Source organism: Bufo gargarizans, chromosome 2, assembly GCF_014858855.1.
Source record: "Bufo gargarizans isolate SCDJY-AF-19 chromosome 2, ASM1485885v1, whole genome shotgun sequence".
NCBI lineage: Eukaryota > Metazoa > Chordata > Amphibia > Anura > Bufonidae > Bufo > Bufo gargarizans.
The window spans coordinates 388,331,750-388,620,107 of record NC_058081.1 but is presented as its reverse complement, the minus strand read 5'-3'; the positions used below and the strand labels follow the sequence as shown (position 1 = coordinate 388,620,107).

At 43.5% G+C, this 288,358-nt stretch overlaps 1 protein-coding gene across 1 annotated transcript; it reads right to left on the bottom strand.

Annotated features, from left to right (window-relative positions):
- Positions 1-66,767: 66,767 nt before the first annotated feature.
- PDLIM7 (PDZ and LIM domain 7) lies at positions 66,768-212,285 on the bottom strand. Its single transcript, XM_044277267.1, has 14 exons — positions 212,188-212,285; positions 211,950-212,054; positions 160,028-160,179; positions 155,726-155,780; positions 127,938-128,067; positions 126,538-126,574; positions 122,850-122,934; positions 96,453-96,574; positions 96,269-96,309; positions 94,110-94,353; positions 77,120-77,300; positions 75,249-75,369; positions 74,996-75,111; positions 66,768-68,582 (listed from the first exon to the last, which is right to left on the bottom strand). The coding sequence occupies exons 2-14, from the start codon at positions 212,043-212,045 to the stop codon at positions 68,496-68,498; spliced, it is 1,467 nt and encodes a 488-aa protein (XP_044133202.1). The 5' UTR covers positions 212,046-212,054; positions 212,188-212,285; the 3' UTR covers positions 66,768-68,495.
- Between the last annotated feature and the right edge of the window lie 76,073 nt (positions 212,286-288,358).

The window sequence follows — 288,358 nt, the reverse complement described above, 5'->3', positions numbered from 1 at the left end:
GGATGAAGTGCCTCGCTATATTTGAGATGTTGAGAATATTAGGGTTGCCAATATAGTTCAAATGTTCGAGGATCCGACTCTTAAATTTACGGGCTGTGCTGCCTATGTACATCAGATCACAATCAGTGCATCTGATGGCATAGACTACACCCTCCGTATTACAGTTGATATAACTGCGGATAGGAAATTTGTCAGTATGTGTTACATTGTCAAATGTCTGAGTAGGTACAACGTAATTGCATGTCTTGCAGCGGTTGGCTCCACACTTAGTGAAGCCCTGGTAGCATAACCACCTGGATTTGACATCTTGTCTAATGCTACTGGCAGTATAAAGAGACGGTGATAATGAGCAGGACAGAGTAGCTACTCTTCTAGAGACAATTCTGCAACCAGATTTCAATGCTTGATATAAGATGTTGTCCTCAAACAATATTGGTAAACATTTTTTAATAGATGAACTGATTGCATTGAATTCTCTACTATGAGACAGGGATAAGGTAGGAATACTGTCCCGCTCACCATCCACGCAGACTCCTACACCGCCAGGAGAGGCCCTCCTAATCCTTGCTTGGGTTTGCCAAATAGCATTTCCTCTCTATCTATGAGTGAAGCAATTGTTCTCCCCCTCTTAATCATCCAGGTTGGATAGTTTCTTTCTTTTAGTCTTTGAGCTACCTTATCAAACTCATCATCTAATTTATCCCCATCACTACAATTTTTTGCTGCACGCATAAATTCCCCCACGGGGATTGCTCTAATGGTAGGCATTGGATGGTGGCTTTTTGCATTTAGAATTGAGTTACCGGACACTTCTTTTCTGTATGTGATGGTGTGCACTATTTCCCCCGGACATCCGCGGAGCGTCAAATCCAGAAAACTAGTATGGGACTCATGTGCGGAACAAATGAATCGCAAGTTGTAATCATTATTGTTTAGGTATGCCTGGAGGTCCGGGACGGCAGACACATCGCCCGCCCACACCATAAGTATGTCGTCGATGTATCTGCCGTACCAGACCATACCAGGCCCAAACGGGTTGCTCAGACCGTAAATGTACCTCTCTTCCCAATATGACATGGTCAGATTGGCCAAAGACGGTGAGAACTTGGCCCCCATTGAGACTCCGCGGATCTGCAGGTAGTGCACACCATCAAACACAAAGTAATTGTGGGTCAGCAAAGATTTGGTGACTTCACAAATAAAATCAATATAATCCGAGCTAAAGCCAGTATATCGATGAAGGTGGAATTCCAGTGCCAGTAGAGAAACCCCGTGGGGAATAGAGGGATAGAGAGAGACCACATCTGCTGTGATCCACCTATAATTGTCAGTCCACACAAATTTGTACATGGCTCGCAATACATCTGAAGTATCCTTCAAGAACCCTGGAGTGCGCCTGACCAGTGGCTGGAGAATGTTGTCCAGCCAACTGCCCAGGCGCTCAGTCAGGGAACCTATACCTGAGACTATAGGACGTAGAGGGGGCGGGTGGACGCCCTTGTGGATTTTGGGTAGGGCGTGCATAATAGGGTTGACGGGCACTTCCACATTGAGGTATCTATATTCACTGTCACCAAAGGCACCACACTCCTTTCCCTTTGATAGCAGCGAAACGTAGGTACCCGTATATTCTTGTAGCGGATCTCGCACTAATTTCCTATATGTGGAAGTGTCCCCCAGCATTTCCCGTAATTGCTGACCATAAGTTGCCCTATCCATAACGACCACCGCCCCCCCTTTGTCCGCCATTTTGATTACTATGGTGTCACATTGTTGTAATTGCTGGAGAGCAAGGTTTTGGGATGCATTGAGGTTATTACAATTACTAGTTTTATTAATATCTGATTCAATATTCCTCAATTCTTTCTCCAGGACCTCCTGGAACACATCCATGCTGCCCGTGCGTGACATAACAGGATAGAACTTAGTATTGCGAGTACAAAATTTGCTGGCCGGTTTAGGCAAATCTCTGATTCCCTGTTCATCCTGAAGACCCTCTAGACAACATAAGGCTACCTGTTCTTTGAACAGGAGATCTTTATACAAATTATCCTCATAAAATTGCATGCTGTCTTGAGGGGGATCAGACGAAGATGGAATGTCATAAAAATGTCGGGATACAGTAATATTGCGTACAAATTTATTTATGTCAAGTAATGTGGAGAACATATCAAAGTGACAAGTTGGTGCAAAATTAAGACCAAGTGAAAGTACATTAATCTGTTCACTACTCAGGGCAACACTAGATAGGTTTACAACACCTAGCTGATTGGTATTCACTTTTGTTTCATCTGCAACCGAGTTGATCTTTGATACCGCTGGCCGGTGTCTCCGTCCCCCCCTAGCCCTGCGTTTTTTGAGGCACTTATCATATCTTCCTTATCTTTTGCTATTTATGTCTTTTTATAATAAGAAGCAAAATAGCTGGCCTCATCAGACGCAGGGTGGAGTGCGGAAACATCGGATCCCGGCTCTAGATCACTGGTCATATGTGAAGGTTCAGTCCCCTCCGTATCCGAGGAGAAACTGACTCTGGACACCCTTTTTGGTAATCTCTTATGTTTACGGTTGTGTTGAGGTTTTAGGATGGATTTGGGTGTTGAATAGACATTGTCCCTCCTTCCCCATTCATAAACCTGATTATGGGTGTAGTCATATAGATCACGTTGATATTTGGAATGTTTATAGTCCATTATAGTGTCTTCTAGTTTCATGATGGATGACTTCAAATCTTCGTCCATTGCGATGAACTCCTTACTGTTACTGTATTTAGCTAGAGATTCTCTAGCAGATTGAATCTCTTGTTGTAGAGTTAATAATTTAGCATTTTTGAAGTCTATGATTAATTTCATCAATTCAATCGAACAGTCCGACAGAATATTATTCCATTTATGTACGAAATCATCCGAAAACACAGTGGTGGGTACTTTCTTGATTCTTAGACCCCGTGGAATCATGTTTTTTTCTTTATATTTTATAAGAGTGGTGCAATCCCACCAAACACGGGTCTCCTGATTCAATAACCGTTCCAAATTCAGCATTGTGCTTTTAATGTTAACATCACCAGTGCCAGTCGGATCCTCCACAGAGAATACCGAATCCGCCTTCGATTGCCGATCAGGCAAGATGGAAAAGGCCATTATAAAAGGTGTGCACGTGAAAAAACTGTGACAGTAAACATAAGAGATTACCAAAAAGGGTGTCCAGAGTCAGTTTCTCCTCGGATACGGAGGGGACTGAACCTTCACATATGACCAGTGAGCTAGAGCCGGGATCCGATGTTTCCGCACTCCACCCTGCGTCTGATGAGGCCAGAAATTTTACTTCTTATTATAAAAAGACAAAAATAGCAAAAGATAAGGAAGATATGATAAGTGCCTCAAAAAACGCAGGGCTAGGGGGGGACGGAGACACCGGCCAGCGGTATCAAAGATCAACTCGGTTGCAGATGAAACAAAAGTGAATACCAATCAGCTAGGTGTTGTAAACCTATCTAGTGTTGCCCTGAGTAGTGAACAGATTAATGTACTTTCACTTGGTCTTAATTTTGCACCAACTTGTCACTTTGATATGTTCTCCACATTACTTGACATAAATAAATTTGTACGCAATATTACTGTATCCCGACATTTTTATGACATTCCATCTTCGTCTGATCCCCCTCAAGACAGCATGCAATTTTATGAGGACAATTTGTATAAAGATCTCCTGTTCAAAGAACAGGTAGCCTTATGTTGTCTAGAGGGTCTTCAGGATGAACAGGGAATCAGAGATTTGCCTAAACCGGCCAGCAAATTTTGTACTCGCAATACTAAGTTCTATCCTGTTATGTCACGCACGGGCAGCATGGATGTGTTCCAGGAGGTCCTGGAGAAAGAATTGAGGAATATTGAATCAGATATTAATAAAACTAGTAATTGTAATAACCTCAATGCATCCCAAAACCTTGCTCTCCAGCAATTACAACAATGTGACACCATAGTAATCAAAATGGCGGACAAAGGGGGGGCGGTGGTCGTTATGGATAGGGCAACTTATGGTCAGCAATTACGGGAAATGCTGGGGGACACTTCCACATATAGGAAATTAGTGCGAGATCCGCTACAAGAATATACGGGTACCTACGTTTCGCTGCTATCAAAGGGAAAGGAATGTGGTGCCTTTGGTGACAGTGAATATAGATACCTCAATGTGGAAGTGCCCGTCACCCCTATTATGCACGCCCTACCCAAAATCCACAAGGGCGTCCACCCGCCCCCTCTACGTCCTATAAGTCTCAGGTATAGGTTCCCTGACTGAGCGCCTGGGCAGTTGGCTGGACAACATTCTCCAGCCACTGGTCAGGCGCACTCCAGGGTTCTTGAAGGATACTTCAGATGTATTGCGAGCCATGTACAAATTTGTGTGGACTGACAATTATAGGTGGATCACAGCAGATGTGGTCTCTCTCTATCCCTCTATTCCCCACGGGGTTGCTCTACTGGCACTGGAATTCCACCTTCATCGATATACTGGCTTTAGCTCGGATTATATTGATTTTATTTGTGAAGTCACCAAATTTTTGCTGACCCACAATTACTTTGTGTTTGATGGTGTGCACTACCTGCAGATCCGTGGAGTCTCAATGGGGGCCAAGTTCTCACCGTCTTTGGCCAATCTGACCATGTCATATTGGGAAGAGAGGTACATTTACGGTCTGAGCAACCCGTTTGGGCCTGGTATGGTCTGGTACGGCAGATACATCGACGACATACTTATGGTGTGGGAGGGCGATGTGTCTGCCGTCCCGGACCTCCAGGCATACCTAAACAATAATGATTACAACTTGCGATTCATTTGTTCCGCACATGAGTCCCATACTAGTTTTCTGGATTTGACACTCCGCGGATGTTCGGGGGAAATAGTGCACACCATCACATACAGAAAAGAAGTGTCCGGTAACTCAATTCTAAATGCAAAAAGCCACCATCCAATGCCTACCATTAGAGCAATCCCCGTGGGGGAATTTATGCGTGCAGCAAGAAATTGTAGTGATGGGGATAAATTAGATGATGAGTTTGATAAGGTAGCTCAAAGACTAAAAGAAAGAAACTATCCAACCTGGATGATTAAGAGGGGGAGAACAATTGCTTCACTCAAAGATAGAGAGGAAATGCTATTTGGCAAACCCAAGCATAAGAGGATTAGGAGGGCCTCTCCTGGCGGTGTAGGAGTCTGCGTGGATGGTGAACAGGACAGCATTCCTACCTTATCCCTGTCTTATAGTAGAGAATTCAATGCAATCAGTTCATCTATTAAAGAATGTTTACCAATATTGTATCTTATATCAAGCATTGAAATCTGGTTGCAGAATTGTCTCTAGAAGAGCAGCTACTCTGTCCTGCTCATTATCACCGTCTCTTTATACTGCCAGTAGCATTAGACAAGATGTCAAATCCAGGTGGTTATGCTACCAGGGCTTCACTAAGTGTGGAGCCAACCGCTGCAAGACATGCAATTACGTTGTACCTACTCAGACATTTGACAATGTAACACATACTGACAAATTCCCTATCCGCAGCTATATCAACTGTAATACGGAGGGTGTAGTCTATGCCATCAGATGCACTGATTGTGATCTGATGTACATAGGCAGCACAGCCCGTAAATTTAAGAGTCGGATCCTCGAACATTTGAACTATATTAGCAACCCTAATATTCTCAACATCTCAAATATAGCGAGGCACTTCATCCAAAAACATGCCCGTAGAGTGACGTTTTTCCAAGCTTTTGCTATAGAAAAAGTTTTGGCACCCAAAAGGGGAGGTGACCACCGCAAAAAGATTCTTCTCCGTGAGGCCTACTGGATCTTTAGACTTGGGTCCAGGATTCCGGCAGGCCTCAATTTGCGAAAAGAACTGATGTATATTTACAATTGAACTATGGATTATGCATATAAAGAGGATACAGGTATTTGCCAGCAGTTCAACACGAGGGTCCGACTCATGCGCACAAAAATCCTCTCTCTTCGCCGAGAGATAAGGTGTGAAATTTATATTGCGGGAGGGGTTTGTGCGTACCAGCCGAAGTCTGCTTAGGACATCGATTGCACGGTGCGGTTTGGTCATGCGCAACAGTATGCATCATTGTTAAATTTAATTTGTTCAGATGACAGTTGTGCCAGAGAGACAATATTTATACATACTTATTTAGTTTCTCTTTCATACCTTTTATATACAGATATATTAGCCTTGCAACACAGGATATGCTAGTCTGCAATGAACACTTTAAGACCAATGTATCTCTGCAACAAAATGCAAACACACAAGCTTGCTTCATTTCTATCATATAGATTTACTATGAAATCTCTATACTATTTGCCGAATCTTATTTGATTGTATCACATTTCAGGTTGTAAGACCGTTATTTTGATTGTTTATAATATAAATTTTTATCAGTAAGTATTCACACTGTGCGGTTTTACCATTACAAAGCACACAATCTGGCGATTGTGGGGTTAAATTGACCCAGGTATATCCTCACAGTGTGTTTCGAATTGCATGTGTAATCGATGAACTTAATCAAGAGGTGTGCCTCTGTTGTGGCAGCCTATGAGATTGGATGCTCCTCCCAGGATTTTCTGACGAGGTGCATTCCTAATCCTTTATAATGTGGGGTCACACGTAGCATGGTGCTACGACTAAGGGTACATACCCGAAACGCGTCAGCGACCATGCCGTGGATCCAGTGACTGTGTCGGTTTTATGAATTAATAAAGAAGAGCTAAGAGGACCTCCATTGTCTCCAGATACCTTTTTTCCTATTCAATTTATTTTTTCTCTGTGATATAATCGCAGTTGCAAGCCAGTGAGTGTCTGGCCCACAGACTGTACTGTGGCCACTGGCCAGGCCACCACTCATGCCGTTACAGGCTTACACAGGACACCCAATCTTCAACGGCTTCTGCTAAGAACCTTGACGCACCATCCTCCTCCAGCTCAGCTTCGGTCACCTGCTCTCAAGTTACCACTCTCCCGCCCGCCGCCACCACCAACACTACCACCACAGCCACCACAGCTGCTTCACTTGATCCGTCAGAGGAGTTATTTACACATCAGTTGGATGAAATTAGTGATGCGCAACCATTATTCCCAGAGGATGTAGATAACAGGGATATGTCTCAGTCAGGCAGGATTACACACATGGACGTACAATGTGATAATGATGATGATGTTGTACCTGCTACTGCTTCCTTTACTGAGGTGTCAGATACAAGTGAAGTGGTTGATGATGACGATGTGTCCGTGGATGCCACGTGGGTGCCTGCTCGAAGAGAAGAAGAAGAAGGGGGGGAAAGTTCAGAAGGGGAGACAGAGAGAAGGAGGAGACGAGTTGCAAGCAGGGAGAGGTCGTCGCAAGGAGCTAGTGGCACAGTCAGACAGCATGTATTGGCACCCGGGGTCAGCCAGACAGCACGCCACTCAATGCATGCTGTTGCCACCACTAGAATGCCGTCATTGCAAAGCTCAGCAGTGTGGCATTTTTTTTGCGTGTCTGCCTCTGATAACAGCAATGCCATTTGCAACCTGTGCCAAAAGAAAGTCGTGGGAAGTCCAACACCTACCTCGGTACAACTGCTTTGCGAAGGCACATGATCTCATATCACAAATGCCAATGGGATCAACACATGAGTACAAGCAGCACACAAACTCAAAGCCACCATCCTCCTCCTGGTCCAGCATCTTCAGCGACGTCAACCACTGCTGTCCTCCTTTCCTCCTCTCAACCACCCGCCACTCCGCCTCTCACCTTCAGCAGTTCCATCTCATCTGCCCACAGTCAGGTGTCTGTCAAGGAAATGTTTGAGAGTAAGAAGCCAATGTCACAGAGTCACCCCCTTGCCTGGCGTCTGACAGCTGGCTTGACGGAACTCTTAGCCCGCCAGCTTTTACCATACCATACCAAAATTGTCGCTATTGGGACACCACAGTGGAAGGTACCCGGACAATTTTTTTTTTCTCCAAAAAAGGCAATCCCAAACCTCTAAATGTTCACAAACCCTAACTGAGCTACTTATTGGGGTGGATCGCAGATCATTGGAGGCTGTGGAGAAGGACATTGACGGCCACAAGGATAGCATCCAGCAACTCCTGACCAAGGAAGAACTGGATGGTTTTGATAAAAGCTTGGAAGAAGATCTCGCCAAATGGGAGCGTGAGATCCAGTCTATCAAGACCAAAAAATTCCACAGAGATCTGTGTGATTACCAACAAAATAAGGTGTTCAGATAGCAGCGAACTAATCTTAGATCTGAATCACGTTCCCAGTCCCAATCCCTAGTATCTTCAATCTCTGAAGAAGAATGTGGCCCGTCTTTTTTAGAAGGACGTCCGGCCACGGTACATGGTCCGGATCCTGAAAGGGCAGGGTACAACCTACGCACTCCAGCACACAAGCGGAAGCATTGGAACGGGAATGGCCGAGGGAGGAGAGCAAAGAATTAAAGGTAATTAATCTTTCCACTATCTGTCTCACCCCAGTACAACAGCAGGTTCTGCAGAGGGGCTTATCCTTCTCCCCGGTGGGCAAATTTGACTACTTTGAAGTGGTCAAAGATCTAGAATTATTTGCCCGGAACCTCCTTTTTAAAAAATACTTTAGTCGTGGCCATGAAGCTACTGCCTGTATGTCACCAGCCGAAAGGCAGGCGATCCGGGACCTGGAATCTCTTTTAGACGATCAGGTTGCGACTAAACCTAGTAGATCTCCCATACATCTCACATACGTTTCCCCCCAAAACACTATGCCCCGCAGTGGATGTCTTTGTGAAGCTAGTCAAACGAGATCTTAACATAGAACACCCATACATTAGGGGAGACAATTTGACCCGCCCACAGAGACAGGCACTGCGGGAGCTACAAGAACTTAGAGAGGTGGTGATTAAACCAGCCGATAAGGGGGGCAATGTGGTGATATGGCCTGTGCAGATGTATGAAAAAGAGGTTTTCCGACAACTTAACAACAAACAATGCTACAGAAGAATTGAGAGGGACCCTACTCAACTCTATAAGAGAGAGTTGGACGACATTCTGATGGATGCCTGCGATCAGGGTATCATCACCCCCAAAATGATGGAGGGTTTGCTGGTTGACTTTCCGGTCAAACCTACCCTTTATTTACTCCCCAGTGTAAAGTGTTTAAGGACCGCCTCTTCCTACAGCTCCAGGGGACAGCGATGGGGGCATCTTGTGCCCCCTCATATGCCAACTTGTTCCTGGGGCTGTGGGAGAGGGAGGTTGTTCAGGACACACCTAGATACGATGCTGCACTCCTATGGTCTAGGTATATAGACGATGTGTTCTTTTTGTGGCAGGACACGGTTCCGGCCTTAGAAAACTTTTTGGCTCGTTTAAACATCAACACACGCAATATTAGGCTTACCTGGAAGTATAGTCTCACGAATGTTGAATTCTTGGACATTATGATTACCAAGGGGCCTGATGGATATCTGTCCACCGATCTCTTTAGGAAGTCCACGGCCGTCAATGCCCTTCTCCATGCCTCCTCTGCTCACCATCCGAAAACGATACAGGCAATACCCACAGGGCAATTTTTAAGAACTCGCAGGATCTGCTCTAACAATGAGCAGTTTGAACAGCAAGCATCCGCCCTGACGCAGCGATTCCTTGAAAGAGGATATCAATATAATACTATACAGCGGGGCTATGAGAGAGCCAAAAAAACAACACGTGACTCCTTGCTGGTGAGTAGAATCAAAAACAGAGAAAACCGGGATACAGGTGTGAGATTTATCACCCCATTTAACAACAAATGGCGGTTGATCCAGAACATTCTGTGCAGACATTGGCCAGTATTACATACGGATGGTGACCTGGCGGTAGGTCTTCCCACATACCCTCAGATCACTTGGAGGCAGTCACGCAATTTGCACGACATCCTTACCAAAAGCCACTATGTCCCGACACCTGCAGGAGACATTTTTGGGAGCAAGGGCCCCAAATGGGGATCTTTCTCCTGTGGCTCCTGTGCTGCGTGTAAATATATGGTCCGTTCCACTGCCTTCTGCGATTCTTCTGGCCGGAAGAAATGTAAGATTGTATAAATCGCAACAGAGAGGCAGTGATATATTTGATTACATGCCCATGTAATTTGTTTTACATTGGCATGACAAAGTGAGCTCTCAAGATACGGGTCTTAGAACACATCTGTAAGATTCGATCGGCCTCAGAGATACCAGAGAGGGATTGGGAATCACTCCAAGCTGTCCCACAACATTTTTGCAAGTTCCATGGGTCTGATTCAGGGGGTTTGACAGTGGGTCTAGAGGTGGGAACATTAAATTGGCTCTACTCCGCAGAGAAACTAGATGGATAGTCACCCTGGATACGGTCACTCCATACGGCCTCAATGAATCCAACAGCTTCTCCTCCTTTCTATGAATATTGCGCAAATTTTAATTGCAGGGTATAATTCCTCTTTGTTTTTATATGTAATTTTCTATCATTATAATATTGCTCTTTTTTCATTTTCTTCAAGATCAATTTATCCAGTCTTTTGGGGGATTTGGTGTTGATGGACACAGTAATTAACCAAGGGAGGATACGACCAATGTAATGACGAGATTCGCCAAGATCTTCTAGCAACATGTGTACATATATTTGAGAGAATGCATTTGGTTGTGTAGATATGTTGGGTATCTTATTATTATATTATAGATACTTTTTGGCCTAATGATACCATTGTATCTTACATCTGTGGCGATCCATTGATGGACCATGTGCTCTATAGGTTGGGTTGTTTCATCTATCCCTTCCCACTGGGTTGGGAGTTCCTCGGTCGACCCCGCTGATGGCCTTTGCCGCCTGTGGTGCCGCCCCTACCACTCCCACCCTATATTCCTTGTACTATGGATGTTGCTATGGAAATATTTTGCTTTCTCCCTGTTTGGGTTTTTGGGGGGATTTCCACCGCCCTGATGTTGCCCTGTTATTTCCAACTTATATCTCTGTCATTATTGACAGTGTTATTTACATAATTTCTTGGGGCACCTACCATGTGATTTTTATGAGCACAGTGATATTGTTTTCACTTATGTAGTAGGACAAATGTCCTTACATTTTATGAATTGTCACTTCACCTATCACTTTTTATGTCCATATGATATGCCTTTTTTCCATCATGAATACATGATTTGTTATTTTTTTTTAAACTATAGAGACCATGTTTGGATGAATAGTTATACTATTATGTCCTTTTCCAGTACTATACGTATGTCCAACCATTGATCCATCTATTATGTTTGACTATGCTGACACTACTGTATTGAGTGTATATCCATTACAGATGGTTATATTTTATCTAGTGTAGATTGATATGGATTGCGCTTTAATCATGTGTTAAATTGTTCTGTAATAGACATTATACTGTCAATTATGAACATTCTAATTATGTCCTGTTGATCATGGATTTTATCGATTATATACATACTATTTGACTATGCGGAAATCACTGTATCGAGTATATATCCATTATAGATGGTAGTATTTTATCTATTGTAGATTGATTTGGATTGCGCTTTAATTATGTGTCAAATTGTTTGGCAGTACAGGTCCTTCTAAAAAAATTAGCATATTGTGATAAAGTTCATTATTTTCTGTAATGTACTGATAAACATTAGACTTTCATATATTTTAGATTCATTACACACCAACTGAAGTAGTTCAAGCCTTTTATTGTTTTAATATTGATGATTTTGGCATACAGCTCATGAAAACCCTAAAAAAATTAGCATATTTCATCCGACCAATAAAAGAAAAGTGTTTTTAATACAAAAAAAGTCAACCTTCAAATAATTATGTTCAGTTATGCACTCAATACTTGGTCGGGAATCAGAAATGACTGCTTCAATTCGGCGTGGCATGGAGGCAATCAGCCTGTGGCACTGCTGAGATGTTATGGAGGCCCAGGATGCTTCGATAGCGGCCTTAAGCTCATCCAGAGTGTTGGGTCTTGCGTCTCTCAACTTTCTCTTCCCAATATCCCACAGATTCTCTATGGGGTTCAGGTCAGGAGAGTTGGCAGGCCAATTGAGCACAGTAATACCATGGTCAGTAAACCATTTACCAGTGGTTTTGGCACTGTGAGCAGGTGCCAGGTCGTGCTGAAAGATGAAATCTTCATCTCCATAAAGCTTTTCAGCAGATGGAAGCATGAAGTGCACCAAAATCTCCTGATAGCTAGCTGCATTGACCCTGCCCTTGATAAAACACAGTGGACCAACACCAGCAGCTGACATGGCACCCCAGACCATCACTGACTGTGGGTACTTGACACTGGACTTCAGGCATTTTGGCATTTCCCTCTCCCCAGTCTTCCTCCAGACTCTGGCACCTTGATTTCCGAATGACATGCAACAGTCCAGTGCTGCTTTTCTGTAGCCCAGGTCAGGCGCTTCTGCCGCTGTTTCTGGTTCAAAAGTGGCTTGCCCTGGGGAATGCGGCACCTGTAGCCCAATGCACACGCCTGTAACACGGTGGCTCTGGATGTTTCTACTCCAGACTCAGTCCACTGCTTCCGCAGGTCCCCCAAGGTCTGGAATCGGTCCTTCTCCACAATCTTCCTCAGGGTCCGGTCACCTCTTCTCGTTGTGCAGCGTTTTCTGCCACACTTTTTCCTTCCCACAGACTTCCCACTGAGGTGCCTTGATACAGCACTCTGGGAACAGCCTATTCGTTCAGAAATTTCTTTCTGTGTCTTACCCTCTTGCTTGAGGGTGTCAATGATGGCCTTCTGGACAGCAGTCAGGTCGGCAGTCTTACCCATGATTGCGGTTTTGAGTAATGAACCAGGCTGGGAGTTTTTAAAAGCCTCAGGAATCTTTTGCAGGTGTTTAGAGTTAATTAGTTGATTCAGATGATTACGTTAATAGCTCGTTTAGAGAACCTTTTCATGATATGATAATTTTTTTAGATAGGAATTTTGGGTTTTCATGAGCTGTATGCCAAAATCATCAATATTAAAACAATAAAAGGCTTGAACTACTTCAGTTGGTGTGTAATGAATATAAAATATATGAAAGTCTAATGTTTATCAGTACATTACAGAAAATAATTAACTTTATCACAATATGCAATTTTTTTTAGAAGGACCTGTATATATTATATTGTTAATCATGTACACTTTAATCATGTCCTGTTGATCATGGACTTTATTGATCATATACATATCATAGATGGTACATACATTAATTACACTATTCACTTAGGATGGATATTATGTATTATTTTTCTCTTTGCACTATTACATATATATATTTTTAAAGATTTATGTTTTAGCATCTTGATTTTATTTTATGGTTCCTTTATATACCACTTTTTTACATCACCTTTCTCTCAGGGGATGTCCCACTATGTGGGCGGGCTTTAGCCCCATTTGATATATAGTGATATAAATGGAGTTATTCCATGTATATATACAACTTTTCGTATTCACATTTTCACTTTTTTATCGCTGATGCCATGCGCTCCGGATCACATGGGACCCAATGTGGAGATGAAGAGTATCCTTTTCTGTAGTATTGAGCAGGTCCTTCCGAAGTTTTCCATCTATTGCTGTGAGGTGCGGGTCACCTGCGTTCCACTGGGTCGCGGGGTGCGCATGCACTGCACGACGCCATCTCGACGCGCTCCGTGACGTCTGCAAGCGCCACGCATGCGCAGTATGCAGGCGTGGACGCGCTGATAGATGACGCCGTGGATCATGGTGCTCTCCGCGCCCGAGTGTGTGGACCGCAGGTGAGTCGTATCCTGGTAATATTTCCCCATCATCCTACCCCTACTCTAGTCTATTTATACCCTGCTGACTTATCATTCAGTACCTCCTGACGAAGCCGTGTAGGTGAAACGCGCGTCGAGGTCTCGCACTCAGGGTCTGACATCTACCTCACCACCATGTCTTCAGGTACGTTCTGTCATTAGTACAGCCCCACATTCCCTATAGGGTACCCCTATATATATCCATAGTGGGTCCCTTTGATCTAGGCGCATGTCATCTTTGGGATTTAGACAGTGATTCTTACCTGAGACTGTTTATTATATCTGTAGTCCAGGCGCTTAGGCATTTTGGCATGTGGGTGATTGCTCACGGGTTACCAGGCATGGTCTTTTTGTACTCTGTGTACATAGCCTTATGAGGGCGACCTTTTTGTGTCACACTGCCTTGGTCATCCTTGAGCTTCACGCCTTGATTTATAGGCTGTACTTACCTGTGCTTTACATTGCACAGATATCTTGGTGGTTTTTTGGTGCCATTGGCCATGCGCTTCTCCGTAAACTGTATACCATCCTGTCGTTTCCCCATATGTTGTATTTTATTAATAAATGACATTTTGATACATTACTTCCACTTGTTTGTTTTGGTCTATTCTGGTTGTTGTACAAGTGGAAATTTAGCTGTCTAGTTGACAGAACAGCCTTTGTGTAGGTTAATAGAATCCCAAACCTCTACTCTGTTATTGAAAAGGAAGTCATGGCATCTCTGGCATACAGTGTTGGGGCAAGGGTCCATCTGACCACTGATACCTGGTCTGCAAAGCACAGTCAGGGCAGGTATATCATGTACACTGCGCATTGGGTCAACCTGCTGACGGCTGACAAGCATGGAATGTGTGGTTCTGCAGCGGAGTTGGTGACACCGCCACGACTTGCATGCAGGCCTACTGCCACCTCCTCTACGCCTCCTAATCCATCCTCTTCGATAACCTCCTCGGCTGAGTCCTCTTCTGCTGCGGTGTCTGGCTGCACATCAACCGAATCCCCCCAGCTCCCCAGGGGCTATTCCACATCCCGGATACAACAGTGTCACGCTGTCTTGGGGTTGACTTGCCTGAAAGCAGAGAGCCACACCGGAACAGCACTGCTGTCCGCCCTGAACACACAGGTGGATCAGTGGCTGACCCCGCACCAACTGGAGATCGGCAAAGTGGTGTGTGACAATGGAAGCAATTTGTTGGCGGCATTGAATTAGGGCAAGTTGACACATGTGCCGTGCATGGCACATGTGTTGAATCCCATCGTACAACGCTTTGTGTCTAAGTACCCAGGCTTACAGGACGTCCTCAAGCAGGCCAGGAAGATGTGTGGCCATTTAAGACGTTCGTATGCGGCCATGGTGCACTCTTCCCATATTCAGCAGCGAAACAACATGCCATGCCAGTGAGGAGCTTGATTTGCGACAGCCCGACACGTTGGAATTCAACACTAGGACAGCCTCTGCGGAGCTGGGAATTTTTTTGCCACGTTACTGGACGCTCATGCGCAATGCCTGTAGGCTCATGCATCCTTTTGAGGAGGTGACAAACCTAGTCAGTCGCACCGACGGTACCATCAGTGACCTCATCCCATTTGTTTTCTTCCTGGAGCGTGCCCTGCGAAGAGTGCTGGATCAGGCTGTAGATGAGCATGAAGAGGAAGAGGAAGAGTTGTGGTCACCATCACCACCAGAAACAGCCTTGTCATCATCGCTTGCGGCAACGCTGGAAGAGGAGTATGAGGAAGAGGAGTCAGAGGAGGAATGTGGCTTTGAGGAGGAGGAAGACCAACAACAGCAGGCATCCCAGGGTGCTAGTTGTTGTCACCTATCTGGGATCCGTGGTGTTGTACGTGGCTGGGGGGAAGAGCAGACCGTCAATGACATCAGTGAGGACGAGGAACGGGAAATGAGTAGCTCGGCATACAACCTTGTGCAAATGGGGTCTTTCATGCTGAGGGACCCACGTATAAAAAGGCTGAAGGAGAATGACCTGTACTTGGTGGCCATGCTACTAGACCCCCCGTATAAGTAGAAAGTGGCGGAAATGTTGCCAAATTACCGAAAGTCGGAAAGGATGCAGCAGTTCAAAACCAAACTAAAAAATATTCTTTACACAGCTTATAAGGGGGATGTCACAGCACAACGGGAATCTAACTGGGGAAGAGGTGAAAGCAATCCTCCTCCTACCACAGCGGCAAGGACAGGACGATTTACAGATGTGTTGTTGATGGAGGACATGCAGAGCTTTTTCAGTTCTACACATCGTCACAGCCCTTCGGGATCCAGCCTTAGAGAACGACTCGACCGACAGGTAGCAGACTACCTCGCCTTAACTGCAGATATCGACACTCTGAGGAGCGATGAACCCCTTGACTACTGGGTGTGCAGGCTTGACCTGTGGCCTGAGCTATCCCAGTTTGCAATAGAACTTCTGGCCTGCCCTGCTTCGAGTGTCCTGTCAGAAAGGACCTTCAGTGCAGCAGGAGGCTATGTCACTGACAAGAGAAGTCGCCTCGGTCAAAAAAGTGTTGATTATCTCACCTTCATTAAGATGAATGAGGCATGGATCCCGAACGGACTGACAGTGGGGGATACGTTTGACTAACATAAGGCCTGATGACATGCCTTGGCCTCAAAATGGTCCCCATGCTGCTGTATTTAATGTCTGCATACCGGATGACTTTCGTGAATTCTCCGCCACCAACTAGGGTTCAAGCCGCAATGTTTTAGTCACCTTTCTGCCTGGAAAATATCAATTTTTCTGGCCGCTGCCACAACAGCGGCTGCAACAATACCATTGTTTTTCAGGCATGTGTACATGCCTAATTTTTCTGTCCTCTGGTGCTGCACTGTGGATGCAAAAACAAAACAAAACAAAAAAAGGCACATACAAGTGTCAATTCCCCTTTGTGATAGTTTCCTTGTTGTGGTGAAGAGGCTTGTGTATCACAATGAAGCGATCATCACCTCTATGAGTGTGTTGGCAATGTTGCCACACCCCAGATAAGGCCGTTGCTTTATTATGATCAGACCAAAAGCGATCGGCTGGATAATTTTTCATAGAAAAAAAACATTTTTTATTTTTGTTTAAGTTGTATGGGTTTTTAATACATAAAATAAAAAAATCATAATAAAGTCTCTTAATAGTTTATTAGAAATAATGCAGACAATTTAAAAAATCCCCATCAATTCCAATACAAAGCAAGTACAGAGTTCAGAACAAAATTATTTCAGGATGTCGTAATGGTTCGTTAATTCGACAATGGTTAATAAATTCGACACACGTCCCCGCATAGGAGACGTAACAGGGATTAAACTGATAGGAATAGTACTAGTTAAGAAACCACTCATATAGGGTGTCACAGCACATTGCTCCGTGCACGCGCAGTGCCCCAACTTGGGAGTAAGAGGATCGACCAAGCTGCTTTTTCCATCTCCCGGTTCCTAAAATCAATTCAGTTTGGTGTATCAGAGTTTGGTCTGTCACTGTTAAGGCAGTCGAAGGTCCTCAGCTACAGAAAATAGCACTCATATCAGGTGTGAGAGTAAATTGCACGGCGCAGACGCAGTGACCGGGGATTGAAACAGAGGGGAGGGAGCCAGCGTTTTCTTAACCATCTCCCCATTCGAAAAATCAATTCAATAAATGGACCCCAGATTGGGGACATAACAGGGATTAAACTGATGAGAAGAGAACTACAGAAAATACCACTCATATTGGGTGTGACAGTAAATTGCACGGCGCAGACACAGTGACCGTGGATTAAAACAAAGGGGAGGGAGCCAGCGTTTTTTTAACCATCTCCCCGTTCGAAAAATCTATTCAATAAATGGACCCCATAATTGGGGACGTAACAGGGATTACACTGATGAGAAGAGAACTACAGACAATAACACTCATATCGGGTGTGAGAGTAAATTGCACGGCGCAGACGCAGTGACCGTGGATTCAAACAAAGGGGAGGGAGCCAGCATTTTTTAAACCATCTCCCCGTTCAAAAAATCAATTTAGTTCAACTTTCGGGGACCCTTGGTGTTGTACGTGGCTGGGTGTAGGAAGAAACCTTCAATGACATCAACGGGACATGGCTAGCTTGGCATCCAAACTTGTGCAAATGGGGAGTTTGCGGTTGGGCAAATGGACTGTTTGCGGTGCATTAAATGGGGAGTTTGGTCTGTCAATGTCTGTGAAGCGGGCGTAACCCTTACACTACCTGATTGATACAACATCATACCTGATCGTATACACACACTGGATGTTTTAAACCACGCTGTTCAAAAAATTTTAGGATTGTTAGTTGATTTATGCCCTTTATGGATTAAAACCCAACTCTGCGTCAACTATGTAATTTTCCATGGGAGTTTTGCCATGGATCCCCCTCCGGAATGCCACAGTCCAGGTGTTAGTCCCCTTGAAACAACGTTTCCATCACTACTGGGCTAGAAAGAGTCCCTGTGGGTTTTAAAATGCGCCTGCCTATTGAAGTCTATGGCGGTTCGCCCATTCGCAAACATTTGAGGAAATTTGCGTTCTAGGAAATTCTAGTAGTGGCCAGTGGCCAAATGATTTTGCAAGTAAAATTGAGGTATTGCCTTCAAGATGGCTACAGGCAGACACTGCAATATCTGCCTGTATCCTTAGTGCAACCTGGGTCAGAGTCGTGGAAAGTTTGGCCCATGGTGCTGTGTACTGTTGAACTGATGTTTATTTGAGGAAACTGGATGGGTCATCGTTAGTTACTTTCTAGTCAGGCAGTTGTTTATTGTGTGCTATTTTCTTGAAAATCATCTGCATAAAACTACTGTGCTATTTCTGGACTGAATAAAGCAAAGTTTGGACTTTTACCTGTAAAGTATTAATGCCAAAGGCACACCCATATACACAGATCCAGTGCATTTTTATGTCATTTTTATTCCCTAATATAATGTGTACATTACAACTCTGAGTGACATTGCTAGCCCCTAGGCTGACTTGGCAACTCCTTGTCCTCCTGTGATCACATCATAGGGGTGCTGATGGGCTTACAGAAGGAACCCTCTTAGGTGCCATGGACACTATTCAATATGGCATATAAGGTGTTAAATGGCCAGGATTGCAGATGACACCTGTATATTAAAACTGACACCCATTGGTGATGGTGCAGTCATAACTCCTAAATCTGTGAAAGAACTACGCTGTGAAATAAATATATACAAACAGCTCTGTAAATGTACGGCATGGTGGAGGAAGTGGTTGAACTAGCTGTAAACCATCCCTACCTGGAGATGGCTCTTATATGTAGTGATAGAAATATTTTGGAATTCTGTTGTTTTGCAATACACCAGGTCCAGTTTTCCAATTTTGAAATCCATATCATAGAACTTCATGTTTGAAATTTAATTTTTGATTGAGCCAATTATTCAATTTATACGAGAGTTTCCATGATCTGTGGCTTCCTATGAAATGTCTCCCCACTCCAATGTGTAACCTTGTCAAGAGCCTGATAGTAAAACTAAAATTAAGAAACATAAATTTCAAAATTAAGACTGAGCTAGCACACATCTACTGCCTAAAAGCAGGAGACTGATGATGACCTTATAGTAAGAATTTCTCTAACTCTTGTAAGCTCATGTTATGACTTACAGAATCATTTCTAGGTTATGTCCTTGCAGTAAATAGAATGTTTAGTCTGATATTGGGGCAGAGAGAGGAATGAATTAGTCATTCTGCTTCCAGATAAGTTAAAGGAATGGCTACAAATCGTATTATGGTTCCCAATGACCATTTACTGACAACCATTAAAGGGGGTTTCTGAGAAGTGATGGATGAACATCGGCCGAGATGATTCACGAACGCGATCAAATGTTCGCGGACCACAATTTCCCTTTACTTTACTGGCAGACGAACAAGAAAAACCTTCAGGTCATATTTGCAGCCACCAAATACTTACTAGAAGTGCACAAATAGTCCCACAACATGGACAGTGACATACCAGTGGGGGATCAATGAGAAAAAGTCCCACAAAAAATATGTATTTTAATCATGGGCCATTTTTATGCGTCTTAAAGGGAAATCCTAAAAAATGCGCCCTGCTGGAGCCTAGAAATTTTTTATTTTAGGCCACGGTAGTACGGGCCCTAAAAATTACGCAAGAAATTGTGACTATGCGGTCACTGAATAACAATTTTACTGTAGCCCACTGGAGTACAGGCCCCAAACATTAGGCATTCTGCGTACAGAAAAGATCAAGTGATTTCGTGGCTGGAAGTATATTAGACGGTCATTGGAGATCAATTTTATTGCAGGCCAGTGGAGTACAGGCCCCAAACATTAGGCATTCACCGTACAGAAAAGATTGAGTGATTATGTGGCTGGATGTATATTAGATAGTCATTGGATATCAATTTTACTGCAGGCCAGTGGAGTACAGGCCCCAAACATTAGGCATTCACCGGACAGAAAAGATCAAGTGATTATGTGGCTGGAAGTATATTAGACGGTCATTGGATAACAATTTTACTGCAGGCCAGTGGAGTATAGGCCCCAAAAATTATGCATTAACCGTACAGAAAAGAACAAGTGATTATGTGGCTGGAGGTATATTAGACGGTCAATGGATATAAATTTTACTCCAGGTCAGTGGAGTACAGGCCCCAAACATTAGGCATTCACCGGACAGAAGAGGCCCTTTATGCCACTGTATTTACATAAGTCAGTAACTATTCTTTGTTCTGGGTGGTGGCGGATATGTGTGGGCTGGCATGAGGAAATTCAATTAAACGTGGTCGTCACAGGTGTCGAATTCCTCGAAGATCCATGCCTCATTCATTTTTAGAAATGTGAGGTAGTCCACACTGTCGTGAACTAGGCAAGTGCGCTTATCGTTGACGATCCCCCTTGCTGTGCTGAACGTCCTTTCGGACAGGAAACTCGACCAGGGGAAAGCCAAGAGTTCCATGGCAAATTGTGCCAGCTCTGGCCACAGGTCAAGCCTGCACACCCAGTAGTCCAGGGGTTCCTCGCTTAACAGAGCATCCACATCGGCCATTAATCCGATGTTGTCGGACACCTGTCGGTATAGGTGTTCCCTAAGGCTGGATCCGGAGGGCAGCTGTTGATGGGTTGACTGTAAGAATGATCTCATAACCAAAGGGACCAACACATCTTTAAACCGCCCTTTTCTTGCATGCGCGGTAGGATTGGTACCTGCAATAGTTTCTCTGTGGGTGGAAATTCTTCTGCCAGCAAGCCACAACAACAGAATGCAGCATCTCTCGCAGCAAGGCCTGGAAATGCTGCATTATGACAGCCCTCTGTGATGCTGGTAACATGTCCACCATTTTGTGTTTGTACCGGGGGTCTAAGTACGTTGCCACCCAGTACTGGTGCTTGCCCTTTATGCTTTTTATATGGGGGTCCCTCTTCAAACACTGGAGCATGAAGGCCCCAATTCGCACTAAATTGAAAGCGGTGGAGCGCCCTGTCTCCTGCTCATCGCCCAGGAGAATGTTGTCCTCGGTCTCCTCCCCCCCATCCACAGACAACACCAGGGATCCCCGAAAAATTTAAAGCCTGTTCTTTTGCTCTTCCTCCTCCTCCCCCCAGGCACCATCCTCCTCTGACTCCTCTTTAAACTCCTGCTGACTTGTCTCAGATGGAGTAGCCCCCCTGGGAATTCATTCAGCATTGCAACTTCCTCATTTTCCAGCTCCTGCTCCTTGATGGCTTGATCAGTGACACAACGCAATGCACGCCCCAGAAAGAAGGCATAAGGTATGATGTCACTGATGGCGCCCTGGCTGCGAATGACCAGTTTGGTGATCTTATCAAATGATCGCAGAAGTCTGCATGCGTCGCACATTAGCAGCCACTGGTGCAGTGAAAAGAAACCAAACTCAACAGAAAATGTCCTGCTGCAGAGTTCGTACAGGTAGTCGTTGCTGCTGGAGCAGCCTATCAAACATATACACGGTGGAGTTCCGGCGCATAGGGCTGTCACAAATCAGACGTCTGACGGACAGGTGGTGTCGCCGCTGAACGTCAGCAAGGCGAGCCATGGCCATGTAAAATCTTCAAAAATGGCCAGAGATTTTCCTGGCCTGCCACAAGATGTCCTGGCCCCCGGGGTATTTGGCAATGAATCGATGCACGACTAAGTTCAGGATGTGTGCCATGCACGGCACGTGTCATTTTGCCATGTTTCAGCGCGCTCAGCAGATTGGCACCATTGTCGCACACCACTTTACCAACTGTCAAATTGAGCGGGGTCAGCCACTGGTCTGCCTGTGACCGCAGAGCTGAAAGCAGTGCAGGACCGGTGAGGCTCTTGGCTTCCAGGCACAACAGCCGCAGCACAGCATGGTAACGTCTCACCTGGTATGTCGTATAGGTTCTGGGGAGCTTGGGGGTAAAGAGGAAGAGGCGGTAGCAGTGGAAAAGGAGGAGTCAGCCGAGGAGGAGACGGAGGATGGAGTAGGAAGAGGAGAAGAAAAGGCAGGCCTTCATGCAATCCGTGGGTGCCATGGGTTGCATGCTTGACAGCCGTCAGAAGGTTCACCCGGTGGGCAGTAAAGGTTATGTACCTTCCCTGCCCGTGTTTGCTAGACCACTTGTCTGTGGTCAGATGTATCTTGGCACCGACACTGTGTGCCAGAGATACAGTCACTTGCCGCTGAACGTGGTCATATAGCTCTGGGATGCCCTTCTGGGAGAAATATTTCCTTCTGGCGACCTTCCATTGTGGTGTGCCAATGGCCACAAATTTTCCAAAGGCCTCTGAGTCCACCAGTTTATATGGCAGCAGTTGGCGGGCTAGCAGTTCAGGCGTTGGGAAAGAAGGTTGTCCGGCATTGTCAACTTTTTATTTTCGAACATTTGGGCCACGGAAGCCTGCCTTTTGTCAGATGAACGCGACGACGGCACGGCGGAACGTGGAGTGGAGGACAAATAGGAGGAGAGAGGAGAAGGAGAAGAGACAGGACGTGGAGTGCCGGGAGTGTGGCTTTGTGGGTTCTGACAGTGTTGCTCCCACTGGGCTCGGTGATGGGAGGCCAGGTGCCTTCTAAAGGGGGTCATCCCTAGGTGAGTTTTGGGCTTACCGTGACTTTGCGTTGACAGCACAGGCTGCAATTGGCAACACTATTGTCAGCAGCTGACACCTTAAAAAAAGGCCACACTAACTCCTCTGCCACCATGCATGACGTATTGTTTACTTCTCTTAACACACAGGGCCTGAACATCCTGGATAAACGATCCTCCCTCCTCAGGCTCCTTTGACAGAAGCAGGCCCACGTTGCCTTTCTTCAGGAGACTCATTTCCGTTCGGATGCCATTCAATCTCTCACCGACCGCTGTTTCCCTCATGTCTACCACAGCACTTCTCCTGACTCCAAGACGAAGGGAGTCGATATCTTGGTCTCCAACACCGTCACTTGGGAGCTGGCGGGGGTTCGCTGTCAACATCAGACATCTGAGAAGCTCTGACAAGCGTTCAACAGAACCTCCTGCTTGAGGTTCCTTTTGTTTTGCTTTTGTTTTCTCATCTCGTTAGCCTCTCTCAGCCAGGGCCGGACTGGGGATAAAAACCAGCCCTGGAAAAAGTTGCACACCAGCCCCACAGCATTGCGTCATTATTTACTTGTTTATAAAAGGGGAAAGCATTCATTTTAAAACACGTGTGTAAACACGAATATGAACTTTGCCCCACAATAGCTCTTTTGTAGAACCCCATTGTTCATATTACCATTTTACTGGCTAGGGCAGCGCTAAATCCCAGCCATCAGTGCCGTTGACGTCACCGGGGTTCCTGGCAGCCCCATGGAGAGCCCCGGCACGTCACCAGATCTTCAAAAAATGCCTTTGCCCTGCGCGATTTAGCGCAGGGCAAAGGAGAGCATCGGAGCATGAACTGCTCCGATGCTCAAGTCAGAAGGCCTGCCTGGGTGAAAATGGAGGGATGTCCGGGTTCAGCTCTGAACCCGAACAACCCCTTTAATTTATACTCAGATATAGTCCTCCTGTAAGTACCTGGCCTTCCCCCTCTGTCCTCCTCTTCCTCACCCCCTTCCCCTTCTGTCCCCCTTGAATGTATGTCAGCAGCAGCACCAGGAGAAGGACTGGAGCTGCAGGCTGCACAGGGACAAGTGAGTGACTGGCAACCCCTTCCTGCTGTCACAGAGTTGCTGGGTTCTCCTGGAAAAGTTGTTGAAGTGCAGCTGCCTGGAGGTGGTGGGCTCCAAGCTTCTCACAGCCACTCTGACCATCATGCATGGAGTTTCAGCTGCCTGGAAGTGACCTCCAGGCTTCTATGTAGGAAGGCACAGTAGACTGCTGGGAGCTGCCTGTGTGGAGGCTGAGCAGCCTGCTGGATGCAGAGAGCTGTGTGATCACTGTCCCCTCCTGTACAGAGAGCAGCAAGGGACTCTCCAGGAGTGGCATCGGCTGGGCAGATCCGCTTCTAGGATGTGGGCTCCATGGGCACTCTGTAACCCTCACATGCTTCTTTATACATCACAGCAAGGAGATTGGGGCAGTTGACAGCAGGGCTCTGGCTGGAGGTAGCACTTTGTGAAAGGATGTCACACAGGTTGTCAGGGGCTGGGAGTGGAGAACATCTTGGTATGTAACCTGGTGTCACTGTGCTGTACAAAGGACCTGCTGGGCATGGTGCCTCCACAGAGGGCAGGGAATCAGATTGACTGAGGAGGGCTTGTACTTTGGAGAAGAATATGTGGCTTCATGTGACAGAGCAGAGGAATCGCACAGAAGAGTGTGTGGATGAGGATACGTCGTGTCTCCAGGAGCTCTGCCGCTGACATCTCCAAGTGACAGACACTGCTGGACCCCCCTGGCACCCTGCACACAGAGCCTTCCTGTATGTATGGCTGGTGCCAACTTGTGATCAGATCTGACAGTCTGAAGCCAGGAAGCGCTGCCACCCTGTCCCCAGGTGTGCTCTGTCCATGCACCCAGAGCCCTCTGTGCCCACGCCGGTGATGCCATGTCCCGCAACCATAGTGGAGGTGATGTGGGAGGCTCTGGGCTCTGGATAAAAAGAAGCTCTGGAGGTAAAGGCAGGGGCAGGGACCGTTACTACGGCATGAAAGATGTGGAGTCGGGGCAACAGGGTGCTGTTGAACTCCAGTAGAGGGGATGGGCTGCTTCTCCTGGGCACCGGTGACACTGGCAGGGGCAGCGGTGTGGGACCAGGAGGGGGCTTGCAGGAGAGCCGCCGTGGGAAGCAGGGAGCTCGCATGAGCTTATTGGGGAAGCCGCTGTCGTACAACAGCAGCCAGAGCTGCCGGAGGAACGTGAAGTACCGGAGGCTGCATAACTACCTGTGCAACGTGCTGGAGAGACCCCGGGGCTGGGCATTTGTCTACCACGTCTTTGTGAGTACCGGACACCGTGCTGCTGTGTATAATGCACCGCCACTCGCCACATGTGGGCATGGCCCTGACATCAAATACATATCAGGGAAAGCTATACTGTGCATTTATAATGTGTGCAGGGTGCCTGGGGGGTCCAGCAGTGTCTGTCACTTGGAGATGTCAGCGGCAGATCTCCTGGAGACACGACGTATCCTTATCCACACACTCTTCTGTGCGATTCCTCTGCTCTGTCACATGAAGCCACATATTCTTCTCCAAAGTACAAGCCCTCCTCAGTCAATCTGATTCCCTGCCCTCTGTGGAGGCACCATGCCCAGCAGGTCCTTTGTACAGCACAGTGACACCAGGTTACACACCAAGATGTTCTCCACTCCCAGCCCCTGACAACCTGTGTGACAACCTTTCACAAAGTGCTACCTCCAGCCAGAGCCCTGCTGTCAACTGCCCCAATCTCCTTGCTGTGATGTATAAAGAAGCATGTGAGGGTTACAGAGTGCCCATGGAGCCCACATCCTAGAAGCGGATCTGCCCAGCCGATGCCACTCCTGGAGAGTCCCTTGCTGCTCTCTGTACAGGAGGGGACAGTGATCACACAGCTCTCTGCATCCAGCAGGCTGCTCAGCCTCCACACAGGCAGCTCCCAGCAGTCTACTGTGCCTTCCTACATAGAAGCCTGGAGGTCACTTCCAGGCAGCTGAAACTCCATGCATGATGGTCAGAGTGGCTGTGAAAAGCTTGGAGCCCACCACCTCCAGGCAGCTGCACTTCAACAACTTTTCCAGGAGAACCCAGCAACTCTGTGACAGCAGGAAGGGGTTGCCAGTCACTCACTTGTCCCTGTGCAGCCTGCAGCTCCAGTCCTTCTCCTGGTGCTGCTGCTGACATACATTCAAGGGGGACAGAAGGGGAAGGGGGTGAGGAAGAGGAGGACAGAGGGGGAAGACCAGGTACTTACAGGAGGACTATATCTGAGTATAAATTAAAGGGGTTGTTCGGGTTCAGAGCTGAACCCGGACATCCCTCCATTTTCACCCAGGCAGGCCTTCTGACTTGAGCATCGGAGCAGTTCATGCTCCGATGCTCTCCTTTGCCCTGCGCTAAATCGCGCAGGGCAAAGGCATTTTTTGAAGATCTGGTGACGTGCCGGGGCTCTCCATGGGGCTGCCAGGAACCCTGGTGACGTCAACGGCACTGATGGCTGGGATTTAGCGCTGCCCTAGCCAGTAAAATGGTAATATGAACAATGGGGTTCTACAAAAGAGCTATTGTGGGGCAAAGTTCATATTCGTGTTTACACACGTGTTTTAAAATGAATGCTTTCCCCTTTTATAAACAAGTAAATAATGACACAATGCTGTGGGGCTGGTGTGCAACTTTTTCCAGGGCTGGTTTTTATCCCCAGTCCGGCCCTGAAGCGGCCCCAGGGCCGGCGGCCTACCGGGAAATTTCCCGGTATCCCGGTGGGCCAGTCCGGCCCTGCTCTCAGCTGTCATGTAGTTGCACTGATTGCATCCCTTTAAATCCCTTCCCATACTGCATCACTTTGCGGTTTATACAACTTCCTGCAGTGTGCTGATGCTAGAAGCTGTTACTACTGCATCCATAAGTTAAGTCTGTTTTCTTTATTTCTGTTTGCCTGTGGGCTTGATCCTAGGTGACCCTGACTCCCTCCGTATTAAGTGTAGGGAGCCGGTGGTCGTGTCCCCTCACTATTATAGGGTGTTCAGGTGTTATACAGTCGAGGAACGAGGATATGCAATTTTCTACCATTGAGATTTTTGCATAGGCTGAGCAGTAAGGGAGAGAGCTAGGGCTCTTACAAGGCTTACCCTCCTGTTCCTTAGTGTTGGATCAAGTCAGTCGGATCTTCATTTGTTTGATCTTCTAGTTTTCTGTAACACCATCTGTGACATTCGCACTGATGGAGCAGGCCGATATCTCTTTGTAAAAGGTACGCTTGCGGCGAGGGCTGTCACTCTAGCTACACTGTATGCTCCCAACTCGGGACAAGCCCATTTCCTAGACCAAACCCTCACTGACCTAGAGTACTTTGCGGATGGAACTGTGGTACTTGGGGGCAACTTTAACCTCCCAGTCGAACCTTCAGCGGATTCTTCCAGGGGCCAGTCTTCCCTCCCCCGTTCCTCACAATCAAAGGTGAGGGATCTGTTTCACGCTCATAGGCTGATAGACACATGGCGCACACTCCATCCTACAACCACGGACTATACATTCTACTCTGCCCCCCATAACTCTTACCCCAGGCTGGACTATTTTTTTCTTTCAGGAGCTCGAATTGACCCAATAGCGTTCTTGGACCATGCTCTCATTTCTATGTCCTTCCTTATACCAACTTTCCAACCTAGAGCTTGGCACTGGTGCCTCAATACCTCCCTCCTCCAGGACACACAAGTACTGGCAGAGATCCGAAAGGATCTCGCTGACTACTTCTCCCATAACACTCCAGGACAATGCGACCCCCTTATCGTCTGGGAAGCTCATAAATGCGTTATTAGGGGCTCCTTTATTAAACTAGGGTCACAACTTAAACGAGAAAAGGTGGCAACCCTTGCGTCCCTGATCACTAAATTCCATACTCTTGAGAATCAACACAAGACCTCCATGGAGGATCAAATAGGCAATGAAATACGCTCTTTGAGGTAGACCAAGGCCAAAGCGACCATAGTTAGATGCCGCAGACACTATTACGAACACGGAAACAAACCAGGTAGGACGTTAGCGAGTGCACTGCGGACCACAAGAATGTGATCCTACGTCCCCTTCTTGACGGACAATACCGGCCGTCCGTTAACACTACCCTCACAGCTAGCTGCTGCTTTCAGGTCCTACTACAACTCACTGTACAACCTAGAACCCACAAGCGGCAATCCCGGCGAGTTTCAGTCCACCATCCAAACATATCTCTCCACTTCTGGCATGGCGCGGCTCTCGCCGGAAGCGATCGCAACGCTTGAGCAGCCGTTGTCAGAGACAGAGCTACGGCTCGTCATTAAAAACTCCCGATCGGGAACCGCCCCACGCCCTGACGGGTTGCTATTGTCATATTATAAAACTTTCTCAGACCTATCCTCACAGTTTGTAGCAGCATACAACTCGCTCGGTACACCTCGACATGTCCCCCAGGACACCCTCAGAGCCCAGATAGCAGTAATTCCAAAGGAAGGACAAGATCCAGCTCAGTACCAAAGTTACCGCCCGATCTCGTTAATTAACGTAGATCTTAAACTATTCTCTAAAATCTTGGCCACACGTCTAGCTCCCCATTTACAACACCTTATTCACTTAGACCAAACAGGCTTTATGCCTCTGAGAGAAGCCCGCGACAACACCACCAGAGCCATAAACATGATTTACAAAGCAATTATGTCTTAGTTGCCCATGCTTCTGCTCTCGAATGATGCAAACAAAGCTTTTGACCGAGTGAACTGGGCCTTTATGTTTGCGACCCTGGAGCATGTGGGTTTAGGAGACACTATGATGTCCCACATTCGTAACCTTTACTCTAACCCCACGGCCTCAGCACGAGTGAACGGCCAATTCTTGGCATCTTTCCCTATTAGAAATGGGACTCGTCAGGGCTGCCCCCCTCTCCCCCTTGATTTTTATTCTCTGCCTGGAACCCCTGTTAAGTACCATTAGATTGGACCCCGGCATAAATGGCCTGCAAATCCGAAGCACCCATCACAAAGTAGCCGCTTATGCGGATGATTTACTCTTCTTCATCACTAATCCTCGCATTTCCATTCCGAATCTGCTCCGCGTTCTCAAAACCTACGCTCACCTTTCGAACTAGAAAATTAACCTCCAGAAATCCGAAGCACTTAATATCACTGTGCCCCCGGCCGTGGTCCAAGACCTGTCAGAGGACTTCCCGTTTAAATGGGCCAGATCCTCCCTAAAATACCTAGGTATACACTTGACCCCGGTCATTTCTGATCTGTACTCGGCTAATTATCTCCACTTACTAAGGTTGGACCTAGACAAATGGCATAGGGGTGTATTCTCATGGTTTGGCAGAATTTCCATCTTTAAGATGAATATATTACCTAGGATACTCTACCTCTTCCAGGCTGTTCCTGTCCATATTCCACGCCTATTTTTTCATTCACTCATTTCATATGGGCGGGGAAGACACCCAGAATTGCCCGCTCCACTTTGTTCCGTCCGAAAAGCGACGGGGGATAGGGTTTGCCCGACTTCGTGGCCTACCACAAGGCATCACACCTGACCCGTATCATCGACTGGTGTCATCACCAGTCGCACAAACAATGGGTGCAGGTGGAACAGTCCTTCATTCCGACTCCCTTGTCTACGACCCCGTGGTTAGACGCCCTTATCCCTTTACAAGCACGTCTACACCCGACCATTGGCCTGACGTTATGTTCACTTGTATCCACAGCGGAGAAACACAGTATTTCCCCCTCCCTTTCCCCAATGTTCCCGATCTTAGGTAATCCCCAATTCTCGCCTGGGCTTGACACGGGGAGCTTCCAGACGCTATTCGCCAGGAATGTATTCCGAGCTTATCACTTCATCACTGAAGACACTTGGACGCTACCTGACTCTACCCTCCCCGACGGTATTGAAGGGTATATCAAACCCTTCAATCAGTTTTTTTTTGAGGGGGCAACAGGTATATCACACCAGTTGCAATTAGTTATTCCAATAGCATTTGCCCCTCTATCTAGCTGCGGTATCTCAGCAGAACCGCACACAACTGCTGCACAATACAAATGCACTATAATATACTTTCTATGTTAGAAGGTATATTATAAGTATATCACACCCCTCAATATGTCATACCTATCGATAACACACCTATACCAGTCCTTAAAATAACCTTTGTGGCCTTATTAGCTAGCGTTTGGTGTCCTTAACAGTCTGTCCCTGCTCCACACAGCAACTTCTCCCTACACTGGCAAAAAACAGAATGTAAAATGGCTGCCAGATTGGGTTTATTTATAAGGTAGGGGGTGTGTCCATGTGTTGAAACGTCTCAATTGGCTGTTCTGTCCCACATGATGGATGTGTCATGGGTCAAAGTTCGGCAAACTGCAAAATAATATGGCGCCAGCGGACATCGCCATATGTTCGCTTGTTCGGCAAACGAGCAAAGTTCGCCTCGAAACGACCGCCGGGTGAACCGCAAAGCCATCTCTATTTATGAGACTTAAAGGCTATGTACACCTTTGGGGGCATTTTTTTTATTATTATACTTATTTTGATCTAAAAATATTTTATTCAATTGATCTTTATTAAAAATATGGAATTTTTTAGTGTACAGCGGAGATGCTGTAGTAGCAGTCTGTGGATTTTCTCTTTTCTGTCATTTGAAGAAGCAGACAGGCTCCTTATCTCTCCTCATTATAGCTCAGTTCTTATCTTACTGATAAGAATGTGGATAAGTGTTTATGACTTTTTTGTAGTTTAGAGGTAAGGTTTGTTAGATGACTGGCACAAAGTTAAAGTAAAAGTACCAGTCACACAGCTAGAAAAATAGTTAATCCTTGACAGAATGGCTCAGTATTTTTAATAAAGGCCAACTGAAAATATGATTATTAACCAAAAATAAGTAAAATTCAATCATAAACAAAAATTGCCTCTGAAGGATAGTTCATCAGTATCTTATCAGTGGGTGTCAAACACCTGGAAACCCACTGAATAGCTGTTCAAGAAGGCAGTGGCACTCGCAGTAGTGCTGTGGCCTTCTCTCTGATTTTCCTAGGCCGAATGATGACACGTTCATCAGTCACTTGGTCATAGAAGTGAATTGGGCTGAGCTGCGATACCAAGCACAGCTGCTATACAATGTACATTGCTGTCCATGGTGAAGCCACGACACTCAAAGGAGCGCTGGTTGATTGGGGTCCCAGTTGTCGGACCCCTCTGATCAGATACTGATGGCCTATGCAGAGGGTAGGTTATCAGTATTTAAATCTCAGAAAATCCTTTTAAATACATAATATTTCTAAGGAAAAAAAATCATCTGTTGCTACACCCAACAGACATGTCTCTCCTAGGCTGAGTAATGCTAGCAACACACAGAGGATAGCTGTTGGTCAAACACAGATGGTACAAGACATAGCAGCACAAAGCAGCATAAGGCAAGGGCTGAATGGTGACACTGGTCGCATGACAACTGTCGAGGCCAGGATCGCTGAGCAGCGGTGATCCCATAGAAATGAATAGGATCACCATTGCAGTTGCAAGAAATCCAACATGGCTGGATTTCTTGCGACTGCCGCCGCATCCCATTCATTTCTATGGGATCACCGCTGCTCAGCAATCCTGGCTGCGACAGGTGTCGTGCGACCAGTGTCGCCGTGTAGCCCTTTTCTAAATGTGCAAGTGGGTGCAAGGTGTAAAGTCATCCTAGTTCACTAGACCTCAGAATAGCATATTAGAAAGAATATAGGACTTTATTCAGACAAACAAGTACAGCAATGTTTCGACTATACTTGATCTTGTCAAGCAAGTGAAATGTGCAAACATAAAAATTATTGTCTCCAAACAAGGAGTTCACAAGCATAAAAACTCTCACAGTACTGGCATAGGTTATTTGTTGGCAACCAGAGGCTTGCTGTCTCTCCGCCTTTGTGGGAAATTACCATGTCTAGTTACTAGGATCTCATCAGATGATATCACTAACACTGAGTGTGCATGTCCCAAATCATTATTGGCACATGTGCTCTCCAAAGTAAAAATGAATGACATGGCCGGTAACATGAGATTTGTTGCTCCAGATCAGTGCAAAAAAAAAAGAAAGAAATTGTAGAACACACAGTGAGTGATTTATCAAAGACCAGTGTTTTACGCTGGTCTTTGTTAACCCCTGCGTCACTGGAGAATGCACTTAATTAATGATGAAATGTGGCAAATCCTCCAGTAGTCTGTGCATCTAGACAGCTAGGAGCTGGAATAACATAGTAACATAGTATATAAAGCCGAAAAAAGGCATTTGTCTTTCCAGTTCGGCCTGTTATTCTGCAAGTTGATCCAGAGGAAGGCAAAAAAAAAAAGAAAAACTGTGAGGTAGAAGCCAATTTTCCCCACTTAAGGGGAAAAAAATTCTTCACGACTCCAATCTGGCAATCAGAAAAACTCCCTCGATCAACGACCCCTCTCTAGTAGCTATAGCCTGTAATATTATTACACTCCAGAAATTCATCCAGGCCCCTCGTGAACTCTTTTAGTGAACTCACCATCACCACCTCCTCAGGCAGAGAGTTCCATAGTCTCACTGCTCTTACCGTAAAGAATCCTCTTCTATGTTTGTGTACAAACCTTCTTTCCTCCAGATGCAGAGGATGTCCCCTTGTCACGATTACAGTCCTGGGGATAAATAGATGATGGGAGAGATCCCTCTACTGACCCCTGATATATTTATACATAGTAATTAGATCTCCCCTCAGTCATCTTTTTTATAAAGTGAATAACCCTAATGTTGATAATCTTTCAGGGTACTGTAGTGCCCCCATTCCAGTTATTACAAGTTGCCCTCCTCTGTACCCTCTCCAGCTCTGCTATGTCTGCCATGTTCACAGGAGTCCAGAACTATACACAGTACTCCATGTGTGGTCTGACTAGTGATTTGTAAAGTGGTAGGACTATGTTCTCATCACAGGCATCAATGCCCCTTTTGATGCAACCCATTATCTTATTGGCCTCCAATCTATCCAGATTCATCTGTAGCAGTATACTGTCCTCTTCTGTGTTAATTACTTGACACAATTTAGTGTCAGCTGCAAAAATTTACATTTTACTTTACAAGTCTTCTACAAGATCATTAATAAATATATTGAAGAGAATAGGGCCCAATACTGACCCCTGGGGTACTCCACTAGTGACACTCCACTGAGTGTGTACCGTTAATAATCACCCTCTGTTTTCTATCACTGAGCCAGTTACTTACCCACATACAAACATTTTCTCCCAATCCAAGCATTCTCATTTTATATACTAACCTTTTATGCAATACAGTGTCAAATGCTTTGGAGAAGTCCAGATATACAATACTTATTGATTTGCTGCTGTCAAGTCTAGAACGTACCTCCGCATAGAAACTGATTAAATTAGTTTGACATGACCAATCCCTCATAAAGCCATGCTGATATGGCGTTATTTGCTTATTTTCCTTGAGGTACTCCAAGATAGCATCTCTTAGAAAACCTCCAGTTTATCCATGATGTTAAACTTACCGGCCTATAGTTTCCGGGCTCTGTTTTTGGACCCTTTTTGAATATTGGCACTACATTTGCTATGCGCCAATCCTGTGGAACACTTCCTGTCAGTATAGAGTCCTTAAATATTTTATATTTTTACATATTCAATTTTTTTCCTTCTGTTTTAGTGATTTAAATGTTTTCTTTTTGTCATTTATTGCTTTCTTTACAGTTCTATTTATCCACATTGGTTTTTTTTCTTCTTCCTTAACCTTTTATTCCCATAGGGTATGTACCAATCACAAAAAGATTTTAGGATGCTTTAAAAAATATCCCATTTTGTGGCAGTATTTTTTTTTATGACTTTGTCCCAGTTAGTTAGGCCTATGGCCTCTCTTAGTTGGCTAAATTTAGCTTTTTTGAAGTTTGATATATTTGCTCCTCCCTGAAGAAACACTCTTTTGAATAATAATTTGAAGGTTATTACTTCATGGTCACTATTTCCCAGGTGTCCCCCGACTTGCACATCTGTTGTTCTGTCAGGTCTATTGGTTAATACTAAGTCCAGTATGGCCGTCCCTCTAGTTGGGTCCTGAACCAGTTGGTAAAGGCAATTGTCTTTGGTTATTGCCAAGAACCTGCTTCCTTTATGATATACAAGATTCAGTTTCCCAGTCTATATCTGGTTGAATTTACTCCTCTTTTCCCCAAATAAAGTAAAAAAATATTGTAAAAAATAGGGGGGGAAATCGCCGCGTATCGACCGGCTCTATAAACATAACACATGACTAACCCCTCAGATGAACACCGTAAAAAATAAAAAAAATATAAACTGTGCTAAATAAACCATTTTTTGGCACCTTACATCACAAAAAGTGTAATAGCAAGCGATCAAAATGTTATATGCACCCCAAAATAGTGCCAATAAAACCATCATCTCATCCCGCAAAAAATGAGACCCTATCTAAGATAATCGCCAAAAAACTGAAAAAAACTATAGCTCTCAGAATATGGAGACACTAAAACATGATTTTTTTTGTTTCAAAAATTATATTATTGTGTAAAACTTACATAAATAAAAAAAGCATGCACATTAGGTATTGCCGCATCCATAATAACTTGCTCTATATAAATAGCACATTGACCTAACCACTCAGGTGAATACTGTAAAAAAAAAAATGTACAAAATGCCATTTTTTGTGACATTACATCACAAAAAGTGTAATAGCAAGCAATAAAAAAGTCATACGCACCCCAAAATAGTGCCAATAAAACCGTTATCTCATCCCGCAAAAATCATACCCTACCCAAGATAATCGCCCAAAAACTGAAAAAAATATGGCTCTCAGACCATGGAAACACTAAAACATGAATTTTTGCTTTCAAAAATGAAATCATTGTGTAAAACTTACATAAATAAAAAAAAGTATACATATCTCGAGTCCGTAATAACTTGCTCTATAAAAATATCACATGACCTAACACCTCTGGTGAATACCGTAAAATGTTGTAAATATAAACGGTGTAAAAAAAAGATAATCGCCCAAAAACTGTAAAAATTATGGCTCTCAGACTATGGAAACACTAAAACATGATTTTTTTTGTATCAAAAATGAAATCATTGTGTAAAACTTACATCAATTTAAAAAAAAAGTATACATATTAGGTATCGCCGCGTCCGTGACAACCTGGTCTATAAAAATACCACATTATCTAACTGTCACCACCAGACATCTGAGAAGCTCTGACAGATGCCTTTCAGAACCTCCTCCTTGAGCTTCCTTTTGTTTTGCTTTCATTTTCTCATCTCGTTAGTCTCTCTCAGCTGTCATGTAGTTGCACTGATTGCATCCATTTAAATCCCTTCCCATACTGCATCACTTTGCGGTTTGTATTCCTTCCTGGAGTGTGTGCATGCTGATCCTACTTCTGAGTCTTCTACAGATAAGTTTTGTTCATTCATTTGTGTTTTTCTGTTTGCTGGATCCTAGGTGACCCTGACTCCCTCCGTATCAAGTGTAGGGAGCTGGTGGCCGTGTCCCCTCACTATTATAGGGTGTTCAGGTGTTATACAGTCGAGGTAAAAGGATATACGATCATCTACCATTGGGATTTTTGCATAGGCTGAGCAGTCAGGGAGAGAGCTAGGTCTGATGCAGGGCTCTCCCATTTGTTCCTTAGTTTTGGATCCAGTGAGTCGGATATTCATTTTGTGTCTTCTAGTTTCCTGTACACCTTCCGTGACATTATAAACCGCCAAAACCGTCTCAAGCATGGATCCGGTTTCACTTTTGACTGTACGCATTCAGGGTCTTTCATTGGAGGTAGCAGATCTCCGTAAGACTGTTTGTCAGTTTCAGGTGACCGGTTCAGCTTGCTGTCATGGAGTTTGTTCTGAGCCTAAGAGCTCGCTCCCGGATACGTTCTCTGGGGGTAGTGAGAATTTTGTTCGTTTTAGAGAGGATTGCAAACTCCATTTTCGCCTACTTCCCCATTCCTCTGGTGATGAGGAGCGGAGGGTAGGGATCATCATCTCGCTGCTCAGGGATAACGCTCAGTCCTGGGCCTTTTTGCTGCCGGTGGGGGCACGGCCCCTCCGTTCAGTGGATGAATTATTTTTAGCCCTGGGTCAGATATGTGATGATCCGGATCGTATTGCTCTAGCTGAGTCTAGACTACGTCTTTTATGCCAGGGTAAACAATCCGCAGAGATATACTGCTCAGAATTTCGGAGATACTGGTTGGAAAGATGCTGCACTCCGAAGTCAATTTTGCCATGGTCTTTTAGAGGGATTGAAAGATGCATTTGCCTTTCATGAGAGACCTACCTCCTTGGACTTTGCCATGTCTCGGGCCGTTCGTATTGACAGGCGTCTTAGAGAGAGAGGAGAGATCACTCCTTCCTGTCATACTCAGTCCAAGGACAGTGCGGCGGTCTCATTCAGTGCACAGGGGTCTCAGTCGCTCTCAATCCCTTCTGAGCAGGGGCCCATGCAGCTGTGTTTGCTTGACTCTGACAATAGAGGATTCAGCTCTCATGGGAATGTTTGTTTCTGTTGTGGAGGTATAAATCATTTGGCAAATGTTTGTCCCTCTAGGAGATTCAGGCAGTTTTTTTTTAAGTAATAAAGAAACAAAAATAAAAAATCCCTCTAAAAACATTCCATCTGTTACTATTGGCAAGGTTGATGCGGAAATTGAAGGTTTTCCGTTTGCTTGTAGTTCCCGTTTTGTCCTACCTGCCAGGGTGGCGCTAGAGAGCAAGAACATTTTTTGCGAGATTTTTGTAGATAGTGGAGCAGCTGTCAATCTCATTGATAGTCAATTTGCTATAACTCATGGTTTCCAGGTATGCACTTTGGAAAAGGATATACCTGTTTTTGCTATTGATTCCGTTCCACGTTCTCAGAAATCGTTAAAGGGCATAGTTCACAATATCCGTTTGATTGTGTGTGATACTCATGTTGAGGATGTGTCATGTTTTGTCCTAAGCGGGTTGCCTACTCCTCTAGTGTTGGGGTTACCCTGGCTCACTAGGCATAACCCCACCATTGATTGGCAAGCGAGGCAAATAAATGGTTGGAGTGACTTTTGCAGAGAGAATTGCCTCACGACATCTGTTTCTGAGGTTTCTACTAAGACTGTACCATCTTTTCTCTCTGAATTTTCGGATGTCTTCTCTGAGAGTGGTGTTCAGGTCTTGCCCCCACACAGGGAGTATGATTGCCCTATTAACCACTTCAGCCCCGCTAGGTGAAACCCCCTTCATGACCAGGCCACTTTTTACACTTCGGCACTACACTCCTTTCACCGTTTATCGCTCGGTCATGCAACTTACCACCCAAATGAATTTTACCTCCTTTTCTTCTCACTAATAGAGCTTTCATTTGGTGGTATTTTATTGCTGCTGACATTTTTACTTTTTTTGTTATTAATCAAAATGTAATGATTTTTTTTGCAAAAAAAATGACATTTTTCACTTTCAGCTGTGAAAGTTTGCAAAAAAAACGACATCCATATATAAATTTTTCACGAAATTTATAGTTCTACATGTCTTTGATAAAAAAAAATGTTTGGGCAAAAAAGTTATAGCGTTTACAAACTATGGTACAAAAATGTGAATTTCCGCTTTTTGAAACGGCTCTGATTTTCTGAGCACCTGTCATGTTTCCTGAGGTTCTACAATGCCCAAACAGTAGAAAACCCCCACAAATGACCCCATTTCGGAAAGTAGACACCCTAAGGTATTCGCTGATGGGCATAGTGAGTTCATAGAACTTTTTATTTTTTGTCACAAGTTAGCGGAAAATGATGATGATTTATTTATTTTATTTTTTTTCTTACAAAGTCTCATATTCCACTAACTTGCGACAAAAAATAAAAAATTCTAGGAACTCACCATGCCCCTCACGGAATACCTTGGGGTGTCTTCTTTCCAAAATGGGGTCACTTGTGGCGTAGTTATACTGCCCTGGCAATTTAGGGGCCCAAATGTGTGAGAAGAACTTTGCAATCAAAATGTGTAAAAAATGACCGGTGAAATCCGAAAGGTGCACTTTGGAATATGTGCCCCTTTGCCCACCTTGGCAGCAAAAAAGTGTCACACATGTGGTATCGCCGTACTCAGGAGAAGTTGGGGAATGTGTTTTGGGGTGTCATTTTACATATACCCATGCTGGGTGAGAGAAATATCTTGGCAAAAGACAACTTTTCCCATTTTTTTATACAAAGTTGGCATTTGACCAAGATATTTTTCTCACCCAGCATGGGTATATGTAAAATGACACCCCAAAACACATTCCCCAACTTCTCCTGAGTACGGCGATACCACATGTGTGACACTTTATTGCAGCCTAGGTGGGCAAAGGGGCACATATTCCAAAGTGCACCTTTCGGGTTTCGCCGGTCATTTTTTACACATTTTGATTGCAAGGTACTTCTCACACATTTGGGCCCCTAAATTGCCAGGGCAGTATAACTACCCCACAAGTGACCCCATTTTGGAAAGAAGACACCCCAAGGTATTCCGTGAGGGGCACTGCGAGTTCCTAGATTTTATTTTTTTTTGTCACAAGTTAGCGGAAAATGATGATTTTTTTTTTCTTTCTCTTTTTTCCTTACAAAGTCTCATATTCCACTAACTTGCGACAAAAAATAAAAAATTCTAGGAACTCGCCATGCCCCTCACGGAATACCTTGGGGTGTCTTCTTTCCAAAATGGGGTCACTTGTGGCGTAGTTATACTGCCCTGGCAATTTAGGGGCCCAAATGTGTGAGAAGTACTTTGCAATCAAAATCTGTAAAAAATGACCGGTGAAATCCGAAAGGTGCACTTTGGAATATGCGCCCCTTTGCCCACCTTGGCATCAAAAAAGTGTCACACATCTGGTATCGCCGTACTCAGGAGAAGTTGGGGAATGTGTTTTGGGGTGTCATTTTACATATACCCATGCTGGGTGAGAGAAATATCTTGGCAAACGACAACTTTTCCAATTTTTTTATACAAAGTTGGCATTTGACCAAGATATTTTTCTCACCCAGCATGGGTATATGTAAAATGACACCCCAAAACACATTCCCCAACTTCTCCTGAGTACAGCGATACCAGATGTGTCACACTTTTTTGCTGCCAAGGTGGGCAAAGGGGCACATATTCCAAAGTGCACCTTTCGGATTTTGCAGGCCATTTTTTACACATTTTGATTGCAAAGTTCTTCTCACACATTTGGGCCCCTAAATTGCCAGGGCAGTATAACTACGCCACAAGTGACCCCATTTTGGAAAGAAGACACCCTAAGGTATTCCGTGAGGGGCACTGCGAGTTTCTAGAATTTTTTTTTTTTTGTCACAAGTTAGCGGAAAATGATGATTTTATTTTATTTTTTCCTTACAAAGTCTCATATTGCACTAACTTGCGACAAAAAATAAAAAATTCTAGGAACTCGCAGTGCCCCTCACAGAATACCTTGGGGTGTCTTCTTTCCAAAATGGGGTCACTTGTGGCGTAGTTATACTGCCCTGGCAATTTAGGGGCCCATATGTGTGAGAAGTACTTTGCAATCAAAATGTGTAAAAAATGGCCTGCAAAATCCGAAAGGTGCACTTTGGAATATGTGCCCCTTTGCCCACCTTGGCAGCAAAAAAGTGTGACACATCTGGTATCGCCGTACTCAGGAGAAGTTGGGGAATGTGTTTTGGGGTGCCATTTTACATATACCCATGCTGGGTGAGAGAAATATGTTGGCAAAAGACAACTTTTCCCATTTTTTTATACAAAGTTGGCATTTGACCAAGATATTTATCTCACCCAGCATGAGTATATGTAAAATGACACCCCAAAACACATTCCCCAACTTCTTCTGAGTACGGCGATACCAGATGTGTGACACTTTTTTGCAGCCTAGATGCGCAAAGGTGCCCAAATTCCTTTTAGGAGGGCATTTTTAGACATTTGGATCCCAGACTTCTTCTCACGCTTTAGGGCCCCTAAAAAGCCAGGGCAGTATAAATACCCCACATGTGACCCCACTTTGGAAAGAAGACACCCCAAGGTATTCAATGAGGGGCCTGGCAAGTTCATCGAATTTTTTTTTTTTCGCATAAGTTAGCGGAAATTGATTTTTTTTCGTTTTTTCTCACAAAGTCTCACTTTCCGCTAACTTAGGACAAAAATTTAAATCTTTCATGGACTCAATATGCCCCTCAGCAAATACCTTGGGGTGTCTTCTTTACAAAATGGGGTCAGTTGTGGGGTGTTTGTACTGCCCTGGCATTTGAGGGTCTCCGCAATCATTACATGTATGGCCAGCATTAGGAGTTTCTGCTATTCTCCTTATATTGAGCATACAGGTAATGAGATTTTTTTTTCCGTTCAGCCTCTGGGCTGTAAGAAAAAAATGAACGTCACAGATTTCTTCATTCGCATCGATCAATGTGGATGAAAAAATCTCTGCCCAAAAAAAAAAATAGAGGGGAAAGGCGTCTGCCAGGACATAGGAGCTCCGCCCCCATACATCCATACCCACTTAGCTCGTATGCCCTGGCAAACCAGATTTCTCCATTCGCATCAATCGATGTGGATGAATAAATCATTGCCGGGATTTTTTTTTTTTATATATATATATATATATATATATATATACAAAGTGCTTGCCAAAGCATAGGAACGCCGCCTCCTCCTCAGCTCGTCACTGCAGAGGAGAAAATCCCGTCTTGCAGCGCCGCATACACCGACTTGCGTGTAATCTGACAGCAGCGCAATGCTTCTGTCAGAATGCACATCGGTGCTGCAGCTAGTAGATCGGTTGGTCCACCTGGAAGGTAAAAAAAAAAAAAAAAAAAAAAAAAAAACAGGCCACAACGCAATAATTTTATTAACTTTGGAACAGAACATGTAACTTTAACTTTTGGAACTAAACATTAACCTGTTTGCTTACTGGTGTTTTTTTTTTTTTTTTTTTTTTTTACCTTTATAGAACAAACCTCTCCTTCCCCATGGGTCAATGTGCAAAGCGCAAATAGCCCAAAGATGTGGCGAAGTGCGTTATGCACTTTGTCCCATGTGAAAGGAGACGTTTGCAGCAGCTGTGAGTGAATGGGCCCTAATAGCCCTGTGTGCCTATCCTGGTGAGATGATCCCTATGCTAGGTGTACCTGTGTGTGGTACTTTCGGAAACACTCTCCTAAGCATAGGGCAGGGTGGTCGGGACAGTCAGGACAGAAATAGCGGGTGTCACGCCTTATTCCACTCCTGCTACAGACACAACATTTTTTTCGGGGTGGCGGTCGGTTTGAGGTACCAGCAACGACACTGGGGAAGTGTCGCTCATGTAGACGGCTAACTACACTGGTGGATGGGGCCACGGAACCTCCTGGATAGGGACACATACGACCCTCGAAGTCACCTGTTGCCGCTGGTTTTTTCTTTGTTAAGAAAAAAGATGGTTCTTTAAGACCATGTCTGGATTTCAGGGAGCTGGCGAATGGAAGACGGCCTTCAATACCCCTGAGGGCCATTTTGAGAATTTGGTTATGCCTTTTGGTTTGATGAATGCTCCAGCCGTCTTTCAGCATTTTGTGAACAGCATTTTTTATCATTTAATGGGTGTATCTAGATGACATTTTGATTTTTTCTCCTGATTTCAAAACTCATAAGGAACACTTACGTCAGGTCTTGCTCATCCTGCGGGAGAATAAATTGTACGCTAAACTGGAAAAATGTGTGTTTGCGGTTCCAGAAATTCAATTTCTGGGGTTTCTTCTCTCCGCTTCTGGTTTTCGCATGGACCCCGAGAAGGTCCGCGCTGTGCTTGAGTGGGAGCTTCCTGAGAATCAGAAGGCGCTGATGCGTTTTTTGGGCTTTGCCAATTATTACAGGAGGTTTATTTTGAATTATTCCTCTGTTGTTAAACCACTCACTGATATGACTAGAAAGGGGGTAGATTTTTCCTCCTGGTCGGTAGAGGCGCGTAAGGCCTTTTCTAATATCAAGGAGAGTTTTGCTTCCGCTCCCATCTTGGTACAACTTGATATTTCTCTACCTTTCATAGTTGAGGTTGATGCTTCTGAGGTGGGTGTGGGTGCGGTCTTGTCTCAGGGTCCCTCTCCTGCCAAATGGCGACCGTGTGCCTTTTTCTCGAAGAAACTCTCCTCCGCAGAGAGAAATTATGATGTGGGAGATAGGGAGTTGTTGGCCATCAAGTTGGCTTTTGAGGAATGGCGCCATTGGCTAGAGGGAGCCAGACACCCTATTACCGTGCTTACTGACCATAAGAATCTGGCCTACTTGGAGTCAGCCAAGCGTCTGAACCCGAGACAGGTCTTTGTTCTTTTCCAGGTTTAATTTTGTTGTCACTTTCCGCCCTAGGGTTAAGAATGTGAAGGCGGATGCCCTGTCACGTTGTTTTCCGGGAGGTGGGAATTTTGAAGACCCGGGTCCCATTTTGGCTGAAGGTGTGGTGGTCTCTGCTCCTTATCCTGAATTGGAGGCAGAGGTTCAGGTAGCCCAGTCAGAGGCTCCTGATCTTTTTCCTCCTGGGAGGTTGTTTGTGCCTCTCGCTTTAAGACACAAGATTTTTAAGGAACACCACGATACTGTCCTTGCTGGGCACCCGGGGGCAAGAGCCACAGTGGATCTCATCGCTCAGAGATTCTGGTGGCCGGCACTTCGTAAGTCGGTTGAGGGTTTTGTGGCAGCCTGCGAGACCTGCACTCGTGCCAAAGTCCCTCATTCACGGCCATCAGGTCCTCTCCTTCCCTTACCCATTCCTTCCCGTCCTTGGACACATCTGTCCATGGACTTTATTACGGACCTGCCTCGTTCCTCGGGGAAGACTGTGATTCTGGTGGTGGTGGACCGTTTTAGCAAAATGGTGCATTTCATCCTTTTTCCTGGCTTGCCCAATGCTAAGACGCTGGCACAGGCATTTATTGATCACATTGTCAAATTGCATGGTATTCCTTCAGACATAGTCTCTGATAGGGGCATGCAGTTTGTTTCCAGATTCTGGAAGGCTTTCTGTTCTCGCTTGGGGGTTCGGTTGTCATTCTCTTCTGCTTTCCACCCGCAGTCGAATGGCCAGACAGAGCGTGTCAATCAGAATCTGGAGACATATCTGCGCTGTTTTGTGGCGGAGAATCAGGAGGATTGGTGTTCTTTTTTGTCCCTTGCTGAGTTTGCTTTAAATAACCGTCGTCAGGAGTCCTCTGATAAGTCACCATTTTTTGGTGCATATGGGTTTCATCCGCAGTTTGGGACATTCTCTGGAGAGGGGTCTTCTGGTTTACCTGATGAGGACAGATTCTCCGCGTCGTTGTCATCTATTTGGCAAAAGATTCAGGATAATCTAAAGAACATGAGTGAGAGATATAAGTGTGTGGCGGATAAGAGACGTGTGCCTGGTCCGGACCTCAATGTTGGTGATCTGGTGTGGTTGTCTACTAAGAATATCAAATTGAAGATTCCCTCCTGGAAGTTGGGTCCTAAGTTTATTGGGCCTTACAAAATCTTGTCCGTCATCAATCCTTTTGCCTACCGTCTTGATCTTCCTCAGACTTGGAAGATCCATAATGTTTTTCATAAGTCCTTATTAAAACCTTATGTCCAACCCATTGTACCCTCGTCTTTGCCTCCTCCTCCGATTGTGGTTGATGGTAATCTTGAATTTCAGGTCTCTAGGATTGTGGATTCTCGTGTTGTCCGCGGTTCTCTCCAGTACCTCGTTCATTGGGAGGGTTATGGTCCTGAGGAGAGGATGTGGGTCCCAGTGACGGACATTAAGGCCACTCGTCTCATCAGGGCTTTCCATAGGTCCCATCCTGAGAAGGTGGGCTCTGAGTGTCCGGAGTCCACTCGTAGAAGGAGGGGTAGTGTCACCACCAGACATCTGAGAATCTCTGACAGATGCCTTTCAGAACCTCATCCTTGAGCTTCCTTTTGCTTTCATTTTCTCATCTCGTTAGTCTCTCTCAGCTGTCATGTAGTTGCACTGATTGCATCCCTTTAAATCCCTTCCCATACTGCATCACTTTGCGGTTTATATTCCTTCCTGGAGTGTGTGCATGCTGATCCTACTTCTGAGTCTTCTACAGATAAGTTTTGTTCATTAATTTGTGTTTTTCTGTTTGCTGGATCCCAGGTGACCCTGACTCCCTCCGTATCAAGTGTAGGGAGCCGGTGGCCGTGTCCCCTCATTATTATAGGGTGTTCAGGTGTTATACAGTCGAGGTACGAGGATATGCGATCATCTACCATTGGGATTTTCGCATAGGCTAAGCAGTCAGGGAGAGAACCAGGTCTGATGCAGGGCTCTCCCTTTTGTTCCTTAGTTTTGGATCCAGTGAGTCGGATATTCATTTTGTGTCTTCTAGTTTCCTGTACACCTTCCGTGACACTAACCTGTCAGATGAATGTTGTAAATAACTAAAAATAAAAATGGTGGTGTAAAAAACAGCTAATTCTTGTTACCTTGCCTCACAAAAAGTGTAATACAGAGCAACCAAAAATCATATGTACCCTAAAATAGTACCAACAAAACTGCCATCCTATCCCGTAGTTTCTAAAATGGGGTCACTTTTTTGGAGTTTCTACTCTAGGGGTCTATCACGGGGGCTTTAAATGGAACATGGTGTCAAAAAACCAGTCTAGCAAAATCTGCCTTTCAAAAACCGTATGGCTTTCCTTTCCTTCTGCACCCTGCCGTGTGCCTGTACAGCGGTTTACGACCATATATGAGGTGTTTCTGTAAACTACAGAATCAGAGCCATAAATATTGAGTTGTGTTTGGCTGTTAACCCTTGCTTTGTAACTAGAAAAAAAAAATATTAAAATGGAAAATCTGCCAAAAAGGGTTAACAAAGTTTGTAAAATCAGTTTTGAATACCTTGAGGGGTGTAGTTTCTAGAATGGGGTCATTTTTGTGTGGTTTCTATTATGTAAGCCTCACAAAGTGACTTCAGACCTGAACTGGTCCTTGAAAAGTGTTTTTTTTGAAAATTTCTGAAGAATTTCAAGATTTTCTTCTAAACTTCTAAGCCTTGTAACATCCACAAAAAATAAAATGTCATTCCCAAAATGATCTAAACATGAAGTAGACATATGGGGAATGTAAAATAATAACTATTTTGTAGGTATTACTATGTATTATAGAAGTAGAGAAATTGAAAGTTTGAAATTTGCTAATTTTTCGCAAAATGTTTTTACCAGTGTCATGAAGTACAATATGTGACGAAAAAACAATCTCAGAATGGCCTGGTTAAGTCAAAGCGTTTTAAAGTTATCACCACATAAAGTGACACCGGTCAGATTTGCAAAAAATGGCCTGGTCCTTAAGGTGAAAATGAGCCCGGTCCTTAAGGAGTTAATACAAACACACACTTGGACTCAAACACACCAATGCTCACAAACTCGCGTTATTTGCCTGCTTGTATAAATGCAGCTCTCAAACCAGCCTGCTTTTTTTCCTCTGGATTCAAAGGGTAGATTTCAGTCTTAATTTATGACAGTGCCAATGCCCCTTACCCAACACTCACTTTTTCAGAAAGTGACAAGGGCAGCGTACAAACGCCACATGCACCTAAATTTAGACACAATGACATTCAAAAGACGTAAACTGCAGGCTTTTGACTTTTATGCCAGTTTCTGGCACAGGTCCTAATAAATGACCCCCACAAAATTTATATGTATCCAGTGGTAGTTACTCAAGCCTGTGAACACTGTAGTTGTCTGATCCCATCACTAAACAGATGATAGCGATTAGGAGGTGACTCACACACCCAATGGCCAAGCAAATATTGTCCATAATATATCTAATAGGTAAATACAGATGTAGCAGGGGTTACACACACACTTTCAACTCAAATAACTCATCGCGTTATCTTGAAACAAAAACCATTGAAAGGCAATTGCTTAACGCATTTAGTTGCATTTACTTTAGATAACATGTCTCATAAAGCATGTGTGTTAACTCTGCTACATCCGTATTTACCAAATGGATGATGAGTGTCAGGAAGCTTACTTTGAACACTAACTTGGGATCAAACTGGGCCTACATGGAGCATACCATATTACACCTATGAGGGTGGTGAGCCAATCTCAGCCACTTCCAACAACACCAGCACCTCCAAATTACATGGCAAGGGGGAAATAAGGGAGCAATAGTTAGTATAGAAAATAAATTATGCCGCACATACAATGCCCTGAGCAATACAGTCTCTATGATACTCAGGAAATACTGACCAGTTCTCCATAATACATTTCCCAATATGGAAGAATTTAAATTACCCCCACAATGTCTTATCTACATCGAAAGAACTTGAGGAACATTTGATAAATGCAGCTGTGAGTACCTCGAAGAATACATTGCAGGGAAGGAAAGGGTTTTATCCCTCTTTGGATTGCTGCAATTGTAACAGCATGTTAAAAGGAGAAAAGTTTGTTCATCCTAGAATGGAATGCAGGTACAGAATTTACCTAAAATGTTACTAATCTGATTTAAGGCGTTTTTCTTGTAAAAAATTTTAGTTATGTTTATGTTTTACTATGCCCTTGTGGCTTCCTCTACGTTGGGGAAACAACGCAGGCATGCCAAAACCATATTAATCAACACAAATACACTATTAGGCAGGGAGTAAAAGAACTTCCTGTTCCTAAACACTGTCTGTTTAGCAGACACAATATGAAGTATGTCCCAACTTAGATTTATTGACAAAATTCCTCTCCTTAGATGTGGTGGAGATTGAGAAAAGGCTTTGAAAAAATATTTAAATTAAATGGATTTAAAAATAGAATACCCTCTTCCCTAAGGGGATGAACCTGGACTTTAAAATCTCTGGCATTGTGTCAATTAATATACACCCCGTTACTGTAATGTGTTCTCTTTAGATGATACAGTGCGTGCATCAGCCACTTCCAGACAGAGCCTAATTCAGCAAATCTGACATGTGCCACTTTATATAACAATAATTTTACATGGGCCTATATATTTTGATAGATATGTTAAATAAGTGCTTTAAAGGAGATGTTTTAAAAATTATATTGAGACGCAATTGATGAAAGCACAGCATGTAGATATGCATGCATTTCATGTTAGTGGTAAATTTTGGTTGATATGTTTTACGTTTGTTTATTAATAAAAATAAAAAAAATGAAAGTTGAGAAAATTAGAAAAATTGCTAATTTGAATTTCTTTGCTCTTAAAGGGGTACTCCGGACATTTAATATTAATGACCTATTGTCAGGATAGGTCATCAATATCAGATCATCGGGGGTCCGACCCCCGGACACCACCGCTAATAAGCTGTATGGAGGCAAGGCCATAGACATAGCAGCAGCGAGCAGGAAGAGAGAAGGAATATAGGTCATCAATATTAAAAGCCCGGAGAACCACTTTAAGATAGATTGTTATACAATACAAAATAGTTAATAATTAACAGCTAACCTGATTATTGTTAATCTAAAATGTCTACTTTATGTTTCCACCATTTTGTAAATATCATTTTATTTTTTTAGGATGTTAGAAGGCTTATAACTTTGTTAACTGTTTAGGTTTTCCACAACATTTCCATTTTAACCAATTTTTTTCTGTAACACAGCAAAGGTTATTAGCAAAACAAACCTCAATATATATTTATTACCCTGATTATGCAGTTTATAGAAATATCACATATGTGGCCACCAAATTACTTAAACACAGTTATTCAGAAATGAAGGAGCACCTTTTACATTTTAGAGCCTTGCTTTTATTAGGATGTTTTTCAAGTACCATGTTATGCTTATGAATGTTTTTTGTTACATGGGTGAGTCAAAAATGATCTGCCCTCTGGCTGTAGAATTTATTTCAATCAACTTTCAGAAAAGACAAATACATCGGGGCACATTTATTAAGACCAGTGTTTTAGACACCGTTCTTAACCCCTTAAGGACCGAGGACGTACCGGTACGCCCTATTTCCCGAGTCCTTAAGGACCGAGGACGTACCGGTACGTCCTGACTTAAAATCTGAATTCCGGCGCCGCGGGGGTTAATCGAAACGGGATTTCGGCTGAAATCATTCAGCCGGCATCCCGTAACAACGCAGGGGGGGGTCATTGGACCCCCCCGTATCGGCGATCGCAGAAAACCGCAGGTCAATTCAGACCTGCGGTTTTCTGCGTTTCCGGTCCATTCGGGTGTCCTGTGACCCGATGAACCGGAAAAAGACTGCGATCGGTGGCGTAATTTTACACCACCAATCGCAGTCCGAGGATTTGCAGAGGCGGAGCTGGCCCTGGTGCTGAACGCCGCTGTCCAGGGTGCTGATTGGTGCAGGGGAGAGAGTCGCGAGATTCAAACTTCCTGCGCTCCTCTCTCCCCTCCTCTTCCTGTCCAGCACCCTGACCGTGCAGCATCGTCCAGCACCAGCTCCTGTGTCCCCCTAAATCGGCATCCATCACCCTCCTGCACCCATCGCCACCCAGGTAGGTTAGGGTCAGTGAGGGAGAGGCACCTTTAGGCAGGGATAGAAGGGAAAAGTTAGAAAAAATCACAGTACAGTATGGTCATGACACGTCACCGGTTTGAGGCCATCCGGAAATGTCTGCATTATTCCGATAATGCAGCATGTCCACCCCGAGGTGATCCTGCCTATGACCGGCTGTATAAGATACGGCCGGTCATCGATCACTTTGGGGCCACATTTCAGCAGGCCTACGTACCTGGAAGGGAGGTCGCGGTTGATGAGTCTCTCGTTGCGTTCAAGGGGAGACTCAGTTTCCGCCAATACATTCCCACAAAGCGGGCGAGGTATGGCGTGAAGCTATACAAAATTTGTGAGAGTACCTCAGGGTACACTTACAAATTTCGTGTGTACGAGGGGCGAGATTCCCGTATTCAACCCCCAGAATGTCCCCCCACTCTGGGTGTTAGCGGGAAACTCGTGTGGGACCTTATGTACCCACTGCTGGATAAGGGTTACCACTTGTACGTGGATAACTTTTATACCAGCATTCCCTTGTTCAGGTCCCTTGCCGCCAGATCCACGTTCGCTTGTGGGACCGTGCGGAAAAATCAACGCGGCCTCCCTGCCTACCCCCTCCAGGTACCTATCCCCAGGGGTGAGACCCGTGCACTTACCAGTGGAAACCTGTTGCTGGTCAGGTATAAGGACAAGAGGGATGTCCTTATGCTGTCCACAATCCACGGTAACAGCACCACCCCAGTCCCTGTGCGAGGTACCGCGGCAACGGTCCTCAAGCCCGATTGTATCGTCGACTACAATCGGTATATGGGAGAAGTTGATCTCTCTGATCAAGTCCTCAAGCCATATAATGCCATGCGCAAAACCCGGGCATGGTACAAAAAAGTTGCGGTCTACATGGTGCAGGTTGCCATGTACAACTCTTTTGTACTATCCCGAAGCGCTGGCAGCACAGGGACATTCCTCCAATTCTATGAGGCAGTCCTCAAGGACCTGATCTTTTCGGACCGGGAAAGAGCAGGCCGGAGTACCTCGGGAACTGGAGGCGCCCGGATCGTCCCTGGCCAACACTTTCCAGGTGTGGTCCCCCATACTGGAAAGAAGGGACGAACCCCAAAAAAGTGCAGAGTGTGTCACAAGAGGGGGATACGGAAGGACACCACAACTCAATGTGACACGTGCCCCGATCATCCGGGCCTCTGCATTATCGATTGCTTCAGGGAGTATCACACTTCCATGGAGTACTAAATTTTTATAATCCCCAACAGTTCACTAGAGAACATAAAACACTATGGCTCTCAGACTTTGGAGACACGAAAACAATTTTTCTTTCCCCAAAAAATATTAGTTTTAGTGCAGGCATCCTCAAACTGCGGCCCTCCAGATGTTGTAAAACTATAACTCCCAGCATGCCCAGACAACCTACAGCCATCATCAGGGCATGGTGGGAATTGTAGTTTTACAACATCTGGAGGGCCGCAGTTTTAGGATGCCTGCTTAGTGTCTCCAAAGTCTGAGAGCCATACATATTGGGCATCGTCGCGTGCGTAAAAGTCGTCGCTATAAAAATAACTTTTTACTAAACGCCTCGGATAAACGGTGTTAAAAATATAAAATAAAAACGGTGCCAAAACACCTATTTTTGGGCAAAATTTAAATTTAAATCCATTTTGCCGGTAATAAAGCAAGGGTTAACAGCCAAACAAAACTAAACATTTATTGCCCCAATTCTGTAGTTTGCAGAAACACCCCATATGTGGTCGTAAATGGCTATATAGCCGCACGGCAGGGCATAGAACGAAGGGAACTCCATACGGTTTCTGGAAGGCAGATTTTGATGGACAGTTTTTTTTTTTTACACCATGTCCCATTAGAAGCCCCCCCTGATGTAGCCTAGACTAGAAACTCCAAAAAAGTGACCCCATCTAAGAAACTACACCCCTCAAGGTATTCAAAAATTACTTTACAAACTATGTTAACCCTTTAGGTGTTCCACAAAACTAAATAGCGAATGTAGAAACAATTTTAGAATTAAATTTTTTTGTTACATTGCCTCAAAAAAGAGTAATATAGAGCAACCAAAAATCTAATTTACCCCAAAAATTGTCCCAAAACAACAACCACCTTATCCCGTAGTTTCCTAGATGGGGTCACTTTTATGGAGTTTCTACTCTAGGGGGGCATCAGGGGGCTTGAAAGGGTACATGGTGTAAATAAACCAGTCCAGCAAAATCTGCCTTCCAAAAACCGTATGGCGTTCCCCTTCTTCTATGTCCTGCCGTTTAGCCAAACAGTAGTTTACGACCACATTTGGGGTGTTTTTGCAAACTACAGAATCAGGGCAACCCATTTTGAGTGTTGTTTGGCAGTTAACCCTTGTTTTACTCCTGGAAAAAACTGATTATATTGGAAAATTTTCCAAAAAATAGAAATTTCTAAATTGTTTCTCCATCTGCCATTAACTCTTGTGGAACAGCTAAAGGGTTAACAAAGTTTGTAAACCCAGTTTTAAATACCTTGAGGGGTGTACTTTCTTAGATGGAGTCACTTTTTTGAAATTTCTATTCTAGGGGTGCAACAGGGGGCTTCAAATGGGACATGGTATAAACAAAACCAGTCCTGCAAAATCTGCCTTCCAAAACCCATATGGTGTTCCCCTCCTTCTATGTGCTACCGTTCGGCCAAACAGTAGTTTACGACCACATATGGGGTGTTTTTGCAAACTACAGAATCAGGGCAACCCATTTTGAGTGTTGTTTGGCAGTTAACCCTTGTTTTACTCCTGGAAAAAATTGATTATATTGGAAAATTTTCCAAAAAATAGAAATTTCTAAATTGTTTCTCCATCTGCCATTAACTCTTGTGGAACACCTAAAGGGTTAACAAAGTTTGTAAACCCAGTTTTGAATACCTTGAGGGGTGTACTTTCTTAGATGGAGTCACTTTTTTGAAATTTCTATTCATGGGGTGCAACAGGGGGCTTCAAATGGGACATGGTATAAACAAAACCAGTCCTGCAAAATCTGCCTTCCAAAACCCATATGGTGTTCCCCTCCTTCTATGTGCTACCATTCGGCCAAACAGTAGTTTACGACCACATATGGGGTGTTTCTGCAAACTACAGAATCAGGGCAACCCATTTTGAGTGTTGTTTGGCAGTTAACCCTTGTTTTACTCCTGGAAAAAATTGATTATATTGGAAAATTTTCCAAAAAATAGAAATTTCAAAATTGTTTCTCCATCTGCCATCAACTCTTGTGGAAGACCTAAAGGGTTAATAAAGTTTGAAAAAACAGTTTTGAATACCTTGAGGGGTGTAGTTTCTAGAATGGGGTCATTTTTGGGAGGTTTCTATTATCTAAGCCTCACAATATGACTTCAAACCTGAACTGGTCCATAAAAAGTGGGATTTTGAAGATTTCTCAAAAATTTCAAAATTTGCTTCTAAACTTCTAAGCCTTGTAACATCCCCAAAAAATAAAATATCATTCCCAAAATGCTACAAACATGAAGTAGACATATGGGGAATGTAAAGTCATCACAATTTTTGGGGGTATTACTATGTATTACAGAAGTAGAGAAACTGAAACTTTGAAATTTGCTAATTTTTCAAAATTTTTGGTAAAAAATGTATTTTTTTATGCACAAAAATTAACTTTTTTGACCCAATTTTAGCAGTGTCATGAAGTACAATATGTGACGAAAAAACAATCTCAGAACGGCCTGGGTAAGTCGAAGCGTTTTAAAGTTATGAGCACTTAAAGTGACACTGGTCAGGTTTGCAAAAAATGGCCTGGTCCTGAAGGTGAAAATGAGCCTGGTCCTTAAGGGGTTAATAAAGCCCTGCATAACTTTGGTGGATTCACCGCCAGTCTAAACGTGAGACAGCTTCCTTGTAGAGTTGAGCGAACACCTGGATGTTCGGGTTCGAGAAGTTCGGCCGAACATCCCGGAAATGTTCGGGTTCGGGATCCGAACCCGATCCGAACTTCGTCCCGAACCCGAACCCCATTGAAGTCAATGGGGACCCGAACTTTTCGGCACTAAAAAGGCTGTAAAACAGCCCAGGAAAGAGCTAGAGGGCTGCAAAAGGCAGCAACATGTAGGTAAATCCCCTGCAAACAAATGTGGATAGGGAAATGAATTAAATTAAAAATTAAATAAATAAAAATTAACCAAAATCAATTGGAGAGAGGTTCCATAGCAGAGAATCTGGCTTCCCGTCACCCACCACTGGAACAGTCCATTCTCAGATATTTAGGCCCCGGCACCCAGGCAGAGGAGAGAGGTCCCGTAACAGAGAATCTGTCTTCATGTCAGCAGAGAATTAGTCTGCATGTCATAGCAGAGAATGAGGCTTCACGTCAGCCACCACTGCAACAGTCCATTGGCATATATTTAGGCCCAGCACCCAGGCAGAGGAGGGAGGTCCCGTAACAGAGAATCTGTCTTCATGTCAGCAGAGAATTAGTCTGCATGTCATAGCAGAGAATGAGGCTTCACGTCAGCCACCACTGCAACAGTCCATTGGCATATATTTAGGCCCAGCACACACACAGGCAGAGGAGAGAGGTCCCGTAACAGAGAATCTGGCTTCATGTCAGCAGAGAATCAGTCTGCATGTCATAGCAGAGAATGAGGCTTCACGTCAGCCACCACTGCAACAGTCCATTGGCATATATTTAGGCCCAGCACACACACAGGCAGAGGAGAGAGGTCCCGTAACAGAGGATCTGGCTTCATGTCAGCAGAGAATCAGTCTGCATGTCATAGCAGAGAATCAGGCTTCACGTCAGCCACCACTGCAACAGTCCATTGGCATATATTTAGGCCTAGCACACAGGCAGAGGAGAGAGGTCCCGTAACAGACAATCTGGCTTCATGTCAGCAGAGAATCAGTCTGCATGTCATAGCAGAGAATGAGGCTTCACGTCAGCCACCACTGCAACAGTCCATTGTCATAAATTTAGGCCCAGCACCCAGGCAGAGGAGGGAGGTCCCGTAACAGACAATCTGGCTTCATGTCAGCAGAGAATTAGTCTGCATGTCATAGCAGAGAATCAGGCTTCATGTCAGCCACCACTGCAACAGTCCATTGGCATATATTTAGGCCTAGCACACAGGCAGAGGAGAGGTTCATTCAACTTTGGGTAGCATCGCAATATAATGGTAAAATGAAAATAAAAATAGGATTGAATGAGGAAGTGCCCTGGAGTCCAATAATATATGGTTATGGGGAGGTAGTTAATGTCTAATCTGGACAAGGGACGGACAGGTCCTGTGGGATCCATGCCTGGTTCATTTTTATGAACGTCAGCTTGTCCACATTGGCTGTAGACAGGCGGCTGCGTTTGTCTGTAATGACGCCCCCTGCCGTGCTGAATACACGTTCAGACAAAACGCTGGCTGCCGGGCAGGCCAGCACCTCCAAGGCATAAAAGGCTAGCTCTGGCCACGTGGACAATTTAGAGACCCAGAAGTTGAATGGGGCCGAACCATCAGTCAGTACGTGGAGGGGTGTGCACACGTACTGTTCCACCATGTTAGTGAAATGTTGCCTCCTGCTAACACGTTGCGTATCAGGTGGTGGTGCAGTTAGCTGTGGCGTGTTGACAAAAGTTTTCCACATCTCTGCCATGCTAACCCTGCCCTCAGAGGAGCTGGCCGTGACACAGCTGCCTTGGCGACCTCTTGCTCCTCCTCTGCCTTGGCCTTGGGCTTCCACTTGTTCCCCTGTGACATTTGGGAATGCTCTCAGTAGCGCGTCTACCAACGTGCGCTTGTACTCGCGCATCTTCCTATCACGCTCCAGTGCAGGAAGTAAGGTGGGCACATTGTCTTTGTAGCGTGGATCCAGCAGGGTGGCAACCCAGTAGTCCGCACAGGTTAAAATGTGGGCAACTCTGCTGTCGTTGCGCAGGCACTGCAGCATGTAGTCGCTCATGTGTGCCAGGCTGCCCAGGGATAAGGACAAGCTGTCCTCTGTGGGAGGCGTATCGTCATCGTCCTGCCTTTCCCCCCAGCCACGCACCAGTGATGGACCCGAGCTGCGTTGGGTGCCACCCCGCTGTGACCATGCTTCATCCTCATCCTCCTCCACCTCCTCCTCATCCTCGTCCTCCTCGTCCTCCAGTAGTGGGCCCTGGCTGGCCACATTTGTACCTGGCCTCTGCTGTTGCCAAAAACCTCCCTCTGAGTCACTTCGAAGAGACTGGCCTGAAAGTGCTAAAAATGACCCCTCTTCCTCCTCCTCCTCCTCCTGGGCCACCTCCTCTTCCATCATCGCCCTAAGTGTTTTCTCAAGGAGACATAGAAGTGGTATTGTAACGCTGATAACGGTGTCATCGCCACTGGCCATGTTGGTGGAGTACTCGAAACAGCGCAACAGGGCACACAGGTCTCGCATGGAGGCCCAGTCATTGGTGGTGAAGTGGTGCTGTTCTGTAGTGCGACTGACCCGTGCGTGCTGCAGCTGAAACTCCACTATGGCCTGCTGCTGCTCGCACAGTCTGTCCAGCATGTGCAAGGTGGAGTTCCACCTGGTGGGCACGTCGCATATGAGGCGGTGAGCGGGAAGGCCGAAGTTACGCTGTAGCGCAGACAGGCGAGCAGCAGCAGGATGTGAACGCCGGAAGCGCGAACAGACGGCCCGCACTTTATGCAGCAGCTCTGACATGTCGGGGTAGTTGTGAATGAACTTCTGCACCACCAAATTCAGCACATGCGCCAAGCAAGGGATGTGCGTCAAATTGGCTAGTCCCAGAGCTGCAACGAGATTTCGCCCATTATCACACACCACCAGGCCGGGCTTGAGGCTCACCGGCAGCAACCACTCGTCGGTCTGTTGTTCTATACCCCGCCACAACTCCTGTGCGGTGTGGGGCCTGTCCCCCAAACATATGAGTTTCAGAATGGCCTGCTGACGTTTACCCCGGGCTGTGCTGAAGTTGGTGGTGAAGGTGTGTGGCTGACTGGATGAGCAGGTGGAAGAAGAGGAGGAGGAAGCCGAGAAGGAGGAGGTGGCAACAGGAGGCAAAGAATGTTGCCCTGCGATCCTTGGCGGCGGAAGGACGTGCGCCAAACAGCTCTCCGCCTGGGGCCCAGCTGCCACTACATTTACCCAGTGTGCAGTTAGGGAGATATAGCGTCCCTGGCCGTGCTTACTGGTCCACGTATCTGTGGTTAGGTGGACCTTGCCACAGATGGCGTTGCGCAGTGCACACTTGATTTTATCGGATACTTGGTTGTGCAGGGAAGGCACGGCTCTCTTGGAGAAGTAGTGCCGGCTGGGAACAACATACTGTGGGACAGCAAGCGACATGAGCTGTTTGAAGCTGTCTGTGTCCACCAGCCTAAATGACAGCATTTCATAGGCCAGTAGTTTAGAAATGCTGGCATTCAGGGCCAGGGATCGAGGGTGGCTAGGTGGGAATTTACGCTTTCTATCAAATGTTTGTGAGATGGAGAGCTGAACGCTGGCGTGTGACATGGTTGAGACGCTTGGTGACGGAGGTGGTGGTGGTGGTGTTGGTGGTACATCCCCTGTTTGCTGGGCGGCAGGTGCCAACGTTCCTCCAGAGGCGGAGGAAGAGGCCGAGGCGGCAGCAGCAGAATAGGCCGAGGCGGCAGCAGCAGAAGAGGTAGCAGGGGGAGCCTGAGTGACTTCCTTGGTTTTAAGGTGTTTACTCCACTGCAGTTCATGCTTTGCATGCAGGTGCCTGGTCATGCAGGTTGTGCTCAGGTTCAGAACGTTAATGCCTCGCTTCAGGCTCTGATGGCACAGCGTGCAAACCACTCGGGTCTTGTCGTCAGCACATTGTTTGAAGAAGTGCCATGCCAGGGAACTCCTTGAAGCTGCCTTTGGGGTGCTCGGTCCCAGATGGCGGCGGTCAGTAGCAGGCGGAGTCTCTTGGCGGCGGGTGTTCTGCTTTTGCCCACTGCTCCCTCTTTTGCTACGCTGTTGGCTCGGTCTCACCACTGCCTCTTCCTCCGAACTGTGAAAGTCAGTGGCACGACCTTCATTCCATGTGGGGTCTAGGACCTCATCGTCCCCTGCATCGTCTTCCACCCAGTCTTGATCCCTGACCTCCTGTTCAGTCTGCACACTGCAGAAAGACGCAGCAGTTGGCACCTGTGTTTCGTCATCATCAGAGACATGCTGAGGTGGTATTCCCATGTCCTCATCATCAGGAAACATAAGTGGTTGTGCGTCAGTGCATTCTATGTCTTTCACCGCTGGGGAAGGGCTAGGTGGATGCCCTTGGGAAACCCTGCCAGCGGAGTCTTCAAACAGCATAAGAGACTGCTGCATAACTTGAGGCTGAGACAGTTTCCCTGGTATGCATGGGGGTGATGTGACAGACTGATGGGGTTGGTTTTCAGGCGCCATCTGTGCGCTTTCTGCAGAAGACTGGGTGGGAGATAATGTGAACGTGCTGGATCCACTGTCGGCCACCCAATTGACTAATGCCTGTACCTGCTCAGGCCTTACCATCCTTAGAACGGCATTGGGCCCCACCATATATCGCTGTAAATTCTGGCGGCTACTGGGACCTGAGGTAGTTGGTACACTAGGACGTGTGGATGTGGCAGAACGGCCACGTCCTCTCCCAGCACCAGAGGGTCCACTAACACCACCACGACCATGTCCACGTCCGCGTCCCTTACTAGATGTTTTTCTCATTGTTATGGTTCACCACAACAACAAATATATTATTTGGCCCAATGTATTGTATTCAAATTCAGCGGGATATAAATTTGAGGCCTAGTATTTAGGCGCTGGGTGACCGGTATGGATTTAGTGACAGAATTAGACTTGGAAATGCACAGAAGCGTGTGTGTGAAGTTATTCTGAATGACCCTATGTGCACCTTCAATATGATCTACCCTTTTAGGGATAGATTTCAAATAGCTCTGATATAGCAGAAACGACTAAATTATGAAATTGCTAAATTGGGAATTGTATTTCAACCCAGAACAAAAAATGTGCTTTGACGGACACTAAATAACTTTCCCAGCCACAACAGGACAGCGGTAACGAGAGATTTAGCGGGATATAAATTTGAGGCCTAGTATTTAGGCGCTGGGTGACAGGTATGGGTTTAGTGACAGAATTAGATTTGGAAATGCACAGTAGCGGGTGTGTGAAGTTATTCTGAATGACCCTATGTGCACCTTGAATATTATATACCCTTTTAGGGATAGATTTCAAATAGCTCTGATATAGCAGAAACCACTAAATTATGAAATTGCTAAATTGGGAATTGTATTTCAACCCAGAACAAGAAATGTGCTTGAACGGACACTAAATAACTCGCCCAGCTACAGCACTAGGGACAGATTTAGCTGGATATAAATTTGAGGCCTAGTATTTAGGCGCTGGGTGACCGGTATGGATTTAGTGACAGAATTAGACTTGGAAATGCACAGAAGCGTGTGTGTGAAGTTATTCTGAATGACCCTATGTGCACCTTGAATATTATATACCCTTTTAGGGATAGATTTCAAATAGCTCTGATATAGCAGAAACCACTAAATTATGAAATTGTAAAATTGGGAATTGTATTTCAACCCAGAACAAGAAATGTGCTTGAACGGACACTAAATAACTCGCCCAGCTACAGCACTAGGGACAGATTTAGCTGGATATAAATTTGAGGCCTAGTATTTAGGCGCTGGGTGACCGGTATGGATTTAGTGACAGAATTAGACTTGGAAATGCACAGAAGCGTGTGTGTGAAGTTATTCTGAATGACCCTATGTGCACCTTGAATATTATATACCCTTTTAGGGATAGATTTCAAATAGCTCTGATATAGCAGAAACCACTAAATTATGAAATTGCTAAATTGGGAATTGTATTTCAACCCAGAACAAGAAATGTGCTTGAACGGACACTAAATAACTCGCCCAGCTACAGCACTAAGGACAGATTTAGCGGGATATAAATTTGAGGCCTAGTATTTAGGCGCTGGGTGACAGGTATGGGTTTAGTGCCAGAATTAGACTTGGAAATACACAGTAGCGGGTGTGTGTGAAGTTATTCTGAATGACCCAATGTGCACCTTGAATATTATATACCCTTTTAGGGATAGATTTCAAATAGCTCTGATATAGCAGAAACCTCTAAATTATGAAATTGCTAAATTGGGAATTGTATTTCAACCCAGAACAAGAAATGTGCTTGAACGGACACTAAATAACTCGCCCAGCTACAGCACTAAGGACAGATTTAGCGGGATATAAATTTGAGGCCTAGTATTTAGGCGCTGGGTGACAGGTATGGGTTTAGTGCCAGAATTAGACTTGGAAATACACAGTAGCGGGTGTGTGTGAAGTTATTCTGAATGACCCAATGTGCACCTTGAATATTATATACCCTTTTAGGGATAGATTTCAAATAGCTCTGATATAGCAGAAACCACTAAATTATGAAATTGCTAAATTGGGAATTGTATTTCAACCCAGAACAAGAAATGTGCTTGAACGGACACTAAATAACTCGCCCAGCTACAGCACTAGGGACAGATTTAGCTGGATATAAATTTGAGGCCTAGTATTTAGGCGCTGCGTGACAGGTATGGGTTTAGTGACAGAATTAGACTTGGAAATACACAGTAGCGGGTGTGTGTGAAGTTATTCTGAATGACCCAATGTGCACCTTGAATATTATATACCCTTTTAGGGATAGATTTCAAATAGCTCTGATATAGCAGAAACCACTAAATTATGAAATTGCTAAATTGGGAATTGTATTTCAACCCAGAACAAGAAATGTGCTTGAACGGACACTAAATAACTCGCCCAGCTACAGCACTAGGGACAGATTTAGCTGGATATAAATTTGAGGCCTAGTATTTAGGCGCTGGGTGACCGGTATGGATTTAGTGACAGAATTAGACTGGGATATGGCCAAAAAATAAACAGACTATTGCTGGTTAAATGCACTTGGTGTGACAGCTTCACCCTGATGTAGGCTTTAGCCAAAAAACAACCACACCATTGAGGGTTAAATGCACTTGGTGACAGGCGCAGCTTGCCCCTGATTTAGTATATGGCCAAAAAATGAACAGACTATTGCTGGTTAAATGCACTTGGTGTGACAGCTTCACCCTGATGTAGGCTTTAGCCAAAAAACAACCACACCATTGAGGGTTAAATGCACTTGGTGACAGGCGCAGCTTGCCCCTGATTTTGTATATGGCCAAAAAATGAACAGACTATTGCTGGTTAAATGCACTTGGTGTGACAGCTTCACCCTGATGTAGGCTTTAGCCAAAAAACAACCACACCATTGAGGGTTAAATGCACTTGGTCGCAGCTTGTGCTGGCGCACCACAAGACACAAAATGGCCGCCGATCACCCCAGAAAAATGTGACTGACAAACGGTCTGTGCAGCCTAAAAACAGTGAGCAATTGAGGATCAGCAGCTCAATGATCCACAGCTGCAGATCGATCAGTTAATCAAGTCCTTTGGAGGAGTTAATCTGCCTAATCTCGCCCTACTGTCGCAGCCGCAACCTCTCCCTACGCTAATCAGAGCAGAGTGACGGGTGGCGCTATGTGACTCCAGCTTAAATAGAGGCTGGGTCACATGGTGCTCTGGCCAATCACAGCCATGCCAATAGTAGGCATGGCTGTGATGGCCTCTTGGGGCAAGTAGTATGACGCTTGTTGATTGGCTGCTTTGCAGCCTTTCAAAAAGCGCCAAGAAAGCGTCACAAAAGCGCGAAGAAAGCGACGAACACCGAACCCGAACCCGGACTTTTACGAAAATGTCCGGGTTCGGGTCCGTGTCACGGACACCCCAAAATTCGGTACGAACCCGAACTATACAGTTCGAGTTCGCTCATCCCTACTTCCTTGCTGTCTTACATTTAGACCATTTTCTATGCCCAAAAAAGGCCCGTCCCCTTCCCTGTACATGCCACGTCCACGTTTTTAGACCTGGCATGAGCGGGGAAAAGTTACAGATTGCACCGCAAAGAACCTTTGCATTACAATCTGCGCCAGAAATAAGCCTAATATAGGCGTATTTCTGTTTAATAAATGACCCCCATCTGCTGTGCAGTTTTGATCATGTTATATCAGTTCAGTTGTGACTGTAGTGCAGGAAACAATGGCTGTCCCACTTGTGATTTGCAAGAAAGAAGAGAAGCATGCAGTGATTAGTTTTTTGTGGTCTGAGGGCATTTGGTGCTGATATTTATCGAAGATATTTATACTGTTTGTGCACAGTAGGGAGAAAGTGTCACGAAGACGTGTATGAAAGGATAGAGAAGTTCACGTTAGGTCGCACAGGTTTCAGCCATGAAGAAGGTGCCAGATGTCCGTCCATGATTGATGACAACATTGAGAGTGCAGGTGAACTGATTCTATTGAATAGACGGGTCCTTATGGATGAGGCAATACCAAATATGCGGAACAGTATTTATGTTTGCAAATTTTTTTCCATTGAATATTTAGTCAGATTTTTTGTTTAATAAAACTTTATTTAACTCTTTTCAACCATTTAATAGTAACCATTTAACAGGTGATCTTCTGATCGCTTATATTATATGCGGTGAAGTGTATTATACTGTCGATTCCAGGGAACTAACAGGCACAATCCGGCTGTGCCAGAGAGGTGCAGTCCGATGGGCATACACTGTAAGCAAGCACTAGGCCCAGGCTGCCATGCGAAGACATCGGCACCCAGCAATCTCATTCGTGGGGTGTTGTTGGGAGACAGAATGAGCTCCCTCCCTCTAAACCACTTTTAATCCAACGGTTGCTATTGATTGTGGCATTTAAATGGTGAAATGGCCCAGAATGGTGCCCCTGCCGAGCCCCCACTTTCCGCCGCACAGGAGATCTGTTCAGTGCTTATTCTAGGCTGCCATTTATTCTTGGCTTTTTTTCCACATAATTAACCGTTACATACCTGGATGTCTGCTCATGTCACTTTTTTCACAATTACCAACTATGGTCTAAATGTTGCTGTACCTGTTTGTGTGAATAAAGTCCTTTATACTTTCTTTTATACATTGAGTGTTGTGATTCCCTTTATATGTTTTTGGTCAAACACACCCATAAATAAAGAGGAGGATATAAGATCTGCTAAATCACTAACTCAGCTCTTCTTCATCTGACTCTGCTGCTGCGCTCCTTCCATCCAGTGACAGCTCGCTCCACGTGCCTGTATCCCCAGTGCTTGCACTTAACCGGGACCACTCTTGAGGTAGCGACCTGATGTCTCCCCTGCAGCTAAGACCAGCTTCTGCATCTTGGAGCGGGATAAAGGGTGAAAACCAGGGGAGCACTTAGATTCTGCTCCCAAGTTTGACCCAAAGCCAAACTGGTAAGTGGCACAGCGGGTCCAGACCCGTTGGAGCGTTAGATGGGTTAATTCTGGAAAATCCCTGGGTAACCTTAACCAGAATTGGAAGGAATCCTTCTCCACCCCATAATCTGAACTACCCCACCCTGACTGTAACCCTTCTTTTTCCTCCATGCCTCAGCACTCAGTGACCCTAAAATGTAGTAGCTGTAGTCGTAGAATTGCTGTGATTCCTAACCGATTCCACGGGTTCAGCATTCTGTAAACTTTATTATTTTCCCTTATAACATGGTTATAAGGGAAAATAATAGCATTCTTCAATACAGAATGCTTAGTAGAAGGTCAATTGAGGGTTAATATATATATATATATTAACTCACCTCCTCCAATGAATGTCTAGGATGAAAAAAAGTCTATTCACTGTATTATTTTCCCTTATAACATTGTTATAAGGGAAAATAATAGCATTCTTTGATACAGAATGCTTAGAAGGTCAATTGAGGGCTAAAAAATAAAATAAAAATTAACTCACCTCCTCCTTCTTTCTTCAGGACCTGTGGTGACGTCACTGAGCTAATCACATGGTTCATCACCATGGTGATGTATCATGTGATGAGCACAGTGATGTCACCACAGGTCCTTTGACAGGTCCTGAAGAAAGAACAGGAGACCGGCAGCTACGTGATCAATTGGAAGAGGTGAGTTAAAAAAAAAAAAAAATTTAACCCAAAAATGACCTTCTACTAAGTATTTTGTATGAAAGAATGCTATTATTTTCCCTTATAACCATGTTATAAGGGAAAATAATACAGTGAATAGACTTTCATCCTAGCAACCATGCGTGAAAATCGCACCGCATCCGCACTTGCTTGCAGATGCCTGCGATTTTAATGCAGCCCCAGTCACTTCTATGGGGCCTGCGTTGTGTGAAAAACGCACAATATAGAACATGCTGCGATTTTCACGCAATGCACAAGTGAAGCGTGAAAATCACCGCTCATGTGCACAGCACCATAGAAATGAATGGGTCCAGATTCAGTGCGGGTGCAATGCATGAGGTGAAAACTTGCCGTGTGAAAGGGGCCTAAGGCCTTGTATTGATTATTATTGAAAATTTAATCATGATTAAGAATCTATACCTTCTTCCACTGCATTTAAGAGCCCTGGACGACACTATGAATATCTGGTTATGCCTTTTGGATTGGTTTGCCATTGAAACTAAGGATATTCTTGGGGATTTCACTGGTAATTTTGTTGTAGTCTATGTAGATCAGAGGTGCACAGCCATGGTTTGCAACCCCAATTCTACTGGACAGAAACACAGCTGATTGTATGAATGTGCGATCAGCTGTGTTTCTGTCCACAGTGCCGTATGGCTCAGGATTAAAGCTCCTACAATATACCAAGCAGGAGCATGTCAGGTGCTGCTGTCAGTGACAGTGAGGAACCCAAAGAAAAGACAGAAGTGGTTTATTACTGCTTCTGCCTCCTCCTTTCTTCTGCACATAGTGCTGAGTAAGCACTATACAGTGAAGAGAGGAAGTGGCTCTGCTTCAAATGATCACCAGGTGTCTCGGGGACATAGCAAAGCTGCAGGGTCTTAGCATACCTTGATCAGCTCTGTCTGTGTACAATACATCCACAGGGTGGAAAACAGTGCCAAAACAGCCATTTTCTGCATATTTAGCCCAAAATAGTACCAATCATACCGTCATCTCATCCCGCAAAACATGAGACCCTACCTAAGAAAATCGCCCCAAAAATAAAAAAAATATGGCTCTCAGAAAATGGCAAGATTTTATTCTGTTCAAAAAGGCTTTCACTGTGTAAAACTTAAAAATCAAAATGATAGACATATTAGGTATTGCCACGTCCGTAAAAACCTGCTCTATAAAAATATCACATTATATGCCCCCTCAGGTTAATGCTGTAAAACAATATAAAAAATAAACTATGCCAAAACAGCCATTTTTTTTTCACCTTGCCTCACAAAAAGTGTAATACCAAGCAATCATAAAGTCTTATGTACCCCAAAATGGTACCAATGGAAACATCACCTCCTCCTGCAAAAAATGAGCCCCCCATAAGTCAATCACTTAAAAAACAAAAACCAATGGCACCCGTATCCCAATCCATCAAAATCTGCATTGCAAAAGCCATATGGGGCTCCTTCTGTTCTGAGTCCTGCCATGAGCCCCCACAGAAGTTTACCACCACATATGGGGTTTTTCCGTATACAGGAGAAAATGGGTAAAAAATAATGCGGTGCTTTTTCTCTAGTTACCCCTTGAAAAAAATGAAAAATTTTGGGCTATAGCAACATTTTCTTGGAAGAAATGAAACTTTTCATTTTCACAGCCAAGTGTTTCCAAATTAAGTAAAACGCTTAGGGGTCAAAGTGCTCAGTACCCCCCTTAATATATTCTTTAAGAGGTAGTTTCCAAAATGGGGTCACTTTTTGAGTGTTTCCACTGTAGGGGTATGTTAGGGTTTCTTCAAATACAAAATGGTGCCAAAAAACCATACTAGCAAAATCTGCCTCCAAAATCCATGACCACTGCCACATGCCCATAGGGCAGTTTATCACCACATATGGAGTATTTCTGTAAACTTCAGAATCAGTGTAATATATATGTTTATTTTGCTGTTAACCCTTGCTGTGTTGCAATAAAATATTGATTAACATAAAAAAATCTACCCAAAAAGTTACATTTAGAAATTCCCCCTCTATTTTCCTTTAATTCTTGTGGAACACCTTAATGGTTAACAAACTTTGTAACATCAGTTTTGAATAATTTGAGGGGTGCGGTTTCTAAAATGGGGTCATTTATGTGTGGTTTCCATTACGTAAGCCCCTCAAAATCACTTTATAACAGAAAATTAGAAAAATGGCTTCTTAACTTCTAAGCCTCCTAAAGTCCTAAAAGTAGTCCTAAAGTAGACATATGGGGAATTTTGACTGATAACTATTTTATGAGGAATTATTATCTGTTTTAAAAATAGAAACATTCAAATTTAGAAAATTGTGAATTTTTCCAAATTTTGGGTACATTTTGTATTATTTTATAAATAAGGGTGAAATATATTGACTCAAATTTACCACTTTCATGAAGTACAGTGTATCACGAGAAAACAATCTCAGAATGGCTTGGATAAGTAAAAGCGTTCCAAAGTTCTTACCACATAAAGTGAAACGTCAGATTTGCAAAAATCGGCCTGGGATTTAAAGGGTTTCTACCATCAGAATTTCTGTTATGTAGCTGACTGACATTAGCAATGTGCTAATGTCAGCAGTTAATAATAGTGTTCTTTTTAAATTTGCCCATGCGGCCGTTCTCCTGAAAAACACTCTTCTACAATATGCTAATGAGCCTCTAGGTGCTATGTGGGCGTTGATTCAGCACCTAGAGGCTCCGTCTACTAACCATTTATCCCGCCCAGGTCCTCCATCTAGCCCACCCCTCTTGAGTGACGTCCGAGTTCGCAGCATCGCTGACAAAATCCTGCGCCTGCGCCGTCCACTTCTGTATTCGGCGCAGGCGCAGTGAGTGAATGACGTGCTCCTGGTGGCGGCTTCCTCACTGTGACTTGACTTTCTGCCACACTGGACGAATTTTTAGAGCAGATTGTTGCATCTTAAGCCATGTGTCCGTTTCCCACCGACTCACACCCAGTTTCCGCTAAGCCATACCACTTCTCAAGTGCAGCTGAAAAGTGTCTGAGCCAGATTCTGGCACATTTACAATACATAAACTGCTCCTTTGTGTTGTGAAATTCCAACAATGGTCCTCCTGGAAATGCATGAATAAACTGACAAACTGGTTATTGTCATTCACCTTTTAAATAGGAGCTTTCACTATACACCGTGACAAATCAGTGATGACAGTGTCAGACTATATCCTAACATTCTTACCCTCAGGAATCATTTGATATTTTTGTGGATTTAGTAATAAACTAGTGTTTATGATGAAGTCCCTTGGCAGAAATCCAGTTGATGAATCCGGTGTATGGTCAGTGCCTAAAGCCCACCTTAAAAGGCATTTTGTGGGTCCACTGTCCACATGGAAATATTACCTGATCACTATTTGCAAATTTCAGGCCACTTTATTCCCTAAACACTTCAATGGGAAGGCAGCTGAATTTGCATGCTGGCATGTCTCCACTGAAGTATATGGACAAATTGGTGGGTGGGAACTTGTGTACTCCCATAACCATTCACCCAACAGGTGAAGATCCTAGAGATGTCATTCTCAGCATACCCTGTAAAAGGGGAGATCAGATGTGGCAACCAATGTGTTACCAAAAACCAAGCAGCACCCTCACGCAGTCTTACCACAAATCTGTACCGTTTTTAAATTGATTCTTAGTGGCAGTACTGCATTGCATGTAAAACCATGTCAGCGCAATTTTCAGACATACTGCAGATGCACTGTAGCTGATCCATGCGACTTTCCGGCAGATGGAACCGAGGAAGGAAAGATTCTGGGCAGCGACTTTCTGGCAGGTGGGACCAGGAAGGAAGGATTCTGGGCAGCCTGAGTATTCAGTTTATTTTATAGATATAAGGCCCCATGCACACGGCCGTGTGCGGGCCGTGGAACCGCGGCCTGGATCCCTCCTGACAGCAGGAGCGCACGGCGTCACTGGTTGCTATGACGCCGTGCGCTCCCTGCTGCCGGCACAGTACAGTAATACACTGGTATAGATCATACCAGTATATTACTGCATAGCGGTGGCAGCAGGGAGTGCACGGCGTCATAGCAACCAGTGACGCCGTGCGCTCCTGCTCTCAGGAGGGATCCAGGCCGCGGTTCCACGGCCCGCACACGGCTGTGAAACACGGCCGTGTGCATGGGGCCTAAAGTGTCTGAGATGCTTTATGCCATGTAGCTGATTGTAGTACAGAAAGTGTACTGTGCCATGTACCATTCATGTGTGGAGTTTGGGGCCCACTACTGTCTCAGGGGCCCACCAGGGAATTCACACATTCTCTGTGTGTCTGTCCAAGGCTGTGTATGATGCACTTGGTAACAGAGCGGTGCATTACTTGTATGGGGTACTAGCATTAATAAACCTCTCCAACTATCGTCTGCCAAAGAATCATTAACATCTAAAAATATAAGAGCAAAGAGTAAGGTAATAGCTCATCAACGGAGAAGTATTTATTAATGCGTGTTGCAAATAAATCAAAGTGACAAACAGCGAGACCTTGAAGATGAAACAACATTCTTTACAGCGCATCAGTCTAATGAAAGCCTCCATTGATATTATGGAAGGCCAAGTCAATGACTGCAGTGTATACTGCTAAGCAGTCATCACTGGAAAAGTATTCGCTACTTTGCTATCATTTATGGAATGATATTTCTTGTTGTTCTTTTTTTTTCACCAGATAAAATAGAATGAAAAATCTACAAATCTAAGACATTTAAAGCAAATATTGTCTATTTAAATAAAACAAGGGCAAAGTTATGCTATTTTATGTATTTTTTGCCAAAAAGAGCTTGAACTAAAAGTACATGAAATCAGTATGAAGCAAGAAATCTTTGACGATCAGCGATCTGCCAATTCTGATATTTAGAACACTTATCATAACCTATGGAGGCTTGACCGCTCACATGAGGATTCACCATATTAGATTATTTCAGCCTGGTCTTTATTATCCAAATCAGCATATAGGATAGCTAAAATAGGGGCATTAAGAACATCTACATTATTATAAGTCCTATAAAAGTCATACTTGCAGTTGTAATGTTTCGCCCCCACTAGTAATGCATTTTAGAATACGGCTGAATCCTGTGCACAATGCATCTGAACTAATAGAGTCTGTTAGGAGATATGCAAAGTCTCTATTAATGTTATATAATGATTTGTAGAGAATGCTCATTCTATTCATATTTAACGAATGTGTTATTCTAGCTACAATTTTGCATAAAGTTCTAAAACTGCAACAGAAATCATCTCTATATAATGTACATCACATTATACTTCTATACACAATAAGGTAAAGTGTTGTAAACGGTATCCCATGTAAACTTTCCCTCTGCAATGTCCCCCTCATCATCATATTGCTTAGCCCATCATTTGTAAACTAACTGCATATCTCTTGTAAACTTTTCTACCATTGGCCATGTGCTCCCTTCCTCTTGCCTCTATTACCTGCCTCTTATGCTTTACATTACAGAATATGTCTAAGCTCAAGAGCCTTAAACTTCTTTCTTCAAAATACTGAATTATGAAAGGAATACAGTGTAACTCATAAGGGATGCATATTTTTCCAAGTGACTTAAGTGTCCAATTTATCAGCGCACCCCAGTGGAGTACACAAGAGAAAATGATTCCTAGAGGCGCCCATCCTACAGCTTTACAGGAATATTTGCATGTCAAGACTCACACAGAGCCCAAACCATTAGGACTCATAGGTTGTGTAGACCTTGACCCACCGAAGGGTGTGGCAGTCTAACACTGGTAAAAGCACTTTTTCTTGATTCAAAGGCATATTTAATGACTAATAAACATTTTTTTTCAGCTATATAAAGATTCCCTATATCTTTTTTTCTGTGTTTGACCACTGGCAATCCCAAACATAACAGATTAGACATATAAAACACATGGCTAATGTCTCACATATTGGATGGCCAATTAGCACCTAACATTATAAAACAGTAAGACTTTAGTGGGAAGCTGAAATGTAACTGCACGATTATATATTTCTTTCCGGCATTTTCTTCACTTGTAGTGCTGGAGACAAAGCTGATGTATATATATAGTGGCTCCTTTGTATCCTTACTGCATGCAGGCAGCTGTAGTGTGTATGAGGTGTGCATGTCTGTGAGACTGTGAATGTGCACGTGGGCCATTGATCACACGTTGGAGAAGGCATGGGTCTTGCAAAGAGGTTTGTCTTTCTTGGAATAGAATGTCTTGCCTTCCAAATTAGTCTGACATATCTAAATGGGAAAAGAAAAAGAGAATAGTGTTTAGAGCTATATCACAGTGTTATATAATATAGAATGATACAAATATTAGATACAGAAATATATGAAATTCTAATGCCGTAAATGACGCTTCATGTGTCATGTGACTGATTTGACAGGGGGTGGAGGCTTCCACTGCCCCTCCTTCTGTCATAGATTTATAGTAATAGCTATAGTTATAGCCCAATTCTAATTACCCATAGATACTAAAGAGAAAGAGGAGCATTTATCAACGCATTTACGCCACATTTGCACCATAATTTGGAACTTTTTGAGTTGGTTGGGGTGGGGATAAGCTGAGGTACCAAGCCTATCACGGCCCAACAGATTTACTATAAATTATACCAGAAAGTGGCATAAATTATAGCTCAATTTAAGTTTCTGTATCATGGATTGCCAGAGATGCAGATAGTTTATTAAGAAGCATCTGCTTCTTAATAAATTAGGCACATCTAACTCCAGCACACAGGGATCAAGAATGGCATTTGGGAATGCCAGTCGTGATAAATCTCTACCAATGTCTCATGAGAAAATTTAAATAAAGTTTTTATGTTAAATATTTTAAAGAATTTTTGGCGATGTCATTTTTAATTGTCCATGTAACTATTTAAAAAAAATCCTATAATCCTGTAGTTCTCACCCTCAAAGCTACACTTCTTGGTCCGTACAGATCACTTTTCATCATTATCATCATATGTAGAATTATAATGACAGATAACAACTCTATATATAGATAACACAAGATACACCATTCACAATAGGTGAATGCCAAAGCTGATCTACTCCCTCCTGTACTCAGAGACAATGATAATAAATTTGGCTTAAGTGTAATGTGGTTTAGCCACTGTCATTAAAAAGTACACCAGGGGGTTACCAGCAAGGAGTTAAGACTTTTTTTTTGCAACTTTTCCATAAGTCGCACATGGGCCAGGAAACAGATGTAATCACAATAGTTGCTCTAAAACGAAGACCAATTTCAATAATGTCGAGATCTGGCGTTGGTGGGTAAATGTTGCCGGATTTTGTGCAAATAAAGACATGCACCAAAACATGAGAATTTGCAACCAAAAAATAAACAAACATACTATGAATGATAAATGGCCCCCGCTTTCTCTAAAATTGAAAACTTCACACCCCGCTCATTTCTGTCCCTGTCACGTGGTCCCAGAGGTTTGGAGATTCTCCTATAAACTGTGATATGTTGACACAGCCTTAGGTGGCAGGGTGTTTCCCCCTCCCTGTTTATCAGTTTCTCTGCTGTCAGTAGGGAGAACCCTGCTATGAGCTGATTTCTGGGGGATATATTTTCTAACAACTAAAGCTTGTTAATGGAGTTGTTAAGCAGAATGTAAAGGAATAGACCAGGCACTCTAAATATGTAGCCAGCAATGAGATATAAATTTGTAAAATATTTGATTATTTATTAATATAGGATAGATGGGAGCAATATCTAATGTGACATAGCAGCATAAAAAACAAGTGACATCAATAATACACAAATCGAAATATAAAATAGCATAAAAAATAGATTAGCAGCAACAAATCCTCAGCAAACTTATAGTGGTGCAATCAAATAGCAGCAATAGTTAAAATACCAAATCTATATGTGAGTCTTTGCATATACTATTCCTCCTATACCGCAGTAGAAAGTGCAGAAGTGCTTTCAATAGCAGCAATAATTAAAGTCCAGCAAACCGCAACCCATATGTAAGTCTTTGCATATAAAATCCCTATTTCATGGGATAATGTTGTTCGATCCAAGTATCCTTAAAGTATTCACAAATCCATTAGGCATTGCTACTGACTCTCTGTAGCAGCACATACATATAAATCACCAGTCTTTTCAATGGCTTTTCGTGGTATGGCAGATGTCAGCTTGACTGTGCGCTCATCCAAACTCTGTATCCTCCGTATCCTGGCTGTCGGTTTATGATACGTGCTGCAAATCAACCTATCCATACTAATATCAATTTTTAAATCTATTGCAGAAGAAGAAATAGAATGAACCTTTTTGATGGCGCTGTCAGCAGGAGTCAGAGACAGGTAGGTATTGTTAACACAATACTTTTTTATCTTCAGTCAACGCGTTTCAGGGGCGGAGAGCCCCCTTCATCAGGACAATATACAAAATAAAGCCGCATTCACATGTGGCAGTTATTAGTATATTAGTATAGTTATATTATCAATAACTGCCACATGTGAATGCGGCTTTATGTTTTATATTGTCCTGATGAAGGGGGCTCTCCGCCCCTGAAACGCGTTGTCTGACAATAAAAAAGTATTGTGTTAACAATACCTACCTGTCTCTGACTCCTGCTGACAGCGCCATCAAAAAGGTTCATTCTATTTCTTCTTCTGCAAACGATACCTCTCCCCGACGATTGCTTCCAAGGCACGGGGCTGGAACCTAGGCAGCAGCGCAGGCACCCCGCATGCTGATCGGGCAAATCAGCACAAGCTACATATAGGTGTTGTGACTCATCACAACACTATCCGGTAAGAGTCTTCACTTACCTTTTATACCACACATGAGGCGCTGCCTCCTATCTCTCTTTTATCTTCACAATTTTTTAATCTAAAAATTCAATATGGGTTTTACTAATATTGGATGTAAAATGAAGGTTTAGATTGTTGCAATTTATCTCAGATAAAAAAGGAGGTCAGATTTAGCGTTGAGTTCTTTTTTATCTGAGATAAATTGCAACAATCTGAACCTCCATTTTACATCCAATATTAGTAAAACCCATATTGAATTTTTAGATTTAAAAATTTATATTAGTATGGATAGGTTGATTTGCAGCACGTATCATAAACCGACAGCCAAGAATAATTTTATTTTACATTCAAGCTGCCACCTTCCCAGGTGGCTGCTGAATGTCCCAATGAGTCAATTCAGGCGCCTCAAGTGAAATTGCACAATTGATGACGCATTTGTTAAAGAGGCCGAAACTCTAAAACAGCAGTTTATAGATAAAAATTACCTAAATGACTGTATTGAAGGGGCTCTTAATAGGATCAAAAACCTGGACCGCAAATCATTTTTTGTGGATAAAACTATAGAACCCCAAAATGATTGTACCCAATACAAGAAAGTTGAAGACAGCATCACCAAACATTGGTCCTTTTTACTAAAAGACAAAGTCATAGGACCTATGCTATCAATAAAACCTAAAATAGTATATACACGTGCAGATAATTTGGGTATAAAGATAGCCCCCACAGTAAAAAGATCTAATCAATTGAAAGATAAACATTGGCTTTGTTTTGAGGGCTTCTATAGATGTAATTCTTGCCCCAACTGTAAAATAACAAACTTTCCCCAAAAAACTGTGAAGGCTATTTCAAATAGTAATGGCTAGTCACAAGAAATAAGAACTTTTTTAACTTGCAATAGCAAGATTGTTATTTATCTGTTGACATGCCCCTGCAAAACACAATATGTTGGCCGCACCAAGAGACTCCTAAAAAAGAGGATCTCGGAGCATGTGGCCAACATACGCAGGGGATATGAGAACCACACTGTGTCCAGACACTTTAAAATGTGTCACAACAAAGACCCCACTGGCCTGATCTACACGGCACTTGCCAAAGTAGAGTCAGACTGGAGGGGGCGACCTGATAAAAAAGATGTCTAGATTGGAATCGAAATTGATATTTGATTTTGGCTCATTGGTACCTAATGGGTTAAATGCGGATTGGGAATTATTTGGGTTCCTGTGAGGATGTTGGTCCTTAGCATAGTGGGGGAAATTTTCCACCCCTATGTTATATGAGGTAACCCATGTAATGCAATTCTTATGGCTGTATTGAGGAATAAATAATGTTTTTCAGTGTTTTTTAAAGAAATTTAACATATTTTATATTCATTTTATATTCATTATGTTTTATATTATGTTTAAGCAGTTATGTTCAGCAGTGCAAGACAAATAAATTCTTTAAAAATCATACAATGTGATTTCCTGTTGTTTTTTTATTTTATTTATTTTGTCTCTCAGAGTGGGAATGCACCTACAATGTGAATTTCAGACCCCTCCATGATTTCTAAGTGGGAGAACTTGAAAAATCGCATGGTGTTCAAATACTTCTGTTCCTCACTGTATAGTTTTATAGGAAAAGATTCAGTATAACTTATTATATTTAATTTATCATTTATACATTTATATTTCTGCTCATTCTAGGCTTTGAAGTCAGAGAGGTGGTCCTATCAGTGATTGACAGCCTGCCCTCTATGACTGTGAATAAATTACAAGTTATAATTCATCTTTTGCCACAAACCGTACATCAATCTGCTCGGCTCCTCCTGTTCTATAACATGGTGCTTGTAGCTTACATTGCATTTTCGGGGTGACGGTTCCCTTTAATCAACCATCTATGGATGTTTGCCATAACTGCCCTCAGTACACTTGCATCAGTAGAACAAATAGTCACCTTTTTTACCACATACAAAAAGTCTACTGTGCCGATCTACTATTGATGCAGGGGGGTAGGGGGTGGCAACTTTTGGTATGCAGCAGATTGGAGGATGATTACTAATAAACGTTTAATGTTAACAGACATTTCTAGATGCCACAAGAAGGCTGTCAAATAATGTAAAAAAAATTATTACATTTATTATTTAGCCTAACGTGATTGCCTCCTCTTCCGGAAGCTATTTTTCATTTAAGAACTTCTTGAATGGCATTTGGGAAACTGTGCAAATTAGCATGAAATTAAAAACAGCACGACATGCCATCAAAATGTTCCGTAAACATGGAGAACCTGTAACAGTATCCTTGGCATACACCTCTGGAACACTGTGCTGAATATATACTACCATGAGAAAAGGCATCAGTTAAGTCCAATTTTGTAATGAAGCATTTCAGTTCTGACTCCACAGTTACATTAAAATACAAAACAACGCTATTTACATAAATAATACAACTAAAACTTATATTGTTTTCTTTCTAAATCCATATCCTAAATCCATAACCTTCCTACTTAATACCAGATGTACAAATATGACTGGTAATTGTACCACCAATGGGTTGTCTGAATTATTATTATTATTATTTTTTAAGGGCTCATGCACACGGCCGTTGCCCGGCAGTGGCCGTATTGCACCTTGCATACAGTGGGTCCGCAATATATGGGCACTGGACGTGTGCACCCCGCATCAAGGATGCGGACCCATTTACTTGAATGGGTCCGCAATCCGGTAGATGCAGTGCGGAACAGAGGCAATTTGCGTTCCGCAGCACAGGCCCAGCCAGCACACAGTCATGTGCATAAGCCCTTAAAGGAAGGAAAACTTATACTCACTGTACCAAACCTCCATTCCAACGCTGCCGGTCTGAACTCTCAACCAATCAATGGCCTCAGCAGTTTTGTGCTGGATACTGCTGAGGCCAGTGATTGGCTGTTACATGCAGTATATAGGCATGTCATCTCTGCAGCCAAAAACATCACGTTATGGCTGCATACACATGGAGGATCACAGTGCAGCCGTTGGAACAGAAGGGTTTGGGCATGGCAAGTATAATATTTTTTTATTATTTTAATGGCTTCCCTGCTTTCCTTTTTTAATTAACTCAGACAATACTTTTAAAAGTAGAGCATGAAAAAATGACTGGACCTCATATTTCCAAATGTGGACTTGTATGACCTGTGGGAAGAAATGCCCCAAAATTATCACATGAGCTTGTGTTTCTGTAATAAAATCCAATAATATGTTATGGACAAAGACATGATTTTCCATTAGGCACTAGAGCCCCGTGCAGAAACAGAACACTGGTTCTCAATGCCAGGGCTGGCTTTTAGTTTATACAAAGAGAATCGTTTCTCCATTCACAGTTTTCATTTATGTGATGTAACACTTTACTAAAAGAGCACAGGTGTATATCTGGTACTGTCTATGTCATGTACAAGTCAACAATTTTGCATAAATCAATAGTACAAGCGAGTATAAGAAACATTGTAATATATCTTATTATAGAGAAATGTATAGCTCTTCAGTTATCAGTTGTTTACCTATCCTGCTCCCCTCCCCCCTAGCAATATGCTTTTCTCTTTGAAATTTCACTTAAAATCGCCCAGGACGGAGCTTTTCACTGAAGGATCAGATTACATGTTTCAATACAAGTCTATAGACAGGGAAGGGGGAGGAGTGAGCTGCTAAAAAATGCCAGATACAAGTCGCGTGGCCAGAAATATTGTTATTCCTCATGTACATACACTATACTATTGATTATTGCATAGTTTGTTAAATGGTTAGGTGCACTTTAACCCCCAACATCAGGAAAATTCTGACAACACTTATCAGACCTTACATTGTTTTCAGTCAAGTGTAATTTCCTTTATTTAAAAGCACCATATTTAAGTTTCTATACTAAGTGTGAAGGAGGGCTTACCGCACAGACGAAGCAGGTGTCATGCCAGCTGAACCCTAGAGCTTCCAAGAATCGGTCACCAGCGTCAATTTTAAAATCACAGCCACGACACTTGGTACCAAACATCTTCTCATAATCTATGCAGCAAAAACACCTGTTATTGTTTTTGAAACATTTTCAGCAGTAACATGCAAAACTAACACCTCAGAGGTGTCTTATTATCTTATCAAAAAGGTACACAAACAAATGATTATCTCAGATGGCCGCATCTTACCTTTTTCACAATACGGCTGTCCTTCTTCCATGTAAAAGGCACGATTGCGAATAGGGGTCTTACAAAATGCACAGGTGAAACACTGAACATGCCAAGTCATCTTCAGAGCATGCATAATCTCCTGAAAATGCGAGTAGTAAGAAATAAGCACACAGTATGAATCAAGATAATGAAATACACAAGCACACATCAGGTAAGTAAATGTCACAGTGATTTATCAGTAAAATCAAAGAAAGCACAACTTAACAACTAGGGACCTCGTTGCCAGGCACATCGAACAAGAAGATAACAACACTGTAATAAAAAACAGAAGTCTGGAATGATAATCTACAATCCCAACCGCTAGTCCTAAAGGCCCTCATACACATTATGCTAATGTTAGATGAACCTCATGTTTTCAGCGGGACGGGACAAAGGTTTAACATGGGGACACCCCCACGAAAAATAATGCCCGATCCTTTGGATCTGAGGGGAGGATATGCCACTGCCAGAGATGTCTGGCAGTGGCTCTCTTCTCTCTCCCCCAGAAAACACATACATTCTTGGCCGAACTCAGCATATGAATGTGTTAGGGAGTCTAGAGAGATGTTGCTCAAGCTAGCATACAGCCAACACCTGAAGGTGTATAGGCACCTTTAGGCCTCTTTTGTTCAGTAGCCATTTATGTGGTAGAACTAGGGGGTTCAACACCTAGCAGAGGCATCATTAACAAGGCACCCCTGCCAATCAGCTATTTGAGAAGGCAGCAGCACTTGCAGTAGCGCCCAGACTCCTTTATTATCACCAAGCACAACACTTAACATTGTATAGGGGCTGTGCTTGGTATCGCAGCTCAGCCCCATTCACTTCAATGGGGCTGAGCTGTGCCTAGGCCATGTGACCGATGAACGTGACATCACATGGCCTAGGCAAAGATGGAGCAGGCCGCGGTGCTACTGCGAGCGTCGCTGCCTTCTCACACAGCTCATCGTGGGGGTCTCAGAAAACCCCTTTAACCTGGAAAGTTCTCAATATGAGGGTAAAAGCCTGAGGGTGCCTTTACACCTAGGCGTTAGTTTTACAAGTTGCCATCATTTTAGCCACATAATCTTTACTGGCAAAATAAACTTTTAATAGTTTTTCTTTGGCTGCCTGGCACACTACTACTGGGCATATAGGCAGCCGCCTGACAATTGCTATAGTTTAGTTATTCAGCTATATTGATTATGAAGAAAACTAAGATTTTGTAATAAGACATAAATGAAAAGAAACCATCCCGAAAAACATTGTTGAGGTGAAGGATTGTGCTTGCTACCATATTATGGCTCTGTACTACATCTAGTTACACAGCTGTAATACAGCACTCATAGAATTCCATGGAGCCCTACCATACTTTCATGCCTGATATTTGATACCGAGTCATACACATGCATAATTCTGTATGAATTTGACAGAAACAAATATACCATATTCCATCAGTTGCAAAGGTATTTTATCCTGAAAACATATAGTATCTTCATGATATCGTGTCATACAGAAGCAAAATGAGGCAGAACATGGCCTGCCTATGGCTTCACATGTAAATCACTTTTTTTTTGTCAACCCACCATTTTTGGCATTCGTATTCTAAAAAAATCCAATAGAGAATACTACAAATCTGTTTTTCATATAACTTGTGTGTAAATTCTGTTATTTATGAGAAATAAAATTCACTTTTTATTTGTGATTATTGTAAAAATGTTCAACATCCTTGGAATTTTGTGATTTTGTCATCATAATGGCATGACAAAATGCCCTAAACTTTTGCCCACATCAGGGTTCCTCTTTTTCTAAAAACATAGCATTAAACAATGTCTTATGATGGTTTCAAGTCAATTATCCAGTGTCCTCACCCCTGTAATCTTCTTTTTACACTTGCCACAGTTGGGCGCAAACCGGACATCATAGCAGCGTGGGCAAAATATAGATCCTTTCTCTTCAAAAAATCCTCCTTCCTCAAGTACTTTATGACACTGGGAACAAGTAAATTCTTCAGGGTGGTAGTAACGTCCTAGTGCCAAAAGATATCGGCCTCTGTGAAAAAAAAAAAACATATTGATTACTTTTGCTAACAGAGTTTTTCGACATTTTAAATCTCTGATAACTAGGAAAATTTTGACATACAAAATAAAACCTAAATTACAAAATAAAAAATTACCCCTCCAGGCCCATATATTTTCTGAAAGTTGACACCCAGCACATAGTTAAAATGCCACTCAGCACTTTATACACAGAGACACCTTTATATAATTTTGCAATTGTGTAACAGTTGATATCAGTGGGTAAAGGTGTGACCCAAGCACATCCACATATCCTAAAATTAAAACTTTAACATGTGTAGCATTCATACATACATACCACTTAGGCTTAAATTTACAAACTCATATCTTCATAAAATCACTACAACTGGAGAGACCAAAAATCTGGTTTTAAGACAGAAATTTTTAAAAAAGTAATAACCTATAAAATACAGGGATTACACTTCTTGAAAATTGAGTGCAACACCAAAATCTACAACCACCCTGCAATCCAGCAGCTGTGGCCGTGTTTGCACACTATAGGAAAAAGTGCCGGCCTCTCTGGTGGCCGGGACCGTGGAAGCACACATATGATGGTGGTTTTTCATATAGTGTGGGAGCACAGCCATCACTGCTGGATTGCAGAATGGTCGTAACCCTGGAAATGAGCAGTGTATAATGTGATGGAAAAATGAAACCAGCCAGCAAAGAAAGCAATATGAACAATCACAATACATTAGTAAGTGCCTTGAATTAACTTTCTCTACATAATAAATGCTATTTCCGATAGTGAGACAACCCCTTTAATGATTTATACACTCAACCAGCTTCATGCAATTTTGCAGTGATTATTATTAAAAATTGCACAAAAATTTAAATTTGCAACTAAAATGTGTACCCTAGCACAGTATTTATACAAATAAAATATACTCTGCAAAAATTGAAAGATGTGAGGAGTTCATACATACCACACATCTACATTCAATGCTGCATATGTTAAAGAAATGCAAAAAACGCAGGAATCCCACAACCAACTTTTGCATGTAAGTACTGGGAATAATATTGGTATATAATAGCCCACCTCCCTATACAAACTGTAATCTTAATTAAAAATTCCTAAACCTAATATAATGCTTTAAGGTTGCTTTCAGGTGGATATAATGCAGATCCTTTATTGCTCCCATATTACAGATACAACACCTTAACCTCATGCAGTTCATCAGAACGGTAGTTAAAGCTCCATAACTCTGGTTCTGACGAACTGTGGAAGGCCTAGGTGTTTTGTCCATAAAAATAGGCACAAAAAAGCCTGTGTTAGGCACATCACATTTTTCCCAACGTATACAAATAACGTACAATAACGGATGACTTAGACCAGTGATGGCGAACCTTTTAGAGACCGAGTGCCCAAACTGCAACCCTACCACCCACTTATTTATCGCAAAGTGCCAAGACTGCAATGGCAATGAATACCAATATAGTATATCTTCAATGTAATTTATCATTTAGCTATAATATCCTTCCTACACTCAATGTGCTGCCTGTGCTGTTCATAGTACGCCCTGCGCTGATGAATGTCAGGAAAAGTCTAAGGCATATTGGTACACCATAGACTATTTCCAGGGTGCGAGTGCCCACAGAGAGGGATCCGAGTGCTGCCTCTGGCACCTGTGCCATAGGTTCGCCACCACTGACTTAGACTGATGTCATACAGTGGCATCCGTTCACCTGGCCAGGAGTACCATTGTAAAAAATATATATATATATATATACTTTTTTTATACCATTGTAAAAATAAAGTATAATTTTAATTTTTATTTTTTTTACCGGATCGTGCAGGATACACGATACAGGTGTGTTGCAGTTTTTTATCCCTTTTTTCAAACGTCTATGTCATACGGAGGCATAAAACGTGATGTGAACCCACCCATGCAACAGTCTGAAACGTGGCAAAGTGCTTTTTTTTTAAAATGATGATAATTGAGAATAATCATTTATGCGAAAAAGTGTTTTCTGACAATAAAAATATTCCGAAATATATTGCTGTCTAGTAATAATCGTTGTTGCTATTACTGTAGCGTCTAACAGGTATCACTAGAGAAGTTTGCAGTTTGCAAATTTTAGTCTTATGATCTGGTAAGGACAGGATAGAGAAAGTGTCTTACATAAACACTATTGATGTTTGCTTGGGTGTGGTGCAACTTACTTGACATTGTGATCCAGATGCTGGTAAATGTATGGGCTATGGCATCAATAAATAGCCCAAATCAGTGCACGGCGGATTACTTTAACATTACATTAATTACAACTTTTCTAGAAATAAAAGATCCCCCCCTTTCCCTGTATGTTACAATCAGACAGCAAGTATACTAATTGACAGGGATATTGATAGTATGAACAGAAATCCCTGTTACCCCTTTCATCTGGGGTCCTGTATAGTTATACTGGGACAAAAGGATCTATACCTCTATCCTGTTACCTGTCATCAGGTCCCCCACTGCCCCTCTCACCTGCTACATACTGGCTGAGATCACAGATGTCTGAAGGTAGAGGCAGGGCTGGTGCAAGGATTTTTGCCGCCCCCTAGGCAAGATAAAAATTGCCCCCCCCCCCCCTTATCAGATGATCTGCCCATATCATGACATCACATATGTTCCACCCCTTTCTCAGCATTTAAATGAAAAGAACTGCTATGTTTCTCTTAGGGTTAATCCAGCTTCTTGTAGCTGTCTCCCTGACAGCCGCTAGAGGTGCTTCCGCGATTCTCACTGTGAGAGGAGGATCGGGGAGAAGAGTTCCCAGTGACGGTGCTGGAGAAAGGTAAGTGGCTGAAGGGGTTTCAGCCCCTTCAGCCCAGTGGGAGGGGGACACAAGGGTGCCCCACTCCTAACAACTATATAGGGCCAGGAAAAAGAGTTTGTTATCCTGGCACTATAGTGCTCCTTTACCACCAGTACTGCACAGTGTCTTTTCTCTGCAGGAACAGGCTAAAGACACCAGTACCACTACATTAACCACATCCGGACCGCCTAACGCACGGATGCATCCGGAAGGTGGTTGATTCATTCCTCCTGGGCGCATCCGTGCGTCATCTCGCGATAGCCGAGATTTCCTGTGAACGCGCGCACACAGGCGCGCGTGTTCACAGGAACGGAAGGTAAGCGAGTGGATCTCCAGCCTGCCAGCGGCGATCGTTCGCTGGCAGGCTGGAGATGTGATTTTTTTAACCCCTAACAGGTATATTAGACGCTGTTTTGATAACAGCGTCTAATATACCTGCTACCTGGTCCTCTGGTGGTCCCTTTTGTTTGTATCGACCACCAGAGCACACAGGCAGCTCAGTAAAGTAGCACCAAACACCACTACACTACACCTCCCCCCTGTCACTTATTAACCCCTTATGAACCCCTGATCACCCCTATAGACTCCCTGATCACCCCCCTGTCATTGATCACCCCCTTGTAAGGCTCCATTCAGACGTCCGTATGATTTTTACGGATCTACGGATACATGGATGGGATCCGCAAAACGCATACGGACGTCTGAATGGAGCCTTACAGGGGGGTGATCAATGACAGAGGGGTGATCACCCATATAGATTCCCTGATCACCCCCGTCATTGATCACCCCCCTGTAAGACTCCATTCAGACGTCCGTATGATTTTTACGGATCCACGGATCCACGGATACATGGATCGGATCCGCAAAACGCATACAGACGTCTGAATGGAGCCTTACAAGGGGGTGATCAATGACAGAGGGGTGATCACCCATATAGACACCTTGATCACCCCCCTGTCATTGATCACCCCCCTGTAAGACTCCATTCAGACGTCCGTATGTGTTTTGCGGATCCGATCCATGTATCCGTGGATCCGTAAAAATCATACGGACGTCTGAATGGAGCCTTACAGGGGGGTGATCAATGACAGGGGGGTGATCAGGGTGTCTATATGGGTGATCACCCCCCTGTCATTGATCACCCCCCCCCCCCCCTGTAAGGCTCCATTCAGACATTTTTTGGGCCCAAGTTAGGGGAATTTTTTTTTTTTTTTCTTACAAAGTCTCATATTCCACTAACTTGTGTCAAAAAATAAAATCTCACATGAACTAACCATACCCCTCACGGAATCCAAATGCGTAAAATTTTTTAGACATTTATATTCCAGACTTCTTCTCACGCTTTAGGGCCCCTAAAATGCCAGGGCAGTATAAATACCCCACATGTGACCCCATTTCGGAAAGAAGACACCCCAAGGTATCCTGTGAGGGGCAAATTGGGTCGATGAAAGAATTAAATTTTTGTCCCAAGTTAGCGGAAAGGGAGACTTTGTGAGAAAATACAAAAAAAAATCAATTTCCGCTAACTTGTGCCAAAAAAAAAAAAATTCTATGAACTCGCCATGCCCCTCATTGAATACCTTGGGGTGTCTTCTTTCCAAAATGGGGTCACATGTGGGGTATTTATACTGCCCTGGCTTTTTAGGGGCCCGAAAGCGTGAGAAGAAGTCTGGGATCCAAATGTCTAAAAATGCCCTCCTAAAAGGAATTTGGGCCGCTTTGCGCATCTAGGCTGCAAAAAAGTGTCACACATGTGGTATCGCCGTACTCAGGAGAAGTTGGGCAATGTGTTTTGGGGTGTCATTTCATTTCATGCTGGGTGAGATAAATATCTTGGTCAAATGCCAACTTTGTATAAAAAAAAAATTGGAAAAGTTGTCTTTTGCCAAGATATTTCTCTCACCCAGCATGGGTATATGTAAAATGACACCCCAAAACACATTCCCCAACTTCTCCTGAGTACAGCGTTACCACATTTGTGACACTTTTTTGCCGCCTAGGTGGGCAAAGGGGCACACATTCCAAAGAGCACCTTTAGGATTTTACAGGTCATTTTTTACACATTTTGATTTCAAACTACTTACCACACATTAGGGCCCCTAGAATGCCAGGGCAGATTAACTACCCCACAAGTGACCCCATTTTGGAAAGAAGACACCCCAAGGTATTCCGTGAGGGGCATGGCGAGTTCCTAGAGTTTTTTATTTTTTGTCACAAGTTAGCGGAAAATTATGATTTTTTATTTATTTTTTTATTTTTCTTACAAAGTCTCATATTCCACTAACTTGTGACAAAAAATAAAAAATTCTAGGAACTCGCCATGCCCCTCACCAAACACCCTGGGGTGTCTTCTTTCCAAAATGGGGTCACTTGTGGGGTAGTTATACTGCCCTGGCATTTTAGGGGCCCATATGCGTGAGAAGTAGTTTGCAATCAAAATCTGTAAAAAATTATCGGTGAAATCCGAAAGGTGCTCTTTGGAATGTGTGCCCCTTTGCCCACCTAGACTGAAAAAAAGTGTCACACATCTGGTATCGCCGTACTCGGGAGAAGTTGGGGAATGTGTTTTGGGGTGTCATTTTACATATACCCATGCTGGGTGAGAGAAATATCTTGGCAAAAGACAACATTTCCCATTTTCTTATACAAAGTCGGCATTTGACCAAGATATTTATCTCACCCAGCATGGGTATATGTAAAATGACACCCCAAAACACATTCCCCAACTTCTCCTGAGTACGGCGATACCAGATGTGTGACACTTTTTTGCAGCCTAGGTGGGCAAAGGGGCACACATTCCAAAGAGCACCTTTCGGATTTCACCTGTCATTTTTTACAGATTTTGATTGCAAACTACTTCTCACGCATATGGGCCCCTAAAATGCCAGGGCAGTATAACTACCCCACAAGTGACCCCATTTTGGAAAGAAGACACCTCAGGGTATTTCGTGAGGGGCATGGCGAGTTCCTAGAATTTTTCTATTTTTTGTCACAAGTTAGTGGAATATGAGACTTTGTAAGAAAAAAATAAAATAAAAAATAAATCATCATTTTCCGCTAACTTGTGACCAAAAATAAAAAGTTCTATGAACTCACTATACCCATCAGTGAATACCTTAGGGTGTCTACTTTCCGAAATGGGGTCATTTGTGGGGGGTTTCTACTGTCTGGGCATTGTAGAACCTCAGGAAACATTACAGGTGCTCAGAAAGTCAGAGCTGTTTCAAAAAGCGGACATTCACATTTTTGTACCATAGTTTGTAAACGCTATAACTTTTACCCAAACCATTTTCTTTTTTTTCACCCAAACATTTTTTTTTATCAAAGACATGTAGAACAATAAATTTAGCGAAAAATTTATATATGGATGTCGTTTTTTTTGCAAAATTTTACAACTGAAAGTGAAAAATGTCATTTTTTTGCAAAAAAATCTTAAAATTTCGATTAATAACAAAAAAAGTAAAAATGTCAGCGGCAATGAAATACCACCAAATGAAAGCTCTATTAGTGAGAAGAAAAGGAGGTAAAATTCATTTGGGTGGTAAGTTGCATGACCGAGCAATAAACTGTGAAAGTAGTGTAGTGTAGTAGTGTAAAAAGTGGCCTGGTCATTAAGGGGGTTTCAGCTAGCAGGGTTGAAGTGGTTAAACTATAGTGGTTCTGGGACTATAGTGTCCTTTTAATGTGAGGTAAATTAGTTTTCAATGTAGTATTAATAACTAAACAATTAAATAATAAACATGTTGCATTGTCTACTTACCACCAGGACAATAAGATGATCTGGTCTCTGGCTGCAGTCTGGCTCTTGGTCTGGCTCTGGGGATTCCCTTGTCACTCTCTTCTCCCCCCCCCCCCCCTTCTCGTCACTCTCTTCTCCCCCCTCCCTCGTCACTCTCTTCTCCCCCCCTCACTCGTCACTCTCTTCTCCCCCCTCCCTCCCTTGTCACTCTCTTCCCCCCCTCCCTCCCTTGTCACTCTCTTCCCCCCTTCCTCCCTTGTCACTCTCTTCCCCCCTCCCTTGTCACTCTCTCCCCCCTCCCTCGTCACTCTTATCCCCCCTCCTTCCTTTGTCACTCTCTCCCCCCTCCCTTGTCACACTCCCCCCCTCCCTTGTCACACTCTCTTCTCCCCCCTCCCTCCCTTGTCACTCTTAATTCTCCCTCCCTTGTCACTCTTATCCCCCCCTTCCTTGTCACTCTCTTTCTCCCCCCGCCCCTTGTCACTCTCTCCCCCTTCCCTTGTCACTCTCATCCCCCCCCTCTTGTCACTGTCATTCCCCCCTCCTTTGTCACTCTCTTCTCCCCCTCCCTTGTCACTCTCTTCTCCCCCCTCCCTTGTCACTCTCTTCTCCCCCCTCCCTTGTCACTCTCTTCTCCCCCCTCCCTTGTCACTCTCATTCCCCCTTCCCTTGTCACTCTCATTCCCCCCTCCCTTGTCACTCTCATTCCCCCCCTCCCTTGTCACTCTCATTTATCCCTCCCCACTCTCTTGTCACTCTCATTTCCTCCCCCCCTTGTCACTCTAATTCCCTCCCCTCTCCCTTGTCACTGTCATTCCCCCCCACGTCACTCTCACCCCCCCCCACTCCCTTGTCACTCTCATTCTCCCCCCCACTCCCTTGTCACTCTCATTCCTCCCCCCTCCTTGTCACTCTCATTCCATTCCCCCCCCTCCACCTCTAGTGTAGCGTGGCCGAGCTCTGTTCGGTCCGCGGTACAGGAGCATTTGTTTCCTGTACCCGGACGGACTGAAAGGAAGTGCACACTAAGTGAGCACTTCCTGTCAGTCCAGCCGGGTACAGGAAACAAAAGCTCCTGTAACGCGGACCAAACAGAGCTCGGCCACGCTACATTAGAGGCACTTCCCTCCTGTCAGTCCCTCTCTTCAGGCTGCGCCCGGACAGTGCGGCAGCCGCCCGATGCGGGGGAGGGCCCGCCGCCGTACTTTAAAAAAAAACTTGCGGCAGGACCGGCCCGGCCGCCACTTAACCAACCCTTTTTTTTTTAAACGCACATGTAAGGCTGCCTAGGTTGCCTTACAGGCCCTGGGTAGAGGCTGCTTTAACCTGATATATCTTAGGCCACTGGGACCCATTTCTAATGGCTGTATTGCAACTTGCTCCATCACCTCAGTCTCGTGTTAGGCCTCTTTCACATGAGTGTGACGGATTAGGTCCGGATGCGTTCAGGGTGCGTTCAGTGAAACTCGCACTATTTTGCAATCAAGTTCAGTCAGTTTTGTCTGTGATTGCGTTCAGTGGTTCCGTTTTTCCGCGCAGGTGCAATGTGTTTTGATGCTTTTTCACGTGTGTGATAAAAAACTGAAGGTTTACAAACAACCATCTCTTAGCAACCACCAGTAAAAAACGCATCGCACCCGCACTTGCTTGTGGATGCTATGCATTTTTCACTGAAGCCCCATTCACTTCTATAGGGCCAGGGCTGCGTGAAAAACGCAGAATATAAAACATGCTGCTCTTCTCACGCAACGCAGAACTGGTGCGTGAAAAAAATTGATATGAATGGGTCAGGATTCAGTGCGGGTGCTATGTGTTTTCACGTAACGCATGGCACGCATGTGGAAAACTCGCTTGTGTGAAAGGGGCCTTAAAGCTTAGATTGTCAGCTATGCAGCCTGAGATCCAGCCATCAGTAGCAAGGATGTATGAGATACTGATGTGCCAGCCTGCAAGAACATATGATATACATCCTTGGCAGAGAAATGCAAAGGAAATTCATGTACTTAATTAGCTTCATTAATTAGTTAAGTCTTATAAAGATAAATATTAAGCCTTACTTACTAAGGCCCCTTTCCCACGTTTTCCGCGTGGGTGCGATGTGTGATGTAAACGCATAGCACCCGCACTGAATCCTGACCCATTCAGGATCAGCATGTTCTATAGCAGCATGTTCTATATTCTGTATATTTCACGCAGCCCTGGCACTATAGAAGTGAATGGGGCTTCAGTGAAAAATGCATAGCATCCACAAGCAAGTGCGGGTGCGATGCGTTTTTTACTGGTGGTTGCTAAGAGATGGTTGTTTGTAAACCTTCAGTTTTTTATCACACACGTAAAAAAGCATCAAAACACATTGCACCTGCGCGGAAAAACTGAACCACTGAACCACTGAACGCAATCACAGACAAAACTGACTGAACTTGATTGCAAAATAGTGCGAGTTTCACTGAACGCACCCTGAACGCATCCGGACCTAATCCATCACACTCATGTGAAAGAGGCCTAACACGAGACTGAGGTGATGGAGCAAGTTGCAATACAGCCATTAGAAATGGGTCCCAGTGGCCTAAGATATACCAGATTAAAGCAGCCTCTACCCAGCCTTCACGCAGCCCAGAAGTGAATGGAACTTCAGTGAAAAACGCATTGCATCCGGGAGCATGTGCATATGCAATGCGTTTTTCACTGATGGTTGCTAAATGATGTTGTTTGTTAACCTTCAGTTTTTTATCACACACGTGAAAAAAGCATCAAAACACATTGCACCTGCGCGGAACAACTGAACAACTGAATGCAATCACAGACAAAACTGACTGAACTTGCTTGCAAAATAGTGCGAGTTTCACTGAACGCACCCTGAACACATCCAGACCTAATCCGTAATGCTCGTGTGAAAGAGGCCTAATTCTTAGGCCCCTTTCACACGAGCGAGTTTTCCACACAGGCGCAATGTGTGATGCGAACGCATATCGCCCGCACTGAATCCGGACCCATTAATTTCAATGGGTCTGTGTACATTAGCGTTGTTTTTCACGCATCACTTGTGCGTTGCGTGAAAATCGCAGCATGTTTCTATACTCTGCATTTTTCACTTAGCCCTGGCCCCATAAAAGTGAAAGTGTGGTTGCTAAGAGATGTTGTTTGTAAAACTTCAGTTTTTTATCACGTGTGTGAAAAACGCATCAATGCGCATTTCACCCACGCAAAAAAAAGGAACCACTGAATGCAATCGCAGGCAAAACTGACAACTTTCTTGCGAAATGGTGTGAGTTTTCCTGAATGCATCCTGAACGCATCTGGACCTAATCTGTCACGCTTGTTTGCAAGAGGCCTTAGGCCCCTTTCACACGAGCGAGTATTCCGCGCGGGTGCAATGCGTGAGTTGAACGCATTGCACCCGCACTGAATCCTGACCCATTCATTTCTATGGGGCTGTTCACATGAGCGGTGATTTTCACACATCACTTATGCGTTGCGTGAAAATCGCAGCATGCTCTATATTCTGCGTTTTTCACGTAACGCAGGCCCCATAGAAATGAATGGGGTTGCGTGAAAATCGCAAGCATCCGCAAGCAAGTGCGGATGCGGTGCGATTTTCACGCATGGGTTCTAGGTGACAGTCTATTCACTGTATTATTTTCCCTTATAACATGGCTATAAGGGAAAATAATAGCATTCTGACTACAGAATGCATAGTATAATAGTGCTGGAAGGGTTAAAAAAATAAAAAAGTTAACTCACCTTAGCCTCGTATCCATCCTTGTTCGCGTAGTTCGTTCCCGGTCTGTTCTTTGCTAGCTGTGGGCTTGGGCTAAAGGACCTGTGGTGACGTCAGATCACATGCTCCATCACCATGGTGATGGACCATGTGATTGGAGCATGTGATCTGACATCACCACAGGTCATTCAGCCCAAGCCCACAGCTAGCAAAGAACAGACCGGGAACAAACTACACGAACAAGAGGATAAGGTGAGTTAACTTTTTTATTTTTTTAACCCTTCCAGCACTATTATACTATGCATTCTGTAGTCAGAATGCTATTATTTTCCCTTATAACCATGTTATAAGGGAAAATAATACAATCTTCAGAACATCAATCCCAAGCCCGAACTTCTGTGAAGAAGTTCGGGTTTGGGTACCAAACATGCGCAATTTTTCTCACGCGAGTGCAAAACGCATGACAATGTTTTGCACTCGCACGGAAAAATCGCGCATTTTCCCGCAACACACCCGCCTCTTATCCGGGCAAAAAACATGACGCCCGTGTGAAAGAGGCCTTAGGGCTTCGCAAATTACGGTCCGCAATGCACGGGCACTGTCCGTGGGGAGGCTTCCCCACGGACAGTGCCCGTGCATTGCGGACCGTAATTTGCGAAGCCCTAAGGTCTCTTGCAAACAAGCGTGACAGATTAGGTCTAGATGCGTTCAGGATGCATTCAGGAAAACTCACACCATTTCGCAAGAATGGGTCCGCGATCCGTCCGTTCTGCAAAAAGATAGAACTTGCTCTATCTTTTTGTGGTGCGGAGGCACGGAACGGAACCCCAGAAAGTACTCCGTAGTGTTTCCGTAGTGTTCCATTCCGCACCGCTCCGCATCTCTGGATTTGCGGACCCATTGAAGTGAATGGATCTGCATCCTTGATGCGGAATGCACACGGAACGGTGCCCGTGTATTGCGGATCCACAAATGCGGTCCACAATACGGCAACGGGCAGCACGCGTTCGTGTGAATGAGCCCTTAGGCTGAGTTCACACTTCAGTTATTTGGTCAGTTATTTCCATCAGATAGGCCTCATGCAAACGACCGTTCCGTTTTTTGCGGTCCGCATCTTTTGTGGGCCGATTGAAGTAAATGGGTCCGCCACTAAGCCACAAAAATTGCGGCTCGGATGCGGACCAGAACAACGGTCGTGTGCATGAGGCCTTATTGTGAGCCAAAACAAGGTACGGGTCAAAAATACAGAACAGGTGCAGATCTTTCCCTTGTACCTTATGTCTAAGGAGGCTTCACTAAGGGTTTTGGCTCATAATAACTGATGGAAATAACCGATCAAATAACTGAAGTTTACAAAACCTCCCTGAGGGCACCAATCTGCTGTATTTGTGTATATGCGTTGCAGCAGTTTGTGTGTGTTTTATGGCAGCTAGAATCAGTGGGAATCAACTGGCAGAGAAATTTCACAGGAAAGACAGGGAAGATGCATAAAGATTTTTATATGCATGTACAGTGAAGAGCGCCAACATCCTGCTTTAGGGCTCATGCACATGATTGTAAGTGCAGCCCGCATCCGATACACATTTTTAGCAGATCGGATGCACAATCATTCATTTCAATGGGGCCGTAAAAGATGTGGCAACACACCATGTCTGGTCAGCAGCTCGGAAAAAAGACAGAACAAGTTCTATTCTTGTCCATTTTGGGGACAAGGACAAGACATTTGTAGATGAGTTTGAAGAAAAAATCATGGCATGCGCACGGAGATTTGTGCATGGGGTCTTATCTACCTTTAAGCAGTATAAGGGCTCATGCGCGAGACCGTATGTTCAGTCTGAAACCAATCAATTTTTTTTGTTGACTGGATGGGTACCATTCATTTCAATGGAGCAGCAAAAAAAAAGTGGACTACACACCATGTGCTGCATATGCCCGTCCTGCAGCCCTGTAAAAAAGACAGAACATGTCTTTTTTCTTGTCTGCATTAAACGTTTGAAAAAATGGTGGCATGTACATTATTATTATTATTATTTTATGCATTTTATATAGCGCTACTATATTCCGCAGCGCTTTTCCAGACATGATCATCCAACTGTCCCCAATGGGTCAACTGTCCCACAATCTAAGGTCCCTATCAGTATGTCTTTGGAGGGTCAGGAACAGTGTTTTACGGATCTGCAATTTGTGGACCGCAAAACAGATACAGTCGTGTGCATGAGGCCTAATTGAGTCGCCATTATATTCCCCAACTTTTGCTGACACAGTCGCCCTCTACACAGCTAAGCTGACAAGTGAGCTGCAGTAGAAAATAAATATCAGCTTAGTGTGTCTGCTCTAGTGGCCAGTGTGAAAACTGGAATGTTTCAAGATTTTTTATATGGATAGTCAGAAAAAACAAAAAGTAAAAAAAAAAAACATATTTCTAATAAAAACATGATTTTAAAAAAACATCATTTTTTTATGACACATTTCCTAGAAGTGTTGCAATTTTATACTGCACAGTAGCAATTAATCTTTAAATGGGTATTCCCATCTTGGACATTTATAGCATATTGATAGGATATGGCATAAATATCCGATAGGAGCAGGACCCACCTCTGGCACCTGCCCCTGTCTCGTGGCTTGCTCTGCATTTATGTCGGGGCTCCGTTCTTGAAATAGGACCAGGTCCTAGAGGTGAGTCCTGTACTTATTGGACATATATGAAAGATCCTATCGACACGTTATAAATGTCACAAATGTGAACACCCCTATAAGTAGAACTGCTTATGACAGTGATGGCATTGGGTCAAACAAACAGCTGTGTGACAAAAAATAGTCTTTAGGTCAATGTAACCTTCGTGTTCGTGTGAATGAGCCCTTAGGCTGAGTTCACACTTCAGTTATTTGGTCAGTTATTTCCATCAGATAGGCCTCATGCAAACGACCGTTCCGTTTTTTGCGGTCCGCATCTTTTGTGGGCCGATTGAAGTAAATGGGTCCGCCACTAAGCCACAAAAATTGCGGCTCGGATGCGGACCAGAACAACGGTCGTGTGCATGAGGCCTTATTGTGAGCCAAAACAAGGTACGGGTCAAAAATACAGAACAGGTGCAGATCTTTCCCTTGTACCTTATGTCTAAGGAGGCTTCACTAAGGGTTTTGGCTCATAATAACTGATGGAAATAACCGATCAAATAACTGAAGTTTACAAAACCTCCCTGAGGGCACCAATCTGCTGTATTTGTGTATATGCGTTGCAGCAGTTTGTGTGTGTTTTATGGCAGCTAGAATCAGTGGGAATCAACTGGCAGAGAAATTTCACAGGAAAGACAGGGAAGATGCATAAAGATTTTTATATGCATGTACAGTGAAGAGCGCCAACATCCTGCTTTAGGGCTCATGCACATGATTGTAAGTGCAGCCCGCATCCGATACACATTTTTAGCAGATCGGATGCACAATCATTCATTTCAATGGGGCCGTAAAAGATGTGGCAACACACCATGTCTGGTCAGCAGCTCGGAAAAAAGACAGAACAAGTTCTATTCTTGTCCATTTTGGGGACAAGGACAAGACATTTGTAGATGAGTTTGAAGAAAAAATCATGGCATGCGCACGGAGATTTGTGCATGGGGTCTTATCTACCTTTAAGCAGTATAAGGGCTCATGCGCGAGACCGTATGTTCAGTCTGAAACCAATCAATTTTTTTTGTTGACTGGATGGGTACCATTCATTTCAATGGAGCAGCAAAAAAAAAGTGGACTACACACCATGTGCTGCATATGCCCGTCCTGCAGCCCTGTAAAAAAGACAGAACATGTCTTTTTTCTTGTCTGCATTAAACGTTTGAAAAAATGGTGGCATGTACATTATTATTATTATTATTTTATGCATTTTATATAGCGCTACTATATTCCGCAGCGCTTTTCCAGACATGATCATCCAACTGTCCCCAATGGGTCAACTGTCCCACAATCTAAGGTCCCTATCAGTATGTCTTTGGAGGGTCAGGAACAGTGTTTTACGGATCTGCAATTTGTGGACCGCAAAACAGATACAGTCGTGTGCATGAGGCCTAATTGAGTCGCCATTATATTCCCCAACTTTTGCTGACACAGTCGCCCTCTACACAGCTAAGCTGACAAGTGAGCTGCAGTAGAAAATAAATATCAGCTTAGTGTGTCTGCTCTAGTGGCCAGTGTGAAAACTGGAATGTTTCAAGATTTTTTATATGGATAGTCAGAAAAAACAAAAAGTAAAAAAAAAAAACATATTTCTAATAAAAACATGATTTTAAAAAAACATCATTTTTTTATGACACATTTCCTAGAAGTGTTGCAATTTTATACTGCACAGTAGCAATTAATCTTTAAATGGGTATTCCCATCTTGGACATTTATAGCATATTGATAGGATATGGCATAAATATCCGATAGGAGCAGGACCCACCTCTGGCACCTGCCCCTGTCTCGTGGCTTGCTCTGCATTTATGTCGGGGCTCCGTTCTTGAAATAGGACCAGGTCCTAGAGGTGAGTCCTGTACTTATTGGACATATATGAAAGATCCTATCGACACGTTATAAATGTCACAAATGTGAACACCCCTATAAGTAGAACTGCTTATGACAGTGATGGCATTGGGTCAAACAAACAGCTGTGTGACAAAAAATAGTCTTTAGGTCAATGTAACCTTCGTGTTCGTGTGAATGAGCCCTTAGGCTGAGTTCACACTTCAGTTATTTGGTCAGTTATTTCCATCAGATAGGCCTCATGCAAACGACCGTTCCGTTTTTTGCGGTCCGCATCTTTTGTGGGCCGATTGAAGTAAATGGGTCCGCCACTAAGCCACAAAAATTGCGGCTCGGATGCGGACCAGAACAACGGTCGTGTGCATGAGGCCTTATTGTGAGCCAAAACAAGGTACGGGTCAAAAATACAGAACAGGTGCAGATCTTTCCCTTGTACCTTATGTCTAAGGAGGCTTCACTAAGGGTTTTGGCTCATAATAACTGATGGAAATAACCGATCAAATAACTGAAGTTTACAAAACCTCCCTGAGGGCACCAATCTGCTGTATTTGTGTATATGCGTTGCAGCAGTTTGTGTGTGTTTTATGGCAGCTAGAATCAGTGGGAATCAACTGGCAGAGAAATTTCACAGGAAAGACAGGGAAGATGCATAAAGATTTTTATATGCATGTACAGTGAAGAGCGCCAACATCCTGCTTTAGGGCTCATGCACATGATTGTAAGTGCAGCCCGCATCCGATACACATTTTTAGCAGATCGGATGCACAATCATTCATTTCAATGGGGCCGTAAAAGATGTGGCAACACACCATGTCTGGTCAGCAGCTCGGAAAAAAGACAGAACAAGTTCTATTCTTGTCCATTTTGGGGACAAGGACAAGACATTTGTAGATGAGTTTGAAGAAAAAATCATGGCATGCGCACGGAGATTTGTGCATGGGGTCTTATCTACCTTTAAGCAGTATAAGGGCTCATGCGCGAGACCGTATGTTCAGTCTGAAACCAATCAATTTTTTTTGTTGACTGGATGGGTACCATTCATTTCAATGGAGCAGCAAAAAAAAAGTGGACTACACACCATGTGCTGCATATGCCCGTCCTGCAGCCCTGTAAAAAAGACAGAACATGTCTTTTTTCTTGTCTGCATTAAACGTTTGAAAAAATGGTGGCATGTACATTATTATTATTATTATTTTATGCATTTTATATAGCGCTACTATATTCCGCAGCGCTTTTCCAGACATGATCATCCAACTGTCCCCAATGGGTCAACTGTCCCACAATCTAAGGTCCCTATCAGTATGTCTTTGGAGGGTCAGGAACAGTGTTTTACGGATCTGCAATTTGTGGACCGCAAAACAGATACAGTCGTGTGCATGAGGCCTAATTGAGTCGCCATTATATTCCCCAACTTTTGCTGACACAGTCGCCCTCTACACAGCTAAGCTGACAAGTGAGCTGCAGTAGAAAATAAATATCAGCTTAGTGTGTCTGCTCTAGTGGCCAGTGTGAAAACTGGAATGTTTCAAGATTTTTTATATGGATAGTCAGAAAAAACAAAAAGTAAAAAAAAAAAACATATTTCTAATAAAAACATGATTTTAAAAAAACATCATTTTTTTATGACACATTTCCTAGAAGTGTTGCAATTTTATACTGCACAGTAGCAATTAATCTTTAAATGGGTATTCCCATCTTGGACATTTATAGCATATTGATAGGATATGGCATAAATATCCGATAGGAGCAGGACCCACCTCTGGCACCTGCCCCTGTCTCGTGGCTTGCTCTGCATTTATGTCGGGGCTCCGTTCTTGAAATAGGACCAGGTCCTAGAGGTGAGTCCTGTACTTATTGGACATATATGAAAGATCCTATCGACACGTTATAAATGTCACAAATGTGAACACCCCTATAAGTAGAACTGCTTATGACAGTGATGGCATTGGGTCAAACAAACAGCTGTGTGACAAAAAATAGTCTTTAGGTCAATGTAACCTGAAGAAAGCACTCACCGGATAACCTTTTTGCACTGTGAACAGACAGGAGTCTTATCACCAGTGGAGGTGGGTTGAGCTGCCTGCAGGATGGAACTACGGTTTTGGGCAGGAGTGAGGGTTGCTGGCTGACTATGTTTAGTCATTACAGTAGTAGTTTTATCAGGTGCATAACGCTCAGCAAAAGAAGGATCTGTGGTCCAAGGAGGGCGAACTGCAGGTCCAGAGGAAGGCGGTGGAGGAGCTGGGCTATCAATGGAATCTGAAAAAGAATACCATAATTATCTATCACAGCCATACATATGGGAAACCTGACTCTGTAGAAAGCCTGAGAACAGCTTGGGCCTTGGTAATGATAGTTGGAGATGACTTTAAACTGTACGGCGAAGAAATAAGGCATTGTCTTAATAAAACTTGTTACATTTGCCAATTCTTGGGATTATAATTATTAAAGTCCACTAGAGGAAGACAGTGAAAGGTGCACTATTGTAAATGCAGCTGAGATCTAGTTATAGGGATGCCAAAAAGTATGATGGTAAGAGTCTACTGAGTGACTCACTGTAGTCACTGTAGAGTGAAGAGAAGTATCGATGTAAGTATGACATGTGGGAGTATCTGCATTTACTAGATGCAGACACAATAATTAATGGGTATTTTACAGAAATAGAAGTAATCACTCATTACAACTGTCCTGATGAAAGGGCAAAGACTATGAAACTACAACTGATAGAACAAAACCATCTCAGCTGTAGGTAAATTGTGCATGTTAGGATCAGTGTGGAAGGAGAAGATAATATTTTATATGTTTTGAGCCACCAGCTGCATGATATTCTCAGCTGATCAACACTGTGCTGCTTGTCTACTGAAGCATGCTCCTGCTTCTGTCAGTGCATACATGGCTTATGTGTGAGTATAAAATAAGTTGTTATAGACACAAAATAAAATATTTTTGGAAACTATAGAATAATGGTAGGTCATTAAATATTAGTAGTGTATTGATGAATTACGACGAGAGAAACATTGTATCCAATATACTTCTACGCAATAACTGGAAAGAATAAACATTGACGTTAAGCTATAGTGGAAGGGCAAGAACTATTTGGATTGAAAATCATCCCAAATCCTATAAACAAATGATAAACTCACTATTCTAGAAATGGGGCACATGTGATTTCAATGTCTATGCCTACTATTCTAAGATGTTGTTATACACCTTAGGGCTTATTCACAAATCAGCGAATCACAAATATGCACTCTTTATGTCCTGCATGAACAGCACACATATACATTGATTTTAGTCTATTTATTTTCACATCCATGTTTTTCCACTGACAGTGGGTCAGTGGAAAAATCACAAAGACATGCACTACTTTGGTTAATTTTGTGGACAAAATACACCCATGGATGTTGATGGGTCTGTGAAAACCATTGATAAAATATGGCTGCTATTCCTGTATGTTTTCCGCTGATCCACAGCATTAAAAATTATAATAAGTTTCAAAAATAGTGGTCTACGATTGGATCAAACATGATGAAAAAACACAAAGCTATGTCCTGAACTTTAAATATAACCTGTCATCAACTTTATGCTGCCCACACTAAAGGCAGCATAAAGAGTTGATTTCAGCGGTCTTTCATTCAAAAGTTAAAGGTAAGTGGCTGCTGAAAACCAACATCACAATCATTGCAGACTGGGCCTGGAAAACAGTCACGGCCACCTGAGAAGAGTCATGGTTATTCATGAATTCCTGCTCTCCTGCCCACCTGCTGATGATTGACAGGCTTCTACCTAGTTTTCTCCCTTTCTCTCTAGGAGAGAACTGCCAACCATCAGCAGATGGATGGGGAGAGCAGGATTATGAATAACCAGGACTCTTCTCAGGTAGATTTGACTTTTCTCAAGGCCTGCGCTGCAATTATTATAAAGCTGGTTCTCGGCAACCACTTACTATTAGCTCAAGCATGAGTGACACACCGCCGAAATCAGCATTTCTGTCATACTTTATGCTGTTCTCAGTGAGGTCAGCATAAAGTTGATGACAGGTTCACTTTAACCTTTGTGTATGCAAAGCTCAGGTGCAACATGGTCCAAATATTTGCACCCACAAGATGGATATTAATAAACCAATGTGGTTTTATTCATAGAAAGGATTTCAACTAGTTCCCCTATAATTTACCTTGGCTAGAGAAGATACCAGACACAGTCTTTCTCTCTTGCCTGCCAGAGAAAATAAACAGGGTTACAACACTGTATAATATTAAATAACCTTGCAGATTATTATGTCTTGGTATATATAATGTAGAAAAAACATAATGTTTAAATATTGGACAAAGATTACAAATAGGTTTCATGTCACCAACCATAACCTTACTACAGGAGACATAGCCACCAAGAACTTCATTAATTTAGCAGAACTTGAACAGGATATGGGGTACCAAGAGCTATAAGATTTTCTTGGGAGTTTATATGTATTTGACATAAACTAGTCAAATCAGAAAAAGCATGGCATTATGCAAATACATGTAAATAAAAAAATTATTCTATGCCTGAAAAGGTCTAGCTTCAGCCTTCTGACCTATTAGACAAAAAATTATTCCAAGCCATGTACACAGTCATTAATTTAGCCTATTTTCTTATAGGCAAATCTTGATTTAGAAAAAAAGCCAGCAACTTTTGTCTTGAGGTTAAGTGGCTAATGCTGCCGATTTCTAGCCACTCAAAAACCATGACCCCCTCCTTCTGGCTTCAGCAGACATCTGTCACCAGCCTCACAATGCAGGAATTGCATTAGAACGTGTCATGTCCTGGAACTCACTCGTTACACGTTACATAAAAGGGATTGGTCTAGTCATGTACCACATATCAATGAATTTGATTGAGGCTGTGCTTTCTCTCCTTCGAATACATACAAATAAGAAGGACGTGACTATTATAATCTGCATACAAGTGACAGCAACCTGCCCTCTCTGCACTAACTCGTGATTTCCGTGCTACTTAAGTTTCATAGAATTTATTAGGGCTCGAGCATGTCGCAGTGCTGAGATCAGCATGTTCCTGCAGAATACTAAGATACATCTACACGGAGAGAATAGGACTTTTACACAGCTATTTATTCATGAGCAGCTTAGTGCAGACACCAGATACTGTTCTAGTATGCCTGGAGGTGTAATATCCATACCAGGCAGCGCGCACCATTAATAACTGTTCCACCTTCACATTTTCAGCTCATAAAATGCATCTGTTCTATAGGATACTGGAATCTATCCTACTGTATGTTGCAAACTCTACAGTGGATATCATGAGTGACAGAGAGCATGTTAACTTTATATATACTTTAAAAGTTATCACTATTAATATGTAAGAAATATATCGACAGTACAAGACATATATATTTCTATACATTTTATGATAATTGATAATGCCAAGGGAAAAAATCATACACATACACCTGTCTCATATCGTAACTTGGATGTTCTCAGATGCCATTGAACAATAATACTAGAATAATTACTTAGTTGCAGGCACGAGAACCTGGTCCATTACACATGGAAGAGAGAAGTTTGGTTTGTAAGCAGGGCCGTACACACCTCTCATAGGGCCCCATAGCAAGACTTAGTATGGGCCCCCTTCACCAACAATTTCCCAGTATGCAGGCCTTAAACACTCCCAGGCAATGTGGAACAAGATGCACAATGCCCCAAATTTCTGACAAATTTCAGATTTTTTTTCAAAGAGGACCTTTCACCACTCCTGTTTTATTAGCTTCATGCATTCCCCATGTACTAACAATTCTGTAGCATCTATTCTTATATCTGTATGTTGTCCAATTCCTCTATTATTTCTACTAGAAGTTATGAATGAATTGCTATTAGCCTTCAGTAAGGGTGGGTACAGAGGGGAGGTAACAAGTGTGAGTCTGTGCAGGTACCCCCCCCCAATGGGTTACCCCCCTCTGTACCTCTCACAGATGGTGTTGCAGAAAACTAGAAGACACAAATGAAGATCCGACTGACTTGATCCCAAAACTAAGGAACAAAAGGGTAAGCCCTGTAACAGCCCTAGCACTCTCCCTTACTGCTCAGCCTATGCAAAAATCTCTAAGGTAGATAATTGCATACCCTCGTTCCTCCACTGTATGACACCTGAACACCCTATAATAGTGAGGGGACACGACCACCGGCTCCCTACACTTAATACGGAGGGAGTCAGGGTCACCTAGGATCAAGACCACAGGAAAACAGAAATAAAGGAACAGACTTATCTTGTGGATGCAGCAGTAGCAGCTTCTAGCATCAGCACAGTCCAGGAAGTTGTATAAACCGCAAAGTGAGATAGTATGGGAGGAGATATATAAGGATGCAATCACTGCTAATAGATGAAAGCTGGGAGAGGGAGGAGAGATTTCAAAACGAAAGCAAAACAAGAGAATATCATGCAGGAGTGTCACGGACGGTGTACAGGGAACAAGGCAAAGCAACAAGCATAAATGACTCGCTGGATCCAAAAGCTAAGGAACAAAAGGGAGACCCCTGCAGAAGACCTGGCACTTTCCCTGGCTGCTCAGCCTATGCAAAGATCCGAATGGTGGAAGTTTGCATATCCACGTACCTTGACTATATAATCCCTGAGCACCCTACAATAGTGAGGGGACACGACCACCGGCTCCCTACACAAGATACGGAGGGAGTCAGGGTCACCTGGGATCCAGCAAACAGAAAATAACAGATAAATGTTCAAACACTTAGCTTTGTAGCAGACAGGAGAACAAGACCAGCATGCACACACACTCCAGGAAGAAGTATAAGCCGCCCAGAAAAGCATTCTGGGGAGGAATTTAAAGGGAAGCAATTAGTCCAACACATGACAGCTGAGAGGGGCTAATGAGATGAGCAACTGAACAGCACAACAAGAGAACTCAAGGAGGAGGTTCTGAAAGGCCTCTGTCAGAGCTTCTCAGCTGTCTGGTTGTGACAAGGAGGTACTGAAGGATGTCTATGAGAACTTCTCAGAGATCTGGTGGTGACAGTACCCTTACTGAAGGCTAATAGCAATTAACTCATAACGTCTAGAAGAAATAATAAAGGAATGACACAACATAGAGCCATAAGAATAGATGCTCCAGAACTGTTATTAGGAAACACATGATATTAAAACAGACATGTCAGGAGCGGTGAAAGGTCCTCTTTAACAGGAAGACATTTTAATTAAACAAAAACTGGATTAAAAAAGTCTCTCCCTGTCTCACCCACTTTATCTGACTTCTGTGTGGAACAGGTACTTCAAAAATATAGCGCTCATCCTGAACAGCACATTTCTCACTGAATTTACAAGTAGCATAAATACATTGATACATTCTCCAGAATCACTTTCCATCTGAATGCAGCTGCTACTAGGGGGAGCTCAGTGCACAATGTTTATATAGTTCAAAGGACGCTATAATAATGTCTTTTGAGTGGCGGTTTCATGAAAATGTAATGTTTTAACCTCCACATGTCATGGATGATATTGCAGATAGCTGGAAGTTATGGATAAACATCCGACTGGCTTAATCCCAAACTAAGGAGCATAAAGGTGACCCCTGTAAAACCCTAAGAGCTCACCCTGACTGCTATGCACATACAAGGGTCTCTGAGGTAGACAATTGCATGCCCTCGTACCTAGACTGTGTGACACCTGAAAACCCTATAATAGTGAGGGGACACGACCACCGGCTCCCTGCACTTAATACAGAGGGAGTCAGGGTCACCTAGAATCAAGCCAGCAAAGAAACACAATACAAGAAATGACTTAGCTGAACAAGCAGTAACAGAAGTCTCCAGCAGTGATCACTTCAATCCAGGAAGTAGTATAAACCGCAAAGTGAGGCAGTACGGGAGGGAATATAAAGGAAGGCAATTAGTGTGAATAGGTGACAGCTGGGAGAAGGAAAGGAGATGACAAAATGAACCCAAAACAAAGAACATCATGCAAGAGGTACAGAAGAACATCTGCCAGACCTTCTCAGAGAGCTGGCGGTGACACCACACGAAGGAGATCAGAGCCTGAACCATGCTCACCACAGGCCCTATTGCAGTCACCTGGTTTGCCTTTATGCTACCGTTTGTAAAAATAAAGCAAGATAATAGCCAATTTTAGTTTCAAGTACATATATTTCTTTATTTTCTTAAGCATGAAAAGTTAGGCAATGTTATAATAAAAACAATATTGGTAAAAGCATGTGGACATTTGACCATTACACCTTGTTGACTATCCCCTTATAAAACCATGTGTTCATATGGAGTAGGGAAGGCTTTCCATGAGATTTTGGAATGTCATTCTGTCAAAATAGCATTTGTGCTGGAGCACAGTGATGCTGGAACAGGAAGGGGTCTTCCCCAAACTGTTATCACAAAGTTTGAAGTATATAACTTCATGTACACTGTAAATGTTATCATTGTGAATATATAGTAAATATATTAACAGTACAAGACTTGCATTTATATGCATTTCATGATCATTGATGGTACCAGGAGAAAATAATGTTAGGCCACACACTTTCCTATTTGGTTGCATGTATGTTCCCAGATGACTCTGAACAAGAAGACTGAATCGACTACTTGCAGGCATGACAATTTAACCCTTTACACATGGAAGAGAGAGGTTTGGTTTGTTAAAATAAAGTGACACAATAGTAAATTAACTTTAAAGTACATATTTAGCTTTCTCTTCTTATGTATAAAATATTTTGGTATGTTGTAACAATTATGTTATCCTACGCATGAAATAAGGGGCCTCAATGAAATCCTGAAAAACTGCCCCATGCATTCTCTCTCCTCCACAAAACCCAGATCCATCCACTAGACTGTGAAACCAGATTCATCCCGCCATAGCCCAGTGCTGGCATAGTTTACACAACTTCAACCGATGCATGGAGTTGTCCTACCATGGAAAACCATTTCATAAACCTTCCAGCAAATGGTTCTTGTGGTGATGTCACTTTCAGAGGCTGTTTGGAACTCTCAAGTGAGTGATGCTACAAAGGATGGGTGAGTTTTATATGCCACATTAGGGCTCTTTCACACCTGCGTTCTTTTCTTCCGGCATAGAGTTCTGTCGTCGGGGCTCTATGCCGGAAGAATCCTGATCAGGATTATCCCCATGCATTCTGAATAGAGAGAAATCCGTTCAGGATGCATCAGGATGTCTTCAGTTCAGGACCGGAACGTTTTTTGGCCGGAGAAAATACCGCAGCATGCTGCGCTTTTTGCTCCGGCCAAAAATCCTGAACACTTGCCGCAAGGCCGGATCCGGAATTAATGCCCATGGAAAGGCATTGATCCGGATCCGGCCTTAAGCTTAACGTTGTTTCGGCGCATTGCCGGATCCGACGTTTAGCTTTTTCTGAATGGTTACCATGGCTGCCGGGACACTAAACTCCTGGCAGCCATGGTAAAGTGTAGTGGGGAGCGGGGGAGCAGTATACTTACCATCCGTGCGGCTCCCGGGGCGCTTCAGAGTGACGTCAAGGCGCCCCACCCGTATGGATGACGTGATTGCATGGCACGTCATCCATGCGCATGGGGTGCTCTGACGTCATTCTGGAGCGCCCCGGGAGCCGCACGGACTGTAAGTATACCACTCCCCCACTCCCCACTACTACTATGGCAACCAGGACTTTAATAGCGTCCTGGCTGCCATAGTAACACTGAACGCATTTTGAAGACGGATCCGTCTTCAAATGCTTTCAGTTCACTTGCGTTTTTCCGGATCCGGCGTGTAATTCCGGCAAATGGAGTACACGCCGGATCCGGACAACGCAAGTGTGAAAGAGCCCTTAGACAATGTCTGATCTAGCAGATCAGAAGTTTCACTTCAGCTGGAAGAGCAATTTGCTACAAAGTCACATGACTGTGGACATTTAAATGCAGTGATCATCTCCACTGTATGGGGATGAGCGATGGCTACTGCAATCACTCGTCCCCATAAATATTCAATGTTTCTGGGCAGCATATCGCTGCCCAGAAACAATGATTTAGGTGTCTGCATAAAACATTGTTTCCCCCGATGAACAAGCGCTTCACTGCACCTTTACACAGGCAGATTATCGGGAACTAATGTTTGTACAAATGTTCTTGTCTCCGATTATCTGCCCGACAATTGGGCAGTGTGAATCCACCTTTAGAAAGAAAGGGTCTCTCAGAGGCAAAGATTGGCAGAGGTTCACCAATCTGAGAAAAATTATAGGGCACATTTATTAAGACCAGTTTTAGACGCCGTCTTAATATCCCCTACAGCTTGTGGTGGATCTGCCACACTTATGAAGAGGTGCAGGCCTCTCCATAACTTTTGCGCATCCAGCCCAGTTCTAATTGTAGGACAGCTTCCTAGCTGTCTTACATTTAGACCATTTTCTACACCTAAAACAGGAGTAGAAAATGGTGAATGAGATGGGCCTGCTGACGTCCCCTTCCCCACCCATGATTTTAGACCTAGCATGAGCGAGAAAAAGTCACAGATAGCGGCGCAACTATACATTGGGTCATCATCTGTGCCTGAAATACGCCTAATTTAGGCGTATTTCACCTTAGTAAATGACCCTGTTTCTAAAAAATTGTGGAACAATTTCAGAAAAATGTTGCTCAATGTACAATTACAAAGACTTTGAATATTCCACCGCCTACAGTACATAATGTCATCAAAAGATTCAAAGAATCTGGAGAAATCCATGTGCAAAAGGGGCCTCAAGCAGTACAGCATTAAAACATGCATTAGTGCCTATGGTGTAGGCATAGACATCTAGAAAGGCACAATCAATGCTAAACGGTACATAGAGGTTTTAGTACAAAATATGTTCCTATCCAAACAATGTTTCTTTCAGGGAAGGCCTTGCATAGTTCAGCAAGAAAAGGCTAAACCATATACTGCATCCATCACAACAGCATGGCTTCACAAAAGAAGAGTCTGGGTGCTGAACTGGCCTTGCTGCAGTTCAGACCTTTCACCAATAGACATTTGAAAAACGTGGCAAAGAAGGCCTAGGACTGTTGAGCATGAATGAAAACCATTGTTGTTTACTTCCAAAGTATGCAAATCTCTGTTGGCCATGTAGTAATCACAATGCTGCACAGCTTACAATGATGTCGGTGAAAACGAACTATTTCAGCCAACCATTGTTTTAAAAACTAGTGGCCCATCATTGTTCATGATGGGCCACAGCAGACTTTTGCCTGCTGAAAATGTGATTGGTCGTGTTACATAAATTTCAGCTGTTGTTGGCGGAAACTGCATCTGTATGGCATTATAGGTTGAATTCTGGAGGATTTCTCCATTTGCAATTTTGCTCATGGACTAGAGATGTAGTTTAAAAAATAAAAATGACTCCCTGATTGTCTAGTTTTATCTGGTAAATTACTGGTGGGATCATCCACACTAATGATCCAGCATATGACTGCACATCTTTTGATCTAGAGCTGCTGTCCTTACAGTAGGCAAGTTATGGGGAACTATTTTGGGTTAAAGGAGTTGTGTCATCTGATACATTGGTGGCATATCTCTAGGACATACCACCAATGTCAGATAGGTGCAGGTCCCATAACAGGGCCCCCAAAGCAAAGGAGAGCGCATGAGGCATGCATGTCGCACCCTCCTTTCCCTTCTATGGGAGTTCCAAAATAGTGAAGCAAGTACGCCCAGCTTTTTCCAGAACCCCTACAGAAGTGAATGAAGAGTGCACTGCGTATGCACGGACATCTCTCGTTCACTTTCTGCTGCCCAGAAACATTTTTGACCCTGGTAGCGTACGACTACTCTTATTGTGTCTATTTATTCCCTGTTTGTGTGTCGCTCCCTCTCAAAAGTAGTATAGGGGCTGTTGACCAGTTATGGGGTCACCGCGTAGGGTGACTGTGCAAGTAGGCAGGGATAGAGGGTTTGAGGAGTTTTTTAGGTCTACACTATCCCTGTGTGTGTGTTACATTTCGCTGTGGATATAGCACCCAACATCAATGTCTTTGAACCACTTCTCATACAATACTGAAACTACAAACAACATTATCGCACAGATTGATCTGGGAAACAAATTTCTACACATTCCTTTACAGGAATGGAAAACGAGAGACTATGTCCGTGACTACGCCGACTGATGTCTCTTAAATTACATTGCAGCACCCTCACAGAATTTCATAAAAACGGCCGTATACCAAGAGGGCTAAGGTCACAACTACGCCCAACTTTATTTAAAGAAGATCCTGATATCTGCGACCACTTTGAGAACATCTTGAATAAATGCTCTTTTGATTTGATGCTATTGACCATTTAAAAAGCCTACCAAACGACAGGCGACCTTACTAAACACATTGCGAGCACTGAAGATCAACTTACCACCACCCTACCCCAGGAAGAGTGGAATTCCCTCAAAGAGAAGACATCAAAACAAATCACCGAATATCAGAAGAATACAGAATCCACTAAGAGGTCTAAATTTATCCGAGACGCAGAGGACTACAGACTTAGAGTATACAGGTGGAGGGACCCCAACTTCCAAACTTCACGCGACTACAGTTTCCAAAATTTTTCTTCAGGACAAAGCTCATACGGCTCAGATAGTGAGAGGTCTCATTGGCTGCATTTTTTAGGGAGAGGCCATACAAGAAACAGATATGGAAGAAACAACCGCGGAGGGGCAAGGGGCACAGATCCAGGAACAAAGTATCCAGACTCGATCCCAGGTAATATAGACAACCTCTCTTCACATATTTTATCACCTGCCCAAATAACGGTGTTACAGAAAGGACTTTCATTTTGCCCTACCCATCCTCTTGACACATTCCTACTGGAAAAAGAATTACACAGATTCTACTGCACTATTCGACTTAAAGCCCATTTTTGCACATTGGGCAACCTGACCGATACAGCTAATCGATCCACTAATTATCCATTATCAATACAGATTCTGGATTCTCAGAAATAAGAGTTCTTACATGCCCCTCAAGACCTACCACCTAGTGGAAACCTATATTTCATATACCCAACGATCCATACATGATATACTGAAATCTCAATCAGAGGGTTATTTCAGACATTCCCGTAATCTGACTACAAGGAGATAATGATCAAACCAGCGGACAAGGGGGGAGCAGTGGTAGTCATGGACAAAAACTACGTACGCGAATGACATAAAAGAACAACTTAGTGATCCAGCCACCTATGAACCCCTCACAAAGGACCCAACTCCTTACATTGCAAAAAAGATAAGTACTTTACTTCAACAATATCGGAAACGTAATATTATAAATGATGACACAATAACGTTCCTAACCAAACAACACCCCATTACACCAGTCTTTTACACCCTACCCAAGATTCATAAAAATCTTCAAAACCCACCAGGCAGACCCATAGTGGCTTCTACGAATCAATACTCCTTTGTCAATATATCTAGATCGCATACTTACTCCACTCATTAAAACTTTGCGCTCTTTCCTATTAGACACCAATGACTTTATTACCAAACTCAATTCATATTCACCCCAACTGAACTCGTTACTAGTGACGATGGACGTGAATATCCTATACACGTCAATTATGTATGATAAAGGCATCAGAGCCAACGCACAATTACTAGCCAGACATTCTACGCTCGGTCCAGTACAACAGGAATTCTGTATTTAATTATTGTCACTAGTCTTACATGAGAATTTTTTCTTGTTTGGAGACAATTTTTATGCTCAAAGACGAGGGACCGTGATGGGGCCAATGTGGCCCCGCCCTATGCTAATGCATACATGATAAACTTCAAGGAAGAATTTGTTTATTCACAGCCTCTCTTTCAACAACATGCCAAAATTTGGCTCCGCTTTATAGACAACATTTTTTGTCTTTGGGAGGGACCGACATCTAGCATCATTCAATTTCTCCAATATCTTGATAACATCTACCCTGAATTAGGTTTCACTATACAGACAGACACCAATAAGATTAGTTTCCTAGACACCCTTGTACTCCTAGACCAAGAAGGTCTTTTACATTATACTAGCAGTCATCCTAGAGCAACAAAAATGTCACTACCCGAATCCCAACTAACTCGAGTGGAACGAATTGTAACTGATTCTTCCATCAAAGTAAAGAGGAAGGAAGAGATGTCATCCAAGTTTCTCCAGAGGGGATACCCCCAACATATGCTTCAACCTAAATAAAGGCCACCACGACAGACAGTTGAACATCTAAGTCCTCCCAATAGGATACCAAGTATACTTACATACCATCCGCTCACACAGAAGATCCAAAACATGGTCCGTCAACAGTGGCACATATTATCTCAAGCTTATGCTAATGTACAGGAGTTTCAATCTCCTCCTCTTACATGCTATAAACGTCCACTAAATATCAGGGACCATCTGATTAGAGCTGACATTGGACCCCTATCTAGGATTTCTCGCCAAAGATTCCTAGGGACTCCCAAAACCGGCGTCTTCCCATGCCTTCATTGCGCACAGTGTTCTAGTGTTATCAAAGGAGATGTTATTACACAGCCTCACTCTGGCAAGAAATATCCCATCAAGGGATATTTCACTTGTGATTCTTCTCATGTTGTATATCTGATTAAATGCCCCTGCGGACTGATCTACGTTGGCGAGACTACCCAGCATATTAGAGATAGAATCTACAATCAGAACTGATCAATTACTCTTACCCATCCCGATACATTTCTCAGTTTAACCATCAAATCTCCACAATGCATTTTCAAGTTCTGGAACAGGTACCAATACCACGACGAGGAGGAAACCGGACCCTGTCACTGAAGCGACGTGAATCCTATTGGATACATCACTTAGATACGATATTTCCAAAAGGGACTAAACAGAGAATGTGACTTTTATTATAATGTATAAAATTACATGATATGTTTCATTATTTCTGACATTCACATTTTTTTTCTGTTCACAGATTCAAAAAATTTGAAGATTTCTTCTAGTCATATACTCCTATGGGTGAGATTGGCCCCCCTCTCTCCTTCTCTTTCCCCCTCTTTTCCCCTCCTTTCCTCCGCCCCTCCCTCCTCTTCCCCCCTCCCCCTTCTCACCTTAGTCAGTTAGTATAATTGTATAATTGCATATTACCATCGATTCACTAGCCACTGCACCCACACTATAGCGCTATTATCTACAGCAAGGGCAATCATTCTTGCCTTACTATACCTTAGTTCCTATTGCGTGATGACATCAGACCACCGTCGCGTCACCTACAAGGAAGCGCTACACTCTACTATATAAACCCGGCAAGACGCCGGTACATGTACATCCAGCTCTCCACATAGATCTATGAGCTGCAGGTAATTAAAAATATTCTAATGTATATTGTAAGGGATTGTCTCTTTTCAGGGGCTCACACTCACAGATATCTTCGCAGACACGATTATAATGTCCAAACTCTTGCTTTATTTCAGACACTTTAGCAAAGCACAGGTTAAGAAGTCGCAGCTTCAACTTATCACATGTGACATCCATACAAAATAACAAACGCTTGCCCGGCTAGGCTCTAACTAAACACATAAGCATATCCCTGACTCACCTAGAGAGCCCTGTTCACACATGGAACACAAATGCGGCTTTCCTCAGACAATCAGTCCAGCAACCTCCAGGCTGTGACACTTCAATACCTTTTGGGGGATTGTGGCCCAGTAGTCCTCCCGACTCTGGCCTGTTGATCCTTGTTTCACAGGCGTCATCGCGTCCCCCAAAGTTCAGGCCACCCGGCTGAGACCACTCACACAGAGCCTCACCAGGACTCTGCTTCACAAGACACTCTAGAGTGAGACACACCCAAGAAGCAGGATTAAATAGGATCCCTGGACATGAACATGCCCTAAGTCCCGGACTAGAACCTGGGGAAACAACACCTCAATGTTCACATTGCCACAATATACTCAATTGTATTCTCCGTTTGCATATCACAATCTCCTGGTACTCTCTCCACTCTTGCCCTATTTAATACTATATTACGCCTCTAGCTTCACCAATCAATAATTTACAATAGAATTCAATCATAGACCATCCATACCTAGTCTCTCAGTATTAATATTTCCTTGTACATTTTTCTTGTACATAACTCTATCCCGGATCTCTTTTTCTCTTTACTTATGCTTTTTATTCCCTCCTACTTTCACAACATTTTTAGATCCTTTGATAAAGATCACAACTGATCGAAACGTCGGGACTTCTGTATATGACCCCATGTTATGCTTAACATGTAAAACTGGATGTGGAATAACACAAAGTGTTGCAAAAATTTAAAATACATGAATTAATGAATTAAAACGACTACCTGTAATATCACAATGTGTGGTATGCCATAGATCCCTACCTATAATTGTGTTACATTGCCGTCATATTCTGGCAAGAAGTAGAGGAACAGGTTAGGGTACAGTCACACAACAGTGAAAAATTGACATGTGATGGCCATTTTTGTAATGGCCGGCACACAGCTGTTTTCAGAACCAATTAAAGTCTATGGGACTATTTACATGGCTGGTTTTTTAGCGGCCAGTGAATAGCAGACGTCCATTTTCACAGCCAGACAGCCCCATTGAAATCAATGGGCGCACCCATTAAAAGGGTTATCCAACACCTATAATGCCCCACAAAATGCCTGGGCACCTCATACAGGTTATACTTACCCCACCCCCCAGCACCTGTGTCGCTCCTAATGCCCGCATGGCATCGTGGGTGACGCTAGGGAGTATACCCTGTTACCCCCCCTGGATGTTTTGATCCGCGTGACAGGAAAATTCAGCAGCAGCCATCAGGAGCGACACGGGTGTCGGGGAGCGAGGTATGTATAACCTGTATAAGGTGCCCAGGCATTTTGGGGGGCATTATGGGCATTGGATAATCACTTTTAAAATGTGTTCACTGTGTTTGAAAAGGGCCTTTCAGGGGTTAAAATAAAAAATAAAAAAACCTCACCGCTTGCATGCGAGGGAACACACATTCCGCACTGGAGGCAGCAGCACCTGATATCACATGATCACGCTGGGAACATCAGGTCCTGCTGCCTCCAGTGCAAAGCGAATGTGCCTGTGTACACAAGTGGTATTTTTTTTTTTTTTTATGATCTGTCAGCATTAATGCGGGGTGGGGTGAATAGGGGGGGCATTATGTAGATACTGGGGGAACTTATACATACTTGGGCACTATGGGGAGGGGCATTGGATGTCCTGGGAACACTATGGGGGACATTATGTATACTGAGGGCACTGCACTTGTTGGGTTTTACAAAAAGAAGCCAATGAACTACATTTGTTTTTAATGGTAAATAGTCATGAAAAACTGACAGTGTCAGTTTTTAACTGACTTTTTCACTTATGTGTGAATGTAGCCTTACAGTACCTGTTTAACAACGATTTGATTCATTTGATTCATTATTAACGGTATCTTCTTTAAAGCAGATGACACATGTTGAAGGATGTTTAAAACCAAAACTGTGAGTTCTGTGGTATCACACTGAGCTGTTCAATGACATGTCATTCACACTGACACTTATCTCACAATGTGGAGGTGGTTAGGCAAGTATAGCTAACACTTTACTACAGCATGATGCAGTTCCTCTAGGATAAGCTAAATAATTGTCCTTGTTGTGTCAAGGCAGTAGAAAGTAAACTAAATTACCGTAATTCAAAATAGGAAAATTTGAGTTCCCAAAATCCTAACCAACGACAAAAATGATCTATTTTGGCTTACAAAATCCTAACCAATGACAAAAATGATGTATTTGGGCTTCCAAAATCATAACCAATGACAAAAATTATGTATTTTGGCTTCCAAAATCATAACCAATGACAAAAATTAGACTTTTTTGTATGGGGACATCCCAACTCTCCCCTGATGGTAGAAGTCACACAAGATGAGCATCGGATAGTTGGATTTTAACATGCCTGATACTTTTATTTTCAGTATAGACAAGTTGCCACCAGAGGAGTCTGGAGCAGCATACTCCCCTCTCCTTACAGAGAGCACCTATATGCTTGGACTAGCCCAGGATGCATTGGGGGAGGGAAGAAATAGCTGTTGGCTGTAGCTATCTAATTTGTAAGGCCAGCCTTAGTTTTGTCAAAATCTGATTACCATACAGCTCATCAGGTAAAGACTACAGAGGACATTTATCAAGATTGCCATTTTTTGCACGCCGGTCTTAATCTCTCTCCGCTGGCATGAAGAAAAAAAAGAGCCATCACACTGATTTTATAGACCAGTTAAGCAACCCACGTTTTATTGTGGCCCTTTGTAGTAGTGCAATATGAAAATGTGGCTATGTGACCAGAACAGTATGTGCAGTCCAGTCTGAAGCTTCAGTGGGTGCAAATCATATCATATGATAGGCCAGTCAGCTATCTGCATGTAGAGGAGGCTGCTAAATAATGTACTGAACAGCTAGATATTGATGAGAAGCAATTTGATACATACAGTACAGACCAAAAGTTTGGACACACCTTCTCATTCAAAGAGTTTTCTTTATTTTCATGACTATGAAAATTGTAGATTCACACTGAAGGCATCAAAACTATGAATTAACTCATGTGGAATTATATACATAACAAAAAAGTATGAAACAACTGAAAATATGTCATATTCTAGGTTCTTCAAAGTAGCCACCTTTTGCTTTGATTACTACTTTGCACACGCTTGGCATTCTCTTGATGAGCTTCAAGAGGTAGTCACCTGAGATGGTCTTCCAACAGTCTTGAAGGAGTTCCCAAAGATGCTTAGCACTTGTTGGCCCTTTTGCCTTCACTCTGCGGTCCAGCTCACCCCAAACCATCTCGATTGGGTTCAGGTCCGATTCACACAGTCTCCTCTTAACAGTTGTTCTAGAGATGTGTCTGCTGCTAGAACTCTGTGTGGCATTGACCTGGTCTCTAATCTGAGCTGCTGTTAACCTGCGATTTCTGAGGCTGGTGACTCGGATGAACTTATCCTCCGCAGCAGAGGTGACTCTTGGTCTTCCTTTCCTGGGGCGGTCCGCATATGAGCCAGTTTCTTTGTAGCGCTTGATGGTTTTTGTGACTGCACTTGGGGACACTTTCAAAGTTTTCCCAATTTTTTGGACTGACTGACCTTCATTTCTTAAAGTAATGATGGCCACTCATTTTTCTTTACTTAGCTGTTTTTTTATTGCCATAATACAAATTATAACAGTCTATTCAGTAGGACTATCAGCTGTGTATCCACCTGACTTCTCCACAACGCAACTGATGGTCCCAACCACATTTATAAGGCAAGAAATCCCACTTATTAAACCTGACAAGGGCACACCTGTGAAGTGAAAACCATTTCAGGAGACTACCTCTTGAAGCTCATCAAGAGAATGCCAAGAGTGTGCAAAGTAGTAATCAAAGCAAAAGGTGGCTACTTTGAAGAACCTAGAATATGACATATTTTCAGTTGTTTTAGACTTTTTTGTTATGTACATATATAATTCCACATGTGTTAATTCATAGTTTTGATGCCTTCAGTGTGAATCTACAATTTTCATAGTCATGAAAATAAAGAAAACTCTTTGAATGAGAAGGTGTGTCCAAACTTTTGGTCTGTACTGTAGTTGAACAATGATCAGAGTGTAAGTTTATAAATAAAATCAAATTATCTATTTGATTAAATTATCTATTATTGATTAATTAAAATCAAATAACTATGTATAAATATATCAGGGGTCAGTACAGAGATTTCTTCCATCATCCATTTATCCCCAAGACTGTGATGAGGGGACATCCTCTGCATCTGGAGGAAAGAAGGTTTGTACACAAACATAGAAGAGGATTCTTTACGGTAAGAGCAGTGAGAATATGGAACTCTCTGCCTGAGGAGGTGGTGATGGTGAGTACAATAAAGGAATTCAAGAAGGGCCTGGATGTATTTCTGGAGCGTAATAATATTACAGGCTATAGCTACTAGAGAGGGGTCGTTGATCCAGGGAGTTATTCTGATTGCCTGATTGGAGTCGGGAAGGAATTTTTCCCCCTTGAGTGGGGAAAATTGGCTTCTCCCTCACAGTTTTGTTTTTTTGCCTTCCTCTGGATCAACTTGCAGGATAACAGGCCGAACTGGATGGACAAATGTCTTTTTTCGGCCTTATAAAATTATGTTACTATGTTACTAAATTTAAATTATAAAATGATTGCTGCAAACACAAAAAGAACATTTTGAACAGATGCCCTTTGAATTATCTTTACAGTAAGACATAGCAGTATTTGAAGTTGTCACTCTTTGGCCTGTATTTCAATTACCCATTTGCTGTATGTGCTGGAAAAGCCCATGACGCACACATCAAACAGATTTAAGCACCCGTTCATCAAAAGGAGGCTAATGTCCCTTTAGTCACCTCTTTTTAGTATACATCAGTGTTGTGCAGCAGACTGCACTATTCCACACATGCATCCAACAGAAAAAGTTACATCATGGGATATGGGAGCCTATGGGTGAGAGATGCCAGTACATGGTATCCATTAAATTATTCCATGATGTCCATTAAACCTCAGATGCACTCTGCAGAACGCAGTGGAAAAGGAGCCTTATGGAACCTTGATTTCTCTTAGCCTTTGTCCCTGGAATGGCAGGGGTTAAATGACCACCAGCCTGCATTAAAATCAACCAACATCTGTTCAGCATCTGTTGGGTTTTTGGTCCGGAGGAGTGCGGGGGCAGACACAGGTTTACTTCCTAGCAGGAGAATCTGAACACAAAGCTTTCTGCTCAGAGCCTGCCTTCTGTATCAGCTGAACATAGAAAGGAGAATTATTTGTCACTGCTGGAACCTTCAAAGAGCCAGAACTTAACCCCTCAGTTTGGTAAATGTAATTGGAAGATGGTCACATTCACGGAGATAACATTACTAAAACTTTGTAAGCCAGTTGATGTTGCAAGTCCCACAGGTAGCAGAGAGGGTTAATATATTTCATGCTGTGATGATTCTAATACATTTCCAATTAAACATCTGAAAATCTCACTGGAAATGTACAATGACTAGTTTTACTGAAAACACAGTGCAGTTTGTCTGCTGTTGTACTGTAATATGGGTTACATTTAAAGATACAACAATGTTGTTTTGCAGAATATAAAAATTCCAAACCCCAAATCCTCAGATCTGCCCATATTTCACTACATTGATTTGCCAGCTCATATCATGGGTACATAACTGTGTCCTATTCATTCAGGCTTGAATAACTAACTTTCTAATAAAGGACTGTTAAGACTGAATTATTATTATTTATGTAGAGCCAACAGAGATTGTCTCCACACGCTTTGGTCCATGTCCCACTGAACTCACAAACTCACAATTCCAAATAAACATATTTTTTTATTTTTGAAGTTTGGGTAGAAACCCAGGTAAACACAGTGAGGACACAAACTCCACGATGAAGCCCAGTGTTGCAAAGGAACAGTGCTCACCACTGATGGATTTTAACCAGGAGAAAGGACCATATGAGGTACCAGGAGAGGGGCAGTAGATACCTCTGCTTCCATCCATATCTATGTGTTCATGGATAGATCTCTTGTTGCAAATAGTTGCGTAGCTCTTTGATGACACAAGTAAGGATTTACAAACCGGATTCCAAAAAAGTTGGGACACTAAACAAATTGTGAATAAAAACTGAATGCAATGATGTGGAGATGGCAAATGTCAATATTTTATTTGTAATAGAACGTAGATGACAGATCAAACGTTTAATCCGAGTAAATGTATCATTTTAAAGGAAAAATACGTTGATTAAAAATTTCACGGTGTCAACAAATCCCCAAAAAGTTGGGACAAGTAGCAATAAGAGGCAATTTGAGCATAACGAAGAGCTAGAAGACTAATTAACAATAATTAGGTCAATTGGCAACATGATTGGGTATAAAAAGAGCTTCTCAGAGTGGCAGTGTCTCTCAGAAGCCAAGATGGGTAGAGGATCACCAATTCCCACAATATTGCACAGAAAGATAGTGGAGCAATATCAGAAAGGTGTTACCCAGCGAAAAATTGCAAAGACTTTGCATCTATCATCATCAGCTGTGCATAACATCATCCGAAGTTTCAAAGAATCTGGAACAATCTCTGTGCGTAAGGGTCAAGGCCGTAAAACCCTACTGGATGCCCGTGATCTCCAGGCCCTTAAACGACACTGCACCACAAACAGGAATGCTACTGTAAAGGAAATCACAGAATGGGCTCAGGAATACTTCCAGAAACCATTGTCAGTGAACACAATCCACCGTGCCATCCGCCGTGCAGTCCAGATCTTTCACTTATAGAGAACATTTGGCGCATCATAAAGAGGAAGGTGCAACAAAGAAGGCCCAAGACGATTGAACAGTTAGAGGCCTGTATTAGACAAGAATGGGAGAGCATTCCTATTTCAAAACTTGAGAAACTGGTTTCCTCGGTCCCCAGACATCTGTTGAGTGTTGTAAGAAGAAGGGGAGATGCCACACAGTGGTGAAAATGGCCTTGTCCCAACTTTTTGGGGATTTGTTGACACCATGAAATTCTGATTCAACATATTTTTCCTTTAAAATGGTACATTTTCTCAGTTTAAACTTTTGTTCCGTGATTTATGTTCTATTCTGAATAAAATATTAGAAGTTGGCACCTCCACATCATTGCATTCAGTTTTTATTCACGATTTGTATAGTGTCCCAACTTTTTGGGAATCCGGTTTGTATGTACATTTCCAATCGAGAGTATGAAAATATTTATTGAATATTTTGAATCTTGAGCCTTCTATGTATACTGAAATGTTTGTTTATTTATTTATTTTATGCACTTATATAGCGCTGTCATATTCCGCAGAGCTTTCCAGACATTAGCATTGACATGCCTCTAATGGTGATCACAATCTAAGGTCTCTATCAGTATGTCTTTGGAGTGTGGGAGGAAACCGGAGTACCCATAGGAAACCCACGCAAACAAAGGCAGAGCATACAGACTCTGAGCTAACCACTGAGCCACAGTGCTGCACTTGTCTGTTCATCATAGACTGGTGTGTACACATCATACATGGTTGACTGTGTGATTACTCGAAACAAAAGACTTGTTCCCACTCTGCATTTGATTTCCAGGTAACAGCGACAGTCCATATGTGCTAACAATGCCAGAATGATGTACTCAAGCGTAAAGCAAAGTTTGATTATGCTTCCAATCTACTGAGATTTCAGCACAGGCAGACAGAAGAGCTTAGTCACAGAAGTGCTGAAAATGGGTCTAACGTCATATTCCTTTTCTATTGTCAAACAATGTGCCTGAAAAGAGTAGATAGCGAGGAATAGAAATGTATACCCTAGCCAGCATTGCTAACATTTTGATGTTACAGAGCCTGAGGCACCATCTGCAATAGATTTTTACAGCCTTATAAGAAAATATTACATTTGAGTCTGAAATACAATAGTTTTCAAAAGGGTAACCCTATATACATCATATATAGCATTAAGTAGGGCTGTAAAGACCTAAGCTGAAAACAAATATCATATACGGTATGTGGAAAATGTCTCCAATAAGCCTAGAGCCAAAAGACAGACACATAAAATACATTTTTCAGTTGGTCATTAATAAAAATATGGAGTCCTTTTTTCTGTACATAGCTGAGATGCTCTAGAAGCTGCCTCTGGATTTTCTCTCTTTTCTGTCGGTTGGGGAGTTTACGGACTTATATCTGCTCTCTGACATTAAAAGCACTCATAGCCCAATCCTTATCTTACTGATAAAAATTATGACCTCTAAGTAGTTTAGAGATGAGGTTTATTAGATAGGTCATGTGATATTTTTATAGAGCAGGTTGTTACGGACGCGTTAATACCTAATCTATATACTTTTATTAATTATTTATAGTTTTACACAATAATATAATTTTTGAAACAAAAAAATCATGTTTTAGTGTCTCCATAGTCTGAGAGCCATATTTATTCTTATTTTTGGGGCGATTGTCTTAGGTAGGGTATCATTTTTGCGGAATGAGATGACGGTTTGATTGGCACTAGTTTGGGGTGCGTATGACTTTTTGATCGCTTGCTATTACACTTTTTATGATCTAAGGTGATAAAAAAATTGCTTTTTACACAGTTATTTTTTATTTAATTTTTTTATGGTGTTCACCTGAGGGGTTAGAACATGTGATATTTTTATAGAGCAGGTCGTTAAGGAAGTGGCAATACCTAATATATATACTTTTATTATTTATTTAAGTTTTTTATCGCTTGCTATTACACTTTTTATGATTTCTTTTTTTTTTACGACGTTCACCTGAGGGGTTAGGTAATGTGGTATTTTTATAGAGCTGGTTGTTATGGATGCGGCGATACCTAATATGTAAACTTTTTTTTTTTACATTTAACACAATATAACCATTTTTGCAACAAAAAAAATCATGTTTTAGTGTCTCCATAGTCTGAGAGTCATAGTATTTTTATTTTTTGAGCGATTGTCTTAAGTAAAGGCAAATTTTTTGCGGCATGAGGTGACGGTTAGATTTCTACTATTTTGGGGGGCATACGCTTTTTGATCGTTGGTGTTGCACTTTTAGTGATGTAAGGTGATAAAAAAAAAAATTTGAGCACAGATTTTATTTTATTTTTTTGACGGTGTTCATCTGAGGGGTTAGGTCATGTGATATTTTTATAGAGCCGGGTCGATACGGATGCGCCGATACCTAATATGTCTAGTTTTCTTTTTTTCCGTATTTTTGACAATTTTTTATTAATTTTTTTACTTTATTTTGGGAAAAGGGCGCTTTTTTTTTTTTTTTTACCTGAATCATTTTTTTTACTTCTTTTTTCACTTTATTTTTTGTCCCACTATGGGACTTCAAGATTTTATGGTCTAATCCCTGTTTCAATACAGCACAATACATATGTATAGTGCTGTATTGAACTGTCAGTGTCTTACACTGACCCAACCCTGCAAGTTAGGAAGAACATTCTCGTCCAAGGTCCTGAACATGTTAAATATAGATCGTGACATGGAAATTTAAAAGTAACATCAGCAAAAATTATTTTTAAATACATTAAACATAAAAACATGATTTAACACCTTAAGGACCTAGGACGAGATAGCTCGACCTCAAACCCCGGCACTTAGCGCTCGAGGACAAGCTTTCTCGTCCTGGAGTCGTTCCTCCCCCCCGCGTGCGCCCCCCCCGGTCAGCAGAAAACTTCCGGAGGTTACTGATCGCCGGATCCCTGCTGCATCCACCAGCATCGGCGATAATGCTGATGCCGGTGGATTAAGCCCTCATATGCCGCGGTCAGATGTATTGTGCTGTATTGAAACAAGGATCAGACCCTGTAATGTTGAAGTCCCATAGTGGGACAAAAAATAAAGTGAAAAAAAAAAAAATTAAAGTTTTACAAAGAAATTAGGTATCACCGCGTCCGTATCGACCGGTTGTATAAAAATATCACATGACCCTACCCCTCAGATGAACACCGTAAAAAATTAAAACTGTGCTAAATAAACCATTTTTTGTCACCTTACATCACAAAAAGTGTAATAGAAAGCGATTAAAAAGTTATATGCACGCCAAAATAGTGCTAATCAAACCGTCATCTCATCCCGCAAAAAATTAGACCGTACCTAAGATAATCGCCCGAAAACTGAAAAAACTATGTCTCTCAGAATATGGAGACACTAAAACATGATTTTTTTTTGTTTCAAAAAAGATATTATTGTGTAAAACTTACATAAATAAAAAAAAGTATACATATTAGGTATCGCCGCGTTCGCATTGACCCGGCTCTATAAAAATATCACATGACCTAACCCCTCAGATGAACACCGTAAAAAATAAAAACTGTGTTATAAAAGCTATTTTTTGTCATCTTACATTACAAAAAGTGCAATAGCAAGCGATCAAAAAGTCATATGCACCCCAAAATAGTTCCGAACAAACCGTCATCTCAACCCGCAAAAAATGAGACCATACCTTAGATAATCGCCCAAAAACTGAAAAAAACTATGGCTCTCAGACAAAAAAGCTATTTCTTGTTAACTTGCTTTACAAAAAGTGCAATATAGAGCATCCAAAAATCATATGTACCATAAACTAGTACCTACAAAACTTCCACCCTATCCCTTAGTTTCTAAAATGGGGTCACTTTTTTGGGTCACTCTAGGGGTGCATCGGGGGGCTTCAAATGGGACATGATGTAAAAAAAACAGTCTAGCAAAATCTGCCTTCCAAAAACCGTATGGCATTCCTTTCCTTCTGCGCCCTGCCATGTGCCCGTACAGCGGTTTACGACAACATATGGGGTGTTTCTGTAAACTACAGAATCAGGGCCATAAATATTGAGTTTTGTTTGACTGTTAACCCTTGCTTTGTTACTGGTAAAAATGGATTAAAATGGAAAATTTGCCCAAAAATTAAAATTCTGAAATTTAATCTCTATTTGCCAATAACTCTTGTGGAACACCTAAAGGGTTAATGACGTTTGTAAAATCAGTTTTGAATACCTTGAGGGGTGCAGTTTCTCAGATGGGGTCACTTTTATGTAGTTTCTACTCTAGGGGTGCATCAGGGGGGCTTCGAATGGGACATGGTGTTAAAAATAAACTGTCTAGCTAAATCTGCCTTCCAAAAACCGTATGGCATTCCTTTCCTTCTGCGCCCTGCCGTGTGCCAGTACAGCAGTTTACGATCACATATGGGGTGTTTCTGTAAACTACAGAATCAGGGCCATACATAATGAGTTTTGTTTGGCTGTTAACCCATGCTTTTTAACTGGAAAATAAATATTAAAATGTAAAATCTGCCAAAAAAGTGAACTTTTTAAATTGTATCTCTATTTTTCATTAATTTTTGTGGAACACCTAAAGGGTTAACAACGTTTGTAAAATCAGTTTTGAATACCTTGAGGGGTGTAGTTTCTTACATGGGGTGACTTTTATGGAGTTTCCACTCTAGGGGTCCATCAAGGGGGCTTCAAATGGGACATGGTGTCCAAAAACCAGTCTAGCAAAATCTGCCTTCCAAAAACGGTATGGTATTCCTTTCCTTCTGCGCCCTGCCGTGTGCCAGTACAGCAGTTTACGACCACATATGGGGTGTTTCTGTAAACTACAGAATCAGGGCCATAAATAATGAGTTTTGTTTGGCTGTTAACCCTTGCTTTTTAACTGGAAAAAAAATATTAAAATGGAAAATCTGCCAAAAAAGTGAAATTTGGAAATTGTATCTCTATTTTCCATTAATTCTTGATGAACACCTAAAGGGTTAACAACGTCTTTAAAATCCGTTTTGAATACCTTGAGGGGTGTAGTTTCTAGAATGGGGTAATTTTGGGGTGGTTTCTATCATGTAAGCTTCAGAAAGTGACTTCATACCTGAACTGGTCCTTAAAAAGTTGTTTTTTGAAAATTTCTGAGAAATTTCAAGATTTACTTCTAAACTTCTAAGCCTTGTAACATCCGCAAAAAATAAAATATCATTCCCAAATGATCCAAACATGAAGTAGACATATGGGGAACTTAAAGTAATAACTATTTTTGTAGGTATTACTATGTATTATAGAAGTAGAGAAATTGAAACAAAATTTTGGGTACATTTGGTATTTTTTTATAAATAAAAATGAATTTTTTTTACGCCATTTTACCAGTGTCATAAAGTACATTATGTGATGAAAAAACTATCTCAGAATGGCCTGGATAAGTCAAAGCTATAAGACACTGGTCAGATTTGCAAAAAATGGCCTGGTCCTTAAGGTCCTGGGGTTAAACAATAGGTCATTTTCTAATTACACATCTCCTTTAGTGCTACTTCTTAAGACTCCTTATCACTAACTTTTGTTTATTTTAGCTACAAGTAGAGTTAACCCTCACACTGCTTACCTACAGCTAATATAACTGTAATCTATTCATGAAGGCAGTGTAACAGTTAAGTCCCCTGATTTGTAGCTACAACAAAGTAAGGCCTCTTTCACACTACAGTTTTTTGCGTTCCGTATACGGTCCGTTTTTTGCGTTCCGTATACGGTCCGTATACGGAACCATTCATTTCAATGGTTCCGCAAAAAAACGGAATGTGTTCCGTATGCATTCCGTTTCCGTATTTCCGTTTTTCCGTTCCGTTGAAAAGATAGAACATGTCCTATATTTGGCCGAGAATCACAGTCCGTGGCTCCATTCAAGTCAATGGGGCCGCAAAAAAAACGGAACACATACGGAAATGCATCCGTATGTCTTCCGTATCCGTTCCGTTTTTTGCGGAACCATCAATTGAAAATGTTATGCCCAGCCCAATTTTTAATATGAAATTACTGTATACTGTATTTGCCATACGGAAAAACGGAACGGAACAACGGAACGGAAACGGAACCACAACGGAAGCAAAAAACGGAACAACGGATCCGTGAAAAATGGAACGCAAAACACTGAATGCAACATACTGTAGTGTGAAAGAGGCCTAAGTGATAAGGAGACATCAGAGCAGTCAGATGAAGAGAAAGATGAAGACTAGCAGGGGGGATGTCTCTGCCTGTCACACAGCAGACCATTCCATAATCAACACATTGACACCAAAGCAGTAAAGCTCCTCAGTAAAACTAAAAACAAAAAAAGTATCAACCACTGCAATCATATCATGCACCATGCATTAATGGAGATGCCTTGTGGACTTGTGCATTAGGTTTATAGTTTCCTGCAGCTGTGTAATGTTTTTAATCACGCAGTCAAAATTGCATTAAAAAGGCGCCTAAAACCACACTAATTTTTACCGGGTTTGCTGTGATTTTGTGATGTTGTTATTTACCATACACTTTTAACCGGGAAAAATACAACATAAATACTTAACTTGTATAGGTTGCATGGACAATAACCACATCACAAAATCACAGCAAACACAGTAAAACCAAGCGCGTATTCAACATAGTTTTTTACTTTGTGGTCAAAATTTTTATTTTTATGTACTGTAGCTACTGTATACCCTCAAGTCATTAGGCAGTTTTTTCAAAACTAATGAGTGCTAGATGTGCCTTGGGCAGCATATACTCTAAGTGCAGCCCTGCCAAATCTGCATTCACAACTGTAATAATTCTTAACAGAAATCGTTCACAGTTAATAGCCAGTCACAGCCTTTTGCATGCTTCAATTTTCTCAACAATGTATACTAGTATACTAATCATGTTAAGGTATGGAGTTGTAATATGGCTCCGATTCTAATGCACCTTTACACTACCTCTGTATGCCTCCAATTTCATATGGCCGCATAGAGTTTTTTTTATGTTGGATTCTATATCAATTCTACATAAAAATTTTAAAGATTTATCAGATTTCAAATATATGGAAGTAATGCGCATATGAAGTATGCGTTGTACATACGGCACCCAACTGCGCCTGTACTGGCATATAGAGCAGTAAAACGTTACCTCTTATGTGAAAGCAGCCTTATACGCATATCCTTATGTCAGGTTGCATACATAGATTTGAGAGACTGTCAACCAGTCTTCTTGACTTGGGCTAATTGCTAATGTGTGTTGAATGATGGAAAATAAACAGCTTTTATCCGTGGCCTATAGCATTTGTCTTTTCCAAGTAACGTGATCAGAATTCAATAGTTATCGGTCAGCACGATGGCCGAACAGTGGCTGCTCATGTTATATTACTAAACAGATGACATTGGCAGAGCTGCAGATATTACACAGGGCCTTGTACAGGGCCTTACACAGGGCCTTCCAAATCTGCAAAATTTGCACCACAAATGCGCAGCAAATGGTGAAATCCATGTGAGCAAAATCCACAACATAAATCGACATACTGCAAATTTAAAACCCGCACCACATGTCAATTTATAGGTAGATTTTGTCGTGGAAAATGTCTGCAGTGTGTTAATGAGATCTGTCACAGACTTCACTGCTACAGAAATGCTGCAGATGTTTTGCGCACAATTCTGCTGCAGAAAATTTAGGTGCTCACGCTACATGTGGCTGTACTCTAAAAAACATTAGTTGAATTGGACAGTGCTGCAGATAAGTGGTGTATATAACTAAAAAGTAAAGATCAGTTAACACTGGCATCATGGCTTTTGCTTTTACAGAATTGATGATTCTCCATCCTTTTTTTTATGTGTTTGCCTGAACCATTTTGAAAGATACAACGCTGCAAAGTGAAAATAAATCACATCAACAAAAACTGATACATCAAATATATTTATTGTATCTATGCTTACCCACACCTTGCCCAAATAAAATCAATCTCCCAGTCTCTCCAACAAAATCACTTAAGTTTTAGTTGCACACACACTCTGGCTTCACTATAACTACACGCTAAGCATGACAGAAGCTGCAAGGTACACTTGGCAGTAGGACAAGTCCTTGAGCAATTTATATGGGGTAGGGGGAGAAATAACAAAGGTAGAAATTTCACAAAATACCCGGCAGTGTGTGTTCTTGAAAAGAAGAGGATATTTACAACATTATCCTTTAAAGCACTGTAGAATGTACATTTATTGCTCTTTGTACACAGAGATGGATTGAGCTCTATTAAAAGGACAAGCTGTTCTAAGATGTCACACGGCATTACATAAAAAGCACAGTGTAGAGGAGGGGTAATGATAGGCCGGTAGGCAGAGATGTATGATGCATTTAAACAGAAAGCAGACATCATGCAACTCTTGGTCTGAGAATGCGCTGCACTGGGAGTGGCTATCATGACAAAGAATAGTTATCACATCATTGAAGTGTATCAGCTTCCATTTCGTCGTCCAAAATATTCTTCCCCACCTGGTCCCGTCCCTAGTTCTCTGCTCAAGGCTTCACATTAAGGGAGCAGGCCGACCTTTCATGGTGCCAGTCACGCAAACGGGTGTAACGGGGGCTCTGGAGTTCTGTAATGAACTTTTCTCTGCATCATGGAAAGTGTGGGGGGGGGGGGTGGGAGTGGGATATTTAAAATGGAAGGGGCCAGGAACAAATAAAAAATGAGAGAAAGAAGAGGGGAAAATTAAGATAAGAAGAACAAGAATAGAGAAAAACAAGTGCAGAGCTATTTAGCATACTTTTAGTTTCTTAGTCTAACTTTACCTCATGAATCTAAGTTTTATTTTAAGGAAGGTGCATAAATTCTAGATATTGAGCACCATGCTGCACTGAACGGATCTACATTTCCCTTCAACAATTTTCTGTAACCTTCCTAGCTTTAAAGTTTAGGTCTTACAGAAAGGAAGTAGTATTAAAGGGATTCTGTCACCAGGTTTCACCCCTGTCAGCTAAACATATGCTGATGTTCAGGGCCTCATCAGGATTCCTAATGTGGGCTTCTAAATGTGATCTGTAGCCTTATTTTGCTAAAAAACAGCTTTTACTAACCTGTCACTCAAAGAAATAAGGTGCCCAAGGGGACGTCAAGGGATGCAAGGTGCCGTCCGCACCCACTGCCGTTCGTGCCCAGCGCCGCCTTTCCAGACTTCTGCCCCACCTCCTAATCCTCTGTGCCGCCTCTGGCTCTCCCTTCATCCCCCCTCCTCCTGCTGTAAGATCTCGCGCGTGCGCACAGGGCTCTGAGAGGCTGGCGCCAGAGTGCAGGTCATACCTGGGTTGAGCGAAGTGCCGATGCATGCGCACTTCGCTTTAAGAAGCCAAATCGAGAAGTCTGCACGGGCGCAACAGGCAGAGCCCTGTGCACACGCGTGAGATCTTACAGCAGGAGGAGGGGGAGGGAGAGCGAGAGGCGGAACAGAGGATTAGGAGGCGATGCAGAAGTCTGGAAAGGCGGCGCTGGGCACGAACGGCGGTGGGTGCGGCCAGCACCTTGCATCCCTTGACATCCCCTTGAGCACCTTATTTCTTTGAGTGACAGGTTAGTAAAACCTGTTTTTTTTAGTAAAATAAGGCTACGGATCACATTTAGAAGCCCACATTAGGAATCCTGATGAGGCCCTGAACATCAGCATATGTTTAGCTGACAGGAGTGAAACCTGGTGACAGAATCCCTTTAAATTACACTTGTAGTGAATAGCTTGCTCAGAAGTGGAGGACTGTCAGGTATTGGTTTGTCACCTGTCCCATAATTTAAGGGACTGAGCACTAATTTGAGTAAGGAAGCAGGCGTTACAAGCAGGGTCAACTAGAGCTGGGCTGCATTTGCTGTGCAGCCATTATTTCTAGGCTGTAGAGGCTGGTGTTTCACGTTTGCAATTAATATAACCTAGCTAAACCATAAATTAAGAAGTTAATTTATTTCAGTAATGCAACTTAAAATTTGAATATTGTGAAAAGGTTCAATATTCTAGGCTCAAGGTGTGACACTCTAGTCAGCTCATTAATCCATCACCCCTGAGCAAAGGGTACCTGAGATTGTGACTTTGGGGTTTTATAAGCTATAAGCCATAATCATCTAAATTATAACAAATAAAGGCTTGAAATTTCTCGCTTTGCATATAATGAGTCTATCACATATGTTAGTTTCACCTTTAAAGTTGCATTACTGAAATAAATGAACTTTGCATGATATTCAAATTTTTCAAGTTTCATCTGTAGTTTGCTAGGCTGTGTGGCAAAGACCATAGTGTCACAATACAAAATCACAACTACGGTAATCAAAGTGAATATGGTAGTGTTTGAACCCATAGGTTACAGTAACCAAGACACAAAACGATAGCAAAAATCTAAATCTATAGGAATTCACTTTCATTAGTTGCGAAGTACAAACCGGATTCCAAAAAAGTTGGGACACTATACAAATCGTGAATAAAAACTGAATGCAATGATGTGGAGGTGCCAACTTCTAATATTTTATTCAGAATAGAACATAAATCACGGAACAAAAGTTTAAACTGAGAAAATGTACCATTTTAAGGGGAAAATATGTTGAATCAGAATTTCATGGTGTCAACAAATCCCAAAAAAGTTGGGACAAGGCCATTTTCACCACTGTGTGGCATCTCCCCTTCTTCTTACAACACTCAACAGATGTCTGGGGACCGAGGAGAACAGTTTCTCAAGTTTAGAAATAGGAATGCTCTCCCATTCTTGTCTAATACAGGCCTCTAACTGTTCAATCGTCTTGGGCCTTCTTTGTTGCACCTTCCTCTTTATGATGCGCCAAATGTTCTCTATAGGTGAAAGATCTGGACTGCAGACTGGCCATTTCAGTACCCGGATCCTTCTCCTACGCAGCCATGATGTTGTGATTGATGCAGAATGTAGTCTGGCATTATCTTGTTGAAAAATGCAGGGTCTTCCCTGAAAGAGATGACGTCTGGATGGGCACATATGTTGTTCTAGAACCTGAATATATTTTTCTGCATTGATGGTGCCTTTCCAGACATGCAAGCTGCCCATGCCACACGCACTCATGCAACCCCATACCATCAGAGATGCAGGCTTCTGAACTGAGCGTTGATAACAGCTTGGGTTGTCCTTGTCCTCTTTGGTCCGGATGACATGGCATCCCAGATTTCCAAAAAGAACTTTGAATCGTGACTCGTCTGACCACAGAACAGTCTTCCATTTTGCCACACTCCATTTTAAATGATCCCTGGCCCAGTGAAAACGCCTGAGCTTGTGGATCTTGCTTAGAAATGGCTTCTTCTTTGCACTGTAGAGTTTCAGCTGGCAACGGCGGATGGCACGGTGGATTGTGTTCACTGACAATGGTTTCTGGAAGTATTCCTGAGCCCATTCTGTGATTTCCTTTACAGTAGCATTCCTGTTTGTGGTGCAGTGTCGTTTAAGGCCCCGGAGATCACGGGCATCCAGTATGGTTTTACGGCCTTGACCCTTACGCACAGAGATTGAAGATTCTCTGAATCTTCGGATGATGTTATGCACAGTTGATGATAATAGATGCAAAGTCTTTGCAATTTTTCGCTGGGTAACACCTTTCTGAAATTGCTCCACTATCTTTCTGCGCAACATTGTGGGAATTGGTGATCCTCTACCCATCTTGGCTTCTGAGAGACACTGCCACTCTGAGAAGCTCTTTTTATACCCAATCATGTTGCCTATTGACCTAATTAGTGTTAATTGGTCTTCCAGCTCTTCGTTATGCTCACATTTACTTTTTCCAGCCTCTTATTGCTACTTGTCCCAACTTTTTGGGGATTTGTTGACACCGTGAAAATTTTAATCAACATATTTTTCCTTTAAAATGATACATTTACTCGGATTAAACGTTTGATCTGTCATCTACGTTCTATTACAAATAAAATATTGACATTTGCCATCTCCACATCATTGCATTCAGTTTTTATTCACAATTTGTTTAGTGTCCCAACTTTTTGGGAATCCGGTTTGTAGCTGCAAAAGATTCTATGTAGATTCAAAGGGCCATAAAAAAATCATCCTTCCAGCAGCTGCAACAGAGGGTTCATGTTTAATACAGCAGTGAGGTCTGTACGTCTGTGGACAGCACACAGATGAAAAATATGTCCGTCTGAATCGGGCCTAAGTCTAAGAGGCTCTCACACACAAGTATTAGTAGCTGCAGCAATTGATGGATGCTTACCTCACCCTTTTCATGTGCTCATCATCTGGGTCTTGCACTAAAATCAGTTACAGCAAAGAGAGAAAATTGGAAGAAAAATAGAGAAGAAAACAAGAGGAAAAGGCAAAGTGAGGCAAAGAAAGGAAAGAACTAAGAAAGGTGTACGAGCAAATGCTGGTAAACTGTTTCCCTGTTGTAGCCAACATGTAGGCAAGAACTATATGGCCCTACCTATACTTCAACTTAGAAATGTTTCTGTGTTTCTACAATTTAATACATCTCCTCTACAGTCCACATTGTGTTCTGCACATGCATGTGACAAGGTAAACCCACCAGAATATGCTAAGATTTAGGTTGGGATCACGTGCAATTTTTACACACCTGGCCACAGTGGTAAATAGCTGCATGCATTTGGATTAATCCTAAAATGTGTGCAACCATTGGCTGCCCCATAGAGACCCAGCCTTATTATTGGATCCACTCCTGGCTTTAATATATAAACTGCATGTGTAACTAATGCCTTAGAAAGTCTGTTCTAGTTTATATTTCAAATTGTTTATATATTATCTCATTTTTTAGAGGACATTTTAATCATAGAAGCTATTTTACAGTTTCTGAACATTTTTTTCTTGTAGAAAATAAAAATTCATAATGGTACTTTGCTGGTAAAGTTGTCCGAAGTCTATTTATAAATGAAACCGTTAAGTCATGAAATAATTCCTAATAAAGCTTTTTCCTTGTATTCTCGCGGTGTGAATGCAGGCGGCAGTGTAAACAAGCGATGTTTTCAGTCTGGTTGCCATGACTATGCTGGGTCATGTATTCAATACTATTGTAATCAGGATTCTTTTATGTACATTGTTTAGTCTCTGTTCAGTCGTGTATCTAGTACAGACTAGGCAAGAAAGTGTTAGTATATATAGATCTAGTGCATCTGGGAAGTTTTCAGACTCTCACTTTTTTCACATTTTGTTATGGTGCGACCTTGTGATAAAATGTCCTTTCCGTAGCCCCGCAAAAAAAATAGAACATCTCCCATTCTTGACCATTTTAGGCATTGTTACAATAGATCTCCAAAAACCTGGAGTTTGGGGATATTCTGCCGTTCTTCTCTGCAGATCCTCTCAAGCTCTGTCAGGGTGAATAGGGATTGTCCATGGACAGCCATTTTCAGGTCTCTCCTGAGATTTTTTTTATTATAATATCTTATATAATGATACAATTCTATATCATTTCCATGTCGGTGTATATAAATATAGGAGCACGTTTCAAAATAAGTCCAGCACTCACATACGGTAAGTGGTTTGTAAAAAATTTTGGAAATTTGTATTGGTTACACAGAGTAATCTCTTACATAGATCTGCACTGGGAAAACTAGAAACCAGCTTGGTTATGGGGCATATCTATGCAGATAAACTTACTGAAATCTGTGCCAGTGAGCTGTGCCAGGATGCGGAAGGAGCGGGACTGAGTGATCCCTGTGCGAGGTTTCCAGTCCTCAGTGTCCTCCATCAGCCTCTTTTTACTGGAGTCATTAGGAAGGTAGGCAGGCTGAGAATCCATCCTAAGAGAGTGTCTGGTACAGGAAAGAACACAGGAATGGAGAGGCAGAGAGACAGACAAGGACACAGGTAAGGATGAAAGGAGAACTCACAAGGCACCTTCACAAAAGTGTGTAGAACTGGATATTGCAGCAACAGCATTATCAGTAATTGTTATGCACTTACTGATCGTCTAAGAGAAAAGCGTCAAGGGAGGATTGGGTCAATCCGTTCAGGGCCTTGGAAAGGTTTTGCTCTTTGGGGTTTTTGACAACCCTATGAGAGTGAAGAATGTGAACGTGCTCAGAAACACTCCAGTAAACTGCACTGTACACACAGCACACCAATCCTTATTCACCATGCAAAGAGCGCACATGATGTGGACTATAACTACACCAAATTACACAAAACTGACAGACACGACAAAGAAGAATGCTTACTGACTTTTCTATGTTCTCCACCTACAATGGCAAATAGAAGGACAAAGAAAAAGAAAGGAACAAATGAAGAGAAAGGGAAAAAGAAAAGAGAATTGGGCAGATTTAGTTCCAGAATAGGAATAGAGCTGTCATTTTTTCTTGTTCATTATTCCAAATACACATATTAAATGAGAAAAGCATTTATGTAGTTAGCGAAATCCTCATTGCCATCTGTATGAAAAGAACAAAGTTATTTATGAAAACCCAGGAAGAGCTTATTGCACATATGACTGGCTGATGAGGGGAATCTGTGCCCAGAAAGTGGACAATACTGCCAGCTCCATATTTACAACCTATATGTACAATGCACAGCAAACTGGGATGTCCAGATCCAACATTTAGATCATTAGTTAATTCCCAAAAGTAGCTGCAGTAAAATTATCCTCCTTATCCCCCACACTTATGGACCTGTTAAATATGTGATGAAAGGTTGAATCTGCTGATCTCAACTGCCCTGCACAATATTTTTTCTAAAAAGTGATATTTTCCCACACTTAGGGAAGCATCTTTACATAATCGCCTAGCATCCTTACATAATCTTAAACTGCAAATACATTTAGTGCCTCTTCAATTTAATTACCTGCCTAGAAGGGAGAAATGCCAAAATCAGCTCTTAAGAAGGTCTACAGTCAACTATAGAAGACCAAAAGTATATGTAAAAACTGTATTATGAAAGGCATCAAATACCTGCCTGGAAGGAAGGATGTGACCAGCTCCAGTATGTGGAGAGCTTCTGTCAGTGATCCTTCAGTCTTCCAGCCCCAATATAGCCACAGGTCAAATTACTCCAGCCCTAGTAAGGCTCTGGCAAGAGGTTCCAGTGCAGCCCCCCAGCCCTAATACACTGATCAGAACATAGAAAGGAGGGGAGACCTTGCTTCCAATTACACTGCAGTTCGTACAGTAAACAAGACCAGCAATATGGCAAGGTATACAATTTCCTAGCAGTATAGCAGATCAGGGAACAAACAGGTCAATGAGAAAACAAATTGCTCTTATTGCTGTGTGCGGTGTTAAACACACAGTAACTAATTACAGAGGAAACACAAAACCATAAGTGCCCCCTAGTGGCAGACATGTGCAGTACACTGTTTTTGATGAACACAAATCAGGTGGTTATTTCAAGTTAACAGTCTGGTGGTAATTTCACTTCTAGTGGATTTTACTGGGAACACCAGTCAGGTAATAAGACACAGTTTGTGACACATTACATGCTTCCCATTCCCATAACTGCAGAGAATTCTAATGAAGTGGGCCTTCTTAGAGTACCTGTACATGGTGTGATCTGGAAATTAGCAGTAAGAAGCATTCGGAATCCAGGGCCAGAGCGCGCTGTGTACATGCACCCTTACACTGAATTCACACAGCAAACTGTTTGCCATGTACACCAGTAAAAGCTTATTTTACCTACATCAGGTTGGTATACTTTGGTATATCTTTTTTTCCATCTGCTACACTATTCCATACAGAGACATGCAGTAAAAAACATGCTGTGTTTTCACATGCCACTACAGCTTTTGAATCAAGTTAGCTATGCTAATGACAGAGCATATGAAAAGAGGATGTCTAAGAGCAGGACAGACCCCATCAACTAACAGATGCCCCAAGAGAGACACTCTTAAATTCTAAAGGGACAGAATGATTCCATAAACTTGACACATGTATAAGCAGTCAGACTGAGCATACATCTTCATTCTAAGACCTCTTTCACACGGGTGTGTGCGCCCCGTTGCCGTATTGTGGACCGCATTTGCGGTCCGCAATACACGGGTGCCGTTCTGTGGGTATTCCGCATCACGGATGCGGACCCATTCACTTCAATGGGTCCGCAAATCCGGAGATGCGGAACGGAAGCACGGAACCCTACGGAAGCACTACGGAGTGCTTCCGTGGGGTTTCGTCCCATACTTCCATTCCGCAAAAAGATAGAACATGTCCTATCTTTTTGCAATCCCCTGCGGCTGCCCAACGGACTGTGCTCGTGCATTGCAGCCCGCATTTTGCGGGCCGCAGCATGACCACGGGGCACACGCCCGTGTGAAAGAGGCCTAAAAGAGTCTGTAGCATTAGAGACAATTATCCTGAAAAGCAATCTCTTTAAAAAATTGCCACAGTGATCAAATTACTAAATATAAGTTTCTATACAGCAAAGCACAAAATAGGGAAAACTAGTAAAAACTGTCATTATCAGCTGCCGTGAAATATATATGAAAAACCCATATACCAACTTTACATCACATGTACAGGAAGAAAAATAACAGCGGTATGTTTGCAGCCAATTGCATAAAGCTCAATCCAATCTCTGAGCAAAGTGAAACTCCCACACACAGGTGACTATAATGAGACAACAGTGCCACCTGCTGGATGGAAGCAAGATCACATTGTCCGCAGTCATCCACATACAAAATCTGATTATTTTCTCAGACACATAGGGAGTATTTGTCATAAGGAGAATTTTTGAATACAGTTTTGCTTGAGCCTGCTTTTCTATTATTTGCATCAAATTTATCAAAAATTGCAAGTTGATTAATATTTTTGGTGCATCTTTAAATATGTCAAACCTACCCAACCCCCACCCAGCTGGCGTGAACTTGTACATTTTAATTTCTTTAATGTGGCCTACACCTCTTTAATATATCTAACAATGACAACTTTTCAAAACTGAAAATCCAACATTTTTTGCACAAGTAAGGTAAAAAAAAGTTGCAAAAGCCCTCTACTGCAACTTTGTGAGGCCAGAACTATGGAGGGCAGAGCTTGATAAATCATCTTACAGATTATCCTTTATGCATAATAACATTTCACACACCTCTGTGGGTGATATTAAAAATGTTATCGATAAAGCCTGTATGCTACATTCAGGACAATGCCCACAACTCCATATTTATACACTGATGTTGATGGCATCCAGTATCTCAGGATTCTATCATCATGGTTTACGTCCTCAATTTTGAGATTTCTCCAGTATTTCAATTACATAAATTTCCCCAGGCCATAAAATGTCATGCTCGCTTTACAAGTAGAAGTTGGCAGATATGGTTAAAGGCTCATGTACACGACCGTTGGGCGTTTGGTTGACTGCAAATTGCGGATCCTCAAAACACGTATACCGGACGTGAGCAGTCTACATTTTGCGGAACAGTGAATTTTTATGCATACAGGATGCAAAAAAGGAACGGACATGAAAAAAAGTGTGTGCACGAGCCCCGATTCTTCTCCAGGTAAGCTCTGCTGACAGGCTGCTGTGTACCGGCTTGCACTGTTGAAGGGTGCAGGAGTGCACTGCCTTATTATTATAGTGGACTCAATTTTGATTGCTCCTACACAGAAGATACAGAAGTACATTTTTGTGCCGTTTGGGGTAATAGGAGTACGGACCTGTCCCTGTTATATGCTGTACTTAGGGCAGCACAATCAGGTGACAGTTCCACTTTAAATGATTTCCAATTCCCATATGATGCTGCTAAGTTGTCTGGTAAGTGCTGAAGAGCCCCTGAGCACTAGGCCTGGCAGTTCTCCTTGTAATATATATTACTTGTATTTTCCTATAGTATAAAATATATACAGTATATACCTATACCTATCTTACTCTACTTCAGTTGTGGCCAACCTTACATACACAAAGAGCCAAAAAACAACAACATATGACTACCAGGAGCCACAATCTAAACAATTACATACAAGTCACTGTATCTTTTGCCCTACAAGATGCACCTAGGTTTTAACAAAGAAAAATAAGATAAAATAAATATTTTTCATCCGATCAGAGGTCTGCTAAGAATATTTTTTCTTATTTTTCATTAGCAAAGAAAAAAAAAATTTTTCATCAGACCTCAGATCAGACTCCTAAATCAGATCCCCAATCCAATCCTAATCTGACCTACAATAAGATCCCCAAACCTCATCAGACCTCCAAATCAGACCTCTAAAATAAGACCCTCAATGCTCAGATCAGGCAACAGAAATCAGACTCCCAGTGTCAGATCTCCCCCCCATGCTCAGATCTTCCCCTTCTCAGATCTGACCCCCCATGATCAGACCTGACCAACCCATGCTCAAACAAGACCCCCATGATCAGATCTGTCCATGCTCAAATCTGAACCCTCATCCTCCGATCTTCCCACTCATGCTCAGATCAGACCCCCATTGTCCAGATCAGGACCCCCCCCCCCCCCCCCCCCATGCTCAGTTCTATAAATTTAAAAAAATATCTTCCCTCTCCTGATCAGGCACTGGGCTCCTGCTACTCTGCAGGTCTGACACACTCTCCACTGTGACCTGATGAGCACAATGGCAGGTCATAGTGCGTGTCTCCACATACTACGTTCTTACACTGTGTGCTTTAGGACATAGTGAAGAGTGAGCTGGAGCTGCAAAGTAGTAACAGTGCCCTATCAGGAAAAGAGATCTGAGCATGGGGTGGAGAGTGAGCTTTCCTCGCTTCACAGCTAGAGCCTCACTTGAAGAAGCAAAGAGCCGCATGTGGCTCAAGAGCCACAGGTTGGCCACCCCTGCTCTACTTGATTGATTCACAAGCAGCTAGACTGGGTAAAGCAAATCTACAGAGACCTATAAAGTGTGAAGACTATAAAATTGGATCATTCTCTTACCCAAGAGGGGATGGCTTTTCAAAACTAATACACTCTAATGGAATTGGCAGTGCTAAAAATTGTCAGATTTACAAACAGAAATCAGATTTTCAGATTAAAGGGTATTAAACAGCTGCATCACAAATGAGAAACCACATATTACACTGTAGTTCCTAATATAATATTGTAGACATGTATTCCATATCGTTCTGCTCTCCATATGACAGTATGAGATGTACTAATGTTCATTCTCTGGCATAAAGTGAGTATTGTGTACCATGTAGAGTTCTTGCGAGTTGCTGACTCTTTTCTTATGAAGATGATACATGGCTCTTGAACGGCTCTCCTGGCCCTCTTCCTTTTGCCTTTTTCTCTTTTGATATGCTGTGGATGTGACTCACTGTCTCAAGGTTCATACGCTGCCTTGTTAGAATCATATCCCATAATGTCAGGGGGTTTAATTCACCTCAAAAGAGGCATAAGGCTTTCCTCCAATATGATCGGCTTAAAGGGTTTAGCCGAGTTATTTTTTTGTTCTTTCTATGTTCTAAGTTAACTAAGTAAATGTAACAGCTTTCCAATTCACTCACTTTATCTCTGGTGCCTGGTTTCTCAGATTTCACAGAGGGTCACATGACCTGTGATGTCAGCTTCTCTCCCTGCTCTGATAAAGGTCTTACAAGCCTGTAAACCAGACATCACTGTGCTGGCCACACCCCCCTTCACTGCCTACTCTCTGCTAGGATTCTTAACCCCGTCAGCTGCATAGCTCTGCAGCAGGGACAATTCTGGGCACTGGAGCTGATATACTAGAGAGTGCATTGTACAAGAAGGTAGGGGGAAGATCCTGTGTGTATTAGCAGTGTCATTATACAGCTGGGACATGTAGTCCTACACATGCAACATGCTGCAGAGTCTCCCAGCACTCAGGGCAGCTCTTGTATCCACTCCCTTACCAGTGTCATTATACAGCTGGGACTTGCAGTCCTACACATGCAACATACTGCAGAGTCTCCCAGCAGGCAGAGAGCAGAGTGGGGGAGGGACAGAGATGGTTTTTATTGCATGTAAACAAAGGCCCAGAAAAGAACCAGGGAAATGAGGAAAAATATATTTTTTTTTTGCATAAAACTTGTATGTAGTAGATAAATTGTCTTCCAAGTCGAAGAATTGTATACGACAAGTAGTGTGAGCTATACTTACCTTTCCCCAGCTCAACAACATTATACTAGGATAGACTGGATAGTAGCCTCAACACAACTTCTTACACATATTCTGTATGCCAGACATGTTCCCTGATTTGGTCCTGACGGAATTTAACTTTGAGTCTCATTCGAGATGCCCCTTTACCTGGAGACTGAATGAATCCCTTCTCATAGATCTCTCTAAAACCAATCGTGTCTCTGCAGTATCTCATTAAAGCTATCAAAGACATGAAGTTTCAGCTCACTGCACCTCACTGAGAAGACCTTGAGATGGATTCTACAAATTAGCCAATAAACTGGATAAAATGATTGTGTGTCTGGCAGCGTCTTAATACTGTATATCAAATGAAAGATGTTACCTCCAATCCTTCTAAAATTTCCCAACAATCTTATGCTTTCTATCAGAAACTATACTCTCCACCCATAGACCCTCCAGTCGCTGACATAATGTCTCTTCTCGCAACTTTACCTATTCTGACTTGATCATCATCCAATGCGGAATTTCTTAACCAAGATTTTTCAGATGAGGAAATAGACACAGCGATAATGTCCCTTAAAAACTGTAAATTGCTAGGACAAGATGGATGTTCGGCACTGTATGCAATTATATTCTCCAAGGGGGCACACTGCCTTCAGATATGCTTACTGACTTAATTACAGTGATTCCTAAGCCTGAAAAGGCTCACTCTAGTCCTGCGAATTACCATCCCATCACACGTCTTAATGTTGACCTTAAACTTTTTACATCCATACTAACTTATCGCCTTAATCGTCACCTCCCTGCTTTAATACACTAGGATAATATGCGGAAGATATGTAATATTATTCAGTGGACTAATAGTAAATCATCCTATTGGCCTTAGACATTCAAAAGGCTTTTGATAGCCTCTCTTGGTCTTATCTTTACCAGGTTATGACCACTATGGGTGTTTAAGAAGCCTTTTTACATTCTATGCAAACTCCTACTGCGTATATTAAATTTCCCACAGATTCTCCAGTTCCTATCCATATTAGTTGAGGCACGTGTCAGGGTTGCCCCCTTTCTCTGGAGCTTTGGCTATTTAACCGCTGGCCATAATGATCCGTACTAATCCAAACATAGCAGGGGTGAAGATCTGATCTCGCAAATACAAAGTAAGTCTTTTCGCAGATGATATGCCCCTTACACACACCTTAACGACATTACTTAATTTATTGGACTGTTTGTCCATTTCTCTGGCCTGCGGATCAATACTGTTAAATCAGAGATTTTATATTGTAATACCTCTTCTTCAGATCACGTTCAACTTCAGTTTTAAAACCCAAGATCATTATCTTCCTTATTTAGGGATTAATTTACTGAAAACTCACTACTTTTAAGTGCAATTACATCTGCCACATTCCTAAACTCTGCCAGGAATTTTCGTTCCCTTACTGCACGAGTTCGGCTCTCAAATCTTTACAGAATGAAATCTTCCAATTTCATCCTGTGAATCTTCATTCTGAAATCTTCCCCAATCTTCTGTTGGCGTATAAAAGACCTAGATCTATTATGCATTTACATAAGAGGGTGGGTTCATATACAAATACTACTGTATTTAGTAGCTAGGTTGTCTTAATTAGCAAAGAGTTATACTTGAATCCAATTTATTTATGACAGTGTCCCCATTACCTAATTTGGCCACCTGATATTTCCTTAGGGGTAGTTGACCCCTCAGTGAAAATCCCCTATCTTATGTTACAAATACAAACTACAAAGCCCAATCTCACCAATGTTTCCTAAGTTTAGAAACCTCCTCTTCTCACCTGGACTGTCACCAACTTTGGTGGAAACATGCCAAGCTACCCTATGTTGGTAACTTCTTGCTTAATTCTAAACTCATGTCTAGAGCATACATTCTCACCTCCAACTTCTGAATTCTTTAGCGTTACCCAAATATTTCATTTTTTAATCTCCCTAGAATGAAGCCCTTTTCTTTCTGCACTGTTTTATTCATGTAACTCATACTGTACACTAGGTTCCTACTGTTCTACATATGTCATGTTCTTTTACGTCATGCCTCTTAAAACTATATTTGACGCTATCCAAAAATATTAGAGGCCTATGTTAATTTATTATGTATTCATACACATGCTATGTATATTTCTTCTATCTTTGCTATTATACCAATAAATATGTTTTGAAACATAAAGGAGCCAACAATGTTGTTCCATTACAAGTCCAAGTTGCACAAATCCATAAGTCAACACCCGAAGCAATTAACCCATACTAGACCTGTGTCATATGATGTAAGATTTCTCTTACAGACTCCAAAGCATGTTTCATAACAATCCATATTACAGAGGTATTCATCCCCATAATATTTTCTAGAGGAAAGTATGTGGCCATATGGGGACAACATACACACATAGAGAACTTACACCTCCATAACACAGATCTGCAGGCATGAAATCTTAGTGTGAATAAAGGATAGTATGCAGTGTCCATTCATTTAGACATATAAAATATTTATAATTCCCCCTCCCTCCAAAATTAGACAATTATGTGTCCTACTCACACAAGAGAAATATTCATAGAACATGCTATTTCAAGTTGCCGTTGCTTTGTTGTATCCATATGTACTCTCATTTCTATCCTTTTTGCTCTTGAAAAATACAGTATGTCCACAGAATAAATAAAATTCCAGTGCAAAGAAACAAACACAATAGCAGATTTATAATATAAAATCACGGCTCTCATGAAAGAGTTTAAATTGCTTCCCACAAGCCCTCAACAATTATAAAAGCATTTGTGACACAGGATAACTTTAGAAATTTAAACCTATGAATTATCACTGATTGATGGCAGGTTATTGTATATTCAAATTCCATTCAACACAGTAAAACTTTAATACTTTAAAGCTTTCAGCCATTTAATGTCTATTGCCTCCTGGGCACTATGCCTACTGCATGGACACACCTGTTCTATAAGCATTGGCTGCACAACATAAATGTAGATGTCATCCACAGGAGGGTAAGTGCTTACACTCATGATTTAGAAGTAACAAAAGTTGCCATACACTTTATAATTTAGCAACAAGTTCACATTTTTTATTCTTTTTCTGTTTCATGCAGCATATTATTTTTTTTATTTGCCTTTTTGTTTTTACTTTAAAATTGATGTCAATTAATTATTTGAAATCTGATCATGATGGGCCTGATAAAGGTAATGGTGCACTTTGGCAGTAGTTTGACCTCAGGGTAACAAATAGGGTCATTGCCTATATGTATATTCATTCATGTAAGGTTAAAAAGAAAAAAAATATATTAGCAAATGAAACAAGATAAACAGCATACACATAATCATGATATATCACAACTGTATAGGACAACATGGCTTATTCCCTATGTCAACCAAACTTCTTATTTTTTTTATACAAATGCAAATATTAATCTTTTTGAAGATGCTCACCAACTGGTCTGGAGCCCGGCCCACTGATCACCCCTCAGTTCTCTAGAAAAATGGCTGGCTCTCAACAGTTCATTTGCGTCTTTTGTTAAATCAGTTCACATATGTATACAAAAGGCATTTAATACATTAGTACATCACTATATGTATAGCAAATGGCCCTATTCTAATCTCTAAATAGTACCCATTCATATAATTATTAAAACCTCATATTTAAAACACATGTACAAACTATATAATTGTTAGATGACCCATGTCCCTAATGTTGAGCTCTCATATAAAAAAATAGAAAAAAACAAAGCGGCTATAAAAAATTAGGACACTTAACTGAACAGGTTTCAAACAATGAATTCTGTGTAAGTAATGAAGATTTATATCTTTTGTTGTTTGGCATTATATGGGCTTTAATTGCAGTGAATGACTCAGAAGCTTTATGATCAACGTAGCTGCATCTATAATCAGCACTTCATGTGTCAATACAATTTATGTCCAATACACATCCCAACTATAAAGTGTCCGTATTGTATATCTCTAATACCGCGTGCAGCACTTAACCGCTTTAGAGTGTATACACACTATATTGATACCAGTGTAAGGCTTCTACATTCACACTTGCGTTCGGGATTCCGCTTGTGAGTTCCGCTTGAAGGCTCTCACAAGCGGCCCCGAACGGAAGCATACAGCCCCAATGCATTTTGAGTGGATGCGGATCCGCTCAGAATGCATCAGTATGGCTACGTTTGGCCTCCGTTGCAAGTCAATGGGGACGGATCCGTTTGACGTTGACACAATATGGTGCAATTGCAAACGGATCCGTCCCCCATTGACTTTCAATGTAAAGTCAGAAGTCCCTATTAATATACCATCGGATCAGAGTTTTCTCCTATCCGATGGTATATTTTAACTTGAAGCGTCCCCATCACCATGGGAACAGATTTGAGTTAGATCGTGAAAACTCAGATCCGACAGTATATTCTAACACAGAGGCGTTCCCATAGTGATGGGGACGCTTCAAGTTAGAATATACTGAGAACTGTGTACATGACTGCCCCCTGCTGCCTGGCAGCATCCGATCTCTTACAGGGGGCTGTGATCCGCACAATTAACCCCTCAGGTGCCGCACCTGAGGGGTTAATTGTGTGGATCTCAGCCCCCTAATCGGGTGCTGCCAGGCAGCAGGGGCCAGACCCCCTCCCTCCCCAGTATTAAATTCATTGGTGGCCAGTGCGGCCCCCCCTCCCTCCCTCCCCAGTATTAAATTCATTGGTGGCCAGTGCGCCCCCTCCCTCCCCAGTATTAAATTAATTGGTGGCCAGTGCGGCCCCCCTCCCTCCCTTCCCAGTATTAAATTCATTAGAGCCAGTACGGGCCCCCTCCCTCCCCAATAAAAAAAAAATTGATGGCCAGTGGCAGCACCTGATCTCTTACAGGGGGCTATGATACGCACAATTAACCCCTCAGGTGCGGCACCTGAGGGGTTAATTGTGCGGATCACAGCCCCCTGTAAGCGATCGGGTGCTGTCAGGCAGCAGGGGGCAGTCATGTACATAGTTCTTAGTATATTCTAACTTGAAGCGTCCCCATCACTATGGGAACGCCTCTGTGTTAGAATATACTGTCGGATCTGAGTTTTCACAATGTGAAAACTCAGAGATCTGAAAAAGATGTTATGCAGACGGATCCGTTCTGAACGGATGCAAGCGTTTGCATTATAGGTGCGGATCCGTCTGTTCAGATACCAGAAGGATCCGCACCGAACGCAAGTGTCAAAAGTAGCCTTAGGCCTCCTGCACACCAACGTGTGCACAAAATGCGGGCCGCAATGGACGAACACCATCCGTGGGGCAGCCGCAGCGGATCGCTGACCCATTCACTTTAATGGGTTCACTATCCGGCTGTTCCGCAATAAGATAGGACATGATCTATCTTTTTGCGGAACTGAAGTACCGTAGTGCTTCCGAAGGGTTCTGTTCCGTGCTTCCGTTCCACATCATTCCACGTGAAGTAAATGGGTCCGCATCTGAGATGCGGAATGCACATGGAACGCTGCCCGTGTATTGCAGATCTGCAAATGCAGGTGCTCAATGCTACTCAATGCGCAATGCTACTCACGACTGTGCTGGGTTCGTTGTGATTGCAACTTGTAGGTGCAGTTGCCGGGTGCGATCTTCAAGCTGAACTCCCGCAGCTCTCAGCTCCGTGTGCTCTAGCCCAATATCTTCACGCTCGTGCGCTCAGGGTTTCACCGGCACGCTGGATGTTAGTCCAAGTTTGGTTCTTAGTCTTCGTATATAAATCACTGTCTGTAATGTCCACTTACTGGCTGCCACCAGACGCTTTTCTGAACCGTAATGTTCCTTCCTCAGTGGTATAGAATTAGAATGAATATAAAATGGGACTTCGTAGTGGGTTCTTTTAAACCGTTTCAGGTAAAATAAAAAAACTGGGCTGGATCATCTTGTACCGAGTTATGTTTGTTGTGTTCACATTATTAACGTTTTTGCGTTTTGTATTACTAGCAAGCTCTTGACATTTCTTTTTATCATACCGCTAATATATTAAGAGCTGTGACTTATCGTAATCAATAGTACCAACTTTATCATAGACAACTTTACATTGTATTAATTTGGACATAGCTTTGTTTGTACATAGTTTATACCTGCTCCCACTGACAACACAAGTGAATACAATTACTATAAATGTGTGTATACTATTATCCCTTTCTGGGCAATATTTGTTAAATTTGCTGCGTTTATATAGTGCGTTTTATATCCATCGCTGTTTATGTATTTTATACAATGTATGTCATGATATAATGCCTATAACTGAAAAATAAACTAGATTTGATATATCTCATTAATGTTATATCAGCCTTGTAGTGATACTGTTCACACACTGCGTTTTCTCAACTTACTTTTTGAGTCACAAATTAATATAATTTCTTCAAATTGTTGTGTGTGTGCGCGCAATAGTAAACCACAATATTGCTATGACCTGCAAACAATTTACAATAAAAATATAAATAAATAAAAATAAAATAAAATTATTTATAACTTATTTTTTTATTTTATTTTTTATTGTAAATTGTTTGCAGGTCATAGCAATATTGTGGTTTAGGCTCCATTCACACGTCCGCAATGTGTTTTGCGGATACACGGAGACACGGATCCGCAAAACACGGAAAGCGGCAATGTGCGTTCCGCATTTTGCGGACCGCACATTGCCGACATAATAGAATATGCCTGTTCTTGTCCGCAATTGCGGACAAGAATAGGACATGTTCCATTTTTTTTGCGGAAACGGAAGCACGGATGCGGAAGCGCGGATCCGCAAATGTGGATGCGGACAGCACATTCCGTCCCCATAGAGAATGAATGGGTCCGCACCCTTTCCGCAAAATTGCGGACGTGTGAATGGAGCCTTACTATTGCACACATACAACAATTTGAAGAAATTATATTAATTTGTGACTCAAAAAGTAAGTTCAGAAAACGCAGTGTGTGAATAGTATCACTACAAGGCTGATATAACATACAGCTATCTGCTAATGAGATATATCAAATATAGTTTATTTTTTAGTTATAGGCATTATATTATGACATACATTGTATAAAATACATAAGAAACAGTGATGGATATATAAAAAAAACCATATAAACGCTGCAAATGTAACAAATATTGCCCAGAAAGGGATAATAGTATACACAGATTTATAGTAATTGTATTTAGTTCTGTTGATGCCTTTTGTATACATATGTCAATTGATTTAACAAAATACGCAAATGAACTGCTGATTGCCAGCTATATTCATTTTTTATTATTTTTTTTGAGTTCACTTATAGTTGACTGGTTGCTGTTAGTAAGGTATAGGTTCACATCTGTGGGGAAATTTTTCTGTTGTGATATACAGATCTCACTGACAATAATGGGATCTCTTGGGTTTCTGTCATAGATTCAAGACTTCTGACAGCATTTTGCACATTTTTTTTTTTTTTAATCGCCAGAATCTGCAATGGAGGTTCCTACCAGAACCTCCACTGCAGATATGAACTAAGATAGTTTTTAAAAGTGAGGTCAACAGGTTGGGAAAACATTGGGATTATGCAGGATTTTAAAACTGATGTCCTATGCTTATGATACGCCATCAATATTAGATCAGCGGGGGTTCGGACTCTTGACAACCCTGTTAATCAGCTGTCTGAAGTGACTGGGGCATTTGGGCGAGTGCTGTATTCTTTTCATTGTTTACATTGCTACGTACTGCACAATGCCATACTGTTAGCGCCGGCTGTGCTAGATATTTTAGCTTTCTCCTATTTAAATGATCAGGTATTGCAGCTTTGTCTTATTCAGGTGAATAGGACAAAGCTGCATGAATCAGCACAGCCGTTACTAACAGTATGGCAGTACAAAGCAAGATAAACAATGAAGAGGAATGCTTAAACAGCTGGAATCTATCAATCTAACATTTATGATTTATCCTAAGGATAGGCCATCAATAAAAAAATAAAATAAATGGATAACACCTATAGAGGGAAAGTAGCAGGTGGCAAATGGTGTCCTATCAGAAGATACTATTTAACAGGTTGGTTAATGAAACCGTATTCTTACAATAAGGAAATAACTAAACAATTAGATCCCTATACTCAGTGTCTCCAGATCTATTAAATGGTGTCTTCAGATCAAGAATAATTTTCCAGCTGACGGGTTCCTTTTACAGTGCCAACCTAGCATTACTTTTTTGGTACTATCAGGTCTATAAACTCTGCAATCTCTTTCCAAGGGCAGCCAGCAAAAAGTTAAAGGGCTTGTTAGAAAGTTAAAAATAAAGAAATAAACCGATGATGCCCGTGGCATTAGCACTACTGCAGCAGTCACACAAACGGCAAGTTATCAATGCCAGTCTGTAGACAAGGACTACGGGGCGTCAGTGGAACATCTGCACTGAATCAGAGGTTAGTTGTTGTTTTTTTGTTTTCTTTAGCACATTTGTTTCTTTTAAGCTTTTTTTAACTTTTACAATCCATTTACCTTTCTGCTTGTTGCCATTGGAAAAATACTGCCATTAAGGCCTCTTTCACACTACAGTATGTTGAATTCAGTGTTTTGCGTTCCGTTTTTCACGGATCCGTTGTTCCGTTTTTTGCTTCCGTTGTGGTTCCGTTTCCGTTCCGTTGTTCCGTTCCGTTTTTCCGTATGGCAAATACAGTATACAGTAATTTCATATTAAAAATTGGGCTGGGCATAACATTTTCAATAGATGGTTCCGCAAAAAACGGAACGGAAACGGAAGACATACGGATGCATTTCCGTATGTGTTCCGTTTTTTTTGCGGACCCATTGACTTGAATGGAGCCACGGACTGTGATTTGCGGCCAAATATAGGACATGTTCTATCTTTTCAACGGAACGGAAAAACGGAAATACGGAAACGGAATGCATACGGAACACATTCCGTTTTTTTGCGGAACCATTGAAATGAATGGTTCCGTATACGGACCGTATACGGAACGCAAAAAACGGACCGTATACGGAACGCAAAAAACTGTAGTGTGAAAGAGGCCTAAGGCACATTTTGCTGTCAGACAAGGATCCTCTCAGCTTTATTTCAAACTATGATACTCTAACTGCGATCACAGATAAATGTAGACCAAAGCAACATGTAATTTACAAGCAGTTCACAAGTGCTCACAGTTAGTAAGCATTTTATGCAGATTTGAAGATTATAAACATGGAATATTGGTAGAAATTAAGAGTTTTTCTACCATGTAAACTTTTATTTTTTTTCCATGTACCAGTATTCACTCAAATATTGAGATTTTAAGAAAAATCTTCCATTAGTACAGACCACTTATTACTGCTGTAGCATGCTGTAACAAAAAGCTTATCCCATACACCCTTCTACTACTTTGTTAGTCTTTTCAACCATTGGGGCAGATTTAGATGTGGCTTATTTTGCCATCACAGATTTGTAACGTGTGCAGCCAAATCTGTGGAATAAAATATGCCATTTGTGAATCTCCATGTAAGCTGAGCCACATGACACACTTCTTTTTGATTAGAGATATGCAAATAATTTCACAAATTTGCCCGTTATTCTATTAAATTCGCTAATGTTAACTCTTATAATGGATTTACTTAAACCCTGATTGCTCTGGTAACTATTAAAGGGGTTCTCCGGGAATTAAGAAAATAAAATTATTGAAAATATTTAAAAAGACTGTCCAGGCTTTTTAATATTGATGTCCCATAGACATAGCAGCAGCAGGAAGAGAGAACAGCGAATGCACGTGCACACAGCATGCGCTGTCATCCCGTACAGCTGATTGGTGGGGGTGCCAGGTGTCGGATCCCAGCTGATCCTGAGGATAGGTCATCAATATTAAAAAGCCCTGACAACCCCTTTAAATATTACTTTATTATCAATATATTCACAAATACCTTTCACCAGTTCTTATGCCTTGTTTTGTCTGGGGAGCAGTCATCAGGGGAAACAAAAGGGCCACTGCCTTATTAGTATACACAAAACCTGTCCTAATAATAATAATAATCTTTATTTATATTGCACCAACATATTTCACAGCGCTTTACAATTCAGGTTTTTTTTTTATAGAAAGAGTCATAAATGAAATACCAACAGACAAGTCAATAATTAGAACAAGAGGAATGAGGGCCCTTCTCGCAAGACCTTACAATCTATGGAGATAGGGGTGACACAAAAGAAAAATAGGGGCGTAGATAAAAAGCTGCATGAGCCAGTCACCAGCCGATATATGTAGTGCGTCTGGGTGCATGGGTGCAGTGGACAGTTTGGTGGAGGATCAGGTTCAGGAAAATAATGATAAATGGGCAATATATGGAGAGGCAATAGATTAGGGGATGTGATAGGCCACCCTAAAAAAGATGTGTTTTTAGGGAGCGCCTAAAACTGTGTATATTGTGATTTAAACTTAATTTCTTGGGGTAGGGCATTCCAGAGAAATGGTGCAGCTTGGGTAGGGTGGTAGACAAATATGTAAAGGGGTAAAGCACTGTGGAGAGCTTTGTGGGTGAGAATGAGCAGTTTAAATTGGATTCTATATTGTATGGACAACCAGTGCAATGACTGGCACAGGGCAGAGGCATCGGAGTAGTGGTTAGACAAACAGGTGATCCTTGCTGCTGCATTAAGCATAGACTGGAAAGTCTGGTGCAGGGGAGGCCAATTAATAGTGAATTACAGTAATCGAGACGGGAATAGATCGAACAATGAGAGTTTTTGTTGTTTCCATAGTGAAAAAGAGGCGTATTCTAGAGATATTTTTGAGGTGAAGGCAACATAAGTAGGTAAGAGATGAATATAGGGGGTAAAGAAAATATCGGTGTCAAACATAACAGGCCACACATTGAGAGGGAGATATCAGGTTAGGTAGGTTAGAACAGTGTTTCCCAACCAGTGTGCCTCCAGCTGTTACAAAACTACAACTCCCAGAATGCCCGCACAGCCTTTGTAGTTTTGCAACAGCTGGAAGCACACTGGTTGGGAAACACTGGGTTAGAAGATGGAGAGAACACAAGAAGTTCAGTTTTTGAAAGATTCAGTTTCTGATACAGGGAGGACATGACAGGAGAAGCTACTTCAGAACACTCATCCTCCACTCTGCTCTGCCTGTTAGGGATTATGATCCTGAATACAGCTGATATGATCTTCAGCTAAATCTCTGTAGGAATGGAGTCCATGAGGAGACATGAAGTGTGCAGTCTTCATTACCACAGCAACACATTGCCACAGTCTGTCCTGTCCGTCCTCTCTGTACTTCATGTATCCTCATAAAAATGGATACTCAAAGAGATTCAGCTGAAGATCCTATCAGCTGTATTCAGGATAATAATACCTGACAAGTAGGAGAGCTTGTCCTGCTGTGTGATTAAGGCCCCATGCACACGGCCGTGTTTCACAGCCGTGTGCGGGCCGTGGAACCGCGGCCTGGATCCCTCCTGAGAGCAGGAGCGCACGGCGTCACTGGTTGCTATGACGCCGTGCGCTCCCTGCTGCTGCCGCAATACAGTAATACACTGGTATGATCTATACCAGTGTATTACTGTACTGTGCCGGCAGCAGGGAGCGCACGGCGTCATAGCAACCAGTGACGCCGTGCGCTCCTGCTCTCAGGAGGGATCCAGGCCGCGGTTCCACGGCCCGCACACGGCTGTGAAACACGGCCGTGTGCATGGGGCCTAAGACAGGTTTTGCGTGTACTAATAAGACAACACCCATTTAGTTTACCCTGATGATTTTTCCACAGACAAAACAAGCCATTATAACTAATGTAAGGTATTTTGGAATATAATTATAATAAAGTAATATTTAAATATTTTCTTTTTCTTAATTCTTAAAGACCCCTTTTAAAGTGCAGCGTTACACTAACTGTTCGTATACCATTACCATATACCATAAGACATTCACGTACCCGTTCTGCTGCTGGGCTTGGGGTGTCGAACTGTCGGCATAGGATGGTGGAGGGGGGTTGTATGTCACTGGCTTGGTAACCTGAGCTGCCCGAGAGTTGTCTGGGGGTGGTGTCCCAGCACCAAATGGCCGGGCAGTTTTGTTGAGAGATGCACTCGGTGAAAAGTTATACTTCATGCCTTGATTATCAGCAGTAATCACACCCTTTGGGAGAAGACAAGGGAACAAACCAGGCATCATGCAGCCATAATGAGCAACATCCAACCCAACCCACATTTTCAGTTGCCTTATAATTTAGTTAAATTGTTATTAGAAGAGAGCCTGGCTGGCTATGAGATTAGTGCATGCAAAGGTAAAGTAAGACAGGCATGGAGACATTTATTAAACTACTGCAAGAAGAAAAATGTGATTAGTTGCTATAGGCAAATCCTCCACATTTTCTTTCATTTAGTTTTGAAAAATTTCCTCCCTTGGGGCACAGAAAATGAGTCATGACAATCAAAAATCATAACGTGAAAAACAAGAAACTGTTACAATGTAATATAGCAATCAACATACCCATTGTAAAAAAAAAAATTTTTTTTACTGGATTATCATAAAATATATGTATAGCTCCATTCACAAGAAACTAGCAGCACACTTATCTTTTACCAGGTCAGAGAATAACAAATCCTAATGGGCAGTAAAAGATGTTTTCCATTTGTTTCCGTTTCCAATTGTTTTATTAACTTCAATGGCGAAAGTAATGCAACACATTAACATGTGTAATGTGCTTTTCTCACAGGTAATCAAAGCGCGGGGATAGCTGTGTGGTTGGGGCGACTCCCTGGGAAGTCAGTGGCTGCCATATAGTCTCACTGTTTTGTATGGTGCTGTAATAGTGCTGCCATAGAGATCCATTTACTTCCAGAGATTCCGCTTGAATTCGAAAGTACTGTAAGTAAAGTAAGACAGGTTCCATCAAACTGCATATGTAAGGTGGTGTTCTTGCTTAGAAGCATTAGAATATCTCCATACATATAAAACATGATGCACCCTTGAGAAATAGATAGCTTCAATATGCATTATGTTTCTTTCACTCCCATCAATAGAGGGGGCTATTCTCATCTGCAAAAATGGACAAGAATAGGATCTGCAGTGAGATTCTCCGAGCAGGCAGCCATAAGTAAAAAAATAAACGTGTGACTAACCTCCTTGACTTGTATGGGTAAGTGTGCTACCCTTTTTTTAAAATGTTTTTTGCGCATTTTGATGCCGTGATCTCGCTTGATCACGGCATCTAAAGCCTTTAAATACCGTGATCGGCCTTTTTGCCGGTCACGTTAATTAGCCTTAGGTTTCTGCTGTACGAAACAGCAGAAACCCATTCACGATGTGTAAACATGGCGCCCGCTTGCACTTGCAGGGGAGCCATGTTTACACATCGCGAATGGGTTAAGTATAAAACACCCCCCTTGCCAATTTTACATATAAAATAGATAAACAATAGATAAATAAACAGATATAGCAAGCCTCCAAAAAGTCCAAACTGTTAAGATATAAAAAAAAATCTCCTATGCAGTGAACATCGTAACAGAAAAATAAAAAATTAAAACTGCGCGATTCGCCATTTTTTTGTCACCTTGTCCCCCCAAAAAATAGGATAGAACTGTTCTATTATGGGCCGGAAGTTCCATAAAATGCGGAATGCACGCAGTGTTTTATTTTTTTCGCGAGGTATCGAGTATCGCAATACTTTTTTATGGTATCGAAATCTAATAAAAAATTTTGGTATCGTGACAACCCTAGTCAGGACAGATCCGTCTTGCTCCGTAAACAGAAAAATGCTGCTTGCACCGCAATGGTGATTTATCTCTGGACACTAATTATATCTCAGTTCTTATCTTACTGATAAGAATGTGGCTTAAATAAGTGTTGATGACCTCTCAGTAGTTTACAGATAAGGTTTATTAGATGACAGGCGCAAAGTGAAAGTAAAAGCACCAGTCTCACAGTCAGAAAAACAAATATCCCTTTTTGACAGAATGGGTCAATATTGACTTTTAGTGCCTATTAATATAGCATCGGATTTTTCTCCAATCCGATGGTATATTTTAACTTGAAGCGTCCCCATCACCATGGGAACACCTCTATGGTTAGAATAGACCATCGAATTTGAGTTAGATCGTGAAAACTCAGATCCGCCAGTATATTCTAACACAGAGGCGTTCCCATAGGTATGGGGATGCTTCAAGTTAGAATATACTGAGAACTGTGTACATAACTGCCCCCTGCTGCCTGGCAGCACCCGATCTCTTACAGGGGGCTGTGAGCCGCACAATTAACCCCTCAAGTGCCGCACCTGAGGGGTTAATTGTGCGGATCTCAGCCCCCTGATCGGGTGCTGCCAGGCAGCAGGGGCCAGACCCCCCTCCCTCCCTCCTCCCTCCCCAGTATTAAATTCATTGGTGGCCAGTGCAGCCCCCCTCTCTCCCTCCCCAGTATTAAATTCATTGGTGGCCAGTGTGACCCCCCCTCCCTCCCTCCCTCCCCAGTATTTCATTCATTGGTGGCCAGTGCGGCCCCCCCTCCCTCCGTCCCCAGTATTACATTCATTGGTGGCCAGTGCGGCCCCCCTCCCTCCCCAGTATTAAATTCATTGGTGGCCAGTGCGGCCCCCCTCCCCCCTCCCAATTAAAATCACCCCCCCCCCCAATCATTGGTGGCAGCGGAGAGGTCCGAGTTTTAGAAGCATTATACTTACCTATGCTGTCTGTGGCCGGCCGCTCCTTCTAATGGTAAGTGACAGGCCTGTGCTATAAGCAATGCGCCGCACAGACCTTTCACTTACCAGTAAGAGGAGCGCCCGGCCGGCCACAGACAGCACAGGTAAGTATAATGCTTTTAAAATTGCTAAGTAAACATGGCAGCCAGAACTGCAGTAGCGTCTGGCTGCCATGGTGACTGATCGGAGCCCCAGCGATTAAACTGGGACTCCGATCGGAACTCTCCGCTGCCACCAAAATTGGGGGGGGGGGGGCGCACTGGCCACCAATCAATTGAATACTGGGGAGGGAGGGAGGGGGGGCCGCACTGGCCACCAATCAATTTAATACTGGGGAGGGAGGGAGGGGGGGCCGCACTGGCCACCAAAGAATTTAAAACTGGGGAGGGAGGGAGGGGGGCTACACTGGCCACCAATGAATTTAATACTGGGGAGGGAGGGGGGCCGCACTGGCCACCAATGAATTTAAAACTGGGGAGGGAGGGGGGTCTGGCCCCCTGCTGCCTGGCAGCACCTGATCTCTTACAGGGGGCTATGGTATGCACAATTAATCCCTCAGGTGCCGCACCTGAGGGGTTAATTGTGCGGATCACAGCCCCCTGTAAGAGATCGGGTGCTGCCAGGCAGCAGGGGGCAGTTATGTACACAGTTCTTAGTATATTCTAACTTAAAGCGTCCCCAACACCATGGGAACGCCTCTGTGTTAGAATATACTGTTGGATCTGAGTTTTCACGATGTGAAAACTCAGATCTGAAAAAGCTGTCTAATGCAGACAGATCCGTTCTGAACGGATGCAAGCGTTTGCATTATAGGTGTGGATCCATCTGTTCAGATACCAGACGGATCCGCACCGAACGCAAGTGTGAAAGTAGCCTTAACTCAACCAAAATGAGCTTTTGCGTTTTGTGAGAAAGCTGTTTCTTAAAGTAAGAAATGCCAAGGACTTTGCAGTCATATGTGAATAATGATCCACAGATCAATAATAACTTTAGGCATCTAAAGTGATTTGCTTTTTATTGCATTGACTACATGTTTTAATCAAATTAATGATACCTTGATAAAAAAATATATTTTTTTAAAAAGAAGCCCAAACTTTTCCACTGCATATAAAAAAATAAAAATTAAAAAAATCGCCACATTCGTCTGCTTCTCAGCTAATGGGATTACAAATGTTCCAGAAGCAAGGGCTAGACTAAGGTCCCTTTCACACGAGCGTGATTTCCGCGCGGGTGCAATGCGTGACGTGAACGCATAGCACCCGCACTGAATCCTAACCCATTCATTTCAATGGGTCTGTGCACATGAGCATTGTTTTTCACGCATCAGTTCTGCGTTGCGTGAAAATCGCAGTATGTTCTATATTCTGCGATTTTCACGCAGTCCTGGCCCCATAGAAGTGAATGGGGCTGCGTGAAAAACGCATTGCATCCGCAAGCAAGTGCGGGTGCAATGCGTTTTTCACTTATGGTTGCTAAGAAATGTTGTTTGTAAACATTCAGTTTTTTATCACGCGTGTGAAAAACGCATCAAAACGCATTGCACCCGCGTGGAAAAAACTGAACAACTAAACGCAATCGCAGACAAAACTGACTGAACTTGCTTGCAAAATAGTGTGAGTTTCACTGAACGCACCCTGAACGCATCCGGCCCCAATCCGCAACGCCCGTGTGAAACCAGCCTAAAGGTGCCCAAACACATTAGATGAAAGTCAGGCAAACCTGACAATTTAGGCGGGACTACCAATTATCTAATGTGTATGAGGCATCACTGTCCCTGAATCGCAGAAGTCAGTGAAGGAAAGATTTGGCATGTTGAATTTCATTATGCCTGATCCTTTGTTCCCACGGGAGAAGTCTGTAAACATATGCATGCTCTGGTCAAGCAGTTTTACAAGTGTACTTTAGCAGCATTATAAGGGTTAGTAGCATTTTTATGAAATTTATAAAGTTTAACCCCTTCAGGAACCTGACATTTTTCACTTTAAAGGGAGTCTGTCACCTCCATATGGCCATATACAGTGCTTACATGGCTCTGGACAACACCTATACAGGATTGTAATGGTACCTTTGTTCTTTTCTTTAGACTTGCACCAGCAGGAAAAAAACGAAGTTGAATTCATATGCAAATGAGCACTCGCAAGTGCCCCGGGTAGCGGTGTTCAGTGTGTAAGTGCCCAGCCACTTCCTTTGCCCTATCGATGAATAGGCAAGAAGACTTGGAGGGCGGGCAAAGAGACTGCCCCTGGGCACTTGCGAGTATTCATTTGCATATGAATTAAACTTCGTTTTTCCTGCTGGTGCAAGTCTAAAGAAAAGAACAAAGGTACCGTTACAATCCTGTATAGGTGTGCTACAGAGCCATGTAAGCACTGTATATGGCCATATGGAGGTGACAGACTCCCTTTAAGGACCAGGCCATTTTTCGCAAATCTGACATGTGTCATTTTATGTGGTGATAAATTTAAAACACTTTTACTTATCCAAGCCATTCTGTTTTCTCGGCACATATTGTACTTTATGACAGTGGTAAATTTGAGTCAAAATATTTCATTTTTATTTATAAAAAAATACAAAATTTACCAAGAATTTGGAAAAATTTGCAATGTTCAAAACAGATAGTGATACCTCATAAAATAGTTATTACATACATTTTCTATATGTTTACTTCATGTTTGGATTATTTTGTAAATTACATTTTCTTTTTTTAGGACGTTAGAAGGCTTAGAAGTTCAGAAATAAATCTTAAAACTTTTAAGAAAATTCCCAAAACCCAATTTGTAAGGACCAGTTCAGGTCTGAAGTCACTTTGTGGGGCTTACATAATAGAAACCATGGCCCCATTTTAGAAACTACACTCCTCAAGGTATTTAAAACAGATTTTTACAAACTTTATTAACCATTTAGGTGTTTCACAAGATCTAAAGGAAAATGTAGATGAAATTTCAGCATTTCACTTTTTGGGCAGATTTTCCATTTTACTTTTTTTTTTTTGCTAAAAAAGTATGGTCGTAAACTGCTGTATGGGCACACGGCAGGGAGCAGAAGGAAAGGAACGTCATATGGTTTTTGGAAGGCAGATTTCACTGGGATAATTTTAAGTCCCGTACTTTCGTTTTGAAAAAAGATAGAACATGTAATATCTTTTTGCGGAACGGCTGGATCGCAGACCCATTAAAGTGAATGGATTCGCGATCCGCTGCGGCTGCCCCACGGACAGTGTTCGTTTTTTGTTTTTCATTTGACAGGTTAGATCATGTGCTATTTTTATAGAGAAGGTTGTTACAGATGCGACAATACCAAATATTACTACTTTTTTGGTTGTTTGTTTCAGTTTTACATAATAAAGCATTTTTGAAAAAATATTTTTTTTAGTGTCTCCATATTCTGAAAGCCATAGTTTGTTTTGTTTTTTGGGCAACTGTCTTATGTAGGGGCTAGTTTTCTTTTTGTATGAGATGATTGTTTGGTACTATTTTAGTGTGCATATGACTTTTTGATCACTTGGTATTACACTTTTTGTGATGTAAGGTGACAAAAAAATTGGTTTTTTACACCGTTTTTATATTTTTTTTACGGTGTTCATCTGAGGGGTTAGTTCATGTGATATTTTTATACAGCAGATTGTAACGGATGCAGCAATACCTAATATGTATATTTTTTTTATTTAAGGCTACATGCACATGACCGTATGCGTTTTGCCACGACCGTATGCCAACCGTTTTATTTTTGCGGATCTATTGTAACAATGCCTAAAATGGAAAAGAATAGGACATGTTCACGGTGTGCTGTCCTAAAAAAAAAAAAAAAACGGAACTGACACGGAAACAAACAACATTTGTGTGCATGTAGCCTAAGTTTTATACAATAAAAGCATTTTTAAACAAAAAAAATCATGTTTTAGTGTCTCCATATTCTGAGACATAGTTTTTTTTATTTTTTGCCCGATTGTTTTTTGTAGGGGCTCATTTTTTGTGGGATGAGGTGTCGGTTTGATTGGTACTATTTTGGGGGGCATACGCCTTTTTGATCGCTAGGCCCTTTTTGTGATGAAAGGTGACAAAAAAATTATTGTTTTAGCACAGTTTTTTTTGTAGAGTTCAGGTGAGGGGTGAATCATGGGATATTTTTGTAGAGATGGTCGTTACGGACGCGGCAATACTCAATATGTCTGTTTGCTTTTTGTTAGTTTTTTTATGTGTTTTATTTCAGGAATTTTGATATATTTTCTTTTACTTGAAACATTTTTTTTATTAAGAAAACACTTTTTTTTTTGTCCCACTCTGCAATGCATTACAATATAACATGTATTGTAATGCATTTGTTGTCAGCTTTTATGCTGACAGCCTGCCTGTGAGACCCAGCCTAACATATGCGGGCTGCCATCTTTTTTCACAAGTCCGGCGAGGCACAGATAAGCCTTTACCTGTGCCTGTGCAGTGAGCCGGTCTGAAAACAAATGCGGTCACCGGGAGCAGGCAGTTCCGAGAACAGCCCAATGAAGGCCCCCAGTGGCTGTTCTCGGAACTGCCTGCTCCCACTGACCGCACTTGTTTTCAGACCGGCTCGCCTCTCAGGACTTGTGAAAAAAGATGGTAGCCCGCATATGTTCGCGGGCGAACAATGAGAACTGGCCATCACTGCTCACAGGCTTCCATAGAAGGCAAGCTCCGATGCCTGTGAAAGGCATTGGGCTTACCTTCTCTGCCAGCGCAGGGACCCGATGGGGAAGCGGAAGGCACCCGTACCTTCCGCGACACATTTGCATGCAAGGGGTTAACACGCCAGCATTGGTGTTTTCACCAATGCCAGCATATGCAGCAGGGGTCCGGCTGTCAGTGACTGCTGGGTCTGTGCCACTGATTAGGAGGGCGCAGCTGGTCCTTAAATGGAACCTGTCATGTGGATATTTGATTATAATCTAACTAATTATATACAATCATTAACTACTAAAAAGTGCCTTAGATGTATTCACTTACTGGTGTGATAGATGGTTACCTCATAATATACACACAAAGATGCCGCATGCTAATGAGCTGATTCGAGTCCGGCGTGATGTCATTGAGTCCAGCGTATATTTAATTCAGAGCTATAGCCACTCCCCTGCCCACCTGCTGCTGATTCATATGGAAACAAACTGTCATTCAGCAGCAGGTGGGCGGGGAGAGTCAGGAACTCATGAATATTCATGACTCATTATCAGCTGGAGCTTTTCAATACAAGATGTTGGCAGATTGACTGGGTCAATTAAAGAAAGTGACCCAGCATTTTGCTAAGCGAATCAGTCACTTATTTATGTTGCCCTTAGTTAGGACACCATAAAACTGGTGACAGGTTCCCTTTAAGTCACGTCCACCAGCACCGTACACGTACGGCGAGGGTCCTTAAGGGGTTAAATAATGCTGTAAAATGTTTATAGAAGATGACATATAAAAAGTCACTAAATGCATGTAAAACCTGCACATCATATAAACCATGTTCAACTAGTTGGTAAGGCTGATTAGTCAGCCTGCATTTGTGGGAGGGGCAGAGGCTCTTCATATACGAGCCACACCCTCACAGGCGTGTGTTTTCAGGTGCACAGCTGCCGTCATTAGCAAACTAGCTTCTCTGGTGGTAGGATTCTTTCTTTGCAGCATGGAGCTTGTTATTTTGCTCTCTGCTACTGTAGCATGCACGCGCCATAATACGTAAGTAAGTTGGGCCGGGGCCGTCTCTCCTGGAACGGTCAGAACCGACTTTGCTAGCGAACTGGAGGCTTCGCCTCAGAATCTGCTACCATGTCTGCTTTTACATCTTGTCCTATACTCCATTCCCTACTAGAGCTGCGTTCACGTGTCTGCCTTTGCATCACGTCAATGCTCTGCTCACTTTCAGATTGCATTTATAGGTCTGCTTTATACCATGCTTTTCATGCGCTACCCATACTCCTTCTCTTAGCGAACTTGCAATGCCTCAGGCTCTTGGTTTTTCTCCCATCTCTGTTTCAATTTCATGTTTACGTTTCATGGTTCGCGGTGGTTAGTGTTATGTATGCACGTGCTTCGGATTACTAATGTCTATATTTTCAACAGTTATGGCAGTTATGTTCCTTAGGCCACCTTCTGGCCAATCCAATCATTCAAGTCGCTGCATATCCCATCAGGTCCGGCTTACGTTTTAATTACTTATCATCACCGCAACATCATCCCTCTGGCTTTGGGGGCCCCTATGACTGATCCGGCCTCATGGCTCCGGGGCCCCATGACCGTTTTTCATGTTTTGTTTGTTAGGGGTACGACATGGTTGTAGGCTGGTTAGTGTCCCAGGTTTGCTGTTGGAGGGGGTCATGGTTATGCGAGTTCCTAAGGCATTCTTGTGCTGCATAAGTGGTTTATTTTAAAAAAAAATTTAAAAAAAATCATAAGAGGCTCACACGAGTGGCTCTTCGCTTATAGGACCTCACGATTGGCACCGACACTTGTAGTTCGCCCGGCCATCTGATACTTTTTCCCGCCATAAGAGACTCGCACGCATGGCTCCGGCCATAACAGACTCACGTATGGCGTATTAGTACTTGCGGTTCATTTCAGCCTCATTTCATTTAAGAAGCTTACCCCATGTCTTTGTCTTTCTAGGTTATCAAGTCCCGGTTGATTACTAAACCCGTCGGGTTAAGCCCCAATCTTTTCCCCAGCTGTCCTTAATTCATAAAGTTCGCTGCCTGGCCTCATGGGCCCCTGGTGGTTGCTTCGGCTCCATGGCTTCAGGGGTCCGACCAATGGTTGTCTGTCCACCTGTGCAGCTATGCTTTTGGTTTTGAATGGCTCACATCTTTACCTGCTTGCCAGCTTATGTTATTTAGGTTTTTATTTTAGTTAATGTCCGTTATTATCTCCATTTTCTGTCACGTTTCCCTTCGTCTTTTCAGGTCATGCAGTTGAATTCACGTTGGGGGTCACCTTCCACATCGGTCAGGTCTTGTTTCTAACGATATTTCGCCTTGCATATAACATTATCACCTGACCCAAGAGAGAGTCACCAGAACCACCCCATAAATGCACATCCGACAATAAATCAATATCAAAAATATATAAAGTTTATTCGATACACCAACAGACACATTAAAAAATTGTATACAATTAGAACAAGGTGCGGTATGCAATAAATAATATGTAACCAGCACATACAGGTCCACTGAATTGCCCGACCATAAGCATGTAAATTATAAACCAGCGTATAGATATCCAATATAAAGCATAAAGCAAATGGGGTCAGAATAAGAGCCCTGGCGCTTTCTCACTTTTCCAGGTCCACTGCACCAGATGCTCATGTAGGTTTGGCCCTCTTATTCTGACCCCATTTTGGTCTGTCTGCATTGCTAGTGGTCTTACCTTATATAACATTTGCTTTATGCTTTATATTGGATATCTATACGCTGGTTTATAATTTACATGCTTATGGTCGGGCAATTCAGTGGACCTGTATGTGCTGGTTACATATTATTTATTGCATACCGCACCTTGTTCTAATTGTATACAATTTTTTTATGTGTCTGTTGGTGTATCAAATAAACTTTATATATTTTTGATATTGATTTATTGTCGGATGTGCATTTATAGGGTGGTTCTGGTGACTCTCTCTTGGGTCAGGTGATAATGTGATATGCTCTTTTCACCGCACCTGGCACTCCGTATATTATTTGGTGTGCCCCCTGACTTTGTTATCTCATGATATTTCGCCTTGCATGTTATTCAGGCCACGTAGTTTATCTTAGGTGTCGACTGCCACATCGGTCAGGCTCATGGTTTAATTTCACCTGTATCTTATTCAGGAGGAACAAGTAGGTCAATTCCCTCTAGCATTTCAGTCTCTAACCGTAGTCGATCATATCTTGTCAACCAGGTCCCCGCGCAAAGTCATTGCCTTTTTACCACGACCAGGAATTAATTTTTCGCAGGTAGCTCCATTGCAATTGCATTCCCTCACTCATGGGAGGGCATAGACAGAATCTTGTATATTATGGCTTCGTAGCTCTTGTATATTATGGCTAACCTCAGACTCCCTACAACCACGATGAATCGGGTTTTGGACAAGGTCCAGCATTTCCTCACGGTAGAAGATTCAGATAGTAGGTCGGTCCTCACGTCTCAAGTGTTAAAACAATTCTCAGGGGCACACAGTAGAACAACGCGCGGACCACGGCTAGCAGATAGCTGTTGTCTGGGGAACTATTCAAGGATTCTCTTCCTATCTACATAGTTCTTTTTGGCCCTCATTCCTGCCTAGTCTAGGCAGTTAGGTTTCGGTCCCACGATCTCCTGAGGCTAGGGCATAGCCAGTACTCGCACCAGAACCAAAACTTTGCAAGTTTCAGTTGGTTTTCATGATCCATTTCACAACGTATTCCCGGTCCTCCATTCCGCTTCGGGGCTGTATCCGCAATATTGAGCATTATGTCTCTGGCCTTGTCATCCACAAGATGAGTTGTAGGTCTCCTTCTGGTCTTGCCTCATACACCCCGAATTTTCGCTCTAGATCCCTGACGCCTTGCAGTTCGCTTGGGGATTAGTTTGCACATGCCATTCGAGTTCCTTTTCTACCCTACTTGGCTTGGTTTTTGCCCACTTATAGGCCTACCCACGATCATGGCTTAGGGCACACAACAAGCCATTTAGTCAAGTTGACTAAGGCTACTTTCACACTAGTGTTCGATCGGATCCGTTCTGAACGGATCCGATCATATTAATGCAGACGGAGGCTCCGTTCAGAACGGATCCGTCTGCATTATATTGGCATATAAAAGCTAAGTGTGAAAATAGCCTCAGACGGATCCGTCCAGACTTTCAATGTAAAGTCAATGGGGGACGGATCCGCTTGAAGATTGAGCCATATTGTGGCATCTTACATTGTAAGTCTGGACGGATCCGCACGCCTCCGCACGGCCAGGCGGACACCCGAACGCTGCAAGCAGCGTTCAGGTGTCCGCCTGCTGAGCGGAGGCTGAACTCCGCCAGACTGATGCAGTCTGAGCGGATCCGCATCCATTCAGACTGCATCAGGGCTGGACGGAAGCGTTCGGGTCCGCTCGTGAGCCCCTTCAAACGAAGCTCACGAGCGGACAGCCGAACGCTAGTGTGAAACTAGCCTTAGACATGCCTAGCTGGGTTAGGTTGTTCCCGTGGTTTCTCTCCCTAGGGTTCTTCGGATATCTCTTGGCTGTAGCCATGACCACAAGTTGGTAAGGCTGAGTAGTCAGCCTGCAATTGTGGGAGGGGCAGAGGCTCTTCATATACGAGCCGCAGCCTCACTCACAGGGGCGTGTTCTCAGGTGCCCCACCATCCCTGCCATATTTTCTCATTTCCACAGCGTATGCCCACTTATAGGCCTACCCACGATCATGGGCCTACCCACGACCCACGATCATGAGTTGTAGGTCTCCTTCTGGTCTTGCCTCATACACCCCGAATTTTCGCTCTAGATCCCTGACACCTTGCAGTTGGCTTGGGGATTAGTTTGCACATGCCATTCGAGTTCCTTTTCTACCCTACTTGGCTTGGTTTTTGCCCACTTATAGGCCTACCCACGATCATGGCTTCGGGCACACAACAAGCCATTTAGTCAAGTTAGCTAAGACACGCCTAGCTGGGTTAGGTTGTTCCCGTGGTTTCTCTCCCTTGGGTTCTTCGGATATCTCTTGGCCGTAGCCATGACCACAACTATAAAAAGCCTAACGACATATGGATAAGAAGGGAAACAGTTTTCCTTTACATAGTGTTTCGGTCTAGGGAAGTGAAGAAAATATGCAATAATTATTGACTTCACTATATAAAAAAAAAAAGTATAAATTGTTCACACATTTTTTTGTTCAAACTGTTGCACACAGATCTATACAATTCCCTATGTTAACAAGAAAAGTATTTTTGGAATATTCCACAAAAAATATACCAAAAACCCCATGAAAAACAATGGGAAACAAGCTTCAGATAACGGAACCTAGAACCACCTACAATAAGCCTACCTTTTAAATATAGGACCATTAAAAGTGGAATTTATGCACACTGTTTTCTCCATTAATTCCACTAACGTAATCGCTATGGATGTTAATTGCACCCACACATGAGTGATTTCTGCCTGCAAATGCTTTTCAACCAATGACTCATCAGCTAAAGAGAAATCACTGCTTGCTATGACTTGGTGAAAATGTTGCAGAATTATTGCAATGATTACCGTATATAATATATACATGCACCAACGTGTTATGTCTTTAAGACATGATCATGGTTCAGCTCTTCAGTGGGACTTTCTTTAAGGGATGTCAAAGCGTCTTAGTTCTTTCCTGTATGTCTATTCGTCATACTGACCAGAAACTAGGAGAAAGCTAACTGACTGCACAGTTACCGTATACGTTAGTGATAATTCATCTTCTTCAAGTAACACATTCCCATGAGATCACCAGACACATTCCTGCAGCTTAGAATAAAACAGCCTCTGTTTATCCTGCAGGGCACATACAGCTCCCGGAATGCAGTGGAAGAGGGAAGCGGCACTGTACGTTGGGAGAGGGGGTATCTATGAGTTTGGTGCCAGGCGAGCCAAAGTGAGAGGTCACAGCAGAAAGGAGACAGACTCCATGTGCATTTGTGGATAATGGTTATTGCATAGATCAAAAGAGAAGAATAAAGCAGATAGTTTGAATTCCCTCTCAAATAAAGAAAGCGAGGATAGATACAAATATATCAGATACAAGTGGATAAAAATAACTATATCAAAGACAGCCATAGACTGCTCCCCCTCTTTCATCTTCCCCCTGCTCACAGTCAGACAACACCCACACACCATTCATATTCTTGTTACTAATGGAAGAAATTTACCTTTGGTTGGTTACTCAGTCCCATGGAGAATCTAAAGCGAGAAAACAAAGGTCATTTAATTTTATTCCAGCATAAGAATAGTCCATAGATACTTATTTTTTGAAGAGACAGCTTGATGTCTACATATCAGCCACCAGTCATCATGGGCTAGCAGTCCCACAATGGTAGGTTCCTCAGGATTCCTGTGGATCTACTCAGTTTCTTACCTGCTCAGGGCTAGGCTTAGTTTGTTGCTGCTGGCTCGGATCTTGTTCTGGGCTTCAATGTGAGTCAAATTTGAGGTGCTTTCACCATCGATCTGTAGCAACCAGTCGCCAACGTTCACTCCAGCCAACTCAGCTTTACCCCCTGGGGTCAGCTGTAATAGAAAGCAGACAGGGCACTTTCAAACACATGCATTATTTACAAACCTATTCAACAGTGTAAGTCTAGCTCTACTTTTACTGGGTGGAGATAGATCGAGCAGCAACCACCAGGTGATCATATAAGTAGCGGAATACAGGCAGTGACACTATCTATTCTGTTCATAGTGCTAACTGCACATGTACAAACAGGTAACAAATACTTCCCTTACGTCCTACCAGCAGCACAGATGGGGTTAACTGCCCCTGTGGACTGGTAGGACCGGCGGAATTTTAATGAGCCCAAGAACCAATAAACGATCTTCAGCTCCCTGAAAGGGAGGAGATCACCCCCCAGCCCACCGTGTTTTTTTCTGTCCTTTGGACAGGTTGGACTGGCGTATCGCTCCCTTTCAGGGAGCTGAGAGTGTCAGGGGCTCCTTTCTTCTATATAGGATCGCCCCGTTTTTTGGCTCTCTTTTTTTGCCTTTATTTTAGGCTGATTGCGGCGATTTTTTGTACCTGGGGACCGTCGGGGAGTGGGGTGTCCCCCTCCCCTCTCCTTTCAGTTTTTTCTGGTGTCCGTTCCTTCCCAGCGCCACATGCATGCGGCGCTATGGGCGCCGCCATCTTCCGGAAGTGACGCGCACTTGGTGCGCTACGTCACTTCCGGTTTCTTCGCAGCGCGATCTGAGGTTCTATCCTCACCTCCCTGATTAAAGTTGCTCCCCTATATACATCCTGGGATCCAGGATGAACCAGGGGAGCTATCTACAGCACGGCTGAGCCAGTATTGGCTCTCTTATATGTCTGGGCTATTCACGATCTGGGACCCGCCCAGGGGGCGGGGCTTTCTCCTTTTAAGCGCCCAGAGCCTGTCATTCAGTGCTCTGGTTGCATCGCTTTGACAAGCTAGCTCCAGAGTTCCCTGCGCCTTGTGATATCCTTAGTAGTATTGCTTGACGTGGGTTTGTGTGTTCCTCTTCTGCAGCTCTATTTTTCTTCTAGTGCTGGTGGGCCCCCTTAAGGTCTTGTTTCTCCACCTCCAATTTTTGTAGGTGTTATGACCTGTCTTTTCTTTCCAATTACAGACTATGGCTTCCCCCAGGGATCCGGATCAGCGAAAGTCTGGGGCCAAAAGGAAGCATTTGGCGTGTTTTGATTGCAACACGCCCTTAGACGACGGCTGTCCCTATTCTAGGTGTGAGAGTTGTCGCACGACATCCACGGAACCCACGATGCAGGAAATGTTTCAGTGGACGAAGACATACGTGGATGATTCCATTAAGGGAGTGGTGCATTTACTTAATGAGAGGTTACCAGCACCCTCTCAGACTCCCATGGATGTGGTCGCTCCAGTCGCACCAGTCGAAAGACCTACCCCCTGGTCGGTGGGGTCTTCTTCTGAGGAAGAAGAAAATACTTCTTGCTTTTTCCCTCCAGAAAAGACGCAGAAGTTACTTAAGTCCATCAGGTCGGGGGACCAGGATGTTGACATTGGGGAGTCCTCCGATCCCGCCGTACGGACACAGCGTGTCTTCAGAGCGGATGAGACCCTTCTCTCTGTGATGCGCACAGAATGGCGCAAACCTGAGAAAGGCCCAGTTCTCACCAGAAAGTTTAAACTCATGTACCCGATGGCTAAACCCTTGGTGGAATCGTGGGGTTCCGTTCCCAAGGTGGACATGGCTATAGCCAAGTTGTCCCGGCGCACTCTAGTCCCCGCAGACGATGGGTCTAGTCTGCAGGACCCTCTAGATCGGAGGGCAGAGTGCACCCTTAGGAGGAGTTATGCGGCGGCCGCTGCCTCCGCATCAACTTCAATCGCGGCCACTGAAGTAGCCACCTATTTACGCTCTAGGCTCAACCAGATCCAAACAGACGTGGACCAGAGCGTATCCAGGCATGATATCCTGGCAGCCTTCAAATCAGCCAACCTGGCTATGGACTTCCTAGTTGACTCCACCCAGATGCAGCTGAAGCTGGCCGCCAAAACTATGGCCTTAGTTTCGGCTGCCCGCAGACCACTTTGGCTGAAACCCTGGATCGCGGACAACGCGTCCAAATTCAACCTCTGTGGGCTCCCCTTCGAACCAAACAGGCTGTTCGGGTCCGAATTGGACAAGATAATGGAGGGGCTCTCCGACAAAAAGGGGAAGAGCCTCCCCCAGCAGCCCTTTCGGGGACGCCCCAGGCAGGGAAAGAGGCGCGAAGGACGCCCGGGGCAGCAATCTAGGCGCAGAGATTGGGGGGGACCGTCTCGTAAGTATTCGAGGCGCTCCCGTAAACCCGCTAAGGAGGCAAAACCCTCCTGACTATGGGCCTCGTCGAGGCTCTTGGATAAGCCCTGCTGCCCCTGCAGTGTCTCCTCTAGACTTTCCTATACCACTCCCCCAAACACCCGTGGGGGGCCGTCTCTCCTTTTTCAAAGACTCCTGGAGTCAGTTGATCGCAGACCCTTGGGTTCTGAACTTAGTCTCCGTCGGGTACCGGGTAGACTTTCTCTCTCTCCCCCCAGAGAGATTCGTCGCTACACGAAACTTCGGGCCGGCCAAACAAGTGGTCCTGGAATCTTACATCCAGGACTATATCTCCAAGGGAGCCCTAGAGGAGGTGCCGGCAGGGGAGAGAGGCCTAGGCATTTATTCACCAGTGTTCCTGGTTCCCAAGAAGACGGGAGACCTCCGGATTATCATCGATTTGAGATTTCTCAATCGATTTATAAGGAAAACAAGGTTTCGTATGGAAACCATAAGGTCAGTCACCCATATCCTCAACCTCGGGGATGTCATGGCTACTCTGGACCTCAAAGATGCTTACCTTCACATCCCGATCCATTCCGCCTTCCGGAAATTTCTCAGGATCGCGGTCCAGATTTCAGGGGTTCGCAGGCACTTTCAGTTCACCGCGCTCCCCTTCGGAATCTCTTCTGCCCCCCTTATCTTCACCAAGGTGGTGGTATCGGTGGTGGCAGCATTGAGACTCCAAGGGCTGACTATCATTCCTTATCTGGACGATTGGCTTTTCATAGCCTCTTCAGTTCCGATCCTTACCCACCATCTTCAGATCGCAATCTCCTTTCTTCTCCGCCTAGGCTGGATCATCAACTGGCAGAAGTCGAATGTGAGCCCATCATCTTCAATCCAATATTTAGGATTCGTGGTCGACTCTGTGGAGATGTCCCTCCGGTTGACTCAAGAAAGGAAAGCGCGGATTCAGGACCTGGCAAAGGTCCTTCATGTCCCTCGTCGAGTCTCTATTCGGACTCTCATGAAGATGGTGGGGCTCATGTCAGCGGCTGCGGACGCAGTCCCTTGGGCGCTATGGCACCTCCGTCCTCTTCAGTCGGAGGTCTTACACTTATGGAACGGCAGCCCTGCGGGGCTAGATTCCCTGTGCTCCCTGTCCGGTCAAACCCGGAATTCCCTCAGATGGTGGTTTCGACTGCCAGCAGGGAAGTCTATGACCCAACCAGTTTGGGTCATATTGACTACAGACGCGTCCCTTGTAGGCTGGGGCGCTCACCTGGACGGATCCCAAGTGCAGGGATCTTGGTCCCCCCTGGAGCGGCATCTTTCCTCCAATCTTCGCGAGATGCGAGCTATCCGGCTAGCCCTCCTTCACTTCGCCCCTCAGATTCGGGGCAAAGCGGTGAAAGTCCAGTCAGACAATATGACTGCGGTTCTCTATATAAACAAGCAGGGAGGCACAAGGTCATTACCCCTTCTATCAGAGATCGGGGTGATTCTTCGGTGGGCAGAGCTGAACCTTTCCCATCTATCTGCCGTTCATATCCGAGGTTCCCTCAATATGATAGCAGACCGCTTAAGTCGAGGATTACCGACCATGGAGTGGTCTCTGCATCCGGAGGTCTTCAGGCAGCTAGTTCACAGTTGGGGTATGCCAGAGGTGGACCTCATGGCAACCAGGTTCAACGCCAAGGTGCTGAGGTTCTGTTCCCTGTACCGGGAAGACAACCCCCTGGCGATAGATGCTCTGTCGATACCGTGGAGGTTCAGGCTGGCTTACATCTTCCCTCCTTTTTCCATGATACCGAGGGTATTGATGAAAATCCGTCAGGATCAGGCCTCGGTAATAGCCATCATACCGTTTTGGCCCAAAAGATCCTGGTTTACCCAGCTCATTCAGATGAGTCGGGGACAATACTGGAGACTCCCCCCGGAGCAGACCCTGGTGTCGTGGGACACTCACCTCTGCCCAGATCTGCACAGGTTCAACCTGACAGCCTGGAGGTTGATCAGCCCCTTCCCAACATAGAAGGGCTTTCGAGTCGGTCCTGAGAACTTTGTCGCATTCCCGAGCAGAGTCTACAAACAAGGCCTACTCCAGGATCATGAGAATCTTCGTGGCATGGTGTGATTCCAAACAGGTGGCGTCTGCAGATCCGCCCCTTCCTGCGATACTACATTTCCTTCAGGACGGATTAGATAGAGGCCTATCTCCAGCTACCTTGAAGGTACAAATGTGTGCCATCTCGGCCTGTCTCAACAGGCCATACTCTCGGGATCCACTCATCAAACGCTTCCTGAAGGGAGCGGAAAGACTAAAGCCTACTATACTGAAACCCATTCCCCAGTGGGATCTTTCAGTAGTGCTCAGGGGTCTAGCATCTCCCCCCTTCGAGCCTTTGAGGAGGTTGATTTCAAATATTTAACTTTAAAGATGGTTTTTCTTCTGGCTATAGCCTCAGCCAAAAGAGTTTCTGAATTGCAGGCTTTCTCTGCAATTCATCCATATATTATTTTCTTACAGGACAGAGTACTCCTGAAGTTTCTACCATACTTCAGACCTAAGGTGCCTACTTTTCAAAATATCAACCAGGTAATCTCCTTACCAGTTTTGTTTACAGCCTCCTCCTCTGATACTCCAGCTAGAGATCCGCTGGATATTTCTAGATGCCTCCAGATCTATGTGGATAGATCCAGAGAGTTCAGGATAGATGAGAATCTCCTTATCCTGTTTGCCGGTAAGTCTAAAGGCCGTAAAGCGTCTAAAGCCACCATTAGTCGCTGGATCAAGGAGGCCATTAAGGAAGCTTTTGTCTCCCAAACCTTAGATCCTCCCGAGTTTGTGAGAGCCCATTCTACTAGGGCGGTCTCCACCTCGGTTGCGGAAAGAAGCCTTCTCCCCTTAGAGTTGATCTGTAAGGCGGCCTCCTGGAGCTCTGAGTCAACCTTCATCTCCCATTATAGGATAGATGCTAGGATGGCAGAGTTTTCGGCTTTCGGGCAGACAGTTCTTACTTCTGCCAGGCATGAGGACCCTCCCTAGGGGTTTTATCTTGCTATCTCCCCATCTGTGCTGCTGGTAGGACGTAAGGGAATCGTTAATTTCTAACGATAATTTGTTTTCCCTTAGTCCTAACAGCAGCACACAAATATCCCTCCCTAACTTACATCATACTTGTTAAAGACACGGTGGGCTGGGGGGTGATCTCCTCCCTTTCAGGGACCTGAAGATCGTTTATTGGTTCTTGGGCTCATTAAAATTCCGCCGGTCCTACCAGTCCACAGGGGCAGTTAACCCCATCTGTGCTGCTGTTAGGACTAAGGGAAAACAAATTATCGTTAGAAATTAACGATTCTGCCTTCTCTTGTTTTCTGACTGCCAGCTTTAACCCCTTAAGGACCAGGCTCATTTTCACCTTAAGGACCAGGCCATTTTTTGCAAATCTGACCAGTGTCACTATAAGTGCTGATAACTTTAAAACACTTTGACTTATCCAGGCTATTCTGAGATTGTTTTTTCGTCACATATTGTACTTCATGACACTGGTAAAATAAAGTAAAAAAAATAAAAAAAATTGCATAATAAAATACCTTATTTACCAAAAATTTGGAAAAATTAGCAAATTTCAAAGTTTCAGTTTCTCTACTTCTGTAATACATAGTAATACCCCCAAAAATTGTGATGACTTAACATTCCCCATATGTCTACTTCATGTTTGAATTATTTTGGGAATGATATTTTATTTTTTGGGGATGTTACAAGGCTTAGAAGTTTAGAAGCAAATCTTGAAAATTTTCTGAAATTTACAAAAACCCAATTTTTAGGGACCACTACAGCTCTGAAGTCACTTTGCGAGGCTTACATAATAGAAACCGCCCAAAAATGACCCCATCTAAGAAACTACACCCCTCAAGGTATTCAACTGATTTTACAAACTTTGTTAACCCTTTAGGTGTTGCACAGGATTTAATGGAAAATAGAGATACAATTTCAAAATTTAACTTTTTTGGCAGATTTTCCATTTTAATATTTTTTTTCCAGTTACAAAGCAAGGGTTAACAGCCAAACAAAACTCATTATTTATGGCCCTGATTCTGTAGTTTACAGAAACACCCCATATGTGGTCGTAAACTGCTGTACGGGCATACGGCAGGGCGCAGAAGGAAAGGAATGCCATACGGTTTTTGGAAGGCAGATTTAGCTGGACTGTTTTTTTGACACCATGTCCCATTTGAAGCCCCCCTGATGCACCCCTAGAGTAGAAACTCCAAAAAAGTGACCCCATTTTAGAAAGTATGATATAGGGTGGCAGTATTGTTGGTACTAGTTTAGGGTACATATGATTTTTGGTTGCTCTATATTACACTTTTTGTGCGGCAAGGTAACAAGAAATAGCTTTTTTGGCACTTTTTTTGTTTTTGTTATTTACAATATTCATCTGACAGGTTAGATCATGTGGTAATTTTATAGAACAGGTTGTCACGGACGCGGCGATACCTAATATGTATACAATTTCTATTATTTATGTAAGTTTTATACAATAACTTCATTTTTAAAACCAAAAAATTGTTTAGTGTCTCCATAGTCTAAGAGCCATAGTTTTTTCAGTTTTTGGGCGATTATCTTGAATAGGGTCTCATTTTTTGCGGGATGAGATGACGGTGTGATTGGTACTATTTTGGTGTACATGCGACTTTTTTGATCACTTTTATTACCTATTTGGGGAAGTAAGGTGGGCAAAATTTCAATTTTCTCATAGTTTTTTATTTTTTATTTTTATGGCGTTCACCGTGCGGGGAAAGTAACATGACCATTTTAAAGATCAGGTCGTTACGGACGCGGCGATACCTAATATGTGTAGTGTATTTGATTTTTTTAATTTTTATTCAGTGATAAATGTTTGTTTTTTTTATCTTAACTTTTTTCACTTTTTTTTACATTTTTTTGACCCAGACCCACTTGGTTCTTAAATATCCAGTGGGTCTGATGTCTGTATAATACAGTACAGAACCTATATAGGGTTCTGTACTGTATTTTACTTACACTGAACAGATCTATGCTTTTAGCATAGATCTGTTCAGCACAATGGACAGCAGGACGCCTGAGCAGGCGTCCTGTTGCCATGGGAACCTTCCCCGTCTGCCACAACTTCGCAGACGGGGAAGGGTGAGGATGGGGCTTCGGGGGGCTGCCTGGGGGCTCTCTCCCTATCCATCGGGGGGCTGCAAAGGCACAGCAGCCCCCCGATCGGAGAGGGAGGGAGCTCCCTGCGCTGTTAACCTTTTCCATACAGCAGTCCGTACGATGTCAGCTGTTTATACCAGGGTGCCAGCAATGTGCTGGCACCCTGGTATACCCACTAGACGCCAACGATTATGCAATGGGAGCCTCCCGCAACGCCCCCACCACCTGCGACACCCCCCCTGCACCACCCGCCGCCATCAAATCGTGCAGGGGTGCAGGGGGGGTGCAAAATCTTGATTTTAGGCACTCTGAAGTTTCTGATCCCCGTGGTCAGGGACCGCGGGGATCAGAAACTGCAAAAAGCGCAGCAAACCGCAGGTTTGCTGCGATCAGCCACACTGAATGTTACCCCCCATGTTTGATTGGGTTTAATCCGGGTATTCCAGTTTCCTTCTACTCCAAAGACATACTAGGTAACTTAGATTGCGGGCTTCATTGTGGAGAGCTTGATGCTAATGTCTGTAAAGCGCTGCAGAATATAGTAGCGCTATATAAGTGCATAAAATAAAATAAATAAATTGCTGAGAAAAATTACGGTTTAATATATGCAAATTAGCCTTTAGATGCAAAGGGGGCATTGCCATTACACCTAGAGGCTCTTCTCTCTCTGCAATTGCCACACCCTCTGCACTTTGATGATGTTTTCAGTGCCTGGCCCTGTCAATCAAAGTGTAGAGTGTGTGGTAGTTGCAGAGAGATCTGAGAATCTAAATGTAATGGCAAACACAGTAACTGGATCCGACTGAACTGAAAGGATCCTGCTGCCAAAATCCCATATCTAGACACTGCCTCAATGATGTGTCACTTGCTCAATACTATGTCAGTTGCTAAATAATCAAACTGTCCTCATGAAATAATGAATGATCTCCCGTACCAAATGTTATAATTGTGCATCGTTCAGCTTATGTGCTCCACAGGCAAGCGGACACAATCTAAACCAGTGGTGGCGAACCTATGGCACGGGTGCCAGAGGCGACACTCAGAGCCCTCTCTGTGGGCACCCGCACCCTGGAATAAGTCTATGGTGTACCAATATGTCTTAGACCAGTGATGGCAAACCTTTTAGAGACCGAGTGCCCAAACTGCACCCCAAAACCCACATATTTATCACAAAGTGCCAACATGGGAATTTCCCCTGAATACTACAGTCCAGTATAGTATATCTTCCATGTACATTTCGCTATAAAAGCCTGTTTACACTCAGTGCGCTGCCTGTGGTGTTCATAGTACGCCTGCGCTGATGAATGGCAGGAAAAGTCTAAGGACTCCTGCACATGACTGTAGGTGTCCCGTTGCCATATTGAGGACCGCATTTGCGGATCCGCAATACATGGGCACCGTTCCACGTGCATTCCGCATCATGGATGCGGACGCTTTCACTTTAATGGGTCCGCCAAATCCGGAGATGCGGAATGGTGCAGAACGGAAGCACAGAACGGAACCCTACGGAGAGGTTCCATGGGGTTTCATCCCGTACTTCGGTTCCGAAAAATGATAGAACATGTCCTATCTTTTTGCAGATCGTGGACCCATTGGTGAATGGGTCCGTGATCCACTGCGGCTGCGCCATGGTCAGTGTTCTTGCATTGCGGCCCGCAGCACGGCCACGGGGTTCGTGTGCAGGAGGCCTAAGGCATATTGGTACACCATAGACTTTTCCAGGGTGCAAGTGCCCACAGAGAGGGCTCTGAGTGCCTACTCTGGCACCCGTGCCATAGGTTCGCCATCACTGTCTTAGACTTTTCCTGCCATTCATCAGCGCAGGGCGCACTATGAACGGCACAGGCAGTGCACTGAATGTAGGCAGGATATTATAGATAAATGATAAAGTTCATGGAAGATATACTATACTGGACTGTAGTATTCAGGGTAAATTGCTGGGTTGGCACTTTGAGATAAATAAGTGGGTTTTGGGTTACAGTTTGGGCACTTGGTCTGTAAAAGGTTCGCCATCAATAATCTAAACCATGTTTCTGAAAGCCAAGAGGCAGAGAAAAACACATGGCCGTGTGTCCCTATGCATGAGACTGGAGGACGGCTTAGTATTTATAACTATAAATTGCACAACCTCAGCACTTCTGAACAGCCACATGAATGCCCACCTGTCTCTTTTATTCATAATCGCCCCCTGCCCTGTCAGTCACCTTCTAAACTACAAGTCAGAAAAACTACATTTATTTTATCATAGGAAAAAGGTGAATACACACAATTTTCAAAGAAAAAACATGTAACATGTGGCCTCATCCTAAGGCCTCATTCACACGATTTTTTTGCGGTCCGCAAAAAGGGGTTCAGTTGTTCCATGATCCGTGTCTGTTTTTGTTTCCGTGTGTCTTCCTTTATTTTTGGAGGATCTCCAAACATGCAGGAAAGTAAAGAAAAATCTAAATTTAGTTTGCCATGCAAATGATAGGAAAAAAACGGACGTGGACGACAATCTTGTGTGCATCCATGTTTTTTCACGGACCCATTGACTTGAATGGGTTTGCAATTTGTTAATATTTTTTTCACGGACTGGAAACGCGAATCACGGACGCAGATGACAAACGGTGCATTAGCCGAATTTTTCCACGGATCCATTGAAAATCAATGGGTCCGCAGAAAATCACGGACAACGGACACAACAACGGTCGTGTGCATGAGGCCTAAGGAGAACTTGTGGGCATATAAAGCAAGCCGAAAAGGTTCCCTAGAAGTGCTTTTCAATGAGAAAATCCAATTATCATAGTACATAAGCAGAATATAATAGATGCAATTAGAAACAATTGTTATGTGGGAAGATTACCTCATCATTATTAAGACATCTTTCTTCTCTGTCAACATATGCTATCACCATTGTGGTTCATAAAATCAAGGCGTGTGTGGGTGTGTATATGATTCTTAATTGCATGATCTTACAAATTCTTAAGATGTATTTAATCTTGGACTGGTAGTGTATCTACATTCCTCCAGGCAGTGGAAAACTGTGTAAAAATCCTTTTAGTGTGGGTTTCACACAGGGATGCTTACTGCAGCTCAGGAAAACACTGACTGCACAATGGCATTAAAAATACGGATTGGGGAACATTTATCAAACCCTGTACGCAAGAAAACTGCAATATTTGGCGCATGCCCTGCTTATGCAAAAATAAATTTGGGGTATTTTAATCCTCACTCCCCACGTTTCCAAAAAGTAGGTGAAGTAGGGAGTGGGCAGTGCTGAGCCAAGCCTAGCTAGACCGGCACATTTATTATCATCTACCCCAGGAAACTGGTGTAGATTATACCTGAAATGTACACCAGCTCCCTTGCTTGTATAGATTTCAGTTCTGGTACACGGACCTGCACGGATGCACCACAATTATTAAGAGACATGTGAAACACTGGTCTTAATAAATGTACCCTGTTATACTGTATACATGAAAATAGGAAATCAAGCATGGCCCCTGGACAATACAAGTGATACTGCATGTAAATATGGGGTAATGTGGTTTAGTTTTACTTTTATACATTTTCTTCTACACTAGCCAGGTAACAGCTCTGCTGCTGTATTATATACGTGGGATACAGCAGCAGCTTTTCCAGAAATCCCCTGAATTACTAGTGTATCAAAAATTCAAGAACTTTCATATACACTAACATTTATGGTGATTAGTGTGTATAATTCTTATAGTATGGTGACATGTTCAGGTTTTTGATGCAGCTTTTGAAGCCAAAAACAAGATTAGATAAAAAAAAAAAGTGGAAAAGCAGTAACATAGTAACATAGTAACATAGTACATAAGGCCGAAAAAAGACATTTGTCCATCCAGTTCGGCCTGTTATCCCGCAAGTTGATCCAGAGGAAGACCCCTCTCTAGTAGCTATAGCCTGTAATATTATTAAGCTCCAGAAATACATCCAGGCCCCTCTTGAATTCCTTTATTGTACTTACCATCACCACCTCCTCAGGCAGAGAGTTCCAGAGTCTCACTGCTCAGTACCTGTCATTAATAGGTTCTCCCCTCATTTTGGCTTCAAAAACTGCATCCAAAAAACCTGAATGCGTGGCAGCACCCTCAGTATTCTCTTTTTAGGGGATATTATATATATATAAAAAATTATTTTTATTTTTTTCCGTCCTGCATAACGGAAGCCAGACGGATCAGTTATGCTTGGCCAGAGACTTCTATTATGACGGATCAAAACGGAATTCCTCTTAAAGGCTTCTGTTTTGCATTCTATCTACGAATTCCGTTATGTTCTGTTATAACGCAGTCCATAACAGGATTCCTCTACTGCCCAAACTCTGAAGCCAAACCTGTAAAGTTCTGGTTCACTCATCCCTATGTGTAACATGTATCCTCACAGTTCAAACAAAAGGTAGAATCATGAGGTATTCATAGATTATGTGCAAGTACTCCCCAGAAAAAAGGACCCAAACACAAATTAGGAAAAGACCAAGGTTGCTGTTGGGCAGTACAGTATCTTCCTGCAGTTAAATCAGCTCTTCCACAATTCAGTAGAAACATTACAATATGTGCAGAATAGGGGCAGTAAGATGGCGTGAGAGTAATGAGGAAACGGGGCCAAATTAAGAATAAGGACCAAAGAAAGGGAGTAAGGGCTACAATGCCCTGCCCTCACTGGACAAGAAGAAAGCCAACTACTTCCACAGTAAGTAGTATCTGAGGAGTGAAAGGAGGCCAGCAACAGAGCCAGCCCGTCACCTCCAGCAGTGTGTTAATTAAAGTCACACAAGATGTAGTGTGCATGCCATGAGTGGGCGGTGAAGAAGAGAACAAGCTGTACAGCTCTCCGAGGAGGCTATATTAATAGCAATTGAGGAGCTTTTGCTCACAATAGTAAAAGCACATTCCTGTCCACACGCTAAACCATTAAAAAATAAAATCACCATTCAAAATTCAAGAATTGCTCTATCACTTCCTAAATCAATCATTCCTGATTTCTACTATTTATCCCAGAAATTAACTAAATCACACATTTCCTTGAAATCCAAAACCCCTGCGGTATTCATAGATTATGTGCAAGTACTCCCCAGAAAAAAGGACCCAAACACAAATTAGGAAAAGACCAAGGTTGCTGTTGGGCAGTACAGTATCTTCCTGCAGTTAAATCAGCTCTTCCACAATTCATGAGGTATTCATAGATTATGTGCAAGTACTCCCCAGAAAAAAGGACCCAAACACAAATTAGGAAATCCAAAACCCCTGCTCTAAAAAGTTACAAAATAGGGCTTTTTGAGTTTTTGGGTTTATCTACGCAAACAATTTAGCAATATTTTCCATTTCTATACCTCTCACTCCAGGCTTGAAAATAAGTTTGGTTAGCCTTTTGAGCTGATTTAGGCCAGATTTATCAACTGCAACTTTAGGCTACTTTCACACTCACATTTTGTGCGGATCCGTCATGTACGGATCCGTTCCGAGAATACAACCGTCTGCATCCATTCAGAACGGATCAGTTTCTATTATCTGTATCATAGCCAAGACGGATCCGTCTTGAACATCATTGATAGTCAATGCAGGACGGATCCGTTTTCTATTGTGCCAGATTTTGTCAGTGAAAACGTTAAATTGTGTGTCAGGACGGATCCGTTTGGCTCAGTTTCATCAGACGGACACCGATGCAGGCAGCGTTTTGGTGTCTGTTTCCAAAGCGGAATGGAGACTGAACTGATGCAAACTGATGCATTCTGAGCGGATCCTTTTCCATTCAGAATGCATTAGAATGAAAACTGATCTGTTTTGCACCGCTTGTGAGATCCCTGAACGGATCTCACAAATGGAAAGCCAAAACGCGAGTGTCAAAGTAGACTTAAAAAATTTCAGAAATTGCGCCTCAAGACAGAAGAGTCAGACTTAAAGGGGTTGTCATATATATTGATGATGTATAATCGGCGAGCCGTTTAACTGAAGTGAATGGGGATGGCGGAGTTGTAACTACAGTGCTCGTATGATCACTGTGTTCTCTTCAAACAGCTGATCCAGGGTGGTGCTGGCAGTCAGACCCCCGCTGATCTGATATTGATGACCTATCCTGAGGATAGGTTATGAATATAAAAAAAGCTTTTTAAAGATGCACCAAATGTATCAAACGTGCCACTTTTGATACTTTTTTGTACATTAAGAAAAAAACTGTGCAATAATGGCATAGTTATAGAAAATATTCTGGTGCTAATTCTACGCTTTTTTTTTGTAAATTTGAGATTCTTGGAAGAGACATTTTGTACAAAATTGTTTGGGCCCGTCTGCCAAACGTCAAGGCGATCTCATTAAGACGGGAACCTAACACTAAATACTACCTGTTATGTGCCATAATGGACACCATAACATTCAGGGAGTGCAGGTTTCACATGCATGCTGTTGTACATTACTGCAATGTAGACTCCTGGGCAAATTATCAGCAACATAAATCTGTTGCTGACATCACTGACCACAAGGCTCTCAGTGTATAATAACTGTTACTAGAGCCCCATAGACTCTATCACTGACCCTTTAGATGGGATGATAACAGCAGGTGATTGTTGGCAGAGAAGCACTCATCGGCGGAGACCACTGCATTTACATGCAGCAATCTCCTCCACAGTATGAAGAGGAGTGATCGCTAATGCTATCGCTCGTCCCCATACAGACTGGTTGTTTGCCAGCAGCAGAGGCTGTTTACACAGCACGATCTCTCTGCCCCCAAATGACAATTTTTGTATCCGTACAAATGATCTATTGCCCGATGACTTTTACACCGCCAGATAATCACTCGTTAGCAATTATTGGCGGATTCTTGACCCGTGTAATGGGCCCTTGAGAAACATATATCTTGATTTTGGTTAGAACCATTCCGGCTGCCAGTGCACTACACTTATGGCAATTTCGTGTAGAATAGTAAGTACTGATAGCACAGACGTAACAAACATTTTCATAGAAAACAGAGCACAGTTCTGAAAGGATCCTAAACCGGAGTTTGGAGCACAGTCCCACGTATTACTACAAGCATCTCATAGATGACAGATTCATAAAAAGGCAAAGGCCAAGACGGTCAAAAGTATGGCGCAGAGTTTATCCATGGACGTCATTATCGCTATTTTTTGGGTAACATATCCATTAGCCATACCTGTTATGCATACAATTTGTCCCAAGGAAAACAAAAGATCTGACAAGTTAAAACTGAACCCATCACAGTGGATCCATGCCATCCCCTAGACAAGCCTTTTAGACATGCCTAAAGCACATGTGATAAGGACAAGATCAGATGCTGAGTGAGTACAAGTTAAGGGTGTGCGGCTATTATAAGCATATAGTGTGTAGCACTGTACAGCATAGCAATGACATCCAATGCAAAGCTTTTTTTAGCCACCCTTTTAGATGTGTCACTGACCCCATGATACACTGCATTTCACACTTATAATCAACTACACAGCTGAAGTGCCTACCATCTAATTTGTGATATTGGTGACGCAAGTCCCATCCAGTAGACGCTGATTTACAACAAGGACCACCTACTTCCCAGGCCAACGCTTTAAAATGTGAGCGGGGGTGGAGGGATGTAGCCCCTTTCACGGGTCTCCAGGCAACAGTTACCTATTTCACTTATGCTGTGCCCTTGTCTCCTGGGCTCAGGGATGGTTTGTCTTGAAATAGCTCTGCTCAAAACGGCAACCTGTTGTGTTCTGTGCAGCCAAATCTATTTTAAAGAAAAGCCTGCAGGGATGAAAAACTGTTGGGGGTATGTAATTACACGAAAGCACTCAGCCTAGCCTAACTTCACTGAAAAATCTCATGTATGCTTGCAAATGAAAACATGTGAAACTTCTATAGACAAAGGCAAAAAAGAAAAAGGCTTTTTTAACTCTTTCACTGCCTTTGAACCGGTGGTAACCGTATAGTGGCATACTAAGAACTGTCACTGAAATAGTATGCAAATACTGCTACAAACTAAGGAAGGAATGCTTTGACATAAGCTTTAGACTGTTCCAAGAGCCCCAATTAGTGGCACAACAGAAAGAACGTTCATAGGAATCAATAGAACTCAACCAAAGAACTTAGAGGTCAGTACAAAGGATTCTAGCTGCCTGGCTCTCTGCTTTCTGGGATTTGTCCAGCCCTAGCTGCCCCTCAGTGCCCATTTTCAGCTTTGGCCATAATTACATATACTCATACATAGTGGATGACTGTTCGATGTGATGTGGAATAAAAATGATCAGTGCAAACAACAGTTTTTCCAATATAGACAGTGCAAAGTAAAATGACTTTTGCCACATAGAACTGAAATAATTAAATAATAAGAGACAGAAATATGGCAGATTTACTAAGACGGGCAATTCCTACTCAATTTTAAGTCTGAAGTCCCTTGGAGTAAAATACGTCAAATGTATTCAGAGGCTCAGAGTCTGAACAAATCTAGCACATCTGCAGGTATACAACTCCTTTAGGCCAAAAGCACACAGCTGTGGAACACGGACGTGAGCAGTCCGTGGTATCCCGGCCTGGCATCCTGCTGAGAGCAGGAGCGCACTTAGTCATTGGTTGCTATGACGCTGTGCGCTTCATGCCGCCGCTGCACTACAGTAATACATTGGTATGATCTATACGAGTAGCAGCGGGGGCATGAAGCGCACAGCGTCATAGCAACCAATGACACAGTGCGCTCCTGCTCTCAGCAGGATGCCAGGCTGGGATACCACGGACTGCTCACGTCCATGTTCCACGGCCATGTGCATTCGGCCTTACAGTGTAAAAGGTCACAAATTAGAGTGCAAATATGGTGTGCACCATAATTTGTGACTTTTTTACACCAATAAAGTGTCGTAAATCGATCTTGTGATTTCCATAATTCCACAACTTTTCCTTCACGGTGTTGCAATTTTAATGCTGTGGAGTAAATATATATATATATCCTTATGTTGCATGTAAATGAATAACCAGCATGTAATAATACATGTTTATTATATGTATGCGTAGATGTAGTAACATTTAATTGGGGAACTTTGTAATAATAAAATAAAAATAAATAAAAAAGATGAATCCCTATTCTGATTCTGCATCCTCTGTCAAAACTCTACAAGACCTGCCATCATTGTGATATCATGATAATACAGTCAGGAGACATAGTGAATTTATTGAATGGGGGATGGAGACTGTCCTCTCTGCATGCTACAAATATGTAGTCCTCAATATCACATCAGTGGGGATCCAACACCAATCAGCTGTTTGTGGCAGCCAGTTGCATGATTAACACTACACTGGATGGAACCAAAACAACCTGCTCTATAAAAATACCACATGAACTAACCCCTCAGGTGAACACCATAAAAAAAAGTGTCAAAAAAGCAATTTTTGGTCACCTTACATCACAAAAATTGCAACACCAAGCGATCAAAAAGGCGTATGCCCCCCCAAAATAGTGCAAATCAAACCGTCACCTCATCCCGCAAAAAATGAGACCCTACCTAAGACAATCAGTCATAAAATAAAAAAAGCTTTGGCTCTCAGACAATGGAGACACTAAAATATATATATATTTTGCTTCAAAATTGCTATTATTGTGCTACAGTGAAATAAAATATAAATATACATATTAGGTATTGCCGTGTCCGTAACAACCTGCTCTATAAAAATATCACATGACCTAACCACTCAAGTGAACATCATAAAAAGAGAAAAAATATTGTGTCAAAAAAGCCATATTTTGTCACCTTACATCACAAAAAGTCAAGCGATACCAAGCGATCAAAAAGTCATATGCTTCCTAAAATAGTACCAATCAAACCGTCATCTCATACTGAAAAAAATTAGCCCCCCAAAGTTTAAAAATAAATATGGCTTTCAGAATATGGAGACACTAAAAAATTATTTTAGTATTGTCACATCCGTAACAACCTGCTCTATAACAATACCACATGATCTAACCCAGGGATGCTCAATCTGCGGCTCTCCAGCTGTTGCAAAACTACAACTCCCATCATGCCCTGCTGTAGGCTGATAGCTGTAGACTGTCCGGGCATGCTGGGAGTTGTAGTTTTGCAACAGCTGGAGGGCCGCAGGTTGAGCATGCCTGATCTAACCGGTCAGATGAACACTGTAAATAACAAAAAAATAAAAACTGTGCCAAAACAGCTATTTTTGTTACCTTGCATCACAAAAAGTGTAATATAAAGCAACCAAAAATCATATGTACCCTAAAATAATATCAAGAAAACTGCCACCTTATCCCGTAGTTTCTAAAATGGGGCAATTTTTGGGGAGTTTCTACTCTAGGGGTGCATCAGGGGGTCTTCAAATGTCAAAAAAAAACTGTCTCGCGAAATCTGCCTTCCAAAAACCATATGGCGTTCCTTTCCTTCTGCGCCCTGCCATGTGCCCATGAAGCAGTTTATGACCACATATGGGGTGTTTCTGCAAACTACAGAATCAGGGCAAAATATATAAAGCTTTGCTCGGCTGTTAATCCTTGCTTTGTTACTGGAAAAAATGGATTCAAATGAAAAATCTGTCAAAAAAGTGACATTCTGAAATTTCATCTCCATTTTCCATGAATTCTTGTGGAACATCTAAAAGGTTAACAACGTTTCTAAAATAGGGTAATTTTGGGGTGATTTCTATTATGTAAGCCTCACAAAGTGACTTCAGACCTGAACTGGTCCTTAAAAAGTGGGTTTTGGAAATTTTCTAAATTAAAAGATTTGCTTCTAAACTTCTAAGCCTTCGAACGTCTGCAAAAAATAAAATGGCATTCCAAACATGAATGTAAAACAATAACTATTTTTGGAGTTATTGCTATCTATTATAAAAGTTGAGAAATTGAAATCTGGAAATTTGAAAATTTTTCCACATTTTGGGTACATTTTTTGTTTATAAATAATAACATTTAATTTGATAAATAAAAATGAAATTTTTTGACTCAATTTTACCACTGTCATGAAGTACAATATGTGACGAGAAAACAATCTCTGAATGGCTTGTTCATTTCAATGTGGCTGTGCAGATGAGCAGTGATTTTCACGCATCACTTGTGCGTTGCGTGAAAATCACAGCATGCTCTATATTGCCCATTTTTCACGCAATCAAGTGCGGATGCGGTGCGATTTTCACCCATGGTTGCTAGGTGGCGATCTGGATGGGGACCCGATCTTTATTATTTTCCCTTATAAGGCTACTTTCACACTTGCGTTCAGAGCAGATCCGGTATTTGTACAGATGGATCCGCTCCTATAATGCAAACGATGGTATCCGTTCAGATGGAACCATTTGCATTATATTTTACTAAAAAAGTCTAAGTACAATTTGTATTCAGTACAATTTGTATTCAGACGGATCCGTCCAGACTTTACATTGAAAGTCAATGGGGGGGCGGATCCATTTGAAAAATGCACCATATTGTGTCACCGCCCCCATTGACTTCCATTGCAACTCTGGACGGATCCGTTTGCCTCCGCACGGCCAGGCGGACACCCGAACGCTGCAAGCAGCGTTCGGGTGTCCGCCTGCTGAGTGGAGCGGAGGACAGACGGTGCCAGACTGATGCATTCTGAGCGGATCCGCATCCACTCAGAATGCATTAGGGCTGGACGGATCCTTTCGGGGCCGCTTGTGAGAGCCTTCAAACGGAACTCACAAGCGGAGCCCCGAACGCTAATGTGAAAGTAGCCTAACATGGTTATAAGGGAAAATGATAGCATTCTAAATACAGAATGCTAAGTAAATTAGGGATGGATGGGTTAAAAAATAAAATTAAAATAATAAAACTCACCTCATCCACTTGTGATGAGCGCAGTGACGTCACCAAAGGTCCTTTTCCTCCCAGGTCCTCAAAGAAGAAGAAAGAAGACGAGCCGGGATACGCAAACAAGTGGATGAGGTGAGTTTAATTATTTTAATTTTATTTTTTAACCCCTTCATCCCTAATTTACTTAGCATTCTGTATTAAGAATGCTATCATTTTCCCTTATAACCATGTTATAAGGAAAAATAATAAAATCTACACAACTTCGATCCCAAACACGAACTTCTGTGAAGAAGTCCGGGTTCGGGTCTGGGTACCAAACATGCCGATATTTGTCACGTGCGTGCAAAACGCATTAAAACGCTTTGCACTCGCGCTGAAAAATTGCGCATTTTCCCGCAACGCACCCTCATCTTTTCCCGCAACTCCCGTTTGAAAGAGGCCTTATAATTTGTACGATAAGAAAAGCGATAGGTTGTCCTTTCTTGTGACAGATAAAATACCTTGTGTAGGAGACATGCTTGTTTCTTTTTATTAACCTCTTAGTGACCAAGCCTGTTTGGGCTTAAAGGGCTTCTGTCACCCCACTAAACTCATATTTTTTTTTTTGTGTACTTCTAATCCCTATCCTGCGATATTGCTATACATTATGTTATTAATAATTTTCGTTCAGTAGATTTGGCAAAAAACTTACTTTTATGATATGCTAATTACCTGCAGCCGCAGAAAACCGCCCCCTCCTCCTGTTGATTGACAGGGCCAGCCGCGATCTCCTCCTCCGGCTGGCCCTGTCAGCATTTTAAAAATCGCATGCCTATGTTGATTCGGCGCAGGCGCTCTGAGATAAGGAGGCTCGCCTCCTCAGCACTCCCTCAGTGCGCCTGTGCCGATGACGTCACCGAAAGAGACTTTACTTAGGTGGTAAAATTTTACCGATAAATTATGCGTATCTTTATTAAAAAACTAAAAAATCTATGAAAATTTGTAAAAAATTGGCATATTTTCAACTGCAATATTTCACATACATACATAAATACTATTCAATATTTTTATCAGAAATATATTTCCACATCTTTACTTGTTAAATGTTACACAAAAGTGTCAATTGAAAGACTTTTTTTCTACAAAGCACATGAAAATGAAGAAGTACACCCCAAAATGTATCACCCCATTTCTCCAGTCTTCAGAGATACCCCCATTGTGGCCCTAATCTTATGTCTTGACAAACGGTAGGGCCCAAACATAAAAGGAGCTGTGGATTTCAGAACACAAAATTTGCTTGAAAATGTTTTAGGCCCCATTGCACACATGTAATGGCATTGAGCTGCAAAATGATAGAAAACCATTATCATTACTATTGGTCCATGATGGTTACTGTGCTGAAGGCAGATCTTCAGCACAGCAACCAGTGTGCATGTCTGCGACATTTTTATTTATTTTTTACTGGGGGGGGGGCTCCTGCCCTTTATTAAATACATTGGGGGCCATATTGCCCCGATTGGGGTGCTGCGGGACCCGATCAGGACATAATCACTTATTTCTCTTCTCTCCTGAGGGGATAGACATACTGCAGGGGAGTCGGTGGCCAACTTATAGTGCGCGCACCGCCATCTTTCTTGAGGGCAGGGGGGAGGATCAGTATCCAGCTTTCCCTTATGGGGAAGCTGGGGGACCCGATCCCTGCACCAGAGACTTTCTCCCTCCTCTCTTACATGAGAGGAGGGAGTAGGTTTACTGCCAGCATTTTCAGTGATCCGTATCACAGCGATCACATGATCAGAGACCGCTTGTCACAGTCTCTGATCACTGCCCCGCACCTGCACCTGATTTAAGTACTAACTTGGGCTAAAGTGCCACCGTAAAAAGGCGCCGCTCCAGCCCAAGGCCCCTTAGTGACGACCGTAAAAACACGTATGGATGGTGACTAAGGGTTTATAGAGATCAGATTCACATATTATTTTGCACTTTAAGTGGCATATAGTGAAGAACTTACTGCTCACAGCCATTTATCTAACGGCTTCCTCAAAACTTTCTTGCCTGAAGGCATAAGGACACAAGATGTCGCTGTCTTCTTTCCAATCTGAGTCTGAGAACAGTGTTCAATGATACTATTTAACTCCTTCTTTCAACTCTTGGAAAATCCATAAATTAGACAAAATTATTACGGTATTTGGCTAATATTGGTTAATATCAAACAACAATACGAGATATCACTAAACCAGAAACTACATCTGGTGTCCAATACATCTGGGCTGTAGTAAAAGAAAACCCTGAAACGACACTGGATCCATCAGATAACACCAGCCGCATTCAGTGGGCCCTATTAATCCTGGTACCTACAACTTCTAAAAAGTATTGGGTTTCTGTTTATTGTAATTGCATCTAATAACATGTAAAGCCTAAGTCCAGAACAAGATGGAAAATGTTGGCTTGACAAAGGTTAACGGGCATCTCTGGTCTGATGTAAATGTATTTACAGAAGCTTCAATATTTCACAACTATATATCTTATCTTTAACACCATGATTTACTTCTTATACTATAGATCTTTATAGTGGGTCGAAGCTTTGTTTTTCTTATACAGGGCTCTTAATCTCCTGCATAGCCATAGATTTAACCACTTCCTGACCAGGCCTAATTTTGCAAAACTAACATGTGTCACTTTATGTGATAACTTTGGAACGCTTTTACTTATTCAGCCATACAGATTTTTTTTTTGTGAGACATTGTACATCCTGCCAATGGTAAATTTGACTCTATATGTTTTACCTTTATTTATAAAAAAAATCCCAAATTTACCAAAAGTTTATAAAAATATACTATTTTCTAAATTTGAATCTCTCTGCTTTTAAGGCTAGTATCACACTAGCGGCAGCCTTCTCCGGCAGGCTGTTCCGGGCGGGGGAACAGCCTGCCGGATCCATGCTACCTCTAGTGCACCGTGCCACCGGAAGTCCGCTCCAGCCCCATTCACTATAATAAAGGAAGGCCGGAGATCCAGCCGCAGCACGGCAAACATGCCAATTGGCGCCTGGAATAAAACTACAACATGTATATCATAGTGAATGGGGCCGGAAAGGACTTCAGGCGGCACGGTGCACTAGAGGAAGGAATAACAGAGAGTTATCATTTTATATGGAATACAAGTTTTTACTAAAATAGACATGTCAGAGGAGGTAACAAGTCGTCTTTAAAATAAACCATGTAGCTTGCCTTCAGTCACCACTAGAGGGAGCCTGCTGCATAGTGTGTTATTAATGTACAGTAAAAACAATATGCAGTGAGCTCCTACGCTCCATGTAGTGGTGGCATGGATGCAGGCAACCAGCATGATATGTTTCATTTCAATGCAGCAAATTTGGAAATCTGTATCAGATAAAAACAAAGCTCCAACTACAATAAAATATGCTTAAAAATGAATCGGCACAGACCTTTGAACCTATTGAGATTAAAAGATAAAATGCTGGGTCTGATAATGAAAAATCTCTAATAGCCTAAAACAACAAATTATGTTATACCTACCCCTTTCTCCAATGTTGACCAATGTTGTCAGTACTGGTAGGGTCTTCCCGCAGCTGCTGGTTTACAAACGACCGCTGCAGCCAATCACTGTCTTCAGTGATGTAATGTTGAGTACAGTGATTGGCTGCAGCAGTGACACTGTGACACGTCAGAATGTCAGTAACATGTAGGTGCTGCTACAGCCCACTACTGCCTTCAGTTTTAGACCGTTTGCAAACAATCAGCGGCAAGAGGCCCAGACCAGCAGCTGGAGAAAGGAGCGAGCATACATTTTTTAAGGCTATTAATGGGCTTGTCTGAGATTTTTACTTATCTTGGGCAACCCCTTTAAAAGGGGTTGTCCGGTTTCAGAGATGAACCCGAACATACCCTTATTTTCACCAAGGCTGCCCACTGAGGCTATCATCGGCGCATCTCATGCTTTGATGTACTCCCTTGCCCTAAGCTAAATCGCAAAGGGCACGGGCTCTTTTGTTTTCAATAACACTTCTGCCCAGCAGTGTGTTTGGTGACGTCACCGGCTCTGATGGCCGGGCTTTAGCTCTACCCTAGCCGTTTTACTGGCTTCATGGTAGAATATCTGCTAGGAAACCACTGCTAAGGACAGGCAACAAGGAGAAGAGACTTGTTTGGGCTAAAGAACACAAGGAATGGACATTAGATCAGTGGAAATATGTGCTTTGGTCTGATGAGTCCTAATTTGAGATCTTTGGTTCCAACCACCGTGTCTTTGTGCAACGCAGAAAAGGTGAACGGATGGACTCTACATGCCTGGTTCCCACCGTGAAGCATGGAGGAGGAGGTGTGATGGTGTGGGGGTGCTTTGCTGGTGACACTGTTGGGAATTTATTTAAAATTGAGCGCATACTGAACCAGCATGGCTACCACAGCATCTTGCAGCGGCATGCTATTCCATCCGGTTTGCATTTAGTTGGACCATCATTTATTTTTCAACAGGACAATGACCCCAAACACACCTCCAGGTTGTGTAAGGGCTATTTGACCATGAAGGAGAGTGATGGGGTGCTGCGCCAGATGACCTGGCCTCCACAGTCACCGGACCTGTACCCAATCGAGATGGTTTGGAGTGAGCTGGACCGCAGAGTGAAGGCAAAAGGGCCAACAAGTGCTAAGCATCTCTGGGAACTCCTTCAAGACTGTTGGAAGACTATTTCAGGTGACTACCTCTTGAAGCTCATCAAGAGAATGCCAAGAGTGTGCAAAGCAGTAATCAAAGCAAAAGGTGGCTACTTTGAAGAACCTAGAATATGACATATTTTCAGTTGTTTCACACTTTTTTTTTATGTATATAAAGAAAACTCTTTGGATGAGAAGGTGTGTCCAAACTTTTGGTCTGTACTGTACATGTACGGGCACTTTGAACAACTATAATGGCCACTATGCGAAACAAACGTTTACCAGATCATTGTTTGTTCAGCTGCTGTTCAACCCCCTACCAACTTCTATCTAATGTGTATGGCCACATTTATACTATACCATTTAGTAATCAGGCTTCTTTCTTTTTATTATTTCTATGTCTTTGACCTAATAATAATCATTATCTTCAGCCATATTGTGTTTACTTCCTTTCTAACGGTTTTCAGCTAAAACAAGTTCTAATCAAACTAATCGTAATGGCACCACTTCCGCACTTTCTGACTGCACACAAAACTAGAAGCTGTGCAGAAAGTCATGTACTTCTTTGTAACAACTCATGCACCAGAGCAATATCAACTATTCTAAGGCTACTTTCACACTTGCGTTCAGAGCGGATCCGTCTGAGACGGATCCGCTCATATAATGCAGACGGTGGCTCCGTTCAGAACGGATCCGTCTGCATTATATTGTTAAAAAATTCTAAGCGTGAAAGTAGCCTCAGACGGATCCGTCCAGACTTTACATTGAAAGTCAATGGGGGACGGATCCGTTTGAAAATCGAGCCATAGTGTGTCATATTCAAACGGATCCGTCCCCATTGACTTACATTGTAAGTCTGGACGGATCCGCTTGCCTCCGCACGGCCAGGCGGACACCCGAACGCTGCAAGCAGCGTTCAGGTGTCCGCCTGCTGAGCGGAGCGGAGGCTGAAGGCTGCCAGACTGATGCATTCTGAGCGGATCTGCATCCACTCAGAATGCATTAGGGCTGGACGGAAGCGATCGGGGCCGCTTGTGAGTCCCTTCAAACGGAGCTCACAAGCGGACACCCGAACGCTAGTGTGAAAGTAGCCTAATAGGTACAACAGAATATGGTACATCCAAAATATACCTTAACTGATAATTATCACTGACTTCTCTAATAACATCTATTAACTCCTTCAGGACCAGGATAATTTTAGCAATAAACACTTTTGGTCACCTTGTCTCCCAAAATTTTTTAATAAAAAGTGATCAAAAAGTTGTAGTCAAAATAGTACCAATAAAAAGCTAAAAACAAGCTCTTTTACATTTCTGTAGATGAAAACATAAATAAAAGTTATGACTGTCAGAAAATGGCGATGCAAAGAAAATTTTTAGTTTTTCCAAGGATTTATTTTTTTAAAAAGGGAATGTGCCATCTGAAAATAACCTATTGTTTAAATCACGTTTTGATGTTTAACATATTGTTGGGTTTTTGCTCTGGTAGACAAGATTAGAGGACGCAGTATAGAGGCAACAACAAGTTCTTTGGATCAAACAGTTCAGTGTTTTATTCACACTTTAGGCAAGTGACAAAACAAGAAGTCATAATCAAAACTAAAATTCACCTTGCGGTGTTGGTGGTAATTCACACCATGCAGCATTTCTGCCTCAAAGAGTCCTTGACCATAGCAGCACCAACTGTCCCCACCAGATCTTTGAGAAGTTCTGACAGACGTTCTTCAGTACCTCCTGCATGATCTTCTTTTGTTTTGCTTTCGCTTTGACATCTCTCCTCCCTCTCCCAGCTGTCATCTATTAGCAGTGATTGCCTCCTTATATATCTCCTCCCATACTTCCTCACTTTGCGGTTTATACTACTTCCTGGAATCTGGTCTCTGCTTGAAGTTGCTACAGCTGGGTTTTCAGATTCCCTCCGTAGTTTTCAGACTCCCTCCGTATTAAGTGCAGGGAGCTGGTGGTCTTGCCCCCTCACTATTATAGGGTTTGCAGGTGTCATTCAGTCTAGGTACGTGGACATGCAACTTTCTATCACTGAGATCTTTGCATGGGCTGAGAAGACAGGGAGAGCTTCAGGGCTTTAATAGGGGTCACCCTTTTGTTCCTTAGTTTTGGATCAAGCCAGTCGGATCCTTATTTGTAACTTCTTGTTTTCTGTTACACCTTCCGTGACATTATAACCCACCAAAACCGTCTCAAGCATGGATCCGGTTTCAGCCTTGATTGACCGCATGCAGGGTCTTTCACTGGAGGTCGCAGAGCTCCGTAAAACTGTATCTCAGTTTCAGGTGACCGGTTCTGCTTGCGTTCGTGGCGTTTGTTCTGAGCCTAATATCTCGCTTCCGGATACCTTCTCTGGGGATAGTGAAAATGCTGTTAGTTTTAGAGAGGCTTGCAAACTCCATTTTCACCTACTTCCCCATTCCTCTGGTGATGAGGAGCAGAGGGTGGGGATCATCATCTCACTACTCAGGGATAACGCTCAGTCTTGGGCCTCTTCGCTGCCGTTGGGGGCACGGCCCCACCGATCATTGGATGAATTTTTTGTAGCCCTGGGTCAGATATATGATGATCCGGATCGTATTGCTCTGGCTGAATCTAAACTCCGTCTTTTATGCCAGGGTAAACAGTCCGCAGAGATATACTGTTCAGAATTTCAGGGATGGGCAGCTGATACTGGTTGGAATGATGCTGCACTCCGAAGTCAATTTTGCCATGGTCTTTCAGAGGGATTGAAAGATGCATTTGCCTTTCATAAGAGACCTACCTCCTGTTTGCATTGACAGGCGTCTTAGAGAGAGAGGAGAGATCACTCCTTCCTGTTATACTCAGTCCAAGGACAGTGGGGTGGTCTCATTCAGTTTGCATGAGCCTCAGTCTCTCTCAATCCCCTCTGAGCAGGATCCCATGCAGCTGGGTTTGCTTGCCTCTGACAACAGAGGATTCAGCTCTCAGAGGAGGGTTTGTTTTTGTTGTGGAGGTATAAATCATTTGGCAAATGTTTGTCCCTCTAGGAGATTCAGGCAGTTTTTTGAGAGTAATAAAGAAACAAAAAAAATCCTCTAAAAACGTTCTATCTGTTACTATTGACAAGGTTGATGCGGGAATTGAAGGTTTCCCGTTTGCTTGTAGTTCCCGTTTTGTCCTACCTGCCAGGGTGGCACAAAAGAGCAAGAACATTCTTTGTGAGATTTTTGTAGATAGTGGAGCAGCTGTCAATCTCATTGATAATCAATTTGCTATAACACATGGTTTCCAGGTATGCACTTTGGGAAAGGATATACCTGTTTTTGCTATTGATTCCGCTCCACTGTCTCAGAAATCGTTAAAGGGCATAGTTCACAATATCCGTTTGATTGTGAGTGATACTCATGTTGAGGATGTGTCATGTTTCGTCCTAAGCGGGTTGTCTACTCCTCTAGTGTTGGGGCTACCCTGGCTCACTAAACATAACCCCACCATTGATTGGCAAGTGAAGCAAATAAATGGTTGGAGTAACTTTTGCAGAGAGAATTACCTCTCAACATCTGTTTCAGAGGTTTCTACTAAGACTGTACCATCTTTTCTCTCTGAATTTTCGGATGTGTTTTCTGAGAGTGGTGTTCAGGAGCTGCCCCCTCACAGGGAGTATGATTGCCCTATTAATCTCATCCCAGGCGCCAAGCTGCCTAAATCTCGTTTATACAATCTCTCCCAACCTGAAAGGGTTTCTATGTGTGCTTATATCTCTGAGAGCCTGAGAAAGGGACACATACGACCCTCGAAGTCACCGAAGTCACCGAAGTAACGAACCCTTAGCAAACCTTACAGCAGGCCGAAACCCAAAAGGCAAAAAAGGAAAAATAAAATACACGCTTAAACGGTCAATAACGTTTCACACAACTTTGTATAAATCAATAGTACAAGCGACCTCAAGAAACTTTGTAAAATGTCTTATCAGTAAGAAATGTCTAGTTCTCATGTTAACAGCTGTTCCTTGCTCAGTGCCTTTCACTTTGAAAAATGCCTTAAAGGGGTTTTACTATCAGATACAATGGGGACATATCACTAGGATATGCCCCCATTGTCTAATAGGTGCGGGTCCCACCTCTGGGACCCACACCTACAGCAAGAACAGAGCGGGGAAATGCAATGGGAACATATCGCTAGGATTTGCCCCCATTGTCTGAGAGGTGCAGATCCCACCTCTGGAACCCACACCTACAACAAGAACAGAGCGGTGCAGCCGCCCTCCATTGATTTTAATAGGGCCGCCAAAAATAGCTGAGCCTTATGTGATAGGAATACTACTTTAATCCTGTCCAAGAGAGATTGCTTCTGAGAGTAGAAGAGAAGGTTAGGAAGCAGATTCTCCTCTACTTTCTGTGTGCAGTGGATGGTAGCTTTTCTCCTCCCACCATCCGATAGAGAACTGCAAACTAGACATTCAGCATGCAGGAAAACTGCTAAAAATGCCTGACACAAGTGATATAGTGCCCAGAAATAGTGCACACACACTGTACTACTGATTAATGCAACGTTTGTTAAAAGGTTAGAGAAACTTTAAGGCTATGTTTGTAATGTCTGTTTTGCATGTACATCAGAAAAGCTCCCAATGTACACACTAAACATATCCATAGGATATTAGCCGTATGGAGGCCAAAAGAGTAGTCTTTTGTCCTCCATATGGCCATATACGTCAGGATACTACCTAAAAACACTAATAGCATAGGAGTTTGCACTATTAGCATTGCGTCATTGAGTAAAACATCATACAACATCCAGTAAAAAACATAAATGTATTTTTATAATGGAATCCTATGGACGACAGAGGCCACTATATAATATCCCTCATAGGCATTGTTTAACATATGCACCATGCTAAACAGGGGCCATAAACATAATGTGAACAAATGAGGACAACCAGGTTTTACTGACTGTAAATATATATAGTAGTATTTTCCAAAACCTGCGATATAAAGGTCCAAAAGAAGGCGGAGTATCACAATGCTGTAGTAGAAGGAATTACTGTACCACCTATGAACATTGATTAAATTCTGTGTCAGTTCGTTTAAAAGTACATCCTACTGCTACATTTCTGACAGAGATCACAAAATTCCCTACTTCTCTTTGAACAGTTAACCCCTTGCACGATCAGCATATTTAGGATCTTATGGACCAAGCAGTTTTTCATTGTTGCATTTCAAGAGCCACACATTTTAATTTTTCCTTCAATATAACTGTATTATGGGCTTGTTTTCTGCATGAAAAGCATTTTAGGGTGCATCTCTGCGCAGTATAAATAACGTGATAACTTTATTCTGTGGGTCAATATGATTGTAGCTTTTACAGTCATTTTTTATATTTTATTACTTTTGCAAATTTTTTTGTGAAGATATGTTCTGGGAGGCATAACTTTTTTGTTTAGGCTTTTTCAAGGCAAGTTGAAGTTTTCCTTGGGACTGTTTCCTTCTAAGATTTTTTGATGTTTTATTCAGTTTTTTTGGGGCAGGCAAAAAGAACAAGTAAACAATAGAGCAGGATAAATTTCATTTTAGAGCTTGAGCTGTTACAAATGTGCCAATTATGCTAATTTTTTACTTATTTCTCCATGTTAAGGGTACTTTCACACTTGCGTTAAAGTTTTCCGGTATTGAGTTCCGTCACAGGGGCTCAATAACGGGAAAAAAACCTTCAGTTTTATCCTAATGCTTTCTGAATGGAGAGCAATCCGTTCAGTATGCATTAGGATGTCTTCAGTTCAGTCACTCTTACGGTATGCTGCAGTATTTTCTCCGGCCAAAATTACAGAACACTTGCCGGAATGCCGTATCCGGCATTAATTTCCATTGAAATGCATTAATGCCGGATCTAGTACTAAGTGTTCTGGAAAACCGGATCCGTTTTCCCGATCTGCGCAGACCTTTAAAAAAATAAATACAGTTTTTCTGGATGACACCAGACAGATCCGGTGTTTCAATGCATTTATCAGCTGGATCTGGAAACAAATGCTATCCGTTTGCATACGGATTTCCAGATCTGCCTGCCGGAATCTAACAACGCAAGTGTGAAAGTACCCTAAGGGCTCTTTCACACCTGTGTTATTGTCTTCCGGCATAGAGTTCCGTCGTCGGGGCTCTATGCCGGAAGAATCCTGATCAGGATTATCCCCATGCATTCTGAATGGAGTGAAATCCGTTCAGGATGCATCAGGATGTCTTCAGTTCCAGAACGGAACATTTTTTGGCCAGAGAAAATACCGCAGCATGCTGCGCTTTTTGCTCCGGCCAAAAAAACTGAAGACTTGCCGCAAGGCCGGATCCGGAATTAATGCCCATTGGAAGGCATTGATCCGGATCCGGCCTTAAGCTAAACGTCGTTTCGGCGCATTGCTGCGCCAAAACGCATTGCTGCGCCGAAACGAAGCGCATTACCATGGCTGCCGGGACGCTAAAGTCCTGGCAGCCATGGTAAAGTGTAGTGGGGAGCAGCATACTTACCATCCGTGCGGCTCCCGGGGCGCTCCAGAGTGACGTCAGGGCGCCCCAGGCGCATGGATGACGTGATCGCATGGCACGTCATCCATGCGCATGGGGCGCTCTGACGTCACTCTGGAGCGACCCGGGAGCCGCGCGGACTGTAAGTATGCCGCTCCCCCGCTCCCCGCATTGCAACCAGGACTTTAATAGCGTCCTGGCTGCCATAGTAACACTGAAAGCATTTTGAAGACGGATCCGTCTGCAAATGCTTTCAGTACACTTGCGTTTTTCCGGATCCGGCGTGTAATTCCGGCAAGTGGAGTACACGCCGGATCCGGACAACGCAAGTGTGAAAGAGGCCTTAAGCAGTCATGAGGGGAAAAAATGTTACCTGTAATTTTTCTTTCTTTTTGTTAGTCTCAATAAAGGACTTCCCTATACTATTTGATTGTCACAATAGAACAGTGCATTATTCCTGTATTGCAGTATTATTTACTGTCATTTTCTTACTGACAGGCATCTTATTAGGCCTTGCTTAAGTTAGGACCCAATAGGAAAATACACATGATAGAAAAGAGGACATTTATAGGTCCCTGACTACTATGACAACCTATTGGCATCGTGTTCGTGTTGCAAGGTCCCCACCTCTATTAAAAATGATGCTGCAGGCATGATGTCTAACACATCTCTGATACCCATCATACACCATTTATAGGGCTTTCTCCTGGCAGTGCAACATCTGGGCCACCTTGCACATGGCGACCTGACTGAAGGTTAATCACTGCAGAAACTAACCGCAAATATCCACAGTTTTGCAGCAGATGCAGGTCCAGCATACAGAAGTTCATGGTAAACTACTGTACTTTACAGTCCCAGACAATGTCTAAAATGCCTTCTGACTTGTCATTTTTCTATGCAAGAAGATGAAACCAAGCAACAAACAGGTCCATTAGAGAGAAAGGGACTGTAGCAAGCTTCTGACCTGTGTCGGCAGATGTACCTGAAATGAATATGGCATGCAAATAAAGTGTGGCCTGGATTTGCTCTGAGTTGTCAGCACAGAAGAGAATAAAGGAAAGCCATGTGCATGGACCCTTGAGGTGGCAGCAGGGTGCCTATGAGTCTTTATAATGGATCCTTAGGTGTTATTATCTTATCTATGCTAATCTCAAATCACATGGATGTTCTCAATACAAAATATAAGAGCCTGGGGATACAGGGATCAGCACACCAGCTGATCTGAAACTACAACACCCAGAATCCACCTTTCACTTCTATAGGAATTACAGGAACAGCCAAGACGGTGTGTATGCTTGGAGTTGTAGTCTCACAGCAGCTGGAGTGCCAAAAGTTGCTGATCCCTGGTTTAGAGCTGGTTAAATTTAATCCCTGAGGAATCCAAATCTGAACTTTTCACACTGGTCTATTAGATGGTGGGAGAACTCATAGTTGAACAATTCAGATGCTGGAAATGCTGCTCATATTTTCCAAGACAGCATGCTTTACACTAGATAGTTAATATGAAAGCAATTGGTTAGTAAATCCACTAATGTAAGCCACATTCAGAGACCTGTGATATGGGAGCTGGACATTTACAGCATCCAGCAGGACAAAGCCAACAATACCAATCAATGTACAGTACTTTTACAGAGATCCGGATAAATCATGCAAACTCTGCTAAGATATTTTTAAATCTAGTTGTTCAAAGAAGACATAACCAGATGAGTTTCAGCCCCTAGACTGTTTGTTTTCACTGACAGCATGCACATACATTGAAACCCAGAGGAATTGCATGTGTACTTGGCAGCTGAAGGTATCTGTGTTTGTCCCATGTACCTATGTGCCTGCATTGCTGAGAAAAAAAAGTTTTTAAAGTTTATACGCAAATGAGCCTCTAGTAGAAATGGAGGCTCATCTGGAGGCTCAGCTCTCTCTGCAACTGCCGTGACCTCTGCACTTTGACAGGGCCAGACAGTGAAAACATCATCCCACTTGGCCCTGTCAATCAAGGTGCAGAGAGCACGGCGGTTTTGTAGAAAGTGGAGCCTCTAGGAGTAACGACAACGCCCCTGTTGCTCCTAGAGGCTCATTTACATATATCAAAACATCATTTTTATCAGCAATGTGGACACATATGAAAATGGGACCAACTAGATGCCTTCAGATGCCAAATGCACATGAAACAGGTCAGCTAGTTTGACAGGTACAAATCTGCCGACAGATGCCCTTTAAGGCACCATGCCATACATGATCGCATGACGTGGTCACAGAAATAGTGCCTGTACAATCAACATACAAAGTATTCTGAAGCATTATTGCCTGTCAGTGTCACATTAACTTGCAAATTATTAGGCTATGGCTCCGGCATGGCCTAACAGGCAGATACAGATGGAAAACATGGGGCTTTCCTCTACAGTACAAAAAAGGTATACAAACAAGTCCAATAGAAGCCAAAAGGGCATAGTCCCGGGCGAATCTGAGCCCGGGACTGGTCCAAACCCAACTTTGACCACCCACTTATGGTCTGAGCTTACATACCCTGGACAGCCTTAATTTACCAAGGCTATCTCAGAAATTTAGAAAAAAGTCCTTGCAAATTTGGGACTGTTTGCAAATATGCAGATTTTGTATGGAAGTTTATGTACTACAGACATCCTTCTTTTTTTGTAGCCGTCAAAACCTCATGTGCAATGTGTGCTGGTGTTTTAGTGTGGCATTTTTTTTTTACTAATTAGAGTTGTTGCGATACCAAATTTTTTATTTGATTTCGATACCCAAAAAAGTATTGCGATACTCGATACCATGCGAAAAACTAAACCAAAAAAGCCACGTGCATTTCGCATTTTAAAAAATGGCAAATTGGGCTTTTTTTTTTATTTTTTCTGTTCTGGCGTTCACCGCATAGATTTTTTTATATTTTAATAGTTTGGACTTTTCTGATGTGGCAATATGTGATATGTTTATTTAATGTTTATATATTTTAGATGTGAAATTGGGAAAGGGGCTGATTTATACTTAATATTTTGGTGTGTTTTTTTTTACTTATTTAGGTACTTTTACACTTTTTATTTAATAACTATTACCCCCTTAGGGGCCAGAACCTGAGATATTTTAATCCCTTGTCCTATTCACCCTAATTGATCTCTATCAGGGTGAATTGGACTTCAGACTATCCCTGCTGCTCTGTGCACACAGCAGCAGGGAGCTGACTATGGCAGCAAGGGCTTCAGTAGCGTCCTGGCTGCCATGGTAACCGACCGGAGCCCCAGGATTACACTGCTGGGGCTCCGATCAGAGGCGGCCACTGCCACCAATGAAGAGGAGGGCACCCTATGGCCACTGCCACCAATTATTTTAATACTGGGGGGTTGAGAAGTGCGGGCGGACTGTGCCACCAATGATTTTAATGGGGTCGGTGGTTGAGGGTGCACTGCGCCACCAATGATAATTACCCCTTAATACAGGAGGCGGGTACTGGCAGCAGTTCAGCGGCAGTTAACCCTTCAGGTGGCGCACCTGAGGAGTTAACTGCCGCTGATCGCAGCTCTCTGTCAGAGGCAGGGCGCCGGCTATGTGTTTCTGCTGCCGACACCTGCCTCGTATATTGTGTGTTAAAGATGACCTTATATAGGTCCGGACTTTAACCCCTTAAGGACTCAGCCCTATTTCACCTTAAGGACTTGGCCATTTTTTGCAAATCTGACCAGTGTCCCTTTAAGTGCTCATAACTTTAAAACGCTTTGACTTACCCAGGCCGTTCTGAGATTGTTTTTTCGTCACATATTGTACTTCATGACACTGCTAAAATTGGGTCAAAAAAGTTAATTTCTTTGCACAAAAAAATACATTTTTTACCCAAAATTTAGAAAAATTAGCAAATTTCAAAGTTTCAGTTTCTCTACTTCTGTAATACATAGTAATGCCCCCAAAAATTGTGACGACTTTACATTCCCCATATGTCTACTTCATGTTTGTAGCATTTTGGGAATGATATTTTATTTTTTGGGGATGTTACAAGGCTTAGAAGTTTAGAAGCAAATTTTGAAATTTTTGAGAAATCTTCAAAATCCCACTTTTTATGGACCAGTTCAGGTTTGAAGTCATATTGTGAGGCTTAGATAATAGAAACCTCCCAAAAATGACCCTATTCTAGAAACTACACCCCTCAAGGTATTCAAAACTGTTTTTTCAAACTTTATTAACCCTTTAGGTCTTCCACAAGAGTTAATGGCAGATGGAGAAACAATTTTGAAATTTCTATTTTTTGGAATATTTTCCAATATAATAAATTTTTTCCAGGAGTAAAACAAGGGTTAACTGCCAAACAACACTCAAAATGGGTTGCCCTGATTCTGTAGTTTGCAGAAACACCCCATATGTGGTCGTAAACTACTGTTTGGCCGAACGGGAGCACATAGAAGGAGGGGAAACACCATATGGGTTTTGGAAGGCAGATTTTGCAGGACTGGTTTTGTTTATACCATGTCCCATTTGAAGCCCCCTGTTGCACCCCTAGAATAGAAATTTCAAAAAAGTGACTCCATCTAAGAAAGTACACCCCTCAAGGTATTCAAAACTGGGTTTACAAACTTTGCTAACCCTTTAGGTGTTCCACAAGAGTTAATGGCAGATGGAGAAACAATTTAGAAATTTCTATTTTTTGGAAAATTTTCCAATATAATCAATTTTTTCCAGGAGTAAAACAAGGGTTAACTGCCAAACAAAACTCAAAATGGGTTGCCCTGATTCTGTAGTTTGCAGAAACACCCCATATGTGGTCGTAAACTACTGTTTGGCCAAACGGCAGGACATAGAAGGAGGGGAACACCATATGGGTTTTGGAAGGCAGATTTTGCAGGACTGGTTTTGTTTATACCATGTCCCATTTGAAGCCCCCTGTTGCACCCCTAGAATAGAAATTTCAAAAAAGTGACTCCATCTAAGAAAGTACACCCCTCAAGGTGTTCAAAACTGGGTTTACAAACTTTGTTAACCCTTTAGGTGTTCCACAAGAGTTAATGGCAGATGGAGAAACAATTTAGAAATTTCTATTTTTTTTTTAATTTTCCAATATAATCATTTTTTTCCAGGAGTAAAACAAGGGTTAACTGCCAAACAAAACTCAAAATGGGTTGCCCTGATTCTGTAGTTTGCAGTAACACCCCATATGTGGTCGTAAACTACTGTTTGGCCAAACGGCAGGACATAGAAGGAGGGGAACACCATATGGGTTTTGGAAGGCAGATTTTGCAGGACTGGTTTTGTTTATACCATGTCCCATTTGAAGCCCCCTGTTGCACCCCTAGAATAGAAATTTCAAAAAAGTGACTCCATCTAAGAAAGTACACCCCTCAAGGTATTCAAAACTGGGTTTACAAACTTTGTTAACCCTTCAGGTGTTCCACAAGAGTTAATGGCAGATGGAGAAACAATTTAGAAATTTCTATTTTTTGGAAAATTTTCCAATATAATCATTTTTTTCCAGGAGTAAAACAAGGGTTAACTGCCAAACAAAACTCAAAATGGGTTGCCCTGATTCTGTAGTTTGCAGAAACACCCCATATGTGGTTGTAAACTACTGTTTGGCCAAACGGCAGGACATAGAAGGAGGGGAACACCATATGGGTTTTGGAAGGCAGATTTTGCAGGACTGGTTTTGTTTATACCATGTCCCATTTGAAGCCCCCTGTTGCACCCCTAGAATAGAAATTTCAAAAAAGTGACTCCATCTAAGAAAGTACACCCCTCAAGGTATTCAAAACTGGGTTTACAAACTTTGTTAACCCTTTAGGTGTTCCACAAGAGTTAATGGCAGATGGAGAAACAATTTAGAAATTTCTATTTTTTGGAAAATTTTCCAATATAATCAATTTTTTCCAGGAGTAAAACAAGGGTTAACTGCCAAACAAAACTCAAAATGGGTTGCCCTGATTCTGTAGTTTGCAGAAACACCCCATATGTGGTCGTAAACTACTGTTTGGCTAAACGGCAGGACATAGAAGAAGGGGAACGTCATATGGTTTTTGGAAGGCAGATTTTGCTGGACTGGTTTATTTACACCATGTACCCTTTCAAGCCCCCTGATGCACCCCTAGAGTAGAAACTCCATAAAAGTGACCCCATCTAGGAAACTACAGGATAAGGTGGTTGTTGTTTTGGGACTATTTTAGGGGTAAATATGATTTTTGGTTGCTCTATATTACTCTTTTTTGAGGCAATGTAACAAAAAAATTAAATTCTAAAAATGTTTCTACATTCGCTATTTAGTTTTGTGGAACACCTAAAGGGTTAACATAGTTTGTAAAGTAACTTTTGAATACCTTGAGGGGTGTAGTTTCTTAGATGGGGGTCACTTTTTTGGAGTTTCTAGTCTAGGCTACATCAGGGGGGCTTCTAATGGGACATGGTGTAAAAAAAAAAAAACTGTCCATCAAAATCTGCCTTCCAGAAACCGTATGGAGTTCCCTTCGTTCTATGCCCTGCCGTGCGGCTATATAGCCATTTACGACCACATATGGGGTGTTTCTGCAAACTACAGAATCAGGGCCATAAATATTGAGTTTTGTTTGGCTGTTAACCCTTGCTTTATTACTGGCAAAAGGGATTCAAATTGAAATTTTGCCCAAAAATGGGTGTTTTGGCACCGTTTTTGTTTTATATTTTTCACACCGTTCATTCGAGGCGTTTGGTCAAATGTTATTTTTATAGCGACGACTTTTACGCACGCGACGATGCCCAATATGTATGGCTCTCAGACTTTGGAGACACTAAGCAGGCATCCTAAAAAACTGCGGCCCTCCAGATGTTGTAAAACTACAATTCCCACCATGCCCTGCTGATGGCTGTAGGTTGTCTGGGCATGCTGGGAGTTATAGTTTTACAACATCTGGAGGGCCGCAGTTTGAGGATGCCTGCTCTAAAACTAATATTTTTTTGGGGAAAAAAAATTGTTTCTGTGTCTCCAAAGTCTAAGAGCCATAGTGTTTTATGTTCTCTAGTGGACTGTTGGGGATTATAAAAATTTAGTACTCCATGGAAGTGTGATACTCCCTGAAGCAATCGATAACGCAGAGGCCCGGATGATCGGGGCACGTGTCACATTGAGTGGTGGTGTCCTTCCGTATCCCCCTCTTGTGACACACTCTGCATCTTTTTTGGGTTCGTCCCTTCTTTCCAGTATGGGGGACCACACCTGGAAAGTGTTGGCCAGGGACGATCCGGGCGCCTCCAGTTCCCGAGGTACTCCGGCCTGCTCTTTCCCGGTCCGAAAAGATCAGGTCTTTGAGGACTGCCTCATAGAATTGGAGGAATGTCCCTGTGCTGCCAGCGCTTCGGGATAGTACAAAAGAGTTGTACATGGCAACCTGCACCATGTAGACCGCAACTTTTTTGTACCATGCCCGGGTTTTGCGCATGGCATTATATGGCGTGAGGACTTGATCAGAGAGATCAACTCCTCCCATATACCGATTGTAGTCGACGATACAATCGGGCTTGAGGACCGTTGCCGTGGTACCTCGCACAGGGACTGGGGTGGTGCTGTTACCGTGGATTGTGGACAGCATAAGGACATCCCTCTTGTCCTTATACCTGACCAGCAACAGGTTTCCACTGGTAAGTGCACGGGTCTCACCCCTGGGGATAGGTACCTGGAGGGGGTGGGCAGGGAGGCCGCGCTGATTTTTCCGCACGGTCCCACAAGCGAACGTGGATCTGGCGGCAAGGGACCTGAACAAGGGAATGCTGGTATAAAAGTTATCCACGTACAAGTGGTAACCCTTATCCAGCAGTGGGTGCATAAGGTCCCACACGAGTTTCCCGCTAACACCCAGAGTGGGGGGACATTCTGGGGGTTGAATACGGGAATCTCGCCCCTCGCACACACGAAATTTGTAAGTGTACCCTGAGGTACTCTCACAAATTTTGTATAGCTTCACGCCATACCTCGCCCGCTTTGTGGGAATGTATTGGCGGAAACTGAGTCTCCCCTTGAACGCAACGAGAGACTCATCAACCGCGACCTCCCTTCCAGGTACGTAGGCCTGCTGAAATGTGGCCCCAAAGTGATCGATGACCGGCCGTATCTTATACAGCCGGTCATAGGCAGGATCACCTCGGGGTGGACATGCTGCATTATCGGAATAATGCAGACATTTTCAGATGGCCTCAAACCGGGGACGTGTCATGGCCATACTGTACAGTGGGGTCTGGTATAGGACGTCCCCACTCCAGTATTGCCTGACACTGGGTTTTTGGACTAGACCCATATGCAGCACGAGGCCCCAAAATGTCCTCATTTCGGCTGCACTGACTGGCGTCCAGCCACCGGGTCTAGCCAAAAATGAGCCTGGGTTTTGAGCGACGAACTGTTGGGCGTACAGATTCGTCTGCTCCACCATCAAATTCACCAGTGGGTTACTGAAAAAAAAACTAAAAAAGTCTATTTCAGTAAACCCCACTGTGGGAATCTGGATTCCAGGATTGCCAGCGAAATCCGGAATCTCAGGCTCATAAGGGGGGGGGGGGGGTTGGTAGGGGGGGCAAGTGGCAGGAGGGGCTCTGGGGTCTGATAGATGGATCAAAAAAGTTTTGTGTAAAAGTTCATATTTTTTTTTTTTCCTAACTAACTTTTCCCTTCTTTCCCTTCCTAATGGTGCCTCTCCCTCACTGACCCTAACCTACCTGGGTGGCGATGGGTGCAGGAGGGCGATGGATGCGGATTAGGGGGACACAGGAGCTGGTGCTGGACGATGCTGCACGGTCAGGGTGCTGGACAGGAAGAGGAGGGGAGAGAGGAGAGCAGGAAGTTTGAATCTCGCGCCTCTCTCCCCTGCACCAATCAGCACCCTGGACAGCAGTGTTCAGCACCAGGGCCAGCACCGCCTCCTCAAATCCTCGGACTGCGATTGGTGGTGTAAAATTACGCCACCGATCGCAGTCTTTTTCCGGTTCATCGGGTCACAGGACACCCGAATGGACCGGAAACGCAGAAAACCGCAGGTCTGAATGGACCTGCGGTTTTCTGCGATCGTCTATACGGGGGGGTCAAATGACCCCCCCCCTGCATTGTTACGGGATGCCGGCTGAATGATTTCAGCCGGCATCCCGTTCCGATTAACCCCCGCGGCGCCGGAATCGCGAATTAAAGCCATGACGTACCGGTACGTCATGGGTCCTTAAGGATTCGGGAAACATGCCGTACCGATACGTCATGGGTCCCTAAGGGGTTAAGTAGCAGGCTACACAGAGCGGCGGCCAGAGATGTCCCAGCACTTACTATTATTCCTGGGCGCCGCTCCGTTCGCCTGCTGTGCCCCATTACTGTCTCCTGCTCCATATGCTAATTACTATCGAAGCAATGGGGAGCTTCTCTAGTGGGCGTTCCTTCTCCCTGGCTGTAGCGCTGTCCAATCGCAGCGCAGCGTAGGGAGAAGGAACACCCAGGAGAGAAGCTGACTTCTCCTCCCCATTGCTCCGATAGTAATTAGCATATGGAGCAGGAGACAGTAATGGGGCACATCGGGCGAACGGAGAGGCGCCCAGGAATAATAGTAAGTGCTGGGATATCTCTGGGCGCCGCTCTGTGTAGCCTGCTACTTAAAGTCTGGACACAGGTAAAGTCCTATCATTGGTGGCACAGTGCGCTGACCCCTCCTCCGCCCCTCTCTCCGTTCATTGGTGGCAGCAGCAGCAGCACAGGGGGGAGGGAGAGACTGCTTCCTTCTCCCCTGTGCTGCTGAGGGAACCAGCGCGCTCATGTCCAGAGATACAAGACTGCGCAGCAGCGCAGCCCAGTATCGAAACAAAAGTATCTATACAAATCTATACAAAAGTATTGATTGGGTATCGAAATGTCGATACCCGCAACAACCCTAGTACCAATATATTTTTTCCATATCACTGTACAGAGGAAGTAACATTACAGGAGATACATACATTCCTATAAAACAAATACCAGACATTCAAAAGACACCAGAAGAGCAGTAAAATACAATATATGAGCAAAAAATTCCTCAAAAAATTCTACATAAAAAAGCTAGGACCAAAACTGTGTGTGAAGAAGCCCCAAGAGATCTTGTTCGTGCGTCAATGTCACGCAAGTATTACAGTATAGCCAGGTAACCATAAAAATGTATGGGGCACCTGCACTTTATTTCACTTTATTTGGAGGTGCTGGTCTAACTGCTGCATTGTATTTTGGGGGAGTGGCTGCCTCCATTTGGAACTTGCACTCCTGGCCATCTGCCCAGGGCTTTAAATCAGCTGGATTCTACAATGACCAGAATTTTGTAAGCTTAGGCAAAGAAGAGGCAAGTCTGATTGTGTAGGTCCTGTCTGTTGGAAGCCAACTTGTTGCTGGTTGATGGGCCTGACTCAATTTTGATAAAACATGTGTGCAGAGAGCTTTCATATAGTAAGTACAGCAGAAATGCCATTCATATTTATCCATGTTTCCAGTGTTTGCATGTGTCTTGGCGCTTGGAGCAGTGTGCTAGTGCATATATTGTTTGTTTGCTTTTTCATTGCAGCCGTAGTAGCGTGCACCTGTACTTTATTTCATACTGTTTGGAGATGCTGGTGTAACTTTGTTTTTTGCATAGAAATGAATGAGGTTGCAGCGTGCCTCGCACATCCAGAGAGGTTGGATTTTTTGCGATTCTAACGTCACAGCAAACATGCAAGTCACACTGCAACCCCATTCATCTCTATGGCTGCCCTTCCCTGGGTGCGACACCTGTCATGCAACCAATATCACCCTGTAGCTGAAACCCAAAAAGGGTTAGGCTACTTTCACACTTGCGTTCAGGGCTCTGCTTGTGAGTTCCGTTTGAACGGATCCGTCCAGCCCTAATGCATTCTGAGTGGATGCGGATCCGCTCAGAATGCCTCAGTCTGGCACCGTTTGTCCTCCGCTCAGCAGCGGACACCTGAACGCTGCTTGCAGCATTCTGGGGTCCGCCTGGCCGTGCGGAGGCAAACTGATCCGTCCAGACTTACAATGTAAGTCAATGGGGACGGATCCGTTTGAAGTTGACACAGTATGGCTCAATTTTCAAACGGATCCGTCCCCCATTGACTTTCAATGTAAAGTCAAAACGGATCCGTTTGCACTATCATGAACGTTCATGGTAATGCAAACGGATCCGTTCTGAACGGATCTAAGCGTTTGCATTATAGGTGCGGATCCGTCTGTGCAGATACCAGACGGATCCGCACCTAAACGCAGGTGTGAAAGTAGCCTTATACCTTAAAAAAGTCTTTATCACATATTCATGTCATAGTGTCAAATATCAGATTGCTTGGGTTCTTTGAAGAACCTAGAATATGACATGTTTTCAGTTGTTTCACACTTTTTTGTTATGTATATAATTCCACATGTGTTAATTCATAGTTTTTATGCCTTCAGTGTGAATCTACAATTTTCATAGTCATGAAAATAAAGAAAACTCTTTGAATGAGAAGGTGTGTCCAAACTTTTAGTCTGTACTGTACATGATAATTCATTTATTATGGGTAACTCCTTTAAAAAAGCAGACACTTATTTTTTTACATGTTTATATAGGTCTGGTATAAACAGGGAATATGGGGTTTTATGACCTGGGCCATAAACACAATACACAGTGATAAAAGAGGAAAAGTAAACACAGCAGCACTATGTCAATGAAGATGTAACAACCACACTGTCTGCCAGGCTTTCTAAATTCACCCAAAGCCCTTGAAAATTCATTAACAATGCAAGAAAAATGAACCTACTGTAGTAATATAAAGTAATTTTCTATGCTGCATACTTTCTCAGCTTTACTAATCAGCCACTGGGTCCTGGAAGCATTGGACATTACGCCTATACCACTGTGGCAGCTGCGGTGAAGGGAGCTGCCTTGTGCTCCAGTGTGTCGTTCCCTCACAAGTCACATCTCTGCAAGGGGCTCGTCCCCTGACTTATCTGAATAGCAAAGTTAAGTTCTTTGTGATGCCGGTACAGCAGAGTAGAAAGAGGGGATGCCAGAATGTGTAGTTTTTTACCACGCATTTAAAGACTTATGATCAGAGAATTGGCTAGAATCAGCAAGTCAAAAAAAAAAAAAACTTAGGGCCAGACATATACGAGCCAGTTGAAGGTGGGAAACTCGCAGCGTGTCAGAGTGAGGTCCCCTTCTGACATAATGAGGTATAATGCTGTATGACCCTGAGAGTCCTGGAATCAACTGAACTACACTGACATAATACTGTCACTGTAGTACAATAGATTCCAGGACTCATGAAAGCCATGGTGCTTAAAAACATACGTACCATTATTACTAAAATTCTAAATACACTGAACAAAAATATAAACGCAACACTTTTGGGTTTGCATGAGCTGAACTCAAAGATCTGAAACATTTTCTACATACACAAAAGACCCATTACTGTCAAATATTGCTCACAAATCTGTCTAAATCTGTGTTAGTGAGCACATCTCCTTTGCCAAGATAATCCATCCCACCTCACAGGTGTGGCATATCAAGGTGCTGATTGGACAGCATGGATATTGCGCAGGTGTGCCTTAGACTGCCCACAATAAAAGGCACTCTGAAATGTGTAGTTTGGTCACATAGCACAATGCCACAGATGTCGCAACATTTGAGGGAGTGTGCAATTGGCATGTTAACTGCAGAAATGTCCACCAGAGCTGTAGCCCGTGCAATGAATGTTCATTTCTCTACTATAAGCCATCTCCAAAGGTCTTTCAGAGAATTTGGCAGTAGATCCAACTGGCTTCACAACTGCAGACCACGTGTAACCACACCAACCCAGGATCTCCACATCCTGCATGTTCACCAACATGATCGTCTGAGACTAGCCACCCAGACAGCTGCAGCAACAATCGGTTTGCATACCCAAAGAATTTCTGCACAAACTGTCAGAAACCGTCTCAGGGAAGCTCATCTGCATGCTCGTCGTTTTGAATGCACAGAGATACCGTGATGAGATCCTGAGGCCCATTTTTGTGCCATTCATCCACGACCATCACCTCATGTTGCAGCATGATAATGCACGGCCCCATATTGCAAGGATCTGTACACAATTCCTGGAAGCTGAAAACATCCCAGTTCTTGCATGGCCAGCATACTCGCCGGACATGTCACACGTTGAGCTTGTTTTGGATGCTCTGGATCGGTGTATATGACAGCATCTTCCAGTTCCTGACAGTATTCTGCAACTTCGCACAGAGCCTGATCAACAACCTGATCAATTCTATGCAACGGAGATGCACCTGTGAGGTGGGATGGATTATCTTGGCAAAAGAGAAGTGCTCACTAACACAGATTAAGGGCTCTTTCACACCTGCGTTCTTTTCTTCCGGCATAGAGTTCCGTCGTCAGGGCTCTATGCCGGAAGAATCCTGATCAGTTTTATCCTAATGCATTCTGAATGGAGTGAAATCCGTTCAGGATGCATCAGGATGTCTTCAGTTCCGGAACAGAACGTTTTTTGGCCGGAGAAAATACAGCAGCATGCTGCGCTTTTTGCTCCGGCCAAAAATCCTGAAGACTTGCCGCAAGGCCGGATCCGGAATTAATGCCCATTGAAAGGCATTAATCCGGATCCGGCCTTAAGCTAAACGTTGTTTCGGCGCATTGCCGGATGCGACGTTTAGCTTTTTCTCAATGGTTACCATGGCTGCCGGGACGCTAAAAGTCCTGGCAGCCATGGTAAAGTGTAGCGGGGAGCGGGGGTGCAGCATACTTACCATCCGTGCGGCTTCCGGGGCGCTCCAGAGTGACGTCAGGGCGCCCCAAGCGTATGGATCACGTGATCGCATGGCACGTCATCCATGCGCATGGGGCGCTCTGGACGTCACTCTGGAGCGCCCCGGGAGCCGCGCGGACTGTAAGTATAGCGCTCCCCCGCTCCTACTATGGCAACCAGGACTTTAACCCTAAGTTCACACCTGAGCGTTTTACAGCGCGTTCAAACGCGCTGTAAAACGCTCAACACGTGAAAACCAATGTTTCCCTATGGCCCTGGTTCTCACACGACCGTTTTACTGCGCGTTTGAACGCGCTGTAAAACGCCTGACGCATAAACAAGTTCTTGAGCTTTTTGGGGGGCGTTTGTCACGCGTTTTGGCCATAGACTCATTGGACAACACCGCAGTCAAACGCGCGTCAAACGCGCGTTTACTATTGCAAAAAAACGCACGACAAATATGCGCGTAAAACGAGCGTCTCAGAAACGCTCAGGTGTGAACCCAGGGTAATAGCGTCCTGGGTGCCATAGTGACACTGAAAGCATTTTGAAGACGGATACGTCTTCAAATGCTTTCAGTACACTTGCGTTTTTCCGGATCCGGCGTGTAATTCCAGCAAGTGGAGTACACGCCGGATCCGGACAACGCAAGGGTGAAAGAGGCCTTAGACATATTTGTGAACAATATTTGAGAGTAATGGGTCTTTTGTGTATGTAAAAAATGTTTCAGATGTTTGAGTTCAGCTCATGCAAAATGGGAGCAAAACCGAAAGTGCTGAGTTTATATTTTTGTTCAGTGTACTATCATTTATTCTTGGTCAAGTGACCACACCATTTTGGTACTGGAATATGAAGCACGTGTACCTTCATAAGAATATAGTTTGTGCACAAATTGCTCTCTCCTTACATCTCTTCCCAAGAAGGTAATAAATGCTGGAAGAGCGCCCAGACTTATCCATGACATCAGTCTGTAGAGGTATGTCTATAGGCCCAGCTGTCACTGCTTCTCTTACTCTTCTGATACTTTCCATGACATGACACTGTACATACAGGTTTGCAAGTGACAACTTTACTGTCTGCTGTGAATATTAGTAGTATCTAACGCGTTACTCAAGGATCTACTGTTAGGTGTAAAACAGTTTCTCTTTTGTCAACTAGCTAAAAATACTATTCAGTTATTTCTTATTATTTGTAACCCCAGCATTAAGCTGACTAGAGATAAAGGCTATGTTCTTAATCCACCTTCTGTCCTATTTGCACCAATATCAGCATAGTTGCCAACAGTGCCAAATTGGCATGGATTGTCCCTAATCTTTTCAATCCCAGTATATATGCACCAAGCCAAAAAATGTTTGGGGCTTATTTAAAATGGTTGTCTGGGAATACATAATTTCCGTATATATCACTGCAGGTGACCATGCCCATGCTGGTGAGGAAGAAAACAAACCCCAGACAGGAAGATGGAGACATAGGAGCCAGCAAAGAGGACTCGTGTGGCAGGGTGCAGGTAAGTATGATCCTTTCAGTAGAGGAAGCAAGCTGCCACCACCTGTTAGGTATTAGATATTCCAGGACAACCACTTCAAGCCTCACGAGAAGTCACCTATCCACCGATCAGCTGTTTGAGAAGGCACCCGCGCTCCTGTGAGCGCCGTGGCCTTCTCTCAGCTTTTGATACCAAGAACAGCTGCTATACAATGTACAGTGCTCTGCTTGCTGAGCACTACTGTGAGCACTGGTGCCTTCTGAAACAGCTGATCGGCGGGGGTCCCGGGTGTCGGACCCCACCGATCAGATACCGATGACCTATTCAGAGGATAATCCCAAATCCTTGATTCTCAGGGGCCTGCTGAGCTAAGGCCTAACACTGCTGGCACCGCCACTTGATGGACTGTCCAATTTGGACCTAACAATAGTGCAGCTTAATTTTGGATATTACAATTACTTACATAGTATGGTGGCATCTGGTGTTCAAACTGATGACAATGTACATGACCACCTAATCATGTGTTGCTAGACACCCATGCTCAGTCACTCTTTGCACAGCCATTTCCATACATAGTGACCACTGTACACTGTGCAGCATCCAAAAGAATGAGATAGCTGCCCTGCTGTGCAGTGCATGGCAGTATAGCTGAGAGGACTACTTCTGCAGGGAAAATAAGAAAGGACTACATTGTCTGCTGCAAGACTAATTTCTGGCCAGAGCCTGCCTCCAGCAACAGAGATTATGATCAGCATGAAGCACATGAAACCATAAAAAGATGAAAAATGTATTTGTGTGCTATGATATAAACACTGTAAATTACTTTAAGACCGCTAATAGCCTTTCAGGGCTTGTGTTATCAATCCACATGTAACCTGTCACCATGAAATTGTAGTGCAAACTGCAGGCAGGATGTTATAGAGCAGGAGGAGCTGAGCAGAAAAAAAACATTGGAAAATATGTCATTTTTTCATTTAGACCTCTGTTCTTTCTATGCTTTGGAGTCATGTGGGAGGTCCTATTAAGTTAACTGTACGACTATACATGCAAAAAATGGCTGTCAATCAGTAAGTAGGACCACCCACATGACCCAGAAGTTCAAAAAAAACAACGCTTCAATGAATAAATTACAAATAAAACTATACATCAATCTGCTCAGTTCCTCCTGCTCTATAATGGTGCTTGCAGATTACAGGTTATGTATTGAACTGATTTTCAGCTGCAGAAATTTCTGCAACAAATTTGGTGCATGAGAATATACCCTAATTTTCTATTAAGAAGTTTGGAAAAGCCCTATGGAAATAATAATGGCAGCTACTCTGGTTCTCTAGAAACGTACAACTAATTCTAGGGAGTGTATGCAGCTTTTCTGGACTTGGGAAAAGAAAGGATGCCTGGCGATCAGTTGATCAGTGCAGGTCTGGTTTCTCTATCCCTAGTGATCAGCCATTTTTGCTAGCAACACATTTCCACTGCAATGGTAACTGTAAACCAGTACAGGATGGATGGCACAGGTCCACCAGGGCCTCTTGTCTTAAGACAACCCCTTTACCCTGCTTTCACACCTGAGCGTTTCTCAAACGCGCGTTTTAGTCGCGCGTTTTTATGCACGTTTTTTGTAATAGTAAATGCGCGTTTGACGCGCGTTTGTGTGATTGACTGCAATGTCCTATGGCCACAAACGAACTTGATTATGCGTCGGGCGTTTTACAGCGCGATCGTACGCGCTCTAAAACGTCCAGGTGAGAACCATTCCCATAGGGAAGCATTGGTTTTCATGTGTTGAGCGTTTTACAGCGCGTTTGAACGCGCTGTAAAATGCTCAGGTGTGAACTTAGGGTTACGGTAAGCTGGCCACCAGAAACCTGCAAAATACAAAGGGCTTTATCAAGCAGGACAGCTACTGTAGAAGGGCAACACGACTCAAAGCGCTGCTGAGCACGAAATGGCTGTTGCCTTGTGTCTCTGAGAAGTGACCCACATCTGCTCTGTTTTTAACCTGAAATAAAGCTGCAAGTGGTAAAAGTTCCGGTGAGTGACGCTATTCTTCTGCTCTCTGTTATATGATTCTAACCTGAAATAGATGCAAGTGGTAAAAGTTCCGGTGAGTGACGCTATTCTTCTGCTCTCTGTTATATGATTCTAACCTGAAATAGATGCAAGTGGTAAAAGTTCCGGTGAGTGACGCTATTCTTCTGCTCTCTGTTATATGATTCTAACCTGAAATAAAGCTCAAAGTGGTAAAAGTTCCGGTGAGTGACGCTATTCTTCTGCTCTCTGTTATATGATTCTAACCTGAAATAGATGCAAGTGGTAAAAGTTCCGGTGAGTGACGCTATTCTTCTGCTCTCTGTTATATGATTCTAACCTGAAATAGATGCAAGTGGTAAAAGTTCCGGTGAGTGACGCTATTCTTCTGCTCTCTGTTATATGATTCTAACCTGAAATAAAGCTCAAAGTGGTAAAAGTTCCGGTGAGTGACGCTATTCTTCTGCTCTCTGTTATATGATTCTAACCTGAAATAGATGCAAGTGGTAAAAGTTCCGGTGAGTGACGCTATTCTTCTGCTCTCTGTTATATGATTCTAACCTGAAATAGATGCAAGTGGTAAAAGTTCCGGTGAGTGACGCTATTCTTCTGCTCTCTGTTATATGATTCTAACCTGAAATAAAGCTCAAAGTGGTAAAAGTTCCGGTGAGTGACGCTATTCTTCTGCTCTCTGTTATATGATTCTAACCTGAAATAAAGCTCAAAGTGGTAAAAGTTCCGGTGAGTGACGCTATTCTTCTGCTCTCTGTTATATGATTCTAACCTGAAATAAAGCTGCAAGTGGTAAAAGTTCCGGTGAGTGACGCTATTCTTCTGCTCTGTTATATGATTCTATTCTTTTTCGGAATGGATGTGCGGATTCAGAAGTGCGGATCCGCAAATGCGGACAGCACATTCCGGCCCCATTGAAAATGAATGGGTCCGCCCCTGTTCCGCAAAATTGCGGAACGGATGCTGACCCATTTTACGGACGTGTAAATGGACCCTAAGGCCTCTTGCACACGACTGTATGGCTTTTTCAGTATTTTGGGGTCTGCAAAAAACAGATCCGCAAAAAATACGGATGACGTCTGATAGCTGTCCCCTGATAGAACAGTACTATCTTTGTCCGTTATGTGGACAATAATAGGACAAGTTCTATCTTTGAACGGAAATACGGAAAAGGAAATCATACGGAGTACCTTCCAGGTTTTTTTGCGGATCCATCGAAATGAATGGTTCCGTATACGGAACCCAAAAAACGGAACATAAACAGGAAAAAAAAAAGTTCATGTGCAAGAGGCCTAAGGGCTCATGCACATGAACTTGACATTTTCTGCGGTCCACAAATTGCGTATCTGCAAAAAACAGATGCCGTCCGCGTCCGCGACAATTTGTGGAACGGAATAGGAGGCCCATTATAGAAATGTCTATTTTTGTCCGCAAAACGGATAATTTTTGCCAGGCCACGGAATGGAGCAACGGATGCGGACAGCACACAGAGTGCTGTCCACATCTTTTGTGGACCCATTGAGATGAATGGTTCCATATACAGAGCTTATACGGAACGCAAAAAAAAATTGTGTGTATGAGCCCTAAGACTTTGAGGCAAAAAAATAAAATTGCTAATTTCCTAAACGAAATGACAAATGTTGCTTTCGGACAGCAAATATTGTACTCATGTTCAAAGTCTAAGATTAATACGTAAGAAAGAGCATAAAGGTCCTAGAAGGAAAGTCACCTGGGTGCTGGTACTGAAAGGGTGAATAGCTCAGAAATGTTTGACTGACATGCCAGACATATGTGACTGGCTGGGTGTCACTGGTAACTATAGAATGATGGGTGGAGGGCTTGTATAATGTTCACAGGACACTCCAGTTTTTTTTAAGTTGGGGTTGGAGAAACCTGATGGGGGCCGAGAAGCGGAGTGTTTGACATTCACTTCACGCCCTCCTCCCTGGGTGGGGCAGCTTTTGTTCCTGTGTTGATTTTGCTTCTGTGCCATGCTCAGACAATCATTTCCCTTCCTGCCCTAGTGTTTGTGTGAGGGGAGGTCCTGCCTAGACAAGAGCAGCCTGCTTGGTGTTATTTTCAGGGTGGGTGTTTCAGGGTGGGTGTGAGAATCGTGTCAGAGACTTCTGGTCTGGTGGAGAAGACCTGTCCATGCTGCTATTCCTAGGGTATTATCAGTTCAATACCCAAATAACGCCTCATTCTCCTTAGCTTCGTTATTAAAGAAATCAAGGGGTTTATACCATGCTATGTGTTGTATTGACACCTACACTTGCATGATAGATAGATAGATAGATAGATAGATAGATAAGCAGCACTCCCGTCTTAGGCCCCATGCACACGGCCGTGTTTCACGGCCGTGTGCGGGCCGTGGAACCGCGGCCTGGATCCCTCCTGAGAGCAGGAGCGCACGGCGCCAGTGACGCCGTGCGCTCCTGCTCTCAGGAGGGATCCAGGCCGCGGTTCCACGGCCCGCACACGGCCGTGAAACACGGCCGTGTGCATGGGGCCTTAGTGAAAAAAGTGGATCTTTAATAAACCCATTTGGTGTATTAAAGATCGATGTTTTTCAGAAGACCAGAGTGATGCCTTTTACATATGGATACCTTTCCAGAACCTCTGAAGGACTTTGTACCTGGCAACCTAGAGTGCTGCTATTTTTTCTCTTATTATTATTTCATTAGATAGATAGATAGATGTGATGTGAACCCAACCTTATATAAGCAATGGTAAATTAAGAAAAGCTATCATCAACATGTTCGAATGCACAAAAGTTTATAAAAGCAATTAGGGTCCATTCACACGTCCGTAATTTGGGTCCGCATTCGTTCTGCAATTTGCGGCCCAATTCACTTTTAATAGGGCTGGAACGGATGCAAATCCGCATTTCTGGGATCCGCATTTTCGGGATGCACATCTGTTTTTTCGGGATCCGCAATTCCGTTCCTGAATAAAATAGAATATGTCCTATTCTTGTCGGCAATTGTGAACCAGAAAAGGCATTTTCTATTATAGTGTCTGTGATGTGCGATCTGCAAATTGCAGGTGTCCGTGTTTTGCGGATCCGCAAAACACTTACGGACGTGTGGATTGACCCTCACTGTCTTACAACGGTAGCTTGCAGTTCCTAAGCTATACCAGTATGTGCCAGTGCCCCCAACCAACAGCTGCTATTTATACTACTGCTGACCTCTAATGTGATAGAGGGGTCTTTGGGCCTCCTTAGACACCATGACTAGCACTGCTCTCCCCCTTCAGCCACACCACTGCTGACCTAGGGGACCTCATTGTGGCCACCTTCACAGGGTCAGTATTTGTAGGCCAAGACCAGAAGCAGGTCCACAACACAGAAGAGATACAGGTCTTTCCACCAGACTTCTTCCCTTTCGGTTGCGCACTCTTGGTTTTGGCTCATGTAAAATATTGTCCGTGTGAAAGTGGCTTTGCCCTTAAGGTACCTTTACACGAGGCGATGATCGGTACAATTGAGCGTCAAACCAGCCGATTATCATTCACATTGTAATTTCAATCACATATTCCATGGTTTATAAAGCAGACAGTTGCCTTTACATAAGGCGATAACATGGCGTGCTTAAACACACATGCGCACGAGTCCTGTTTACACGTATGAAATCGTTAACGTCCAGCGATGATTTTTATGCCCACACAAATGATCGTACCAACGAGAAATCTACCGATTGTCGCTCTATCGTTCATTGCTTTTACACTGCTCGATAATCGCACAGTTTCACTCGATGTAACCATAATTTACACGATAATCGCCTCATGTAAAGGTAGCTTTACTGTGAGACAAATTATCTGCATTTAGTCAGAAATAAAAATGACGTCCGGGAAGACATCTTCTCTGAATGTGAGGTATCATGCATAGAAATCAAACTGTAACCTATAGTTTTATCTCTTATTTCGAGGGCAGGATGTGTCATGGAAATAGGAGCTTTCACTTCAAGGAATTCCTGTCATGAAACCGGATACACACATACTACTTTTCCTAGTAGAACTTTTACTTTGTGCCTGCCAGGGAGGGACAGGGAAATGATGCAGGGGTTGGTATCACCTATATGCCAGCATGCCATCCCTAGGTACAGATACATAACCAGCTATACATTCATTTATATCCTCATAAGCCAACCCCACGCTTCACTAGAGATGCAATCTCCCGCAGCCTGGCAACCATGGAGCTGGGTAACAGGAGGCACTCACCCTGGAGATGGAAAGTGGCATGTTAAAGTCCTTGCCTCCCTGCAGTCGGAAGCCCCAAGGGGCCGGCCCATCCAAAGTCACTTTGTAATCCTCCATGTCATCAATCTGTAGGAGAGACAATGCAAACATATTAATGTAACTATGCTGGGTCAGCAGCCTTGCAGGGGTTAACCCTGAGAGGACTGCCCCATCTACTATCGGTGTATAGGTATGTGGAGCCCCCCACAAGGTCACCCACTAGCAGCCGCGGCGCCTATGGGAGCTCCATGCACCTCAGCGTCTCCCCCAGTCTCACCCAAGGCAGCAGGCGGAAGAAGGACAGGCTCCGAGTCCTGCCAGCTCTCCCCGGCTCCCAGGCTATATAAGGAGTGTAAGATGACACCCGTGCCGGGGCCCGGGGATACAGGGAAATGAATCATGCTTGGTTTTGGGAGGGACCAGGACTGCAGTACAGCGCACACATTCCCAGCTCCTAGCCAAGGGGGGGCACATTCCACAGACCGACACAGGGATGTCTCAGGAGCCGGCTCCACATCAGAGGGGCACTGACCTGGGCAAAGCTCCTCACCTTTAGAGACCTAATTCTCGACTTTTCAGCAGTGTTCTCCACAATCCTAAAAGCCATCATGAAAAGGGGCAGCAAAGTGGATAGGCTCACACTGGCACTTTTTCTTTTTTTATTTGCTACTTTTTTATTTTTATGCACATTTTAATTTTGTCAAAATTTTGCCCACATTGTAAATCACATCTACAAATGCCACTTCATTGTGGTAAAAATGTATTTGTGCCTTTTTGTGCATTTTTACCCAGTAAGGGTATGGTCAGAAGGTGTGACTGACCATGTGCAGCCAAGCCACTGCTACCCACTGCAACAGGGTTACCAACCGTCCCAAAATTCTTGGACAGTCCGTAAAAAACGTTTCCCCTGCATCCATGAAAAAAATAAAAATAGATATGTCCGTGATTTGTGATGAGACTTGAGCAGGTTATTTTTGAAGTAATTATTATATAACAGTTTCCAATTAAGGCTACTTTCACACCAGCGTTTTTACTGGATCTGTCATGGATCAGCAAAAACGCTAATGTCAAGATAACACAACCGTCTGCATCTGTTATGAACGGATCCGGTTGTATTATCTTTAACATAGCCAAGACGGATCCTTCATGAACTCCATTAAAAGTCAATCGGGGACAGATCAGTTTTCTATTGTGCCAAAGAAATCGGATCCGTCCCCATTGACTTACATTGTGGGTCATGACGGATTGCAGCGTTATTCTGTCCGCCATGGGGACGCAACCAAACGGAATGGAATGCATGCTGGTGCACTCCGTATCATTCAGTTTTGTCCCCATTGACAATGAATGAGACTATGACGGATCTCAATAGCGGAAAGGGAAAGCGCAGATGTGAAAGTAGCCTAGCACTGGTAATAATACATATATTGAGCTATAGACATGGATTACTTATCATTTTTATTATTTATTATGGTTTTCCAATTGGTCAGTAAGGGTACTTTCACACTTGCGGCAGGACGGATCCGACAGGCTGTTAACCATGTCGGATCCGTCCTGCGGCTATTTCGCCGCGCCGCCGGACCGCTGCTCCGTCCCCACTGACTATAATGGGGACGGGGCGGAGCTCCGGCGCAGCACGACGGTGCATGGAGAAAGGCCGCCGGACTAAAATTACTGCATGTCAGACTTTTTGGTCCGGCGGCTTTCTCCGCGCACCGCCGTGCTGCGCCGGAGCTCCGCCCCCGTCCCCATTATAGTCAATAGGGACGGAGCGGCGGTCCGCGGGCACGGCGAAATAGCCGCAGGACGGATCCGACATGGTGAACAGCCTGTCGGATCCGTCCTGCCGCAAGTGTGAAAGTAGCCTTAGAAATGTCTGTCAGTGATTTTTGAATAACTTGCCCAGTACAAAAAAAAGATTCCAGTTGGCAGCCCTGACTGCGTGCTGTCTGCCCATATCCTGACCGTTACTTTATGAAAGCTATCTTCAAATACACTATGAGCTACATTCAGCATTTATGAAGGGGAGTCCCTCATTTACAGGTCCTTCTAAAAAAAATAGCATATTGTGATAAAGTTCATTATTTTCTGTAATGTACTGATAAACATTAGACTTTCATATATTTTAGATTCATTACACACAACTGAAGTAGTTCAAGCCTTTTATTGTTTTAATATTGATGATTTTGGCATACAGCTCATGAAAACCCCAAATTCCTATCTAAAAAAATTAGCATATCATGAAAAGGTTCTCTAAACGAGCTATTAACCTAATCATCTGAATCAACTAATTAACTCTAAACACCTGCAAAAGATTCCTGAGGCTTTTAAAAACTCCCAGCCTGGTTCATTACTCAAAACCGCAATCATGGGTAAGACTGCCGACCTGACTGCTGTCCAGAAGGCCATCATTGACACCCTCGAGCAAGAGGGTAAGACACAGAAAGAAATTTCTGAACGAATAGGCTGTTCCCAGAGTGCTGTATCAAGGCACCTCAGTGGGAAGTCTGTGGAAAGGAAAAAGTGTGGCAGAAAACGCTGCACAACGAGAAGAGGTGACCGGACCCTGAGGAAGATTGTGGAGAAGGACCGATTCCAGACCTTGGGGGACCTGCGGAAGCAGTGGACTGAGTCTGGAGTAGAAACATCCAGAGCCACCGTGTGCAGGCGTGTGCAGGAAATGGGCTACAGGTGCCGCATTCCCCAGGTCAAGCCACTTTTGAACCAGAAACAGCGGCAAAAGCGCCTGACCTGGGCTACAGAGAAGCAGCACTGGACTGTTGCTCAGTGGTCCAAAGTACTTTTTTCGGATGAAAGCAAATTTTGCATGTCATTCGGAAATCAAGGTGCCAGAGTCTGGAGGAAGACTGGGGAAAGGGAAATGCCAAAATGCCTGAAGTCAAGTACCCACAGTCAGTGATAGTCTGGGGTGCCATGTCAGCTGCTGGTGTTGGTCCACTGTGTTTTATCAAGGGCAGGGTCAATGCAGCTAGCTATCAGGAGATTTTGGAGCACTTCATGCTTCCATCTGCTGAAAAGCTTTATGGAGATGAAGATTTCATTTTTCAGCACGACCTGGCACCTGCTCACAGTGCCAAAACCACTGGTAAATGGTTTACTGACCATGGTATTACTGTGCTCAATTGGCCTGCCAACTCTCCTGACCTGAACCCCATAGAGAATCTGTGGGATATTGGGAAGAGAAAGTTGAGAGACGCAAGACCCAACACTCTGGATGAGCTTAAGGCCGCTATCGAAGCATCCTGGGCCTCCATAACACCTCAGCAGTGCCACAGGCTGATTGCCTCCATGCCACGCCGCATTGAAGCAGTCATTTCTGCAAAAGGATTCCCGACCAAGTATTGAGTGCATAACTGAACATAATTATTTGAAGGTTGACTTTTTTTGTATTAAAAACACTTTTCTTTTATTGGTCGGATGAAATATGCTAATTTGTTTAGATAGGAAATTTGGGTTTTCATGAGCTGTATGCCAAAATCATCAATATTAAAACAATAAAAGGCTTGAACTACTTCAGTTGTGTGTAATGAATCTAAAATATATGAAAGTCTAATGTTACAGAAAATAATGAACTTTATCACAATATGCAAATTTTTTTAGAAGGACCTGTACAATGTCAACAAAGATGGTCTTTCCCGAGGACACGGTGGGGAACATTTATCAATGCTTCTTTGTCACAAATAAGGCATAAAAAAAGTAGCAAATCATGACACACAATAAGTTGGGACTTTTTCCACTTCTTGGCACTTTTTAAAAAAAAAATGCTGTGAAAAGTGGATGAGCGTGGCCTCCCAACCCCCCACATATTTTAACCTAATTTATGATAGAAACTAGAGGACATCTACACCAGATAGAATAGATTTCAGTTTCTGGCACACAGACAGCCAGAAGATGGCTAACATTTCTTGAAGCCTGTGCTTACGCCAGTGGTCCTTTAAGGCTGGTGCATGAAATGGCAGTAAACCTGTCCCAGTATGTTCATGGTTTCCATACACAGCCCATTAACTTCAATGGGCAGCTTGTAATGCTTCAATTATAAAAATCTTATTTAGGCCATGGCGACACATGGTGGACTTTCTGCTATGGAATTTCCTCTGCAGACTTTGCCACAATTCCTCTGCAGATTTCACCTTTTGTATTGCAAAGAGTGAAATCTGTGGTGGAAAGCCGCAACATAAAGTTATTTACTGCAGATTTCCTAATATCTAGTCCTCTTTGCTGGTACTCTGATGAAGCAGAGGTGAAACCCTTGGTTGGGGCGAGTTGGGCTAAGAAGACTGTTTTAATGTGATACACAAGTTGTGTTTTTAGTTTTAGTGGATGCAATAAATTGCCTTTGTGGGGCTTTACCATTGGGATGTTTGCTTGTTTCCTTCTTCTGGATATCAGAACCCACGTTGCAGGACTTTGAGAAGTTTCCAGGAATATGGGTGGAAAAGGACGTCCAATCTCTTGAAGAAGCAGCGCAGATCTATCTGTTTACATATAACTTTAAGCGGGAAAGGACCTACTTCGCAACGATCCAGCAGCACTTTGTATGGTGACTTTTATTATTGCTGGTACTGTAAGTAAACTTTGTATTTGAGGTGGAGTATACACCCTTCCTTTATATTTCAGATTCCTTTCAAATTCACTTCTGGCTTTGGCAAAAAAAAAAACCTGCAGGATTCTGCACCTTTTGTAGATTTGTTTTCCCCATAGACCTCAATGGGGTTGTTAACATAAACAGAGAAACTGCATACAAATCTGCACCAAAAAACACATGAAGCAAAACCGCAACAAAACTGCGATAGTGTGGATTTCTGTGCCTTTGTGTGGTTTTGGTGCAGATTTAATTGAGATTTTCTGCACATGTATCGGCACCCAGAGAGATGTAGCTAATTTGTAGCAGAAAACTGAAAATCGGTTTGATTCATCTAAATGAGTTGTCTAGACCAGTGGCCCCCAACCTTTTTCACCAAGGACCAGTTTCATGCAAGACAATTTTCCCAGGGACCGAGTGGGGTGGGGTGGGGGCTTAGGTGGTGATTCACACACATAACAAAACACAAGTGTATATTAAAATATATAACACTATATAACGATGGGGTTATTGGCATTAGGTACATGCTGTAATAACTTGCTGTTAATATGAGGCATATTGTTTTATCAATTTGGACCTGCATGTGCCTCACATTAATGGTAAGTAACCTCATCATGTGTACTTCAAATTAATGGTTAACCCAATGTTGCCCATTATTTGCTTGGGGGGCACTTACTTTTAATGTGAGGTACATGGGGGTACTAATGTAATAGCACCATGTACCTCAGATTAATAATAGGTGACCCCATCTTCTCAAATTATGGCTACTGGCAACATTGCAACCCCAAAATCTTGCTGGCTGCCTGATACATGTTTTTTGCCTACCTTTATTTTGAGGCAGGCTAATAATCTTGTAGTATGTGTGACAGGGTGTGGGACGGGTACCTGCACCGGCTGCTTTTCAATGGCTGGGGACTGGAGAACACAAGACTCAGGAGGAGGCTGCTGCTGCTGCCGTTCATCTAGCTCACTAGCTGAGATGGCGCAGCGGTAAACCCTCCCCCGTCCCTCCTACTACTTTAATATGAGCCACCCATTCATTGGTGGCAGTGGTGCGGGCAGTGTCGGAGTCCGCTCATTTTATTGGGCTCTGCGACGGCTGCGTCATGGGAGGGAGGGATTCCCTCCTTCCGTCCCTCCCTCCTTCTCCACTAACTCTGGCCACTCTGATGTCCTCTGCGGCCCGGCAAACAATCTTCCAGGTCCCTGGCTGCGGCCCGGCAGTTGGGGACCGCTGGTCTAGACAGCAAGAACATGGATTTCTGCATTCAGATGAATGAGACAGTGTTGGAAATTTCTGCTACAAATCTAATGTGCCACCATATGATGCACCTTTGCTGTCTTCCATCACTTGGTTGATATACCATGTCTGTTTATGTATATGCAAGTTGGCTGTTCAATTGTAATGTACATGGGAACAAATGACACACTCTAATACTACCTTAGCCACTAAATAAATAATGACACCAACAACTTAGTGGAGGAAATGGCCGCTGTGCTTTGTTATGGGTCACGTAAAATAATTTACAACAATAAATGAAATAAATATTTTAATTTAAAAACACCACCATAACCGATACCAAAAGACCCCTCTAATAAAGCCCAGCGACAAGTGACTTAGGCCCCTTTCACACGGGCGAGTATTCTGCGCGGATGCGATGCGTGAGGTGAACGCATTGCACCCGCACTGAATACCGACCCATTCATTTCTATGGGGCTGTTCACATGAGCGCTGATTTTCACGCATCACTTGTGCGTTGTGTGAAAATAGCAGCATGCTCTATATTCAGCGTTTTTCACGTAACGCAGGCCCCATAGAAGTGAATAGGGATGCGCGGATGCGGTGCGATTTTCACGCACGGTTGCTAGGAGACGATTGGGATGGAGACCCGTTCATTATTATTTTCCCTTATAACATGGTTATAAGGGAAAATAATAGCATTCTGAATACAGAATGCATAGTAAAATAGAGCTGGAGGGGTTAAATTATATATTTTTTAACTCACCTTAATCCACTTGCTCGCGCAGCCCGGCATCTCCTTCTGTCTTGATCTTAGCTTTGTGTAGCAACAAAGACCTTTGATGACGTCACAGTCATCACATGATCTATCACATGATCTTTTACCATGGTGATGGATCATGTGATGACCGGAGTGACGTCACCACAGGTCCTGTTGCTGCACAGAGCTAAGATCAAGACAGAAGGAGATGCCGGCTACGCGAGCAAGTGGACTAAGGTGAGTTACATTTTTATTTATTTATTTTTAACCCCTCCAGCGCTATTTTACTATGCATTCTGTATTCAGAATACTATTATTTTCCCTCAAAACCATGTTATAAGGAAAAATAATACAATCTATAGAGCACCGATCCCATTACAATGTTTTGCACTCGCACGGAAAAATCGCGGGTGTTTCCGCAACGCACCCGCACATTTTCCCGCAACGCCCGTCTGAAAGAGGCCTTAATGAAAAAAGTACGGAGGGGGGACGCTGCTCAAGGCTTCAGGCACTTCTGAGCCAGCCCCGCAAACCTGCCAATATAAAGGGGTACAGATTCCCGCCGCCAGAGCAGCAACAAATCAGGGAGCTGGAAGCTGCATTCTTGACTCGCAGAAAACCAGAATCAGCTTGATTGCAGGTAAACAGCTCCCTGAGGTAATTTTACCTGTAATAGAAAAAAGGCGGCAAAAGAGAGACAGGGAAGGGAAAGAGAACACCATACAAAACCCCTAACCTAAAACTACCTAAGGTGTCATTGCCCCCATGCCTCCCCCCAAGCTAAATGCTCTGGTGGGGTTAATTCAATAAAGATTGCTGAGTGCAACGCTTGGCTGTCTCTGTCAGACTGTTTGATAGATCACCAGTTCATTCAATAACTCCGTTCTCATGACTGGTGGAGGTCCCAGTGGTCAAATGTTGTTTGTAGGCCAACCCACAGAATGGAAAAAATAATTACAGGGCATCTGTGTTATTCATTTCAATGGGAAGGAGCACATGAGTGTAACTACTCCTTCCCATTGAAGTGAACAGGGAAAGAGGAGTTGTATTTACACCTGTTCGCCATCATCATAGCAGCGAATTCAGTTATCTTATCAGCAGAGAGGCTGTCCCTGTAGATGAAGTTTCACCCACCTGCCACAAAATTGACAGGGCCAGACATTTAGCCCGACCCTGACAATTTCCTGCCTGTGCTGCTGCTCCAATTAGCAGAGCAAGGGTAAGAAATAGTCGGAGCAGGACAGACCCCTACCAGTGAAGAAGCTCAGCTCATCTCTTATATAAATATATATACAGTTGAGCCACATTATTATAACCACCAGCTAATATCCAGAGTTATCCCTGTGTGCTGCGCAGACAATAAAGTTCTGTTGGTGGTCCTGTAGGTTGTGCCATGCTGACTGTAGTGCATCCCACAGCTGCTGGAGGGTGAGTGGGGGAGGATCCATACAATGATCACAACGATTCAGGTGGTCCTACAAATGCTCAACTGGGTTCAAGTTTGGGGAATTAGAGGGCCAGAGTAGCACTAGGAAGTCTTGGTCATGCTCTTACAATCGATGTTGTCGGACATTTCTAGCCGTGTGACATGCCGCATTGTCTTGCTGGAAGATCCCATCCGCCTCAGAGTAGTCAATCGGCATGTATGAGTGTATGTGATCTGCAAGGATGAATTCATATGCAAATTGGTTTAGAGTGCCATCCACTAGGATAAGTGAGCCCAGAGAATGCCACAAAAACTTTCCCCAGATCATATCAGTGCTACCACCAGCTTCAGTTATTCCAGCATGGTTGAGTTGTGAAAGTTTTAATATTAAAATTTCTGTCCAAACTTTAATATTATTTATAGGATTGTTTACAGTGATTTTAAACCAAAACCAGGTGCAGATCTTTACCTTATACCTTATGTCAGTGGATGCTCCAATTCTGATTTTGGCTGACAATCACTGATGGAAATCACTGACAAAAACACTAATGTGTGAATAAAGCTTTATAGTTGTGTTCTAGAATGTTCAAGTCTTCTGCATAGCCAAGACTTTTCAACAAACGCCAAGAATGATAACCATCAGGAGTTTTCTGCCACTGTCATGTGAAGAAAGAGAAATCTTTTATTTATTTTAATCAAATTTTTATTTAAGATTTTTTCTTTGTAAATAAAGCTATACAAGCTATACAAATGAACAATGAAGAGAAAACATAGAACATATCCTTGATCTGATACAGAATATACATAGTGCATGATTGAGTACATATAGAAACAATGAACACACTGATTGCCCGCGTCTGACAGTTCCACCTCTATACTAAAATGTGAACCTAAGCAGTAGTTAGTGAGGTCATATGTTTTAACGACGACCTAACAATCCAAATCCTACATGAATCATTCAGGCCACAAAGCTACGCTACCAGTGCTACAACAATACATTAAGTGCAGTACGGCGTAACTAGCCACACTAGCATTTCCTATGACATCCAGCACCATTGTCAAATAAGTCCTAATTATATGAGGAATTTTTAACCTGGATGTGGTTATCATACCACTTCAGCCATGGACTTATCACGATCGGCGTGACTATCACATACGTGACACAGAGGGAGGGAAAGAGGAAGGCCCTGCCCAAGTGAGAGGGAAGGTGGTGACCCCTGACTCACCTTGCGGCTGGCACCTGGCTGCCCTGACGTCCCTAGACGGGTTCCTCACCCGTACGCCGATCACGTGCCTAAAACCCTGGCTTTCCCTAAGATGAGCCCTAGATAGGGAACACTAGTCCGCACCACTAGCTCTAAAGGAAAACACCAAGGGGAGGACAGACAATACAGACTCAACATATAGTCCCAGGTGGGCGACAACAGGAGACAACAAAAAGCCCAACAGGGATCCGGAGGGTAGCACTCTGGAACAACAACCAGGATTCACAGCTCCAGTGGGTCAGTATAGAAGTCCAGGCAGGAAGCTCTATAACTGGCAACTAGAGAAGTGTGAGAGGAGAATATAAGGAGGTTGGGAGTGGCAGACAAGAAACAGCTGAGGAGGAGAAGCTACGGATCCCTGAGTGAGACAAAAAGGATAGCAAGGCAAACACAGAAAACAATCACTAAGAAACAACGTGATCTTTAGACATAGAGCGCGCAGCCACCCGCTGCGACTTCCTGACCCCGGGTATAACGGAGTCAGACGTGGCTCTTGACACCCTCGTGACAGGACTCCACTATAACAGATATCTGTCATGGGACAGAGACTCCCAACTAGACAGCTCCTCCAGCTGACATATCTCCTGTACTTTATCAATCCAATCAGTCAATTGTTGTGCTTTGCTGGTGAGCCAAAGCATAGGAACTAGTAGCTTCGCTGCTGAAACTAATGAGGCTAGCAGGGAGTGCTTTGCCAGCACAAACTTGACATTGGGCAAATTAAGCAAGACTACTAAAGGAGTAAGTGGCGAGGAGATGGGGCAAATCTCTAGGATACAATTGGAGATCATGTCCCAGAAGGGGGAGATCAATGGGCATTCCCACCACTTCATTATAAAATCCATAGGCTGACCAAACAGGCAAGGTCTACGCGTTTCGACTCTATCGCATTGTCTTTTATCATACTATTAGGCTTAATGGCCTTATTAGATCAATTTCTGATGATATATTCCCTTTAGAGGAGTTTTCCGGTAGTATTATATGGTAGCTTCAGCGGTGGCAAGCTGATTCTGGCTACATTACCACTGGAGCCAGTCGTTGTGGTGTGGAGCAGGTAAATTAATCTTGCATTTCAGGGGGCAGGCTATAGGCACTTGCTTAAAAACAGCAACATTATCAGAAAACCCCTTTAAAGGGGTTACCCACTTTGAACAATTCCTTTCTATTAGAAAAGTCCCTGTAAATAAGGTAATCACAGTCTGTCTAGCAACTGGGATTCTTGGTAATCTGCTGCAATCTGTGAAGTAATCTTTTAGTAATTGTTCAATTTTCTGCAGTGCCACCATAGGAGAATTATTACATAATGCCCAGTAAAATAGTAGGTTTGTGCAATGATCACCACAGTGGCTTTTTTGTGGCGGGGAACACTTCTGTTAACTCACAATGTACACTTACTACACTCCAATGCCATACTTGATTTATGAAATTGCCATTTGGTGTGCAGGCTTCAAATATAGAAATTTTGATTCCCACTGAGGACAAATAGTGTGGTCTGGAAATTTTATATAATGATGTTATACAAATAAAAAGTAAAAATAAATAAATATGTAAACGTAAATATTTCAAAGATTAAAAGTAATTTTACTAGCACTCAAGGAAAACTGTTCTACAGAATACAGTAAGAAGTTTTAGTTGACTTTGTGCTAAGGCATTCTCACAGGTCATTAAAGGCTATAGACACCTTTAGGGTCCATTCACACGTCCGTTTTTTCTTTCCTGATCTGTTCCGTTTTTTCAGGAACAGATCAGGACCAGATCTGGACCCATTCATTTTCAATGGGTCCTGGAAAAAATCGGACAGCACAATGTGTGCTGTCCGTTTCCGTTGTTCCGTTCCGCATGTCCGTTTAAATATAAAACATGTCCTATTCTTGTCCTGAAAAATCGGATCCTGGTACAATACAAAGTCAATGGATCCGCAAAAAACGGATGACATTCGGATGTCATTCCGTATGTCATCCGTTTTTTGCGGATTCCGTTCCTGGAAACACATAACAAATTTTTTTCAATTTTTTTTTTTTAAATTTTTTTTCAAAGAAATCCAAACAACTTTATTTGATTATTGAAATGTATACATGTTTCCGTTTTTTGCGGATCCGCAAAAAACGGATGACATACGGATGACATACGGAAACATTTTCAGGAACAACGGATCCGCAAAAAACGGACCGTTTTTCAGGATGAAAAAAAACAGGACGTGTGAATGGACCCTTAGGGAGATTTTTCTTATTACAGCATTCTGCTTATTTAGGGATAAAAATAATTTTTCAAATAGCTCAGTAAATAATTTTCAACCTTGCCTTCTGCAGCCTTCAGTTTTCATTGCTCTGCTTTTATGCTCATTCTGCTGTTCACTAAAATCTCTGTTGCTCCATTTACTCAATATGCAGCCCTTATCTGTTCATTCCTGATAGCTCATAAACACTCATTTAAGAAAGAGTTCACCATAAATGAGTGTTTAAAGAGGACTTTTCACCTGGCAAAAAATTGTGAACTAAGTGTCATGATCTGTACAGCGGCACCCAGGGATCTCACTGCACTTACTATTATCCCTGGGGGCCGCTCCGTTTTCCTGCTATGCCCTCCGGTATGTTTGGTCACTTGGTTATAGTAGGAGGAGACAGTCCTTGTTCTCCTGGGCGTCTCCTTCTCCTAGGCTGTAGTTCACAGCCTGGGAGAAAAAAAATAACTCCCAGGCTGTGAGCTCTGAGCTGCGATTGGCCAGCGCTACAGCTTTGGAGAAGAAGATGCCCAGGAGAACAAGGGCAGTCTCCTACAATAACCAAGTCCCCTAAGTCTTCGCCTACTATAACCAAGTGACCGAACATACCGGAGGGCATAGCAAGAGAACAGAGATGCACCCTGAGATAATAGTAAGTGCAGTGAGATCCCTGGGTGCCACTGTACAGATCATGAAACTTAGTTCACAATCTAAACATGCAGGTAGGTACTGCCATTCACTGTAATGCTGTAGCCATATTGGCTACTGACATTACAGTGATTGGCTGGCCGGAAAGCGTCATCGGGTGCTATAGGGAAAGATAGTGTAGGAAATGAAATAGGAATATTTTAGCTTCTATACTTGATATAGACCCAAAATTCCTTTTAATGACTATAGTTGTATCTGGCAGCAATATACACTCACCTAAAGAATTATTAAGAACACCTGTTCTATTTCTCATTAATGCGATTATCTAGTCAACCAATCACATGGCAGTTGCTTCAATGCATGTAGGGTTGTGGTCCTGGTCAAGACAATCTCCTGAACTCCAAACTGAATGTCAGAATGGGAAAGAAAGGTGGGCTACAACAGCAGAAGACCCCACCAGGGTACCACTCATCTCCACTACAAATAGGAAAAAGAGGCTACAATTTGCACAAGATCACCAAAATTGAACTGTTGAAGACTGGAAAAATGTTGCCTGGTCTGATGAGTCTCGATTTCTGTTGAGACATCCAAATTGTAGAGTCCGAATTTGGCGTAAACAGAATGAGAACATGTATCCATCATGCCTTGTTACCATTGTGCAGGCTGGTGGTGGTCGTGTAATGGTGTGGGGGATGTTTTCTGGGCACACTTTAGGCCCCTTAGTGCCAATTGGCCATCGTTTAAATGCCACGGGCTACCTGAGCATTGTTTCTGACCATGTCCATCCCTTCATGACCACCATGTACCCATCCTCTGATGGCTACTTCCAGCAGGATAATGCACCATGTCACAAAGCCCGAAGCATTTCAAATTGGTTTCTTGAACATGACAATGAGTTCACTGTCCTAAAATGGCCCCCACAGTCACCAGATCTCAACCCAATAGAGCATCTTTGGGATGTGGTGGAACGGGAGCTTTGTGCCCTGGATGTGCATCCCCCAAATCTCCATCAACTGCAAGATGCTATCCTATCAATATGGGCCAACATTTCTAAAGAATGCTATCAGCACCTTGTTGAATCAATGCCACGTAGAATTAAGGCAGTTCTGAAGGCAAAAGGGGGTCCAACACCGTATTAGTATGGTGTTCCTAATAATTCTTTAGGTAAGTGTATATTTTTAGCGCAACCTGCGCTAAATAGCTTGCAGTTGTTTGGTGGCTGCAGACAGCGACATTACCTGCGCTACATCTCCAGTATAATGTTAGCGCATCCGAATTATCAGTGACATTTAGTGTCATTTTTTTCGCCGCTGGTGACAGCGACATTATCTGCGCTACATGTCCTGTGTAACGTGTGCGCAGCCTAAAATGTCCTGTGTAACGTGTGCGCAGCCTAAAATTATCTGTGACATCCAGTGCACTTTTTCTGTAGACGGTGTCCGCTGCAGACAGTTACATTACCTGTGCTACATCTCATGTATAATGTTTGTGTATCCGAAATATCAGTGACATTCAGTGTAATTTTTTATTAGGCGGTGGTGACAGCGACATTACATCTCCTGTATAACGTTTGCCCATCCTAAATATCAGTGACATTAATTCAGTGTAATTTTTTATTAGTCGCTGGTGACAGCAATATTACTTGCACTATACCTCTTGTATAACGTTTGTGCATCCTAAATATCAGTGACATTAATTCAGTGTAATTTTTTATTAGTCGCTGGTGACAGCGACATTACTTGCACTATACCTCCTGTATAACGTGTGCGCATCCTAAATATCAGTGACATTCAGTGTAATTTTTTATTAGGTGGTGGTGACAGCAACATTACCAGCGCCACATCTCCTGTATAACGTTTGTGCATCCTAAATATCAGTGACATTCATTCAGTGTAATTTTTTATTAGCCGGTGGTGACAGCGACATTATTGCGCTATACCTCCTGTATAATGTTTGTGCATCCTAAATATCAGTGACATTCATTCAGTGTAATTTTTTATTAGCCGGTGGTGACAGCAACATTACTTGCACTATACTTCCTGTATAACGTTTGTGCATCCTAAATATCATTGACATTCATTCAGTGTAATTTTTTATTAGCCGGTGGTGACAGCAACATTACTTGCACTATACTTCCTGTATAACGTTTGTGCATCCTAAATATCAGTGACATTCATTCAGTGTAATTTTTTATTAGCCGGTGGTGACAGCGACATTATTGCGCTATACCTCCTGTGTAATGTTTGTGCATCCTAAATATCAGTGACATTCATTCAGTGTAATTTTTTATTAGCCGGTGGTGACAGCAACATTACTTGCACTATACTTCCTGTATAACGTTTGTGCATCCTAAATATCATTGACATTCATTCAGTGTAATTTTTTATTAGGCGGTGGTGACAGCGACATTACTTGCGCTATACCTCCTGTATAACGTTTGTGCAACCTAAATATCAGTGACATTCATTCAGTGCAATTTTTTATTAGGCGGTGGTGACCGCGACATTATTGCGCTATACCTCCTGTATAATGTTTGTGCATCCTAAATATCAGTGACATTTATTCAGTGTAATTTTTTATTAGCCGGTGGTGACAGCAACATTACTTGCACTATACTTCCTGTATAACGTTTGTGCATCCTAAATATCAGTGACATTCATTCAGTGTAATTTTTTATTAGCCGGTGGTGACAGCGACATTATTGCGCTATACCTCCTGTGTAATGTTTGTGCATCCTAAATATCAGTGACATTCATTCAGTGTAATTTTTTATTAGCCGGTGGTGACAGCAACATTACTTGCACTATACTTCCTGTATAACGTTTGTGCATCCTAAATATCAGTGACATTCATTCAGTGTAATTTTTTATTAGCCGGTGGTGACAGCGACATTATTGCGCTATACCTCCTGTGTAATGTTTGTGCATCCTAAATATCAGTGACATTCATTCAGTGTAATTTTTTATTAGCCGGTGGTGACAGCAACATTACTTGCACTATACTTCCTGTATAACGTTTGTGCATCCTAAATATCATTGACATTCATTCAGTGTAATTTTTTATTAGGCGGTGGTGACAGCGACATTACTTGCGCTATACCTCCTGTATAACGTTTGTGCAACCTAAATATCAGTGACATTCATTCAGTGCAATTTTTTATTAGGCGGTGGTGACCGCGACATTACTTGTTCTATACCTCCTGTTTAACGTGTGTGCATCCTAAATATCAGTGACATTCATTCAGTGTAATTTTTTATTAGGCAATGGTGACAGCGACATTATTTGCGCTATACCTCCCATTTAACGTGTACGCATCCTAAATATCAGTGACATTCATTCAGTGATGGCGGCGGCTATCCCTCAGTACTCTGTCCGCAGCCACCAATATTTTTCACAGTGTGCAGTCCCAGCCTTACACCAGCATGTGTCCCATAACATCACCCGTGCACTGACCAACACAGTTATAGGGAAGGTTCACTTAACGACTGACACATAGACTAGTGCTTTTGGCCAGGGCCACTACATTTCCCTGACGTCACACTGGGTGAACGTAGTGGAGGCTGGGAGCTAGTCGTACCCTGGGATGGTACAGGTGCTACTGACGCCAAGGATTGCAGTCCCTACTTCCATCAGGGTTTCCGCCGCCACTTATGTTAGTGGTTGCAACCCCCCCTTCTCCTCCTCCGTCTCCTCCTCCACTTCCACCTCTGAATTATCATCTTGCAGCACCAGTCAGCCATCAGTCTCGCCACTCAACCTTGAACCAGGCATGGTTGTGTCTGATAATGGCTGTAATTTAATAGAGGCTTTGGAGCTCGGCAAGCTCACATATATACCATACCTAGCACACATGTTCAACCTAGTGGTTCAGTGGTTTCTCAAAACCTACCCCAATTTGCCTGAGCTACTGGTGAAGGTGCACCGCGTGTGTGCCCATTTCCTCAAGTCATCGACAGCTTCTGCCAGTCTGGCAACGCCACAGCAGCGCTTGCAATTGCCAGTTTACCGACTGTTGTGCGACGTGAGCACGCGCCGGAACTCGACGTTCCACATGTTGGCCAGTCTTTGTGAGCAGCAGAGGGCAGTAGTGGAATACCAGCTGGAACATGGTCGTTGCCTTTCCAGTCAGCTTCCAATCTTCACAAGTGACGAGTGGGCATGGATGTCTGACTTCTGTGAGGTTTTACGCAACTTTGAGGAATCGACACAGATGGTGAGTGGCGATAACGCTATTATAAGCGTAACCATCCCACTTCTATGTCTACTCAAACACTCACTGCTCACAATTAAGGCGGACGCCTTGCATGTGGAACAGGTGGAAATGGGGAAAGAAAGTACACAGGGTGATAGCCAGACCACCCTCAGTTCATCTTCTCAGCGCGAATTGGATGAGGAGGAGGAAGAGGAGGAGCAGGAGACAGTTGCCTCCACTACAGAGGGTAGTACCCATGGAAGTTTTATTCCATCTCTTCAGCGTGGATGGTTAGAAGAGGATGAGGAGATTGAGAGTCATCCTCCTGATGAGGATTCGGACTCTGGCACACATGGCTGACTTTATGTTAGGCTGCATTTCCTGTGACACACGCGTTGTACGCATTTTGGCCAACACTGATTACTGGTTGTTCATCCTTCTCGACCCACGCTACAAAGAGAACTTCTCATCTCTCATTCTTGTGGTGGAGTGGACGAGCAAAATGGTGCAATACCAGAAGGTCCTTGTGGAAAAATTGCTCCAAAAATTTCCAGCTGACAACGCTGGCTGCTGAGTATATAGTTCCTTGGCCAACCGAGGAGGGGAGACTAGGGGAACAAACAGCAGTTCCAACAGAGACAGGGCAAGGCCTGGGACAGTTTCATGACACCCCGCCAGCACCCTCAACCTGATGCGCGGCCTAGTGTCACAAGGAGGGAAAATTTTGGGAAGATGGTGAAGGAGTACATAGCAGACCGTGTCCTCGTCCTCAGTGATCCCTGTGTGCCTTACAACTATTGGATGTCCAAGCTAGACATGTGGCACGAACTGGCGCTTTATGCCTTGGAGGTGCTGGCCTGCCCTGTCGCCAGAGTTTTGTCAGAGCATGTATTTAGTGCTGCTGGGGGCATAATAACTGATAAGCGCATCCGCCTGTCAACTGAAAATGCTGACCGGTTGACTGTTATAAAAATGAACAAGGCCTGGATTGCCCCTGACTTCCCTACTCCACCAGAGGAAAGCGGCTGAACATAAAGGCACTCTAAATGTGGCTTTTATGGTGTATGGAATACACTGTATTCCCATGCACCCCTTTCATCACTGAAAAGAGCATAGGATTCAATCTCCCTTTTCTTATCCTCCTCCTCCATCATATCAACATGCTTATTAGGCTGCCCTCGCTCCTAATGTTTTAGAGGGTCAGCTCAGCAGTGGGCCCTCACCTATAATGTTTTAGAGGGTCACCAGCAGGCCCTCAACCATAATGTTTTAGAGGGTCAGCTCAGCAGCAGACCCTCACCCCTAAATTTTAAGATGGTCAGCTCGGCAGCAGGCCCTCGCCCACAAAATTTTTTAGATGGTCAGCTCGTCAGCAGGCCCTCACCCCCAAAACATTTTTTAGATGGTCAGCTGGGCAGCAGGCTCTCGCCCACAATTTTTTTTAGATGGTCAGCTCGTCAGCAGGCCCTCGTCCATAATGTTTTAGATGGTCATCTCGACAGCAGGCCCTTGCCCACAAAATTTTTTAGATGGTCAGCTCGACAGCAGGCCCTCGCCCACAAAATTTTATAGATGGTCAGCTGAGCAGCAGGCCCTCACCCCTAATGTTATAGATGGTCAGCTCAGCAGCAGACCCTCACCCCTAATGTTTTAGATGGTCAAATCAGAGGCAGGTCCTCGCCCCTAATGTTTTAGAGGGTCACCAGCAGGCCCTTGCTCCTAATATTTTAGAGGGTCACCAGCAGTCCATCAATCATAATTTTTCAAGGGTGTGTAAAATGCCCTCCTTTATGTGTAATAAAGGGTGTATTGGAGTTTTTCGCAGCCCTTTCCCTTAGTGCATAGGATTTATGAGTGCAGGAGTCCCACTACCTGAACAATTGTACCACAATGTGAATAAGGCCCTCCTTTATGTAATATACAGGTTGTATCGGAGTGCCTCTTCCTTGCAATTTTTGGCAGCACTTGCACTTTATATACAAGTAAATATACAGGAAAGAATGTTTCCTAACAATTTTCCCTCTAAAATTGATTTTATCTTCGGTTTGGTGCGTATTATTGTCAGTCTGTAAAAGTGGCGTACTACTCGGACAACATCGTTCCCAGCAGCGACCTGGGAGTCCAAGATGTATCCAGACATCCTCCCCATGCTGTCCCCAAATCATTTCAGTGGTGTATCAATCAATTTCTGAACTTTTCATGTGAACCAGACACCCCCCCCCCCCCCCCCTCTTCAGAGCAGGGGGTGCCTGGTTTAATGCTCGGGTTCTCCCATTGACTTCCATTGGGCTCTGGTGTTCTACTCGAGCACCCGAGCACTTTGTCTAGCTACTAGGATAATAAGGAAGGCTTCTTCAAGCACCAGACAGAGCCGGACAATCAGTAATCACATGGGCACATCTGGCATAGTGATGTCAACGGGCACGAGATGCCGGCGCGTCACAAGATCGGTAGTGCAGCCTATTTTAACTCATAATGCATAATGACGTACATGTACAACATTATGCGCCCACATTTTTATGGAGCAGGCTTCAGCAGTGAGCATACTTAGTGGGTGCCCGCTGTATCATACAGCAGACACCCTGCTGCAATAATAGGGAACAGTGATCATGCCACACCCTGTCATTTAACCCCTCAGATCCAGCTCCCTCTGAAAGCTACATTTATTTTATTTTTCTGCAGATTGTCTTGTGCGGGAGCTCTTTTTTTGCAGGAAAAGCCAATGTTTTTATTGGTACGATTTTTGGGTACATATCATTTTTGATCATTCAATATTACACTTTTTGGGACAAGCTGACCCAAAAATTGCTATTTTAGCACCTTTTTTTTATTTTTTTCAAACAGCGTTCACCTGAAGGGGTAGATCATGGGATATTTTTATAGAGCAGGTCATTACAGATGTAGCAATACCTAATATGTCTATTAAAAAATATATATATTTCAGTTTTATACAATAGAAGCATTTTTGAAAATAAAATCATGTTTTATGTTTCACCATTATCTGAAAGCAATATATTTTTTTTATTACGATCGTCTTGTGTAGGGGCTCATATTTAGCGGGAAGAGTTTATGTTTTTATAGGTATCATTTTTGGGTACATATGATTTTTTCGAATACTCAATATTACACTAATGGGGCAAAGTGCCCAAAACTGCTTGTTTTGGCACAGTTTTTATTTTATGTTTTTACTGAATTCATCTGAGGGGGTAGGTGATGTGATATTTTTATAGAGCAGGTCGTTAAGGACGCATGAATACCTAATATGTGTTTTTTCATTTATTTCCGTTTTAGACAATAAAAGCATTTTTGAAAAAAAAAATCATGTTTTAGCATCTCGATTTTCTGAAAGCCATATTTATTTTTTATTTTTTGGGCAATTGTTTAACTTAGGGGCTCATTTTTTGTGGGAAGAGATGACAGTTTGATTGGTACAATTTGGTGGTACATATGTCTTTTTGATTGCTTGTAATTACACTTTTTGTGATGTAAGGTGACAAAAAAATGCATTTTTGGCACAGTTTCTTTTTACGGTGTTTACTTTTTACATTTATTTCAGTTTTACACTATAAAAGCATTTTTAAAGAATAAAAATCATGTTTTAGTGTCTCCATTTTCTGAAAGCCATATTTTTTTTATCATTTGGTTGATTGCCTTATGTAGGGGCTCATTTTATGCGGGAAAAGGTGATGGTTTGATTGGTACTTTTTTGGGGTACATATGTCTTTTTGGTTGCTTGGAATTACACTTTTTGTGATGAAAGGTGACAAAAAATGGCGTTTTTTTCACAGTTTTTATTTTAACACTTTTTTCACTTTTTTTTCACTTTTTATATTTGTCCAACTGTGGGACTTCACCTTTTCAGGGGTTGATCTCTGATTCAATACAGTATAATAAATTCTTCTGTATTGTACTGCATTGAACCGCCATTGGGGTTTGAATCTCCATAGCTGGCAGGCTCCGATGCCTGTATAAGGCATCAGGGCTGTCATAGCAATCATCGGCCCCCTGTCACCACAGCACGGGGGGCTGATAGAGTCAGAGGGAGCCCCCTCCCTCTGTAAACCACGCACGTGACCAAGGCATGTATAGGGTTAATCCGCCGCCATAATCGGACACAGCAATGCCGATAGATGCAGAAGGGGCCTGGCTGGCAGTAACAGCAGCCGCCCAATCACGTACATGCACGTGAGGATGCGGCAAGAGACATGTACATGTTAATGCGGGGAAGGGTTAAAGGGGTTGTCTCATCATAGACAATGGCGGCATATCACTGCTGGGACCCGCACCTATATTGAGAACAGAGTCCCGCAAGGTGGTGGGCCACCACCCATCTGGCTCGTAATTCAAAGAACGGGGGCACACGGTATGAAACACACTGTATAATTCAAAAGAGAAAAGAATACCAAGATAATAGCAGCACATCTAAAAAAGTATCAAATTTATTAAGGACAACAGACACGACAAGAAATGATTAAAAACATTGTATACAATGAATCTGGGCCATGTGCGCTAATCATATACACATGCCCTCCTGACTCACCACAACACCATAAGCATTCCCCCACACATACAAATAGATAGAGAAGAAAAATGCATGTAATCCATCAACAATGAAATTATTGGAGAGCTATAATACTTATCATTAAAGGTGACGTAGTGGGGGTATGCGTGGTGGTCAGGAAACAAGCCCAACGAGTATCGCCAGGCTCTGCTGGCTTCCTCAGGGGTGCCTGAGGGGTGCCATCTGACTCCCCATGCCTGAGGGGTGCCATCTGGCTCCCCATAGACGTGAATTGGAGAGTACTGCGCATGCACGGCCTCCAGTCCCATTCATTTCTATGGGGCTGACGGAAATAGCCAAGCCAGCTCTCAGCTATTTTTGCCGGCCCCATAGAGAAGGAATGGAGGGCGGCTGAGCATGCGCGGTGTGCCCTCCTTCACTTGCTGGGCTCCGTTCTCTTGATATAGGTGCAGATCCCAGCGGTAGGACCCGCACCTATAAGACAATAGGGACATATCCTAGCGATATGCCCCCATTGTCCATGATGAGATAACCCCTTTAAGCAGTTAAACTGGCAACTGATGGCCACAGTTGCCTGTGATTGGTTTGTTTTAGGATATCCACACTAGCTTTACTTAGCTGCTTTGAATTATTGGATTTCGGACCCTTGCTTTGGATCCTGACATTGACCCTTTGCTTGATGATTTAGACCCTGAAGTGACTTCATGGTATCAACCCTTGGCCTGGTATTGTTTCTGGTTATTGTTCTTTGATTTTGTCAAAACAGTGTTTTATTTCAATTTCACCCTATTCTTTATTTTCCTGTAAATATCTATGACAGTTACATTAATTGTAATCACTGTCCAAAATTGGGAGCTGATTGTGAACTCTGGTAGGCCTCACAAACTGAGGTAGCATACTTCCTAGTTACAAGTGATATCCTTGGCAGGGCCGGCGCCACCTGTAAGGCGTCCTAGGCAGCCACCTAGGGTGCAATTTAGCAGGGGGCGCCGGAACAGTCCGGATTAAAAGAAAAAGTTTGTTAAGTGGCCGGCGGCGCGCCTCATGCTGCGCCACCGCTCTAATAAGCAGGGCCGGCGCGCAACTAGCTATAGGCAGGACTGTGGACACGTGTCACACGGAGATGAGCGCTTCAGTCCATTTACCCTGTATCGGCTCTGTCTCTGTAGCATATCTTTTGGGGCTTTGTTTTCCTTTTGGCCCCTTATTTACATTATGTACTGTTATACAGTCAGGTCCATAAATATTGAGACATCGACACAATTCTAACATTTTTGGCTCTATACACCACCACAATGGATTTGAAATGAAACGAACAAGATGTGCTTTAACTGCAGACTGTCATCTTTAATTTGAGGGTATTTATATCCAAATCAGGTGAACAGTGTAGGAATTACAACAGTTTGCATATGTGCCTCCCACTTGTTAAGGGACCAAAAGTAACAGGACATACTAATAATCATAAATAAAACTTTCACTTTTTAATATTTGGTTGCAAATCTTTTGCAGTCAATTACAGCCTGAAGTCAGGAACGCATAGACATCACCAGACGCTGGGTTTCGTCCCTGGTGATGCTCTGCCAGGCCTCTACTGCAACTGACTTCAGTTACTGCTTGTTCGTGGGGAATTTTCCCATAGTATGCTTTGGGTCATTGTCCATCTCCACTGTAAAGCGCAATGTTTTCTCAAGCATTTGGCTGAATATGAGCAGATAATATTGCCCAAAACACTTCAGAATTCATCCTGCTGCTTTTGTCATCAGTCACGTCATTAATAAATATGAGAGCCAGTTCCATTGGCAGCCATACACGCCCACACCATGACACTGCCACCAGCATATTTCACTGATTAGGTGGTATGCGTAGGATAATGAGCAGTTCCTTTCCTTCTCCATACTCTTCCCATCACTCTGGTACAAGTTGATGTTGGTCTCATCTATCCATAGGATGTTGCTCCAGAACTGTGAAGGCTTTTTTAGATGTCGTTTGGCAAATTCTAGTCTGGTCTTCCTGTTTTTGAGGCTCACCAATGGTTTACATCTTGTGGTGAACCCTCTATATTCACTCTGGTGAAGTCTTCTCTTGATTGTTGACTTTGACATACATACACCTACCTCCTGGAGAGTGTTCTTGATCTGGCCAGCTGTTGTGAAGGGTGTTTTCTTCACCAGGGAAAGAATTCTTCACTCATCCACCACAGTTATTTTCCATGGTCTTCTGGGTCTTTTGGTGTCCCAGAGCTCGCCGGTGCGTTCCTTCTTTTTAAGAATGTTCCAAACAGTTGTTTTAGCCACGCCTAATGTTTTTGCTATCTGTCACGGAAGGTGTACAGGTAACAAGACAATGCAAAATGAATGTATGACTCACTGGATCCAAAACTAAGGAACAAAAGGGAGACCCCTGCATAAGACCTGGCACTCTCCCTGACTGCTCATCCTATGCGAAAATCCCAATGGCAGATGATCGCATATCCTCGTACCTCGACTGTATAACACCTGAACACCCTACAATAGTGAGGGGACACGACCACCGGCTCCCTACACTAGACACGGAGGGAGTCAGGGTCACCTGGGATCCAGCAAACAGGAAATCACAAAAGAATGTAACACTTATCTTGTAGAAGACTGGGAAATAGGATCAGCATGCACACACACTCCAGGAAGTTGTATAAGCCGCACACTAATGCATTATGGGGAGGAATTTAAAGGGATGCAATCAGTCCAACTACATGACAGCTGAGAGAGGCTAATGAGATGAAGAACTGAAAACCAAAACAAAGAATAGCTCAAGGAGGAGGTTCTGAAAGGCATCTGTCAGAGCTTCTCAGATGTCTGGTTGTGACAGTACCCCTCCCTCTACGAGTGGACTCTGGACACTCAGAGCCCACCATCTCAGGATGGGACCTATGGAAAGCCCTGATGAGACGAGTGACCTTAATGTCCGTCACTGGGACCCACATCCTCTCCTCAGGACCATAACCCTCCCAATGAACGAGGTACTGGAGAGAACCGCGGACAACACGAGAATCCACAATCCTGGAGACCTGAAATTCAAGATTCCCATCAACCATAATCGGAGGAGGAGGCAAAGGCGAGGGTACAATGGGTTGAACATAAGGTTTTAATAAGGACTCATGAAAAACATTATGGATCTTCCAAGTCTGAGGAAGATCAAGACGGTAGGCAACAGGATTGATGACAGACAGGATTTTGTAAGGCCCAATAAACTTAGGACCCAACTTCCAGGAAGGAACCTTCAATTTGATATTCTTGGTAGACAACCACACCAGATCACCAACATTCAGGTCTGGACCAGGCACACGTCTCTTATCTGCCACACGCTTATATCTCTCACTCATGCTCTTTAGATTATCCTGAATCTTTTGCCAACTAGATGACAAAGATGAGGAGAATCTGTCCTCATCAGGTAAACCAGAAGACCCCTCTCCCAAGAAAGTCCCAAACTGCGGATGAAACCCATATGCACCAAAAAATGGTGACTTATCAGAGGACTCCTGACGACGGTTATTTAAAGCAAACTCAGCAAGAGACAAAAAAGAACACCAATCCTCCTGATTCTCCGCCACAAAACAGCGCAGATATGTCTCCAGATTTTGATTGACGCGCTCTGTCTGGCCATTCGACTGCGGGTGGAAAGCAGAAGAGAAAGACAACCGAACCCCCAAGCGAGAACAGAAAGCCTTCCAGAATCTGGAAACAAACTGCGTGCCCCTATCAGAGACTATGTCTGAAGGAATACCATGCAATTTGACAATGTGATCAATAAATGCCTGCGCCAGCGTCTTAGCATTGGGCAAACCAGGAAAAGGGATGAAATGCACCATTTTGCTAAAACGGTCCACCACCACCAGAATCACAGTCTTCCCCGAGGAACGAGGCAGGTCCGTTATGAAGTCCATGGACAGATGTGTCCAAGGACGGGAAGGAATGGGTAAGGGAAGGAGAGGACCTGATGGCCGTGAATGAGGGACTTTGGCACGAGCGCAAGTCTCGCAGGCTGCCACAAAACCCTCAACCGACTTACGAAGTGCAGGCCACCAGAATCTCCGAGCGATGAGATCCACTGTGGCTCTTGCCCCCGGGTGCCCAGCAAGGACCGTATCGTGGTGTTCCTTAAAAATCTTGTGTCTTAAAGCGAGAGGCACAAACAACCCCCCAGGAGGACAAAGATCAGGAGCCTCTGACTGGGCTGCCTGCACCTCTACCTCCAATTCAGGAAAAAGAGCAGAGACCACCACACCTTCAGCCAAAATGGGACCCGGGTCTTCAAAATTCCCACCTCCCGGAAAACAATGTGACAGAATATTTGCCTTCACATTCTTAACCCCAGGGCGGAACGTGACAACAAAATTAAACCTTGAAAAGAACAAAGACCATCTGGCCTGTCTCGGGTTCAGACGCTTGGCTGACTCCAAGTAGGCCAGATTTTTATGGTCAGTAAACACAGTAATAGGGTGTCTGGCTCCCTCTAGCCAATGGCGCCATTCCTCAAAAGCCAACTTGATGGCCAACAACTCCCTATCTCCCACATTGTTATTTCTCTCTGCGGAGGAGAGTTTCTTCGAGAAAAAGGCACATGGTCGCCATTTGGCAGGAGAGGAACCCTGAGACAAGACCGCACCCACCCCCACCTCAGAAGCATCAACCTCAACTATGAAGGGTAGAGAAATATCAGGTTGTACCAAGATGGGAGCGGAAGCAAAACTCTCCTTGATATTAGAAAAGGCCTTACGCGCCTCTACCGACCAGGAAGAAAAATCTACCCCCTTTCTGGTCATATCAGTGAGTGGTTTAACAACAGAGGAATAATTCAAAATAAACTTCCTGTAATAATTGGCAAAGCCCAAAAACGCATCAGCGCCTTCTGATTCTCAGGAAGCTCCCACTCAAGCACAGCGCGGACCTTCTCAGGGTCCATGCGAAAACCAGAAGCGGAGAGAAGAAACCCCAGAAATTGAATTTCTGGAACCGCAAACACACATTTTTCCAGTTTCGCGTATAATTTATTCTCCCGCAGGATGAGCAAGACCTGACGTAAATGTTCCTTATGAGTTTTGAAATCAGGAGAAAAAATCTAAATGTCATCCAAATACACTTATACAAATTTTGCCATTATATGATGAAAAATGCTGTTCACGAAATGCTGAAAAACGTCTGGGGAATTCATCAAACCAAAAGGCATAACCAAATTCTCAAAATGGCCCTCGGGGGTATTGAAGGCCGTCTTCCATTCGTCTCCTTCTCTGACCCTGACCAGGTTGTATGCCCCTCTTAGATCTAATTTGGAAAATACTTTAGCCCCAACAATCTGGTTAAACAGGTCCGGGATCAGAGGAAGCGGATAAGGGTCACAAATAGTGATACTGTTCAGCTCCCTGAAATCCAGACAAGGTCTTAAAGAACCATCTTTTTTCTTAACAAAGAAAAAAACAGCAGCAACAGGTGACTTCGAGGGTCGTATGTGTCCTTTTCTCAGACTCTCAGAGATATAAGCACGCATAGCGAGCCTTTCAGGTTGGGAAAGATTGTATAAACGAGATTTAGGCAGCTTGGCGCCTGGGATGAGATTAATAGGGCAATCGTACTCCCTGTGCGGGGGCAAATCCTGAACTCCACTCTCAGAGAAGACATCCGAAAATTCAGAGAGAAAAGGTGGTACCATCTTAGTAGAAACCTCAGAAACAGATGTCATGAGGCAATTCTCTCTGCAAAAGTCAGTCCAACCATTTATTTGCCTCGCTTGCCAATCAATGGTGGGGTTATGTTTAGTGAGCCAGGGTAGCCCCAACACAAGAGGAGTAGATAATCCGCTAAGGACGAAACATGACACATCCTCAACATGAGCATCACTCACAATTAAACGAATATTGTGAACTATGCCCTTTAATGATTTCTGAGAAAGTGGAGCAGAATCAATAGCAAAAACAGGAATATCCTTTCCCAAAGTGCATACCTGGAAACCATGAGTTATCACAAAATTATCAATGAGATTGGCAGCTGCTGCACTATATTCAAAAATCTCACAAAAAATGTTCTTGCTCTCTAGCGCCACCCTGGCAGGCAGGACAAAACGGGAACTACAAGCAAACGGAAAACCTTCAATTTCCGCCTCAACCCTGCCAATAGTAACAGATGGAACATTTTTAAAAGATTTTTTCCTGTTTGTTTCTTTATTACTCCCAGAAAACTGCCTGAATCTCTTAGAGGAACAAACATTTGCCAAATGATTTATACCTCCACAACAAAAACAAACCTTCCCATGCGGGCTGAATCTTCTATTGTCAGAGGCAATCAACCCCAGCTGCATGGGCTCCTGCTCAGAAGGGGCTGACAGCGACCGAGACCCCTGCGCACAGAATGAGACAGCTGCACTGTCATGGGACTGAGTATGACAGGAAGGAGAGATCTCTCCTCTCTCTAAGACGCCTGTCAATACGAACGGCCTGAGACATAGCAGAGTCCAAGGAGATAGGCCTCTCATGAAAAGCAAATGCATCTTTCAATCTCTCAGAAAGACCATGGCAAAATTGACTTCGGAGTGCAGCATCATTCCAACCAGTATCAGCTGCCCATCTCCGAAATTCTGAGCAATATATCTCTGCGGATTGTTTACCCTGGCATAACAGACGTAGTCTAGACTCAGCCAAAGCAACACGATCCGGATCATCATATATCTGACCCAGGGCTAAAAATAATTCATCCACTGAACGGAGGGGCCGTGCCCCCACCGGCAGCGAAAGGGCCCACGACTGAGCAGCGATATAATGATCCCCACCCTCTGTTCCTCATCACCAGAGAAATGGGGAAGAAGGCGAAAATGGAGTTTGCAAGCCTCTCTGAAACGCACAAAATTCTCACTACCCCCGGAGAACGTATCCGGGAGCGAGATCTTAGGCTCAGAACAAACTCCATGAACGCAAGCTGAACCGGTCACTAGAAACTGAGAAAGAGTCTTACGGAGATCAGCTACCTCCAATGAAAGACCCTGAAAGCGTTCAGTCAAAAGTGAAACCGGATCCATGCTTGAGACGATTTAGGCGGCTTATAATGTCACGGAAGGTGTACAGGTAACAAGACAATGCAAAATGAATGCATGACTCACTGGATCCAAAACTAAGGAACAAAAGGGAGAACCCTGCATAAGACCTGGCACTCTCTCTGACTGCTCAGCCTATGCAAAAATCCCAATGGTAGATGATCGCATATCCTCGTACCTCGACTGTATAACACCTGAACACCCTACAATAGTGAGGGGACACGACCACCGGCTCCCTACACTAGACACGGAGGGAGTCAGGGTCACCTGGGATCCAGCAAACAGGAAATCACAAAAGAATGTAACACTTATCTTGTAGAAGACTGGGAAATAGGATCAGCATGCACACACACTCCAGGAAGTTGTATAAGCCGCACACTAATGCATTATGGGGAGGAATTTAAAGGGATGCAATCAGTCCAACTACATGACAGCTGAGAGAGGCTAACGAGATGAAGAACTGAAAACCAAAACAAAGAATAGCTCAAGGAGGAGGTTCTGAAAGGCATCTGTCAGAGCTTCTTAGATGTCTGGTTGTGACACTATCTCTCTGATGGGTTTGTTATGTTTTTTCAGCCTAATGATGGCTTGCTTGACTGATAGTGACTTTGGATCTCTTCTTGAGAGTTGACAGCAACAGATTCCAAATGCAAATAGCACACTTGAAATGAACTCTAGACCTTTTATCTGCTCATTGTAATTGGGATAATGAGGGGATAACACACACCTGGCCATGGAACAGCTAAGAAGCCGATTGTCCCATTATGTTTGGTCCCTTAGCAAGTGGAAGGCACATATGCAAACTGTTGTTATTCCTACACCGTTCACCTGATTTGGATGTAAATACCCTCAAATTAAAGCTGACAGTCTGCAGTTAAAGCACATCTTGTTTGTTTAATTTCAAATCCATTGTGGTGGTGTATAAAGCCAAAAATGTTAGAATTGCATCAATGTCCCAATATTTATGGACCTGACTGTATGTGAGATTTAATAAAATCAGACTTTTTACCATATTGTCTATTATTTTTATGGGGTTATTGGCATTTCTGTATGGGTTGTTATTGTAGGATCTCTGTCAGTTATCAGTACACTACTGTAAATTAAAATACCTCCAGGTCCCTTTAAATGGTTTGAACAATTGAACAATACCATATTTTCATAGTGTCTCTTCTCTCTTGTACAGTATATGTAGATAGAGTCTTAGTTTTGGACTTTGCAGATACAGCAAATGCAAAATACTTAGGGGCACATTTATTAAGACTGGTGTATAAGACGCCAGTCTTAATAAAGCTCTGCACTGGCGGATCCACAGCCATTTCTAAATGTAAGACAGCTTCCTTGCTGTATTAAATTTAGACCATTTTCTACGCCTGAATAAGTAGAAAATTGTAAATTTTCAGCCCACACCATGGCCACTTTTTAAGACCTAGCATGAGGGAAAAGTCGCAGATTGAGGCGTAAAGGACCAATGTATCTCTCTGGCATCTCTAATATATACAATATATCATTTATTTTCTTTTGTTAGTATTCATTCCTTGTTTTCCTTTAAACAAATACAAATCACAACACAAAAATAATGTGAAAATGTGGACTAATTGTTACAAAAACTTAAGTAATAAGTAGTAAAAAACACTATTTAGGAGTATGAAACACAAATTGTAGAATGCCTAGAGGAACATGATGAGGTCATTTGTAGACATTGCACCATTCCTGCCCATTGGTGTAGGCTCACGAACTAGTGATTCACTCGATGAAACACAAAGGTAGGCTAGACAGTAATTGCAGCACAGTACTTATGAATGTATCATCAGAAAATGTGAAGCATCATTTTTTTTATTAGAATTGTTGATTTTATTTTATTTTTCCTTGTCACTGGCTTTATATTTTTTTAATTCTAAAATCCTGCCGTTTTTGCACTCTCCATTAAGCCAAATAATATTATAATATGCCAACACTTCCTGGTCTGTAGAGATCATTTTTCATAATTAGAATCATCATAGGCAAACACAAAATCATGTCATTCACAATAGGTGATGGGCACAACTTATCTACTTCCTCTTTCTATACAATGGTAACAGCCAAGGGAGTAGCTAAAGCTCATGGGCCCTGGTGCAAGAGCTTAGCTTGGGCCCCCCTTGCCTAAGTGCTTTGTGGCAAGGGGCAGGGGTGCTCCTAGCTTTTCTGCTGCCTGAGGCAAAAATTGAAATGGCAATCCCATGCCAAATTTTCAACCTAACCTGATGTAGATTGAATGTTCTTTTTCCGTATCTTCTCCATTCGGACCAGACCACCATGATGATGTCTTTCAGCCATCTCATCTCTGCAGAGTTTAACAAAAAGATACCTTAGTTTCCTACTTTTCCATCCCACCTTCTAAACACCCCATCCTGCAGCTCCAGTACTGTGCCCACTGTGCTCTCCAACATGATATTGCAGAAACAGTCAACCTGAAATTACTAATACCATGCAAAAAGTGCTCCCTTCACTAATTATTGGCACACAGTGCACAAAAAAATAACTGCACCCAAGAAACAGTGTCTATGATATGTCCATGGTGTGTTGTATCCAGCTCGTTTATATCTCAGCACCCCATGTGCACGGAACAAACAGGTAAGACCTTCGATGCATAAAGTGAAAAAAAGGAAGTTCCAGTAGTTCAACACATCTTGAAAGTGAGTGCTGGAACTTCCTATTTCTTTTCACTTTATGCATCAGTGTCTCTGACACTGATAATGTCCCCCAAAAATAATTGTGCTGTTGATACTGTGCCAGTGTTCCACCACAGTAATAGTGCTCCCCAAAGTCCCACCAATAGAAATCATTATTTGGTGGCACCTTCAAGTCTGAATGTACTTCTATTTTATCTTAGGAGTAGCATTCTTGTGCACTTTTGTCCCGCCTATCCCACAGGCGACCTTGATTAAGTGGTACATATATCTGTGCATGCTCCTACTCTCATTGGTTGCTTGATGTACACAGAGGTGACTAGGAGCAGAACACTATATGTGCAGGGTCTGCTCCTCTGAATGTAGATACCCAATGGCAAAGGTTGGTTTAGAGTAGGACCTGCCTGACCTGAGACCACCTTGGTGCTGGTAGGCGGGCACAGATATGTTTTGATCACAATATATTGGCTGAGACTCTCAGATTTTATCATATCAGAGTGAGGGCTTAGTCCATATATGATGCTTGCATCTATTGTGTTATAGTGCATTATTGTCTGTGACTTTTCCTTAATGTAGCCATGCACATCCACATGTTCATTTATTGTGCAGGATGTTTTGTATCTGTTTCTGTGATTTTTTCATGTACAGGGAACAGAATAAAAACATCCTACAATCAGAAAATTAAAACAGATTTGCTACTAATAATCAATACAACTGAATGGGGGAGGAAAATCGTGGTAGAATTTGTTCCTCTCCCATATACAGTACAGACCAAAAGTTTGGGCACAGCTTCTCATTCAAAGAGTTTTCTTTATTTTCATGACGATGAAAATTGTAGATTCACACTGAAGGCATCAAAACTATGAATTAACACATGTGGAATTATATACATAACAAAAAAGTGTCAAACAACAGAAAATATGTCATATTCTAGGTTCTTCAAAGTAGACACCTTTTGCTTTGATTGCTGCTTCACACACTTCAAGAGGTAGTAAACTGAAATGGTCTTCCAACAGTCTTGAAGGAGTTCCCAGAGATGCTTAGCACTTGGCACTTGTTGGCCCACTCTTGAAGGAGTCTTAAAGGAGTTCCCAGAGATGCTTAGCACTTAGCACTTGTTGGCCCACTCTGCGGTCCAGCTCACCCCAAACCATCTTGATTGGGTTCAGGTCTGGTGACTGTGGAGGCACCCCATCATTCTCCTTCATGGTCAAATAGCCCTTACACAGCCTGGAGGTGTGTTTGGGGTCATTGTCCTGTTGAAAAATAAATGATGGTCCAACTAAACGCAAACCGGATGGAATAGCATGCCGCTGCAAGATGCTGTGGTAGCCATGCTGGTTCAGTATGCCTTCAATTTTGAATAAATTCCCAACAGTGTCACCAGCAAAGCACCCCTACACCATGACACCTCCTCCTCCATGCTTCGCAGTGGGAACCAGGCATGTAGAGTCCATCCGTTCACCTTTTCTGCGTCGCACAAAGACACGGTGGTTGGAACCAAAGATCTCAAATTTGGACTCATCAGACCAAAGCACAGATTTCCACTGATCTAATGTCCATTCATTGTGTTCTTTAGCCCAAACAAGTCTCTTCTGCTTGTTGCCTGTCCTTAGCAGTGGTTTCCTAGCAGATATTCTACCATGAAGGCCTGATTCACACAGTCTCCTCTTAACAGTTGTTCTAGAGATGTGTCTGCTGCTAGAACTCTGTGTGGCATTGACTTGGTCTCTAATCTGAGATGCTGTTAACCTGCGATTTCTGAGGCTGGTGACTTGGATTAACTTATCCTCCGCAGCAGAGGTGACTCTTGGTTTTCCTTTCCTGGGGCGGTCCGCATGTGAGACAGTTTCTTTGTAGCGCTTGATGGTTTTTGTGACTGCACTTGGGGACACTTTCAAAGTTTTCCCAATTTTTCGGACTGACTGACCATCATTTCTTAAAGTAATGATAGCCACTAGTTTTTCTTTACTTAGCTGCTTTTTTCTTGCCATAATACAAATTCTAGCAGTCTATTCAGTAGGACTATCAGCTGTGTATCCACCTGACTTCTCCACAACGCAACTGTTGGTCCCAACCCCATTTATAAGGCAAGAAATCCCACTTATTAAACCTGACAGTGCACACCTGTGAAGTGAAAACCATTTCAGGTGACTACCTCTTGAAGCTCATCAAGAGAATGCCAAGAGTGTGCAAAGCAGTAATCAAAGCAAAAGGTGGCTACTTTGAAGAACCTAGAATATGACATATTTTCAGTTGTTTCACACTTTTTGTTATTTATATAAATCCACATGTGTTAATTCATAGTTTTGATGCCTTCAGTGTGAATCTACAATTTTCATTGTCATGAAAATAAAGAAAACTCTTTGAATAAGAAGGTGTGTCCAAACTTTTGGTCTGTACTGTACTTTGCATTATCCAGTGTAATAGGCCAATAAAAATGAGTGCTGGTCAGTGTAATAATACCCTAAAGGCTATGTACCCCTTCGGGGATTTTTTTTATTTATGATTGCGTTTTTATAAATGTTTTTTCAGTTGGTCTTTATTAAACATTTTGAGCTGTTATGTCACAAAGTGTTAACTGTCTGTCTAGGTTTGTGAATGGTACTTTGTGCTGTTCATTTCACAATTTTTTTGCTAAAAGGTCCTAAACACTTATATAAGCCTTGTTATAATGAGTGTTTGAGTTCAAAGATAAGGAGCCGTCAGCTGAGTTGCTTGATGGAACGGTAAAAAAGACCAATTGAAAAAAAAATGTATAGCTCAAAATAAGTACAATGTAATGATAATAAATAAATAAATTGAACCCCAAAGGTGTACAAAATAGCCTTTAAAGGCTTACAACGTAAATGGAGTTGAAAGAATGACACAATAAGTACTCTCTTTGTCAATAGGTGTGCTTGGCTGTGCACATCTCCTTCCTTACAACTCACTGTACACACTTTGCTTTGTCTCTCACCAGATTATGGTATTTCTCTCGACTTACACACTACAGTCATATCAACTTGTGGCAGGCCTGTCTGAGCCAATATGACTTCCCAGATTGGTGAACCGCTATTGCAGCTGCCTGTGACTTTTCCTTTTGGTCTGCAGCTGGGTAGAGGGGCCTTTCACACTTTTTAGTCTAAGACCTTTCTAAAGTACCATCACTGGTGTTTTCTAAGCAGTACCAAGCCGATAGAGCCAGAACGTCACATCAGCTTAAAGCCACACGGTTGCAAGTTACATGGTACACTTATAGTTTACCTGTATTTTGATAAAACTTTTTAAGTATCATAGTGTAATATCAAAGGTTTTGATCAGTGGGGGTACAGGTGATGAAACTCACACAGAGCACTGTCTTTCCTTGCTGTTGAAGACGGGCTCAGTAGAAAGTGTATGAGCCCATCTCGAGTATGTCTCCAGCAGTGAGGAGAGAGAGTGCACACTCGAACACCCACCGATCAAAACCTTTATAATTCACTATGACACATCAAAAATGTTTTCATAATACAAGTATACTTTAATTGTGGAGATTTAATAGCATGCAATAAACAATGACATAGCATGCACTACTGGCATTATTCCTGTGTAATTTAACATGTTGAAGTCACATAACAGTTCAACTGTATACCTAAGGTTACAGCCGCATGGTCAGGTTTCCTGATGCAGTTTTGGAAGCTAAAACAGTGATGAATTCTAAAAAAGAAAAGTCATATCTATCCTTTATATGTTCTCTTCTTTTATGATCCACTCCTGACTTTGGTTTACAAAACTACAACAGGAAACCTAACTGTGACCATACCCTTAGGTGGAGAGACCTCTGCAACTGGGTCAAATGTAATCCATAGCAACAAATTAACAGTAAAGAATCGTTAATTTCTAACGATAATTTGTTTTCCCTTAGTCCTAACAGCAGCACAGATGGGGTTAACTGCCCCCCGTGGACTGGTAGGACCGGCGGAATGTTTAATGAGCCCAAAGAATAAACCAATAAAAGAACTCCAGCTCCCTTAAAGGGAGGGGTTCATCCCCCAGCCCACCGTGTATATCACAAGAAAAAAATGATTTAGGGCGGGAAATTTGTGTGCTGCTGTTAGGACTAAGGGAAAACAAATTATCGTTAGAAATTAACGATTCCCTTACGTCCTACCAGCAGCACAGATGGGGAGATAGCAAGAAGAATCCCCTAGGGAGGGTCCTCATGCTCGGCAGAAGCAAGAACTGTCTGCCCAAAGGCCGAAAACTCTGATACCCTAGCATCAATCCTATAATGGGAAATGAAGGTTGATTCAGAGCTCCAGGAAGCTGCCTTACAGATCAACTCTAGGGGGAGAAGACTTCTCTCCGCAACAGAGGTAGCTACGGCCCTTGTAGAATGGGCCCTCACAAACTCCGGAGGATCTAAGGATTGAGAGGTGAAAGCTTCCCTGATAGCTTCCTTGACCCAGCGACTAATAGTCGTTTTAGACGCCTTACGGCCTTTAGACTTACCGGCAAACAGGATAAAGAGATTTTCATCCAACCTGAATTCTTTGGATCTATCCACATAGATCTGAAGGCATCTAGATATATCCAGTGGATGTCGCACTGGAACATCAGAGGAGGAGGCAGAGAGTAATACAGGTAGAGAGACTACCTGATTAATATTCTGAAAGGTTGAAACCTTAGGTCTAAAGTAAGGTAGAAATTTTAAAAGGACCCTATCCTGTAGAAACATGGTGTATGGGTATAACGCGGAGAAAGCTTGTAGCTCCGAAATTCTTTTGGCCGAGGTTATGGCCAGAAGAAAGACCATCTTAAGTGTTAAAAATTTAAAACTTGCCTCCTCCAAGGGTTCAAAGGGGGGGGATGCTAGCCCCCTGAGAACAACTGACAAATCCCATTGAGGGACGGGTTTCAGTATTGTAGGCTTCAATCTTTCCGCTCCTTTAAGGAAGCGCTTGATGAGAGGGTCCCGAGAATATGGTCTGTTAAGACAGGCCGAGATGGCAAACACTTGGACCTTTAGGGTAGATGGGGCGAGACCTCTGTCCATCCCATCCTGAAGGAACTGTAAGATCGCTGCGAGGGGCGGATCTGCAAACGCCACCTGGTTGGAGCTACACCAAGAGGTGAAGATCCTCATGATCCGGGAGTAGGCCTTTTTAGTAGACTCTGCTCTGGAATGCGATAAAGTTCTCAGGACCGACTCAGAGAGCCCATCCACTCTGGGAAGGGACTGATCAACCTCCAGGCTGTCAGGTTGAGTCTGTGCAGATCTGGGCAGAGATGCGTGTCCCATGACACCAGGGTCTGCTCCGGGGGGAGTCTCCAATATTGTCCCCGACTCATCTGAATGAGCTGGGTAAACCAGGAACTCTTGGGCCAAAATGGTATGATGGCTATTACCGAGGCCTGATCCTGACGGATTTTCATCAATACCCTCGGAATCATGGAAAGGGGAGGGAAGATGTACGCCAGCCTGAACCTCCACGGTGTTGTCAGAGCGCCTATCGCCAGGGGGTTGTCCTCCCTGTCTAGGGAACAGAACCTCTGTACTTTGGCGTTGGACTTGGTTGCCATGAGATACTCCTATGGCATCCCCCATCTGAGGACTAACTATTTGAAGATCTCCGGATGTAGTGACCATTCCATGGTCGATAGGCCGCAATTTAGGCGGTACGTGATGACGTTGAAGGAGCCTCAGATGTGAGTGGCGGATAGATGGGATAAGTTCAGCTCTGGCCACCGCAGAATTACCCCGATCACAGACGGAAGGGGTAAGAATCTTGTGCCTCCCTGCTTGTCTATATAAAGCACGACAGTCCTGTTGTCTGACGGGACTTTCACTGCTTTGCCCCGAATCTGAGGGGCGAAGTGAAGGAGGGCTAGCCGGATAGCACACATCTCGTGGAGATTTGAAGAAAGATGCCACTCCTGAGGAGACCAGGATCCCTGAACTGGGGACCCGTCTATATGAGCGTCCCAGCCTACTAGGGACGCGTCCATGGTCAATATGAGCCAAGCTGGTTGGGTCATAGACTTCCCCTGTGGTAGATAAAACCACCATGTGGGGGAAAGTTGGGACTGGTTGAATAGGGGGCACAGGGAATCTAGCCCCAAGGGGCTGCCGTTCCGTTTGTTTAAGACCTCCGACTAAAGGGGCCGGAGGTGCTATAAAGCTCAAGGGACTGCATCCGCAGCCGCTGACACGAGCCCCACCATCTTCATGAGGGTCCATATGGAGACTCGTTGTGATACATAAGGGAACCTTGCTAGGTCCTGAATCCGCATTCTTCTTTCTGGTGTCAACTGGAGGGACATCTCCAGAGAGTCGACTATGAATCCTAGATGACGGATAGAAGTCGAAGGGCTCACGTTCGACTTCAGCCAGTTGACAATCCAACCTAGGTGGAGCAGAAGAAAAATTGCGACATGAAGAAGATGGGAAAGTAGAGGCCAGATGTCCAAGTAAGGGACAATGGTCAGATCTTGGAGTCTCAATGCTGCCACTACCGATACTATGACCTTGGTGAAGGTCAGGGGGGCAGACGAGATTCCGAAGGGAGGGGCGGCAAACTGGAGATGTCTGCCTACTCCTAGTATCTGGACCGTGATCCTGAGAAATTTCCCGGATGATGGGTGGATCAGGATATGGAGATAAGTGTCTTTGAGGTCCAGAATGGCCATCACCTCCCCAGAGCTGAGGAGGTGGCTGACTGACCTTATAGTTTCCATGTGGAATCTGGTCCTCCTTAAAAAGGGATTGAGAAGTATCCAATCCATGATCGTCCGAAGATCTCCCGTCTTCTTGGGAACCAGGAATACTGGAGAATAAATCCCTAGACCCTTCTCCCCTGCCGGTACCTCCTCCAGGGTTCCCTTGGAAAGGTAGTCTTGAATATAGACCTCCAAGATTCTTTGCCTGGCCGGCAAAAAACTGCGAGTAGCAATGAGTCTTCCTGGGGGGAGAAAAACAAGGTCTATTAGGTTGCCTATGGCAACGATATTTTGGACCCAAGGATGCGGGATTTCTTGGGCCCATAAGAGTCTGGATAAAAGACGCCCCCTTAGAGGGAGGTGGAGAAGGGGTACGGGAAAAACCAGAGGCGTAACGACAGGGATAGCAGGGCTTATCCAAGAGCCTCAGAGAGGCCCATAGTCAGGAGGTTTGTTTTGCCTCCCTGGTGGGTTTACGGGAGCGTCTAGAAAATTTTCTAGGCGGCCCCCCCCAATCTCTGCGTCCAACCTGCTGTCCTGGCCGGCCCCCGCGGGCTTGTCTACCCCTGCCTCGAAAGGATTGTTGGGGGAGACTCTTCCCCTTTTTATCTGAAAGACCCTCCATAATGGTGTCTAATTCAGATCCAAACAGACGGCCAGGTTCAAAGGGGAGCCCACAGAGGTTATACTTGGACGCATTATCTGCGTTCCAAGGTTTCAGCCACAGAGGTCTCCTAGCAGCAGATACTAAAGCCATTGTTTTGGCTGCCAACTTTAACTGAAGTTGGGCTGTGTCACATAGGAAATCCATGGCCAAATTGACGGACTTGAAGGCAGCGAGGATATCATCGCGAGAGACACTCTGGTCGACATCCGTCTGGATCTGATTCAACCTGGCTCTGAGGAAGGACGAGACCTCTGTGGCAGCAATGAAAGTCGAGGCGGAAGCGGCGGCAGCCGAGTAACCTCGTCTAAGGGTGCACTCTGTCCTTCTATCTAGAGGGTCCTGCAGGCTAGACCCATCGTCTGCAGGAACCAGAGTGCGCCTGGACAACTTGGCGATTGCCATGTCCACCTTAGGAATGGAACCCCACGATTCCACTAAGGGTTTAGCCATTGGGAACATTTGTTTGAATTTCCTGGTAAGGACTGGGCCTTTTTCCGGCTTTTTCCACTCTGTGCGCATCACAGAGAGAAGGGTCTCATCTGCCCTAAAGACCCGCTGGGTCCGGTAGGCGGGATCGGAAGACTCCCCTACGTCAACATCATGGTCCCCCGACCTGATGGACCTTAGAAGCTTCTGAGTCTTTTCCGGTGGAAAAAAGCCAGAAGTCGATTCTTCTTCCTCAGAAGAAGATGACCCCACAGAAAGGGGTAAAGGCCTATCGGGGCCCCCGCTCACCTCCATAGGAGCTTGGGAGGGAACAGGTAGCCTCTCATTAAGGAGACGTACGACCCCTTGAATGGAATCGTCAACATAAGTCTTGGCCCACTGGTACATGTCCTGCATCGAAGGCTCAGTAGCAGTGGTGGAACGACAACTGTCACACCTGGAGAAAGGGCAGCTCTCATCAAGAGGCGTATTGCAGTCATAGCAAGCCAGGTGTTTCCTCTTGGTAGCTGCTTTCCGTAGCTGATTGGGCTCTCTGGGAGAGGCCATAGCTGAAAAATAGAAAGGGAAAACAATTAAAACATCCTAAAAAAGAAGAAATAAGGGAAAAAACCCTCCATGATTTTTAGGAGCACGAACCAGAGGAGTCAGTAATAAGCTCTGAAAGGCAAAAAAATCCCGTCTGGATAGTGAAATATCACACAAAGGCAGGAGACTCTGGAGCTTGCTTGTAAAAGCAGCGCAGCCAGAGACCGACTGAATGGAAGCAGGGAGCTTAAATAGAGTAGCTCCGCCCAGGGGAGTGGTCTTTGTTAAAATAATCCTCCCCCTAACGATACTGCCATTCAATGCTGTTACCTTCTCTAAAGGAGAAGGTTAATGAATAAGTGGTGATCCCCTGCAGTCAGGACCGAACGGCCGGCTGAGGGACCGGAAGTGACGCCGCGGCTAGGCCCGCGTCACTTCCGGTCATGGCGGCGCCCATACTAGGCATGCAGCGGAGCGCTGCCGACTCACAGGGGGAGACAGAGGCAAGTAGACTAATCCACTTGAAAAAATGAGGCGCAAAATATAAGCGCACTAACAAGGAAAAAAAGGGGGACACTCATGGCTCTAAGAGTCAAGAAAAACGTCCCCAATTCTCAACAAGGAGAGAGTGAAAAAACTCGCCAGTCCACCTGTCCAAAGGACAGAAAAAAACACGGTGGGCTGGGGGATGAACCCCTCCCTTTAAGGGAGCTGGAGTTCTTTTATTGGTTTATTCTTTGGGCTCATTAAACATTCCGCCGGTCCTACCAGTCCACGGGGGGCAGTTAACCCCATCTGTGCTGCTGGTAGGACGTAAGGGAATTGTGCTTATAAACGTACCAGCTACACAGTGGCTAATCAAAAGAATATGCTCTCTTTTGTGGAGATCTCAGAAGTATGTACTTCTTTATGCCTCCAAGTTTAGGCAGAGGCTTAGGCTACTTTCACACTAGCGCTAAAGAAATCCGGCAGGCTGTTCTCTGGATCTGGCCTGGCTATTTATGCTAGGGAGCGACCAGATTCCTGCCGGATCCCATTATAGTCTATGGGGCCTGGCAGTCACACGGCACTATCCGGCTTTGCCAGATCTGCATGGAACCCTATGGTGATAGATGCCACTGTATGACATTGGTCTAATGTTATGCGTATATATGTACACAATGGGACAAAATTGTATTTTGGCTTAGTGTTGCACTGAGTCATAATGGGAATCCTATAGAGGTACATGAACATATATTGTACCTTGGTATGTTTCCAATTACATATTGAGCATACAAACAATTATTTCTGTCTGATTGATAAAATTGTGGGATATGTACCAAGGGTAACCTCCTATGCGCATGCTGGATCCGATAGGGCAGGGATCAGCAACTTGTGGCACTCCAGCTGCTGTGAAACTACAACTCCCATAATGCACACTTGCTTGACTGTTCGTGTAACTCCCATAGATGTGAAAGGATGATTGTGGGAGTTGTAATTTCAGAACAACTAGAGTGTTGGAGGTTGCTGACCCCTGTGATAGAGCCTGTATAACAGCACACAGAGGTTCATGTAACTTTGTACCAGACCACCATGCACCGTAGTGTAGGTTCCATGCATACCACCAGGCCGTGGGGCCTTCCAACATAAAACTGTTCCTGATGCATGATGTACACGATGATTGGGAAGAAATGCAGGGTTTGTGGTTTGTGTTCCCATTATAGCAAAATATCCAAGTGTGTAAATGAAGAAGTCAGTCCAGTGTCCCAATAATAAATAATTGGCTAGTCCATGGGATTGGAAGAGAATCTACAGCAGTAAATCAGTTTAAAGGCTCTTTTGTAAGACAGCTTGTATGTTAAAATAAACATTTGTCACTATGTCAGAGCCAATGCTAACAACCCAGCGATCTACAATTAGATACATATGTATGCCTGGGAGACAATCTATTCCATGACATTGCAAGGTCATAGGATTAACAGCCAATGAATTCCCACAGGAGAGAGAGAGGATTAGCTGTGCCCTGGAATTCACAATGTATGCTCTGCTGTGAATTGTGAGCTATAGTTTCCTCCAAGGTGAAATATATTTCATCTCTTACTTTTATTTCATAGAAGGCATGAAAAATATAGACTAATACACTCTACATGTACACTTGTAGCCATTGATTCTGCAACATTTTGGGGTTCCAGCTCTTTTTATGGACAGCTGCCCTGATAGAAGCGAGTTGTCCAAACCCAACTGTTCCTCTATTAACAGGTGCTGTTTACCAATCTATATTCTAATACAGGCAACTTTACTAGCAGATGGCTGGAGTGATAGCAGGGATGTAAAGTGACATCTGTCATCAGTAACATTGTAAGCATACGTCTCTATAGTGAAAATACAATGAACTTAATAATCTTGTGGAAGGTTTTATGGAATTATTTGGACAAAATAAGCACCTTCTCTGATTTACTATAGCAGCAGACATGTACTGTTTATTAAAGGGGTTTACCAGTGCTTAAATATTGATGACCCATCCAGGATAGGTAATTGGTAATCAATATCATATTAGTGGTGGGATGACTCGACTCCTAACATCCCTGCTGATCAGCTGTTGTATAATGGCTGTGCTTTGTATTGCAGCTCAATTTCATTCACTTAAATGGAACTCCGCTGCCTTGTGATGATGAGGCTGCAGTATATCTGCTGCATACCCTTCCATGAGTTACTGGTAGGTCCTGGAAAACCCCTTTAATTTTGTATTACAATATTATACTCAAAGGTGGACATAGACAGCCAAGGAACAGCCACTCTCCACTTTCCTAACAGATGAGTGCTCTCGCCTGGCGAAACCTACTCTATTAACTACATTTCAAAAGAAATTATTAAAAATTGAGTTAAAGGGATTGTCCAGCAGGGAAAAAAGGTTTATAGCGGGTTAAAAAAAATCTGCTACTTTCTAGTTCCATCTCAACACACAGGAAATTAAAATTCAAATTTCCTGTCTATCAAGATAAGACCAGGAAGTATAGTCTGGTCTTAAACTGGCCTAACCTGATTTCATAATGTGTATCGGATGTGATGTCAGAGAAGATACAAATTTGGCAGTTAAATTTCACGGTGATAAGCTGCTGCCAGAGGTGTCTAGCAGTGGCTTAATCCCCTACATTCTCAGTAGGTGAGTGATCCACACTATATTCAGCCAAAAGGGTGCTGTCAGGATTATTGAGACCTGGTCTTCCACTACCTTTTTGAAGACCTTGTAGACCAACTTTATTGATGGAAATACATATGCTAGATGAAAATTCCATTTGGGGGTGTCTATTGTACATGCCCATGCCTTGCACTGCTCTGAAGTAGAAAAAAGTATTTCCTCAGCTGAGGATTGTGATGGGTAGCCATCAGGTCTATCTGTTACATTTTTAACTTCTTTATCATAAACTCATCCACACTTGAAAATTCGCAGTGTATAACCCCCATGTGGATGTACCCTTACAGTTCTCAGATCCCCCCTTAACAAATACAGACTGAAGAACAAACCACCCCTGACCAGAGCCCTTAAATAAATACAGACCCCTGCCCCAATCAAGGCCCTCTAAATACAGACTCAAATCAGACCACGTAATTAAATTCAGACCCCAGAACCCCAACAAGAAACACCTACACTTGCCCAGCAGCATCTTCTCTGCCTGTTTGCTGCTCTCCTGTATTAAAGACCTTCAGAGATCATATCACCATCTGAAGGTTCTTCAGCAGGTCATGTAGAAAGGTGCACAAAGCAGGTTTAGGCCTCTTTCACACGACCGTCCCCCCTCACCGCTTGAGAGCCGTTTTTTGCGTTCCGTATACGGTCCGTATATGGAATCAATCATTTCAATGGTTCCGCAAAAAAACGGAATGTACTCCGTATGCATTCCGTTTCCGTTTTCCGCTTTTCCATTCCGTTAAAAGATAGAACATGTCCTATTATTGCCCGCAAATCACGTTCCGTGGCTCCTTTCAAGTCAATGGGTCCGCAAAAAAACAGGACACATACGGAATGTACCCCGTATGTCTTCCGTATCCGTTCCGTTTAAGCGGAACCATCCACTGAAAATGTTATGCCCAGCCCAATTTTTTCTATGTAATTACTGTATACTGTATATGCCATGGAAAGCGGACCGCAAAATACTGAAAAAGCCATACGGTCGTGTGAAAGGGGCCTAACTGTGGTTTTGGCTACCCTTCACAGCAAAATAAGGCAATAAAACCTTGTTTTGGGGTCAGGGATAATTGCACAAAGTAGTCATGTCGCAGTTAAAACTACAATCTGCATAGTGTTTGGGCAAGCCACCCCAAACGCCCATATTATAATCCGCTATTGGTGACATCTATTTTCAGTTGTGCTACTTATTACTCCTACTGTATTTCGTTATTGCTGTTATTGCTGTATGATTTAGGCATGACTTTGTACCTTCTAATCTAACTGGTCCCTGTATCCATAAATAAATGCACTTGAAAGTGCAACATGGAGCTTTACAGAACGATGCAGCAATATTTGGGTCAGAAAAGTTGTTCTAAATGCCAAGTGCACATTTTTCCCAGAGAGTGCAAATAATTACCTGATAGAAAAGGAATTATGTTGCATCACATGATATTAATTATAGAAGAATGTGGAGTGGAACAGTAAATCTCTAACAAAGGCAAAAATATGAAAAAACTGCAAAAATATCCTAATGCAGAATTATAGCAGCATTTATATTATAAATCTTGTCACAATGCTGATAACTTAATCCCTGTGTTATCCATTTTATTACACAGGAGTGATTATTTATACCGGTAACTCTGTGTTAATTTAAATGACAAATGCACTGATATATAGCATATGTCACTGTTGTACACAATGAACTGCAGATGATGACATGACATAGAAAAATGTGAATCTATTAAAGCAAATAGAAAACATTTTTCTATTTACTCATCAAACTGAACCTACTTTAAAGTGCATACAATTATTATAATGCAGGATTTTGCTTAGTAACTATTTTTTTAACTTGATTTAGCGCATCCACCAAAGTCGATCCCTGCTGCTGTTCAGCGAATCAAATTATTAAGAAATACTATTATTTTGCAAGCTCCTGCACTATCATTGTTTTTCAATATAACTAGAGGTACACTTGAAATGCATTAACCTTTGTATGTAAGTTTATTTTAGTCCTGTTATACATGAATAGGTCTTAAAAATTACTGTATATGTTTTAAAAAATATCCCTGTCCCTCACTTACTGCATCCCTCCTCCTTCCCTTACTACCCTACTGAATGCTGATAGAAGGCAGCTATCCTATACGTCAGTGTTCGACCCTTTAAATAGACCTGAGCTTGGGCAGAAAGTTGAGGGGGGAGGGCTGCTTTAGATGCTGATATCTCCTCAAAGCAAATGGTCTTGTTTGAAAGCTGGCATTCATGCCAAAATGACAGCTAAAATCCAAGCAACAGAGGACTATTAGAAATCCAGTTGGGAATAATCACTTTCAGCTGTATTTACTGCATCCTGATTTCTATCAGTGATATCTTCCCCTGGACTGAACATTTTGCGGTCATTCTGGCATTGTTTGAAAGCTTGGAATGTCAGCTTTCAAACCATATCTCTAGCTGGTACCAAAGCAGACCTCCCCTCCCTGTCAGTCTGGAGGAGGAGAGGGAGCAGCTGCAGAGGTGACAGGCGACAGGAGGAAAGGAGAAATAGTAAAATAAATATGTAGAAATGTGCTATTATCATCAGTGTACTAACCCACATAATAAAATTATTATTTTTGCCACAAAGTGAACACACGTAAAAAAATTCCACAAAATAATGTAAAAAATGCTGTTTTATCTTTCCCACTAAAAATGAAATAATAAAAGCTATTTAATACATTGTATATACCCCAAAATGGTTCCTAAAAAACATACAACTAATTCTGCAAAAAAAAAAGAAAAAATTAAAAGTTATGACTGCTGGAACACAAAGGGGGGAAATATTATTGGTCCTTAAAGCTAAAATGAATTATGTCACTAAGGGGTTAAAAATGCAATTGCGCCCCGTGAGTTGTGCGCCAACAACATTTACAGCAGACACACATTAAAAATCTGCAATAAAAAAGTGACATTTTTAGGAGGGTTTTTGCAATTTAAACGGGGCTGTTAGGAGGTTAATGATCTTGTAGAAGGCTTGCACAGTAAAATATAACTTTTTGCAGATGAAACTAAACTGTGTAAAGTAATTAACACTAAAGAGGACAATATACAGCTACAGATGGATCTGGATAGATTGGTGGCTTGGGCAGAGAAGTGGCAGATGAGGTTTAACACTGACATATGTAAGGTTATGCACATGGGAAGGAATAATGTAAGTCACCTGTACATACTAAATGGTAAAACACTGGGTTAGGCCTCATGCACACAGCCGTTGTTTGGGTCCGCATCCGAGCCGCCATTTTGGCGGCTCGGATGCGGACCTATTCACTTCAATGGGGCCGCAAAAGATGCGGACAGCACTCCGTGTGCTATCCACATCCGTTGCTCCGTTCCATGGCCCCGCAAAAAAAATAGAACATGTCCTATTCTTGTCTATTTTTCGGACAAGAATAGGCATTTCTATAATGAGCCGCCCGTTCTGTTCCGCAAATTGCGGAAGGCACACGGAAAGCTTCACATTTTTTGCGGATCCGCGGTTTGCAGACCGCTAAAAACGGCACGGTCGTGTGCATGTAGCCTAACACTGACATGGAAAAGGACCTAGGAATTTTAGTGAACAGCAAACTAAGCTGTAGAAACCAATGTCACGCATCTGCTGCCAAGGCCAATAAGATAATGGGTTGCATCAAAATGGGGCATAGATGCCCATGATGAGAACATAGTCCTGCCACTTTACAAATCATGACAGACCACACATGGAGTACTGTGTACAGTTCTGGGCTCCAGTGAACAAGGCAGACATAGCAGAGCTGGAGAGGGTTCAGAGGAGGGCAACTAAAGTAATAACTAGAATGGGGCAACTACAGTACCCTGAAAGATTATCAAAATAGGGTTATTCACTTTAGAAAAAAGACAACTGAGGAGAGATCTAATAACTATGTATAAATATATCAGGGGTCAGTACAGAGATCTATCCCATCATCTATTTATCCCCAGGACTGTGACTGTGAAGAGTATTCTTTACGGCAAGAGCAGTGAGAATATGGAACTCTCTGCCTGATGAGGTGGTGATGGTGAATTCACTAAAAGAGGCCAAGAGGGGCTTGGATGTATTTCTGAAGTGTAATAATATTACAGGCTATAGTTACTAGAGATGGTTCGTTGATCCAGGGAGTTATTCTGATTGCCTGATTGGAGTCAGGAAGGAATTTTGGGGAAAATTGGCTTCTACCTCACAGTTTTTTAGTTTTTTTGCCTCCCTCTGGATCAACTTGCAGGTGAACTGGATGGACAAATGTCTTTCTTCAGCCTTATAAACTATGTTACTATACTGTTAATATCAGTGCAGAGCAGAGTGTACTGGCTTAAACCCCTTAGTGACAAATGACATACTATGTACGTCATGATGTGGTGTTAGTTACCGCATCATGGTGTGCACAGTATGTCATGAAATGAAAGTGTCCCCGCAAGTATACTTGCGTTGATACCGCCATTTTAATGGGTGTCACAGACAGCAGAGCTGTCCGGGCACCCGTCAGGGGACCAATCGCAGTGGTCCCCATTTATCGATTGCTGTGATTGGTCACTCAGATCTGAGTGACCAATCGCAGCGAGTCCTGCTTGCCGGCAGGCAAGAATCATCCAGCACAGCTCCGATCTCCTCATTGTGACAGTTACACTTCAGGAGATTGGAGCTATGCTGCCCTGGTCTTCAGTCAGAGTGCCCCCAAGCAAATAAACACCCCACAGTGCCCCAAACACACACTGTTCCACTGACACCCCATCCTACAACCACACTTCCTCCCCACAGAACTTCAGCTTTTTTTAATTAATTTTTTATAAAATAAAATAGTGTGTTATAGCCAGGTAGCTTGAAATAGTTGAGGTTAGTGTTAGAGTTAGGCATTTGTAAAAAAAAAAAAAAAAAATTATATAATAAAAAAAAAATATATATATATATATATATATATATTTAGAAAAGGAAAAAAGCAGCACAGATTAAACATGGGTGCAAGTCCTCCTGGGGGCCTGGGACCAAGGTACATATATAAGAAAAAAGGCAGCACTCCAAAATTGATGAAAAAAAGTGGACGGTTTATTCACCCATCTAGCAGCACTGTTTCAGCTCTCTCATTGGAGGCAAACGTTGCTGCTAGATGGGTGAATAAACCGTCCACTTTTTTTCATCAATTTTGGAGTGCTGCCTTTTTTCTTTTATATATATATATATATATCTTTTTTTTTTTTTTTTACTGGTAATTAGATACTTTTAGTCAGTTCGCCAGAGTACTGGTAGTTAGCTAGAAATAGTTTAGGTGTTTGAAAAAAAAGAAAAATATACAAAAATAATATATATTAAATTACTGGTAATTAGCCATGGTTAGTTATCCTGAGTACTGGTAGTTAGATAGAAGTTGTTTGGACTAGTGTTAGGGCAAGTGGTTTGAAATTTTAATATATATTTATGTATATATATATATATATATACCGTATATATATATATATATATATATATATATATATGTTGTAGTTTGCATCATATAAAATGGCTGTGCGTATGTATATGGCAGAGGAGGCATATGCATTTATCTGTTCTGATACAGAAAGTGCAAGCGAGACCAAACAGTATAAAATTTCTAACACTAGTGATGACGAGCCACAGCAAAGTTGCAGACGAGACTCTTTGCCTGGCACTAGCGTCATTGACCCCGAATGGATGCCCACAGAGTAATATACTAAGTCTGTTCTAGAATTTAATTCTGTCACAGGCATCCATTATGATGTTATCAGTTTTAGGGGGGTGGAATTTTTTAAAATCTTCTTATCAGAAGAACTGCTAAATTTGATGGTTGAGCAGACCAATTTATACACTGCTCAATTCATTGCTAGTCACCCCACCTCATATTACGCCAAGAATGGCGTATAGTGCCCTGTTGTTGTGGCAGACAGTTTAAAATTTAGGGGCCTCGTTCTAAATATGGGTCTCATTAAAAAAAAACAACAACTATGAGATCTTATTGGTCATCAGATGAGTTGTACGACAGGGTTCCCCCAACTCCAACCCTCAGGGCCCACTTGCCGGTCAGGATTTAGGAGTATCCCACAGAATGAATACCTGTGGTAAATCCTGATGGATGGACACTAATTATATCAGCTCCCCAATACTAAGGAAATCCTGAAAACATGACTGGTAGGTGGGCCCTGAGGACTGGAGTTGAGGACCACTGTTGTATGATACCCCATGTACAGGGAAGTAAGGACAAGATAGCGATTTTCGTTGACAACACACAGTGTCCCCCACGTGATGACCCTAGCCATGACAGGCTTTATAAAATTATGCCCCTTATAAATTATTTAAATGAAATATTTAAAGAGGCCTACACCCCAGAAAAAAATAAGAGTGTATGAAGGCAAAGATACCCAGTTTTACCCTCCTGAATGCCTCCCTTACCTCAATGTGGCAGGTAAAATAGTGTTGGATCTTTTGCACCCTCTTTTAGATAAGGGGTACCACTTGTACGTCGACAATTATTACATCAGCGTACCCCTTTTCAGGTGCCTGTTGGTCAGAAAGACAGTGGCATGTAGCAACATATGCCTCAATCAAAGAGGCCTGCTAAAGCCTTTTGTGAACCAAAAATGTAATTCTGGGGAAATAAAGAGCCTTTACAATGGAGACATATTACTTGTCAAATTTTCCAGACAAAAAAGATGTCCTCATAATGACATTTATACATCCAGACAGTAACAGCCCTGTTCCTGTGCATGGCACAAATACCACCATCTGTAAGCCTGTCTGCATACAGGATTGCAATAAATATATGGGTGGGGTGGACCCTGCAGACCAAATGCTGCAGCCCTATAGCGCAGTCAGGGAATCCCGCATTTGGTATAAGAAACTGCGAAAAAAAGCAGAGCCCAAAAGAGATGTAGGGTCTGTTACAAGAATGGGATACGACGGGATACCATATATCAATGTGACACCTGTCCAGATAAGCTTGGACTTTGCATTAAAGGGAACCGGAGATGAGTCAGGGACAGGACTCATCTCAGTTTAATTTGCATATGTATCAAAACGTTTTTATTTTACACAATAAAAGCACACAGAGCTATGAGGATTGGGTATTGCGGATGTGCTAGCGGCCATCTAGCAACCCATGTCCTCAGCTCTATACACAAAATCCCGGTGACAGGTTCCCTTTAGGCCTCATGCACACGACCGTTGTGTGCATCCGTGGCCGTTGTGCCGTTTTCCGTTTTTTTTTTGCTGACCCATTGACTTTCAAAAAAAAATCTGAAAATGCACCGTTTTGCAGCCGAGACCATGATCCGTGTATCCTGTCCATCAAAAAAATATGAGCTGTCCTATTTTTTTGACGGACAACGGTTCACGGACCCATTCAAGTCAATGGGTCCGTGAAAGAACACGGATGCACACAAGATTGGCATCCGTGTCCGTGATCCGTGGCCGTAGGTTACTTTCATACAGACGGATCCGAAGATCCGTCTGCATAAAAGCTTTTTCAGATCTAAGTTTTCACTTCGTGAAAACTCATATCCGACAGTATATTCTAACACAGAGGCGTTCCCATGGTGATGGGGACGCTTCTAGTTAGAATACACTACAAACTGTGTACAAGACTGCCCCCTGCTGCCTGGCAGCACCTGATCTCTTACAGGGGGCCGTGATCAGCGGCACCTGAAGGGGTTAATTGTACTATCATATCCCCCTGTAAGAGATCAATAATTCGTTGGTGGCACAGTGTGTGCCCCCCCGCCCCCCCCCCCCTCCCTCTATTGTAATAATTTGTTGGTGGCACAGTGTGCACCCCCCATCGGCCCCCCCTCCCTCTATAGCATTAACAACATTGGTGGCCAGTGTGCGGCCTCCCATCTCCCCCCCCGATCATTGGTGGCAGCGAAGTTCCGATCGGAGTCCCAGTTTAATCGCTGGGGCTCCGATCGGTAACCATGGCAACCATGGTTACTTAGCAGTAGTACAATAGTAGAAGATTCATACTTACCTGCTGGCTGCTGCGATGTCTGTGTCTGGCTGGGAGCTCCACCTACTGGTAAGTGACAGGTCTGTGCGGCGCATTGCTAAATGAACTGTCACTTACCAGTAGGAGGAGCTCCCGGCCAGACACAGACATCGCAGCTCGCAGGTAAGTATGAATCTTCTACTATTGTACTATTGCTAATTAACCATGGCAACCAGGGCTGCAGTAGCTTCCTGGTTGCCATGGTTACCGATCGGAGCCCCAGCGATTAAACTGTGACTCCGATCGGAACTCCGCTGCCACCAATGATCGGGGGGGGGGGGGGATGGGAGGCCGCACACTGTCCACCAATGTTGTTAATGCTATAGAGGGATGGGGGGCGCACACTGTGCCACCAACAAATTTTTACAATAGAGGGAGGAGGGGGGGGCGGGGGGGCGCACACTGTGCCACCAACAAATTATTACAATAGAGGGAAGAAGGGGGGGCCGGGGGGTGCACACTGTGCCACCAACGAATTATTACAATAGAGGGAGGAAGGGGGGGCGGGGGGGCGCACACTGTGCCACCAACAAATTATGACAATAGAACTGGCCACCAATGATATTCAAACTGGGGAGGGGGGGTCTGCCCCCTGCTGCCTGGCAGCACCCGATCTCTTACAGGGGGATATGATAGTACAATTAACCCCTTCAGGTGCGGCACCTGAGGGGTTAATTGTGCTGATCACGGCCCCCTGTAAGAGATCGGGTGCTGCCAGGCAGCAGGGGGCAGTCATGTACACAGTTTGTAGTATATTCTAACTATAAGCGTCCCCATCACCATGGGAACGCCTCTGTGTTAGAATATACTGTCGGAAATGAGTTTTCACGATCTAACTCATATCCGACAGTATATTCTAACATAGAGGCGTTCCCATGGTGATGGGGACGCTTCAAGTTAAAATATACCATCGGATTGGAGAAAACTCCGATCCGATGGTATAAAAGGGACTCCAGACTTTACATTGAAAGTCAATGGGGACGGATCCGTTTGAAATGGCACCATATTGTGTCAACGTCAAACGGATCCGTCCCCATTGACTTGCATTGTAATTCAGGACGGATCCGTTTGGCTCCGCACGGCCAGGCGGACACCAAAACGACTTTTTTTTCATGTCCGTGGATCCTCCAAAAATCAAGGAAGACCCACGGACGAAAAAATTGTCACGGATCACGGACCTACGGACCCTGTTTTTGTGGACCGTGAAAAAATACTGTCCTGTGCATGAGGCCTTAAGCAGTGTTTCCGCATTTACCATTACTTCCCTAGATTAATTTAATAAATTTTTACTTCTTTTATGCACTTTTGGCCATTTTTAATTTATTATGCAATCCACTGTTTTTTAACACTCCACATTTCTTTATATTATTAGCCAATTATAATTTGGAAAATTATACAAACTCCAAAATGTAAAAATAAATTCTCATTATACCCCTAGATGAACACCGCAAGATAATAAAATTCTCACTACACCCCTAGATGAATACATTAGGGGGTGTAGTTTCCAAAATGGGGTCACATTTTGGGGTGCCTCAGGGTAACTTCAAATGCGACACAGCACCTGAAAATTATTCCAGTGAAATCTGCCCTCCAAAAACCATATCGTGCTCCATCTATTCTAAGCTCTGCCGTGCGCCCATGCAGCAGTCGACAACCACATATGGGGTGTTTCCTTATTCAGGAGAAAATGGGTAACACATTTTGTCGTGACTTTCTCCTGTTACCCCTAGTGAGAAAGAAAAATTGGGCCTAAAGTGAAAATTTTCAGTAAAATATGTAATTTTTCTTTTTTTTACAGCCAAGGGTTTCTTAATTCTATGAAAAGCATAATGGTCCAAAGTGCTCACTAAACCCCTTGAAAAATTCCTTGGGGGGTGTGGTCACTTTTTGGGTGTTTCCACTGTGGGGTACCTCAAATGCGACACAGCGCCCAAAAATTATTCCAGTAAAATCTGCCCTCGAAAAGCCATATTGTGCTCTGCCGTACGCCCATACAGCAGTCGACAACCACATATGGGATGTTGCCGTATTCAGGAGAAAATGGGTAACGAATTATGTGGTGACTTTCTCCTGAGTTTAGAGAGATATTGAGTTTAGTTTGGCTGTCAACCCTTGCGGGTTAAAATGGAAAGTCTGCAAAAAAATTAGAAATTTTATCTCCATTTTCCTTTAATTCTTGTGGAACACCTAAAGGGTTAACAAAGTTTGTAACATCAGTTTTGAATAACTTGAGGGGTGTAGTTTCTAAAATGGGGCAATTTTTGGGTGGTTTCTACTATGTAAGGCCCACAAAGTGACTTCATAACTGAACTGTTCCTTAAAACAGTGGGTTTTAAAAATTTTCTTAAATTTTTTTAGAATTTCTTCTAAAATTGTAAGGGTACTTTTCACACTTGCGTTGTGAAGATCCAGCAGGCAGATCCGGAAATTCATGTGCAAACGGATAGCATTTGTAGACGGATCCGGATCCGTCTAACAAATGCATTGAAACAATGGATCCGTCTCTCCGGTATCATCTGGAAAAATGAATCCGGTATTTATTGCTTTTGCATTTTTAAAGGTCTGCACACGTGCGGACCGGGAAACCGGATCCGTTTTTTGGCATTAATGCATTTAAATGGAAAATAATGGCAGATCCGGCATTGCAGAAAGTGTTCCGTAAATTTGGACGGAGAAAATACAGCAGCATTCTACCACGGCCAAGAGTGACTGAACTGAAGACATCCTGATGCATACTGAACGGATTGCTCTCCAGAATGCATTAGGATAAAACTGATCAGTTTTTTCCAGTATTGAGCCCCTAGGATTGGAACTCAATACCGGAAAAGAATATCACTAGTGTGAAAGTACCCTAAGCCTTCTAATGTCCTAAAAAAATAAAATGACATTTTCAAACTGATGCCAACATAAAGTACACATATGGGAAATGTAAAGTAATAACTATTTTGTGAGGTATCACTAGCTGCCTTAAAAGCAGAGAAATAAAAATTTAGAAAATTATAGAAATTTCAAAATTTTCTGTACACCTTTATTTTTTTAAATAAAAAATAAAGGTGAAACATTTTGACTCAAATTTGCCACTAAAATGAAGTACAATGTGTCATGAGAAAACTTGGATAAGTAAAAGCATTCCAAAGTTATTACCACATAAAGTGACACATTTTTTTTTTTAATTGAAAACACGTTTATTACAATCAATCAATATACATACATGCTTTAGTGCTAGACAGCACTCAATAAATTACATACAAAGGCCAACCTACATTATACATCACAATAAATGCTACACTAGCATACCTGTTCAATCACAAAATCCTTTAACAAAGCATTTAGACAGTGATGAGGGGGTAGGGAGGGGGAATCACATGCCCTCAGCTTTATTGAGAAGACAGAAACAAACGGGGTGAGAGGGGGAAGGAGAGGGGTTTAGTCTTCTTCGTCGTCGACGTCCAAGATGTTGTAATCCCGCAGCAGACTGTGGATAAGTCTGCGGCAGTCCAGGACGGACTTGTTCTCCCTCCTGAGAATGAGCCGATTCCTGGCAAACCAAATAGCGTCTTTAAAGCAGTTCATAAGGAGCCAGGCCTCCTGGATGGCTCCAACAGTATGAATCCCATGAAATTGTCCGTACAGCACCGAAGTGCATTGCAGGCTGTTCCTGGGCACAGAGTCTTTGAGTTCATGTTCCAGAGCATCCAACAGGCCCTGTGCAAAGGGGCACTCCCAAAACAGGTGATACGACGTTTCCTCCATGAAGGGGCACCTGGGGTAGTATCGGGTTTTGCACAGGTTGTGGGCGTGCATGAACGACCGAATTGGCAGTCCTCCCTGTATGGCCATCCATGATAAGTCCTTGTGCCCGTTGCTTAACCTGTCTGACGACACATTAGTCCAAACTGTCTCTATGGTGTCGTCATGGATCCATGGAATTTACTCCACCGTGTCCTTTGCTCTGATGAGCTTGTGGATGGTCTTCGGTTTACAGAAGTCGGGCTTGAGGTCCTTCAGTTGATGTTCCCTCACAAACCTGACGATGTCGCCATAGAACCAGGGAGCGTGCCAGTTGTAAAGGATGGAGCTGTCGCACTTTTCCCAGCTCAGGCCCCTCCAGCGGGGTAGGAGGAAGAAGCGAGATATAGCCTTGCCCGCAGTGCCGTTTGCTGTTCTCAGAGTCCGAAGAACGCTGTCACAAACAAAGGCGATCCGCAGAAAAGTGGGCAGGTCAAGAATGCCCTTTCCGCCCTTGCGGGGCTCTTTGTACATGATGGCTCGCTTCACTCTGGCCATCTTGGTTCCCCAGACGAAGCGAAACACTGTCCTGGTGATGGCCCTGGAAACGGTGGCAAGAGGGGGCCATGCCTGTAAGGTGTACTGTAGCACAGGCAAAACTTCATTTCACAGGACGAGTGCTTTGCCCTCAATCATGAGTTGTCTGAGGCTCCATAGTCCGATTCTTTGATTGACTTTGGCCAAGCATTCTTCCCAAGATTTGAGGGCTGCGCCTTCCTTCCCAAACCAGACTCCCAGAACCTTGATGAAGTCCGATTTGATGGTAAATGGGAAGGGGGCAGAAGAAGCCAGTTGACAGTCCCCAAGAGCATGGCTTCTGACTTGCCACAGTTGACTTTGGCTCCTTAAGCTTGTCTGAACTCCTCGCAGGTCTGGACGAGTGCAGTCACCGAACGCGGTCAGCGCAGAAGACGGTCACATCGTCCATGTACAGCGAGCACTTCTTGACCTCGTAGTGTCCAGGGCCTGGTGTGGTGATCCCTCTGATTTCTCCGTTCTGCCGGATAGCCTCCGCAAAGGATTCTATAAAACAAACAAAAAGGAGATGTGAAAGAGGGCAGCCTTGTCTGACCCAGATAGGACAGGAAAGGGGTCAGTCTTCCAGCTGTTCACCAGCACAGTGCTGCAAATGTCAAGGTACATCAGGTCAAAAAACGAACAGAACCTCCTGCCTAGACCCAGCTTGCGCAAAGCCCTGCCCATGAATTCATGAGACACTCGGTCAAAGGCCTTCTCCTGATCAAGGCTGACTAGGGCCGCGTATACACAGCGGTCTTTGATGTATTCTACCGATGTACCGTGTCTCTCATGAGGGTGAGGCTGTCTGCGATCCTGCGGCCAGGAATGCCGCATGTCTGGTCCGGGTAAACGATTCCACGGATGACAACCTACAGCTGGTTGGCTAGCACATTGGTGAGGATCTTGTAGTCCACGTTCAGGAGAGAGATGGGATGCCAGTTTTTCAAGTCACATCTCTCCCCCTTCCGCTTATATAGGATTGTGATCGTTTCTTCCCTCAACGATGGGGGCATTCTACCCTTCACCACCATCTCCTCATAGAGTTCCAGCAGGTCCGGACAGATCAAATTCCCCAGCACTACATAGAGCTCCGCTGGGAGACCGTCACTGCCCGGGATCCTGCCAGACCTAAAGGATCTAGCATCAGAGAGCACCTCCCCCACTGTCAGAAGGTCATCCATGGCCTCCGCACCTGCAGGGTCAAAATGTTTAGTAATACCTGACAGGAATTTATAAGCGGCTTTCGGGTCGGTGTTCTTCAGGGAGTAGAGTTCACTGTAGTAGTCTGTGACGACTCCCATCACTTCCTCCTTCCCTTGCAGGGACCGTAACTCACGCTACAGCTCTCTGAAGGCCCTCTTCTTCTCACATGCCTGATGTTGTTGCTTGGCCTGAAAAAAAACTATGAAAGTGGACTTTAACATACTCCCACCAGTCACTAGTCTGTTTAAACAAGCATTTGTCATTCCGCCAGGCTATGTAGACCTCTCTAAGTTCCGCAAGCACGTCCTCGCAATTCAGCAGGGGGCAGTTCAGCTTCCAGGACCTGCGGCCGGGGGGGAACCCGGTGCCTAGGGTGCACTGGACCTGAACAGCGCTGTGATCGGAGAAGAAGCAAGGGACCATAGAGTGCCTACACTGCCTGACTGCCCAAGAGGTAAAGACGAAGTCGATCCGAGAACAGAGTGAGCCATCGGGTCGTAACCACGTATACTTTATGGAGCCTTTCCCCATGGAGCCCACAACGTCCTGCAGGGATGCTTCGGTCACCATCTCAATGAGCAGTTTGGAAGTGACGTCATGTTGCTTGAAGTCCCGGAGCTGCGTCCGTCATCCTCGATCGGGCAGTTGAAATTCCCGGCCATCACTACGGTCCTAGTGGTAGTGAGTTGAGGTCGGAGGGCCTGGAATAGCTCCAGTCGCTCACCCTTGTCAGGGGCGGCGTACACGTTGATGAGCCTAACTAGCTCTCGCGCCCAGGAGCCATCTACGACAAGAAGTCTGCTGCAGACGAGCTCCTGGACGGAGTCAAGTGAGAACACATTTCCCCAGAGGAGTAATGCAACCCCGGCCGACTTACAGTCGCCACCACCAGACCAGTAGGAGGGGCCATGGGAACACTCCCTGGCCAGAAGGTTGTATGACCTAGAGGGGGGCAAAGTACACTCCTGCAACATAAACACGTTGGCGACCTGTTAAGTAAGAAAGGTTAGTACCGTCTGAACCTGTCCCTGATGCTCCTAACATTGATGGAAAAAAGGTTCAAATTTGCCATCATGTAAGAGAAAGAAAGAGGTTAGCGGAAACAATACAGCTTAGTTACCACTCCGGATGTCCAGCGGCTTCTCTTATTCTTGCCCGCTGTCTGTGGGTGGCCTCCGCAACAGTGCACACTGGGCTTTGATTTTTTCTATGGTTATCTGGAGCTTTATCGGGTCGGTGGTAGCCCCGTGGGCCACTATCTCCTCCACGTCGGTCTCATTGAGGCTTTCGGTGGTGTGGAGGTTTTGTTGTTCAGGGACCTCGTTGTTGGCCGCTGGTTCTCACGCCCGCTGCTCCATTCCTTCTTCTTTGTCGGACGGGGCCACATCCACTGCCTCAACCATCTTATTTTTGGAGTGGTCAGCGACAGGGCTGTCCCTCTCCTTTCTCTTTCCTTTACTCTTGCTGACACCTGGGGATTCAAGAGGGGGAGATTCCTCCATAGAGAGGGCTGCATCAGCTGGAGGAGAGGTTAATGCTGCTGCAGTGGTGGCAGTGGGGTGGGTTGGGGTGGGTTGGGCTGGGGGCGGTGGAAGGTTCCACTGAGGAAATGGGCAGTTGGATATGGGAATCCTCAGTGGTGGTGATGATGGGGCGGGAGGGGGGGACAGGAGCATGGGCAGGTTTCTTCTTGGGTGGCTTCTCTATGGGCTTTGCCGCCGTCAGGGCTGGGGCTTGGGTGGGTTCCCGGTGACTGGAGCCCCTGGCAACTAAGGCCCAGGTGCGATCCCTCTTTGGACAGTCCTTGTAAACATGAGAGGCCAGTCCGCACAGGTTGCACGCCATCTTCTTTGGGCAGTCTTTGGTCTCGTGACCTGTGACCCAGCAGATTCGGCAAAGATCCTCCTTGCAGCTCTTCATCTCGTAGCCCTTCTTCCCACATTTCCGGCAGAACTATGGGATATCCGGGTAGTAGATAAGGTTGTGGGAGTTTCCGAGGGAAAATGACTGGGGCACGTGCTGGAGGCCATCTTCTGGGGTCGCATCCTTGTTCAGTTTCACGACCGCTGACCACTTCCCGGTCCAGAAACCGAGTCCGTTCAGGATGTGGGTGGGTTCCCTCACCACTGTGCAGAACCGCTTCAGGAAAGTGGTGATGTCTTTGCCGGGGGTGTGTGGGTTCCTCATAGACACAGTGATCCTTCCTTCCTCCCTCTGGATGGGGCAGTTCCCAACAAAGTGAGAGAATGGGGAAACTGATGTCGCTGATTTCACCTTCTCCCAATATCTTCTACAGATGTTGATTGACGCAAAGGTCACGTAGAACAGTGTTTCCCAACCAGTGTGCCTCCAGCTGTTGCAAAACTACAACTCCCAGCATGCCCGCACAGCCAAAGGCTGTCCAGGCATGCTGGGAGTGGTAGTTTTGCAACAGCTGGAGGCACACTGGTTGGGAAACACTGACGTAGAAGATCCCGGTCACAAAAGCTTGTACACTGAAGGTCTCAGGCTTTGAAAATCCCTGGTCCACCAGCATCTTCTGACAGAAGACTTCCTTGGTCATGTCCGGTGTCTTCCCATCTAGGGTGACGGTCTGCCGCATTTAGGGCTCCAGGGAAGGGGTGGCCTGGCCGGGCTTCCCGCTGCCCTTCTGGGCGGAATTTGAGGGGTTTGGCTTCAGAAGGTCTGGGGACCTTGGTGGCTTGGGGTCTCTTGGCTGGCCCTGCAGCATCCTTCTTGGTCTTGGGAGGCTTGGAGGTCGTGGCCATGGCTACTTCCTTCTTGCCTTCCTCTTCCAAGAGAATCTTTGCAAAGCGTCCTTTTTGCCACAGGTGGGCGGGGCTATTCAGATCTTCTCCTTGCTATGTGGAGCTTCTTCCGGGGAAGGTCTTTGCCAAGCTTCTTTTCCTCGTCGGGGTTCCCCGAGGCCGAGGTCTTTCAGGCCGGAGTCGGGTTCCCCGTCAAGTCTTCTTGAAAATCTTCTCCTTGATCGCAGTTGGAGAAAATCTTCCAGTAGTCGTCTTCGTGCTATCAAGATCCAAGTAAGCACTGTCTAACGTCATACACCAAGTCTACTAAGTCACAGGCCAAGAGGAGGTCAGAGACCAGAGCACTCTTGTTCCCTGGGAAATAGCCCTACACCCAATAGCAGCAGTGAGCTGAAGATGAATTTAATCAACGATGCTCAAAGGCAGAGTGCAGGGGGTACCCACAAGGAACTGGGCCAGCAAGTCAAGGCAGACTGATAAGAACAGATACTACACTTGATCTTAGCCAACAGGCTGAAGGCCAAGGTCAAAATCTGTCTGGTCATGAAGGTGCAAAATGGCCCTGTGAGGAATATGGATTATCCTCTATTGGCAGCCCTGATTGTCAGTTGATTCACCTTTTGGCATGTACACAGTCAGTGTACATGCAAAATATATTCTCACCCCCCAGCCATCTGATTGTCAGCTAGCAAGGGAGAAAGTCCCAAGGGTCCATGCTGCAAGGAGGTCCTAGGTGGATAATGTCACACCTCAACCAGCCAGTTTGGAGGCAAGCTAATTCTGCAGGAAAACGCCCAGCTCTCAGCTCTTGGCCAGGATCAATGATACCTCCCAGACATGTTGGCACCTACATTTCATACGGAATTATGAATCGTCCATCCCGAACATCCATGTAGTCCTGGCTTGAGGCTAGGATGCCTGGGAGGGGAGATATACATATCTCCCCACAGAAACCAAATAACGGTACCATGCTTGGACTCTAGGTGTAGCCAGAACCCAGTTGGATCAATTGGGCCCGGAACCATCTTCCTGCGACATTCTAGTCTGGGGCTATGAGTCCTAAGGGGTTTTATGGGTCATTTGCTGCCAGCACCAGAGAAGGAGGGGTGGGCCCTACCCATAGACAGGGAGGTGAGCAGCCGGCTACAGGTCATAAGCTCATGCAAGCCAGCGGGCAGGGGTCTTTTCTGAAGGGGTTCACATCCTGCCAATGTGTTTGGAGAGACCGGGAACCAGCTGACCTCACTGCCCCCACGTGACTGCAGCCAAGGACTATTCCACCATTATAGCCCAAAGGAACTTTTATCTTACCCGGTAAGTGACTTTTGCTCTGCTTAACCCTGTTGCAGACCACTGTATATATTCTCTGTGTATATTGTGTTATCTAGTGTGCTCTTAAGGCGATTAAATATATAATTTAATCTTGTGCTAGCTTGTATCTCGATCATGAACCCCCACATCCATGTTTCGGCCTAGTTATAAGCTACCGCGGGTTGGTTTCTCACCCTATATAATCTTGTTAGCGGACCGGTCTGATATCAAACGAGAAGCTGGTGGCAGAAACCCGAGCTGAGACAGCGCTGTTTTCACTGCGGCAGTGAAAAGTCTCTCTCAGCTTGTTGCCTCTCTGTGCCCGCGTGGACAGGAGGTGTCTGTGTAAACTGTACCAAGCTGACCTTACCTGCTCCTCTGGAGGGTGCAACGTCACACTTTTGGTAACCCGTGACCATACCACGTCTCGTGAGCTCGATGTAGGTGACGTCAAGCGGGCATGAGGCGTGGTATTCGTCACAGGCCTGGTCATTAACCACTTCACATCTGGGCCATTTCCCCCTTCCTGACCAGGCCTAATTTTGCTAATCTGACATATGTCACTTTGTGTAGTAATAGCTTTGGAACGCTTTTACTTTTCAGGTCTGAAGTCACTTTGTGGGGATTACATAGTGGATACCCCCATAAATGACCCCATTGTACAAACTACACCCATCAAGTTACTTAAAAATGATTTACAAACTTTGTTAACCCTTTAGGTGTTCCACAAGAATTAAAGGAAAATGGAGATCAAATTTTTTAATTTCACTTTTTTGGCAAATTTTGCATTTTAATCCATTTTTTTCTTTAACACATTGAGTGTTAACAGCCAAACACAACTTAATATTTATTACCCTGATTCTGTGGTTTACAGAAACACACCACATGTAGTTCGTAAACTAATGTAAGGGCACACGGCAGGGCGCAGAAGAAAAGGAGTGCCACATGGTTTTTGGAAGGCAGATCTTGCTGAACTGGTTTTTAGATGCCACGTCCCATTTGAAGCCCCCCTGATGCACCCTTACAGTAGAAACGTCCAAAAAGTGACCCCATTTTGGAAACTAGGGGATAAGGTGCCAGTTTTATTGGTACTATTTTTGGGTACATATGATTTTTTGATCATTCATTATAACACTTTATGGGGCAAGGTGACCACAAAATTGTTTGTTTTAGCACAGTTTTTATTTATTTATTTTTACAGTGTTCGCCTGAGGGGTTAGGTCATGTGAAATTTTTATAGAGCAGATCGTTACGGACATGGTGATACCTAATATATATACTTTTTCTTATTTATTTAAGTTTTACACAATAATAGCATTTTTAAAACAAAAAAAATGATGTTTTAATGTGTCCATGTTCTGAGAGCTATAGTTTTTTTTATTTTTTGAGCGATTTTCTTATGTAGGGGCCCTTTTTTTGCGGGATGAGGTAACGGTTTTATTGGTTCCATTTTGTGGGACATACACCTTTTTGATCGCTTGGTGTTGCACTTTTTGTAATGTAAGGTGACAAAAATGGCTTTTTTTTACACATTTTTTTTTTTTTTTTTTTATGGTGTTCACCCGAGGGGTTAGGTCATGTGATATTTTTATAGAGCTGGTTGTTACAGACGCGGCAATACCTAATATGTATACTTTTTCTTTTTCACTTTAACGCAATAATAAAATTTTTTAATGATGATGTGACGGTTTTATTGGTACCATTTTGTCGGACATATGCCTTTTTGATGGCTTGGTGTTGCAATTTTTGTGATGTAAGGTCACAAAAATGTCATTTTTTTACAGTTTTTTTTAAATGTTTTTTATCAGACTGGGTGGATCATGTGATATATTTATAGAGCCGACCGTTACGGACGCGGTAATACAAAATATGTCTATTTTATTTTTTATTCCTTACATTTTTTTTATTTTAAAACTTCATTTTTTTATTTTTTATTTTACACTTTGCGTCCCCCATAAGGTCATACAAGACCTCTGGGGGACATTTAAATTCACTATTTTATTTTTTCACTATTGATTTCTCCTGTAACCGGGGCTGACATAGTAGCCCCAGTTACAGGGGAAATACACCCCCCAGAGAGGCTGTACAGCTTCAGTGCAGGGCTGATCGAGGTCTGTAGAATACACGACAGCTCCTGCACTCTCCCGACCCTGGCGGTCACATGACCGCCAGGCAGGAACAGAAAGCGCATGGCGCTTCCTGCTCTGCATACACAGCACTTGGTGAGCACTGTGTATACAGCAATCTATAAGGCAGGGACACCTGGGAACTGTCCCTGCCTTCTCTCTGGGTTGCCCTGCTGTTACTGCAGCTGCCGTCTCTGAATGGCCGTTCAGAAACATCCATTCAGAGATGGAGAACCACCTCCCAGATAGTCAATGGGCAGACGGGAGGTGGTTAGGGGGTTAAAGGGGTTTTGTTACTTCAGCAAATAGCATTTATTATGTAGAAGAAGTTAATAGAAGGCACTTACTAATGTATTGTTATTATCCATATTGCTTCCTTTGTTTCATTGGCTGGCTGCTCATTTTCATGCTTACGACCATCGCGTAATCCATCAACATGGCTGTGCTTGCACATCATAAAATAAACACCAGCCTATGTGTGCTCCGACGGTCCTGGTCACCAGAAAGGCTCAAATTTTTTCCTTTAGTGTGCAACACAGCCACCACTGCTGGATTGCAGAATGGTCGTAACCATAGAAACGAGCAGTGTATAATTTGATGGAAAAATTAATAAAGCCAGCAAAGGAGACAATATGGATAATAACATTACATTAAGTGGCTTCTATTAACTTCCTCTACATGATAAATGCCAGTTGCTGAAGTGACACAACCCCTTTAACTGTGTGAGAGGCCTAAGTCAGAATTTAGGGGGTACTATCCCTAACTGGGAAGAGAGTGCCCTAGTTGGCGTGAGGAGACTTATAGGCCATACATGCTCCTCTAGAATTCTGTGAAGAAGTGGATGCAATTGAGTTCGTAACAAACTCTGCCTCTAATGCCACCAGATGTAAGGCAGCTATCCTATAAGTCAATGTTCGACCCTTTAAATAGGCTTTGAGACATCTTTGCGCTGCAGTGATGAGGGGAAATCACCCCGAAACAGCTGTCTGCAGATGAGGTGCTGGCTTATTTAATATCCGAGTCATGTCTCCAGGCCTATTTAAAGGGTTGAACACTGACTTATAGGATAGCTGCATTACATCTGGTGGCATTAGAGGCAAAGCTTGTTAAGAGTTTATTTGTATCCCTTACTTCCCAGAATTCCAGAGAAGCATGTATGGCCTATAAGGCTCCTAGCGACGATTAAGGCGCTCTCCACAATGAGAGATAGTAACTCCCCCCCATCCCCTACTGAACTGAATGCTGTTTCATGTAAACATTGCAGCAGCGCTCAATCTCCCATCCAATACCTCACTTTTTGTGCAATCTATGGGACATCTGTACTTGCACAGGGATAGTGACCCTGCTACAGCTGGGGCAGAAACTGTCTATATGTTACCAAAAAAGCTCAGAAAGCTCTTTAAAGGGGTTCTGCACTTTCAATTAACTGATGATCTATCCTCTGGATAGATCATCAGCTTCTGATCGGCCGGGGTCCGACACCCGGGACCCCCGCCGATCAGCTGTTTGAGAAGGCAGCGGCGCTCCAGGAGCGCCGCTGCCTTCTCACTGTTTACCGCCGGGCCGCCCGCCCACTGACGTCACGACTTGTATCAACTAGAGTGGGCGCGGCTAAGCTCTGTTCACTTGAATGGAGCTTAGCCGCGCCCACTGTAGTTGATACAAGTCGTGACGTCAGTGGGCGGGCGGCCCGGCGGTAAACAGTGAGAAGGCAGCGGCGCTCCTGGAGCGCAGCTGTCTTCTCAAACAGCTGATCGGCGGGGGTCCCGGGTGTCGGACCCCGGCCGATCAGAAGCTGATGATCTATCCAGAGGATAGATCATCAGTTAATTGAAAGTGCAGAACCCCTTTAAAAGAGGACCTGTAATCTCTTCTGACATGTCTATTTTAGCAACTACTTGCATTCCTCATCTAATAACAGTTCTGAAGCATCTAGACATTTATTAATTTTATTAATAAATTGCCATCGGTTTGCAATAAGGACCAATCTGGGTGTTACCAGTTGAGGATGTATTGCACTGATTGGATAGTGTCAGAAAGTGCAGGGAACCCCCCCCCCCCCCCCCCCCTCCCCCAAGCTGTTAACACCCAAATGGACCTTTACTGCAACTGTTGTAACTCATTAAAAAACTTCAAGTAGCAATAATAACAGAATTGCATAACATAGTAATAAGAAGAGATGCTCCGGAATTGTTATTACAGAGGGAATGAGATTAAAAGAGACATGTCAAAAGAGATTACAGTTCCTATTTAATCTATCTGGTCTCCCATCTATGCCTCCTGTGCGCAGCATATCCTCGAGGGGAAATGCTGAGCTTTGGGATTTATTTCTTTGTTTTACAAAGTATTTTCATGTAAATATATGCTGAAACACTGCCAGGACGCATAAAAGAAAAGCTATCAATCACTGGGTGTGTGCGCTAGAGAAGGTGGACTTATAGGCAGGGACGTAGCTAAAAGGCTTATGGGCCCTGGTGCTAGAGTTCAGCTTGCCATCCTTCCCTTAGTGCTTTTTGGCAAGGGGTTGTCCCCTTTTTACTACTGATGACCTATCCTCAGGATAGGTAATTAATATTAGATCAGCGGGCGTCCTACCCCCGCCAATCAGCTGTTTGAAGAGAGGGCAGCGCTGCTTTCTCTGCTGTTTATCTGCTCGCCTCAATTTCAGTAGTCAGCAGGTGTAATTACAAGTATGGCATCCCCATTCACTTTTATGGGATAGCTCTGTCTGTTCAAGTGAATACTACAGAGTCGTCCCATAGAACTGAATGCTACTCCTGGCACCCCTGCCAATCTGCTATTGATGACCTGTACTGGGGAGGGACAGTAAGAGTGGACAACCAGGGCCGTCTTTGCCGCAGGGCAAAAGGGGCAGCTGCCCCGGGCCCAGTTGCTCCTGGGGGCCCAAGGGAGCTCCGTTTCCCGACTCCCATTCACTAGTGGGCGTCGCTAGGTTAAAACATTCGGGGCCTGGGCCCTGGATGTTTTGTTCCAGGACCCGAATGTCCTGCCTGCCTGCCAGATACAACTGTAGTGCTGTACACAGAACGGCAATACAATTGAATCTTACACTGGGAAGAGGACCTGTGGTGACATCACAGGTCATGTGATCAGCAAAACAGGCTGTGATAGGATGACCTGGATGATGTCACCATCATGTGACAGTGCAGGATTGGACCGGAGTGAAGAGGAGAAGGAGCCTAATGCTGACGTCTGTACATGAGGAGAGGTAAGTGAAGGGAGAGGCAGAGCAATGCTGGGAGTTGTAGTTATTTAACTGGGATGTATGTTAGGGCTGAAGGGAGTGATGTTATTGACATAGGACTGTATGTGACTGTATGTGGAAAGTGGATGGTGGGGGGAGAATGATGTTTATGTACATGGTACTTAATGTTTAGGCTACGTTCACACTTGCGTTTGGGGATCCGCTTGTGAGATCCGTTTCAGAGCTCTCACAAGCAGTCCCAAATGCATCAGTTTAATCCCAATGGATTCTGTATGGATGTGGATCCATTCAGAATGCATTCGTTCGGCTCCCCGTTCTGTTTTGGAGGCGGGCCCTAAAATGCTGCAAGCAGCGTTTTTGTGTCCGCATGGCCTTGCGGAGCCAAACGGATCCGTCCTGACTTACAATGTAAGTCAATGGGGACGGATCCCTTTGCATTGACACAAACTGGTGCAATTGTAGACGGATCCGTCCCCCATTGACTTTCAATGTAAGTCAGGACGGATCCGTATTGGGACTTAGAAATTCAAATCTAATACAAACGAATCGGTCCTGAACGGATGCATTTGTTTGTATTATCGGTGCGGATCCGTCCTGTACAAGTAGCCTTAGGGGGTGATGTTTACATGGGATTGTATGTTGGAGGCTGCTGATGTTATTTACATGGGACTGTATGGTGAAGGGAGGATTATAACTGCAGGGGGCATTGCAGATCCAGGGGACATTATAGGCGGTCTTATTACTACTGGGGGCTCTATAGGAGGGTCTTATAGATCCGCCTTATTTCTACTAAGCGCACTATGGGGGCCTAATTACTACTGAGAAACCTTATTTCTACTGGGGACTCTGTGAGGGTATTATTAATATGGGAGGGCTCTTCTAATAATGGGTAAATGGCAAAAGAGAAAAGGGGAGAAGGTGCTCATAGGTGGTGGTTGACAAGAGATGTTGTTACTTGTTCCTAGCCAGGGTGAGTGGTTGCTACTCACCTTGGTTAGATTGTACTTTTTGGTAGTACAGTTCTGGTGGCGGTAAAAACGTGTGGTGATGTGGGTTGGTGCAGCCGATTGACGTCCAAGTTGACCATGGGCGGGAGCCAAGCCGCCACTTTGGTGCGAATTGTGGTGTATGGGGAGGTTGCTCGTCTGCACTGGGTTCATGCAGTGAGCGGATGGACACAAGGCGCAATTCACAACCCAGTTGAGGATACGAAATATTTTTTATTTTTTGATTAGCAAAAGACGACGCGTTTCGGGGTACGCAGACCCCTTTATCAAGTCTAAAAGGATCAATACAAAATTTGATGATGTAATATGTATAAAAATACAATTAAAATTTGAAATGAAAGTTGATAGATTATATATATATATATATATATATATATACACACACACGTATGGAAAAGACGGATCCATGGGTATATATGGACGGATCAATAGGTAAAATAATTTTGTTAGGTTAAAACAAAGACGAGAAAATAGTATAAGCATAAGCATAAGTATAGGCTTGCATATGGAGCGTGTACATTGATATAAAAATAAGGAATAAATGAATAGTACATAATGCAGACAGATATGAATTTCTACAGGTGTGAGCGGTTGTGTGTGTATGTGGTGCTGGCTGATTCTGTTTGGTTGTATGGTCTGAATTTCGACTGATCAGTGTGTGGAAAAAGAGTTTTTTTCTTTTTTTCTTTTTTTCTTCAGAAGACAATTGTGTTGCTGAGTGAGTATGTCGTGTATGGGATGCTGTGTGTGGGTCATAAGTTGTGTTATAATGTAATGTAATTACCTGTATCCTTGTCACCGTAGGCTAGTTGGAGGTCACTCTCGTTGGAGATCCCTTGTTTGGGGGGGGGGGGGGGGGTTTGTTGCCGTCCGCACTGCTGTGGTGGGTGATAAAGTTGTATTTAGTGGGGTGGCGTTTGGATGTGGAGATGGGAGGGACGGGGTGAGTGAGGGGTTAATGAGAGAATGTGAGGATATGTGGAACTGCTGGTCGGGTTATGTTGCATGGTTGGTATTGATTGTTCGGGTGGTTTTTATTTGGTTGCTGGGGGACGTGGGTGGGTGGCAGGTGTGGGGAGAGTGACTGTGAGTGATGTGAGGCAGGGATCCGGACATGATGCAGGATGCGACAGGCACTGGGTAGTGATTGGTGGGCAGTGATGGTGTGCATGGGATGTGGGGGATGGTGGTGGTGGCTGGATGGCAGTGGCGTTATGTGAAGGGATGGAGGGGGCAGGATGAGCAGGGGGTTCCTGTGCAATAAGGGGTTAATGGGGGAAGGTGGTCTGCTGGTTGGGCTGTGTACAAACCGTACAACCAAAACAGAATCACCCAGCACCACATACACACACAACCGCTCACACCTGTAGAAATTCATATCTGTCTGCATTATGTACTATTCATTTATTCCTTATTTTTATATCAATGTACACGCTCCATATGCAAGCCTATACTTATGCTTATGCTTATACTATTTTCTCGTCTTTGTTTTAACCTAACAAAATTATTTTACCTATTGATCCGTCCATATATATATGGATCCGTCTTTTCCATACGCATATGCATATATATATATATATATATATATATATTTTTTTTTACATATCAACTTTCATTTCAAATTTTAATTTTAATTGTATTTTTATACATATTACATCATCAAATTTTGTATTGATCCTTTTAGACTTGATAAAGGGGTCTGCGTACCCCGAAACGCGTCGTCTTTTGCTAATCAAAAAATAAAAAATATTTCGTATCCTCAACTGGGTTGTGAATTGCGCCTTGTGTCCATCCGCTCACTGCATGAACCCAGTGCAGACGAGCAACGGGGGCGGGATCCAGGGGGCCCAAGTAAATTCTTGCCCAGGGTCCAATCAATATTAAAGACGGCCCTGTGGACAACCTGTTGTAAAACATTACATACAGTACTACAGAACATACAAGCTAATACAGCGCCACATATTGTACCTCTTGCATCCAGTGACGTCTCCTCTGATGTAGATGTTCTCTTTCCTCATCTTCTCCTTTCAGACCAGACCACCATGATGAAATAATTGTGCTAAGCTGTGCCAAGTGCCCTCCACAGTAATAGTGCACCCCAAAGTTCCACCAATAATAATAATGATCTGACAAAATGCATAGTGTTAACTGTGCCCCGAATAGTAATAATGCCCTGATTGTGCCCATACTAGTAATCATGTTCCCCATAGCTCTCCAGTACTAATACCTCCTAATGTGTGCCAGTACAATAAACTACCCCGTTATAATGTGCATGAGTGCAAATACCCACTTATAATGTGTGCCAGTACAAAAAAATTATCCCATATATTGTGCGCCAGTACAAACAATACCCCCTTACCTTTCAGATCAGAAACCATATCAAATCCTCAAATCAGACCCCATATCAAACTTCAGATGAAGCCCCCATCTCAGACCTCAGATCAGAGCCCCTTTAGAACTCTATGTTAGACCATGCCCCAATATCAGACCTTAGATTAGAACTCCATTAGACTTGCATGTCAGACCTCACCATATCAGACCTCAGACCAGACCCCCATTAGACCTCTCAGACACACACCCCCAATATCATCACTCAGACCAGACCACCACTAGACCTCTCATACCCCCTTAAACCTCCATGTCAGACACCAACCCCAATATCAGACCTCAGATTAGACCCCCATTAGCCCTCCAGACCCCCCATATCAGCCCTCCGACCAGAACCCCCATTAGACCTCTCAGTCCCCCCATATCAGACCTCAGGTCAGACTTTAAAATAAATAAATGAACTTACTTCTCCTGCTCCGCCACCACTCTCTAGGTCCAGCGGTCTCCCAGGCTCTCTTCTTGGGGCCCATGCTGCAGAGTCACCTGGCTGCCTGCTTAATCAGGTCATAGTGCACTCTGTATGTACTTACACTGTAGGCTGCTAGGGCACAGCAGCATGGGCCCAAGAAGGACAAACAGGCAGAGGTGAGAACAGCGCTCACAGTGCTTCACTCCCCCACCTCCTGAATCTTAAAAAGGAAAATATACAGCGCCACTGGCAATTGGGGCCCTTTGGGCTTCCGTGGCTTAGGGGCTTGCAACTACAACCCCTATAGCTACGCCATAGCTCATAAGGCTTTTTCTATGGATCACAACAGCATTTACACAGCTTTTTACATGTCACTACTGAATTAAAGAGGTTGTCTCACACAAAATATTCTGCAGTTTTCAAACCAGCACCTGGATCTGAATACTTTTGTAAGTGCATGCTATTAAACATTTAGTATAGCCACTGAGTTATTCAATAAAATGTATCTGTATAGCGCCACCAGATGTTTGTTTTTTTCTTATTTCTTTGTCCTGCTCACTGAGAAGGCCGCACATGCTCTGTTTTATCCTTCAACTGCCTCCTGAGCTGTGGTGGGGAGAGCTCCAGAAGAAAGACATGCTCCCAGGGAAAGGACACTCCCCTTCAAATAAATCTAGCAGAACAGTTGCAGCAATAAATGGGGAAATATCTGGATCCATGTGAGGTACAGGGCTGGTTCTAGCATTGTTAGAAAGAAGTTGTCATGTACTATACGATGTCTGATTTTCATTTTTTACATTAATCATGAGATAACCCCGTTAAATCATCTATTCTCTATCATATGGTAGCAAAGAAGGCTGGACAAGACTGCTTTAATTCCAGCCAGCTTAAATATCCATAATTTAGACCTTATTATTAATATGGGTAGTGGTTTGGATCTTTTGAAATCTTGTTTATATGTAAAAAAAAAAAAGAGCAAATCACTGGCAAATGATCAAGGATTACAAAGAAAATGTGACAGACTTCATCAGTACAGTCATCATTGAGAAGTTTGCTCCACCCGAAGGGCAGGATCATTGTTGCCTGGGGACGACTGTCCAAAGAGCCACAAGACTGACATTTACATATACCGTCAATAACCTTTAGGTATGCCCAATAAGGCTGGGTGCAGACCTGAGCGTCTTACAGCGCGTTCCTACGCGCTGTAAAACGCTCAACAGGCAAGAACCAATGATTCCCTATGGGAATGGTTCTCACCTGAGCGTACGATCGCACTGTAAAACGCCTGACGCCCCATGAGCTTCTTTGGGGCGTCTTGTCGCGCGTTCCTGTACATAGACTTCCGGGAACGCGCGACAATGGGCGTTCGCTTGTCTCTGTATGCGCGATTGCAAACGCCAGTACAATCGCGCATACAGAGCGCTCCATCGCGAACGCTCAGGTCTGAACCCAGCGTAAATTAAAGGGAACCTGCCATCAACTTTATGCTGCCCATACTAACGGCAGGATGAAGTAGAGACAGGTGAGTTGATTTCAGCGGTCTGTCATAAGTTAAGTTGTTTGCAAGAACCAATATCACAATCATTGCAGACTGGGCCTGGAAAACAGTCACGGCCACCTGAGAAGAGTCATGGTTATTCATGAATTCCTGCTCTCCTGCCCACCTGCTGATGATTGACAGGCTTCTACCTAGTTTTCTCCCTTTCTCTCTAGGAGAGAACTGCCAATCATCAGCAGATGGACGGGGAGAGCAGGAATTTTTCAATAACCATGACTCTTCTCTGGTAGATTTGACTCTTTTCAAGGCCTGGGCTGCAATGATTATGATGCTGATTCTCAGCAACCACTTACGTTTAGCTGATGAGTGACACACCACTGAAATCAACATTTCTGTCACTATTTTATGCTGCTCTAAGTGAGGTCAGCATAAAGTTGAAAACAGGTTCCCTTTAAGATCAATGCTAAACAAAAGAACCCAGATGAAACCCATGAAAAAATTAACAGAACATGCAAAATCCATACAAATGTTGTCCTTGGTCGGATTTGAATCCAGCAACTCAGTAGTGCAGGATGACAGGATGACATAGCCTGCTTTCACACATATAGGTTTTTGCTGGTGGTTTTTTTTCTGCACTTTTGCGTTTTCAGTGGCAGTTTTTGCCCCTGTGTTTTTTTGTGTGCATTTTTGCAGTCAGCACAACAGCTCCAGATGTTAGCTGCAGGTCTATGGAAAATATGAAGCACAGAACACACAAGAGCTTTTTGGTTGTGACTTTTTTGTTAATTGGGTGGGATTTTCTTTGTCTTTCTGGCATTCTGTAGCTCTTTTTTCAGACACTGACATCACTTTCTCTACAGCATAAAAACGCCATAAAAAAACACTAGTGATTTAACACACTGGGGGAGGTTTATCTCCATTGCCTCTGAAAAGTGGTGTCCTCCTTAAAGGTGGCATGACAAGGGTGGGAACGGGGCAGAAAGCGACAGTCTTGATAAATTTCCCCTACTGTTTGCAAAAAATGCCTGAAAAAATAGCTAAAAAAACGTGACAAAAACGTCACATGCCACAAAAAACACCAGTGCAGATTTACGGGTGCCTATGAGTGCCTTCACACGTGGCAGATTTAGTTGCAGAAAATGTTTAAAACTGAAAATCTGTTCCATTCATCTGAATGTGGATTGAAGGTGAAAATTTTCTGTAACAAAATCAGCCGCGTGTGAAGGCACTCTTAGCCACTGTACTCCCCTATATAGCAGATGTTAGCACTATAAAACTGGCACTAACATATGGCAGTGTGAAATTGGCCTAACTTAGATTAGGGCTCATGCACACAACCGTTGTTTGCTTCCGCGTCCGTTCCACCGATTTTAGCGTTTCAGGTGCGGACCCATTCATTTCTATGGAGCCGTTGAAAATGCGGATAGTACACCGTTTGCCATCAGCGTCCGTGATCCATGGTTCCAGTCCGTCCCAAAAATATAACCTGTCCGATTATTTCCGCAGAAAACTGTTCGCGGACCCATTCAAGTCAATGGGACAGCTAAAAAATGCAGAGGCACACAAGATTGTCATCCGCATCCATGTTATTCCTATCATTTGCATGGCAAACCAAAAATAAAGTAAGACACACGGAAACAAAAACAGAGCGGAGAGGAACAAAACAACGGTTGTGTGCATGAGGCCTAATTCTGAATGTCCTTTTTAGTCATCACAACTTTGGTGTGAACAAATGTTAGATATAGAGAACTAGATATTCCCGTGTCGTAAAAAAAAAAAAAAAAAAGCTATTTCTCTGAATGAATGTGCTCACTGGAATGTGAAGATTGCAGCTTTCCAGATTCAAGCTTTTTTCCTTATTAAATGCTATTCTTCCAATCCTAATCATATTAAATGTGGCAGAATTATTAATGCTGTCTTAAACTTAGCTTTAAAAGGCATCTGTCAGCAGATTTGTACCTATGAAGCTGGCTACACGTGCACTTGGCAGCTGAAGGCACCTGTGTTGGCCCCATGTTCGTATATGCCTGGATTGCTGGAAAAATGAATTTATAATATAAGCAAACGAGCCTCTGTAACTGCCGTGCCCTTTGAACTTTGATTGACAGGGCCAGGCGTGATCATGTTTACACTGTCAGGTCCTGTCAATCAAAATGCAGTGGATGTGGCAGTTGCAGAGAGAGCTGAGCCTCTAGGTGTAACGGCACGGCCCCATTGCTCCTAGAGGCTCATTTGCATATATTAAACCTTCATTTTTCTCAGCAGTGTGGGCACACAGGAACATGGGACCAACGCAGGTGCCTTCAACTGTCAAGTGCACATGCCACAGGTCAGCCAGTTTCATAGGTACAAATCTGCATTTTTTTACGTTCCGTTTTTTGCGTTCCATATACGGACCGTATACGGAACCATTCATTTAAATGGATCTTCCAAAAAACGGAAGGTACTTCGTATGCCTTCCGTTTCCGTATTTCTGTTCCGTTAAATGATAGAACATGTCCTATTATTGTCCGCATAACGGACCAGGATAGTACTGTTCTACCAGGGGCCAGCTGTTTCGTTCTGCAAAAAACGGAATGCACACAGACGCCATCCGTATTTTTTGCAGATCCGTTTTTTGTGGACCGCAAAATACTGAAAAAGCCATACGGTTGTTGCAAGAGGCCTTAACCAGTTTAATTAGCCATAGATCTAAGCACTCACCCTATAAATTTAGACATGGTATAGGTGTGGGACGAATACTGGAGCTGGCACGAGGGCAGAAGTCGTCTTAGGGCTCGTTCACACGAACGTGTGAAGCCCATGCCAGTGCTGTGGACCACAAATTGCGGTCCACAATGCACGGGCACCATCCGTGGGGCAGGCGCATGGGTATTGCATCTTTTTGCGGTGCGGAAGCGCGGAATGGAACCCCAGAAAGCACTCCGTAGTGTTCTGTTCCGTTATTTCCTTCCGCACCGTTCCAGATCTCCGGATTTGCGGACCCATTGAAATGAATGGGTCCGCATCCGTGATGCAGAATGGCCACGGAACGGTGCCCGTGTATTGCGGATCCGCAAATGCGGTCCACAATATGGCAACGGCTAGCACACATTCGTGTGAATGAGCCCTTAGGCTAAGTGTTGTTGTTGACAAAGTGTCCTGCAGTTAAACATAGAAGTTAGACACGGCAAGAGACAGGTATGCTATGCCAGATACTCAAACACAATTTCTAATATTTCACTGACTATGTTCATTGTATCTATGTCCATTTTATTTTGTGTTGTTTTCCTTCATATTTTCCTCCCTGTTATCCCTCCATTGCAGTTTCTCCACATCAGCCTCTCTCTCCTTCCCTCATCTATGTACAGCTTACATGCATTATTCACCTTAATGAATGTCCTAGCACACAGCACAAAAAGCACTCACAAATCACTGAACCATTTTCTGTTTCTTGCTATACTTGCAGGGGGCATCCTTCTTCTGATCATTTAAACCCCTTTCCAATCACACATAGTAACCCTGCTAAGCTAATCTCATTAACATTTATTGTGTGTCATCTCTTCCCTCTTTATCTGTATGCTCTGGAACCCGCAATTAATAGTCGTGTCCAAATGGGCGATATGAAACATATAGGGACATGACAGGGGCACAAGAAAAGGAGGAGAGAGAGAGCGGGGGAGCACCTATTTCATAAAAAACAACCAAACGATAATTGTTCATTGAGACCATATGGACTGTATGTCTTTAATCTATATATCCACTGGCACTCCTTCTGTAGGATCTTCTTATCCCAATCTCCCTTACGTGGAGAGGGAGGGATGATGTCAATAATTTGGAAGTCCAGGGATTTGGCATCGCCCCCATGGAACTCGTGTACATGATTTGCAGGGCCGGCTCCAGGTTCATGTGGGCCCTTGGGCGATAAATCCCAGTGGGCCCCCATGAGGCATTTTTTTACATTGACATGTCCCCCTGTGGCTCCCACACGGTATAATGACCCCCAGTGGCCCCTATACAGTATAATGACTACTAGTGACCCTTCACACAGTATAATGACTACTAGTGGCCCTTCACACAGTATAATGAACCCCCAATTCCCCCCCACCACCACTGTATAATGACCACCTGTGGCCCTGCATTCAGAATAATAACCCCCAGTCGCCCCCATTCAGAATAATGACCCCCAGTAGCCCCCACACTGGGGGAATACTGTATGGAGGGGGCTCTGGGGGTCATTATACTGAATGGAGGGTCATTGGTGATCATTATACTAAATGGGGGACACTGGGGGTCATTATACTATGTAAAGGGCCCTCACAGTATAATGACCCCACAGTGACCCTCCATTCAGAATAATGACCCCCAGTCGCCCCCACACTGGGGGTTATACTGTATGGAGGGGGCACGAGGGGTTATTATATTTAATGGGGGCTCTGGTGGTCATTATGCTAAATAGAGGGTCAATGGGGATCATTATACTAAATGGGGGGCACTGGGAGTCATTATACTGTGTAAGGGGCCCTCACCGTGTGATGAATGACCCCCCAGTGGCTCCCTCACATACCTATCATAGCAGGGGAGCTGGCGGTCCTGTCATTCACTAACCGCAGCTCCCTGCGCTCCTTCTCTCCGGCGGCCCACTGCAGCAGTGAGCCAGGCCTGGAGCAGAGAAGGAGATGTGCAGTGATGTAGCTAGAACTGACTGGCCCCACAGCAAATTTTAGTACGCCCCCCTCCCCCCCAATGTGTGTTCACATCACGTTTTTCCTATCGGTTTGATGTATACCAGGCATATCCAAACTGCGGCCCTCCAGCTGTTGCAAAACTACAACTCCCAGCATGATCTAATAGCTGTAAGCTATCCAGGCATGCTGGGAGTTGTAGTTTTGGAACAGCTGGAGGGCCGCAGTTTGGACATGCCTGATGTATACAAATGTGCAGCATTCCACGTTTTTGTATCCTGCAGAGTCAAGTAAAAAATGCATATATGTTTTTTTTACAATGGAACTGTATGGTGAACGGACGCCACTGTACGGCATCAGTCTGAGGCATCTGTTAACGCATACATTTTTGGTATACATTAAATGGATGGCACAAATAGGATGTGAACCCAGCCCTCGTGTCAGAATAAGCACTAGTACACAGTGGCAGGGCCGGCGCTTCCATAGAGGCAAGGGGGGCAATTGCCCCCGGGCCCCCAAGTCCTTAGGGACCCCCCTGCGCCGGCCCGCAACTAACTATAGGCAGGGATGGCGTCGGCGCTTCCATAGAGGAGGGGGCGGGGGCGGGGGGCTCTCTCCCTCCCCCTGTGCTGCTGCTGTCGCCTCCGCCAATAAGAAGAGACATGGGAGGAGGAGGGGAGGGGCTGTGGCCACTGCGCCACCAATGATGAAAACTGACCTGTAATACAAATACAGGAGTCGGGTGCCGGAATCAAATAGCCGGCACCCGACTTCTATGACAGGGAGCGGCACCTTAGGGGTTAACTGCCGCTGATCGCAGCCCCCTATCATAGAGGTCGGGTGCCGGCTATTTCACTCCGGCACCCACCTCCTGCATTTGTATTAACATTGGTGGCGCAGTGCGCCCCCCCCCCCAGTATAATAAACATTGAGTGCGCCCCCCCCCCCCGTTTAATAAACATTGGTGGCGCAGTGGGCAGTGCCAATGAGGGTTAAAAAAAGAAATAAAAAATTAACTCACCTCCACCAATTGATCGCGCAGCTGCCGGTCTCCTGTTCTTGCTTCAGGACCTGTGGTGACGTCACTGAGCTAATCACATGGTCCATTACCATGGTGATGGATCATATGATGTACCATGTGATGAACACAGTGATGTCACCACAGGTCCTTTGACAGGTCCTAAAGAAAGAACAGGAGACCAGCAGCTGCGCGATCAATTGGTGGAGGTGAGTTAATTTTTTATTTATTTTTTTAACCCTCATTGGCACTGCCCACTGCGCCACCAATGTTTATTATACTGGGGGGGGGGGCACTGAATGTTTATTATACTGGGGGGGGGGGCACTGAATGTTTATTATACTTGGGGGGGCGCACTCAATGTTTATTATACTGGTGGGGGCGCA

Bases quoted from the DNA above. Each gene is read 5' to 3' on its own strand.
- PDLIM7 (XM_044277267.1), bottom strand. From the start codon at position 212,045: ATGGAGGATTACAAAGTGACTTTGGATGGGCCGGCCCCTTGGGGCTTC. The intron at 128,068-155,725 runs GTCGGACCCCTG...ATGGATTCTCAG, and splicing joins AGGTGGACAGACAACCATTG to CCTGCCTACCTTCCTAATGA. The intron at 96,575-122,849 runs GTGAAGCCTTGA...TGATTTGACTAG, and splicing joins GGTCGGCCTGCTCCCTTAAT to TTTATGTCAAATACATATAA.